This window comes from Drosophila virilis, chromosome 2, assembly GCF_030788295.1.
Source record: "Drosophila virilis strain 15010-1051.87 chromosome 2, Dvir_AGI_RSII-ME, whole genome shotgun sequence".
Taxonomy (NCBI): domain Eukaryota; kingdom Metazoa; phylum Arthropoda; class Insecta; order Diptera; family Drosophilidae; genus Drosophila; species Drosophila virilis.
The window spans coordinates 19440077-19726951 of record NC_091544.1 but is presented as its reverse complement, the minus strand read 5'-3'; the positions used below and the strand labels follow the sequence as shown (position 1 = coordinate 19726951).

Below are 286875 nucleotides of genomic sequence, written 5' to 3'. Positions count from 1 at the left end.
AGGCCAAGATCATTGCCATGACCTGCACACACGCTGCGCTTAAACGAAAAGAACTTGTGAATCTGGGCTTTCGTTATGACAACATATTGATGGAGGAATCGGCACAAATCTTGGAGATTGAGACATTTATACCGCTGCTGCTGCAGAACCCACTAGACGGCTTGAATCGCTTAAAGCGCTGGATCATGATTGGGGATCATCATCAGCTACCGCCTGTCATCAAAAACATGGCCTTTCAGAAATACTCAAATATGGAGCAAAGTTTGTTCACGCGTCTGGTGCGTCTAGGCGTGCCAACCGTTGATTTGGATGGGCAGGGGCGTGCTCGTTCCAGTATATGTTCACTGTATAAGTGGCGATATAAAAAATTGGCAGATCTGCAGCACATCTTTGAGCGGGAGGAGTATAAGAAGGCAAATTCAGGTTTAGTTTATGACTATCAGCTGATCAATGTGGATGATTTCAAGGGCGTGGGTGAAAGCGAACCCAATCCTTACTTTTATCAGGTAAGTAGATCTCATATTTTACATTCCGTATCTGGCTTACATAAGTTTTCTCAATAAGAATCTTGCCGAGGCGGAGTATATTGTTGCTCTGTACATGTACATGCGCCTGATGGGCTATCCCGCTGCTAAGGTATCCATACTGACCACCTACAATGGCCAAAAGCATCTTATACGCGATGTTATTAATGCCCGGTGCGGCAATAATCCGCTCATTGGCTGGCCGCATAAAATCACCACCGTGGACAAGTACCAGGGCCAGCAGAATGATTACATTCTAATTTCCTTGGTACGCACAAAGGCTGTTGGTCATCTGCGCGATGTGCGACGTTTGGTCGTGGCTATGAGCCGTGCTCGTCTCGGGTTGTACATCTTTGGACGCGTCTCGTTGTTTAAGAACTGCTTGGAATTGCAGCAGACGTTCAAGTTGGTAAGTAAGACCAGCAAAAGAGGATCAACTTCGAAATAAACAGTACTTTTTTCTTGCAGCTCATGCAGCGACCATTGAAGCTACGCCTGTTGCCATCAGATGCATATCCGACCGAACGGCTCACCAGCGAGCCGGTTGCAGATAATATTAGTAAAACAGTGGAAAACATGTCCGAGATGGCGCAGTTTGTCTATGAGCTCTACATGACTAAAATAGACCAGCTTAAGGATAAGTTGCCTACAGAGGAAGAGTTGCAAGCTATGCGCAGACAGTTGCCAAATGAAGATACGGATGAATTTGCCGAAGAGGCAGCTGCGAATGCAACCGAGCTTGACGATGAGCCACCACAGAAGAAGGCAGCGAAAGAAAAAACAAAAAAGACTCCTGAAGCTTTTAAGCCTACGCCCATACTTAATGAGATCAACGTGGATGAGCAAGAAATGGAGCGGCAGCAAGAACAGCAGGCCCCAGATGCTGAAACCCCTGCAGAGAAGGAAACTGATGAAACAACTAGGGTTGAAGAATCGTAGATGCTGCTCTGTAAATTTAATTCCAATAATTGGTAACAATTCAATAAAATCGATAAATACAAACAACGACACACACACAATGAGCATCATCTATTTCTTCGGTGCCGTAATGCCCTCAAGCTGGGCCTTGAGCTGTGCATTGGTTTTCTTCAGGAAAGTTATCTCCTCGGTAAACTTCTTCTCCTCGGAGGCGCGCAGCTCAGCATTGCGACGTTCGGCCTGCTCCTGTTTCATTTTCATGTCGGAAATGATTTCCTCGAGTGCCTCCTTATCCGACTCCAAAGTCTTGACGCGATCCCGGAGCATTTCCTTCTCCTCGTGCGCCTGCAGAGCTTTACGCATGCCAAATGCCACAGAACTGCAGTAAAGGGTCTCGTAGGCCTCCATGGACATTGCGATCTCGTCACGAATGCGCAGCAGTAGCAAACCGCGCTCCGAGCAGTTAATTGTCACCTGACGTATAATTTCATCTGGTTTTTAAATGCATTGATTAGTGTATTTGAATAATTGGGTAGCTACAGCTCACCAAAGCACTGTGAGTAGAGCTCACGACGAACGGGACAAATACCCGTCTCGCGAGCCTGCGTCTGCTGCAGGCGAGTGTCCAGCATCTCCTGCAAATTGATAACATCTTGGCGGGTGGCTGGTGTGCTAGACACAGATTGCTGCCACAATTGACCATCCTCTTCCCAGCAACGTGGTGGCAATATAGAGTTCAGTATCTCTTCAGTCTCTTTCTTGGTATCTAATAGGGCACCAGCCGTTTGGGGACGTTTCATTTCCAGTTCCGTTAGCGGCGCGCCCTTTTTGTCCGGATGCTTGACAACGAGCACCGGGTTGTTGTAGCGGACCAGGGTTTGAAATTGGCCCACACTAGCAATCTCCATGTCATCCATCTTGTTGATTTTGGCTCTATTCCGTTAATTTCAACTCTAAAAAACTATAATCCAATCTGTAGAAACTATTTTTATGTGTTGTTATTCCGACGTGTTCAACAATTTTTGTTGATTTAAAAAGCTGAAATGCCTTTATTGAGGAAAAGCCCGAAGAGGTATGTGTTTGTTGTACTCCTAGCAACTATGACAGCCGAGCAACGAGGAAAGCTTGTTTACCAGACAAATAAATATCAACAGGTAGCAGTGAGGACATCAATAAGGTAAAGTATTGTAGTCAGGCATCACTTTCACAATCAAAAGATATATAACTTGTTTATTTGACCATTTATTATATCGTATGTATACTGTAAATGCAAAGAAATGAGCTATGACTCTGTTCTAATGGATGCAATAGAGCAGTGGGCAACTGCACAAGAGTTGTTTGCACATATGTATTCTATATATTATATTTAACTAAACTTACTAATAATGTGTATGAGCAAGCGCGGCTAATTAAACTATAAACTTAGGGCTAACAGTTAAAGACCGAAAACTAACGTAATACGAATTGGAAGAGCAAATAATTTAGTCCTTTTCTAAGTGGTATAACTTAGTAATACAAAATGAGTGGGCGTTTAAACTAATATCGCGGCGTTATTCGAGTAAAGTAAACCAGTAATTGCAACCATATCTAGTCATATATGTGTAACGCTTACACATTAAGTTGGACATTATGAATATATTCATTATATAGATTTATATGTATGTATAGATTTATATATATGTGTTTTCTTCATATATATTATTGTCATTATTTATGCGGGAGAAATTCCACTATGGGGTTTTGCTTTGTAGCTATTTGCACAATTTAATACATTCATACTGTTACGTTTTATTATGTTTTCTCGCGATTATGTGAGTTTTATATATTCGTTGGCATATAATACTACTACGCTATGTATATATGCTCTATATATATGCTTGTGTCTACATATATATGCACTTGTATAAATATTTTCTATTTACGCAACGGCAAACTCAAGAAATGCAAAAGATCAGATCAGTTGAACTAAGCCATATCAAGGTGTTCTCTATATAGTAAGCTACTATATAATTTACAAGTTAGCAGTTAGCTGCAGTTTTGACTGCTTAAATAAGCTCGGCTACGGCATCGTCGCCATCTCGTATTGGTGCCTGGAATGTGGAGCCTGTGAACTCGTACATCTGCAATAAGCGTAAGAGATTTATTGCTAGGCATGCAAAATATGCGTCTGCTGTGCGCCTACTTACAGAAGGGGCTCGATTGTTGCGGAGTGTTGCATAGTCTGCAAAATCGTTGACATGTGGATCGACGCGGGTTAGCAGCAGCCCAGCACCACCGATGCCGCCGGCACTGCCCGCACCACCGCTGCGCATGGAGATGGAACCACCACCACCATTGCTGCCTGAGCCGGCTGTCAGGCGATTCTGATTGTTGCGTGGTTGTATGGTGGCATACGTATTGTCCACCGACTGGCCATGATGCACCTGCTCCAGCGAGCTGCGGTGATCCAAATGCCCGGGCGCATCCGAATTTGATATGTGATCGGGCTCCGAAAAGACCTGCATGGTGAGCTCCTGTTCCTCATACAATTTGAGCTTTCTGCGAAACGATAAAATCTCGTTAAATGTATGAAATTTGGTAGAGTCTAAGGATGCATACTGTTCAATCCACAGTGGATTCTCGGTCGTATTCAAATCCTCTATGATTTGCTTTTTGATCAAAGCCTCCTTGCGACGCGTCTCAACGGGCACAGAGAGATTCCAATGCTTTAGACAACAGCAGAGCACAATAAAACTAATGACGCCCACGAAGAGCACTATGACCAGAGCAACCAGACCAGCAACAGCCAAATCAAACTCATCCTGCACAATGGCTATGTAAGCGGGCACTACATTCTCAATGGCAAAGCCAGCATAGTAATCCTGTCAAGAAATACACAGGCACAGTATTATATTAAGGGTTGTGGGCAATTCGGCTGGTGTTACCTTGAGATAATCATAGTTTCTGTCAATATCCTTGAGTATTTCATCGACAGGCGCAATTTGTTGTGTCTGCGGTTCTACGGCATGGAAATACAGATCACACCAATCCATGCGAATGCGTCCAATTGAGTCCAAGTGGAAACGTATCTCATCCACAATAATGCGATGCTGTGTAGCATTTCGTAACTCGGCTATAATTTCTTCCTGCTCCTGATAGACCTCTTCGGGCGGGCGCGATAGAATCACCCTAACCAGTTGTGTGCCATCAAATACCCAAATCTGAAAAGCATATATCCTTAGCTCTATTGTTTAATTGTTAAATACGTCAAACCATCATACATAAACTTTGGTATTGGCCGATCGCTGTGGCTGCTCCAGTTCACGTGCAACAATATCCAGCTCAAAACGATCCTGATTATACTCCGCCATTATGGTATTAGCCGTGATGCGGCCATCCTGCGATATAGCAAAGGGACTGGGCACAATGGACCCCGTTGATTTGGTGGCACCAAACTTGTACAGATTGGAGGCAACAATCATATACTCGATTTTGGCATTTTTACCCTGATCCGCATCGCTGGCATTGACCAGCGTGATAGCCGCATTCATCTTGGCATTGGCGTTGACGCCCGCATAGTAAACGGATTTCTCGAACACCGGCGCATTATCATTCACATCCAGAACGGTAATGCCGACCTTGGCCACAGTATTGTCCCGATTCAGTGTCTTGATGGAAAACGAGGCGCGCTCCTCTTCGGATATATGCAAATCTGCTTTGATGCTGGCCAAGATGTACAGAGTATATGCATCAGTCTGCTCACGATCCAAGCTTTTGTTCGTGTAAATATCCCCAGTCAGTTTGTCTACATAGAATGCGCCATCCTCATTGCCGAGCAACATATAGTAGAATATATCACGATTGTGTTTGCTGCGTGAGGCTGCTTGAATGTGTCCAATCTTAACATCACGACCGCTGTTTTCATTAATCGAGACTTTGTAGGGATTGGAGGCGTCCGGGAACTCGGGGCGATTCTCATTTGCATCAACAATGCTGACGGTCAGCAGACGCAGCGATTCAAATGGCGGATTACCGGCATCACGTGCAACCAATATAATATCATAGCTGCAAAACAAATGGAAGGAAGCAAATAGAGGTACTCCGACTTGGGAACTATCTTGTTCTTATTGTTCAACTTACGTAGCGCGATTCTTGCGGTTGAGCTGCTGCCTGGCACGCAGCTCTCCGCTGGCCTCATCGATCTTGAACTCCGTCGTCTGCTGCACATTTTGATTGTTCACCTGTAGATGGTAACTGATCTTGCCACTACCATCGGTATCATTGTCCAACGCCTTGACTGTCAACAGCAAATAGTCCGGTTGCACAATGTCACCAGGTATTTCAATTGTAGCATTCGACAGAGCAGGAATAACAAACTCTGGACGATGCCGATTTACGCGCAACACCGTAATGATTGCTCTTGCGGTGCTCTCCATGGTGCCCGATCCCTGGGTATCACGGGCAGAGATCAGCAACTCGTAGACACCATGTTTGCCGGCCAAGCTTTGGGCCGGATAAATGATGCCCGATTGTGCGTCCAGTTTGAACAGTGCCAGCTCATTGCCCGCCGTTATAATGTAGCGCACATCTCCGTATAGACCCTCATCCAGATCTATAGCCTGCACCTGCAGCAGTGCAGCCGGTGGCTGATACGCTGCATTTTCCGACACCGTCGAATTGTATACGGTGCGCGTGAAAACTGGTGCATTGTCATTGACATCCAAGATGTTTATGTGTATCTGGAAAAAGAAGAGGCAATATGAGATGCTGTTTATATATCCATACTTATATCTAAATATATATCTATATCTATATCTATATCTATATCTATATCTATATCTATATCTATATCTATATCTATATCTATATCTATATCTATATCTATATCTATATCTATATCTATATCTATATCTATATCTATATCTATATCTATATCTATATCTATATCTATATCTATATCTATATCTATATCTATATCTATATCTATATCTATATCTATATCTATATCTATATCTATATCTATATCTATATCTATATCTATATCTATATCTTCATTATTCACTGCTGAAAATTATCTAGTGCCCTCAGCACAGCACGATTTTTTAGACTGCATGCTTGATCTTTCGTTGTTTCAAATCAATTCAATTTCTAATCATATGAATAGAACACTTGACCTTGTATTTGTTAACGACTACCTTATTTCTAATGTGTCTAGGTCACCTCCTTTATCTCTTCCTGAGGATGTCTATCATCCAACTTTAGAGATTGCAATGCTAAATTGTAATCCTTCCATTTCGTGCTCATCAGCCAATAAGCCCCGCTATTGCTTTCGCAAAGGAAATTATTCCTTGCTGAATCAGCTTATTTATTCAACCGATTGGTCTTTCTTATATGACTCAGTTGATATGAATACAGCCATTAATTCTTTTTATATCACCCTAAACTCCCTCTTAGATGTGTGTATTCCTAAGTCAATTCCTTCGACTACTTTTTCAAAACCACCCTGGTTTACTCCCAGATTATCACATCTAAAAAATGTAAAATCCAAATATTTTAAAAAGTTTAAAAAGTCTGGTTCGTGTACAGACTTGGCTAAATATTCCATAGCCAAGTCGAACTTTTTTCTTCTTAATTCTCAATGCTATGAGAATTATCTAATTCGTTGTAAAAGGCAATTCGCCCGAAATCCGAGACAGTTTTATAATTTTGTAAACTTGAAGCGTAAGTCTTCAACTTTGCCATCTTCTTTTTTTCTTGGGATGGATAAAGCTAGCAATGACACTGATTCTGCTAACCTCTTTGCTAATTTTTTCCAATCAACTTACTCTTCAGTCTGTCCTAATACTAATTCTTACCCTTATACTATTTCCTCCGCTAGTTCTATACCTCCCCCCATTATTTCACACTCCTCTCTCCTATTAGCTATAAACTCTCTAAAATCTTCTTACTCTCCTGGGCCGGACAATATTCCTAGTTGTCTACTCAAGGAGTGCAGTTCTTCCCTTTTCTATCCATTGCTAAAGCTTTTTAATCTATCCCTTGAAACTTCTGTCTTTCCATCTCTTTGGAAAGAATCTTATATCATTCCTCTTCACAAGAAAGGTGGGAAGTCTGATATACAAAATTACAGGGGCATTGCAAAACTGTCTGCTATTCCTAAATTATTTGAAAAAATAATCACTTCGAATTTGCAGCATTTCTGCAAATCAGTTGTTTCCCCTGTTCAACATGGATTCGTAAAGAATCGGTCAACTACGACCAATCTGCTTGAGTTTACTTCCTTGGTAAATGATGCTTTCCTTTCGAAAATGCAAACTGATGTCATTTACACTGACTTCAGCAAGGCGTTTGACTCTGTGCACCATGACATTTTACTTTTTAAACTTGACCGAATAGGTTTCCCTCTGTCCCTTTTACTTTGGATTAATTCTTATTTAAAAGGTAGGACCCAAAGAGTAATACTGAGGTTGACTACCTCTAAAAGGGTTCACGTTACTTCTGGTGTTCCTCAAGGTAGTCATCTTGGACCTTTACTCTTTACACTTTTTATAAATGATCTTCCTTCTGTTATATCACATGCCCGTGTACTCATGTATGCGGACGATGTCAAACTTTTTCTATCATACACTAACCCCCTACATCATTCTCGTCTACAAGACGATTTGAACGCTATGCAACTTTGGTGTTCGGCCAATCAATTGCATCTAAATTGTTCAAAGTGTATGTTTATGACTTTTAATCGTACTACACCTTATCTTGTTAGTTATACAATCGACAATATCCCTTTGCAACGTATACTAACAGTTAAGGATCTAGGCGTTATTTTTGATTCTAAACTCTGTTTCAATCTTCATATAGATACCATTGTTAATGAGGCAAAAGGTGTACTTGGATTCATTAAACGATGGTCTAAAGAGTTTAACGATCCTTTTATAACAAAACTTCTGTACATCTCTCTTGTTCGCCCTATCCTTGAATACTGCTCTTGCATCTGGTCTCCACAGTATATCAACAGCCAGGATCGTATTGAATCTGTTCAGAAGCAATTTCTGCTTTTTGCCTTACGAGGTTTAAATTGGGACCCTAATCTTCGGTTGCCGTCCTACTCCAGCAGACTGCTTCTTCTCAACCTTCCGTCGTTAATCAACCGTAGGACAATTCTCGGTGTTGTCCTTCTACATAAGTTGATTATTGGCGACATTGATTCTCCTTTTCTGCTAGGGCGTCTTCAATTCTCTGTTCCGGCTAGACCAACCAGAAATTATCGCCCCTTATTACTATCTACGTGCACAACTGATTACGCTATGCACAATTCTTTTCGCGTGCTATGTAAAAATTATAATAGTTTGCATCACGTTTTCTCTACCGAACTGTCTCTACCCCTAATAAAATCGTTGCTTTCAGGATACCTTCGGGAAGTCGCTGACCATTCCCAGCTATGAGCAGGGGCATAGCTAGCCGGACAGGCTGAATAATTTTCCCCCACCGTGTCGGTGATTTCCCAATACTTTTCTCTTTGTCCTATCCACTTAACACTCTTTATCTAACTTACATTGCTTTACTTTATTAACAATTTTCTTACTTTCTTTTTTCCTACTTATTGTATTTTCTTTATTAATTTAGCAAATTAAGATTATTTTTAATTTCACTTGAGATCACTTTTTTCCTACTTACAACCTTCTGCTTAGATGTAGGCTCTAATAGCGTCACTGACAAAATTAGCTGTGAAAAGGGGCACAGCTGGCCGGACTGGCAAATAAAACACCTCCATCGGTCGGTGATGCTATTTAGAAAATTGTATCCTTTAACTAGGCTTTTAGAATATACTTATATTGTACAACCTGTTGAATAATGAGGAAGACACTCGTTTTGTCGACCATTAATAAATAAATAAATAAATAAAAATCTATATCTATATCTATATCTATATCTATATCTATATCTATATCTATATCTATATCTATATCTATATCTATATCTATATCTATATCTATATCTATATCTATATCTATATCTATATCTATATCTATATCTATATCTATATCTATATCTATATCTATATCTATATCTATATCTATATCTATATCTATATCTATATCTATATCTATATCTATATCTATATCTATATCTATATCTATATCTATATCTATATCTATATATATATATATATATATATATATATATATATATATATCTATAGTCTATATCTATATCTATATCTATATCTATATCTATATCTATATCTATATCTATATCTATATCTATATCTATTCTTATCTATATCTATATCTAGATCTATATCTATATCTATATCTAATCTATATCTATATCTATATCTATATCTATATCTATATCATACTATCTATATCTATATCTATATCTATATCTATATCTATATCTATATCTATATCTATATCTAATCTATATCTATATCTATATCTATATCTATATCTATATCTATATCTATACTATCTATATCTATATCTATATCTATATCTATATCTATATCTATATCTATATCTATATCTATATCTATATCTATATCTATATCTATATCTATATCTATAATCTATATTCTATATCTATATCTATATCTATATCTATATCTATATCTATATCTATCTATATCTATTATCTATATCTATATCTATATCTATAGTCTATATCTATATCTATATCTATATCTATATCTATATCTATATCTATATCTATATCTATATCTATATCTATATCTATATCTATATCTATATATATATAAATCTATCTTTTATTCTATCTATTTCTATATATACTTTTATTTTCACTCACCGTTGCCGTTGCCGACTTTTGCACCGTTGCTGGTGCCTTATCCTGTGCCACGACGGAGAGAGTCAGTTCCTTTAGCTGCTCCCTATCCAAAATGGATGCATTGGCCACCATCACGTTGCCCGTGTAGGCATCGATGCTAAAGTATTTGTTGTTCTCGCCAATAAGCGTGTAGGTCAGCTCGCCAAAAGCGCCCACATCTATATCGTGGGCCTCCACTTTACCAGCAACGGTGCCGCGTGGTGAATTCTCTGTTATATTGAAGTAGTACTCAGAGTGGGTAAAGTGCGGCTCGTTGTCATTCAGGTTGATGATGTCAACAACAATGTCCGCTGTTGCTGTAAGCGGCGGCACACCTGTATCACTGACTGTGGCCATGAATTTCACCTCCTTAACGGCCTCATAGTCCAACCGGGCAGTCGTGTAGATGACGCCAGTAGTCTGATTGATGGCAAAGTAATCATTGGACGTTATGTTGAACTCGCCAATGCTGGAGTCCTCGTCGCTAGCCTGCAGAGTGGTCAGCACTGTACCAACTGGTTGCTCCTCAACCATTTGCAGCTTAATCACCGGCTGTTCTTGGCTCCAGGGTGCATTGAATCTCTGTATTGAATGGGAAAAAGTGGGGGCGAGAGCATGTCGTTTATGAAAATTGAGTCAGAAAATATTTGGATATTAGGCTGCTTTCTGACGCTCAATATGGCGCAAATTATGTCCTATGGGAAGCTAAAGATACTCTTTATAAACATCATTGCCATATTGTACAAGGCGACCGCTTTGAATGTCCACCGATTGCATTCGGATTTGCGCGAAACTAAAGTGCTGGTCAATTCAGCCAAGCAAGAGGTCTGGATACGTGAACTTTTCATATTCCTCATATCTGGGTTGGTCCTAATGCGCTTTCTAATGTGTTTTCTTGGACTAGCGTCAAATATCGTTGCTATGTAAGTTGAGAGATTTTGTTAACTGGAGTCTCCAAAAGTCTGTAGCTTAATCATTATAAGAACGTCTAATCGCGTCGGGGAGACATGGCCGTCGGAAGTTCCAATATATCTTCAATTTTTGCTGCAGTACATATAAATATAAGTCAGACCGATGGAACTTCTTAATATATCAGTTAGGTCGGCCCCAATTAAGTGCTTGACATCACTTAAATAGTTTTGGCAATAATTTTTAATAACGGACTACTTTATCATATACCTTCCATGCTTACACAGATATTTTGATCTTCCCGACAGTTAAACGTTTTTTTTTTAATATATTTATATTGAACTCGGACTTGAACATAATAATGTAGTTACCATACTATCGGATCGCTAAAATATGAAATACTTGGCGTATTGCAAAGGTTAGATTTACAATTAATCGTTGGATATTCGGCATACAAAGAACTTAAATTTCTTGTTTATATATGTACTGTCTGAATGTTATTTTTTTGCCTCTCCTGAACGCAGCTATCCAATTTTGACAAATTCCCAGCCGGAACTGCTAATGCCAACAATTATTGTGCAGGTCCTTGATAGTGTTGTATTGCACATTTACGAGATAGTTTTGGGATATAGCTGTCTAAAGTACCTATACTCTCAATCGTTTGCTGTGTTTGCGATATTCCTGGCCAAGATGGCCATCAAGGCCACCTGCTGTATAACGGTGCTGTAAGCAGCGACTAAAGTGTTAAGATACTGTTTAAGACATTGCTAGATAGAATTAAAACATCTGCTAATACCTGGCTAAACTTAATCAGTATCAGAACACCGTATCTTTAATATCAACCCTGACTTTTTTAACCCTGTTCGCAGTAATATCTACTCGGAGAAACATCATCAGATGACAACGAATGTGGCCTACACTGAGAATGGAGCCAATCTTGAGCGCGACAGTAGCGAAGAATTTGAAATAGCCCATCAACATTTTCGGCCCATCGGTTAGTAATAAAGAGTGAGTGTAAATTTGACAGTGGAATTGAACCTACCGGTGGTATTTTATTCACATCGATGATCTGTATGATGAGTAGGCCGCGTCCCTGCTGCACATTGGGTGCCGTACTGTCCGTAACGAGCACATTAATGCGCATGACAGCGAACAGATTGCGATCCAGTTGCCGGTTGACGAGAACTTTGCCATTGCGGGCAATGGCAAAGTATTCCTTAAACTGTTCGCTGTGGGGCAGCTCCTTACCCTCCTTGTCGATGGCTGTAATGTCATCGGTGGCGGCAAACTCGAGCGCATTATGCGTGGCTACATCTGGATCAAGTGCTATCAGTGTGTAGACTAGTTGGCCAGTTTGCGCATCTGCCCGCACCTCAGCGTGCTGCGTGGCAGGCACGAAGTAGGGATCTTTATCGTTGCTGTTTTGCACATTGATTGTCAATGTGGCGGTGCCCGTGAGACTGGGGGTGCCCTGATCGGCAGCTTGCACCTGCAGGTGATAGGTGTTCCGTCTGTCGTAGTCGAGCTTTCGGGAGACGAACACCTCGCCAGTGCGCTCATCAATGTCAAAGTCATTGAAGCTGCCCTGCTGTATGCGATAGCGTAGTTCGGCATTCTTACCAGTATCCAGATCTGTGGCCTGCAGCCTCTCAACGCTGGTGCCAATTTCTGAGTTCTCCTCGACGATAGCGCTATAGTTCTGCTGCTGAAAACTAGGCATATGATTGTTAACATCGCGCACTGTGATGTTAACGCCACAGTTGGCCGTGAAGAGCCCATCATTGGCCTCCACCACAAAGATGAGCTGCTCGCTCTTCAGATTCGTCACATCCAGACTGGCATTGGGGCGTATACTAATCTGGCCGCTGCGCTTGCCAATGTCAAAGATGCTCTCGATCTGTGGCGAGCCGATAATCCGGTAGCTAATGCTAGACATTGTGTCCGCATCGCGTGCTTTTATCACCAATGGGGAATCAAATACAAAGGCGCCCTCATCCACACTGGCACGGTACAAGGGACTCTCACATATGGGCGGCGAATCGTTGGCATCGCTCACTGAAATGCGTAGGGACACCACAGAGGTCTGACCTTGTCCATTGTCATCGGTGGCCTGCATAATAATCAAAGAAAAATAGATTGTCCTGCAGTTATTGATCACAATATCTATGCTGATGCCGGCATTTAAATACCCTAACCAGCTAAAAATGTAGATAAGCTTTACGAGAATCTAAGCTACTGGTGTACACTTCCCTGTAAAGTCTGCTTTAATGAACATTCAATGATTTCAATTTAAAGGTTAAATCGATAATTTAAAGCTTTTAAGACATTGCATCTTTTTTTTGACATTGATTTAATCATCTTAGAATTTTGGATTATTGGTCTTTTTGGAAAGAAAATCTAGCCCTTTTTTGGATATTTCCCTATGATAATTAGTCTAAAAAAAAAAATAAACTGAGGACATAATAATTACCTATTTTTTAAATGAAATAAATTTATAAACAAAATGAATATGCAGTTTATATAGTTAAACTTATAATCATTCTATTCTTTTATATAACAAGGCCGCCTACCAACTGCAGAGAATAGTTAACTAGCCCCGTTACAAGCTGATAAAAAAAAGTTGTTTGTCAACCTTTTCCCACACCCACCTTGTATGACAAGAAGTACGTGGTCTCCGATTCATAGTCCAGACACGTCGGCGGCGCCTCGCTGCTGGCGGTTTTTTCGTCATTAGCAGCTGCCTCGGCTGCTGCTGTTGCCGCTCCCGCTGCCGGCTCAGACTGCAACGGCGCCTGCGTGATTAAAGTGTATTGCACGGTGGGTTCTGTGTTAATCTGTCGCTGGTCGACGTTGTGTTCCGCCTCCATGGAGAGCATTTCGAGTGCGTGACCATCGCTGTCATTCTCATGGAGGTCACGTCGCTGGCGCCTGTTGCGCTCCTGCTGGCAATCGCCCAGGGTAATGACGCCCGTTTGCTCATTGACATGAAACAGTTCGGCACCGGTGCCGGAGAGGCTGTAGCGTATGCCGGCATCACCAAAGCTGCTCGAATCCACATCTTTGGCAGTAATCGTTGTGATATATTGTCCTGGCAGGGCTGCCTCGGAGACAGCGGCCGAGTAGCTTTCCTGCTCGAAGTTAGGCTTGTTGTCATTAGCATCCAGCACGCTTACGGTTATGGTAGCCGTAGAGGATAATTTGGGCTCCGTGTCCGTCTCCTCGGCAATCACCAGGACTATGAACTTGCGCTGATTGGGATTCTCGTAGTCCAATGTGCCATTGGCTACGCGTATGTTGACCTGTGAATAGCCTGTCACCAGCTTGGGCTCCACATCAAACACACCCGACACGTCCTCTAATCGCAGCGCAAACTTTGAGTTGATGCCCACATCAGCATCGCTGACGCTCATGTCCAGAGCCAGTGGAGTGCCCTCTGGCGTGTTTTCGAGCAGTGAAACTTCATATTCCTTTTTATTGAATGTGGGAGGCGAATCGTTGACATCGCGTATGGTCACAGTCGCTCTAGCCGTAGCACTTGTCAGCGGATCATCATTGGGCACACCATTCACCAGTTCGCGGGCGCGTATCATCAGCTGAATAAGACCCGTCGAATCAGTTAAAGCCTCACGATCTAGAGGCTTGGCAGTACGCAGCTCGCCGCTGTGAGAGTCTAGTAGGAAGTAATCGTTGGGATCTAAAGGCATTGGGAGAGACGAAAAGTAAGTTCAATCATTTAAGGAGAACAAATACTCTTATACATTTAAAAACTATATCAATTCTAATTTTAATTATAAAAAATGTTGTGGCCTTCCTCCTGTCTGGGCTCGAAGCCTAATCTTCAAGCTCCGAATACAGCAATGACTTCGATGTTTTCTCATTTATTATTACCGTTTTAATGAACAACTAATTTAAAAAAAACTATATAAAAGCAGAATTGCTCTTTCATATAGACTTTTACCATCATTATTCTCCAGTTGAAGAAAAAATTTTCCGAAAAGGAAGCTTCTGTACATTTCAGATTTGTAGCTCTTACGGCTTTGGCTGTGCGTTGATTACTTTCAAGTCAATCAGTCAGGACCTACCACTTAAATTAATTGAATTTTTGCCATCAATTAACTTACTGCTGAGCAAATCGTAGACTATTTTTCGGGGTTCTCCTGTGTCACCATCACGAGCGTGTACAGTGAGCACCAATGTGTTAATGGGACTGTCCTCGTCAATGACTGTCGATAGCGAGCCTTGGAAGACTGGCGGCTTATCCTGCACATCCTTGACGCGTACCTCAAATGTTGTCTGTGTTTTGTGCGCTCCATCGCTAGCCTCGATTTGAAAATGGTAAATCATACGCTGGTTGTAGTTGAGGGTATCGTTAAGCACCACTGCAGCTGTTAAGATGGTCGCCTCTCTTGTCAGCAATTGCAACCGGAATCTGCAAAGATCGATAGGATTTTAAATAGAAGTTTTGAACAATGCTTGACTTGGTCTTACTTGCTGCATGCCTCAGGGCTTTGCTGCTGGGGTAAACACTTTAGATCAAGGCTGTCACCAATTGTATCGCGATCCTTGACCAAAATTTTATCAAAAACCGTGGTGCCCACAACGGCATCTTCGTTTACATCAGCCTCATAAGGGGTCTAAGGCAATAACGTTAAAATCAATGTGAATCATTCAGAAAAATGTTGCGCTGCGTTTCCACTTACATTCTGGAACTCTGGCGGATTATCATTCTCATCGAGAATGATGAATGTAATGGGCTGTTCAACAACATTATCTTGCTCTGATTCGCCATTTGGATCCACGCGATCTCTGATCGATACCAAAAATGTCAAACTGTCCGTTTCTTCGCGATCCAATGGCTTGACCAGCGTTATATTGCCAGAAACTGGATCTACGCTAAAGTGATCAGAGCCAATAGAGCCAAATGTAACATTGCTTTGCTCAGGATCGAATCCCTCTAATCGAAAGACCACTGTACCCACTGGCACGTTCTCATAGAGCACAATATTGTTGAGGGTCTGGGTAAACACCGGCGGTAAATTCGTTTCAGCTGGAGAAATGTTGCAGGGTTAAGCAGATTTTACAGGGTATATAAGATAATGCTTACAGCTCACTAGCTCCGATGCCAGGCAGATAATTAACAGCATTAGCGTCCAATTCATTTTGTTTTCTGAAACGAAATCAAATAACAACGTTGTGTTTATTTATGTTGTCTGATAAAACATATAAACAAACTAAGGCAAGCCGATTTGCCAGCTTGTGCCAAATTACAAAATAAGAAAAACAAAAAACAGCAAATGCTGTTAACTTGTTTTCACTTTTGGATTTGCATTTTTTCGCCCATTTGTTGCACAAACAAACAACAAAGATAAATTAAATTTCATGCTGAAAATTCAATTAGCTGACAACACACAAACAACAGGAAAGCGCGCGCCATGGCGGAAGAGCGGAAGGGTGGGGCCGAAGGGGATAAGCGAGCGGCGACAAACGACGTCAACAACAATGGCCATAACAATATAACGATGCTGATGATAAGCAACAAAACAACAACAAGAACAACATCCAGCAACATTGTTCCGAATTGTGCACTTTAACTGGAGTCGAAGTCCGGGTGGCCGGGTTTCGAGCAACTGCCAGTAGTCGCCCGCTTAAGGCCGCCAAGGTTTTCAATGCGTCCGGCACGCACGAGCAGCGCTTCGGGCCAGGCTTTAAAATTGTCAGATATAACTACCAGCAGCAGCAGTAGCAGCTATGTCTGTGCGGCTTGTGCTGCTTATAATCTCACAGACAGGAACAGAAATGACACACAGGGTGCCTGGTCCAGATGTAGGGCCCCAAGAGCTCGACTTAAAATGCTACGGTAAAGCCCGTATTTTGTGTTTTTATTTGCTCGGGCCGAGGTCTAGCACAACTGTCCACAGTATTCTGTGGTCCATAAACATACTATTTACCCACCCGTTACCGTAAACCATAAACTGAACATTTAAAGGTTGTGCCAGTTGTGGTTAGTTTGGCATTTCGGACTTTGTACTAGCACCGATCCTACAAGTTAAATGGCCAGTATAATGCGTATAGGCTTAAAGGTCAGCGATGTGCTTTTAGAGTTCACATTGAACACGCTTAGGAAGGAGCGTTTAAAACCCATATGGCGTTATACTGATCTCAACTTCACAACTATTATTATTGCTATTATTCTAAATATTATTGATAGTATAATATAATATGAAAATTATCAGCAGCGTGAAGTACCGGATGCATGTCACATGTTACCCCGACTTCAAAAAAAAATTGATTTGGATGAGGGGATACAAACATACCAGTGTGGCGGCTGTGTGAAACGCAAAAGATAAAAACAAAAAAAAAAATAATTATATTATAATCATTAATAATAAGTATTATGAATATTATTATTATTATTATTATTATTATTATTATTATTATTATTATTATTATTATTGTTATTATTATTATTAAAATTATTACTAATATTATGATTTTTATGTATATTATTTATACATTTTTAATTTCCTTTGAATTTTCCCGCAGTTGGTTCTACTTTGCATATCGAATTGTTCTTTTAAATTTCAACCATAATACTAAGTTGAAATGCTTTTAAGCGTTTATGTGCGTTGTAGTTGATGTTTTAAGTTTATGTTGAACTAGTTGCTGCTGTGACTGCAATGTTTACTTGTTTTTGCTTGTTGCAGTTGCAGTTGCAACTGTCGGTTTAGTTGTTGCTGTTGCAGTTGCTCTATTGCCGACGAAACATTTATGTCCTGTTCAATGCTATTTTGTGCTGACATGAATAATTTCTTGGTCTAAAATACTTCCAGACAGGTCAGTTGATTACAATTGTGCAATCTAATTTAGGGCTGTTTGAATTATGTGTCCGAATAGTCAAGAAACATGTGTCCATTTGGATAATATATTGCAGTTTTTTTGGACCACAAAGAACTTTTGGCATTATTAAGTAAATTAGGTCTTTTATGACATTCACACAAGTCCCAGGTTAAATTGGTGAAATTTCGTTTGCGAATAAAACTCTTACTGGCATATGTTAAACATGCGTTAGAACATTTCAATTATTAAAAGTAAACAAATGCAATATAATATAACTTAAATGTCAGGCATACATTTTATTTACTTAACATAAGTATTTTATACCCTTTCTGCAGCCACAAACCATACACTCTTTGAACTTAAAGCACTCACAAGTCAAGTACTCAATCTAAATGCTCAAACCCATCCATCAAAATCATCAAATTTCAATCACATAGTAATTTTATATGTTATATATACATATATATAGCTTTTCATGTTTGTCAATACTCAAACCTGTTGATGGATATTTGCCTTTGCCTCAGATTTAAGCCCTTCGATGGCTGCGCGTATCTTCCTGCTATACGTTTTTTTTTACATCATTTTTATTATTTTTGGTAGCTTTTCTCCATCCTCTTAAGTCATCATCATAAAACGCAAAATACACCTTAAGTCAAATTTGCTTTATATAAGGGTGTGGATCGTTTATGGGTCGGGAAGGGGGAGGGTTTGGGGCCAATCTCATGTTTCTATTCCATATCGTCGTCGACGAGTGCTGTGCAAACTCGACGTTCATGTTCCGTAATCCTTCATGCAGATTGCCTTTCGTGTAGCGGGCAAGTAGCGAGGGCAGGGCTGGGCATGGTGGAGCAGGGCATGCCAAACATAATAAATCATATTTATTTAAAATAAATTGTATTTCTTCTGTTCTGTTTGGCAGAACTCGCAGAGTCAAGCAGCCAGCCAGCCAGCCAGCGACCAGGCTAGCCAAATCACTTTTCTTTGGGTCTGCGGGCAATAATAATTGAATTATGTGCGCATCAAAAACTTCTCAGCCTCAGCATGCCCGCCAGTTGCGACTAGTTGCAAATTCATTTTGCTCTTTTTGTTGAACACATTTTTTTTTTAGGGGAATGCTGAAGCTAATGCAGCAGCTGATGAAACTGGCAAGTTGCAAGCCAAATCTGGACGCACTTTTTATGGCTTCTCTCTCTTTTTAGTTAACACACTTTGTAAATTTCCCCCTCTCTCTCTCTCTCTCTCTCTCTCTGAGTGTGTCGCTAGCGGCAACATAATAAAAATGTCAAACTCCTTATGCTTTCGCTTGTAATACATCAAAATATGTTCTTTATGTTTGTAACGTCCTTGCCTAGCTTATTTCCTTTTGCCTGCTTTTGAAGTGAACGATGTCTGGCAGTTCTTTTTTGCTACTTCTTTATTTTGTGCAACATTTGTTATGGGGCATGATGATGATGATAGTGATAATAATGATGACATCGTGTCGTGCCGTGTCGTGTGCGAGTTCACAAAGTGCTCCACTTAAATATGCTATGTAAATCACCTGTGCGAGCTTCCTTCTCTATAGCAATTGCTCATCCATGTAGCCCCATACTCCCTTCTTTCCCTCTATCACGCATATAACTGCCGGCTGCATGGCAGTGCTGACATTTTCTTTATGTCCTGTAGTTTGTTCGGCCCGAGGCAGCTTCCAACCGTCACCAGATTCTATTTAAACGGCATTATCTTCAGTTGCTGACTTATCTTATCTCTACTCTTGCCCCCATGCAACGTCCTATAGCTATATGTAAAAATTGCAATCAGGGCTTACTAAAGGGTGTATTAAAGCAAGTAGAGCTACACAAAAAGCTTTAGTATAAATTCTTATCTAAGAGTGTATTTATACACCTTGAATTGGTTCAAGAGCTATTCGATTTTACTTTAACATGATATTCTAACCAATATATTTGACAATTGAACCTTAATACGTTCATAACAAAAAATTAATAAGAGCTCGGAACAACAAACATCTTAATTGTGTAGTTGTAATAGTTTTCAATCTTTATACTTGCTTTAAATTTAGAAAATTGCCTCATAAATTCGATTATAATTTAACTCTATTTAAGAAATTAGATTCTGCAATATGATTCTTGATTCTGTCTATGAATCTTTGGAACTGTATAAAATTAAATCAAGAAATATTCAAATCTGTGTTTTAAAGTTTTCAATATATAAGCGAAATTTAAAACTAAATATCATAATTACTCCAGCCAACGACCACAGTAGCCCTGGCTATATTCCTCCCAACCGCTTTATTTGAAACTAACTCTGTTTTGTTTATAATTAAATATATCTAAATGCATTTATATATTTTACAGCAGTTTTGATCGCTAACAGGATATTTCAAACGTCGATCTTTCGTATGTCCCCCGTGAATCGCATTCAAATTGCCTTTTTTATATGAGTCTGTTTTATTTTCGCGACGCTTTCGCATTTCTGGGTCCCCGCTACCTACTTTACACTCTTCCCCCAGTGGCCCCGATTTCGAGGCAGCCTTTTCTTAATTTATTCATAAGCCTGATGGTAGCGGCACACATCTTGAGTGGAGGCAACAACATTACTATTACTCATGTGGGTGGCAGCAGCACACTCCACTTAGACCTAAACTCACACATGGACACACACAGATACAAGCACACCTCTAACTACCCCACCTGGCCCACCAGCAAGCTGTGGCAACCACGTGCGTGCGGCATCGTAATTCAACGCCGCTTGTTTGTTTAGCTCCGACAAGCCGGTTTGAAGCAATTTCCTTGGCCTGCCCCACCTGCAGGCAACTCCAGCATGTCAACCACCCAGCCAGCTTCAGCACCTCCCTCTCCTACTCATCCGCGTCCTCATATAATTATGCTTTGCATGTTGCGAGCCTTGTGCTCATTTCGCATTCACAGCGCTTGTGACAGTTTAACAAATTTTGAATTTAAATTGCACCTTGCACTGCGCAGAGCCTAGAGCCAGCTTGAAGGATGGGAATAAGCAAATTGGGGTTGGGGAAGCTCGAGACTTGAAGACACGTTGCCCGCACCTGTTGTTACTCAAGTTGCGCATAAATCTGTGTGAGCGTTAATCGCTATCACAGTGGCTTCATACCAAAAGTTGTCTAGCAGTTGCTTACTTAATTTCCAAAATCCACATAATTATGAACGCTACGTGCCGCATCGGAAAAGTTCTTGGCTTGAAGCTTATGGAAAAGCCAAAAAGCAGTGCCAGCTAAGTATTATCAAGTTTTCCCTCGCGGCACCATTGTTGGTTTTCCCACGCGTATTAATTCAGAGCCCACCCCAAAAACGGAACCAACGCAATCCATAAACCACGCGAGACTCTCGCAGGTAAGTCGAAAGTCAACTTTAAAATACAGCACAAAAATGAAATTAACATTGTTGTTGTTTTTTTATTTTATCTTTTTTTGTTCTTATCATTTACCGAGGGGTAGTTTGTTGTGTGTGTGTCTGCATATTGGGGAGCGTTAAACAGTTGGGGCGCGTGTCGATTGTTCAGCTGAAGCTTCTACCCCGAGCAGCAGAAGTTTAAATTGGTTTTATGTTAAAGCCAAATGAGTGACTCGAGCTGGCCGCCACGCCTGAAGTGTCTGGGTTTGAGTTTTGCTGGGGTTTGGTCGGGGCTAGGGGTGTTCTGTTGCCAGTTGAGTGCCAGGAAATGAAATTTCTTGCGAATTCCTTTTTTATTTCATGTTTCTGTGCTCCGTATTGCACAGCTTAATGGAATGGCAACTGCCTTTGGGGCTCTGAGAATGAGTCTTGTAACTGGGTAGCCTCTGGGGCACTTTTTGCTCCTGGGGCCCCTGTCACTTGAGGAGTGGCCGCTTAGGTTTGACTGCTTGTCAAACACAGCAAATGTTTTGAAATATTTCAAGTACTTGACAATGTGCTAGCCATCCCCTTGAAAAGTGACCCGCTGTGCCGTTGATTTACTCGCACCACCACAGCAGTCTAGAGCGTTTAAAATAAATCACAGTAATATATTTGCCTGATTTACTTTAACAAAGATATTTCAACGTCTTAACCTTTAGGCCTCCCTAAATACGTTGTCCAAGTGATCCAGTCACATGGAAATCCAGTAAGCAGGATCGAATTTGGATCTGAGTTTAATTACATGAATATTATTGTGTATAGTTTGTGTATACAAAGTATTTAAAGTATTTAAGTCTACCTATTCAGAATAAATTATTTTTTAGAAACAGTTAAAAACAAACAGCTCTTCTATGAACAAATATTTCAATAACATTTGAATTATCCTTAGCTATTGATCAACTACCAAGTCGAGCTATCAAAGTCTATTTTATTATTATTATTATTTTTTCTATTTTTAATCAAGATAACATTTGCTGTGTTTATTTAAAAAATAAATTGTTGAGTAAAGATTAATATAAAATAAATATTTTTTTGTTGAAACGTTAAAATAAACTTATATTTATTCGAATGAGCTAATTAGCGAATTTTTTAGTACTACCCCAAGCACCGCTTTAGTGTTAAATGTTTGTTCATGAAAGACTTTAATACAGCGTAATATATTAAGTTAAACGTTTTGCTTTTTTTTTTATACCCTGAACCCATTAAAAATGGGTATAAGGGTATATTGTATTTGTGCGAAATCCAAATGTATGTAACAGGCAGAAGGAAGCATCTCCGTATATATATTCTTGATCAGCATGTCCGTCTGTCTGTCCGTCCGTTCATCCGAGGATCTCAGAGCCTATAAGAGCTAGAAACTTCAAATTTTAGATGTAGGTGCTCCTAGTGCCTGCGCATGTCGAGTTTATCCGATAATCGATAACTTACTCCGTTTCCAAGCTTTTAAAATAGAATATATATATGCATTTGATGTTGGAAGAAGAGGGTTCAGGGTATCCCCTAGTCGGGAGCTCCCGACTAGAACCTCGTACTTGTTTTTTATTGCTCTAGAGCTGGAGAAACTTTTCCTTTCAGCTGCCGCAAAGATTTTCGTAGCTTTGTGCAAGGTTTTCACGTTGCACTGCGGAGACAACAACATACTGCACTTAACACCCAGCTTAAATCGCACTGCCACCGCCATTATCAGCAACAACCTAGTACAACACAGCGGCAGTAATAACAATAATCAGGAGCTTAGCTCTTGACGCTTTAACACTTTCCAATGGGTGTTGCCTCGGAGCGGGAACTTGGCGGGTTCATGGTGTCGTATGCGTATGTGTGTGCGTGTGTGAGTGTGTGTGTGTGTGTTTGTGTGTGTATATGTGGTAGGCCCAATTATGTGCCTGTGTAGTTCATACAAGAGAGTGCAACAGCATATGTGTGATTGTATTTTTATTTGTGTGGTATTAAGGTTGTGGGTGGCGAGGCCACTATCAATATTTTGCAGTCTGTAAAAACAAAAACATAAATTCGAGCTAGATCCATGTTGTCAAAACTAATTTACAAACGAATAAGTTTGCGTATCAAGTAAACTTATTTGAGTGCATAATCTATATAAAGGTACAGAAATAAATAAAAAATACTATAAAAGAGTAGACTTTAATTTTGCTAGCTTTGTCGCTTTACAGACAACCTCTTTACTCTTGTTGCGTACTTTGTTGAATGTTGTCGTTCTGACCAACAGATCTCTCTTAAAAAAAATTTTAAGTAAAAACTATGAATTAAATAGTTGATCTAGTTGACTAGTTAATACATATATTTTTAGCTATATCACTGAACCAAAGATAAAACTATCAATTCATATGTATTATTTGCTGAATGTGCACTATCATTTTTTCGAAGCATTTAGAACGTGCAACAAATGTTTTATTCGGCGATTTTCAGAAAAAGGCTTTCCAGTAGCAGAGTGGAAAAGCCCCGAAACTACGGCAGGTTGCAGTTTCTATAGTTTCTCTAGTTTGTTCCAATGAGGCATATTTAAAATTGTATCTGTCTTTTGTAGATTTAATTATTAAATCGCTCAACTATTCGCTCTGATCAAAAATATATATATTTAATGGATTCTGAAATACTTCTACCTGTTACATATACATGCACTACAACATTATACCCCTTAAACCATTTTTAAAGTTTGGAGGGTATAATAATTGGAAAGAAATATTATTTCCTGATAGCTCTAAGATTAGTTTTGCTGTTTGATAGTTTTTATAAATTTTCGCATGTTTCGGAGAAATACCAAACTAATTGTAAATCAATTAATAAGAACCAATTGTAAATCATTAACGCACTTAACATAGAATTATTTTTACGCTATATATAGTGAGAAATTAGTGAGTGTCGGTATTATCAGACAAAAATGAAAACTACCGTCAACATTTTGCTGTCAGTATTATGGCTGACTTTCACTTTTGCGGACCTGCATTCAAATATAGTATGTGAAAAGTATCCTGAATCCTGCCAGGCTGTAAATCCCAAAAAGAACGGCATCTATAAGATCCAAATCAACGGAGAACTTATATCGGTCTATTGCGATGTGGCTTTGACTGGTTCCCCTTGGTTGGTTATACAGCGACGCGTGGACAACAACATAAACTTTTACCGGAACTGGTCATCCTATCAGCAAGGTTTTGGGGACCTTCAAAACAGTTTCTTCATTGGCCTTGATATGTTACATGCGCTAACTGTTTCGCAACCCCACGAGCTTTACGTCCATCTAGAAGACTTTGAAGGGCAGACACGCTATGCAAAATACAATGAGTTTGCCATCGGTAACGATGACAATTTATATGGTTTAAATATATTGGGAAACTATTCCGGCAATGCGGGAGATGGGCTAATAGATCACAGGAATATGAAATTCAGCACTTTTGATCGCGACAATGATAAAAACGACACCACCAATTGTGCAGTTCAGTTCACTGGAGCCTGGTGGTACGATAAGTGTCATAAATGGTAAGTGATCGTATTTCACTATTTTTTAAGCTCAGCAACAGACTGATTGCGGTATATGTAGTGTTTTTTTAAGAATTGTTGATATATTTTTTTGCGGTTCTAAAAGATGTTATATTTCCTTCTTATTTTCTAAGTAATCTAAATGGACTCTACTTGGGTGGTGAATTTGGAAAGGATCAATACGCTCGCGGCATTACTTGGTGGTTTTGGCGAGGCGATTATTATAGCTATAAAACCGTTCAAATGATGGTGCGACCCAAATAAGGCATAACCACCGCCGGTTTCTGTATACAATGTAAAAAATGTGATACAACATGAAATTCAAAATAATATTGGTATTTATATGCAAAAAAAAAAAAACAATTGTAATGTTAACAAAGAATGGACTATACAAAATTGTTTGTCCTTTTGATTGGCCTTAAACTCACTTTCAAAGATCTATACCGTAAGAGCTAGGAAGCTGAAGTTACTTTATGTAATAAAGGTGCATGTTAAAAAAAAAATTAATTTAACCTTTTTGTTTCCCGTCCGATCAGTGTCATAATCATTTTGAAAGCTTTATGAGAACATTTATTTTATACGTGCCACGGGTGAGGCTCGTATATACCCGCTAGTTTTAAAAAAAATGTGTTATGTGATTCACAGATGAAAGAAAATTTATTTGGCAGAATATAAGTTTATGTTCATAATACGTGCACCATTAAACTATCACAATAACATAAGTTTAAATTTGAATTTTTTTTTATTAAAAGAGTAAGTATAAGCACATTAATAAATTAATAAATTAAATCTATCCAAATTCTACACATATACAATGTAGATTTACTTAGTTTTCAATCATTGATCGCTTTCACTAAATCATACATATCATACAATAAGGTACTTCAAACGATGTATAGCTATTGGGCTAAGTATTTGGAATCTTGGCCTTGAGCGCTCTTCATATGACGTTTTATATGGCCTGCTCAAATACTGATAATATACTGTAGCAACTTTCGACAGTTGCACGAGCAACAGTCATGAAGTCAAGTATCTATGCAATCATTACAAGCCCTACGGCACGCACCTGACGTCGAAAATCGAATTGCGTAGGATATCCTTGCAAGTTTCTCTCGCTGTATATTGCTGTATCTGGCTAGCAGTATCTGGCAGACATATCAGGCAGCCAGGCGGCACGTTTCAGGAAGCACTTAAAATATTTGCGCACGCATGAGTGATGATGACGGCGCCCACGCTACCACGTTGCCACATAGAAACGAGCACAAATGAGCTCCAGTTGCACATGTATCAGGGGTATATAAGAATATTTTATGCACTTGTTTGTTGGGCCTGTTAGGCTACATTTGAAAAACCGCCCACAATATTATTAAGCCTAAGATGCTGTCAGTCTGTTTGTCTGCCGTTTTGTACCTGGTAAATTTATTGAACGTCGGGTGCCAAACATCATTACACAAATGGCAAGAATAACATTGCAAAAAGCTTAAGATTAAATTGGTCTCTAAGACGACTTAATGGCAGTGCAAACAGCTCGGCAAAGTGTCCGCAAGCCGGCGTATTTATATACACAGTTTGATTTGTCTGCGAATATAACATAAGAATATTAATGGGTTTGCTTTCAAGATAATTTATTTAATTAAACATAAGCCTAGAGAAACATTGTTCGTATTTTATTCGAAACAGCTTAAAATGAAAAAAGCATTTTGAGATAAAGAGTTTTCAGTAGGTCTCATTGTTATTGGAAATCCACTGGAAAATGAGACGAATACAATATAACAATTGAAACTACTTTCAATATTAGATAACCAAAACAAGTAAGAGGTTCTAGTCGGGAGCTCCCGACTAGGGGATACCCTGAACCCTATATATATATATTTTTTTTTGTTTGGTGACTCTAGCTCTTATTATTTAATTGCCCAAAAAACCGGATATTGATATCGATTTTTTTATCGGAAACAAACTCGATCTGCGCGGGAACTAGGAGCATCTACATCTAAAATTTCAAGTCTCTAGCTCTTATAGGACGGACAGACAGACGGACGGACGGACATGGCTAGATCGACTCGGCTATTGGTGCTGATCAAGAAGATATACTTTATGGGGTCGGAGATGCTTCCTTCTGCCGGTTACATACATTTGGATTTCGCACAAATACAATATACCCTTATACCCATTTTTGATGGGTTCAGGGTATAACAAATATATAAACAGGCATCGTGTATATATGTAAATTAAATAAATACATCTTTGAATAAATCTCTGATGATTTGAATTTTCTTTGATTTTCATATATTGGAAATATTTCAATCGTCCTCAAACTTGTATTTGAAATATAAGGTAAAATTATTGTAAATTGTTGGTCTTCGGTTCATTGAACAATGGATAAGTTCAGGAGCACAATTAAAACTTCACAAAACAAACAATTATTTTATTTGTGTTTTGCTGACTTACGAAAGCTTATGCTTATGATTGGCAAATGACAATATTTATATTATTATGAACAAACATTTTTTTTTTTTTTTCAAAAAAGTTCAAAACTTTTCATTGCATATTAAAATATGACGGTATAAGTTGTTGAAAAGGATTTGAGTATTTAAAAAGAGATAAGTCTGCTCTAGCCGGGTAAAAAGAGATAAGCGTTCTAGCCAGATTGCAGAAACTCGAGGTCATACTAAACTGGTTCTTGACTAGACAACTTTTTGGGTCATTGGTGATTGGTAGTGTAAATAAAGTACTCACGTAACGGTATAACGATTGCGCCAGGTTATATTCAAAACTTTTTAAATAGTGTTTCTCATTGTTAAACTGAAAGTAACACGTAATTCTCTTTAGGGTACGTGATTATGCAATCTATATATGATTATGAAGAACTATAAATATTGAAACATGACCGTGGAAAAAACGAAATAGAAGCCACGCTGCCAACTGATGATATGATAGATATGTGATGATAAATTTATTCAGCAGTAAATATTAATGCTAGCTCATTTTGACAAATTTCATGATTTGGAATTTGTCTGCTTTCTCGTACTTATCAGAGAATCGGGTAAGCGCATTTAATATCGCAGATAAAAATAGATAAATGATATCAAGAATTAAATGAAAATAACAACAATATTATGACAGTAAGAGAGTTTTATCATAACAGTCACCAAAGCAAGTCGAGGAGACAACTGAAGACTCGTGTAAGAACTAAGTACTCTATTGTGTGTTTCTTAGAGTTGAGTGAGGGGAGTTGAAGAGAGCGGAAATGGTGCACGAAAAACATACAAAAATAAAAGAAATAAAGGCTATTATCGTTATTACGTGAGCGAAATAGCCAACAGAAGCAACAACAACAAGAACACAAACAATAACCAGAACAGCAATAGGAACTATAGCACAAATTAACCAACAATAGCAACAGCAACAACCATCTTATGGATAAATGGAAAGACAGAGGGAGAGAGACAGAGATAGAGGGAGAGAGAGAGAGAGAGAAAGAGAGAGAGAGAGAGAAAGAGAGAGCGAGAGATAGAGAGTGAGAGATAGAATAAGACGATGATGAAGACAAAGTCACCAGAGTGCAGAGTGAATGATGCAGAGCAGCACGAGGCGCCGTTGCGGAAGTTAAAGGATGTGGCAGGCAGACTGGAAGTGATTTCAGTAAGCACTTATGGCACAAAAGCATTACTGCTGATAACTATATACATCTACACATATATACGTACGGCAATGTGTACACGAATTTGCAACCGGACGGGATGTGTACTTATCGAATAGCCCAACTAAATTCTACAGGCTACATGTTTGAAATGTTATGTAGATGTTCAGCTTCAACAAAAAAGAATATGCATATTTTTGTAACGAAATACAATAATAAAAATAGAAAACACGAACAGTGATTAAATGGCTTAATTATATTTGTTGCAACAATGTCGGAAAGGAAACGTATTAACAATTACAGCGAAACAAATGTGCAACAAATTGTCGCTTTCGGTTAGTCGCAACCAAATACACTTGGCTAATGAGAATACATTTGTGCTACTGTTTATACGCTGAACCCAATGAAATTGGAAAAAAAGGTTATTATGGCTTTGTGCAATTGTATGTAACAGACAGAATGAGGTATCTGCATATTCTTGGTCAGTATGGATAGTCGACACAATCAAGTCGTGCCCGTTCGTTTGTCTGGCCAGATGTATGAGGGATTCGATATCTACACTCAATCGATAAAAACGATTTCGAAACCCAGTTTTGTGAGTATATCTCTTAGGTTTTAAGAGCTAGAGCCAAATTTGATATGTAGGCTAGAGCGTAGTTTACACACATCAAGTAAATTGAATTTCATCATCGAATAAATAGGAATTCCAATTGGAGCCACTTAACAATTTTTGCGTATATTCGAATATTTTATGGCACGATAATATCTACTGCTGAAATACTTGTTATACTATTTAGTCCTGCAAAATAAATAAATACAATTTTCCATGGGAACCCCAAAACAAATTTTAGCCCCCATTTTAAGGTTGTTGTCGTTTTACAAATATGTGAATATTCTATGTGACAATAATATTTACTATTGTTTCTAATTAAATGGTTCCAATAGATTCATTTTACAAAGGCGAATATACTCATGTGTAAAATATATATTTTTAATATTGGAGCATCATATTAGCTGGTTATTTAATCTTATTTAAAGCTTTTTTATAATTTTGTTTGAGGGTGAAGACTCTGCCGTTTTAAAGGGCAAAAACTGCTGCCATTAAGAGGATTCCACCAAATCGCGAGGCTCGCACATGTGAATTGAGCTTAAATTTTATTTGTTGTGCAAATTCTATTCAAATTACGACGGATTTGGTGGCATTCAACATATGGTCGTATGAGACCGACTGGGGAAACAGGCAACAGGGCGGAGCCAATGCCATCGGATTTAAACTGCTTATTCTGGGATTTAGTTATAAATGCACGATGGCACAGGCCATTCCGGCCAGGCCCAGCGATGTAATCATGTACAAAAAACATTTTTGAATTGAAATTTAATGCAAATTTAGGGGTCTGTTTATAAAAAATGTGTAGCACACTTGTGGGCGCCATGAAAAGCTGGCATATTGTGCGAAGGCTTGGCATTAGCATTAAATTTCTGATTTTTTAGCCCTTATAACTGCTTTTGTTTCAATTTCATTTAATTTACACATAAAAAGTGGGCGGTACCTCATCCTATTAGCTGGGTGGAGTTAACATTGGGATTGGTGGTTGGTCTATTGGTTCTGGTAAGCCTTTAAGCATTTTTGTTGTGCTTTATTGGAAGTTGACACAAAAAACAAATTTGCAAATAATGACACATGCATTGCTTGCAAAAAATCGGTTACAATATTGAAATATTTTATGAAGGGCGAAGAACTATTGTTATAGCCGCACTAAAAAATTCCCTCTGGGCTCTACAGTGCCGCACCAAGCCACACCCTTTTCACATAGTGGGGCTGTCGTCGACTGATGCGTGCATTACGTCTTTTTTTTGTGAATCCAGAGATTTTTTTTTTTTTTATTTTTAAGGGGCGTTGCGACGCCGTCAACTTCCTCTTTCCTGTCGTGGACGTTATTTTTTTTGTTGCAGTTGTCGATTACGCCACAAGGAATGTCAAATATCCATGGCTGTGTCTATGTGTGTTTGTGTGTGAACAACCAATATATACCATAAAATATAATTATTTCATTGAGGCCTTTAAAGTTTTTGTTAAATAAAACTAAATGAAAATCCTATTTATGATATCTTAGTGGACGATGGAATACATGATAGAGAATTTGATAAAATTAGTGTGCCTTTGGCCAAAACGGAATACCAAAACAACCAGAGGCAGTGCCCACCCATTAAAGAAAATATTTTGAAGTTTCTGTTTATTGAATGCATACTATTAGAATTGCACCGCGTGTGTATTTTAGACGAGCATGTTCACTAAGGTCATTTTAAAGTAACGAAAATTACACTCTTATCTAAGGATTTAGTCAAAATAGCCATACAAAACATTGATTAAATCAATTGATTTGACTTATTAATGGAAAAAGACATAAATCTCAATCCCCCATGCGTTGAAGAGAACATATCCAACCTCAAGTTATGCGCTGGTTTTACTAATCTTATTTTCAGTTAGCGAAAACTTGCTCATGCAACACTTTCTTTGTGAAATATTATAAAATTACGAATTTTTTAGAGTATTTATTTCCGTACGATTTAAGTACAATCAAAAAATTGTAATAAAGAGTATAGACGATTATTATCATGAATAAAATTTTTGTTTTATTTGCCGATAATCCTTCCGAAAGAAGATATATATTTAAATAATAAAGTTATCATTACAAGATATAAAATTTAATACAAAATATATTTCGATCATATTTTTAATTACAATTTAAATAAATTAGTAGTTTATAACTTTTAAGTTTTAAGAGCTGAATGCACCCTATTGCTGTCGATGATGAGAGGATATTTTAAGAGAGCACTCGGCGCCTAAAGCGTCGTTAAATGGCTAACAAAGGCATCCGTCTGAACCAGAAGTTGCTTGCTTGAGTGCTAAAGCTTTTTTTTATAGACAATTGCATTTGGAGCCTTAACCCGTCAGGCATTCAAATATTGATTTATTGAGTTGCTCATATGAACAAGTATGTGTCCCGGTGTCCCTGTGCCATTCGCTGCTGCTGCAGTCTGTAGTTTTGGCCGCAAAGTAGTTCACCCAGAAGTCGGGATGCGACGATTGTCAGAAGACACAAGCTACTACAGTGGCATGTTTTAAATTACTTTAGGTTAACCTCAAGTTCTTTGCCACTTTAACATAGTAAACTTTAAGTTTAATATCTTTTATGGATACTTAAGAAAATGTGCGTGTGTGTGGGTGTGCGACTAGCTATAGCTGTAAGGAAGCTTTAGGAGCTCTTTAGAAGCTCAGAGCGTTGAACTTGACAGTGGTGCGGCTTGGCTGAAAAAGCCCACAACTGCAACAGAAAAGTAGCTGTATGGTTCGTATAATAAACTGTAAGCTAGAAGCAAAAAGCCAAGAGCTTATAACATGAGATATTTAAATATATTATGGTTTACCGAAGCTTGATTTTTAGGATGCTCTTCAAAGTTGTATTATATCACATTGCGTGTTTGAATAGTGTAACAACACGAAGAAATGCTATTGTGTTCTTTTAAATTTTCTTATTTAAAGTTTGACTAAGCTAGCTTACTGACATAATCAAATGATATATAGATTATTACGAGCACCCATTATAGCACCCAAATTTAGTGAGAACAGCCGTTTAAAACATAACCTAGCCTATTTTACTTATAAAGGTATACTCCAAATCTTTACTTTGTATTTTATCTTGTTGCATATAAAAATACAATCTAACATTTTTCAGTTCTATAGTCAATACCAAGCTAACTTAAATCACTATTTTCATTGTGCGGTTCTCACTTATTTCATTCAAACAGTATTATACATACCAAAACTATCCCAAGCAAAGCTGGTTGCGTTAGGGCAATTAGACCAAGTTACCCACCCACAATATGGCATTTTCCGATTCCAGGCACAGCCGAACCAAAAAAAACCGAAGCGAGCCCAGTAATCACCCTTCGGAGCATATATCATCTGTGCTTTATTACACACTCTTTGGCTGCCTGGAATTTCACACAATAGGTGTGATGCTGGACGTAGTTGCCTGCAGGTGGGCCATAAAATTGGCACAAGGAGTGCGACTACAAATTGTCAAAGAGGAGTACAAAAAAACTGGATAAGTTTTATTGTCGCACAAGTGCAGAGAAGAACTTTAATTTGAAACCACTAAGATGGGATTTTTATTTTATGCGGTATGGCGCACTTAAAGGATTTTAACTGAGTGCATATATGGGGGTAGGGAATACTACAAGAGCGTACACTCTCAAGGTAGTTAAGCAGGCTGTAAATGCCAAAGAGAAACAATTGACAGCTTTTAATGAGCGGCAAACACAAATAACCAGAACAGAAGCAAGCAGAAAGCAAATTGAAATTGCAAAGTGCGCGCGTATTCGACTTTTATTGCATTGCCCAGGACATCCAGGATAATGCCAGGCAAAAGCTGCTAGCTTACTCACAGAAATTGATGGGCCACAGACTACTCCGCTTAATGGCAAAATGTAAACGAATGTGAAATTTCGCAGCAGAAGCTAACACTTTTAATGGCAATCGTAAGTCCAGCCGGGTTACAGTGTGCAGTGTGCAGTGAGTACTAGAATTTTTAATTCATTTAATTTTATTAGAAATAGTGCCTGACATTATGTGAAGCGAGTAGTTAAACTTTGTTCACTCACTAATTTGACTTAAATTAGTTAATTGCTACTTAGGCTAATTTATACAAATTGGTTTTTTAATAGTTAAATTTTTTAAAACTAAGCCAAACACAAACTAATTGCTTTATACCGCTGAATTTAAAATAAATAGTTCATTATCATGTTAAATTAAATAATAGCCATAATAGGCGTTGTGCTTAAAAGAAACCATATTATACATAAATGAGAGGATGAAAGGAAATTAAAAAATATGATATATAAATACATTTATTCTCCAAATACAAATCACATTGAAACGTGATAATTTGCATGAAATAAGGCAAACAGAACACGCGGTAAATTTTCGTCTGTATATATTCCGACTCAATTCTGCCCCAGCTTGATCTGCTTAATCTAAGGACGTTGAAGCCAAAAAATTAGAAAATTAGATTGAATGTTAAATATCACATTTTTAATTCCTTGCTTCCTACCTTCTGATGGCACTCATTGTTATCTATTGCATTTGCAAAGTATACATTAAGATCTTTCAAAGTACAATTGCTATTTTTTAGCCTGTCTTTTAAATTTAACTGATTTTTAAGGCACATTACTATACTCTTGCATTGAAAGTTATTACGTTTCTATAAGCCATTCTATAAATAGGGAACAAACTGATAAGGGAAGTACACAAACTGTTGGCAACCTTTTTATGTTTCTCCCCTAAGTTAAACTCAATTGCAATTTTTTTTCCGAAGTTGTGCACTGAATTGTGCGAAAACTGCAGCAAGCTGACAAAAGTGCATAATTCCATAAAAGGCACACAAATTGAAACACAAACAGAACAGCCCTTAGCCCCCGGCTGCATCCGCTTTCCCCTTCTGTAATATGGCCCGGATTGGGACACAATGCAGCAGTGACTGCAAATTTGCGAAGTGAAAAGTTTTTCGGGCGTCGAGAGTTTCTATTAAAAATATTGTCAACTCAATACAAGGCAGCATAGCAGAAGCAAGAGCAGGCAGGCTGCCAGGCTGGCAGGCATGAGTTGATTGTCGTAAACAAAGTTTTCATAAAGAATTTTTGCAATGCCACCAAAAACTGCCAACTGACAAATTGGCATCCTTGAAGGAAGCAGAAACTGCTGCTCCCGCTGCTGCTTTTGTGGTTTCTCTGCTTTTTTTGTTGTTGTTATTGCTGGTATTTGCTGCAAAATGAAAAGAAGGCATAAAAAATAAATTGACAATTTTGCTGCACGTTTTTGCCAGGCCACAAGCACACACACACACACACACACACGCACACACGGGTATGCTTGTGTACATATAAAAACCACAGCCAGAGATACTACTCATACTTCGTATTCAGTACTCAAACCTCTTATGCTCAGTTTGCCTTCTGCAATTTGAGGAATGCAACGCGGTGGTTTCTCCTCGGCTTACTCCTGGGTTACCAGCAACGATGAATTCTGTGGTTAGTCCCATGCCAGAGCCAAGGTGTTAGGCTGCTGGGCTCGTTCGTTTCGTTCTCGTTCTGGTTTGGTTTTGCCGTTGAGCCACAAATTAAAATGTGGCCAAATTTTCACAAAATTTATTGTTTGTCGCGGCTTGGCAGAAGGACAACAACAAGGCTCAAGGCTTAGAGGCAAATAAGTTAAATGGCTTTTATGGCCGAAATCTAAACGACCGAAGAAAATAAAACAATACATAGGGGGAAGGAGATATTCCTGTCGAATACTGCATACGCTTTTGCAAGATCTCATCGCTCGATTTGTTCAAAAGTATTTATTTTTGTAAATTAAAGATAATTTCATATTTATTCAAAATTATATTTACAAAGACCTAATATTGCTTTATATTTATGTACCGACTTTTTATCCTTTTTAGATATATATATAAATATATATATATGTATATTAATAGAGAATATATATATATATATTAATAGAGAATATATGTAAATATAGAAATATGTATATTTAAAAACAATAATTAGACTTTTAAGTAATAAAGTCGTCGCTCATAATGCTTAATTTTAATGCGTATTCGCTGACTCGTTAGATATACTTAGGCAGCTTTAAAAGGCAATTTTGTATAACTTTCTAAAGTAGTTTTTTTACTTCTTTTAATTTGTCGTTGTTTTTTTCTTCTCTAGCGCAAAAATTGAAAATTTTCAAGGGAGTTTTGGAAATTCTCGCAAAAAAGAGTGGAAGGAAGAAACAAATGTCCAAGGATAATGCGATGCAATGTCGACAACAATAAAAAGGATAATGCGACAAGTTGAAAACGAGCCAAGGCGACCGAATGACCGCCATTTTTGTGCGAACCAGAAAAGTTCACGCCGTACGAAAAAATTGCAAAAAGTTGGGCGCATTTAATGAGTTTATTGAACCAATTGCACAAGTTGCGAGCTTGCGTCATTTACCAGCTTTCAGTAAAGTTGGCAACCATTTTCTGGCATTGTCCAGCGCCCATTGGCATGTTCTGTTTATATATATATATATATATATATATATATATATATATATATATATATATATATATTTGTCATTTTGCTACAAAACGCTTGCGGGTACCGACGTTGCACTCACAAGTGGCAAGAGCGACGGTGACTCTTGGCAGCGGGACAACAGGAAATATTCTTATCTTCCGGCAAAAAGAAGAAAAATGAAATTTTACTTACGACAAAGGATTTTGTGATTTCCCCTAATAGTTAATTCAGCCCTTGCTTCAGTTTCAGTTCCAGATTCACAGCAATTCTTTTTTTAGCTTGGACTGTCTTAGCCGTTTTCCTTGAGCCAACGCTGTTGCCAGGGAATGGCAACAAAATTGCGGCAGACAGAAGTCATTTAAGGAGAATTTATGGGATTTTAACTGACATTTAAACAGTTACAGAGACCGAACCCGAGCCAGAGTCAGAGACGAGGACGCCAACTAGTCGGCCAAGATTAGCGACGGCTGTGCAACAAAATGTTATGGACAGCCCTGGATAATGTAAGCTTCTTGGAGAAAAATGAATTGCAATTATATTGCAAAATGCACACATTTTTGCACTAACTGCAGAGTTAACGGCCAGTTTAGTTGGCTAGTTGCAAAAAATCAACTTAAAACTGCTGCGTAATTGACTGAATCAATTCTTACACCAGTACACCAGTTTAAGATCTTCATTAATCGTTAAGGAAACAGCTAAAGAAAACTATTTATAGCTTCTAAAAACTTCAAAGCATGTTACACAACTCAGTTCAATTTAAAAATAAGTCCCATTTACATACCTTTAGAGCACGTCATGCTTGCAGTTAAATACAATTTCTGAAAGCAAAGAAAATAAATTTTTGGATTTAATGTAACTCATACCAACAATGTTATATTAAGATTTTAAATTCAACTTTAACAATTTTAATTATTTAATAATTTCATGTACTGAAGTAAAGAAAATATTAGGCGTTATTTGTTCTCTCAATGAAACCTTTGTCTTGCTATTTCAACTAACAAACGCTGTAGGATGAGTTTTGTGTGAACATAGATGGAGGGTCGCTGGAAATTCGATTTAAAACATATTTTAGGAGCTACACATATCTTAAAAAAAAATTAATAATGTATTCCAACATTTCAAATATTGCCAACATTTTTTGATTAACTATAGTTATAGCCCGGTTTCTTATTCACATCGTTTCATATGTTATCTTTCGAAATTTTTTCCACATTGCTTTTAGCTTAAAATAATTTAAAATCTTTAAATATTTATCTTGATATAGATATAAATCAAATAAAAATCGGAGACTTTACGGAAATCTGACTAATTAACTAACGGAGCCGCCATGCCAAACACGACCAACAAGTCAAGTCTGCATTTTGAGGCTGTCAACTAGAGGGCAAAGGCAAGGCTCTCAACTACAAGGGCAACAAGAACTCAACTGGGTACCCAATTACAGCAGCCTCGGTAGGTTGGCATGTCTTCAACCTGCACCCAACCGGGACATGCTACAAGCTGTATTCCGATAGCCGATTTTTGCAACTTTCTGCAGTAGGTTATAACTTTTTCCACTTCACTTGTCTGCGCCTCGATACAAACTGCCTAGTGCAATGCTGTATCGGATGTGCTGCTTTTAGCATATTTTCATAATTTTCTAAAGCTTGTCTGAAGTTCATTTAAGCAAACTCAGCAAACGGCAACACACAATTTGGTTCTGAAGTGTGTTCATTTTTTCACGTTTTTTTTTTTTTGCCATGCTTGCCATTTTACATCGATAGCTTCAAACTTTTTGCAACCTGCACTTGTGAGTTCTTCGTGTGTACTATTTAGATGTTGTTGTTGCTGCAGCAACAGTAATCGAAAAGTTAATTCTCCGAAAAACAAGGTAATTAGTGTAGCAGTGCCCATAAAAAGCAAACGAATGTGCAAAAATAACGAGAAAAGTTTGAAAAGTGCACAGCGACGAGCGAGGAAAAGGCAACAGCAACGCCAAAGAGCAACAAGAAAATTGTGTGGCATTGTTGCTTGCAGCACGTTTTAATAAATGGCCACGCCAAGAGAGCTTCACAACAAGAACACTAAAAACAGCAACGACAATCGGCGAACGACAATGCCACAGGTAGAAAAGTACTAACAACCGAAACTGCAAAAAAAAGGAAAAAAAAAAATAAGAAAAAGCAGAATATACTCGGAACGACGTGCCGAATATGCAGGGCTGCCTGAAGGGCTAAATGCTGACGTTGCCAACTGTTTTAGTTAAATATGTATCAAGACTTAATTATGCACTTGGGGGTATTTAATTGTTATAAATGTGGACTTTTGTTTACTGGAAAATAGTTTCTTGATGGTTTTGACTATTTATTAAAACATTCAAAATAAATGCTACACATACTTAAGCACAATGCGTGTTATTTTTTGAAACTTATTTAATAATTTAAAACTGTTTAACCTCTTAATTGCTTTTGTTTTGTATTTGACAACATTTCAATTGTAAATTGAATGCTCTCTGAACAGAGACATTTTCAATTTGTAAAATGTAGAATTAATAAATAATGTAGCTGTCAATGCAATGCATGCAACTCATTTTCATTCAGCATTTTTGACATTGGCAAACCTGCATCACACAATGCACGGTAGAAAGCAAACGCATGCTAAATGCTTCTAACGTTCGCACGAACCTTCAATTAATTAATAAGCTAAACTTTTAGTCGCTCAATTGACGTAAACAACTTTGCCGACTGTCAGTTGTTACGCCAACAACTTCAGATCTTTTATAGCATGGCTGGCGGTAAATAAAACGCCCTACATATTTTTATGTATATGTGCCAAACAAACCCTTTTCCGCCCTCATTCTCGTTATCTCTCTTTCGCTCTGATTTGCTTGCGCCTAATGACAGCATAAAGTTTTTGCCACCACATCAATCAAAAGTTTTTCATCAACGTCATCAGAGTTATCAACAATGCCCGCAGGCGGCTAAACTACAACAGCAGCAACTAGGAATATCGCAACGCCTCGCTTTCGCCACAAGCAACATACACATTCTGGTCATGTTGATAAACAACAACAACAAGGACATTCAGAACAACAACAAGGCAGCTGTAGCAGCAAAATCAAATGTGTAGTTAAGCGTGTGCACGCCTCGTACACGTAATGTGACGTTGTCCAGAGCCAAGCGACACATAATCAACATCCGAAGCGCTCTGAACTTCAGCTAAATGTCTGCATAATTTACGTCCAGCAACAACAAAACAATAACAACAATAGTGCTGACCATGTGACCGTAAGACAAACAAATATGTTTGCACCTACCACACCAAAGAAAAATGCCAGCACAAAGCCACCGACCGAATTGCGGCTCGCAGCCATCTAAATAACTTAAATGAAATGCTTGAGATGCCCGAAGTGCCGCACAAATCTTTTTAAGCTGCAGACCCTGCGAATACGTAATATTGATAAAACAGGCGCACTTCATCTTCATCATCGGGTCACATAATCAGCTTCATCATCAATGGAGTGCGGCAGGGCTAGCGGGTGTCGTAGGCGCCATTACCACACCTTAGACAAACATATACATTTATATATTTAAGAAGGAGGGGAGCCATGACTCAGCAGGGAGCAGCAACCTTCTTACCGGACGACATCTTCATCTTTGAAATGCGTTTAATTATGTTAAAGCTGCATAGTGGAACCTTTTTTGCCAAGTCTGTTCACTGGCCCCAGGACAGTGACACACAGACAGTTGACATCTCCTAACGAGATACGGAATGTGATTAGGAATAAGATGGAAAGAACGATGATGGAAGTACAGAAGGAGAGGAGGAGGAATGATCCAACCTGCGTGCTTATATACCTTACATACATATGTACCTTTTACCATCGCATTTTACATTTGTTTCATTTTTGCGATGCTTCATATTTAGCTTGACAGAGCAGCTTTTGTGCATAATCGTAATACTTGCTAGCCGGGCTTAAACTACCACCCCGCTCTCCACGCTTCCATCACCAGTCCGGATACGTGCGCCCACCCATAACGACACAGACTTTGACAGCGCTATTTGAATGAGAGCTCCGAAGAAGGGCATAAGCTAGCAATTACCAAAGTGTTTTACCCTAAAGCTGCAACCGTAGCCGCTGCTTTTACTGTCAAGCAGTACTATTTATTTGGAATGTCCGATGTACTTGTATACAAATTTACTTTTTTTAATTGTGTCACAAGAGTTAAGCACACAGCAAATTTATCTTCAAATGCGCATCTACAAGACAAATAACGTTTGCTCTTCTTGTTGCTATCAATTCAATTAGAAATTGTGTGAAATGTTACTTGATTATTTTTTTGTATAACATTATTTTGAGTAGATCATGTTTAAGATTACGTGCAAGCTTTATGAATACTATATTCTTGTTTTGAACCCCAATCAGCTAATGTCTCCCAAGCAGAAATGCGAAGATAATGATGCACCTTACAGCATCCACTGCCCTACTTTAGGCGAGCAAAAAAATATAAAAGAGAAACTATTTCCGTCGTTACAAACGCACTGACCTCGCAATCGTTTTTATATAGGTTGTATTGATGTTTCCAAGTAGCTGTCAAGATCCAAAAACCCAAATTGTGTAATTGCTGCTTGGCGCTGTCTATTTAACAGAGAGAAATGGGCAGGAAAACGAAAACAATATTTAGAAGATATTGTTCAGTCAGTTCTGAAATATACGGTATATATACATATAAAATCTTATGCTACAGCTAAAATCTTATGATATTTTGTTTTCAACTCAAGACAAAAGAAATTAGAACATATGGGTAATTCCTATATGTATAATGTAAATCAAAGCTATTACTATAACTATTGTACTTTAGAAAGGAGTACTCGTTGAAGGCCTAGAACGTTAAAGCCTTTGTAATAATTTAGCCAGCACAGGAGATTGAAATCTATGCATTGACATCAAATGTGAATAGTAAAACAGAGCTTTGGAAACTTTTACCCATTACAGCAAATTTACTGTATGTAATACACCCCTTTTTTTTCTAATTTTTACAAGTTATGCATAATATAGAGACAAATACACATATGGTTAAATATGACTTCCTTTTTGTTACCAACAAACTCAAACTAATTTTTTAAATCATTATTTATTTTTAAGCCAGGTTCACAAGAGCTTGCATTAGTTTGATTTACTACGATTTACGCAGTTTTGTGGATGCAGGGTATACAAACAGCATACAGACACCGCCTGACTGAATTAGGCTATTCAGGCACAAAGCACAAGCCGTACCCAGCTTATAGCATTTCAGATTTAATTTCATCAAAGTAGAGAAGTCAAGAGCAGAGGTCGACCATCGAACGATGTACATATGAGTGGATAGCTCCAACTGCTTAGCCCCCTTGACCAGCAGCGAGAGCATGTCAGCACCCATGTGTGAGCTACGTATGTGAAAGTCATGCACATTCAACACATGTAGAACGGAATCCTAATGGCATTTGCTATCTTTCCATCAACCTGTCCCTTTGTTGGTCCTTGGCTACGTCAAAGGGTTTGCGACACGGTAGGTTCATTGCTTTTTCAGTTAGTTAACCGTACTCGACACGTTTCGCTTGGCTGGGTCAATATGCGAGTTGTTGCCGTCTGTTCAGCGCTTTAGCCTGTAATTAAACATTTTTTCCCCTCCCGCTGGAATTTGTGTGGATAAGGTTGAAGGCGAAGATTTCCATCTGCGTTCATCTCTGGCGCTCCACCTGCCTCTGTTTCTAACTGTTGCCCCGTTAGCTGAAAATTAATGAGTGTCGTCCGTTGCCTGGAGCCAGTTCATTCACTCAGCCAGCTTTGCTCTTACCGTATAAGCCCCAATTAGTCCTAACGCTAGTTTGCAAACCCAGTTTTGTGGCTCACCGCCTAAACGTAAATTCGAATTTAATTGGAAACTCTAAGCTACCTACTAATTGATGAGTTAAGGCCGTTCAAGTGTCTACTTTTGTTGTCCCTGTTTTCCCAGCTATTCAAAAAGCTATCTATTCTTTCTGCATATAGTAAATAAACAAAAAATTGTTTGCAATTTATTGGAAATCAAAAGTGTTGTGCCCCGTAAAATTAAAGGAGTAGCAAAGGCTGTAAATAATAAAGAAACTAAGCATATTACTTAAATTCTTAAATTCCAGTTTGGTGTTGTTTTTACCGAGAATTTCGAAGCTCGTCTACAATGGAAATGCAATATTAGTTTGGTTTTTTTTTTTTATTATTTTTTTTTTTTTGCTTGGCGTTTTTTGGTCCAATAAGCCATAAAGTGAAAATTGCATTTCCAAGTTTAGCACTCAGGTCTCGGGTGTGTAATACATAAAATTCATAAATACAATTTGACGAGCACATCTCTCAGGCGGGGTGCAGCATCAGCAGCAGATGATGGTCCATCACTTGCATTGCTGTTGGCACTATGAAAAATCGTTATTGGATTTTTGCAACACAATGAATTTATACAACACACGTTGTATCGTTATCAGGTCCTTTTTGTGAAACAGAATACAGAGACAAGACATCAACGTCAACGTCATTTTTGATGTCTGTTACATACAGCTTAAAAAGAGTGTATGATGTTTTGAATATTTTTGTTAAACTCTCAGCGCTGACAACAAATACTAGCATGCCCTTTGTCCAGTTGTTTTGTGTGACTCAGCTTCCTCTATCATCAACAGCATCCTCAACTCTCTCCAATTGAAGCTAAGTCGAATGCAAATAATTATTCAGAATAATAATAATAATTTAGGAATATCATGAAAGCCTAATGCCTGTCCACTAATTACCGTATTACGCATACGGCCTGTACATGTTGGCTGCTCCAAGCCCCTCCCCCAACCCTCAGGCAGTACATTGAGTCCGTTGGAACGAACACATATCTCGATGTACGATATTCTTTGTGAAGATGTAGAGAAGCTTTAAATAGTTATTGCTTGGCTGCAGTCCATTCAAATTGAATTGTGGAATCAGACGTTTGTAGTCAAATATCGCTGCGCCTGTCGAAATTGAATTTTGGTCTGTTCAATTTATTAGAAAATTGTTTCAAACGCCAAAACAGTGTTCTGCACAGGACCGTAGAGATTATTAACTTATGGCTGGACACAAACAATGAGAATTTAATTATGGCAGATTTCAGTACATGGACATGAATTCGTTGATATCAAAAATTTTCACACTATTTAAAATTTTATTATTTTGCAAGTTTGTAAAATATTTATCAATTTGAAATTGAGTTCATGAAGCGAAATTGCGAGTAATAATTACTCAATGAAATTTTATAAGCTACGGACTACGGTGAATAATATTGTAATACTCCTTTTTTCGTTTATTTCCCCATATATATTGACATAGCAAGCAACAAAGAAGATTACTAAAGCAAAATTGGCAGGAAATTAATTTGATATTGCAAGTTTTATCTAAATAGAATAAAACTCAAAAATGTTCACCGCAGTAATGTAATTCTCATTCTCTTATTTAGTTAATATATTTATTGGTTTATTTAATCAATCGTATTGATTTTAATTTTGGAACTAACCTAAAACCTATTATTTATCTATTAAATTAATCTATTAAAATTAAAGCACAAAATTCAAGATACGTAACCCAACTCAAAGAACGTAAGGACTTATTGTACCCTATTCTGTAGCTCATTAGATAACCCATTATATAATCGAAATGCTTTTTGAGAAAAATAAATTACGTCAGTAAAAATCCATATGAAATTGATGCGCATTTTTGTTATTGAACAAAAGATTTATGCGCAATACCAATATGCAGTTGACAGCGTCCAACAGGACAAACTGAAGTATGACACTTTTGAACAGCCGAAAACGACTCTGTTTATATAAAAATCGCAGTACTTCACTCCATATGCCAAACAGAAAACGACAAATTAATTCAATATCTGACGTTTGTACACTTTTGTCACTCGACGGCTAACCAACTCCCACAATTCCCGAACTCTTTAGGCTTGCCCTAAACAAAAACTCCATTCGTGTGAATTGCATTTTCATTTGTATAGAATTTTCATTGCCAGTCCGAGTGCTACTCTTAGCTCCTGGCTTTCATACATGTCCCGCCGCCAGGCAAGCCTTGGAAAAGGGGCGGGGCATGGAGAATGGGACCATGCCTCGTATTGCACTGACAGTTTTTTGGCAAAATGCCAGATGGCCATGGGCAACACTGCTACTACCACTGCCACTGCCCCTGCTTTTGGCAATGGAGTGCATACTCTCTCCAGCCCATCGAGGAATGCGTGTGGAAAATTTAGCACGTTTTACGTGCCATGACGACAAATAAAAAATTGAAGTAAATTTGGCAACTGCCTGGCTGCAGTCGTTAGGATACCGGATCTATGGCGTCAGCATTTGGTGTCGTCGAGGTTTTCAAATAAAATTTAAAAAAAACGACGAAGAAAAAAAAAAGAACAACGAACCAACTGCACCAATGCGACAATGTAGTTAAGCAGACAAACAGTGACAGAGAGCGGGGTGAGTCAAACTGATAGACAGCCAGACCATCAGTCGCCAGACGACAGACAGAGCTATAAAAAAGGTGTTAAGCTCTTTAATTCGTTCTTTATCTTTAACTATACTATTCCTATCCATTGCTAAATTGGGAAGCATGCATTTATTATTAATAATATTGACTAGAATTATAAGTGACAGCTAGCCATACGTTTATGAAAATAACACTTTAATATTATTTTTTTTATATAGGTGGCTATAATAGATTATAATAGATTATAAGCACCATTAATCTAAACTATCAGTAAAAGGCGCATACATAAACTACATCCCGGCGGCCGATCAACGTGGCGAATTATTTAAATACCTCCTTCCCCTTCCATGTAAATACGCCCATATTTTAATATCATGTTAGTTACATACTTTTATGTATATCTTCTTCCCCCTCATTCATTCGCTTGGTAGAGATCAGAAGGAAAATCGATTCCAGCGCCAATTACAATAAATTGAATAATAAAAACATATCTTAATAAGAAACAAAATAAATTATTGCTTGATTTAAAATAAGGTAATTAATCCTATTTTTATTGTTTTAGTATGGTTATTATCATTGCTTAAAAGTTTAATGTTCTGTGTGCCTTTAAAGACCTTTGCGAGAACGTGACGTATACGCAATGTGGAAATGCAGCTAAGCGAAATTTGTGAGAAGCTGCGAGGCAGCAAACTAACCGCGACTGGTTTGATCTGGCCGGTCTGGGCGCTGTGAGTGCCAGAAACGAGCTCTAGGTAATATTTATTATGGCAGCCGCGTCGGCCAACACCCTTATTAATATGCAGAGCAGCCAGGCAGGTGTCTTTGCTGCCGTTTTATGCCACAATTTGAGCCACGTGTCGCTGCTGGTACTGCTGCTGGCAAGACTTTAATAATTAGCGCATAATCGTTGGCACAGATTTTCGTAGCTGCAACTTGAAATTAACAATATTTAGGCACAATTTTGGCAGGCGCACAACTCAATGTTGGCCGAGTTTGAGCTGACTTGGGCTGAGTTATTGGCCGCAAAGTAGAAAAGGCGAGCACCAGCTTGTTAAAGACACACAACAAACAGCTGGCAGCCCTGCAATATTGTATCCTGGCAAGCAACTACAGTATCCTCCGCAGGTAAGCAATTTTATTGACGTGCAACAAACACACACACTCACACACACATTCTTACACACACGTTACCCACATGAGCTGCTCATCAGCAGCTTGTTAACTGCTCGTTGCCATGGGTTCAAGGGAGCGTCCGTCAATGCATAGGATGCCAACAATAGACACAGCTACTATCAAGTAAAAACAACAGCAACATTGGAGCTAAGTCCCACTCCCATTCCCCGGTCCGGCACCCACTTGACCACAGCTGACACCACCCGACAGGACATTGCACAGATAAGAACTTGGTTACATTGTACACATGCAGGCAACATGTTCCTGTTCCCAGTTCAAGTAGTAGAGACTTAAATCAAGAGCCAAACATGCAGTCCACGCATCTAACTGATTGACGGTCCATCTACATCCACTCTTTCGATTTTACGCAGTCTTTGTCATGTTCTCATTTGCTGGACACAATGATGTTATTTGCAATTTCATTAAATTACTAACATAATGCATCACTTCAACAACCAGTTTGTCAATCCAAAATGAAGAATTCTGTGCATTATGTTCGACAGAGCCTGACTTTTCAATGAATGATGGATGCTTTCTTTTGCAACTTGTAAATGTTGCTTTAAATTGTTTTGCATCTTTAAATATAGCCAATAGTTCATGTATGTATTCATATTTTACAGCAAATTGTAAAATAAATAGCTATACAATAATTTTGATGTGTACGTATTAAGTTGGCGTTACCGCAATTGCAATCAATTTCCTGAAATTTTAGATGTAGGTCCTCCCAGTGCCTGCTCAGATTTTTTTCAGATAATCGATAGCTTGCCCCGTGTTCAAGTAATCGATAAATTTTTTATCGAAATCCTGTTTTTTGGGTAATTTTTGAAACCATACTTGACATATAGCTTCCAGAATAGTATATATATTTGCATTTGGTATTGAAAGAAGAGGGTTCAAGGTATCCCCTAGTCGGGATCTTCCGCCTAGAACCTCTTACTTGTTATTTATATATTTTTAGAAGATAGCCAAAATTTTTAACGGTAGGGGTTTAGTATATACCCTAGCCAGGCACTCCCGACTAGAGTACTCTTCATTTATTTTTTCCTCTTTGTTTTAACGTTCCGCATGCAAATCGGTATCTTTCCCGCTACTTTGCTGCATGCAGTGAGAAGCACATGCAGACTTTAATATATATCATTACGAGCATTACAAGCCTTACAATATTGTATTTGCAGAAACAATTTTTTATGTTTTTCACTGTGGTGTGTTTTTGTGTGCTGTTCTGGTGCCGTCTTGCATTACATGAGTCCTGTGCAGCGTGGGGATGCCTTCTTGCCACACACCTTCGTTAGCTTTGAGTGCTGCGTGTTTCATTTTTGGCGAATTTGAGCTCCAGTTTGGTTTTTTGGCTACAGTTTGCCATCGTTTACACTGCTGTCTGTCTACCTGTGTGGCATACCTCTGCCTTCACCTGACAGATACTGCTTCTTGGTCTGCAACCGCTCGCACCCTATTCCACTTGGTTCTCACATAAAAGCTGCTCCAATTACTGTTTGCATAGTTGAGTGTCGTCGGCGGAAATTTGTTTATTTTACGCGCGTTGCGTTTTGTCTTGCTGCTGGCTCGTTGCCTTTTTTATTGGCAACACAGCAATGCCAACAAGGCACAGACAACAAGAGATACAAAGAGACACAGAAAGAGAGAGAGAGACAGAGAGAAGGGAGAGACAACTTTGGAGAAAGGACAAAACGAGGATATACTAAGACAAGCTGACAGCTAAATGCGTCACAGTCGCTGCAGATTTCATTTGCGCAAATATTTCGATGTATTTTTGCATTTTATAGCGCTGACATTTTGCCCTATGGAAATCCCAACTGAAACCTGACGCCTTACATCTTAACTAACACCTTACACCTCCTAGTAGTTTTCTTCTTACTTTCAACAGCAATAATGGAATAGAATCTGAAGGCAGTCAACAACCACCATAGCGTCCGATATTGGCGAAATGAGTTTACAATTATCTGGCCAACAGCTTATAGCCAATAGTTTAATTCACAAGTATAACAGTTCAAGATGTTATATACCCTATACTGATATAAATATGTGTTGGTGTATTATTGTATACTTTTGACATACATCGAATTAGCATTGCATATGAATCAAATGTGTACTTTTTATACCTTGAACCCATAAAAAATGGGTACAAGGGTATACTGTTGTGCATCCAAATGTATGTAACAGGCAGAAGGAAGTATCTCCGACCTTGATTGATCAGCATCAATAGGCGAGTTGATCTAGCCATGTCCGTCTGTCTGTCTGTCGTCCGTATGTATGAACGCAAGGATCTCAGAACCTATAAGAGCTAGATCAACTTGGCATATAGCTTCTAAAATAGAATATATATATATATGCATTTGATGTTGGAAGAAGAGGATTCAGGGTATCCCCTAGTCGGGAGCTCCCGATTAGAACCTCTTACTTGTTTTAAATATGGCTTTGGACAGCCAACCAAGCTTGGAGAAACATTATCTAAACTAACTGCGTTGGCATACAAATTATTATTTTGGATCCAATACAATTAAAATTTATAAACATTTATTTCTAAATTTACTATACCTTTGCAAATAGGTTGCAAACCTATTTCCTGCAATGGTGTATCCATAGAGTATGTTTATTTCATATTGAAATCTAAATGATTATATAAAGAACACTATAATATTGACACTAAAATGGATCTAATCAGCAGATATTTAAAAGGAATTTAAACTAAAACCCCATATTATAATATACTTGTACACTACTTTATACACTAGTTTGAGAAATTCTAAGAATATTGTTGCTCTTTAGAATAGAAATTAATATATTCAATTGCAATATCTGTATACATACAAATATACTATGATAAGTGATTTGAATAACTAAAACACTAAATAAGAATAATATATTAAAACTTAAAATTTCCCATCAAGAGCACATATCTCGCGTCCAATTTGAATTGCAAGCATGTAAAACTTGTCATTGCTCTTGTTCTTTCTGGCGGCACCATTGACTGAACCCAAAATAGGGGCAGATAACGTTTGTAATTTATGCATGTCGTGTTGAAAGTAAGTGGAAATGCACACACCCATTGCATATTTAGTTGCCCTGATTAGCCACGCCCACAACACAAACACATCGAGCCCCAACACTCAACATGGGCGCATATAATTTAATTAAAATTAAATCTCGCACGGGCGCTGAACTGTAAACTGCGAATGCAAATTATTATTAATTACAGCAGAGCGTCGACAGCGGAGCAACAAACGACGACAAATATTAATATGAGACATATGTACATGTGTGTGCGTGCGTGCATATGTGTGCATGTGGGTATATTGTGTGGCAGCCCGGAGTCATAACGATGCCGCAACTGTCGCCAGTTCATTGCAACAAAGCTGCTCTATAGGTGATATGAGCATTTGTTGTTGTTGTTATCGCTGTTGTTGTTCTTGTTGTTATCTCTTGCTGTATTTCTCTGTTTGTTTCCCTGGTTGTCTGTTTGTCTCTGTGTAATGTTCCTAAATGCAATTAATACAGCTCTAGGTGCATACCTCACCACAGTACTGTTTGTTATTTGCTTTATGTCTATATATTAGCATTGTTACCTGTTGTTTCCACATAAGCTTCTCCAGCGCCTGATAACTGAATGATCACCTATGCATAATGTAGTTCGTAACCAAAATAAAACTAACTACAAAACTAAAAGTTCACTCCAGATGGCTACAGCTATTTATTTATTTATTTGCCTTTAAATTAGTTTTTTTATTAACCTACATTGAAGTTACAATAGAATGTATTTTCAAATTCAAGCTTAGATTAACGAATGATTAGATTATCATTGACAATGTAGAACATTATTATCATGTAGAAGATTTACAATATGCATTTAAATCAAACTGTAATCAATCCTATCCACATATAATAAAGTTATATTCAATTTACCACAAAGATAATATAACTTGAAAAACAATAATTTAATTCAATGGGAATTGAATTATATTGTTGATATTTTGTTGGTTGAATGCTTTTTATAGTTATCAAATGCAAGGGCTTAAGAAGAGAGAATTTTAATATAGAAAATATTTAATTCTAGTTCAATTGAGTAAGTCTTAGGTATTTAGGAAATTTCTTTAATAACGTCGAATAACAATTATTAGCAAAAAAAAACTACTTATAAATAATAATAACACCTGTATCAACTAGCGAGCAGTTGTCAACATCAAAGATAGTCAATGCAATTGTCGTTTCTACAGTGAATTTTCGCAGCAATTTGGATTTGTGTGAGCATTACGTATGCGAAACGTGGACCATAATCAAAGCCATTTCGGTCAGCGAAGCAAACCTAACCAGATCGAACAACGTCTAGGCCAACAACCAAATGATATTAAGTGCTTTTGACCAGAAATCGCCGTAAATCAAGTCACTTTAATTCAATAACAAGTTCGCACACAGCTCCACATATAGTTGGTCCCCGTGCAGATGTGCAGATGTTGCCATTTTGAACAAGAGGAGCCACGGAATGGCCGTCAGTTAAGATCTAGCTACGAGGGAGCGGCCACAACATCCACGGCATTGATTACGTTTATCTATGATGGCAAATTATTCATTTGCCGGGACGCATCGCAAACAGAAACAAAGTTAACAGGCCGCATTTCGCAGTGGCCGTAATTTGGCAGTTTCATTTGGGCCCAGCGGCAGCAGAAGCGACTTCTCTGTACTGCACAACGGACTTGATTCGAGTTTTGAGGCCGCTGCTGTGGCTCTACTGTTGTTCAAATGTTTATTTGCCGCCTGCTGTTTTTCATTTAAAGTGCACACACACACACCCACATAATAAATACGAAACTTATTCAACCTTGAACGTTTTACACAATACAAATATATATATTATGCCAAAAAGTTTTTGTCAAACTTTGGAGTTTGGCAAATGCCAAAGCAATTGTTAAATTTATGTTTAAATTGAACATTTCTTCTTCATCTTTCTTCCCTTCTTCCACTTCTTTTGTTATGGAAATCGACAAATACAATTAATGACAATTACGCTTCATTGATGATGATGTAGAAGATTGTCATTTGGCTTTTGATTTTACAAATTATTATTACCGCAGCTTAGTATTTATATGGATGCTTATTTTGCCAGTACTTGGTTTATTACTTATTAATATTTATGCAGGAAGTTATGTGTCAGGTCAAGAGGTGCATAAATTATACAAATCAAAACTTTACGAATGCATAAATTATATCTGTTGGCAGCAAATGGACGATGAAAAGTTCCTACATAAGTTTGATGTCCGGCTCACAACAATTACTCATAATTATTCAAATGCAATTTGACATTTAGTTGTATAAACAGCACTTAAATTTTGTTGTATCGCAAAACTATATATTTAACTAGGTTATTTGTAACCTTCAAGTCTATGGACAAGTCAATTTAAAATTCGGCCTAGTTAGTGATAACAGTTCAAAAGCTTTATTTAATTATATGAAATAAAAACACCATTTCTCTTTGATAACAAATAATAGCCAGTCAACTAAACTAAAATATATCATAGTTCGTTAAAAGATAGTTCAAACGCATTAACATGTTTCAATGACTCCAGTAGATATGGGAATTCAATCAATTACATCTCCTTCCATTGATGGGGCCAAAAAGGAGACTACTATTGAGGAGACTACTATTGCAGTTGGCTTTTGAGTTTGGCCAACTTTTAATAGGTGCATGCGAACAAGTTGTATGCATTATTGAAAAAGACACCCTGCAATGCGAATATATTCATAAAACATTTTGATGTGCTATTATGTTCAGAATACATCTTGACATCGCATATAATCTTTCTACTTCTACTCATTCTCACTTCGCTTTACTTTTGACCAAAATGATCTTTTATTAAAAAGCTTTTAATATTCGAAAATAAAAATATTTACATATGCCTGTCACATACATAGATACAGCTTTAAAACCGCCTTGTGGCTGGAAAAATACATTAGTATAGTTGGGAAAATTGTCAGCCATCAGTTTGTATGCACTCGCTGCGTGTAACTGTCCGCCACAAAGGAACTCTGAGTTTTTGCCTTGCAATAGGAAGCCCAAATAAATGCACTGAGACAAATAAGCGAAGTGTGGTTAATTTTCCGACAGCGACAGTTCGATGACCTCATGGCTCTGATTAACAATTGATTTCAGATAATCTGCAATGCGGTTAATCAAGAGAAATAAAACGGGATGAACAGCATCGATAAACAATTAGGATTGTAAAATAACGCAAATGACTTTTTCAAGTGATCCTTCTGCAAATTGAATGAACACTAACAATTGTTACGTAAATAATATATGTTCGATGGAATTTGTATATTTTAGCTGCTTAACGTTAACGTCCTTCTATTTTATTTGTATATTTTGTTAAGGTTCAGTCAACATCATATATTTCTCCAGATTCAATTCACAGTTTGGTTTTATCTATAATCTATTGGAATTGGAAATGCGCAAAAGCCAAAAGAGATTTTTGCAATTTAAATGAACAGCGAAAAGCCAAAGATGCCAAACTATGCAATAGAAGCAACAACAGCAACATAAGCAACAACTATAACAAAAAACATGGCACACATACAACATACAAAGTAAACATTCACACAAAGCTGTAGAATTGTACTATGAAATAATCCGCAACGACAAATATGCGCGATTTTTCCGTCCGTCCGTCCACCCGGCTGTCCGTCTCTCTCTCTCTCTCTCTCTCTTTTCCTCTCGCCGTCTCTCGTTGTGTCCATGTTTATTTGTGTGGCTTGGCCAGTTGGTTAGCCAAGCCCCGCACAAAGCACTTTTAGACAAACCCACACACACACACACACACACACACAAGTATAGATATACGAATATTTTGGTGGAGCCAGTTACCAGACGCAACAACAATAGCAACAACTGCAAAACCACATACACAAACCGGTTCAACGAAATTCCAGCTATCAAAGCAGCAGCCAGCAACAGCAGCGGCCAACAGCTAACAGCCGGGCCAAGTCAGAGCTGTTTGTGTCGAAGATTCGGCCTTAAGCGGCAAAAGCGGCAACAACGGCAACGGCAGCAGCCGGCACTAAATGTCAAGCGAGCGAACGGTTTCTGACGGGTGAGGTGCGGGTGAGTAGGTGGGCGAATTGGTGGGTATGGTGAGTTGGTGGGGTGGTAGGTGGTCGCCGCCGCTGGAGCCACACACCAAATACAACACTGCAAAAAGTAAAGAAATCAACAAGCTTAGAAACTGAAAGAAGCAAAAGCAATGTAAAACTAGAGCTGATTCGACCGACTCTGGATGGAGATGAGAGCGTGATGGCAACAAAAAGAAATGAAAAGAAAAAAAGAAAGGTGGGAAGAATTACGTTGATTAGAATCGCGACACGTTTTACTAAAAACCACTATAATTGAAAGCCGTACAGATATGTATACCACGTTCTAAAGCAACTAATCGGTATTATTTTAATCATTTATTCTTATTCTTATAGAAACCTATTTACTTGATCTCAATGTTTTTCCAATATATTCTTTATTATGCCACCTGTTTAAAACTCACTTCCCTAGCACTTTATTAACAATTACATGCTGGAAACGGATAATTATTTTTTATGCGTACCTTTCACGCAATTGGTTTAAAAGAATAGGCTAAAAGGATAATGGATAGAAAAGCCAACACTAGTTCTGTGCCGATCTAAGTAATACAAGCTGGTACTATAAGAACATCGAATATTGAATATGTATTGTTGCACTTCAAACGATCCATCAGTTGCCCATCAAACATGACATAATCTCTACAAGCCAAAAAATAAATAAATAAATAAATCAAATATCGGTTACGTGTTGCATGAATTTCCACTTCAGCTTCATCTTTAGCTCTTACAATGACGATGACTTCAACGACAAAACGGCGACGGAAAATTTGTTGTAATCAATATGAACTGGCGACTGGCGACTGGCGGCTGCCGCAGATAACTTCACACACACGCTATATATCTCCACTCTGTTTGCCTGTGCTGCTGCGTATGTGTGTGCGAAACAGATTTGTGAAAAATTCGGAAAATGGCAAAAATGAATTCGATGAATTCACGACAGACATTGCGTATACGGCAAGTAAGAGTATTGCGAAATGTATAGCAAATGTACATTGGGATGCTGGGAATTGCTGCGAAACGAATGATTATCTTAGCTGAAAAGCTGTAGAGCAGGGGCCCTGCGTATATCCCCACCCCCGGCACCAACCCGCTGTCTGCCATTATGATAAATCGCACCTTTTATTGCAGCATCAGCGCCTGGATAACTGATTTATAAACGCCCCGACCCGCCCTGCCGCCGACAGTTGGGCCAAAGCAATAGACAAAAAAATATGGGCAGGGAGTTAAAGTGAGGCAACCAAAAAAACATTAAGCAAACATGACATCATTCGACAGCTACGACAACGTTGCCGCTTTTCCTCAGATTGCGTTTGGCTATGGACAAAAAGCATTTCGCATTTCCTTACTCCAAACGCCACCCAATTTGGCTGCCCCGCACCATTAACAAGCGCTCAATGAAGTTTGCATTCGCATAGTGGGTCTGTGTGCAAGTGTGCGAGTGCGCGTGCGAGTGCGAGTATGGGGCATGCCACTATTATGAGCGCAATTTGCGATGCGCTCGCAAAATATTTCATACATGGGTCTGGGATGTCATGGGATGAAAATGGGTATGTAAAACCAGTATCAATATGCAAAAATATGTATATTAAGTACCGTATAGTTTTTAAAGGGCGATGTTTTTTATTTGTTTTTTCCTGCATGTCTCTGTTAATGACGCATTGTTGCAGGTTCTAGAAATTGTACACCAATTTTATTTTTAATTTGTTCACTTCAATAAAAAACTGTTCAGCGCTTCAAGAGCACAAAAACTCAAAAATGTTATCGTGTGTGCTCTTATGTTCAATTAAATTAATACAATTTGCATAGATAAGTAAATTGTAATGACAAATTATCTCAAGAGACACCATAAACTTAAAAATTGACAAATTATACAAACAATACAATAAATATAAATAGTTTAGAATGGAAATAATTATACTCATTTTATATGCATAAATAAATATAATACCAACGAGTGATAATTATAAAATAATTGATTTAGAATAAATAATATAAAGAACTTTTTAAAAGAGGCAAGCTTAACTTCTAACGGTAACATATGGTTAGTTGCAAACAAATTGTTGAAGATCTTTTAGCTAACAGCCATACTTTACTTAGTACTCAATGCTAAAGAGGAGTAGTTAAACATAAACCAGTTTGTTTTACAATTCAGATTTACGTTGACATAAAACTGTGTCAGTATTCCATGCACACAATCAATGCTTTGGTATATTCAGCAATCGTTCTTTAGCCACTACCCGGAAACATTTATCCTGCAACATGTTTTATGTCCCCATTGGCCCATTAAACATTTATCATTTTTCGTGGCCATTCGTCATCAATGCGTGCAAATGTTGAAGGTACCCACAAATACAGGAGAGTGTAACTGATCAACTATTAGATACCCTTTAACAGACAATGCAGTATGAAAATTCATATATTAAGATACCAAAAAATACAAATACTGTGAAGAAAATTTATAATCTTGAATAACTTCCGATCGTTACATACGAACGTGGCGGTAAACAAGGTCTGACCAATATGATTTTTGATAGAGCAAAAAAATGTGAATCCTTATTTTACAAATTTCTTTTTGCGCAGGGTATAACAAGTGAATCAGCAGTAAACGGGGAGTTAAGAAAAACTGCAAGCAAAAAACATATGCAAATATTAATGTAGCTGTGGATGCTCGACTTGTTAATCAGAAAATGACCGAAAATATTATATTTTTTAAATCTTAATGTGACAAATTGGAGTTATTGAAACGCTTCAAATTTTAAGTTTTGCCATAAAATATGACCAAAAAAAAAAGTACAAAAACACAGATATAAAAGTATAACAAATGTCTATTAATGTATCACATATCTATGAAACTATGTTATTTTAATTTTAATTTAGTTGAAGAAAAACGTGAATTAAGACAGATAGATATCTATGTCATTATGTTTTCCCCTATTTTTCTACTCATGTACTATGTATGAAGCATATTCTGATATCTTTTGATATGGAATGTAAAACAATCAGGTTAGCTGTCATACCACATGAATCGAAATAGCTTAGACGCACTGAGCTGAAGAAAAACCAAGTGAAAACGGCAGCTAAAGGAAAAGCAACGACTGTTTTAACAAAAGAATATCAAATGCAATATGTGTACTACTCATTTGGCCACCTTAAGCATGAAATCTTTGAGAATTTCTAGATACCTGCAAATAAGGTCAATTGAAACATGAAGACAGAGACTAAAAAAACTGATGGTCCCATGTCAGTCAACTGTTTTGTTTGCTTTTGTGGTTAACATCAGCAGCAGTGGCAATAATCAAATGGCTTTCTGCTGCTTCTTCCCCTCAAATCATTATCATACAAGCCGCAAGTGCGTGTGTGTGCGAAAGAGCAAGATGGACATATAAAAACAGAGACAGAGCTTCGATTGAGACTGGATGGGTCGACTGGTCACCAAAGCCACAAACTGGTTTCCCAAGCGATGCTGATGCAGAACAAGAAGAACTAAACAGTATTCATGGGGACATGCAGCGAAAGTGGTGCTATAGAAAGTTTATGCGAATGAGTCTGAGTCTGGGTCTGAGGCGTGGGGCGTGGGGCGTGGCGCTGCTCATGGCCGTTGGCATGTCCACCTGAATACTTTGACACAACTTTTAATTAGACCCCAAACTGCAACAGTCAACGCTTTGAACTTGGTGTCATTAAAATATTAGCTTGTTGCTGAACGGATGCGCTTTTTTATGCGCTTTTGAGCACACAACTTTCAAGAGATAGGGAAGTGAGGTTTTTCCTTATACCCATCATTTTAGAAATGTAAATATCGATGTTCAGATTAATAATGCGTAAAAAAACAATATTTAATCATTTATGACGGTTCAGAACCAAGAGATTTTTAAAATATTTATGGAATACCCAAAATGATTTCCGACAATGAAAAGCAAAAGCGACGCTAGCCTTATTATACCTGCTTTTTGATTTTCTACAAATAGGACTTCCATTAAGCACAAACTTTTAAGTTGTTTTTTAAGCGCATGTCAAATCCGACCTGCTAAGAATATCCGGATCTAAGAGTTTTCTGTTATCAGGTTACAGGCAACTAGAGCATCTCGACTGCGAAGTGCCCGCCAGGCAAAAGATGGTAAACAAAAAAAAAAAGGAAATATAAAAAGTGCAAAAGTGCTGAGCTCAAGAAAAGTTTAACAATATTATGCTGAGCAAGCAATGAGAGCGTGAAAAAAGGACACGGAAAATTTTGAAGCGCAATAGTGATGGGCATGTCAAACAAGGGGAAATGCCTGGTATCCTTCACTCAAGTTGAGCGAATGGTTAGCTGAGTGAATGGGATCAAACAATTTGCTAGTTTACACCTTGGACGCTTTTAATTATACGCATTGTGCCAGGACGACGACACGGCGTGCTCATTAGTGGCCCCCACTCAAGACTCAAGCACGCCTAGCCCCTGCAGCTAGACAGGAAACTTTAACAGCAACAAGAACAAGTTGATGTCTATTCCGCAAACTTGGGAAATTTCTTGGGCAAGTGACCTATAAGTTGGCTGCCAGCATAACAGCGACAACAATAACAAGAACAACAACAACAAATGAAATATCAGAAACAACAAGAAGTTAACAAACGCCCACGCAGGATGTACTCCGTGTTTGTATGTGTTTGCATCCATCAGTGTGCGTGTGTGTCTGTGAGTGCCGCTTGCCTAATGAATATGCTGCCCCCGGGAATGTCCCTGGCAACAGCAGCGTTTACTTAACAAACCTAATGGTGTTGGTGTTGTAAGTGTTTTAGTGTTGGTGTAGATATATCCTTAGATCTAATTGCTTTCTTAGGCACCGTCGCGACCGTCTAAATTATGAAGGCTTTGAGTGGGTGGTGCTAACTGTGAGGAGCTACGGATATATTACGAGGGTTGAAGTACAGATTGGGAATTTCAAATTTGGACCCTAAGATGATAAACCATTTTGTGAATCTCAGCTTGAAAAAACTATCTATCCAAAACATATACTCAAAGATATGGCCATACATGAGGCAATCGATATGGGCCTACTTATATAGCTCAGCCCAACTTCCTGAGAAATTGCAGAGTTTCTGTGACACTTTATATGATTTAATGGGTTTACCAAAGTGCCGATCATAATTAATCGTAACTTTTATTTACTGGCATTTCCCGTTTACGGACTAGCTACTTAGCATGGTATGCTGCCTTGCAGCGTCAGCCCACAATCCTTTCTCAGGTATTGCAATAGAAAGTGGGTTAATTTCATAAACTCTCCAACTTGTTGTGTTTTTCCAGCGATTTCCCCTGGACAGTTAAACGGCCATTAAAAAAAATTTTATTCTTTCCTTATTTGCATATGATAGCCCGAATACTCCCTTTACCAGATTATCTGCCATTAGGTTACTGTCTTATTTCTATAGCTGTCCTCAGTGCGTTTATATGTAATAAGTATTTTACACAATGTGTAATTTTGAGTTAAGTCTGGTGTTGGACTCAATTTAATTATAACCAATTACACAAATTACCGTAGGTTATAACAATATAACCTATCAAAACTTGATATACACCTTTTGGGCCTATACCAAAAGTTGCATTATTAGTAATTTATTTATTTACAGCTTGAATAAATTAATAATTATTAGCACATTATTTTGCTAAAGTTTTTCTATAAGTTTCTAACAACTTATCTAACCCTGCGAGGGCACTTTTTCAACATTAGCCTCTCCGACACTGACCGAGATTCAGGGTGTTTATGCCCACGGCTTGCAATTATAAATACGTTTATAAGAAAAACATCACGGAGCATTTGACTTACTACAGATTCTCTCTCACTGCATGTGAAGGGTGAGAGACAGTTCGGACAGTGGCCCTAAGGGAATTGCTCGTGGCCCCGGCCATGTCATGCCCTTGTTGCAGGCAATCTAACTTCAAAAGCGACTTCATTTGACAAGTTTAATGCAGTTAAACAACAATTAAAAAAAAAAAAAACTTGTTTATTGCATTATTGCTTGCCGACTAAACTTTTCAACTTTACAACAGAAGCCAGCGGTCAGTTGCCAGTTTTAGTTGTTAGTTGCCAGCGGTCAGTTAGCCCCACTCAACTCCAGTAACCAGCTCAGCTTCGTACCCGATGTCAGTCATAAATGGAAAAAGCAATTCGCCAACCCAACCAGCACTGCGTATTATGTTACTTGTTGTAATACACTCGCAGAAAATGGGTAATTTAACTTGGTTAGCAGATTCCAATGCCCTTGAAGGGTGTAACAAATATTACAATATTAATACTGCAAGATATATGCTAAATGCGGGTATTTCGTTATATTCCTACCCAGCGGAACTCTCCATTGTTAGTTTAATTTACAGCATCATATATGTTTAAAATAATTTAAATGTAAGTCAATGTTTGAAAAGAGCAATATTGCTAATATTGTAGATTTTAAAACTTGAAAACTAAAACTAACACTAAACGTAGAGTTGAAATTGATATGTATTCTAACAGGAACCCAAGGCTATATTTGTTTTAATTTGGAAAGAGCATATTCACTTCAATATGCTTCCATTTGTGTAGGTTTTGAATTTCTCAGCTAGAAATTAAGCTAAAAACTTGTTGTTCCCGTGTGAATGTGTGTGGCTCCCAACTGATGCGACATGTTGGCATACCACTAAGTGAAATTAGCGGTTGTTACTAATGAAAAGTGGTTTTAGAACGACAGCGAACTTTTGCAATTTTCGGGCATGAGCACGACGATAATGGAAGCGCTGTATCCTTGCCCTGTGTGGCGGCGAAAAACTTCGTTGTAAATACCCAGTACCGCACGAAATCGAGGGTATACCAAACTTATGCGGAAAATATAGCAGCAGCTACGCATAAATATATTTAATATTTATACTGTATATCAATACCTAATATGCATTAAATATGCCGCGACTGACTTTAGGGTATATAAGGGTCGAGTCATCCGACAAACATCAGGGTATTTTATGGCCGAGCTTTGGACACTATTTAAGCTAATACTATTATATGCCATTGTTTCGAAACTTTACTATGAACGTGTTTTTGTGTTATTTTTGTTTGCCAGTCTCCTTGTGGTTACTCAAAGTAACGTTCATGCCACATCCTTTGGGCGTCCTGCATTATAAAAATTGGCATTGCCGTGAGGACCAAGAGGACCAAGATGTGATGAATTTAGCGTTGCCAATAATCGCATTAGAGCAATTCGCATCAGCCTTTCCGCACGTTGTGTGCATAATTAAAAATTACTCGAGCACACTCTCCCTTTCGCTGACCATGTGGCACGTCCAGGTCCTCTGAACACGCCGCGCTGCTCCTATAGCCGTGCCAGTTTTTCATCATCTTCCTGGCATCTTCTTCGACGAGAAGTGAAATTAATGGCTTTTCTATTATTTTGCGCAAAGTTTCGAAGCGCATTTGACGTTGATTGCATTTTTTGCGCTCGCAGCAGCAACAAAAGCTACTCCAACGGAATCACAGCTGCTGGGAGCTGCTTTCTGGATACGGATACAGATACGGGCTGCTAGATGCTTGATTAAAAATTTAGTGTGTGCAGCTGATGCGCTGCTGGCAATTTGCGCCACCCAACTGCCGCGCCTCCTCCACAGCGCGGACTCCCTTCACCGACTACTAGTTTTGGCCATTAAACAGTTGATGCTGGCGGATCGCAGTGCACGCCGACTATCTTGCCAAGCAATTGCCAAATGCTGGACAGACAAAAAAAAAGAAAAACAAGAAGACAGCCACAAACAAGAGTGGAAATGTCTGAAGTTTGTAGCTTCTGGGTTGTTGATGCTGTGTATGCCAGGAGCTGCAGACTCTGTTTATTGATGCCATCGATAATGGAGACTAGCAAAAAGATTTGACGAATGCCAAATGTTAATGCATTCGAATATATTTGTAAATGGCCATCAAATATTTAAAAAAAAACTCAAAAAATAATTTGTTTAATTAACTCGAATTCATTTGAATCAGTTGTATTCTACCAATCCCCCCCGCATACCTTAAAGAAAACTGCATAAACAATATGCTATAGTAACTAAATTTTATTTCATTATTCAGCAATAATCAAAAATGCCAAGCATTATTTATTGCAAGGCATATAGTTATGTAATCAGTCTAAGGAACCCTTCTCGTATGGTAATGACAATTCATAACCAGTCTATTCAATAAACAAAAACTTCACTCATCCTTTTTGTTCAAAGAAACGTACTTATTATGGAAATCCTGCTTATAATATTATAGAATTTTTAACAACTATCCGCAAAGACAAAATCGCCATTCAATTGAGGTATTCAGCCTCGCTCCGAATCTGTTTTCTTTGAACCCGTTTGCGCTTTTCATTTTGGGGCATGGGGCCAGACACACGCCAGGCGCAAAGAAAAGCGTTAAGTTGCACAAAATCAACTTCCTGCCTCACTTTCTTCCTGCCGCGGCTGAATGGTCGGCTGACTGGCCGGGTAGCTTCTGGTGGATTCAAATGTAATCCACCGTAGCCGCCCACTTTTGGCCACAACTTTGAGGCGATCCCAGACGAGGTGGCCGAAAACTTTTGAGCGCATTCTAAACCTTTAACATAAAGTTGTCTGCAAGGCGCCATCGAACAATACGATATAAATGGGGCGCTGTGGAAGGTCGGGTAGGTGGATGGGACGGAGTGGGTAATGCACAAAAGACTCCACATACAGCAGCAGCTGACACGCAAAACAACCAGTTAATTTCCAAACTGTGCAAAAGTAGCCCCGAATAGTGGGACGGGCAGCGCGAAAGGAGGTTGGGGGGATCGGAGCATAGCGACTGCTAGGGTCGTTTCGTGGTTAGACTTGATTTGATACACCGCAACTAGTTCAAAACTACAGGCGGGCCAGCACACAAAATGCACTGGGGAGTTGGCTGGGTGTGGGACTGGAACTGAAACTAGACTGGTTTTTAGCCATGGTTTGGGCCATGTTTAGGCTCGTCCGGCAAAAGAACTACAACAGCTGTGCGAGCCCCGATGGACTGGACAGCGTCAGCGTAAAAACTATAAAACTTGTTCCTGTCCAAACACGGAGGCACGTTCGGAACCACTGTTAAGCTCCCGCGCGCCCAGTTTCCCCTCCACTCTCTCTTTCACTCTATATACATAAATACATATATACATGTATATAAACTTGCCTCACTGCAAACTAGTCTAAAATATCTTCCGGCTGGCAGTAGCAACAACAACAACAACAAGGCAAACAACATCAACTGTGCAACACGCCAGTTGGACGCAGTTCCGTCGACGGCTTTCGGAGATTTTCTATTGTTAAGAAGGCGGTTCCCCAAAAGCCGCCGACGTCGCGTCGCGTCGTTTGTTGTTTTGGTTTTTTCTTGTTTTTTTGTTTTTTCTGTTTCTCGCCGCTTACATTTTTCCCATTGTTTGTTGTGATTTTGAAAATTACGAAATTCTTCAGTGAACAAGCAGCCAAGCTAGGCCACGCGACGTGGTATTGGGGTAAGGAAGGGTGACATGGATCTATTGTAATTTTGCAATAAATTATATGAAAAAAGAGGTGTTGGAATTTTGCAACTGGATTTATTGATCAGATAGCTGTGTAAGGTGGGCGAGTATAAAGTTTAGCATTAAAAATATTAAAAAAATATTAAAAAAACATTTTAAAACAATTTCATAAATGAAATTAGAATAGTTACATTAAATTAAGGGGATCTTATATAGAAGCCGAATAAACTAACTATGTGGAGAATTTTTCTACACCTTTCCTCAACTAAGTTATCCCTGCAATTGCAAGAAACAACCTGGCCAATTTGCAAACTACATACAACACTTTTCTAAAGGAACATCTGCTTTACTTTCAAAAGTTTTTGTTGAATTTATTTTTAATTAAGTATAAGAATTAAATTCCATTTCGATTAATCTTATTCTTAAATTTCAAGCTGCCAATTTTATTTTTAATCGACCCTCCCATAGATTTTTATAAACATCAATTATCTCACACAATTAATTCTTTTAATTCAATTTCAAAACATCCCAAACTCATTATTATGCCCACAATAAACTTACGAAATTATTGAAAGGTTAACAGAGTGAGCAAGTTCAATGCCATAGATCGGGCAGTCTCCCTCTCTCACTCTCTGATATTTTTTGTTTATTTTTTTTTTTTTTTTGTTTATTGGCCATTTATATTAATTAGCTGCGTATATGAATTGACAATGAAAATGAAAATTAAATGGCCTTGATCAATTTTGAAGTGATTTCACACTCAAAAAACGTAATAAATCTGAAACACTTCATGAAAATAAAGTGAAATGGTAATTGATCAATTTCTGATGCTGCATACTAAATAGTTCATGATATATACTTACATGTATATGGTATAAAACTGTGCAAAGATATCACTATATGCAGCATAACCAGTAAGAGGTTCTAGTCGGAAGCTCTTTACTAGGGGATACCCTGAAACCTCTTCTTCCAACATCAAATGCAGATATATATTCTATTTAAGAAGCTACATATATGTCAAGTTTGGTGACTCTAGCTCTTATTATTTACCAAAATTGACCAAAAACACGATATCGATATCGATTTTTATCGATTGCTTGGAAACGCAGTAAGTTATCGATTATCGGATCTCGATCTGCGCGGGAACTAGGAGCACCTACATTTAAAATTTCAAGTCTCTAGCTCTTATAGGGGTCGGAGATACTTCCTTCTGCGTGTTACATACATTTGGATTTTGCACAAATACAATATACCCTTATACCCATTTTTAATGGGTTCAGGGTATAAGAACAGGCCGACTTATGCAGTTGACTCTTGAAAATGAGAAATTCCAAGAATATAATGGAACATTTGACCAAAATGCAAGTTTATTAATATTAAATTTTATACCCTTGCAGGGGAAGGAGACGTCCTCCCATATACTCTTTCTACAGCTATCTACAGTTGATTTGGCCAGACATAGCTGTCCGTCCGTCGGCATATCCGTCTGTACATCTGTCCGTTTCTATGTGAACTAGTCTTTCAGCTGTAAAATTGACATCTTGAAACTTTGCATATGTCCATCTTTCCGTTACAGGCAGTACATAAGTCTTAACCGGCCGGCATTTATTAGTGAAACTAGGCTGGTTACATATGAATCAAATATTTTTAATATCGCACTACTATATTATGTAGTACTATTGGAACAGTCGTCAGTCGACAGTTTGTTTTCGAGCTCACATTTTCGCAAATACCCTTGGTAAATGTTTTTAAGGGTATCAAGCCTTCATCGGGCCAAAGTTATCATTACTTTCTCCACAATCAATTTAGTATATGTTTAGTATGTGTCTAATGATTAACTCTACAAACCGTCCTACAAAATAGGCAATTACCAATTGCCATCTTCGTATTCCGCTTGCACCACGTGTGCGAATTGTCTTGGCAACCTACAAATTTGATATCCATTCACGTTTCCCTAATTCCCATAACCCCAAAGCCCACTTCTCTGCATACTCTAAGTACTGGATGTACATTACATTAGGGCCAATACCGATTCTTAATTAACATAATTAACTCAGTTGGCTGGGATATTTTTTTTTCTTTTTGCGTTTGCTTTGATCATCAGCTGGCGACACCCTGTTGTGGGATAGGAGCAACCACTGCTATTGAGGGAAGTAGGAGAAGACGACCCATTTAACAAGAAAACGAAAAAAGCAAGAATGGCTGTGTCGAAAGTGTCCAACCGAGAGATACCCTGTTCTTAGCCCAACAGTGTGAAACAATTATTCTTGTATAAGTTTTGTGTTTAAGGTGTTAATTTTGTAAAATGTTAAGGAATAAGTTTTGTTGTGTATCCCGAACAAAGGACTATATCTTTTTAAAAGATTATTTCTGTATTTGTAAGGAGAACAATTTTAAAGGTGTATACTCTATGAGAAGCTTTGGCTATTTTATTCAGTCGGATCGACGCGCTGGATGGGAAATCACATACTTTCCACACAAACATCGTATCCTTTTTACACATATTAAATTCGTACAGGGTATTAAAAAAAAAGAAATAAATGGGAAAGATGTGAAAATGAAACAATATGTAATTTCTACGCAAAAATCTCGTTACATGGGCCGACGGCAGGCGTAACAGCACAAGAGAAACAATAACTCAAAAGAGGGCAAACTGAAGGAGGGTGCTGTGGTGGGTGGTGCAAATAACTCAAAAGAAAAAGACGTGGCACCAGCACCAGAAAATTGACTTTGATGTAGTTGACTTACCCACTACGGAGGCTGACGCTGATGCTGATGCCAATGCCGATGCCGTTGCTGCTGCAGCTGCTGTGCGAGCAAGAGAGCAAGAGAGCCCGCTGGGCGGCTGACCTGAGCTTTGGGGGCCGCACACTGTCGCTTGGAATGTGGCCGCCGCGGTGCTCTTGCTTTTTTGTTGTTTTCTTTCTGTTTGCTTTGTTGATGTTGCTGTTGCTGTAGCTGCTGGGCCAATGCCGGCGTCGATTGTTGTTGTTGTTTTTGGCTGGGCAAAAAGCTGACGGCAGTCGTTTGCTGTCTCTGCGCCTCTCCCTATATTCGTTTAGCTGTTTCTTTCGCTGCAATAAACTGCCGTTACTTTGACTGAAGGGCAAACGCACACATGCACAAGCACAGTCACACGCACACCACAAATATTTCAACAATTAAATCATTTATATATTAATTTCGCATTTATGCACGTTCAAGAACCGGTTTTAAAATGCATTTTTTTTTTTTTGTTAAATTAATAGCATAAAATATATATGTATGTAAATACATACGTAAATAAAAAATATTTGTTAAATGACATTTCGCGTCGAAGCTCAAAACAACAACCAAAAAGACACGCGACGCACGTATTACAGCAAGCAGCAAGTAACGGGCAGCGGGCAGCAGGCAACGGGCAGCGACGCGTTGGCCTCTGCTACCTCAATGTCAACATCGACGCCGTCGGCAGCCGCACATCAGCAACTAGCGGCTAAATTGAATTTGCCTGCAATTTGCGCTTTTAATTGAATAATTAAAAAGAGGGCAAAAAGATTACGATTACGCCATTATGCTTCTTTGACTGCCCCCACATCTAAGCACTCCCCTTTAGTCCACATGCTGCGTGTTTGATGTAATTGTTGCTTGTGCGGCGATCGACAATATATGTATATGAGTGTATGTGTGTGTAATTGTGTACGTATCTACATATGTATTTGTTTATTTGATTCAAATTACATTGGAAACTGAAATATTTAGATATTGCCCCAAGCGCAAATGCAATTTTAATTAAATCACATATTTGTATTTGCGTGTAATTGAACTGTTTTAGTTCACAATTAAATTGTTGCTTCACACTACACCACATGCACAAACACACACACACACCAACTCACACATACACTCAACACAGGCAAACGGGTACGCAACCTCATGCACAAACAAAAACCAGACAGACAACTAATTTTACAGCCTACACCAGCGTCTGCTGCGATGCTGCTGCTGCTGCTGTCGCGGTAGAATTCTTCCACTTGCTAACTTCTTTTTCTATTTAATTTTTTATTTTTTTTTTTTGCGCTGGCACTTTACCTTTTTTGTAACACGATTTTAGCATTTTGTTCTTAATATTCATTAGCTGCAAATTGCACTTGGCGGCATTTCGAAACACACATAAACAACGCGCAGAGGAACATCAACACAAACACACACACGCGAGCTCTGCTTGATGAACTGATATTATAAACATTACCGCCGACGCAATTTAAATCGACGGCCGCGACACAACCGCACGCGACCAAAGAAGAAGACAAACTAATAACAGGTGTTCAACAGGTGACCAAGCTGCCAACGCAGCCGAAAAGTTTTGAAGAATGCCAACTCGTTTTCTGAACATTACACTTTGAGTTTAACATTATAAAACAGCTGATTTTGATTATGTTAATTAACATTATGTTCAGACCAGAACTGGCAACAAATTTCGTTTAACCAATTTCACCACCATCATATATTAATGCAATTATTAAACTTGGTTAACTATTCGGAATACTCGTCAAATAGATGGCGCTTGAGAACGGTCAAAATTTCCAGTTATCCCAAATTTAGTTTTGACATCAACCCAAATAAAGTAGATAGGTGGCGCAAAGTTATCACACACAAATAAGCAGAGACGTGAACCAAAGCTATGTTCGTCGTAGATGGCGCTAAGGGCGAAATGAACATTATCAACCAACGCTTTTAGTTGTGACAGCAACATACACTCCTTGAGAAATATGAATATATAACTTCAAATTGTCTGTCCATCATTCTCAATGCAGCGATTGGAACACCGCTAAAAGCCCGGACCGAAACCATAAAATATGCCATTTGTAATTTTTTTTTAACAAATTCTTTATATTTGCTTGTATTTTTTTTTTCTCAAATTTGTTTTCAATTTTTTGTTTTTTTGTAAAACTTTGTTTTAAGATGTTCTCTCACGTATCCATTTGTTTTGTTTTCCTTTGTATATAAATAATAATACTTATGGCTACAATATAGTAAACGTTTTTCGATTTTGCTTGTTGTTGTTGTCTACCAAATATTTGTTGTGTGTGTTTTTCTGCAATAATTGATCTTTGTCCAACTTCTTTCTGTTTGTGTTTGTGAAACGTTTTGCTGTAATCGAAAAACTGCAACAATTGCAACTAACAAAGCTAAAGTTACATGTCATACGCGCTAATATAGATACATTTATCATATATATACTATATAATAATTCTGTTTTTTGCTCTTAAGCTTAGGTTCTAGAAGTTGTTCTTCATTACATTAGACATTTGAAATTTTACAATATTTACACTTAAAAAATTTGCTAATAGTTTTCATTTGTCATACCATTTTCTTCTCTTAGTTTTTATTTTCAATACAATTGCAATTATCGTGTGGCGCCCCTGGCTTTGCTTGTTTAAAGGGTTTTTGTGTTGAGGGTCTGCTGTTCAGTAGGAGGATTGTGATGGGATTGGAGAGGGGGGGGGGGGGGGGGATAATATGCACATTCACAACCTGAGCATAATTCGAAATTATGTTTACAGTGTTTGATTCAATTAATTCTTTGCTACAACAATTACATATTGAATACTGCTTGGAATTGGGCTGTGGCGCCACCCGGACGGGCGTGACCCGCACGCTACGCCCGGCGGCTGCCACAGCTGCCACCGTCTCCGCGACAATCGAACGCCTACAACTGATACTAACTGCCGACCATGATGTGTGCGGGCTGTTCCAGCTCGTTGTCGTGCAGCCTGGAGCTGGCGACGGGTCCGCTGAGGCCACTTTTAAAGAGCTCGTCGGAGCTAAGCTTGCAGCTGGGCACCAGCTCGGTGAACTCCGAGCCCAGCCCGAACTCCATGTCCAGAAAACCATACTCCCACGTATTGGCGCCCGCTGACACATTGGAGCTGATGCTGCTCACGTAGGAAGAGGTCAGAGAGTGCGTCGCCGACGATATGGTGGACAATGTGGTAAAGGTGGCCGTTGTGGAGGACGAGTTGTTGTTGTTGTTGTTGTTGCTGCTGCTGCTGCTTTGACTGGCGCTCGCCTGCACCGTGGTGAAGCTGCCGCTAAAGGCCAGGGTGGAGCCAGAGCTGGGACTGCTGCTCGCTATGCACACGGGCACCGCTGTGGGCGTGGCGGCGGCAGGCAGTATGTTGAACAGATCGTTGTTGTTGAGCGGATCCAGCGCCGACTGTGAGCTGAGGCTGAGCACCGAGCTCCAGTTGATGGAGCGAGTCGAATCGTCGTCCGCATAGCCCGAGTCACTCGAATCGCAGGCACTGACCGCGCTCGAGGCGGAGCTGACATTGTTGCTGCTGCTGGTGCTGGTGGAGTTCGAGCTGCTACAGCTCGCCGCCTGGACAGGTGCTGCGGGGCCCGCAGCGGTTGTGCTGCTGGTGCTGGAGCTGATGCTGACGGAGATTACGCTCGCGCTGCTGACCGCATTGGCAGCTACAGGCGGATTAGCTGCTGCCGCTGCTGCCGCCGCTGGCGTCGTTGTCGTCGTCTGACAAGTGGGGAAGGGCGTGGCACGTCCCGATTGCGACTCCCGGAAGGGGTAGTGATCATAGGGATGCAGCGTGGTGCTGCAGGACGTATCACAATTGCTGGTCGCCGAGGCGGCAGCGACATGTGTGGGCTGTGCTTGGAATCCGCTAGGTGCAGCCGCAGCTGCGGTTCTGTATGGTGGCGGCGGCGCCTCCAGACGCTCGTGATAGCCGAGCGGCGCTTGGGGCTGGAAACTGGGGGCCTGTGCCAGCTGCTGATAATGATCCATGTTGGCCAGCCGGGCGCAATTCAGCACAGGCGCATAATCCTGCTGCGCATGATGCAAAGGCGCTGGAGGGGATTGCTGCTGCTGCTGCTGCTGCTGCTGCTGCTGTTGTTGTTGCTGCTGCTGCTGCTGCTGCTGTTGATAGGCTGGATGATACTGTGCCGCTTGAGCGGCGGCCGCAGCTGCCGCGGCAGCTGCCTGCTGATGATGCTGCTGCGCCGCCTGGTGCAACTCCTTGGCCTCCGTCTCGATCTCGCGATCGATGCGCTTCAGTGTATTGCAGATGAGCACCGAGCGGTAGAGCGACTGCTCCGACACCTGTCGGAAGCGCGACAGCTTGAACATGGACAGGTTGCGTATCTTCAGGCGCGTGTCCTTGTAGCAGCTGCGGTTGGCGCTGCACCAGCCGCCGCGTCCGTCGCAGCAGCGCTTCAGCGGCAGCCCGTGCAGCGGCAGGGGCAGCGGCATCGGCAGCGGCAATCCGCCGGCCACAAAGGAAGAGGGTGCTGGCGGGGTGTTGCCATTGCTATTGGGCAGGGTGCTGGCTGGTGTAGTTGTTGCCGCACTGCTGCAACCCAGGTCCAGATAGGATTTGCCATTCTCGGCACAGCGTATGGTCTGCTGTGGAGCTGGCTGTGCATAGATGACTCCGCCACCGTTCTCATAGAATTGCTGCTGCTGCTGCTGCTGGGCACCGCTGGGCGTGGCCGCTGCGCCACCCGCCGCTCCAGCCGTGCCGGCGCCAGTCGCTGCGCCTGTTGTGGTCCATTGGGGCGGTGCAAAGCCTCGCGGCGCCATGTGCTGCGGGCTGCCGGTGCGTGAACAATTCTGCTGTGGAAACGGCTCCGAGTAGTAGGCGGGTCGGCTTCCATAGCCGGGAGGATAGCTGCGCTGTTGCTGCGCTGCCGCGGCCGCAGCAGCTGCAGCCTGTTGCTGGTGCTGCTGCTGCTGCTGGTGTTGCTGTTGTTGTTGCTGCTGCTGTTGCTGCTGCTGCTGCTGTTGTTGTTGCTGGGCAAAGGGATGATAGCGCATGGGACAGTAGGTGGGTATAATGCTCTCCTCCTCCTCGTAGTCATCCTCAAAGTCATCGTCATCGTCATCCAGCTCGTCCGCACTCAGCAGCGTGGTGGCGAGCGTGGAGCGCGTGGCAATGCTGCCCCAGGGATCACTGGGCACGGCCACCGCCTGCAGCTTTGAGATGCAATCTACGGGCTCGCTGCTGGCCGCCGCCACGGGCGACGCAGCTGTTGACCAGGGCTCGCAGGGCACTGCGGCCACCACCTCCAACTTGGCAATGCTGTCCTCGGGTATCGCAGCGCTCGCCGTGGGCGGCAGCGGCACCTCCGCGGGGCTCTTGATGCTGCTGGTGCTGCTGTTAGTAACTTCGTCACCGTTGCTAATAATACTATGCGCTGGCTTCACGGGCTCCACGTTGTTGTTGTTGGATTCGGTTAGCTGTTCCGAGCTCGTTTTTTGCTGCTGCTGTGGCTGTTGTTGTTCCTCCAGCGATTCCAGGTAGTTGTTGTTGTTGATAGCCCATTTGTTGGCCTTTACCGGCGGCGGCGCACAGTTGCCCGTGTAGGTGGTGTTGGCATCCTTGCTGTCAAAGGTCAGCTCATGCTTCCGCTTGGTAGCGGCTGTTGCTTGAAGACCCATTGCTGAATTAACCTGTAAGCAGAACGAAAAGTGAAACTCTCGATTAAAGTTTGCCGCCAAAAAGGGTTAACTGGTGATAGATGTTAACGTTTGACTAAGAAATACCCTGTACCCACACATACTAGAGCCTTAAAAGATTCAAGTTATCTGCTGCAATGCAGCTTTTTAAAGCTCCCTACTAATATAACTCACTTATAGTATAGTAATGAGAATAGAGCTTTTATTCAATCGAATATTCCATATACATATTATTGCCTTATCTACAGTTCAATATACCCAATTACAAGCAGAGCACAGCGTATAACAAGCATCTGAATGTTGTCTCATAAATTGTGAAGCAATGCACAAAGGAGCAAAAGCCAATGAGTAAGCCACCCAAGCCGCCCAACCAATGTCAGGCGCCTGTCTACGTGCCGGGCTCAGGACAACGAGAAAGGGCACAAAAACTTATCAAGAAAATGGAAGGCAGGCGGCAGACGAACGACACACAAGAACAACCCACACCCCATACAGAGCCAACAAACCCAGCCGAGCTCATCGCTGCCAACAACACCACCATCACCACCGCCAGGAGCAGCAGCAGCAGCAGCACCACCCATCCAACCCCTCGCTGCAGCATAATGAAAATGGAGAGAACAGCGCAGTCAGTCAGGCAGGCAGGCAGGCAGCCACCCTCGCCTCGAACTGGCTGGCATTGCTCATCAGCATTGCTGCTCAAAATCTTCTTAAAATAAAACACGGGAAAGCGGCGGCAGCAGCCGTAACAGCAGAGACAGGAGCAAGGGGAACGCTGCAGGGTCAGAGGCAGCACGAGCGTGGGACTGCCAGCGACTGCCACTGGGGCTGCTGGCTTCAATGTCTTCGCCTTTTGGCTGCGTCGTCTTCGCTGAGCGTTCATCACTTCCGCCTTTTGCGTGAGTTTCTCAAAACTATTTTTGGGGGCCGCGTTTTCTTGATTTTGGAATATATGGCATGGAAATCAACAATGAACAACAATGCTACAGCGACTGCCAAACGTTCCAAATCAATTCATTTCGTATTTACGTAAAATTTCAAAACAGAGATTTTAGGATCAATGAAAACATTCAGACAGCATTTGAAAAATTATATGGGAACTTTTCATATGGGGTATTTATTGTGTGAGGAATAAAGATACTGACATGCATAGCTCAATATCCAATATATATTTGGACCAGTTTATATTTTCGCCTAATAGTTATACTGGTTAAAGTTTTACCTGAGCTGATCTCTACTTAAAAATAGATTCCTATCTAATATTGATAGTAGATTCCTCACATTGCAATACTGATCACAATGCCCAGCTCTAATCGGGCAGTGTTGCCACCCTCTAGATTTATTAATACAATCCCCGTTACAATACCCAAGGCAACAACTCTGTCAGCCCCGCTGCACATGAAGTAGCGAACATCACAGATGTGTGAACGCTTCGTGCTACGGACGGGCCCTTGTCATGCTTATAAGGGTTGCCATATGCTCGCATATTTCTGCATTCAGAGGGGGAATATGAGCCAGGGCCAGAGCCAGAGCCAGAACCAGAACCAGAGACAGCTTGAGCCATGGGTCGGGCAGCAGCAGAACGCATCGGGGTGAGTTTTCGTTTCGTTTCATTTTCGTTTGCAGTTCTTTTTTGTTTTTTTCTTTTTTTTTGTTATCGTCATCGAGGTCGGCGTCGTCGTGGCAGTCGCAGTCGCATGTGTTTCACATTTTCCTTGCCCTTTTTTCCAGCCCCGGTTGCCCGCCGTCTGCTTGTTTGCCTGCCTTCTGCCTGCTGCCTGCTGCCCGCCCGGTTCGGCACATTCGCTCGGTCTTGGCATTTGGCTGGTTCTCAGCGTCATCGCATCATCATCGCATTTTTCATCCCTCGTTGTCTGCAGCTGTATTTTGTCCACTTTACGGCATAGGGGCTGGCGGTCTAGACTCCAGACTCGACGCTTGTGACTAACTGCGTCGAACATCTTGCGTCAACTGTGGCGCATCTTAAGGCGAACTCCAAATTGCCGAGCTGATCGCAGTTCCTCATAATCTTTGTCATCGCTGTGTTGTTCGCTGTTCGTTGTTCGTTCTTTGTTAGCTGTGTATGTATGTGTGTGTGCATGCGTGTGCTCGTATCTGTGAGTCATGGCTGTGCTTATCTTCATCGCTTGAATTCACCGCCCGTTGCTCACGGCTCACATTGTTTGTGACTGCTGCTGGCCACACGGCGTATGTGGAATGCTTTTAAAAAGCGCATTGCGCATACGCCGTGTGCATGTGAGGGCTGAGCTGTGGGGTTTTCAAAAGCTTCACACATTAAAAGCTCAGCTGCAAAGCTTGCAAACGGAAATCAAATTCAAAATCAAAAACCCCAAAAAACAACAGAAAATAACTTTCTACGCTAATTTGCCTTCAAAAAAGTTGTTACAACAGCGTGCGGAGAAATTGTTGTTGCCGCTTTGCTCTGAGTTCAAAATTGTTGCTATCATTATAAGCCACACAAAACAACAATAACAACAAACGCTGGCCAACAAACAACAGCCGAAAGTCATCTTCTGAGCTGCTAGGAGAGCAGCAACATGATTTGAGCTGCGTTCACTGAGATTGCAACTGCGACTGCTGGCAGTTGAGTTTTATTGCCACACCAGTATCAGTCAGCCAGCCAGCCAGCCAGTCAGTCAGCCCGGCAGCCCGGCAGCCCGTCAGCCCGTCAGCCAGTGCCAAGCAGCCGCAGCAAAAGCAACAACAACGGGGCACTCACAAAAGCCAGTCCGTCCGGCAGTCAGGCAGCCCCGTCAAGCGTTCGTTGCTTTTTTTACGCTTCGCCAGCAACTCGTTTCAGCTGGCGACGATAGCGACGGCGGCGGCGGCGGCGGCGGCGGCGGCGGCGGCGGCGGCGGCGGCGGCGACGACGACGACGACGGCAACTGGCTCCAAACTGACGGCTGAGGCTGACTCGAAAGCTCGCACGCAGCGCTGCAGTTGTTACTACTGCTGCTGCAGCAACAACGACAACACAAACAACAACAACAGCAGAAGCAGCAGTAACAGCAACAACAGCAACATCATCGTTGTCGCTGTCCGTCGCTACCTTCAAATTCCACAATATTCAAGTTTCAGGTTATGAGCCAACCAAACGAACCAAATGAACGACAACCGACCGAACGACCGACCGTCCAACCAAGCTGAGAGCCAGTCATCGTCAAAAACAACAACAACAACAACAACGACAACAATAACGGCAGCAGCAACAACACGAACTGTTTGCCCGAAAGCCAAAGCCAAGCCAAGAGCCCCAGAGTCGCAGAGCCAGGCCAACAGTTAAAACGACGCGACGTCCGCTGCGCTGCACAGTGGTCCGCAAGCAGACAAAAAGTGTGCAATTTATGTTAGCTAATAGTTCGATAGAAAAATCTATTTAGAAACTAAAAGTCTATACAAGGTTTTAACTCAAGCGAATTCCCAAATAGATGTTAGGGTCTAGCTAGAGTTGAAACATAAATGCATTATTAGAGAACATGCACTTGAATCAAAAAATCAGACGAAAAATAAGTTATTTTTTAGATTTAAGTTAAATACTTTCTTTTCACTCACTCGAATCACTTTTCAAAAAGTTAAGTCAAGCCCAATTAGATGTTACTAGCTAGAACAAAAGCAGTTAACAATTCAAATTAAATCTTAATATGTAGTTGCCAGACTGAATTAAGACATAACAATAATTGAATAGTGATATAGAAAAAGACAGGGCTAGAGGTCTCTAGGGCTAGAGCCAACTTTAAGCAAATCAAAATGTATTCTATTTTGCTCCACTGTGCCGGCCTCGCTCAAAAGTCGACTTCAGCATTAAAGTCGGTCGCTGGCTCGAATGAACGTTCAGGGGTCTGGGCCTGGCTGAAACTCTGTGTCTCCGGCGCTGTGTTTTGTGGCCACTTTGAATTCTTCAGCTGAAACAACGTGCGATAGCAGCAAATACGAAACGAAACGCAACGACAAAAACAGCGTCTGAAAAAAACCCAAGTTTCAGCTTTCGACAAAGCCAAACGGCGGGCCAGCTCTGAGCTCAGAGGCGGCTTCGTTGTTGGGCTCTAAGCCGCCGATCTCGAAAGCAATTTAAATATACAAAGCACAAAGAGGAAGCAGAAACTTTATAAACATAAAGAAAGAGCGCACAAGAAGAAGAGAAAGAAGAAGTGGAAAAAAGTAAAAGAAGCAACAGCAACAGCAACAGCCACAGCCACATTGGAGCAACATAATAAAAACCAGCTCCGAGTTTTCGAGACCGAGACCGGAGTTCAACTTGGGACTGGCGATGGCGAATAGCGAATGGCGGCTGCTCATCATAATAAAAATGAATTGAATTGAAGACGGGTCTCGCAGACGCCGAGTCGCAGAGATGGTCTCCATGCTTGCTGCATGGTGGTTGGGCTCCGGTCTCCGGTCTCTGGGCGAGGGCGTAGCGCTCAAGATGACGGCGCTGATATATGCGGCGATTGCTGATCGTTGTTGTTGTTGCTGTTGTTGCTGCCGATGTTTCCCATGCTGGTTGTTGGCATCGGCTCTGGGTGAAAACTTGGCTGTACACCCACAACAAACAATAAGAAAGCCAGCGTGTGGACAGGGGGGCGGGCGTGGGGGAATTGGGTACGCAGTTATTTGCTTATAGCGGCACATGACGTTGTGGGAAAGCAAAGGGTTTGTTTTTTTCCGCATTTGCTTTTGTTTTTGTTTTGTAGTTTCCATATGAAACTAGCCTAAATACGAAAACAGTCGCCGTAGCCGTCGTACCCGTCGCAGTCTTGATGCTAATGATGATGATGATGATGATGATGATGATGTTGATGTTGTCGAGGATGATGAGGAGGAGCTGTTGCAAGGTTAATATGCTGGGTAGGCGGGTGGCACGGTTGCGGGCATTGGGTAGTTTGTTATATGCGCATATTTGCGACGGCCATTTCATGTTGCCGCACGAAGTGCGCCACACGACTGAGCGAGTCCGATGTGGATGCTCGATGGCGGAGTCGCTGTCGACGCTGTCGTTGTCGATTGGCGCTGCAGGAAGCGCCGCACAAAAGCGAAATCAGCTGTTTTTGGCGAATTTAGAGCAATTTTCAATGCGGCCGCTTTGGTGGTTTTGGTTTTTCGGTATGTGTATGTATTTGTCGCGTATGTGTGTGTGTGTGTGTGTGTGTGTGTGCCTGTGTGCGAGTTGAACTTTTTCTTGTTGTATTTTCTGCTGTGTCGTGTCGAAGATTTATAAGCAGCGACAGCGGCAGAGAAGTTGGCGGCGCACAATTGGTGACATTGAAAATTTGCAAGGCTCAGCTGATGGACGGGGCGTAGGACGGGTTACGGACTACGGGTTACCCTGCCATCATGTCCGTGCATGTACATACATGCCAGCATATGTTTGGCTGTCAGCTGTGGCCAAAGTGCCACGCAGTCAAGGCTTTTGGTCAATGAACCGACAACGTTGCGCTTTTTTTTTTGCATATGCATAAACAAAACAAACGCGCGCCGGAAATTGAAATCGGAATCAGCTGTTTGACCGAATTCGTGGCAAGGACATACGAGCATTTCTTGAAAAATGAGCTGAGCACTCGAAAATCCTGCGACCGAGAGCCTAAGCCCTGCAACGGTCCCATCTACCTAAGGTCGAGCACTAATCCTCACAAAGGATGCGATGCATTAGGCACGCTGTGAGCTCGGGGTTCAGGCACTCTCGTACCCAACCGGGCTCTACCTGCGCGCCCCGTTCGAGCGATCGATCAAGCAAGCAACTAACTGACACTTTTTCTGAGAGTTGGGAATAACGATCGATGTATCAGTTGGAGAAAGGGAGCGGGATACAGAATCAATTTGAAATCAACCTGTATATAAAGCTAATAAGAAATTGATTAAGTATAGGGGAAAATAGAGAATTATGTATTTACGTAGAAAACGGGCTGGAGCTCAATTGTTAGGATGTCAAGGATTTAGTAGTAGATAGTAGTAGGGTATGTACATATATATAATTGGAAGTTTGGATTAAATCAGCCAAGTTTCTACTTATACCAAAGTTCCTCCATACATACATATTCATTTATATTTCAGTTTTCTTTTTCGATACATAATTTTTCTAAAATTCACATGCATCTAACATTTGTATATCCCCATTATATAGCTTCAAGCGATAACCTTCAAGTACTATCCTTCCCCATCGACAATTTCTTATCTGACAGCCCCAGCTATCAAGAAGAACAACAACATCAACCTTACGTCACTTCTCTGCTGATTTGCCAAAACTAGCTGGGCCCTAGCCCTGAGGACTCGCCAACAAGTTTCACTAGCCGACTGAATGACTGACTGATATTAGCTAGGCAGCTGAGCCCAATGATCGTCATATCAATACATCAGCATGCAAATTTCTGTGAGCGTGAAAAGGTAACGGCTGCTGTTGTTGCTGTCGCTTATCACGAGCAGCTGATAAGACAAAGGCGAATCAACATCGCGTAGCGGCAAGTGCGCTAATCGTTGCGAACCAGGGCTGGCCGAAAAAAACAGCACAGCACACAAAAAAAAAACGACAATTGCCGTTAACAATCGTCATCGTCATTTTCGTACACTGCGCAAATTGCACAGCGACTATGAAACGCGGCCGTGCCAGAGCCACAAACAACAACAACAGCAACAAGAACAACTACAACAGCAACAGTGGAAACAGCAACAGCCAAAGCTATCAAGGCGTACGTTCACCAAGCCGCGCCGCGCCGCACAGCGGCCCGCTTGGTAAACACAAAAATACAGCAACAACAAATACTATTGAAAAAATGTCTGTATATATGTATGCGTGTATGCTACACACACAAAAATATACAGCCAGGCCCGGCCAGTCAGCCAACAACGGCAGCAACAACAACGTTCACGTCGCTCTACACACAATTTCCACATCGCAGCCGGGCCGTGCAATGCTGACTCGGCGTCAGTGTGGAATGAGAGAATGCCATATAAAAATACACACAAGCACACATACACGCGCAGCTATACAGCGAGAGCGAACGAGCGAGTACAGTCGCACAGTTAAAAATAAAGTGTGGGTCGTAGCGGAGTGCGGGACGAACTGCAGAAGAAGAGTGAGCGTGTATGCGTGCGTATCTGTGTGAGTGAGTGAGGGTAAAAACAACAAAGCAGCGACAGCGACGCTGCTGCTGGTAAATAATGATGATGGAACAACAACACAACGCTGTATGCGAGTATATACATATATGTGTGTGTATATATACTGCTGCTGTTGCTGTTGATAGCGAGGGACGTAATATCGCAACGTTGCCCGTTCAAACGAGCGAACGAACGTTCGTTCCGAGACTCGAGTTTAATTTTGTAGTACGTAGCAGAAAAAGAGGCAACAACAACGACGTCGACGAAAAATAAATGATGGCGGCAACGACAACGACAACGACAACAGCAACAGCAACAGCAACAGCAACGGGGCGACTGCCTGTGCGACTGACTTGCCAGTGTTGCGTTCCGATTTTTGTTTCAAATTGTCGTTGTTGCTGTTGTTGCTGCTTTTGGGTTTCGAAAACACTTTAAAGCACAAGAAGAAGAAGAAGAAGAAGAGACAGCAGTAACAGCAAACAGCGTTTTCTAGTGCATTTCGCTTAGAATGGCAAAAACGGTTGGTCAGAATTTTATTGGAGGGTGCTTTGCTGTGAATGTTCTGCTCCTCGCTCGCATCGTGGTGAGCTCGAGTACTCGCATTGGCATTCGTAATCATGTAGTATGTATGTATGTATGTACATATATACTTATGTACGCTGGCCTCGCAAGTTTGCTGATTTGCCAAAGGTTGCCTCTTGTGGTGGATTATTATTGAGGAGCAGCGCGCGTAAATTGACGTCTTTTTGAATGAGCGAATCTAACTAAATGCGATTCGCACAGTAGATTTGTTTGTTGAATGAATGCGATCTTGTCATATTCCTTTTATCATATTCCGGGAACAGACATTGTTTGAATTATATAAAAGTAGTGTAGCGATCTTTTTATTTTAAAACTAAATATAAGTACATACATAAGTCGCAGACCGTACAGCAGTACAATATAATTATTCTTAGAAAGTGTTTTATTAAATACTACTATTTTGATCACATATGCGTAGCATATATTTGAATTATTCTACCTGGTTCAAAAGTTCCAACGTTAACACCTACTCTCACACCAGATAATTCCGCTTTGATCCTCAGCGTCAAAAGGTTCAAAGCTTTCAGTCCTTTTGCTTCTTAAAGCGCCATATCATCGTCAACGTGACGGTACCCATTGCTTTAACGGTACTATGCGACAGCACAGACCGAGAACCGAGCTGCCTCCCGTTCGAGTCTACATTCAATAAAGTAAAGCGCAGCAACAACAACAACAATGCTGAGTGTAGCCGTTGCTGTCGTTTTAACCATAACCGCCCACTAGGAGCGCGCCCAGCCATGACTATGACGACGTTGACTCCCGGTACACCAAAAGCCGCCCACACGCACACACACACGCAAGTGCGAGTGCGAAGGGGCGAGATAGATAGAGAAAGACAACCCCCAACACTCCGAATTGTTTATAAAATAACCTTATTTCGCACATACACCACATACATACACATTTATACTATGTGTTTGTGTGTGTGTGTGTGTGTGTGTATGTGTGTGTGTGTGTTAGACGCCCACGGGTTTGCCACGAATCCCCCGTCTCATTCCTGTACTCTGCATCTCTCGCTCTCGTACTTTATGCCTGACATTATTATAATATTATATTCCTTATAATATAATGGGTTGGCAGCACTGGCAGCCAAAAACCACCTACACCAATATACGATGCCACCCAACCCACCCCCACATTTGAGTGTGCGTACGTGTGTGTGACGACCCTGCGCACTAGAATCGAGCGAGCGAGTCGAACCGGCTTTTATGCCCGAACCCCAAACCCGAACCCTGCACCATCCTCCAACTAGTTGTACACGAGCCTTTGCCGAAACGCTGGACTGGGGGTGGTTCGGTGATGGTGGTGCTGGTGATGGTGCTGGTGGATTCTTTGCGAGTGTGTGTGGTGAAATATGCCATGGCGTATAAAAGCTAAAAACGTTGGCAAATATAATGAAATTGGGTGAAATGCGCTCTCGCCCTCTCGTTGGGCTGACATAATAAAGCCTACCACCAGCCAGCCAGGATGGCACGGTCTACGGCTCGGTCTTCGGCTCTGGCACTGGCTCCGGCTCCGGCTCTTGCTCTGGCTCTGGCTCTGGCTCCGGCTCTGGGTGGGTGATTGGGCTGGATTGGTGGTGGTGGTGGTTTTGGGCCATGATGCCATGAAAACCACTTTTCGAATTGCACGTTGTACGTGGGCAAAGCGTCTCTCGCTCGTTCTCGTTGATTGTCAAGCGTGGCGCAGGCGGATGGAGGCGGGCGGCGCAACGCATGAGAAATGAAAATGGAAGAGCTTGGACAGCTACAGGAGGGGACCACGGCACGAGTGGGTGGACACGAGGCAAGACTGTTAGTCTTGGTTTTACTGCGCTGCCGCCGCACGATAACTTTAATTTAGCTTAATGGAAATTTTCGCAGCGCAGCGGTTCCCTTCATTGTTGTTGCTCTTGTTGTTGTGCTTGTCCAGTCGTTGGTTTATCCTTTGGCGCACTGCACACAGCGTCCAAGTGGCAGAGTGGCCGAGTGCTAAGTAGGTGACGCAACCGCAAATTTGCGGCAAGCGATTTAATAATGTTAATTGTGTGCGTGCATCTGTAGGCAGAGCCATAAATGTATCTGTATCTATAGCTGTATATGCAATAGCTGCTGCTGTTGTATCTGTGTGAGTGCACTGCTCGTCACGTCATCGTTGCCGTCATCAGCAATGCCGCACCATTTACGTAGCCGGTGAATCCCCCCTCACGTATTAGTTAGCCAGTGCAAACAAGTGCAAGTGATGCGCATTCATTGATAAGATTTGTGCAACACACTGCCTGCAACTACGGGCAGCAGCTACAGCTGTTTGTTGTTGTTGTTGTTGCTGTTGTTGTTGTTGCAGCTGCAGCTGCTGTCGTTGCTGGTGCGCGCTTTGGGCATACATTAGCCGCAAAACATACAACATGACTGTGTGGCAGCAACGGCTCTCGGCTGCCGCTGTCTCGGACGCATCGCGTAGTAAATCCACCATATAAGCATGTGGCACGTTTCGAGTTTGTAAATCTGTTAAGCAGCCGCCAGTCAATCGGTCAGCAGCGATGGTCAATGTCTTGCGATTGTCAATTTGTCAGCTGGTTTTTTGAATGGCTTGACAAATTTGTCGAGTCAAGACTTGGGCAATAGGCAAGGACGCCAAAAGAACTTGATGGAAATGCAACAAGGCAGATCAATTATATTATTTTGGATAAGAATTAACAAGCTATTTATTTTGATTTCAATATTATATCAAGTAGTTTTCAACTTTAATCCAATTCTGTCGTTATGTCAAGCTAGACAGTTAATGTGGGGTTAATACCATTGAATGAAATACTCAATATTTAGAAGAATGTCACATGAAGCTATGGCAAAACCTTTTCTTCAACTCAATATCATATTAGGCAGTTCACAATAGGCTGTTAGGGTAATAACAAATTGTTGCTAAAGCTGCATAAGAACAGTTCAAGTTTATTTTTTAGTAGTTCTTAAGGCCCAATCATTACTTAGTAGGAATTAAAAAGTCTAGTAGAACTACTGGTCTTCAATTCACTATCAAATCCAGCAGTCCTCATGCTGCCTGTCGTCGCGTCAAGTTCACACAACTTTATACGTGTGATAGAGCAAATTGCAACTGGGGCATGACTGACAAGCTGTGAGAATAACTTTTTCCACTTAAAATGAGTTTGCATTCGTTTGTAAGAAAATGCGAATTACAACTTTGGTATATCTTTGGGTTGCCGCAGATTAAAGTAAATATAAATACCTCAAAAGGTGTTTGAACTCTCTAGAGCTATGTCAACGTTGATAGCCTTATCAGTCCATGCTAATTATGTATAATTAATGTACAATCGATAGCTTTTCAGTGTCGTAATAGAAATTGATTAGTCATTTTGAAAAAATTGTATTATAAAAATCATGTATCTGCGTTGTCATGCTATATAAAATGAGTCTAGACCTATGTTGGTAAATATAGATCCAATTATTTTGGAACTCTTCACATAAAACACTTTAATCTTGGACCTTAGTCCAGCAACGCTTCCAATACCAAACGACGCTGTGTTTTCCGTTCAAAGTCGTGACTTTAGTCGATTACTCATGCGCGACAAGTTACCCCCGCCCCTCATCTAAGTAAAATCGTCTTGGCGCTCACCTACTGGCGGCTACCTGTGTGTATCTTTGTGTGTGTGCGTCAGTTTCCCAAATGGCCATGCGGCATTTTGTTTACATTTTTGCGTCAAGGCTATGCAAGAGGAAGACTTTTACGTTTGGCGCGCTCCAATTGAGCACAAAAGGAGTATTGGGAACGAGACTCAAAGGGCTGTGGGTGCGCAACCCTTAAACGGCAGTTTGCCCTTTATCATTATTTAAACTTTATCATTGAAAGAGGTTTTCGCTTTCAGTGGCTGCACTTGACCGCCAAGCAACAAGTATAAGAAGCGGGCAAAATTAAAAAGCCAGCAGCCAGACCAAATGGGTCGCAAAGGATAATAATGCCATTAATGGAATCCACACACACACACGCACACACACTGGCAAGACACATGCACGGAGAGGACAATGACGATGACGATGACGACGACGACGTCGACGCGTCGCAGGCCGGGCCCCCAAAGGCATTTTTATGGCAGCAGACATGTACAAGCATCTGTATGCATGTGTGTGTGTTTGAGTGTGTGTGTGTGTCCTGCCTGCCTCCCTGCTCGCCACATGCATGCAAATAAAGCAATGCAACCAAAGCAAGTAAGCCACAGCCATCCGACCGACCAAGTCGCGTTTCGCCTTCGCGTTTTCATTCATAAAATCGAAGAGCAAAGAAAATGGCACAGGAGGCTGCCGGCCCGCGCCCCACTGAGCCCCCTCTGCCACTGCCCCTTGCTCGGTCTTACTTCCTGTGCTGTGCCTCTGCTACCAATAACTCAAAAGGCGTGCGCATGCACTTGTATTAATGTATCTGAAAGTGAAATCAAATGTCCAATAACAACAACAACAACAAGAACCAGGGGCACGACCAAGTATGAGCCAAAGCCAGAGACGAAGCCAATTCCGGAGCCGGGTCCGGGTCTGGGGCCGTTCCGGGCCGGCGCCAATTTCGAACTATTTGTGCCGCAACAGCAGCGACGTCAACGTCGATGCTCCCAGCGCCGCAGTCGCAGTCGCTGTCACAGTCGTCGCCGCCGTCGGCGTTGCCGTTGCCGTTGCTGCCTGCTCAATTAAGTGAATTAAGTCTCGTGCCGGAATTTGCACCACCCTAAAAAACAATAACAACACACAAGCACACACACTCCCCACGACAGCTATAAAGAACAATTAAAAAGAAGCACAAGGAAAATAATGATAACACATTTTTGCGGAATTTATGCCTGTGTGTGCCGAAGCTGAAATGCCCTTTAAAAAACGCTACAAATAAAATGAAATACACATGCAGTAAGAATGGTAGGGAAATATCTGGTAATAATATTCAATACATGTAATATCCGTAAGTATATAATTCTGTCAGACAATCTTTGAGATTCAAGCAACAGAAACTATCGAATTTGCCTAGACACAGACTAAATAAAACTTAATCTAAGCTGCCGAAACAAGCGAATTGCAAATACTTTAATAATTTATAAACACATCTTATCATGTTTCAATAAACTAAAATAATAGTTAAATACAATTAACCGAGGGGCTAATTTAAGTAAACTATTTTATTTTTAATTTTTGTATATTTAATATATATACATATGTGAGAATCACGGTCTATATGAACTCTTAACTTTCATAGTATCCCAAAAAGCTGTAGATGCAAGCAGAATGTGAGCTTAGATGCAAAAGTATCTTAATGTACAAGATACTGTTCTTAGATACAAATGTATCTGAAGAACAGCAATGACCAACTTATGTACGAGATGCACAAATGTTTGCTGCTGTTGTTGCAGTCGCAGAGGAGCTAAGAAATTTATAGAAATCTGATGGCGGCTTCGACGCTGACGCTGACAGCGACGCTGACGTTTTACAATACGCGACTTTAGCGGCTAACGAAAGAGAAAACTAAATGGGCAGCGACGTTGACTGAGACTTTGACTGAGAGACGACGTCCACCAAAAGTTTGTTGCTGCTTTTCTTATTATTCTCCCTCATTTATTTATTTACTGTTTACTTTATTTTGGTGTGTTGGGCGAGCGGGTGCAAAATGTGTTGTTTTCAAGTGTTGTTTGCCGAGTCGCGCCGAGTACGTATGTAATTAATTAAACGGCCCCAAAGTCAGCTGTCTGCGACGCGGCTGCGACGCGGCTGCGACGTCAGCGTTCGAAGCAATTGTTGCATTAGACAATAAAGACGCCGACTTCGACGCTAGCGTTGCTGTCGACGCCAGCTTAGCCGGCGGCAGCGGCAGCAAGTATTTAGCATATTGCGCTGAGGCAAATGTGTGCCAATAGATGGCGCTGCATGATGGTAGCGGCAGCACGTGCAACTTTTGCATTGTTTACACGATGAAGGCGTAACTGTTGTTGTTGTGTGAGCTTGCTGTGATAAGCGCTGTAGAAGTGCATGTGTCCGTGTCTACCATGCAACAAAGGCCAAGTTGCACAGAAGCCCATGTGTGTATACATATGTAGTATGTGCCCCGTCAGCACATCCACACAATGGCACAAACATAGATACTCATAGAGACATAGACCTAAAGCTTACCAACAAACTAACCGACCAACCAACCACCCACCCACGCACGAACACCATCCACTGGCGCGGCCAGAGTCAGAGTCAGAGGCACGGGCTCTCGGGCACGGGCAATGCCAATAAGTGTAGGCAGCGAAGCGAATTCCGTACCGAAACCACATGTTGAAGCTTCAGTCAGCATTTACGCGCATTTCTAAGTAAAAGGTGCAACAACGCGACACACAGCCAGCAACATACACAAAATATGAAAGCTTCCCAAATAGAAGGAAGGGGGAGCACTTGAATGATTCACCAAAAAATATGCTTATGAATGGAAGCGTCAGCTGTGGTTTGTTTAGTCGGGCAACCCGGGAATACAATCTGTTATCAACAACAACTGCTGTGCACAGTCTGAACTTGAGACAAGTTCATGTTGCACTGATAAGCCGACAAAATGACTTGGAAGACGGTTAAAACTAATTGCTAGCTTGAATGTAATAGAAAGATTAACTATGCAGCTTAACACCGCACAAGGTGTTTGAAGAGTCGATATTTCAATCTGAGCATATGTCAAAAAGTTAATTCTAGTTGTTATTTATCGTTGGGTTTTGGCTTTAAAAATAATTGGTAGGTTTGTCGGAGGTAGCTATAGAGGCATGGTAAAATATTTGGACAACTGAAAACATGTTAAATATTGTGTTTTAGGCTTAACTAGCTAATTAGTATTGCAAGATCTTTTATCGAAATATATGATAGTGCACAAACTTCGGTGTATGGTTCATCTATAAATTATCATTATATAAGGATGTGTTCTTATTATATAACTTGTATGGCTAGCTTGCACAGTTGCATCTACATATACATATGTGTATGATATAATATTAAAAACGAACTCTATATTTGCCGTAATCTATTGTACACTAAGATACCCTCAGCTCGCCACAGCACTCAACACAGTGCAAGGAACTGCATTTGGGTGCAGGTAGTTTTCAGCTACAGCCCCGTGATTTATGAAGCCCGCCAAATTGCTGGTCCAATTGGCGGTGCATTTCAAATGCCTGTTAGCCAAAATGTTACGAATGAGTTTTGGTTTATTTAGACAACTATCTATGTATATACATATATTTAGGCAAGCCAGCAGATTGTGGCATGATCTATGATCTATGGACACTCACCTCTGTGCACATTTTCGGCTGAGCCGTTTCGAGAGATGCGCGTTTACTGCGTTTATCCAATTTACCAAAATAGCCAAAGGCCGTTAAATGAATATAACAGTAATTCAGTTGCAACAACTAACACCTGGCACTTGTTCGTGTTGTTGTTGCTATTGCCAGTTTATTCTTGAATTCGCAGTCACTAGATAATACAATATCCTTAGCAGTAACTCACAGGGCAGCCAGAAGCAGATGCCTGGAGCCAGCCGCTTGGCCCACCACATCACAATGAACAGATGACATTTTGGGGCACTGTTTAGTACAATTTCTTATTGTGTTCTCTGCGGTTCACTTTTAAATTAAAGTTATTTTCAATCGTTGTATCAACTGGTTTGCACACACTTTAAATTGCACAATTGCAAGTGAAATGTTATTTGAATTAAATATTTTTTTTTGTTTAGCTTGTTGTGATAACTTTGAATTACGCGCGCTGCTGCAAGTACGGGACCAGAAATTTACGTCGAATTTTTTTCGTATCGGTTTGCGTTCGACACGATTGCGAGAGCGACGTGTACCTCAGTCTGCCATGCTAAAATCACAAATAAACTGGCCAGCGCTCAAGAAGCAGGCAGCAGGCAGCAAAGCCAGCAACGACGCACGCACACACACACAAGCTCTGGCTACAGATACTTTTAGTAAATGCACCCCTGTACAGGGTACACTCACACAACAGCACGAACAGCCGAGCGCACGAATGAGAGAGCACGACGGTTGCTCTGCTCGCACCAAGGCAAGCGAGCAACGCGCACTTATGTAAAAAGCATTGAAATTGAACGAGTTTGTCGGCTGTCGGAGAACGGGGAGGGTAGCGGCAGCAACACTTTAGCTGCTGGCATTGCCAGCTTCATGCGAAATCGACGGCACTGCCAGCATGAAAATTTCAGTGAAATAAAGCGAACCAGCAACAGCAGCAGCAAATCCAAAGCCAAAGCAATATCGCTGCGAACGTTGTGCAAACGGCCCCGGCTGCCGGCCGTAGGAGTGGCAGTGGCATCAGCAGCGGCTGTTATTTAAATGCTGCCAGCGTTGCCAGATAGTATGCGCCGTTTGAGAGGCAATATTTGAAAGGTTGTATAACTAGCTAGGAAAGCAACTGAAATGCATTCGATGCGGTATAATTTTTTAGCTGACACGGCAATTTAGAATAATTTCAGAGAGTATTTTTAATATCCGAATGTTTACAGGAACTTGTCTAAGCTCTACCAAAATGTAAATGAATTTAAGCATTTAGTAAGTTAATAATAGCTATTACTCTTATCAATATATTATCAATAAGGCAAATTGGGTAAACGAAAAGAAAATAATTTTTGTCCTTTTTAAAAATGTTATATACATATATAAGTATTTAAAAAATAAAGAAGCCTATTTAGGACTTTCATATTTTAAATATCTGGGTATTAAAATAAGTTCATTTAATTCCTGAATTTTTTCATTATTTAGATTTTTAAATATAATTTAGCTACAAATAAGTGGAAAATATTCGCTCCTATTGTCTTTGCTTTTTCGATTCCCATGTTATGGCAATTCGCAACAATATGGCAACTCTGACACAGCGCTGAGTAACTGTCTACACACACAAGCGCACTCAACAATATATAAAATATTATATATATATATATATATATTTGAGTGTGTGTGTGTGTATATATGTATATATAAGCTTGTATTTTGTGTGTGTGTGTTGGCAGTCTTGTCAGTTGGGATTTCGTGTAGTGTTGTGCTGGGTCGTCGTTTATATAAAGGTACATTTCCACAGCGCACACACAGAGGAGAGACTGACGCATGCATGTGTGTGTGTGTGCGTGTGAGTGAGTTTCGTTGTGGTATGTGCGAAGGCAACGCAAAGTGGAAGCAAAAGCAAAAATGAAAACTGCCGCCGCTGTTGCCGTTGCCGTCGCAGCGAAAACTAAAACTGAACTCGAACTGCGGCTGTTGGGCGGCTGATGTTTCGGCTGAGGCCGTCTCCGTTGCCGTCGCTGCTTTGTTCAACATTTTTGTTTATTTCGACGCTGTAGCTGTAGCTCTCTGTTCGCTGCATTTGTCTCTGTATCTGTATCTGCGAGTGCTTGGGCATTTGGGCACGTCGTCGTCAACGTCGTTGTTGTAGTTGTATGTGGTTGTAGTTGTAGCCGTGCCAGGTACATTTTGGTTGTTGTTTTTAGCTCGTCGCCCGCTTCGTGTGCGCTCTGTGCTATTTTATGCGACGTACTGACTGTTCGACTGGCTGGCAGGCGAATGTTGTTGTTATTGTTGCCGTGACGCAGAAGCAGCAACGACGCTGTCGCTGTGCGAATTTCGCCTTGAAACATTTTTGCCGTTCGCTTTGCTACAGCCGCTGCTGCTGCGGCTGCTGCATGAGCTCTATGTTAGCTGTTATTCTTTTTTTGCTTTTGGCCAGTTTATCTTTTGGCCCCAAAAAAATTGCATTTGCCCAATCGGAAAGCCAATCGCGCGCCAATTCTAATTCGCTTGCCGAATTTTGATTGAAGGTCAGCGCAAGGCGCTAGCTGCGACGCCAGCGTCCGACTCCCAGTCTGCCTTTAACATCGCCATCGCCATCGCCACATCGCAATCGACTTTGACTTCTTCTGCAGGCTGTGGACAAACGACGACTGACTACGCGGACTCTAAACGGGGTGCCGCCTGAACCTGAACCAATTTCTCGGCATTTGTATTGCGCTCTTGTTTTTATTGCTGTTGTATCTGCGGCATCGATGCGTGCGCCGCTGTCGTCCGTGTTGGCTCACATGATGTCATTACTTTTGGCAGGCCAAAAAGCGAACGGGGTTTTTCAGTTTTTCTGCTTAAGTACCCCGTGCCACAAGCGGCAAGTGTATGTTCAGCCTGCGGTTTTACATATTTCCAATAAGAATTGAAGTCGAGGATTGAAAGTTTAAACTGTATAAATATGCATTTGACTACGTCATCCTAGCTCTATATATCGAAATGTAGTTAATGGACTAAGATAAAAATTGTTCAATTATTTCATATCCTTTGAACTTTACAGAAGTTAGGGTTTTTGTAATCATGTCATCCAGAAATCTGATAAGCCCTTTACCCTTCTATTAGGTATTATATTTATGATAACATTAGCAATAAAAATATGTAACTAAACTGCATTTTCCAGTAGAACTAGAAGCAATAAACAATAGGAAACTAGTGCGCTTTGCTGTATTACAAGGTATCTGCCTGTCGGGCACTCAGCTTTGCTCCTTGCGATTTTTTAGTATTTTTTCTTTTTTTTTTTTTTTTGCCATGTCGGGTGGTTGTTTAGTTTAATTCGTGACGGCGTCGTTGAGCTGCAAACTTTTCACGTGAGAGTAAAAGCGGCGTCGCCGGCGCTCTAACATTGTCGTTGGCGTCGCGTCGCTAGATGCTGAGCGTTGCCGCAGCCGCAGCCGCTGTCGGCGCTGGCGATTTGAATATGTTATGATGTTGCATGTTGCTAACTGGTTTGGTTTATACTCGCGTATTATTCTCTATTGCGTTTACTTCCGAGTTCAATGTAAGCGGCGTCGGCGTAGCTGCTGCTGCTGATGCTGCTGCTGTTGCCGTTGGCGGCAGCAGCTGCGTTGCGCAACCGCCCACACGCGTGTACGCCCGACGGCTCTTGGTGTGTGTGTGTGCGTGTGTGTGCGTGCGTGTGTGTGAGAGGTTGCGTCGTGCAAATATTTTTGCTTTGCTAGCATTTGCACCCACTTAGAGGCAATGGCAACCCCATCTAAACAGCGCCTCACCCCCGCCACAGCCCAGTGCCCACATCTGTCCTCATTGAGTGCTTGCCGCTTTGCCGGCAATCTCAAACGCACACATGTTGCTTCGTTTTTAGATTTAGACGGGTTTTCAACCACAACAACAAAAGCAACAACAAAACGTTGGCACAAAAAGCGCGATCGTGTTGCAAAACAGGTGGCAGAGGCAGCGTCCAACCAGGAACCATCCTGCATACAATTTTTTGTGCACATCACGACTTGGACTTGTTGCGACTAAAAACTCATTGAAAGTGGTAGGATATTGTTTTTTTTTTTTTTTTTTTAAGTGCTATACTATAAAGAATGTAACAAATGCAGTTTTTTTTTAAGATGGCAACCAGTTAGTATTATCTATTGTTAATGATGGGCATGACAACTTTATAAGTATTCTTGTATTACGTATGGTTAGTATAAGCACTATTTCTTACGTTTAATTGCATTAATTAAATATTCGGGCCCGAAATCAGACAAATGAGGACTAAGAAAAGTTATCGAGGATTATTTAACAAATATCGCTGGCTTCTTATAAAAGCTTTTCATAAGAATTTATTCATTTTATGTAAACTATGTTTATTTAAAGCAATAAGTTTTCATTGTCTGATATCAATTTCTTCTTATCTTAATTATCGCCAATCTATGCCAAATACTACATACAGGACAGGCATAGAACAGTTCTCAGCACCGTTACTCTGTTATATCTATGTATCTGTTCTCCTATAATAAATATTCTGCAACTATTAATCACTCTAAATAAAGCTTTCCAAATTAATGCATATCTATAATCAAGTTTGAAAACGTACGTTAAATATTCAAAAATGCCCAAATAATGCACTTATTGAATCTACAAATCGAAAGCATATAAACATACGTATGTATGTGTGCAAATAGAAACATATGATTTCATCTAAGTGTTGTTATTAAAAGTCATTTTTTTGTTGATTATGAAAGTAGGTCTGCTGCCAAAAGTTTGTTAATCTATTTTAGATGTTAGGTATAAGAACATTGATAAGACAAAACGTGTTTGTACTATTAACGATTATGCAGAATGGAATTGCGTTTGTAATGCATAATACATGAATAAAAACTTCGATTAGAATTAGGATTTAATATTAATAAAGTGAACTAGAATATACCATAAGAGCTTAAGAATGTTAGGACTTTTAGATTTTTATGCTTTATTAGATAATGTGTCATGGGATATAATAATAAATATATCTAACGTATTCCCGCAATTCCCATAACAATAGTCCCTTTAACTGTCCCGAATTGCAACTTAACAATGCAGCCCATCAACCTGCTAAAGCAGCTCTGACCTAACCAGCTGTACAGAGCACTGCAAACTGATACTGATAAGAGTATTCATTCGAACAGGAAGCAGTTGCGGTGGCCACGTTGGCCAGGAACAATCAGAAAGAGAAGGAAAACAAACATTGGCAACGACTTGAACGGCAATCGAACTTATGGAGAACACGTTCCACACATTGCTGCACTTGTTCGAGAGCGAACCACTCGATCTCAATCTGAATCGATCGCCTGAGATGCCTTCCCGTTCATTTCCGCTTTGCTATGTTGTTTTTCGCAGGCGAAACAAAAGCAACAACAACAGAGATACTCGTAGACATCGCCATTTAAACAAAGATAAAAAGCGCCCAATCGGAACCGAGCCGCAAGCATACAGCGATCATCGGAGCAAAGTGAAAAAATATTACACCTGATTGCCTTGAAAAACCTAAATCAAAACAAAGCAAAATCAAATGTACGGCGAAAAACGTACATATTTGCGGCGACGGCGACGGCGAGGCAATCAAACAGAAAACCGATCAGCCAACATGTTCTAACTGCGTCGCCAACGTCGCTGCTAAATAAATGCCTCTCGCTCGCTGCCGCAGCATCCACTTCCTACTTCGAACTAGCAAAAGCTGCGCTCAGCAGCGGACAAAAGCAAGTTTTCAAAGCTCAATTGCTGTGTTGTGTGTGGCAGCACAAAATTGCAGAGAAATTCCTTTGGCTTAATTAGCCTCTTTCGTTCGAGGCGAAAATATTTTCAACTGAGAAAAGCAAGAAAGCGGCACAATAGCAAAGAAACGATAGCAACAGCAACAGCAACATCAACATCAACGGACAGCGGGCAGGCGGGTAAAAACAACTCAGAGCTGAGCTCAGCGTGGTTCAGCGCAGCAGCGCACAAATGAAACCAGTTTAGTTCATTTCGTTTCGTTTCGTTCATTAATTCAAAATTTCCATTTGAAACTTTTTTGTGTGTGTGCTCCGGCTCTGGCTCTGGCTCCGCTCTGCCGCAGTCGTTGTTGCTGCCGTTGCCGTTGTCGTTGCCGTTGCCTGCCAATTCTGTTGCTCTCTGCCCTCTGTCTCTCCTTGCTCAACACCATCGTCATAATCAGAGTTTTAACATTTTATGTACAATGGCCACAGTCACCACTCGCTCAGAGCAACCAAAGTGTACACAAATGCTGATATAACAGACAGCAGCGCTGCCAGCCAGTTCTTACTGTATATACACAGACTTTATACCCTCGCACAGATACTCACACACACACACTCACTCGCACAGAAACATGCACATATACAGAGAGCCGGAGCTCGTTTCGTTAAACCGACGTTCGTTCGCTCGGCTGCCTCTCCCACAATCGCAATGCTTTTGACTCACACCGCTGCCTCTGTTATATACACATAACCTACAAAAATATATAGCTACGGCTCTGGCTCCGGCTCTGGTGCGAGTGCCGAGTAAATGCGATACGATATTTGTGCGGCGCATCGTGTGCGCTGTCAGGCGGTTCGCCATAGTGATGGTGATTTCGGTGCAGGGGCCGGGGCAGGCAGGCAGGCTGGCTGGCAGACAGGCGGCATAACATCAGCAGCGCCAGCAGCAGCAGCAAAAGCAACAACAACATTAATACAAGTGAATAGGGTTGTCAAACATCCAAAAGGCCGTCGGCATTGAACTCATATTGTGGGTGTATATTTGTTGGTTTTACCGTTATTAATAATGCTATGTATGCATGTATTTCTTAAATCATTTAATTTCCCACTTAACCGTACATTTAAATCATGGAAAACCTCGATACTTTTGGAATTAAATTAGACACACATGTTAGACTGTTAACTAAAAGAAAATACTCAATAGAGAGAAATTAAAAGTAACAATAAAAAAAATATATATATATATAGAAGGAGAATTCTTCATATAACAATAAACCTAACAATTGTAACCATCTAAAATTTGAGTTGAAATATACATGCATACATACATACATTCAGATACAAGACTTAAGATATACTAATTTTCACTTGTATCTTAACCAAAAACGAATTAAATGAAAAACATCTGGTATTTGAGAGCAGAACACCTGACAACCCTGTTGCTGGCATACTATCGAGTTTTATATGTCTGTACATGCGCTGACGCTGTCACGGCCTCTGCCTCCGCTTCTGCCTCCGCCTCATGCCTGGCCCCGTCGCTTGCCTGACTGACTGACGCTTGCCTCAGCGCGTATGTGGGAACGAAATAATACCTATAAAAAATTCTTTTTTCCCTCGGTTTTTTGCTGCTGCTGCTGCTGCTGCTGCTACGACAACGAAAAAGAGAAAGACTTGTGGGTAGAAAACCAACAAAGTAAGACTATAAAGTACGGCGCAGAGCGCACAACGAGGACCTGGAATGGCTGCGGGGGTGATGGTCGGTGTGGCGAGGGGATGGTGTTGGCAGCGGCAGCGGCAGCGGCAACAGCAAACAAAAATTTAAGATACTTTTTCGTTTGAGTGGATGTGCAGCAGCTCTGTATGCGAGATCTGCGAGCTCTTGGCTCTGGCTGTTGCAAACATGTTGAAATGAAATTGGTGAACGACGGCAACGGCAATGGCGACGACGCTGCTGCTGCTCGAGTGCAGGTTCGGCTAATGGGCCTCTGCCGCGGGGGTGGCGGCCAAATATTTGGCAGCATTTTGCTATTACATTTTGCTACTAGTGTGTGCGAGTGTCTGCGTATGTGTCTGCGTATGTGTGTGTGTGAGTCGGTGTTGTAGATGTTGTTGCTCGCCGTCGCATCCGAAAAACTTTGAACATGTTCGGCTGCTGTTGTGTGCTAGTTACTCGAAAATATCACTAAAAATGCTGCAGGTTCGGCGCAGATGAATGTGGAACGCCAGCCGCCAACAGACGCGGACGACCCGAGGCCCGAGACCAGAGACAAGAGACCGAAAACCAGAGACCAGAGCGACCAGCTGTTGGCCTTGTGCTGTTAATGCCTTGCAGTTGCTCTAGCTGTATCTGGCATTATTTTTGGAGATGTCGGCGACGGCAACGGCAACGGCAACGGCGTCGTTGGCGATGTCTGTTGTTGTCGTTTCAGCCCCTCTGATGGATGACTCGACACAACGGTTGAGTCGACTCGACTCGACGCTATTGAGTAAAAATCATCAAAACAACAAAATGTGTATGCGACTGGCTATTTTTGATTTGCTGTTTGGGAATTTTAACTCTGTTGAAACGATGGTGCGTCCGTCTGCGAGATCTATACACATGGCATTCCAGTCGGAGGCATTGCAGATCATTGACAAATTTAATCAGGTGCAACAGTATATCCTAGAATGTTCATTAAAGAGGCAGGCACAACTTTAGGAATAGGAATAGGTAAACGCATTCAAATAGCCAAATACATATTCAATATTTCTCCTGGTTGAGTTCAGAACTCTTGAACTAGTTTGACAGTCTATTGCTGGATTTGTCTTATATCGAACATCTTTGGGTTAGTTCAAACTGGCCAAAATTCTAATTTGTGCATGAGTCATAGCAAAGACCATATTTGTGTTATATAATATAATTAATTAACATAATTTCCAATTTAAGCTTGACGAAATATATTGAGAAGGAAATATTAAAGAAATTTGTATTTCATACTCGAATTCGAATGCTGAGATCATTATAATTATCAATTATAATCTTCAGATCTCAGATAGTGATATCGCCATCATAGAATTTCGACTGAAAATCGACCCATCTGTGGAATTCCTATATAACTTAAATAAATTTTCTTCCAAGGTTTTCTATGAATATATAGTTTTCCAAGACCCTATGTTGGCCCAGAACCCTTAGTTCCGAGGATGCTGATCCTCTTTAGTACTTTTCTAACCTCGGCCCTCAATTTTAATATATGATATCCAATATTTAACCCTTTCACTAGTTGAGCCATTCTTCTGTTCCACGCCCATTCTCTTAGCCTGTCCTGGACTTCCCACTCGGATTAAAGTTGGCCAAGAGCAAAAGCTGGTAGCCAGTAACAACTTTGCAGTGCTGCTGTTGCGAACAGCTTTGATGATTTTACAGTTGCCATCCCAACTGGCAGTTCCGTGCCTTTGTTGGACTTACACACACGTGGCCACCCACTCTAACGGCTTTATTTCACTCTCTCTCTCTCTCTCTCTTTCTCTTTCTCTTTCTGTCGTCGTGGCTTATGCACACGGGGTGCAGCAGCGTATTATGTTGCGCTCCACTCGAAGGAAGAAATGCGATTGCCGATTGAGGTTATAATGGATTTCGACAGTCCAAGCAGTGCCGACGACGACGACAGCGACGGCGACGGCGACGTCGCTGCCTCTGCCGCTGCATTGCCGTTTCTTGCAGTTTACTTTATGAATACGTTCGTTGTTCCTTTTGCGCTTATTAGTTTAATTTGTTTACGGCGCTGCCGATGCCGAAGCCGTTGCCGCTGTCGCTGTCGCAGATGCCTGCAACGGGATGTGGATGCTAGCTGCCAGCCTCCTGCAGTTCGTTGTTGTTTTTTCTCCTTATTGCATGCAACATGCTGCCGACTTTTGTTGCTGTTGTTGCGGCGAACTCACGAGTACGCGAATGCTCTTGTCGCTCGCCTTTGCCTCTCTTTGGGCCAAAAAAGACTTCAAACAAGTTCGAATTCGCGACGTTGTCGTCGTCGTCGTGCAAGGTGCATTCCCAATCCGATTATGTGTTTGTGTGCGAGTGTGTGTGTGTGCGCGCGTGTTTGCATTTGCATATGCAAAATATTTAGCAGGGCAGCGACGCGAACGCAAACGCAAACGCAAACAGCGACGCCGGCGGCAAAGTCGCGCAGCATCAGCCGAAAAATCTCAGACAGAGTCACATGTTGCATTCGACTTTAATTTATGCTGATTGCTCTGCACTTGCATATGACGTTCTCCCTTACACACTCGCACTTTTGCTAGACCTCTTTATTGCTTTTGTATAAGTTTACAGTTTAAGCTATCAATGTCAACAGGCAGCGACGCTTGCGGCGACGGTGACAGCGACGGCGACGGCGACGGTAACGTGAGCATTGACAGACAGGTAGCCATCATCATAGCTCAGCAGGGGTAGGAAGTTGAAGGTCGTTCGTTCTCATACGCACACACACTAGCACACAACACATACAAAACATGCTCACACTCATATTTATTTATTACTTTTTATGTTGTTTTAATGATGACGACGGCGACGTCAACAACGGCGTCTGTCTCTGCTCCACTTCTGGCCTGCTCTACGCGTATGTGCATCTCTGTCTAGCACATGCGTCGCCTGCGTTGTTCCTCTGAGCATTGGCTGCGATTATTTCGGGTTATTAAACCAACCACAGCAGCAACAACAACAACAACAACAACAACAACAACAACCACAACAGCGGCCCGACAGCCACTTGCAGTTTTTGAATTGCTGATTAATTTTATTGCCTTTGCCTTGTTGTAATTGTAATGATAAATTCGTTTTTTCGGTTTTTGTTTTGATCACTGGCTTCGCGTGCCGCCACTACAGTACTGCCCCTCGCCTTCACCCATCCCGCTCTCCCACACTCGTTGTCTCTCTCACTACACGTGACGCTATGTTGGGTGGCTGCTTGTGCTTTGCTTTGCCTTTTGGACAATGTCTGCTAACGTCGTCGTCAGCGCCGTCTATAATTTATTAATTGTGCTCAGAACGGCGGCGTCGGCGTCGACGGCGACGGCGACAGCGACGTCGCTGCCAATGCCGTTACCGTTGCTGGTACTGTCGTTAACTTTTTTGTTTTGATACGCGAGTTCGTGCGCCAAAGTGTATGAATGGAAAGTGGCAAAGGAGGGGGCGTGGGTCTGAAAACGAGTTGCAGTTGCGACGCCGCCTGTTAACAGTTAGCTCCTTGCAGGGGCATCTTGCACAAGCACAACAACAGCAGCAGCAACAATGCAACAGCTGTTAAGCGTCGCGCATCTACATAGTGAAGGCTGGCAATTGAGGTTATGTTTGCATGGCACAAAATGCACAATAAATGCAACAAAGTGGGCAAAGCAGGCTCTTTTAAATAAGATTTGAATGGGGCCAAGTTGCAGCATTGCTTAACTATCTATGGCCGCTTTGAGGAATCTGTTTGGGTTTGGCCAGCTTTCAAAAATTACCTTCGCAGGAACTGGAAGTAAAAAGCCTCGGCTGACCTCAACAGCATCACAGTCAAGATGGAAGTAAAAACAATAATACACATTTTTTGAATTGAAGGTCTTATATCTTAATGGTTCGCTGCACCTAGTCTAGTCTTGACAGTTCTCCAAATATAAGGAAATATACATATGGGTGTTTTAATTGACAATAGAGAACAATTGACAATAGAGAATAATTGCCTTGAAAGCCTCAAGATTTAAATAAAACCAATAAATTGCTTTGTTGCTCTGATAACGGGTAAACCTACTTTTATCATCCAACTTTCTTAAAATAAACTTATATTTACAAAAGAATATTACTTCATTATCAACGTTTGATTGATATATATAAAGTGCAGTAAAGAAGTTCGTACCCATATTCTATTTTGAACTTTGAACCCGGGTCCGTAAGGTTCAGTTTGGCAGAATGGCTGGAACTGTTAGCAGCTCAGTATTCATATATTGTAAGCATGCCAAGACTGTCCCCGAATATTCTTGCATATAAATTGGGAGCCTCACTTCTAAAGAAGTATTTTACCATCACACATTGCTCAGAAATTAAGCAAAGCAACTTTGTGGAGCATCATGGCTTGCTTTTCGAATGCAGACTTATTCGAAAAATCAAATTAAAGAAAAACGACAACACGTTAAATTAAAAACACAAAGAATGTCCTGGCTGATGTGCCGAATATCTGAACCTAGCCCGCAAAACAAGGTCGGTCTCTTTAAAGCCTGTGCGAATATATGCTTCAGAACTGTACTCATTGGATTAGTGCAACTTTAATCTTACATATAATAGAAGGCTTACTGGAAGCTTTCTTAGCTTAGAACTTACTAAGTAGTTTTGTCTTATTGTCTTACAGAGTGTAAATAAATAGAATGATAAAACATATAGGTAAGTAATTCTTTTTTATTTCTACACAGTTGGCAGTTTGGCGGCGTTTGATTGTCATTTAATAGAAAAACAAAATTACGTATGTACCGCGGCTCGTGCGGCTCGGTCTCGTTTGACAATTTCAATGGTTTTTCTCACGCTAGGCAGCGCTGCTGGCGCCAACAGCGACGGCGGCAGCGACGGCAGCGTCCGCGTTGGCGCCGGCTTGTCTTTTATTCATTCATGCCTCGGCCTTTCGTTTGTTTGGTTTTTTTTTTTTTTTTTTCATTCATATTTATTTATTTAGCTAATAATATAAGTCAAATCGAAATTATTTATGATACCGGCATCGGTATCGACGTCGGCGACCCGGTCACGGCACAGGGGCCCAGCTGTGTGTGGTTGTTGTTCTCTTTTTCGTTTTTTGTTTTGTTTTTTGTTTTGATCGCTATGTAAATGGCTGTGAGATGATTTTTATTGCTTTGATTACGCTTGGTGTTTAGCAGTGCGCCCCTTTGTTGTTGTCGTGTAGCCGTAGCATTAGCAGTAAGCTATCAGGGCATTTTTTATTGACTATGACTGTAAAATTCGACTGATCGACGTGGGCTGTTGTCGGCTGTCGTGTGGGGAACACCCGGTCAGTGAGCAATTGATCCAATTAGATTTCAATTGCCACTTTTACTATTTCAGTTAGTAATACATTAAAGAGATTTATTTTGGCTTATTAATGTGCTGCTTTTGTTCATTGACATGGACTACTAAACTTGCCAATTTTAAGTTGATGGGCCCGAAAAGAAAGCTTACTTTCAAGCTTATTACTTCTTTCTTTAGAAGCTAACAAATAGAAATATTTATTTTTATAAATCTATACTTGATGATTACATACAAATTAAACAAAGCCTCTAAGCTGAGTGCTCCCAACAGATTTCATTCCGAACTAGCCAAATATGCGCATCTATTTGCTCACTCCAATTGGTCCAATTGGCATCAATGGTATTTCTCGTTTACTTCTTTTTCCTTTGCAAACCGACTCACAAAGAAAAAGGATCGGGGGAATACCTTGCAGCCGTAGCCACAATGAATTATGCACTCAAGCACATACATGCACACATGAGCACAGATACATATGAATGTGTGGCAAATGCCAAAAGAATTAGCGAGTGCCGAGGCGGCCTGACAACAATGTCATTCAGAGTCATTCAGGCAGTCAGGCAGCCGCCGTCGCAACGGCAATTTTGCTTTTTATGTATTTTCTCTTGATTAGAAACTGCTAAGCAAAACAAAAAACCGGAAAAAGGGTTATTTTTTATTGCTTACTTTGGCCTCCGTCGCTCAACGTTGCCGTCACCGTGTCTCCCACTGTGTGAGTGTGTGTCTGTATACGTGTGTATGTGTGTTGTATTTTCTTCTTAACTTTTGGCGATTCGCCTTTTTTTTTATTATTGTCGCCGGCTGCTCCGTCGCTGACTGCGCTGCTAGCGCTGACGTCGCTGCTGAGCTTTTAGCATTTTAAATTGACGTTTATTATGCGCATTTGTTGTTGTTGTTGTTGTTGTTGTTGCTGCTGTTGCTGCTTTTTTTTTTTCGGTGTAATCAACATGTTGTGCGAGTATCTCTCCTTGTTGTTGTCATCGTCTCGCGTGGCACTGCCAGCGTCGCTGTCGACGCCGACGATGACGACGACGTCGCTGCTCGTTTCTTTAGTTTGTTTTGGTTTTTAATTTAATCGTTTTTGTGCCCCCTGCCTATACCGCACTGCTGACGCTATCGTTATTGCTCTTGTTGCTGTTGTTGTAGTTGTCGTTAAATGTGTTTAGCACGTGCTGCCTGACCGGCCTCTCTAGTCTCAGCTGTTGCCGCTGCCGTGCTGTTGTTGCTGTTGTTGCTGTTGTTGTTGTTGTTGTTGTTGTTGTTGCCGTTGTTGGCTTTACTTTTGCCCTTTTGTGTCTGCTCTTGATGCTTATTAGCGAGTGCCATTCAGTGCTCACTCCTCACATCACTCACTCCACTTCTACGCTTGTTCACTCGCTCATTCATAGTACTACAATGTACAAATACATGCATGTGTGTGTGTGTGTGTGTGTGTATGTATCTGTGTTGTTGCTGTTGCGGCAGGTTGGTACGGCCGACACTGCCGCTGCTTAGAAACAAGTGGCCAATAAATTATGGGCAGCCGCAAAGAGCAGCCCCCCATTATTATTGCCCATTGAAAGCCTAATGGTAAATACACATAAAACCGTTAAATGCCTCTATATGTATATACATATATATATATGTTTTTTTTTTATGTGCGTATTTGTGCGGCTGGCTAAAAAAAAGGGTTCTCCTGCGGCTGCAGCTGTTTGGTTTATATTTTTATGGCACGGAAACTGACCTAAGCTATGCAAAATCAGAGGCATTTGCATGAGCGACCCGGCACGGGCACCGATAATGAAAATGTGCTCCAGCTCCATTGGGGTAATGGTGGGGGGGGGGGGAAATGTCGACGCGTCTCCCGCAGTCGCTGCTCAGTGGCCAAGCGCAAGTCATGGTTGTTACAATACACATACATATTTAAACGTACATATATATGTGTATGTATGTATAGATGTGTACGTCTGTTTGTATGTGTGCACTTTTGTTGTGGCTGCCTGTCACTGTGTCAAGGACAAGTGGCATCTTTGTTTATGACCACTTTAGAAATCAGCCAAGCCAACTTCCTAATCAACTTTGCCCGCTTTTCTCAAGCTAAAGTTCATTCAACTCTTGACATATGCTTTAACATGTGTACCTATGTACATATACATACGTAAATTTGCCTGTATGTTTCATACTTTATATCAGACTTTTATAAACCAAGATAACATCAGCTGGAGCCCTTATCAGATTTGTATCAAACGTAATGCTATCTTGCAATTACATCAGTCACACATAAAGCTCATACATAGTACATATTTCTCGAATAATGCTACAAAAGTTTGCATTTAACTATGTTCATAAATGTGTTCACATATATAGAATTCGGTTACGATTACAGTGAATGTACCCACATCTTCTGTAACCCTAGGTCAGTAGACATTATGTCTGAAATCTTAAGTCAAGTAGAATTCTTAGGCTTATATATGTATATACATATGTACCTTTTTTGTTGCATTAATTATTGTATGTATTAACATTTCATGTGCTTTTTATTATTTTGCATACAATTTTCATGTCCATGCCCAATTTCAATTCCAGTAAGAATCTTCAAACACAGCGTTTTTTTTTTTAGCAGAACACACTACTTTGTGACTTTATCCACACGAACAGACAAACTAAACCTTAAGGCAGGTTTTTTGGGTCAATTGTTTGTGATTTTTAGGCCAGGACTTTTGTGGTTAATAATTAAGGCACCAGCGACTAAGACGGCTCACAAAATAAACGAAAAAAAGAGAAAACTAACTCATCACCTACAAAAATACATAAAATATTCAACTGAAAAATCGGAACATGTGCTGTTCAAAGAAACAAATCTTAACAGCTGGTAGAGAATACCGTTCGTTTCTGGAGGACAGGGAATGATCACCTTAATAAAAAGACTAGAGAGAATAAATAAGTTTATTTATAGCCAAGAAAATATAAATACTGTTAATATTGTCTTTGGTTCACAAAAGTATGTTGCTATTTATAAGAATCTGATTCGAATGGAAAAGAGTTTCGCCATGCACATACCAAAAGGATGTTTCCCCATTCGACGTATCTTATGAAAATTTGGGGGGTTAGAAGCAGGATCATTAGCAGACGCAAGGGAGCTAAAGGTTAGGCAGGTTTGCTTCAGCCAATATCAAAAGATTAACCTGGCAGGATGTGTCAGGGGACGCGTTACCAAAGAACATCAATAATGCGACCATGGATAATATAAATTGATGAGGTTGCAAGTCACATTCGTGAAAGGAATGCAGGCTCAAAAACAAAATATAATCTAAGTAAAAAGTAAAAACTAAGTTAAGTAAAAACTTACATTTTTATAGTTAGTAGCTCTATAGGTGATGTTATATGGGTCAATGATTTCTCATTTTATATCTGAGATATCATTTTTTCCCATCTCAAATTCTGATTGCGCTATGCAAAAGTTAAATTTCATGGAATTTATAGCAATAGCGCCGACATTTAAATGCTTGTGTATGTAATATACTCGCGTATGTGTGTATGTGTGTGTGTGTGTGGTTTGTGTAGACACAGCCTACACCCCCTGACCCCGACCCGAATAACAACCCATCCTCACCTACAACTCGTGCCCAACACACACACACACACACACACACACACTGGCACTGCCACTGCACGCACACAATGCACGACGTGTATGACATTTTTGCAGTTTTTGTTTTGCTCGCCGGCTTCTGCATTGTGGTGCCACCCCCAGCACGCCCCGCCCAGCCCCTGAGCATTCCATGGTCGCACCTCATCGAAAAACTTTCATTTAATTGCTGAGAAGAACAGCAGCAAAAACAAGTTGAAAGAAAAAATATTTGCCGTTGTCTTTTGTTTACATTGCTTCGATTGTGCCTCGACAAGGGAATGAAGAATGGGTGAATGGCGAATGGCGAATGGCGAATGGCGAACAGTGGAATGAGCATGCGAACTGATAGTGATGTCGACTGCGGCTGCGACTGCGACTGCGACGCATGCTATGCGTGTCTGCCTGCTGTGGCTACGTGATGCGTGCCAGCCCCCTTTGCCGGCCCCTTGTAGAGTGCTCATTTCCAATCCCCAAATGGCTTTTCAATTGCCTCAACCGGTAAATACACGCCAAAGAAACTAAAGAAGAAGCGCAGACAAAGCGTAAACGCTGCTGAAGCTCAATAATCAAAACAAAAGAACTAAACTATCGCATCATTATCGACAGCAGCGGAACAAGTGTTTCAAGGCACCTTTTAGGTTAAGGGTTGGGCTATGTGTGTGTGTGTGTGTGTGTGTGTGTGTGTGATCATCGACTAAGGATCAAGTTACTCACGTTGTTGGCTTCGGTCCACATTTTCATTGTTTTCATTGCAGGTAATCGGGGGAATTCCTTGCTTGTAATAATTCTTTTGATTTTTGGCGCCTTTTCTGTTGTTGTTGGTTTCTTGTTTGGTTGTAGGAGCAGGTGCAGTAGAGATCTTTCTAGTGCGGCCTTTGCTGCTGCAATTGTAGGCAACAGCGCCACATGTTGGATGCACAGATTAACTAAAAACTATTGCAATTAATTTGAATGGACTTTTGCACTAAGCGCGTACTTTCTGTTGTTTAAGTTATTCGCTTTGCTTTGGCGCTTTATCATAAATTTACGTAGTTTTTGTCGGTGGACGTGCGCCGTTGGCGTCGTCGTTGTCGTCGCTGTCGCTGTGTTGTCTTGTTGTGCGAAGTGCAGAGTTCGTACTGAATGGCTTTGGACCAGGCCAACAAACAGTCAGGCCAAGCAAGCAAGTTAGCCAACCAACTAGTCAACCAGTGTTGCCCTCGTGCCGAGCCGAACAACCGAGCCTCAAACTCGTCGGCAACCCTGTCACATGCGCACATTGATTGTTGTTGCTGCTGCCGCCTGTGAGTTTTCCGATTCGCATTTTCAGTTGCGCCGTGGAAAGCTGCCAGGCGGGCCACACCAGCAGCTGCCTGGGAGCGTGCGTGCGGCAACGCAGCCACTAAGCCCAAACCCGCAACGTCCCATGGTGCTAAGGCTCCCGGCTCCTATACTATTGTGCGGCACTGAGCCGATAGGACCGCCCCTTTTCTGCCCATCCTTACACATTGACAGTTTAACTATTTTAGTGCACGACAAACAAAGGAGGCGGCAGGGTTATGTCGTTTGCTCGTTTCTTAAGGTCGATAATTATGATTGCTGCGTAACGGTTCTAATCGATGCGACACACTTGGCATCATTGGCATCAATGTGGAAGTTATCGATACGAGCAATGATGTTCAAATGAATAAGTCTAATCGATAGTCGATCTTTGGCATTTGTCAGAGATCATAATAATCAGCAGATACTATTAAGCTTGCTTAATTTGAGCAGAGTTTGTGATCACGATGATATTTAATCAAGTAAGCTAGAGTTGGCTATTGATAGAAATGAAAATCTATCCCTGGCTTTTTGAAGTGATCGTGATTTCATATTAGGGTCTAGGTAGTAAGAACTATCATTACATTAATGTGTAAATACTTTAACTGTCTTGGATTGGTTTAAAACAAGTGATTGATAAAATATATAAAATATAATATAATATAATGTATAAAATATATAACATATGTGTTGTTTGGCGATTGCGAGCATGTAGTATGCATTGGATCAAAGCAAAGGGATATTTGTAGTATATTTTTAGGGACATTTTTGCTCAATGCTATAAATATTGAAATGTTTTCAAATTTTGTTGCTATCTAAAACAAATAAAATGTTTTTCAAAGTCGGTATTTCTTAAAATTAAAAATTGATTGCTTGTTAAAAATTTTAAAATGATCCCTTACATGAAATAAGTAATTGATATCACTACAAATTTGGTTTTCAGGTCTAAATGTTCTTTCATATATATGTTTTTGAATATTTAAAAACTAGGTATTGCTGAAATAATAAAATAGTCGTATTTATTTAGCCCAAGTCCTTAAATGTACCAACAATATGTTCCAAATACATAAGTACTATTACATTTTCATCTAACATAAATGTAATATTTCAATAGTACAACTTCCTGATAAGAATATGGGTTAAGAAATGCATAGATATTTATTTCGATACGAAAAACAAAATACTTTCCTCTTCATATTTATTTTTTGCATTACTTCTCGTATAATCTGAAAAATAAGCACCTAAAATGCTCATAGCTGTGCCAACTGATCTTGACAAACAACAATTGCAAGTCAGGTGTTTCAGTCGTCTCATCAACATCAACATCATCATCGGCATAGCCATCAGCGTCATTATCATCATTCACAATGTTCAACAATCATTATCATCATTCAGCAGCAGAGTCGACCACATATCCGAACGACCTTTTGCTGACTGATAAAAGTGGGTGGTTGCTGGCGGTGACTTGGGGGCCCCTGCGGCTGCTGGCTGGCAGCGGCTTAGCTGCACACACACACATATATCTATATATTTATATAAGTATATATATATATATAAACTCATGCACAACAACAGCAATTCCCCATTCCCTGACCCGACTGACTGCTGATTGCTTTGCTTGCTTGGTTGCTTGGCTGACGTGATGGCATTGCACAGAGACACACACAAATACACAGTCGCACACACACACACACACACACTCACACACGCATGTACATATGTATGCAAACACACATATACATATATGTATATATAGACAGCATAGTGTATGCGTGTGTGCCGCTGTGTGCGAGTAGCCACGCTCACAGACAGAGAGGGAGATTGCTATTGCTGTCGTTGTTGTTGTTATTATTGTTGTTGTTGTTGTTGCTGTTAACTGGGTGGCTCTTTGTTTTGCACACGCTCCACGTCCCCCAAAAATGGAGCTCGTGCTTTAGCCGAACAGCACCCGAGCGCATTCGTGCAATTCGCCTCGTTCGCTTTAATATAAATGGAGAATTACTGATGTTGTTGTAGCCGCTGCTGGTGCTCATGTTGTTGCTGTTGCTGTTGCTGCTGCTGCTGCTGCTGCTGCTGTGTTATTTGCAGTTAGCGCATAACGAACGCCAAGCCAAGGCAAAGCTGTAGCTAGCAGGCCGAGCCAGGCCTGGTCCAAGCCAGCCAAACAACCGTCGACGGATGACGACGTTTTCCGACTAACAACGGACGCGCATTTTCCACCGTTTCGAGGCGAGCGCATTGAAAATGTGCGACGCAGCGCAGCGTCAATGTTTGGTAACCAGCGAGTAAAGATAAGAGGGGGCGAGGGCGGTGGAGAGAACTGGGTAGTGGAGGAGTGCGCAGCGGAGCAATGTGACATGGCTGGCGGGGAGTCGGGGCATTAGGGTAGCTGCTGGTTTAAGCCCTAACGATGTTGGCTCTCTGGCATTGCTGCTGCTGCTGCTGCTGCTGCTGTGGCATTCATTGTTCGCCTTCGAGCTCTGAAAATGCTATTTGTTGTTGCTGTTGCTCCGCTGTTGCTGATGTTGCTGTTGCTGTTGCTGCTGCTGCTGCTGCTGCCGGTGCTGTCGTATTTTTATTTCATACACTTTGCGTATCCTTTCACACACGTCTGTGTGTTTGTTGCTGATTTGTGCGCAAAAGTTTTACAACATCGCCGCAGTGAACCGAGAGTAGCAGCATCAGCAGCAGCTTCAACAGCAACAGCAACAACGGTATCGGCAACATTAACGAGAAAAAGCAGCAACAGCAGCAACAGCAACGGCAGCAGCAGCAGCAGCAGCAGAAGCGTCGTGGTTGTTGTTGCCAGTTTGGACTCTGCTTTGTCTACGAAAGGTCGAAGCTGTAGTCTGTGGTCTGCTCTCTGCCTCTATTTCAGTTTCTGCTCATACGCTTTAAGAGGGGCTAAGCCGCCGTTTCGCAAATAGTTCAAAATGTACAATATTTCGGCTTTTTTGGGCGGCAACTTTGAACTGAATTCAAGTAGGGAATTGCATGATGCTGCTCTTGGGGATTCCCATTGTTGCAAATGACACCTGCTGTTGCCTGGAATCACAAATAATTACTTACACGTAGAGCAACATGATAGGACGGCAGACTAATTGTATAATATATAAAACTCTACTTATTTCTATCATATATAAATAAAGAACATTTTTCTGTATAGAATTGGGCGAATACTAAAATCGGGACCATATACATTAGGGTAGATTTTGAAGATAAAAGATAAGATGCGAGCGCCTACTAGATAATAGGCAATATGGCACTTATCATATCCGTAATAATTGTCTACCCAGATTATTCTTATCATTTTCACGCATATACATACATGAGAACAAATCTATATACATTATATCTATAACATAGTAAACCAAATAATTATAATATATTTCGGTTTATGATTTCCATTTGTATATTTGTTTGTTTTTTCTGGGCCATCTCTTACCTATAAGCAGAAATGTTTACCATTTATTGATATTTTACTCCGCCGCAGGCCTTCTATGCGCTTCTCATACCCCACTGCTCCCAATGTTTTGGACTCTTACTCGGTTGGGGTATTCGGTTTGATAGTTTCAATTTGAAGGCTTATCAACCCCACAATCACAGTGAAGATTCCATCATAGAGTTTGCTATACAACTATTATACCCAATATTCCCTGCTTGAAACCAGCTTGAGTTTGCGCAGTCAGGCTACAAGATCCATTATCCGTAAGAAGGATTTCATTAAACCTATACGGCTGTCATTAGTGAGAGCTTTCACTGTATATACACTCTATGATATACTCAAGTACATGCGCATATGCACACATACACATACACGCACACCTACCACATACAAACACACACATCTATAAGTAAGCATATGAAAGCAAACAAAGCTGAAAATGCGGTAAAGCAGTGGCGTTGTAAAACCTGGAAGGGGCTGCTGTATGCTGGGAAAAGTGCTTATAATAAGCTATTATTTTGTGAAAATTCGAATAATTCGGCTTACTTAAACTATTTGTTAATTATTATTAATCATAAATTTAAACATACCCTTATTAATTTTGAATTTGATCTATCAGGATATATATTATATGGATTTTGGAAAATGAGTTTTAACTCTATTGAATTAAGAACTAAAAGTTGGTAACAGCGTTTCCCGCCAACTTGTAGTTATTAGAAACATTTCCCCGATTTTTCACACTTGTGGGTGGAACTTTACACAGCCCAAAACATCAAAAACAACAACAATTTCTGGCTCCTAGCTCTAGCTCTACTGTTTTCGTCTGTCCGGTGATCGCCAGTCAGTCAGTTAACACAACAGTTTGATAGAAAGAGATGTATACAGAGCTATAGTAAGTAATTATATTACCATACAACCCCTTTATTGTAATGCCTCTGGTGCTGTGGCTGTTGTTGTTGCTGCTGCTGCTGTGATGCGTTGGCTGCCTGTATTTTGCCGCAGCAACAACAAGGCGCATTCGTTCGTTAGATGACTGACTGTGAGTGTGTGTGTGTGTGTGTCTGTGTGTGTGTATATATATATGTGTATACAGTCCTACATTTCCATCGATTTAATCTATCTGACTACGACATCAGCCAAACACATACACACACACAAGCACATACACACACACACAGACAGCAGCTACAACACAAAAACCTACCCAAAGTACGTTGAGTGGGGGCAACAGTCCGGCAGTCGGAGTGTCGTTTCGTCGCGTTGTCGGTTCGTCTTTGAGTCGTTTCGTCATATCGTCGGTTCGGCAACATCGGTCCATACAAATAACGAAATGGCAATGGGGTGTACGTTGGGCCTGGGCCCTGCCAGTGCGAATGGGTGGTTGCTGCTCTGTGGCAGCATAAGCAGCAGCGGCTGATGCTCTATAGCAGTGGCAGTGGCTCTGGGCCTGGATGGTTTTAGTTCACATTGCTTTTGGCTCCGGCTTGGTTTGAGTATGGGTTTGGGTTGCGTTTGGTTTGGCTTGGTTCAGTTGGGTTGGGTTCAGCCAGTGCCGTGTGGACGGGCGCTTTTGGGTTGAGTTGGAGCCGCATAAATTTCTCGTCTCGTCTCGTTCGTCTAGTTTAAATGACTGTGTGTGCCATTGTGTGTGCCCTGCTGTACTGTGTGTGCTGTGTGTGTGCCCGGCGACGTCAACGGCGCCACAATTGAACTGTCAGAAAGCTGGGAGCCGGGGGACCAGGACCGACCGGGACCGGGACCGGGAACGGTATAGGCACTAGGGTAGAGGTAGAGTCTTTGTTACCCATGCTACGTAATAAGTATACGAATAGTGTTGGAAAATGACAGGGAATATGTGCAGAATAAAGAGCTTAGGGTTGGGTTCTAAGGATAGTGTTTTGTGTTATTTTGTGGACTTAAATTTGTGAACCTCACACGCCTTTACAACACTAAGGCTGCTCGTTGCACAACTTTTGAAATTAGACAATAGGACTGAAGCGATTGAAAACAATTTATTTCAATGTTAATTCTTGGTAGCGATCCCTTTAAATGCGAAGGGAGCTGATAAGATTTTCTGTTTAACTTGGTAAAGCAGTACAAATAATTATATATGAAATGGTCTTACTTACATTTTGGGGAATCGCATATTAGGGCTATACTTTACTTATATACACGCGCACACAAGTAAATTTTATTCGATTGCCAACACTACATGATTCAAATATTTATAATCATCGCATGAAACCCTGTAAATATTACTTTAATTTATGAGAATTTTATAGTAAAGTAATATAAAAAAACCTTTTTTATTTTTATTTGAAGCGCAAGAAGCAAATATTTAAAAATAAAGAGTATAGTAAAATTTGTCTGCTTTTAATTTAGCGGTCTTTAATTGCATGGACTGTGCAACAAAGCACTCCAAGAATCGTAGCGCTAGCGGGGACCCTGCTTTTGAAACATCTGGCTATATACCGTCCAAAATCCTGATTCCAAATTTTATATTTAGCTGGCGGCGCACTTATACCAGTAGCTTTTGTCAAGGCTCTGGTCAGCACTGATTACTGAAGCGTTGAGTTGGAATTGGGGAGCGCTCCGACAAAAATCAACTCCATCAGCAGCTTCGTCTGTGCTTTGAACCCAGCTCGGCGCCAACTAAGTAGAATGCCATGTGTTGTGTAGTTTATCCAATGGTCACCAGTGAAAAGGGGCCAGTGCGGCAGGATTGTGCTGCTAGTTACGGCAACTTGATGTGGAAGGCGGTGCTTAGATGTCAGGGGGTATTAGGGTTGAAGGTAACGCAATGGGGGGACAGCAGTCGCTGTGGCGCCTCTCGATGAAACTAAATATCTAGCTGCATGTTACGTATACGTAGCGTAGTACTATGATGGCCAGCAGTAAAGTGTGTTGACGCAAATGCAAATACAGATACAGATACAGACACACATACAACAGCAGAAACAGTTATAAACATGCACATGTACATGCGAATATGAAATATTGACCGCTGCATGGCGTTGCATAGGAGAATTCAGACGGCTGATTGTGGATTGGGTTCCCAACTGAACAGAGACTGGGGGATATACGCATGCAACTCGATATGGTAGTAGCGCTGTCAATCTTTCAATCAGAGGTCACAGGATGAAGCATGCAACTCCAAGCGATTATGAACAAACCTAGTTAAAAAAATGCTTGATTAAGGCGAAATGAATTTATATAATTTAGTGCTTACGAAGGATGTGAAAATAAATATTTTCCTGATGGTGATATTTGAGATGCATACTTGGAAGAACTTGAGATTTTCAATTAGTATGAAATTGATTGTATAATAAACAGTTACAACTGCTGCAAGTTACCTGCACTATATAGATTTACGTAAGTGTACTAACTTATTCGGAGTGAGGTGATTTTTTATATAAAATCAATTTTAAATACGTAAGCTGAGGGTTGCAAACAGGTTAACAATATAATCGGAGACGCGAAAGGCGTATTGCGCGGGTTATTGCGTTTAAACGCTAGCCAGTGCTGAGTAACTCGCAGGACATAAGTCGTTTCACAGCACTGTCGCTGACGCTGTCATCGAGTGTGGCTCTGGTTTGACTCTGGTACGTCATTTGAAGTGATGTGACAGCAAATCCTGGGTAACAGCACACGGAACGAGACGCCATGCATCGCAATGCCAAAGCGAAGTCTATTACATTAAAAAAAATAATAAAGACTCTATTTATTTAACCCTAAAAAGCTTCAAAAAGGCAACAACGTGCATTCAGTCCTCAAGCAGTTATGAAAACCAAGGCCGCTTTAAAGTTGAACCGTCTTGGAGGTGCATGCTTATACTTTGCTTACAATCTGATTGGCCTCAAACGAATTTTTTATTATATTTGCTAAAATTCATTTGGGGAGTGTTTCATACATCTTTATGAAAAATCATTTAAGATGTGTTTCACATATTTTGCAAAAACTAGGCTTCCCCGGTGGAGTTTTTGATATAAACTATATTGGGCTTAAGTCTCACCGGATTAGATTCAAGTTGGAAATACCTTAAAAAGACCAATATTATTAGCAATAAGCACGTAAGTCATATAAGATATAAACAATTCTCAAACTTGGTCATAAAATGGGAATAAGTTTTGATGGAAATAATTTGTTTAATGTTGTAACATCTAGAAGGGCATGCACATTATGTGTTATATCCTGTAAATCGACCAGCATTTCATGCTGCATCCAATTGAGTGATGTCTCTTGTGATGCTCGCCAACTCGAATCCACAGCGAATCCAGCGAAGGACGCCGCCCGTCACAACTGTCGGGTAACTGTTGATAACTGTTGACAATCCGATTTAAGATTCGCTCTCGAAACAACATTCATTCAACAAGTTGCAAGTTGCAAATTGTGAAGTTGACGGCGCTGCTCCTGCGAAGCCGTAGTCTGTCGCTTGTACAGCCCATAAGACTGACCTTCGTTCCGCTCCGCTCCACTCACTCAGAAGTGTGTCCACTCATAATTTCATTCATTTCCATTCGCACACATACACATACGCACGCACACACACACACACAGCTATAACGTTCACTTGAGGCGGCAGCCTCGTTCATTGAGAGTTTTTCACGCCTAATTAAAAGAACAACCCAAACCGAGCTGCGGCAATAAAAACGACAGTTCCCAAACAGCTGTGAGTTGGTTTTTTTGCCTCTTTCCTTTTTGTTGTTGTTGTCGATGTTGTTGTTGCTGTAATGTATAAACAGATTAACCACAAACCAAGGGGTATAGGAATGGGTCGGGCTCTGGCGAGAGGGGGCAAAGATTGGGCCTTTCCAAAAAGAGGGAGAACCACTTGTTACCACCGCGGCAACTGTTTTGGGAAAGCGCCAACGCCGAAGCGTCGCCGCGATGGGAGCATTGAACGTAACACTTTCGCTGCCGGCTGAGGATGACGACGACGTCGACGACGACAAGAGCAGCATTGACTAATGATAGATGGATTGGTGTATTGGTGGATGGTTGACTGAATATCTTTCGGTGGATGCTTCATGTTGTTGATGGCTTTGAATGGCAGGTTGCCGGCTCTGCCTGGCTGGCATGCATACATTACAAGGGTCCAAAAGCGGCAGCGGCAGCAACAACAGAATGCCATAAATAAATAAAAAGCAGCCAACAACAGCAACAACAATAAATTGTTCAAGGTCGCCGCTTGTCTGCTGCCTTTGAAAGCACCATGAAAAATGCAAAACAAACGTTGACTGTGACTGCGACGGCGACGGCGACGGCGACGTCAGCGTCAGCATTCGCGGCTGCTGCGGCAACAACAAAGTCTGTCATAATTCACATGCGATGCGAATACACAGCGCCCCAGCTGGGTGTGGGGGTGTTGAGTGTGTGTCGGGTGTGCGGGCGTCTAGTTGGTGGGGTTTTCAACTGGGGGCGCAGCTGTGGAAAATTCAGTTTAGCAGCTGGCTAAAATGTATTAAAACGCAAACGCACGAAGCAACAGACGATGCAGCAGCAGCCAGCCAACTCAGTCAGTACAGCCGTTCAACCCTCCCACGCCAAGTTGCCACCCCTGTGCCAGCTGCATGCCCCGCCGCATCCCTCTAAACACAATCCACAATGGGGTGCATTGGCATTGGGCTCTGTCTATGGCTCCGGCTCCGGCTCCGGCTGTGGCTTCATGTGTGTGCCACGTTTCTTGCTCTGTGCATTCAAAACCATAAATTGAAAATACGATGCCGATGCCGATGCCGACGTTGACGTTGACGGCGACGGCGATGCCAGCGTCGATGATACGCCACTGCTGACGTCGGCAGCGTTGTTGCGTCGCAGTCGAAGGGGTTGCAAAGTTTTTCACTTTTTACGGCAAGCAGCATAAAAAAACACACAAACACTCCATACACACACACATATGTATATATATATATATAAATATATATAAAGATCAAAATTGCTGGCAGAGAAAAACTTTCGCTTCGCGGCAACGTCGTCGTGACGTCCTGAAGGATTCACGTCTTGCTGCCCAGTTGCCCAGGCGCTTATTAAGCGGCCCCATGGGAGCCGCCATACACAGTCTGTGTTGCACTGTTGCGGTTGCCGCTAGCAGACGCGACACTCCAGACAACAATAGCAGCAGCGGCGGCAACAACAACAACAGCAACAACAACGACACCTATCCTGTCGGGCTTCTCCTGCAGCTCTTACATTTGCATAACTCCTCCACGCACTTTGACATGTGGCTGGCGCAATTTGCAGCCAAGTGTTTTGGTTTGTCTGAATGAACAGAGCCATTTTATGTACGTAAGTGTGAGTGTGTGTATATGTATTTGGGTCACACACGCACACATACGCACATGCAATCGTTATGCCAGACGCCGACATGCTCCACATATCCATTTCCACATCCTCAAAGCGGGCACTAAGGCTCACTCACCAAAATTGCACATACACACACACTCTCGCGCACACTGCCTGCGGTTTCCCGAGCTGACCTTACACAGCGGGAAATGGCCATGGGGTACACGGCACTGCATGGGTGCTTGCCTTATGAGGTGTCATCCCATCACCTGCTCGCCCGAAAACTTTCAGCAGGTCAAGTCGCCGCTTTGTGGCAATGCAAAACCAATTAGTGGGTCATGTTACGTTTTCCGACAACAGCGTGCATCGATAACGAATATGTGGAGTGAATTTTATGATTGGGTGGTGACGACAGGTGACTGCAGAAGTTGGGTTTATATGATAATAAGCATTATTATATTTAATAACAGTATAGGACATGGCAATAAACGACCAATTTTATGTTTTTAATAGCGCTGACTACTAACCTTCGCTAACCTTCGACAAAATAAAGGCTACAGCCGTATATCAAGTTATTTAAAGTGTGATCTACAAGCTAGAAAAATTCTTAAGTAAAAGCTGTTAAGATTAATGAAATGAAGGTCTAACTTCGGCACGCCGAATATACTATTTGAGGATATGTGAGCTGATTTTTAGTAAAGATATAATTTCCGACTACATTTTTCTATGGAGCAATATGATATAGAAGTCCCATATAGCTGAGGTATGGCCCAAATATAAGAAACACAGAAAAAATAGTTTTTAAACGATCATTCCTGGGGCAACTATATGGTATAGTGGTACCATGATATAGTGGGACCAGTTTGCATAGATGCACACGGACATGGTTATATCGAATCGGCGGTTAACACTGATTAAGAGTGTATATTCTTTATGGGGATATCGAATGTCTTTTTCTGTGTGCTATGTCTTCAACGACAAAATTACTTTCTACAAGGATATTATTAAACACTTTTGATATTTTTATAAGAGCGGTTGCGACATTTAGCAAAATATTTTACATACCATATTTATATAAATAAATAAATAATAAATGGAAATAAATTTTGTTAAAATTTATTTATGTGTAAAGCTTTATTCAGGCCAACGCTTAAATAAATTTTGAGCAATACTTACGATCTAAGGAAACGGGCTTTCTCGATAAAAATAAGCTGTCTAAATGACCAAAGCAGCTCAAACAAAGTTTACAAAATGCAGATGTGCCTGAACACGTAACCAAATTTTAAAGTTCATCATTTCAATGGAACAGCTTATATGTTAATTACTGTTGCAGGCAATACATATGTAGGAACCACTATATCATATAGGTGCCAAAGGAAAGGTCGTTTTTAAATTAAGATATCTTGACCAATATGCTGCTTACGTTTAAGCAAAATATAATTACCATCGGGCTTTTGCATGATGTAGCTGGCATAGACAGGATCGGTAAAATTTTAAGATTCTATATGAAAAATATTTTTGGGCAAAGCTTGGCATTTAGGAGATCTACTATGTTTCAAACACATTAGACGAATATTGTCAACACAGACTACTATGTCATATAGTTCTATTGGTCGGTATCGGTTGAAAAGGAGCTATAAATTTAATATATCTTAGCTGAATCCAGGAATTATGTGCTTAACAATTCTCCTCACATAGTTGCATAGTCGTAAGCAATATGTCTTATTTAAAGTATTTTATATTAAACATAAAAGATTTGTGTGTTACATTGGTAAATTAAATAAATTTATCTGATATTGACTAACTATTTATTGGGAATACATATGACCTTATCTACTGAATTAATGTAATTAGTAGATCTTAAAGTAATTTTTAATAAGAATTAGGGCTAATAGTTATGAACATTGCAAAATGGAAATGCATTTTAGCTCTCACAATGTTCACACAAGCTTCAAATATAATGCATTAGTTTGGTTTTATTGGTAGTTAAATGAGAACAATACATGTTTGGAACTTGAATAGCACCATACAATATTTGCCTGTCAACAGTATTCCCATAACAATTTGAAGGCATTCAATCATTAATGCCGAAACATCTTTAATTGTGATGGCGAACTGAGCTGGCCAACTGGAAACGCTTGTCTTTGGCAGCGGCAGCCGTTTTCTAATTTCAAAATACAACTCAAGGCTTAAATGCAAGAAATTTAATAAACATTTCTAGTAGAATATATTTTCGGGCTCTTTGGTTCTCTGTTTGTCCGCAATTCAACCCAACCCCACAGCCCACACACAACCATTCAATCTCATGCCGAAACCAAGCCAACCCAATCCATGCCACATCCACACAAGACGGCCAAGGCTCAAGCAGACCTTTCAGCTACTCGTGCACAGAGACTTGACTAGGAGCTGCTGCTGCTGCTGGTGCTGCTCCTGCTTCTGCTTCTGCTGCTTTTGCTGCTCCTCTGCTGCTGTTTGTTGAATAACAAGGCGAGCAGGCGGCGCTTGGAAGGGAGAAGCACATTACAACAGCAACGGCAAAGGCAACGGCAATAGCAACAAGAACAACGCTGTACATTCTTAGCGTGTTAGACTTTTCACAACAACAAAAACAATAACAACAACAACCACAACAACAACAACAGCAACAACAGGATGGCATTTTCACATCGAAAGGAACGAAGCAAGCAAACGCTTTTTGCCCGATTCGTATTCGCCTGTTTGGATAGCTCTAGCTGCCTGACTTCAGCTTCTATCTGCGCATCTCTGTAATCATCATCAACACCACGAGTCAGCCAGGCAGCCATCCTGTCCTCGTGCGCAATATCCTTGTCGGAGACGTTCCTTTCAGCCCCAACAACAGCTTTTGCCATTTCGTCTCGCTGCCTCCAACCGCCCATTCAAACACACACATTTTCCATTTTCGTTTTCATTCTGGCCGAGAGACCAGGCCAGGCCAAGCCAAGCCAAGCCAAGCCAAAGCCAAGTCGACTGCCTGCCAAGGCTTGCCAGCTATCCTGACTGCCATGCTCGACTCGAGTCGAGTCGAGTCCTTGCTGCTTCATTATTTCAGCATGCTGCTCGATGCCTTTTCTATCTGATGGATACGTATACGTACCGTGTGCCCGTTGTCGATGTTGCTGTACATTGTTGTTGTCGTTGCTGCTGCTGCTGCTGCTGCTTCTGCTGTCGTTGTTGTTTTTGTTTTTGTTGTTGTCGTGAATTTGCAGCATTTTATCCTTCGCTCGAGCATGGAGGCAACGTTGAGGGTGTGTGTGAGTGTGTGCGTGTGTCTGTTTGTGCTGACAATAAAAGTTTCGTACATGTACACACAAACACATAGGCACACAGATACACAAACACATACATACACACACGCGCATGAAAGCTTAATGCTTTCAGTGTATATATATATGTGTGTGTTTACTATAGCTGTATGTATAGTCCATCGTATTTCAGAGCAAGTTTTTATACTCTATAGCCATGAAATGAATAAAGCAGCGATAGACGAATTGTCAACATGATTGCTCTATTCGACGATAACATATTGGGAAATGGGTAAAATCATAGATTATATTTTTTTAAATAATGGAACGATATTTTGATTTTTCCTAAAATACTATACTTGAGGCATTATTTTTAATCGATTTTTTATATCTGTATGCATTTACTTTTTTTTGGATTGAATATGGACTTACCATATGTAGCATAGAGAACTTTGAGTCCATTCTTCACTACTAATTCTTCAGGTATTTAATTGAGAATTAAATCTGAGTTTTCTTCTGAATGTTTTAAATGATTCTTTGGGCAAATATTAAAGTAAGATTAGCACATCATATTTAAATAGAATAACGCTTGATATCTTATCTTATTCCAAATCGATATTAGGGTAACTTCCAGCCTGCTATTTTCTGCACGTGTTTTTTGCTTTGTTGGTGCTCGTTGTGCCGATGCCGACAACGTTGCTGGCTGGCAGATCGTGTGGTGGGTGGCTGGGTGGTTGGGTGGTAACTGGCTTGGCTGGCAGACATTTGGGTTACACTTTGAGCTGGGGCGGTGGTGTCTGTGGGTCGCATAACGGTTACAGTGAAACTTTTGCCCTATTGTGACAAACAAACGACAACGGCGAGGACGAGGACGAACGAGCGGGTGGATGGGTGGCTGGCAGATTGGGTGGTTGCTGGCTGACAGGCGAACGGGCATGCGGACGAACGGGTGGCAGTGCGGCATTCACCCTAAACGAATGTAATCTGCACCCGCGCCCGCGCCCGCGCCCGCTACTTCGCGCACTCGTCCGCGTCTGCGTCCGCGTCCTGCTTCACATTGGGCTCGTTGAATAGCAAAGTGAGCGACCGACCGACTGACAGGGCAGCTCGGCCTGAAATGTGTGCCGTTTTAAAGGGTGTTCCATTGCTGCGGCTGAATAGTAAACAGCTCCACGTCGGCTTGAACACCCTTTATCTGCATGTCGCTTCCCTTAGATTTTTATGCATTGGGCCATGAGTTGAGGCTGCCTAACAGCCAGGACAGCCGGTAAAGAGCCCGACCCCCTCCCCCACCGGTTGAAACAAACTATTGTTGCTGTCGCTCTGCGAAAACTAAATGAATGAGATTTTAGCTTGTGGATGTGGGCATGTGTATGCCTGTCTCAGAGTGCGCCGGATTGCGAAACGTGGCTGCAGGCGCCAATGGCTAGAAACCGTTCCCAGCTGTTGGCTCAGGCTCTGTCTCTGGCTCTGGCTCAGGTTCTGGCTGAAGGATAACTGCGACAGCGACGGCGGCGCATTGGCTTTTTTGGGAAGTAGTTAGGCCTTGCCTGGATGGGGGCCTAATAGCTGACCCTATGCATACGACATCCGTCGGTATGCTCAAAATTAGCTGACAGCGTTGCTCCGTGCGCAATCGATAACTTTTTGCCCAATCGAAAAAATTCGCAAAGCCCAACAAAAAAGAGTGCAATATACATTCGCCACAAGTTCAGTTTTTGGGGGCGCATGACGCATTCGATTTCCAGGTTTTATCAGTTGTTTCTCGCTCGGCATTGCTCGAAAAAGCATATTTTTGTGCCGTTGCTGTTTGTTTTGATGACACACAACGACTGAAGCTGAAGCCGACGCGACTGGGAAGTGCCCAAAAGTTGTGCGCCGTTGACTTGGCACTGTTTCAACAGAAATCGAGGGGCCCCATTCAACCGCACAGCTAAATGGGACGCACGTACGCCTGCAGAGTATTCAATACTGTGGGAATATCATTCACTAAAACTGGGCTTACACTGTGTCCTATTTCCAGAGGCAATGGGCTTAAATGGGCTATAATAGCCATAGTAGCTTAGCTTTATATTGATTTTAAGATTACTTAGTTTAAGTACATTTTTTTAAATGAAATAATTGCTTTATTAGCATCGCATCATCATATATTTAGGATTTACTAAAACTTAGCTAGGAATTATAATTTATTTGTTTACTACGAACCAAACCACAATTCAAACCAGCTTTCCAAAAACATCCGAACCAAAATCTGAACCGAACCTCTATATAAAAACAAAGTGAAATAACTAGATCCCTATCCGCTGCATTTATTTAACTATTTCTGTTAGATTCAATCATTTGAATGGAGATCAAACTTAGCCAACAATAATAAAAGTACAAATTGAATTGTTTATTAATATTTTATGAAAATCACGAACAGATGAGTAGTTGGTTCGAACCATGGACCGAACAATCGAGAATTTTTTTCGGCTTGCGGCCCTGAAATTAAACATAAGCTAACATTAACTAACTAAATATAATTTTTACAAATACAGACAAATTTCTAAAAAACTAATTCAGCGTATACTTCAGTTAAATTATACGAGAATTCAAAATTATTTTAAGTGAAATTATACAAGTGATTTTAGTAAAAATTATAACGATACAATTTTGTAAGAAAGATATTAAAAGTTCTTAACATGTTCAAAAAATATGTCCTAAATATTCTTAAAGATAAGGGAATTTAACTTTTCTTATTATCTGGTGAATCTAGAATTACGATTAGGAAATAATCATCTATTATCTGTATAATGTAGCAGCCCATCCCTGTTATGTTGTGATCCCCACTCGCTTGCATGATCGCCAAATAGCCGTTCCTTTAGTTATCTTCTGGAAACTTTTAAGGTATCTGTATATATTATATTTGTACTTTACCCTTCATGTGCTCTAGATATATATTTTTACCCCAAGTATGCTAATTATTCCTGTACCACCCACCACTTAGTCATGTGGCCGACTAAGACTATGGCTCCCACTAATTTTGTACACACACATCGATCGAAGTTGCTGTTGGGTTTTCTTTTTTTTCATTTTGTCTTGGCTACGTTGCGCAAATGGCAACTGGTCGTCGTCAACGTCGCTGTTGTCGTTAGCCATGTGTTCGCCTGAGAACCAGAACCAACAAACCAGACGGCAGCAGACGGCACTAGCCGCAGCCACAGTGCTCGAGACAGAGCCCGTGCCCGAGCCCGAGCCCGAGCCCAAGCCCAAGCCCCAAGCCCAGAGTTTCAGAGCTGACGCTGTAAATGGGGAATGAAGCAAGGCAAAGACAGCGGCAACAAAATTCAAACTGCGGAGCCAGAGCTAAGAGCCCAGAGTTGATGTTGCTGCTTTTGTTGCTGTTGCTGCTGGTTCTGGATGGTGCTGGTGCTGGATGGTGCTGGTGCTGGTGCTGGTGCCAGTGTTGGGTCGGCACTAAAGCACATGAAGCAGCCGCCGCGTCGCAGCGCAAAATCGAATGAATAGGAACGGACCCAGAATCGACATTGTTGTTGTTGTTGCTTTTGTTGCCGTTGCCGTTGCCGACTTGCAGGTTCTGAGTCAGGGCTCCAGCACAGTGCGCGCCACTCTGTGGTATTTTACCATGTGCGACGCTTAGAACGAAGACGACAACCGAGGACGACTATCCGGGCTACGATGCGCTCAGACTTTGGGGGCCAGCTCTAGCAAATGTATTGTCACAGTGGTGTGGCATTTCCTTTATCGTACTGAAATGTGTTTGTGTGTGGGAGAGGGGCTGAGGGGAGCTTGGGGGCTGCAGAGAATATTTTAGGTCTCGCACTCTACTCCTGGACGCCAAACCGGCACTAGAGCTCCAGCAATTGGGATGCCGCCCACTCCTTGGCGTTCTCATCGTCGCCGTCGTTGCTGCTGTTGCTGTTTTTGTTGCTGTTGCTGTTGCTGTTGTCGTTGGGCTCGCTCGTTCGTCTTGACATTTGCGTTTTGCCCTGCCGCTTGGTAAGGTTGTTTGATTGGAGAGAATAGTGGTAAAGCAGATGAGCAAAGAACAAATGTTGAGTGCAGCAAGACCGGTTAGATATTGTATAAAATATAATTACTGAACTGTTATTCTGTACTGCTCTCCAGCAACAGACAGAGCATGACTTAAAATACATTCAAAATCTGGTAATACATATGGCCAAGGGTCAAAATAAAAAGAATTATGCACACTTATTAAAATAGTTAAAAATGAAAAAAAGAATCAACCAAAATGTTAACAAAATCATGGTCAAAAAATTGACTTGATAAACCTTTCAAATCTGTATCTTTAAAGCTTTAATTCAGGCATTTACTAAAGGCATTTCTAAGGAAGTTCTGGTCATTCGTTAATCCTGAACACTCACTGCGATTTTATCTTGCACCACTGTGCACCGCTTGAGCGAATATTCGTTTATTCTGATTACAAAAGTCGGGCATAGGAGGTAAGGCGGAGCGGGGGCCCAGGCACAAATTCCAGCTTTACTTCAACTTTAATGTTCGGTCACTGTCGCTGCTCCATTCTCTGTGTGTGCTCCGAGTTCGCACGATGACGACGACGACTCTGAATACGAATACGACAGCTCTAACTCTGAAAATATCCGCTCTTTCATTTTGTATACCCTTCCGAGGAGTCTATCCTATAAACTAATGATTATGCTTGCAACACAGATACTATTATAGTAATACAGCACTGTAAGAACAAATTTTTACTTAGTAACTGTCTTTCGAAAAGGATCTTTAAAAATTCGCTCCAAAAAGAAAAATGATTCTTATTGCAGTCTTGCTTACTGTTCCAAAAACAAATTTAAAATATATAATATATCCAACGCATGCACTGAAATAATTTCGGTATAAGGGAATATTTTATTAGTTTCCTAATGATATCTGCCTAACGACACTTGGAATCGAATCGTTGGAATTATCTTAAAAACTTTTAACTTTTGCCTTAAGACATCTACCATACAGAATACTCTACTGAAATTAGATTAGTATATCAACCAAATAAAACAGAGCAATATTTATGTTGGGTGCATTGGTAATATATATTTTGATTGCAGGTATAACCCGGTCTTGCCCGTTATGTTATAAAATCAATGTTCTCAAGAAGCTTTGAAAATGATTCTGAAACTGAACGAACGGTAGAACTTTGAAAATAAGTTTGATTCAAATTGGACACAAATTAAAATTCACCCAAAATATCTTTAAAATGCACTCTCCACCGAAAGAGTTTAGATTTTGTAAAAAATGTGAAACACATCTCAAATGATTTTTCATATAATTAGATCGTTGGCAATGAATTTGAGCGCGAAATGTCACTCACCAAATCGTTGACCCCCATTTACACCAAGAAGGGACGCATTTTTCAAAATGTGCGAAACACCCCTTAAATGAACTTGAATAAAGATCTTTTAAATTAAGTTTGATTTTTGCATACTTGCGGCTGGAATTTCCCGAAACCCCGCCTTAGAGTGCACCTTCATCACACAGGTAACTATAGTAAAAATGTCTGCTTTTCGTTGATTTCGGCTGTGTGTTGATCCCCTATCAGTCAGTCAGTCGGTCAATCAGAACAAACAGCTTTATATATAGAGATTATTGTTCGAGTCTAAAAGCTTATTAGTTTCAAATGATCTATGAACTGTTTTGAAATACGGTATGCTGTACGTATCATTAAGCTATTTGAAAGGATAGTTAAATCTTTTCGGATATATGTTGAAAAAATTGGGATGGATGTCATGCATGAAAAGTATATACATATATACAAATGCATGTATATAATAAAAGTAATAATGAACGTAATTATTCCGAGTAGGATAAGCTATCATTACATCTATATATAAATAAATATATAATCATTTAATATTTATATATACATACATATATATATGTATATATTTTATAATAACTACTTTAACCAGGATGAAGGGTATTTGGTATAAGCTTTTCTGGAAGCAGCTTGTGCCCTGTGCTGGTTGTTGGATAGTTGACTGGCTGCTTGGCGTGGCACTGGCACTGGTCGCAGTTGCAAGCATCGCCATCGTTGTTGCCTTCAACGTTTGCTGCTTATGCTGTCGTTGTTATTCTCGGTGCTGTTGTTGTTGTTGCTACTTTTATTATACATTTTTGCTGGCGCTGGTGTTCGTTCGTTGCTGGTTTTTTTTTTTCATCGTTGTCGTCGTTTTCGTCGGCGACTTGCCTGACGTTATAGCAGCCAACGCCATCGCATGCTTCACCTTCGCCCCACCGCACACACATACACACACACACACACACACACACACACACTCAAACAGTCACACACTTTGTGTGGCTGCTTTCCTCTCTCCCACTGGGCCCGGTCCCCACTCGCGCTGCCATTCTGACGCTCTGCTCCCCTCACGCTTTGCTGCTGCCATGAAGTTTCTTGTTTTCTTTCGACGGTGCTGCTGCCGTCTTCGACGCTGCCGCCGCCTCTTTGCTTGTCGTAATTTTACTTGATTTTTTTTTTTTCATTTTTCTTTTTCTTTATTGTTGTTGTTGGTGATGGTGCTGCTGCTGCTGCTGCTGTTGCTGTTGCTGTTGCTGCTGCTGTTGTTGTTGTGTGCTGCTTTCTGTGCGCTCGTTGGCTGTTGGCTCGTTCGTTGTTCGTTGGCGTTTTTCATTTGCGTTGCTGTTGGGTATTTTTTTTGCTGCCGTTGCCATTGCTGCTGCTGCTGCTGCTGTTGTAGCTGTTGTTGCTGCTGCTGCTGCTGCTGCTGCTGCTGGCAGTGAGTTCGTTTCGAAATAAACTTTAATGCGAACATTCGTTTGGTTGAGTTTCAGTTTCTGTTTCTGTTGCTCTGTTAAATTTTGCAAAATGTGCGCAGTCAGCTTCAGATGCAGATGCAGGCATAAGTTTCTTTGATGTTTAATTCAATTTTCAGTTGTATTTCTGAGAGTTCTATTGGTTGCTTAACATTAACATGTAAAAGGGTTCTTTAAATGAAGCTTTTGTATAAGTCTGTTCTGCAATGTTGTTGGTCTGCCAAAGCAAGAAAGTGTGGCTTTAGTTTAAATGGGCTCCTCTGGGTAATGTTACCCAATTGCTGTAACAGCTGCGCGCGTTTTTCAAAAACCTTCGCGCAGGCGAAGGCGAAGCAATCGAAGCAGCCAACCAAGCAACGAACCAAGCCGCAGCAACAACAACATTCAAGCTGCCAGTTGCGAGTTGCCAGTTGCCAGTTGCCAGTTGGCGGAATGTTGCTGCTGCTGCTGCTGCTGCTGCTGTACATTAAGCTTAAGCTGCGTTGAGCTGAGTTTCACTATAAAATGAATATGAGTTTTTGTTGTTGCTGCTTTTGCTATTGCTGTTGGTTTGGCACGCAAACGCACAAACGAACCAACAGACGAAACGAAACGCAACGAAACGCTACGAAACGAACGAACGGACGTCCTCGAGAAGCCCAGCCAGCAGCAACCACTTCAGCAACGGCAGCACCAACCGGCAACCAGCAACCAGCCAGCTCCCTCTTCGAGCGCCGTGCCTCGCCGTTGGCTCTACAAACTGAAAATATACAAAAAGCAACAAAAACAACAGCAAAAGCAACGTCGACATTTGGGACGTTCGTTCGTTAGTATCGCAACAACGAACAGCCGGAGCCACAGCCACAGCCATAGCCATAGCCATAGCCATAGCCTCATGCACAGCAGATACAGATACGCAACCCACACATACACAAATATACAGACACGTATACGAATACACATACAAATGCCCAGCTACACGCGCGCGCTGGAAACAACGCCAGCAAACGACGGCAGTGGCAAGGCAAGGCATGGTGAGGCCGGGTAAGGCGGGGCGAAGCGAGGGGAGGCAAAGCGACAGAGCGACCGACCGACCGACCGACGAACCGACGACGACGACAGCACTAAAAAACGACAGCGTGAATAATGCCATAGATTGGGGCTTCACTGAGGATAGCTATGCGCTACATAATATGGGAAGAAATGGGAAAAACATTATATAATGAAAAGAGCACGGTTCTAGAAACGATATATTAACAGCATGATTGTCATGATATTCATACAGTTAATCATGGAAACTAATTCAATGGACTGAATATCCCATATACTTTAAAGAAATAAACAATTTTTCTCAACTTTATGGCAAATAGACAATGAGACGTTTGAGAACATATAAGATCTTTTTGAGCTCTAAATAGATTTAAGGACTGAGGGCTCTTAATTTGATATGTCCAATACGTAGCTTTGCATGTATTTATATTTTAAATGTAACTTGGACAACTTTCAAAGTAAAATTCAAAAAGGGTCTAAAACTGAAACCCTTCCCAGTTTGACATCCGTTGCAGTCGGCTGACGGCCATATTGTCTTTAACTGTCGTAGCACCCTACGAAATGGCTCTTGTGACTCACTATTGGAATAACTTCAAGACTCCGACTGGGCTGGGACTAGGGCTGGCCATATTCTTTGAGCACCAGCTCGGCACCGACTGCGACTCCGACAACGACAACGACAACGACTGCTTCGACTTCGACCTCGCCGCCTGCCCGCCCGCCGATGTCGGTTGGCTGTCGTCATCGCCTGAATTTGAATGCAAAGTCGTAGAGTTGTGGAGATGCTGTTGTTGTGTTTGTTGTTGTTGTTGTTGTTGTTGTTGGTTTGGTTGTTTTGGTCGTTGTTATTGCTCTTGCGGCTCTGAGCTGGCTAAGGCTGCTGTTGCAGTACAGCAAGAGAAACGAAAATATATTCAACGAACGATTTTATTCTTCCGTTTTGAATCAGGTTCACCGCAGCTGGACGCACCGCACCGCACCGCCGCCCTCTGCCGAGTGGAAATCAATGCCGACATCTTATGGGCCTTGACAGCTTATCAACTGTGCCAAAAACAAAATGGAGCTGCCCGATGGTGGCTCGTAAATGAGGCTTCGGCCATACCCGAAGACAATCGGCGATCGTACATCCTGTTCCGACTTGCGTTCGTTTTAGTGAATGCCATATTTAATTGAAAGTTGCGACAGGCCCTGAGCACTTGCTTTTTATTTATCAATTTTTGTACTTTAACTTTCCATAACTTTAACTTGCTTTATAATTAGGTCAAATTTAATGTTTCCACCACTGTTTTTGTGTAGATACACATTGCATCGCATTGGCTAATTATTAAACGAAGGATATTCTATGCATAAAAAATAACTATCTCTGATATGTGCAAAGGGCAATTCTTAAAACATAAAAGAGAATTGAATGGAATTTCAGATTGACAGTGTATATAGCACATATAATGTCGAGACTTTTCAAACAGATCTGCATGAATTTTATTTGGAGACAGCGAAATTAATATTTAATCAAGTTGTTATAAAACAAAATGTGCAAAAGCGCCCCTAGCGCCTGTTAATTGCACTTGGTTCAAATTCAGTGACAACCTGCTTTAGCTACCCAAAATAATCGGTTTCATACAACAACCAATAGAGCGCGCCCCAGTCACTCAACACTATTTTAGTATTCAAAAATTCCGCAGTAAAAGTTCTAGAGCAGTTAGCTTTTTCTGCCAACATTTGGTAGTTCCAAATGTATCCGATAGAGCATGTGGTCTTGTGTTAGAGTTTCTATTAGTACTGGATTATTCCCCATTCCCATTTTAAGCTGGCTAATCAGACAATTGTTTAGTTACCTAGGCTTACACCGCTGGCAAAAAAAAGAAGTAACGTATTTTAATTGCTCTTATACGGTACTTAAGTACATTAACGTAGATGATGGTTAAATCGTATGTGTGCTTTTGCTAGTATACCAACCCTGTAGTAGCTACATAACAGATTTAGTTGTTGATTAGCGAAATAAAAAATCAGCTTTATTTCTTGTGCTTATGCTTAGCAATTGCGTTTGTTTTAAAATATTTAAATTTTTAAATAAGTGCACACTTAACGGAAATGTTTAGAGGAAGTTAATAACTTATCGACTAGTCGATATGCTTTCAAAATTCACAACAGAGTGCGCCACAAGCATATGCCAATTAGGTTAAGTTGGCTGCGTTAGTCGTAAACAGCTGTTTAAGCAAATTAAAAATCGCGTTGCCGCTTTACAAAACACGCCGAGAACATGATGCAACAAAGTAAACGGATTGTAAGCTTTACGTTTTTACAACGACAAACAAAACATATATAATAGTATCAATCATTGCATTTGTAGCTTAAGCCAGTCTTAAATGGACTTTGGAATTTGCCGGCACGAGGTGCAACAAGCACGACCGCGGCGGCACCCGCCAAAATTGAAAAAAGTAAATAGTTACTTTTATATACATATTATTGTGCAATAACCAAATTAACATGTTTCAATTATGCATTTAAAACGCAGCTGTCAATACCGTGACCATACTGGGACGAGTGGGAGCCGATCCGCAGCTGCGCGGATCGCAGGAGCATCCGGTGGTCACATTCTCCGTGGCAACACACACCAACTACAAGTGAGTTGAAATTACCAAAAGATTGCAAAAGATCCATTTCATATGCGTTAATCGTTCAGATACGAGAACGGCGACTGGGCGCAACGCACCGACTGGCACCGAGTGGTTGTCTTCAAGCCCAATCTACGCGACACGGTGCTGGAGTACCTGAAGAAGGGTCAACGCACCATGGTCCAGGGAAAGATTACCTATGGCGAGATCACCGATCAGCAGGGCAATCAAAAGACAAGCACCAGCATTATAGCGGATGATGTGCTCTTCTTCCGCGACTCCAACTAACAACAAGCCAAACCTTAGCCTAAACTTAAGACTATTAAGAACACAGTTGAACATGCGTTGCATTTAAAAACCTACATACATACATATGTATCATATTCATTATGTTAAAAGTTATTTTTTGAAATACATTAAAATTATGCTGTAATCAGGCGTTTCATGCTGTCAGTTCATGCGTATATCATTGATAATATTTGCCATTTTGCAGGAGCACTTGGTGCTCAGGCTGCTTATATTTAGTTTTTTGGCCATTTGATCATAGCTTTTGGCCACATTGTCACTCAAGGATTGCAGATGATTCAGCTTTTTCTCCAGTGTATTGAGCGTCTTTAAATGATAGTCCATGATCTTGGTGATCTATGGGAATACATTAAATGTGATTTGATAGGTAGGCTCGCTTTGCTTTGCGTATTCTCACCACTTTAGGAGAGTCTAAACACTTCAGGGCCTCATTATTATATTGGTCGAGCTCTGCCCTTAGATTGTTACATTGTGCTGCCGAGCAATCCGCCGATAAAAGTAGCTTTAAGAAAAGCAGGTAGTTTCTAGGCATTAGACGAATTGCATCTGGTCCTTTGTCAAAATATATGGAAGATGCCTGGTACCGCGAAATGGATTTTTCCACATTGAGCAAATCAGCTTCGTTCTCCTGCAATTCCAGCTCCATTTGAAAAAGACAGTCCCTCATCGTTTTTATAAACTGATCGACGGAAATGAGCTGCAGACAGTTATTAGGCTGGTTATATCCTCGAAAAGGACTAAAGTTTTGGCTCTCACTTGTTTTGCATTCTCCAAACAGCTCCGTTCCTGCTGGCGTATAAAGTTAATTTTTATATCGAACTCTTTTCCGATTTCCTTGACGTCTTCTAGTAACAGATTTGATAACATGTCCAAGTATAAAAAGGACATTGGGTCCGATATCGATGGTTCATGCATTGCAAATTAAAAAGTCGAAAACGTAAAATCTTAAATTTTAAAGACAGTATAATTTAGTAATAAAAAAATCCTTATGTAACACATATGTATGTATGTCGAACAGATCTTTAAAACATATTACAAATAGGCTACTGAGTCAACAATAGAAAGTTCAAAGCATATAGCTTATACGAACTTACACGTAGACGAACGTGTGTTTTCTACTAATTCTAATAGGATGATACTTTGATGATGATGATGATACTTTTTCTTAACATTAATTTGATCTATTTCTTGAAGATAACTTTCGCTTGCCAACAGAGTTTGAGATTGGTTGATCAAAAGGCTTTTGCAGATCAGTAGCAACCAGTAACCCAGTTGCGGGCAGGTATAATAACCGTATAATAAGTAAATGCGAAAGTCAAAGTTATTTTAGTCAATAACGTATTATAATACTTGGGTACAAGATGGTTTGCATATTGATCCTACATGTGTTTCCCGCACTGTACACAACCTAATCTGACGAGCCGTACGCTGTATAGAAACACACATGTGATGCTGATTTATAGGTATACTCTCTATTGATTCCTAAGCTTATCGATCGAGAATTATGTCAGCGAACTGAGGCAACAGCAACAACAATAGAAACAACAAATTCAGCAAATACTCAAACACCGCGATCCGATCCACTCTCCATTGCCAAGCTCTTCCATATGTGAGCGGGAGCGGTGCGTTATCGCTGTTTGTGTGAGAGTCTGTTTGTTTTCATATTATAGTTTGTGAGTGTTATTCAGTCACGACTCGAAACATTTCGCGTACTCAAAGCCCATTCAGTTCGCATTCAGCTTTTTGCCCGTTCGGCGGCGCTTGCCAATCTCCAGCGCAAATTGAACTGCTTGGAGTTTCAGTCCGATCCTCAAATCGGTTGTCTCAGTGCCATTGATAATCGGAGACAGAACTTTTGTTACATCAATTGTATAACACTGAGCAGAACGTGTACGGAAAATGCAAATTGTTATCACTTGAAAAGGTTACTTAATAAAATAAAGGTATTTGCACCTGGAACCAACTTGTTTTTAACGCGCCGCGCACAGCATTTAAGAAAATATGGCTGTGGATTATGTTTTGGAGGACCTTATGGGCAAATTGGGTGAGTGTTAATGTGTACACTGCAGCAGGTCAAACACTTATTGACCGTTACCAAGCGTGCCTGTTCTTATCAGCGGCTCTTATCAGACATGCTTGCGCTTATCACGCGGCCGGCAGATGCGGCATTTCCGTTTATCCAGGCAAGAACTGCATTAACTGAACGTTAGATTCAGTTATCCGACTGTCAGTTTTAATTATCGCCCGCTCTAGATATTGTTATCATTTTAATTTATATGAAGGGCTTGTCCCAATGGCCCATACATAACATTGTATAGTATAATCTTTTGCTTTCTTAATCTCCGTCGCCGGTCCGTTAAGTTTTGCCGCCAAAGTGTTCAAAAGCGCCGTTCTAGCTAACACAATTTTAATTGCTTCTTTTTTTTTTTAATTTAATAAATCTCAAGGTTGACGGACGTGTATGACGGGCTGACAGAGGTTGCTCGTTACAATTGGCATCGGGCACTCACACATGCGAATCGCGAGCTTCAATCTAGTTCGCCGATCGCTTGACATTTGCTAAGCCGTCTAGCCAAGTTACGAATTACATTTAGAAAAAGTATCTTTCGAAACGTACTCAATGCGAAACACAAACCGCAGCAGCATCACGCGGTTGCAGATGAGCTGCTTGTAAGACTTTAGGATGCGATTGCGGTGTATTCAGTTAATTCACACGTTTATAATTAAATGCGAGCAGCCGTAAGGCTATTAAAGATTTCGTTGTATGCTAAGTTTATCTATTGTAAGCCTATGCAAATGCAAAACAAATAGTTATTCCACTGAGCTGATTTTTTATAAATGCCCAGCCCCGCGCTCTAAATTACTTAATAGTTCTGTCTAATTGGTAATACAGCTCATTTGTGGAACTGCTTGGTTTTCTATTCCGTACGTAGCAAGACCCTCAAGCCATAAATATTATCTATTATGCAGCTGTCAAGTTCAGATTTCAATCAGTTTTATTCGTTTATTGCTGAACTTATTGGGTAATTTGACAGCGCAATGGCAAGCATATCGTAAACTGCATTTGTGCAAGCTTTTCAAATCACAATTTCTCAATTTGTAGGTATGAAAGGTTACACACGTTGGTAGTAAACAACTTTTCAAAACTCACACACATGGCTTGAACCCCAACCGGTAAGAGATTATGGACCGTATTTGCGTTTGCTTTTGCTTTTTCCGCGGAGTAACAACATTTAAAGGTATATGTTAATACATCTCTACTGTCTGTACATACGTATGCCAAGAGATTCGAAAGTCCGCAAACAGGTTTCGTCTCGATTTAATTTCTAATATTTGCATTTTATTTACATTTCCATTTTTGCTGATGTGCGTTTATTTCTGAGCGGTTTCTGTATTCAAGGTGATGTCTTAATTATTCGCAAACCCCAAGTACTCGAATGTTTCGTGACTTCAGAAGTTTTTTGTAGTTTTTCTTTTAACGCTGGCGTTAAAGACATGCCTCAAGACTGAATAAATAAATTAAACAATTACCAAAATTTGATGACCTTATCTTGTGGTGACAATTAAATATATATATATATATATATTTATATTAAGGGCATGCCGATAACAGCGCTTATCAAACTGGGGGCAAAGTTTTGTTTCGTTTTAAATAGGAAATGTATCCAATATCGAATTCCTGCTATAACCAAAGGTTGAATAATAGTCTATACCATTAAAATTTGCTATCTGCGGGGCACGCAGTTGCACTAATCTAATGAGATCATAATCAACATTTTAGGAACTTACATTTGAATTTATTGACATTTTACATCAAATGAAGCTTTCGTTGTCTGATTCTAAAAGAGCTGTATAAAGTTATATATGTTTTGGTTCATTATGGAACTTGCCTTGTTTTGTGACTGCTCGGAGGCTTAAATAAATTCTCAGCTTGCGACCGATTCTTTCTAAGGTGCTTAGGACCAAGTAATCTTATGCAATTTCTGGCATATATATATGCTTCGAATATGTACCCTGGATGTCGTCAAAGTCGAGACTTAATTTTATTAAAATGATGTCTCGAATTTAAATATATTCGAGTCTCTATGAATTCATAATGTAGGTACTGACCTAGTAGTTAGCCGTAATTTTGCAATTATGAAATAATAACGAACTCTTAAACATGTATACGAAAAACTAAAAAATCCATCACCGAACAATAACCACACACATCCGCCCACCGCAGTCATGACAGCAAAATTTGATCCACACGATTCTTTTGTGCAACATTTGGCTTTGTTCATTTTGTGGCTTACGGTTTTGCAATAAGTAAGCTAGTGTGTAATTAAAAACTATTTAATGCACATAGATTGCAAATATAAATTATAAGCCAATGCCAAACTAGCCGCAATGTTCCAAATGGCCCTCTATGTGCACTTGGGAAACTAGAAACCAATATGAATATTTGGTTTATAATGTAATTTTCATAATTTTAGCGAGTCGAATCCTCTTCAATAAAATGAAAAAGCAAATACTACGCCAGAGCGAAAGAGGATTGAATGTCAAAAAGCAGAAATGTGTCGTAATTATGGGCCAAATTATATATTTTAATTAATACATGACATGTTAATCTGACTGACGCATAGCCAAATAATTGGTCAGAATATCAAATATTTTATACAGTGGTACGTTGATTTGTAAGTAGCTTGAATTAAAGCACATTCAGAGATGCCAACATAAATCCAGCATAAGAACGTTTCAAAAATCATGATTGATAAGTTTTGTATTTGCCTAGTATTTACTTCGATTAACGCTTTAACGTTTTAATTAACCTCTTTTATCTATTTAACAGAGGTTCTCCGAGCTATAAAATATAACAGATATTCAATATACTCGATTTATGGTGGCAGTGTATCGCAAATACACGTTTTATGCCATGTCTGATTACTAAAACAAACAATTCGTGCGCTTTATTGTGCTCAAGGGCCATTTGGTACCAAACTGGGCCAATACTCTAGCATAATAAAGCCCATAAACAAGCCATAAACTGGTGCAGTATATGTTTATTTTAGGGACTGATTTTCTGATAATCCGTCAGTATTTCTGATGCTTTTTGTTTTCAATTTGATTATAGTCGCCCATCGATCGGTCGCCTGTTGTTCCGATTATGCATATACATAAGACGTAATTGGATTTAATTAAATATCGTCGGAATGTAGAATTGGTATTAATTAAAAACTACTGTTTCTGCGAGAGATCTGTGACATAATTTCACGCCCATTGTGTAATCAGCCAAGTAGTTTTTAAATTCTTAGACGATGGTATCACGTGTGGAAATACTCTGTCGCTGTTTGGTCTAGCAGCTGATGTTTGCCGCTTCAACGAGTTCAAATAAATCAATATTGCTATAGTTCTAGTTTGTACAGCAAATCAATTGTAATTGCCGATTGAACATTGGACCGTTCATGTGTCAAATATCTAGGCTATGTCCAAAGAAATTTACACAGTGCCTGCCCTCGAGCAGCCAGATCACAGCTCAGTCCATGCAATAGTATAACAGGCCCATGCATTTTGAGCTCCTCACGACGTCAATAGCTCATAGAAAACTAAAAGAGAATAAAAAACAAACAAAACCAAAACACAGTTGGCAAATAGTTTACCGCGCATTTGTATGCTTTTCAATTGAAATCGAATTGAATAAATTCCACTTGATTTAATTGCAACGTCTACGGAGTGACGACAATTCTGGCGGCACCGTTAAATGTGTTCAGTTCCGCCCATCAACGCGTATCTGATAACCCAATTTGGCAACTCAAAGAGCTCTGGTGCTTTTGGATAACTCGTTATGCCATACATGTGACATGTGAAAGTGGATAATGCAATAAGTTTAATTCCATCAAGAGTCTACATATAAATACATATATCGAGTTAAAATTTATTTTCAATCAGCTCGACTTGTTCGGATTCTTGATACGTTTAATTCAGGGAACTTCGTGAAATTCCCATAAATACTTACCGAAAACAATGTGGCATGACCAATTAGGCTTATCTGCTCCATTTAATATTGATTTGGATTAGTTCGAATGATTATGTAAAATAAATACAAGTTCTGACAATTTACGTTCTGATAAATTTCAAATTAAATTGTGATTTTAACTAATTTAGGCTATATACAACAATTTTCAAATGTTATTTTCAGCGGTATTAACAGACAATAATAAATTAATCCAAATACGACTTCCCCTTCTTATATTTAATTAAATTAGATAAATTGATTAGTTAATTTTTATCTTTCAGGTGAATTTGGTAAATATCAATTTGCCCAATTCTTTCTGCAAGTGCTGTCCGCTCTCACGGCGGGTATGCACATGCTCTCGCTGGTGACTGTTGCTGCTGTGCCCGAGCATCGCTGCTTTATTGCGGGTGTGGACAACAGCAGTCTTTCCCAGGTCTCAGAGACTTGGCATTCCCGCCCTATTATCGACGCTATTCCATTAACGGAAACCGGCGATCTGGAATCGTGCGTCATGTTCAATGCGAGCGCTGGGGACCACAGCCGGATACCTTGCGAGAAGTATGTGTATGATACGACATACTACAAGTCCTCCCGCACCATCGACTGGGACTTTGTCTGCGATCGTCGCTGGATGGGCGCCATAATTCAGACCGTGTTCATGTTGGGCACATTTACAGGAGCTGTGACATTGGGTGGCCTGGCCGATAAGGTCGGTCGCAAGACCGTATTCTGCTGGTCGGCGCTGCTGCAGCTGTTTATTGGTGTGGGCGTGGCCTTTATACCGGAATACTTCTCGGTCATGGTAGCTCGTTTTCTGCTAGGAATTGTGGGCTCTGCTGGTGCCTATATCTGTGGCTTTGTGCTGACCATGGAGCTTGTGGGTCCCAGCAAGCGCACAGTTTGCGGCATTACGTTTCAAGTGAGTACATTTTTTTTTTAATGGAATCTTTGCTAAGATCATAGATAATGAATTTCATGGGATTTGCAGGCTGTATTTGCTGGCGGCATAATGCTTGTGGCCGGCTGGGGTGCGCTGATCAAGGATCGTCAACTGTTGCAGGTGGTGTATGGCCTCCACGGTTGCCTGTTTCTGGCCCACTGGTGGCTGTTGGATGAGTCACCACGCTGGCTTTGGATGCAGGGACGCGCTGCGGAGGCTGTGGATATTGTAGCCAAGGGACTGCGCATCAACGGCTCTGGCATACCTTTAGACAAGGACTACTTTGTGCAGAAGGCCAAGCAACAGGCTGCCGTCGAGGAGAAGTCTAGTGCGGGCCTCAGCGACCTCTTCCGCACGCCCAATTTACGGATGAAGACGCTGAATGTGTGCCTCTGCTGGTTTGCCAACTCGATTGTTTACTATGGCCTGTCACTGAGCGCGGGCAAGCTTTATGGCAATCCCTATCTCATACTGTTTCTTATGGGTCTAGTGGAGTTTCCAAGTTATATCACAATTGTTTTTGTGTTGGATCGCCTGGGACGTCGCTCCATCACCTCCACTCTGATGCTCAGCGGCGGGCTCTGTTGCATTGTGGCCGCCTTTATAGCGCAGGGTACCACGCTCTCCACTAGCATTGTTATGTTGGGCAAATTGCTCATCGCTGGCTCCTTTGCTGTCATCTACAATTACTCGGCGGAGCTCTTTCCTACAGTGGTGCGCAATTCAGCCATGGGCTTGGGCTCTATGTGTGCCCGTTTTTCTGGTGCGCTAACACCCTTGATCACTCTGCTTGGGGATTCGTTCGATCCCAAAATTCCAGCTGTGCTTTTCGGTGTGGTCGCCCTTTTGTCGGGCTTCTGGGTCATGTTCCTGCCAGAGACAATGAACAAGCCCATGCCAGAGTCCATTGAGGATGGCGAGAACTTTGGCAAGGGCGACACCTGGTTCAGTCAATGTGCTGGTCCCAAACAGCGCCAGGACAGTACTTATCCCGACGATCCAGAACAAATGGTGCCGCTCAAAACTATTGAAACCAAATAATAATTGGCATTGTTTTTGTTTTTTTGTTTTTTGTTAAGCCTTCTCATAAAGCACACACGCCACACACCAACAAACACAGCAGCTGCTTTTGCAGTGTAATTTTAGTTAAGTTTTATCATGTTAATAAATTGACAAATCACCTTTAAAACGCTGCGGATCAAAGGCTTAATTCAAATTATATGATGCAATTGCAAAGTTGCAGTCTCTCACTCGTGTTTAAGACTTGTTTTTTTTTCCTACAAATTTAATGCTATTTCTTGGCTTTAAAGAGCTATGCTCGATAACGAAAGAAACTAATTTGAATGACTACTGGAGACTCGGTTGGTGGGAGGTCGCAATCTCTCTCACATGGTCTTATACTACGCTAACAATAATAAATACAGTAAATTAAAACAGACAGCTACGGTAGCAAAACATTGTTCGGCTAATACCTAAGTCGCTAGTATAAACAGTTTTAGCTTAAAAGTATGCTGTACGTCTTGCTAAAATCTTTGTAAGTGTGCATAGTTATGGGTTTAGTTGAAGGTTTTTTGCGGAATAAGGTCGCCGGTAAATAAATATTTCGCTCTAAAATAAATACACAGGAAATGATAATGTGAACAACAATGTCATTTAAGTTAATTTTTCTAAGAACTGCGAGAACTCTAAATACCATCCAGATGTGTAAGTTGAAGAAAATAGAAAAAATGAGGTACAGCTTGGTCAACTGTGCGACAATGACAAATAAGTTTTTTTACCAGATAAAATATATACAATTCCGGCATAAAAAAGCATTGAATCCTTTTAAATTTTCCAGATATATACAATGAGAATCAAGATAACACAGGCTGCTTTTTGTTTAAAATGGGTTTTTAATGATTTTTGATACAATTGAGAACATATTGAATTTAAATATATTTTCGTTTATTTACTCGTTTTTTAATTGTAGCTAATATGTATACATTTATACGTATTTCATTATCAGATTTAGCTATCTGAGTTCTCTCTGGCTTACAATTAGATCAACATTTACATATACACAGATATAACCGAATAGATACAAATATTCATATCTGGCTTTGGATTTAGGTTTCTTCGTTATCTTGAGAGCAAAGTTCTTGCAGCTACTCGCAAACATATAGAGTTGTTGTTTTTAATTTTTTGTGTTTTATGTTGTGTTTTAGCATGAAGGTACATTTAGATTTTGTGGATGGCCACGAGTAACGAGGACATTGCTGACATCGATACAAATAGAAACGAACACCAAGAGAGATAGAGGCAACGCGACTTCGTATGCAAACGACAAACACATCTAGAATTAATTGGAATTAACAGCTCCGCTTGGCTCACATTAAGATAAGCTAATGTTTGGTAAATGCTCGACGGCTACACACGAGACAAATCAAATGGGAAATGAAAACCAAGTCTTAAATCCGCTTCGAACGAGAGAGTACAAGTACTTAATTTAAAACATAGCTACGTGTAAATTAATCACAATCGAATTTTTTTTTTTAGAAATTATTTACAAAAAATACTCTCAGCCACCAGGCTGCTACACAGCTGTCTATGCATGCTGGCTGTGTGCCCATTCCCCATCTGGTTAAGCTATTCATTTCTGAGATCTCTCTTCTATATAGATGGTGCCTGGTGGGCCCTGGTGCTGGCTCTTCCACATGCCGCCAAACATTCCATTTTAAGCTCCAAGTTGGGCGCTTATGCGCGCTCCGGACATTTGGTTTGTACAATTGGCGCCTTTGGTTGTAGTGCTGTGCCTACGCCCCCTCCCTCGGGCACCATGGCGGTGTGCACAATAATTGCCGGCTGATCCTCGCTCTGTGGATGTAGCTCGTGCGATTCACCGGGTGTTAGACTGGCTAAGGCCGCGAGCAGATCGTGATTGACAAGCGGCTCACCCTCTTCACGTGGTTCCCAACCAGCTGGCGGCGAGGCGGGTGGAGAGATAAGGAACTGTTTCACCGGCGCCGGTGGCTGTAGATTCTTGTTGCTAACGGGTGTCACCGGTTGCGCAAAGTAACAGGTGATCACCGTCTTTTTGTTAAACTCGTACTGATGCAGCTTGATGCGTGCATTAGCTGCCGCAATGGCATTGTCATAGTTCACGCGGAGTCGGCGAAAGCTGCGCAGCCATTGGAAGGTGGCCGACTCGCTGAAGGTGCGGAACAGCTCCTCCATGGCATGCTTAAGATCAGGATTGGCAAACACCTCCGAATGTATGTTGGTCACAATGATGGATGTTGGCAAATCATCAAACGAATCAGCATCTACCTCTGGCTCCGTATCGGTATCCACATCGCCTTCTGGCGGCAACGTCGGATGTTGGCTGGGCAGCCCGTCGGCGGCATTTATAAAAATGTCCTGATCAGGTGAAAGTTTGTCTATGCTGCCGCCTTCACTGCTATTTTGGGTTGATTTCAATTTGCTGCTGTTGTTGTTGTTGTGATTGCTGCGTGGTTTCGTTGTCGTCGGTGTGAGATCGCCGGCATCCTCATCAACGTTCGCCGAGCTGGCGGCGTTGTTATTCGACTTGGCCGCGTCGGACATGGCTGGGCTGCAAAGAAAAAAGAGAGAGGATCTAGAATTAGATAAGTGCAGGTCCAAGTGAATAAAATTTAAGCCATAAAACATAAAAAACAAGTAAGAGGTTCTAGTCGGGAGCTCCCGACTAGGGGATACCCTGAACCCCCTTCTTCTAACATCAAATGCATATATATAATCTATTTTAGAAGCTATGTGTCAAGTTTGGGGACTCTAGATCTTATTATTTACCAAAATTGCCAAAAAAAAACAGAATATTGATATCGATTTTTATCGATTGCTTGGAAACGGAGTAAGTTATCGATTATCGGAAACAAACTCGATCTGCGCAGGCACTAGGAGCACCTACATCTAAATTTTCAAGTCTATAGCTCTTATATGTTCTGAGATCCTTGCGTTCATACATACGGACGGACGGACGGACAGACAGAAGGACATGGCTAGATCGACTCGGCTATGATGCTGATCAAGAATATATATACTTTATGAGGAGGGAGATGCTTCCTTCTGCCTGTTACATACATTTGGATTTTGCATATATATAATATACTCTTATAACCACTTTTAATGGGTTCAGGATATAAAAAAACAAAAAGTTACCTCACCAAAATTAAAACTACATTGCCCTTTAGCAATTGCAAGTTAAAAAAAAAACAGATCCTTTTAATAATCTCGTTAACAAGCACATTAGCAGTTGCCTACAACCCACATTGATGACGGCCCAAAAACTAAATGCAATTCATTGACGTAACAAAATTTCAAACGTAATTGCGGCCCGAAATATTTACGAGCTTGGCAAAGCCGAAAAAACTACAGACGTGTCTGCAAATATTGCGAGACGGTTTGTGAGTTTCGTTTAGAAAAGAGAAAAACAATGAGGAAGCCTGGGAAGAAGGGGTTTGAGGCGCTAACTTAAGTATCGGCACGTGAAGGCAATCAATAGGAACCGCCGCACCAGCGATTGGATTGGCTGGCTCAGCTTTGGTGACGCACTGTTGATTCACAACTGCTCTTGATTTTATTGCTATACTTGGCTTATATACCTTATATATGTGCTATACACAATATGAGTAAGCGGGGGCTCGGAGCCATTGGGTGGGAGTTGGGTGATTAATAGGATTGGCAAATTTTTGTGAATGAATGAAAATGAACAAAGCCGGCGCGACAACGTTTTGGCGTCAGGACAATGACGTCGTAGTAATCATCGTCGTTGACGCTTTTGAATTCGTCCTCGCTGCTGCCGATGTTATTATTATTGTTATTGTTGTTGTTGTTATTGTTGTTGTCGTTGTTAACAGCAGCACCTGTGACTAAGTTCAATTTGCCGACACGAGGCCAAAAACTTTTAGCCTGTTTTATTATGATGATTACTATTTTGGGCCAAGCATACTTTTACCTTTTAGATTAGCGCTCAATTGTATGCTATAAAAACGCTTCCTTCCTTTCAGACAGAGGGCCAAGGTCTATTTATATAGCTCTCGCACTATTGAGCAAATAGTTCAGCGAATATGCGTTGACTATATTTGGAATAATATATGCTTACGACACTTATAGTATGTATATTAAGACTGTTAAATGAATGTTATTTTATATTCTTTCTATAATAATTTCTTATCATGGATTTTAGCTGAATTCCGTTTTAACAACCATTATTATTATATCCTGAACCCATTAAAAATGGTTGTATTTGTGCAAAATTCAAATGTATGTAACAGGCAGAAGGAAGCATCTCCGACCACATAAAGTATATATGTTCTTGATCAGCATCAATAGCCGAGTCGATCTAGCCATGTCCGTCTGTCTGTCCGTCCGTCCGTCCGTATGTATGAACGCAACGATCTCAGAACATATAAGAGCTATAGATATATATATAGTACCTGCGCAGATCGTATTTGGTTCCGATAATCGATAACTTACTCCGTTTCCAAGCAATCGATAAAAATCGATATCGATATCCTGTTTTTTTGTCAATTTCGGTAAATAATAAGAGCTAGAGTCCCCAAACTTAATATATTGCTTCTACAATAGAATATATATATGCATTTGATGTTTGAAGAAGAGGTTTCAGGGTATCCCCTAGTCGGGAGCTCCCAGCTAGAACCTCTTACTTGTTTTCCTTTTAGACTCGGTTTAAATCTTAATTAATTACAGCCCAAATTGCGCAAAACCTACTGGCATTTAAATCATATAACAAATCTGAATCCTTTGAAAGCACAAAAGAAAATGTGTTCATTATGCTCTGTTCCCAATATCCGGTCTGTTAAATTATTATTTCCGAACCTTCCAAGTCATACTCTTTAATGTGGTCAGCATTTATTAAGGACAATACACAAAAGCATATGTTATAAAAACCTTTTAGGAAGAATTTTACTGCCAGGATTTTTAGTAGGAGTAAGTATATATGAAGAGCTTTACAGAGCTCTTATATTTCCTATGAATATATATATATATATATGTATTGATGGATATGTATAAATAGTTGAGTATCGCGGATAATTCCTAATTCTGCTTTAGCACTCAGAAGAGACACATTTAAGACGCACTTCCTATAAACCTATTAAAAACTTTCATTGATTGACTACCATCAATTCGAATCGGATAAATGTTTTGAAAATGCGCTGAAGGTTAGCAATTTAGTGGTTTTTTTTTCATTAAACTTAAATGCAATTACGAACGTGGGCGCTAGCCATCAATGGAGCTATTATACCAAATTGACATATTCCCTGGCTGCGGCGAAAGGCAACTGTCAAACGCAGACTTTAAAATGTGCTACGCGGGTCTCAAGTACGCTTTGTTTGCGCCTGCGGGTGCTCAACGGACTAATACCCTTGCTACAGGACAGGGCACGGCGCGACCGCCCGTCGTGAAAAGCTCTCCGGTTGTTTTTACGCTGTTTTTTGTTGTCACTTTCTGTTGGCCTAGCATTGCGCACAGATACAATGTACGATAGCGATAGATAGTACAATAAAAACAATGGCCAAATTCAACCAGGGGACCCAAATGACGACAACGACGCAGTAGACCTGAACGTGTCTACGAAAACGAGAACGAGGACTATGTCGATGGCGCTGGCGACTAGAACGAGTTGATCTATTTCTGGATGATTGATTTCCTTAAAAAAAAAACACACACACACAGATATACACTCACGTACACATCTGCTACTCGTCCGGAAGTTAAGCTCTGTAGTCGCATGACGTACGCGTTTTGTTAAGACCTTTCAGAAGGCCGTTCACTGAATGGGTGCTAGAAATACTTTTCAACTTACTATAGTCTGGAGGTAGCGTAATGGGAGCAAAGCAAAAACTGCAAGTAAGCGAGAAAAATGATGGGAGGACTGCTTGGTAAACGACCGGCTTGCATGCAAATTGTGTGGCTACTGCATGACGTCATCATTTGTTTGCATGCCAAACAGATGGCAATGTACTTTTATGAAAGACGCCATTAAAGCAAAATGAAGAAAGCCCGCTTTAAAATATATTTATATGCAAATGTATATATACAAGATATATATGAATGCAGACAAAGGAATGTCCAGTGCGGCTCAACATGATGATGAATTGCCTGGCGCTCGTTATCCTACGACCTTCACTCATTCATAATTGCTGTCATCACGTTATAAGAAGCCCCAAGCCCCAAGCCCCAAGCCCTATGGTGTGCCTAGTGGGCGTTCAGCAAGCAAATCTTGGCTCATCAGTTTGATGCAAAATTTGTAAGGCACACAAAGAGATAGAATTTCTATAATAAAAAGGTGGCTTATAGTCTAATAATAGACCAAAGAGAGTCTTTAGATTTTAAGGACATGCGGATAATACAGCTGCAGGTGAGTGTTGCAAACTTCACTCGGACTTGAGTAGCAGCAACATTTTTTTGCACAACTTCCAGGTATGACAATTTTATCTGAACAGTTCGTGTAACTGTTGCAAATCCTTAGAAGTTCAAAGAAGTCATTGAACAAACTTAATTGGATTTCCGTGCAAAATGCAATCGAGCCTTTGGTTCGCGCGTGTCTGGTAACAGTTAATCAAATAAAGTGCAACTGCAATTGAAACCGGGAATCTTCGTGTCCGCCTTCTCTGCCGCCACACTCCATCCGCCTGACCTTCAGGACAAAAATCAAATACAACTTGTTTCAATGTCAATGCGTGGTTTAATCTAATTTTATTTTACAGAGAAATTCGAAAAGGACTCTGCACACAGCATTCATTTATGTGTACCACACGTACTTGTATATTCACGCCACGCACAATTTTTTTACAATATGATGATACACACATGAGTTTGCTTTTGCGATTGATGCAGATACAGTTCGAAATTTAATTAAAAGTTCCTACCATCAGCCCGGCCAACAGTTTACACAACAGTTTACAGAGCAGGACCTCTGCACAGGCCAGGCGGCCCATGGTCATCGTCTTTTGCGGCTGCATATGTCAGTCCTATTCAAGATATAGAGTATTTCTCTCATGCAGCGCAAATGCAACGTTGTCAGCATATTTATGTCACACACACATACACACGCTCACAAACTTGCACACCTACACAGTAAATTGCCAACTGCTGCTGTGGTTGCTCACCTAACTAGTTTTGCTTGATGTGCAACAAAAGGTCAGCTTGTGTCCAGATTTGCGGTCTGTGCAAGGCACGTGGACAATTTGGTATTGCAAGTGAAAGCCTATTTATAACCTGCTGGAATATGCACATACCATACATACCTACAATTCACATGTCCACAAAATTATCTGCAAAAGTATGACACATTCTAAAAAGACCATCAAGGTAACAAGACTCAAGCGACCATCAGTTAATTTTACTTGGAATGCAAGAGGCATAACTACTGTTATTTTTATCATGCATAGGCAAAACTAAACATTTGTTAAAGGGCGATGGAGTATTCATGTTTTCCGATGCACCTACTAGCTTATGAATAGCTGCTGAGTTCGAAGTCAACTATCTGTAAAAGAAATTCATGAATTTTGGTCCATTGGACAATATTTTTGATTGCCTATTCATAACATCAACAGACGAATCCATATAGTTCCGCATGTGTGGAGACAACGAGAGAGCTAGGTTTTATGTTATATTATCGAAATTTTTGTTTTTTTTTTTTTTTATAATGTAACGTTCATGTTGGTTTATACATAATGAAATTTTGCTACAAAGAAGGGTAGCTTTAGCTAGACAAATTATGTAGAATCGGTAGCTTTAGCTAGACAAATTATGTAGACTGTCAAGCTTTAAATTAAGAAGCAAGCTACGCCCACTAATCGAGCTATTTCTATCTCCGGTTTAGCAGAGCCCACCTAAAAGTTGGCAACGCTTTTTATAACATTCTATATATAATTGTACATCAAGCTACGCGTACAGCCAGCCAGCTGGTTGCATGTTGGCGCTGTTGGCGGCTGCTCGTTTCGTAATTGTTTGCAAAGGTGAACCGCACACTCTGCCACACTACACTATGTACAGTATAGTATGTGTGTGTAGACACGGCGTATGGGCAATATTCATTATATACAATCTTGCCTCTGGGCGGAGTGGCATCTGCGGTTTCGTGTGGGCATGCCGCACGCAACAAATGGCACAGATTGCCAATGCCAATGTTATCAGTGGAATCGCTGCAACCTTTAAGTTAAATTAGCAAATGCAGTTTGTTAGCCGAATAACAACGCCAGAACAGTTCCCTTTTGATGTCAGTTCATTAACATATATTTTGTTTTTTTTTTTAAACACATTCGCAATTGGTTGGCTAATTAAACGTAATCCCCTAATCCATTTGACAGTTGTTCCCGCATCCCGTCAATTAACGCAATTTCACCCGCGTGTCCACCCATTAGTCAGACTCAGAGTTGAATTGTACCTATGTAACATATACACATATTTAAGCATACCTACACACACGAGGGCAGGCTGAAAATAAAATCGGTCTAGCCAAGAAAGGACTAATGTGGAGTATAGAAGTGAAAGCAATTTTGTAGCTTAGCTTGTATAATATTGCACTGACGAATACGACCTTGTTTGTTGTCAGCTGGGACCAATTGTTGCGCCTATGTCTTCAATCTATGGACATTTTGTGGATCAGACGGTTCTTATCAAAAATGTTGGTTCGAGCAAGCCTGAATTCAGAATGCCCTTAAGTACCGTCTAATTCATTGTGTTTTCCTCTCCATCCCGATTACTTTTCAGCCTGCCCTCGCACGAATGTAACTATGCTGCCCGCATGCGAGTCAATTGCGTGTGCACATGTGGGTGTTCGTGTAATAGAATCGCCTTTGCTGCATGAATTGTTGCGGCATTTTGACCTTTGGCATTGGCTCTGGGCTGCCAATGCTGCTACAAAGCTGCCTCAGCATCGCAACTTCGACTTCTGCTGGCTCAATGCCCTTGCCCGTCATGACAATGGCAACTTTAATAATTACCCGACACTTTCAGACAAACGCCGTTAATAAAATCATTTACACGTCGATAAGCAGCCAACCAAACTAATTTTGTACACATTCCGAGCAATCAAATCCCTCAAAACTAATTATTACTAATATAATAATGATAAAAATATATTTATAATTTGTTGCAATTATAAAATCAGCAATCAACAGGGGAAGTTTTTCAAGCAAAATATTTACATATAAATACCTATTTGGAAATTACAGTGAAATCCATAATACGTCGTGTAAAAATATATTTTAATATGAAAAACAATTTCGAAATGAAGCCAAGACAAGACGACCTGAATCTGTCGACACAGCAGCCGGTAAAAGGTGGAAAAAGGCAACGAGCGTGGGTCGGTAACTCAGGAGCAACTAATGCACTGAAAATGTGACATTTGATAGTTTTAAGAGCTTTTCCTGGTATTCCCATGAGCAGACTGGGTTTCATTTTCTCGGCGAATGAAGTCTACTGTGCTTCTTACCATTGTTGGTTTTGATAGCTACTGTAGGGTGGATACATAGAAAAATAACAAATTAGGATTTGCTGTCTGCTCGTACTGATAAGTAAAAGTCTAAAAAAAAGAATATCTTAAATTGATCTCGAGCATAAAGGGTTCTGACAAATAGAGTTCGTGGAATATAAACAAATTGTTAAAGGTCGTTAAGAAACATCCTGAAAGCTGCTAAAGTAAGAGCTGTAGATGATGGATAGTTGCGGTATATAAGCCAAAAACAACGAAGTTTCTCCTAATAAACGGTTCTGCAGAAACGCGTTATGAAACCCACGCAGATTTTCTTTAGATAACAATACTTTCGTTGTAAACTGCATCTTCAGTGGAAGGAGAAGCGTTAAACCCGATAATTAGTTGCAAGAAAGTCCATTCAGTTTGCTATGCTGTTGAATAATTAAATCGACATTTGCAAGGAAACGCTTATAAATTATCTAATAGCACTTAGGTTTTGAATAGTGTGACTGCGTTTATATCATCAAACATTTCTGTATAAAAGGAGACGCTTGTTGAGAAATTGAATTTTCATCTGAGTCAACGCTCAAGTCAGGCGCAAACTGTGGGGACACATTTGAATGATGGCCGGCTCCCCCACACTACCCCAACTAGCTACTAGCTATACTCACAAGTTTCGATGGTTATCGAACAACCTTGGGTCTTTTGACACATTTTCGCAGACAGGCCCTTTTGTTGCTGGCTGTCAGTACCAACTGGCGACATGTCAGAGCTGCCACAAAAATAGTTTCATCAACTTATGCAAAATGTGTCCAAATGAGATATGTGTTGACCAAAACAGAGCACGACGCGTACCGCAAGACGAATTATCAGTAAAAAATAACAAATAGTACTCATCAAAGTGCTGAAGATTGACAAGATTAACCGTTTATATAACATTTTATTTCATATTTTTCAAAAATTGTTCGAAGATGGTAACGATCCCAAAGTTGATTTTTCTTATTCAATATAAGATCTTAGGGATAAGTAATCTGAGATTTATATTATAGTAGTTCAATATAAAAAAGATTTTGTTAATGTTAGAACAATAGCGATAGTATTATTAAGTTGACAGAGCGACTGAGATATATTTAATTTTTTCGTAACAGAAATTTCTGTTTCAATTAACATTTCGAAAGAAAACTACTAGAGGTTATTAGAAATAAGTCGAATTATGTTTGAGATCGGTGATAAAACACATTTTTTTCTACTAAATCATAAATAATGGGCAAGGTGGTCGTCATTGCCCGGTGCTTATCATTGATAGCATGGCGCTGACGCACCAAATGAACCCGACTGCAGTTGTCGACAAGTTGTCCCCAGTTACCGACTACGCTGATAACAATTACTCGTTGTTATTATCGTTAATTGAGACGTACATACATAAAGGCATTGTATTGCTAGAATTTATGCCCTAACTAGGAATGCTTTAAGTCAAGGCATCCACAATGCCAATCAGTACGCTGATTCCATTGTGCTTAACGAGCAGTTCCACTCGCTGTGACGCCTGTTCAATTGCAATTCCGTCAGCCAGTCCTATTCTCAAAAATAACCCATTGACGAAATAGCCAGTGCCTGATTTGTCAATTACCAAGCGCAGGTGAAACAAGTGGGGAAGGCTCGATGCAGATGCCCATTACAGCTAAATTATAATCATCGATTTATATTGTTCTTTACATTAACTATAGATGTATATATTTCAACGGAATCTTTCTAAAGGTTATTTATGTCGGACATAAAAATTGATACTCGTAATAAACATGAGAATACACTTAGGAAAATGTTTAAAAACTGTATTGTATCGATTGTCGATTGATAACATTGAATGATCATACTTAATTAAAATACTAGTTTTTATATTTATGTAAGATTGTTCGCCGTTATATTTATATTATATATAGATAGCTTGATATTATATTAATGTTTATACTGTAACTCCCAACGATCAATAGTAATTGGCTACTAACAAATTTTAAATAATACTTATCTCAATGTAGTTTGGGATATTATTAGCTCAACTATATTATACCCGATTTCAGAGTTTAAGTTTACTGGGTATATAACAAAAAAAAAAAAACTTATTAAAACAAAAGCAAACGGAAAATATAAATAGTAAGCCAAAAAAATGGACAAATAGCAACCGATATAATAATAAAAACGATGAGTTGAATTTATTTTAAAACTCATCGTATTTTTTGCGTCAGCATCGACGCAAACTGAACAAACACTACGTATGTCTGATATTTATGTAGACGAATACTATAGACACACGGCCATTGGTCAACTCAATCAAAATACCAAAAAATGAATGAAGCATACTCATTTAATTTTGCCCTTATACCGTCCAATTGATGACCCAAGACACTGACTGATGACAGATTTTATCTATTCCTTTCGGAGTAAAAATATCATTAATGTGGCATAGTTAATGAATACATCGGCCGGGCGATTGAATCAATAAAAATGCACAAAAATATGTGATTTGCAGAGCGACAAAGTGATAAAAATGATTTAATTAATATAAGCGACTAACTATCTGCAAGGTCAACAAGGGAGTATCCAAAATGCAACATTATTGTTTTCAGTAATTTGCTTCTATGATATGGGTCGTGTATGCTGTGCAGTTAAATTTATAAATATTAGAAAGAACAAAATATCATCCACTTCAAGATATTTTGTCTTAAACAAATAAGATCATATTTTTTAATATACGTTTATATTCATAAGATTCTCAGTTGAAAACTAGGACAAATAGGAACTGCGTTGTCTGGAGACAAATTGGCGACCGTCAAAGGCTTCCACGTAGACACTGTCCCGTGGCCAGACAAAGGTCGCTATGGATGCCAAGGTCGAGCTTTACATGATATGCTGCTGTTGTGTGTGAGTGTGTCTGCTTGGAGGCAACGACTACGACAACACTCACAACAGACATGCACGCAGGGGCAGTACGAGGGTAAAGCAAGTGCGGCAACAAAATATAAAAACATTTGCACAAGGGCCGATTTTATTTGCATTTCAGAATTTATTGCTTTTGGCTTCTCTGCTTTCGGCTTCGTCTCAGCTATTTTCCATTTTGCGATTCTTGTGCTGCTAAGGGAATTTGTTTTTGCTTGGCAAAAAGTATGAAGTCTGAGCGCAACGCGTGCCCAAAGCAATTAAAATTTTCAAACAGCAGCAGCATCGGCAGCAAAACCAACAAGAACAACTACAAAAACAACAAATCTGTAGAAAAGGACGCAATAAAGGCAGCAATTGTGTTAGCTGCTGGGGTTACAGGCTGTCAGTCACGGTCACGACTGAGGGGATCCCTTTCTTAGTACGCACTTACGAAATGGACTCCACAGCTGATGGCCAGCAGATGACGAGGAAATTCAATAATGCAAATAAATGTTCACATGTATACATGTGCACAATGAACTAAAAACAATATATGGACGCATTTAATGAAAACTGTTACATACCCTGTATTATTGAACATGATTAACTAAGGGTCGAGCTCAACAATAATACGTTTAAAGTACATATTGAAATTATTGCGTACTAAGAGAATTCGAATGACTATTAAAGAGAATTATCTATGGAATATCTATAAATACATAAATCCTTGCGAGAGGTCTTAAGTTTTCTTTGACTTAACAACAAATTATAAAACCTAGTTGACGGACTCTCAATCTACCTATTAGGTTGGATACGTATGGATGAGTATAATTTAAGTAAATAAAGCTGTATTAAGTTAATATTAAGTATAGCCGAACATTAAAGACATTGCCTTTAATTTCATTTATACGTTGAATGAATAAAAATAAGCAAGCAAACGCGCAGTGTGTCATACCCTTTTTGAGCATTTGAATTGTGTAGGGTATTTAAAACGTATTCGCACCCACGCAAATACCAGCAACGGAAAAGTAGATGCATAGTAAGAGTGCGAAAACACGCACGCCGAAGTTTGGACACACTTGCCAAAATAAAAAAAAAACCAATCCCATGTACAAACATTTATTATAGCTTAAATTAAAAAAAAAAAAACATTAAAAACGGTTTACACTTTAAAATGAGATCTGACCAAAATATGCAATTTTTAAGGATATAATTATTTATTTACACATATGTATATATTATTTCCCAATTAAATAAATAAGAAGTTGCTATAATAGCAAACAACAAAAAATAAAACTTTTAATATTTGTATATCTAAAATATACTTAAACAAAAAACACATGTAGTGTATTCGGCGACTGCTGTAGGAAAATCGCTTACAAAAACGCGCAATTTATCAGGACAAATTTGCTGTGCCCTTCAAAATGTGCCACTGCGTATGGGACGCATTTGTTGCAAATACTATACGGAAGGGGAATGCTTGAATTTTAATTACATTGCAGCGTAAATGTTACGCGTATGCTGTCAATGTTTATAAACAAACGAGAGAAATTAGGGAGTGACCATATTAGCAGCAGCAGCAGCAGCACGGAAAACAACAACAAAATGCACACACATACACATTTATGTACATATACGTGTATGTATTTGGACGTAAAAAACTTGCATCTTTGGCTTCCACTTTACCTGCAGCATTTGCATTACATAAGCAATTTGTAAATGCAATGACAACTAAATTGGGATCAGCATTTTTAGTTTAAGAACCTATTTACTTACCGTTTACAAATTGTTTAAGAAAATTGACGCCGACAACGGCAAAATATTATTTTTTGGCTTCTGCTTGGCTACGTAAAAATTTTAGCACAACACTAACTGCGAGCTGTTATATTGCAAATATTAATAGCAATCAATCCGTAAATCCGTTCTGTATAATAGATGCTTAGCCTTTTGGCATTTGTTTAATATAAGTTCTCGGATTTTGCGCCAGTCGCGACCCGACACAACCGTTCACCACAAATTTTGCTTCAGCATTATTTTTGTCACGTTAAGTGTAGCCAGCCCACTGCCCGCAGCGCAAATATACTGACATTGGTTCGGAAATATGGTACTACTTTTCTAAAAATACTTAATATAATGCGAATTTTGTATGGCAGCACTGAAATTACACAGCTGATGTAGCGCAGCCAACTTCATGGCGTTAATTCTAGAGAAGAACGAAATTTGGATTTTAAAGTTACTCAAATAAGAATAAAATATATCATTTATTTTATCCTGCACTTTAAGTTTATTTCGGAATTAATGTATACGCGGCACATGTACATGTATGTGTATCAACGCAAACTTTGTTAAGCTGTTTGTGCAGTCAATGATATATTAAGTCTCTATAACAGTTACTTGGGCGCCTGCTACCAGCATCTGCTCATCTCTAGTTGTTGTTATTTGGTGGTGCGTTGAATTCATATTTGTTTTCGATTGTAGCATTTAAACAAACTAGAAAAGAAGACTAATAGACAAAAACATGGCTAATGTTGAGTCGATGATTGTGGAAGAGAAGACACAGATCAAGCAAATTGATCGCGAGAAGGTTTGTTTTAATACACAAAATGCCGGCAACAATATATACTGAGCTGCTTCCTCTTCTCGTTGTCATTTCAGACCTGTCCGCTGTTGCTGCGTGTGTTTTGCTCCACGGGTCGGCACCACTCTGTATCCGAGTATATGTACGGCAATGTTCCCACCAACGAGCTGCAGATCTACACCTGGCAAGATGCGACGCTGCATGAGCTTACCTCACTGGTGCGCGACGTAAATCCGGATACGCGCAAAAAGGGCACCTACTTTGACTTTGCGATTGTATTCCCCAATTATCGCAATAATCATTTTCAAATGCGCGAAATTGGTGTCACCTGCACTGGTCAGAAAGGCATCGACGATAACAAGACGCTGGCTCAGGCCAAGTTCAGCATTGGCGACTTTCTGGATATCTCCATAACGCCACCAAATCGCATGCCGCCCACACGACGTCAGCGCCCCTATTAAGTCAGCGGAACTTACAGGCTATTGATATAATTTTTCACTTTAAATAATAATAAAGTACAGACAGATTAGTAAAATTAAGGCGACGACTTAAGAGCTGTTGAACTTAAATTGCTAACTGGAGTTTGAGGGTGTGAGTGTGAGTGCTTAGTTTCTGTAGATACTGTTGGGACGCTTGGACTTCTTCTTCCCCAGCTGCGTCATGTCGATCTCCAAGCCGTTGGGCAACACGGCGCGATTCTCCTCGTAGTTAATGAAGCCGTTCTCCTGAAGCTCTTCCTCATTGTTGCGAGCATTGGGATCACATTTGATGCCCGTCTCATAGTTGTACTCACGTTTGTTGCCATCGGGATCAATGTAGCCATAGGTGCCCCTTGAGGAGACAAATTTTACATATCAATTTATAAGGATTAGGGTGTGCACTCACTTGGTTATGCAGTCGGTGCCGATGATCTCCTCCTTGAAGGAACCATCGTCGTTCTCATATCCCCAGGTTATGGTGCCGTCTTCGTTCTCATCGCGCCACTTGCGTATGGTCTGGGCGACTGGACGTTGGCGACGCTGCTGCTGCGTGTGTTGCTCATCCTGCAGTTGATTCTGATCGATGATGGGACGCGCCTGAATGGGCTTGGGCCTGGGACGTGCCACGGGCAGAGGCGCTGGTGGCTCTGGACGTACTGCAGCGGATGGTCTATTGCGGATAACGGCTACACGTTGCGGCTGTGGTGGTGCCGCAGCTGTGGGCGTTGGGCGAGCCAGATCGAAGCGCTGGGGGTTCTCAAACCGTCCAATGCCAAAGTCATTGAAGGACGGTCGGTTGATGGGCGTGGCAACTGCGGGACGCTCGGCAAAGCGTGGTGGCGCTGGCAGTATCGCTGTCGGCTGGCTGTCCTCGTGCTGGAGCAACTGATGAACCGGCGTGGCCGTCTCAATAGATTGCTGGCCGTTAAGGAAGGCGGCGGCCGCCTGCTGGAACTGGGACTGCTGTGCCTGGGCAAGCTGCTGCTCGCGCAGCAAACTGGGCAGGAATGCATCCGGTTGGTCGTCCTCAGCGGGCTCAGTGACGGGTCGTTCTTCCAGTGCAATACGCTGGGTGACCGCGGGCAAGATTGCCTGCTGTTGACGCAGCGGCGCTCCGGGACGACGCACGCGCAGCACCTGCTGCCGTTGCGGTATAGGCGCTGACACGGGCACTGCCCCAGGAATGTTGAGCCGTGGCGGATAGTTTTGGGCCTGTGCCAAGCCGATGACGACGACGCTGCACAACAGCTGCAAGTTGAGGGAGGAGGCATTAGGCATTAAGGCAGGGCTATAAATGGCATGGTCTCAATTATTTCATGGCGTGTTGCAACTGTTGCGGTTGCTTGGCCAAGTGTGGCATCGATCACGTGGACACACTTTCAATTAGCAGTGCGTACTTAATGTGCAGTTTGGACTGGACGGATCTTTTCTGAATTTGTGCTCCACCTGCGTTCCACAAAAGTAGCTTACGGCAAATGTAAATAATGTCCAACATTTGACTTTGTGCTTTTTGTGTACTTCTTAAGCTGCTGTCGCCATAAACAAACTGGTTTAAATTTATACGCCGCTTAACTATTACAACAACAATTTGTAATTGTAACGCTGTGGCTGCAATAGCAATAAATGTGGAATATAAAGCAAATCGCAGAAATTGCTCGCCCGCCTCGCTGGCGATCGATCATAACAGCTACCAGCAGCACCACCAACCACTGCCACCAACCACCGCCAACAACAACAGCAAATATCGACTGTTGAAAATCGGTTGATGTTGTTGTTGTTGTTGTTATTATTATCGCCGTTTCGGCCTGGATTGCGTAATTTGCATGCCTCAGCAGTTGGCGGCAGCCTAAAGTGGCACAGTCAAAAAAAGAAAAACCCAATTTGAGTTAGCTATGCGAATTTTTCCGTGGCATGTGGAAACCATTTGAGCTCAAGCACGCCGAGTTTCCGGTTCACAACAACTACAACATGATAAAAAGAAGTCAGTGTCTAGGACAAGTAGCCGCCAAGCCAATGGGCGGCTTCTACGAACTCGAATACTTTCCAAAATACAAGTCGTCGAATTTGAGTTTCAGCTCGAGTAACTTTTTAATTAGGTGCCGCGTTAAGAGATCAGTCACACAGGCTATGGTCAGCGCCCCAGGTTGGTCGAGCGGCAGCTGCGTCGCAGTTGGTTTCGTCGTGGTTCGATGGAGATATTTTTGTGCCACTCTTTTGGGCTGTGGGTCAACACATAGTTGCAGATATCGAGAGAGTTGGAGATATTCATTATCAGGTGTAACATAGGCTTTGGCATCTTTGGTATCTCCTTATAACATTCACGAATATTTTTTTAATTGATATTATTAAAAATGCATTATATACGGGCATTTAATTAAAAGGCATTCAAAAATATTCCTAAAACAATTGAGACTGTCGTTTATGTTGCTTAAAAACTGCATTTGACTTTGAACGAATCTAAAACCCAGCCGCTTATAGCCGGTTCGGCTTAGGTAAACTTGTTTGTGAACTGTGTAATGTACCTGAGTTGTTTTATTGAATGAAAACAAAGACACGGCTCAATATTTATGGAGTATTACTAATTTTGAATGATATAATGAAGTTCTAGGAAATATATTTAACTACAACTACTAACTTATCAAATCTCATTTATCGGTTGTCATTGTATTTGTTGGATACAAGAAAATATATATTTCTGGAATAGGAAAAAATATACGCATTCAATTTAAATCGTTTTTATCTGCTAATAAACCATTTGTATTTTTATATTTATGTAGTTGATTTTATAATCTTCGGTTAGTGCTTTGCCATTGTGCAATCCTTGCAACTCCCAATGACTTATTTAAAGAAATATACAAATATTTAGGCCATTGGCACACATGAATTTCAGCTATATGGAAGTGGTATGTCATGTAATTTTAAATAAAGGTAGAGCTATTTTATGTTTTGCTACTTAATTGCGCTGTGACTCAAGCTTATGCAAATTTTTATTATGCACTCACTCCACAAATATTTGTACATACATATAAATAAATAGTTTTAAGCTTGATTTGCATTGCTTTCTTGGCCGGTATTCCTCTTGGCTTAGTGCTGTGGGCATTCAAGCCAAGCATTTATAGTGACCGAACGACTCAACTACAGCTTGGCTGGCTGCCCAACTACCTGGTCAAGTGAACTATTTGGCCAGCCGTTAAAATATGATCGAAAATAAAAGAGAGACTGAAAACCGGGCATGCACGCTTTAGCAAACACTTGCAACAATGCGAGTAATTCATTGCTTGGGGAACTTGATTTCATTTAATTAGTTTTTATGGCTGCGCCTCGTGGTTCAAGGAAACCAAAAAAGCACAACATTTGTGTGTGCAGCCACTACTCAAGTTGTGCCAGGCCAAGCCCTAGCCAGCAAGCAGTCTCTCACGTGGGCGTAGTCTGCGATCTTATTGGAGTGCGTTGACTGGCACTGAGCTGAGGATGACTTTCTGGCTTGCCGATGATATCTCATTAGTAACAATAACTTGGCTAAGGACTCTTGGCCTTGGGCCAGTGTGTAACTTGACTGGCCATTGACCGAAAGGGATTGAAATCCGAAAACTCCAGGGCATTCAACAGAGATCTCATGCTCGCGTCCGTAACAGCTTCCAACCCGAATGTATTTCTTCTCGGTCTACCAACTGGAAATAGTTGTCAGTGCACTTTCAGAGCTCAGATATGTAACGCTTTATTTATGTTTAATACAAATACATATGCATGTAACTATGTGTGCACAGTGTACTCGTGCATTACGTAACACACTACGCCCAATTGCGTTATGGAGCGGCGTATCTGTAATACTTTTTTACTAGTGTTGGTGTATCTGCATCTGCACCAACTGATGTGTGTGTGTGTGTGTGTGTGTGCGTGCCGAGAATTTGCATTATATGGCAATGAGTGTGCAGCTAGCTTGGGTGCGTTTTTGGCATCCCAAGTAACTTGGTCAGTGGCTCGTGGAAGCCTAAGTGGAGTCGGGCCAAACAGCGGCAACGACCTTGAGACACATGCATAAGCCAGGCACAATAACATGCCGTGACCAATTTTCAGTTAATTCACACATAACTGCTCTTAAAATGCTCAACAAATTGCCGACACCTACTGCTCTGATTTTACTATTATTATTTATTTTTTATGAGAAAACTCATTAGAGCAAAGGCTGTGCAAAAATTTTGGACAAGCCCCACAAATCAAGCAATCAATCAATAACATTAAAATCCTATTAGAAATGGTTATTTATGGTTTTAGAAGGTTTTTGTATATTTTTTATGTTGCTGTGCTGATATATTTGCAATCTGGTAAGAATTCTTTTTATTTTTATTTTTTTAAACTATCAATTTAAAGCTGATGGAATGTGGTTTACTGTTTAATCGTATATAAACAATATATGGTTTTATATTTCTTGCATACAAAAAATTAAAACTTGGAAGAAAAGCAAAATATTATTAATTTTTAAACACCACCAGCTTTATAAATTTTGTATATGGGAAGAAAACTTTTTTTTATTATTAATCCTTAATTTTTTTTCTTTTCTCCAATAAGCAACTCCCATCTTTAAATTAATAAATATTTATTACTGTGCACTTTACCGCTGGCTCAGTAGCAAGTTTCAAAGATAATGCCAGGTACTTATGTTCAACAATATTGGCTTGCTTTTGAAATTGTTGGCACATTGCCAACAATCAATGGGGCGGAGGCTAAGCCGAAAAAATGCTCGTTAAGTTTGTGACCTAAGGGCTTGGTTAACCAATTTTTCAATTGAAATTCTTTGGTACACAGACAATTGTTAATGATTGAATCGCATATTTATGATATTGGCAATTTGAGTTGTTGTTTGGTTTTTATGCGATCGGCAACGAAATGTCAATTGGCCATATTTAATTGCTAACTGCATCGCATTGAGCTACAAGTACACTCATAGACTTTCTATTAAATGCAAATACACAACACAAATGTCTCAATCGGTGTTCAGAGATCGAGATCTTAAGCTGTGAACCAAACGACCTTGGCAGCTCTCATACGCATACGTGCCGGACAATTGTATTTATTATGCGCACTTTTGAGCGACTCTTATAAATTTGATATTTATATTAATATTTACGCTTGTGCTTGACACTTTTTGTGTTGATTGATCCTTGCAAAACTTACCGCAATTAGTTGCAGTTTCATTTTGTTGCTGTTGGTGGCTCCAATCGTTTGTGCAACACTTCCGCAAAACTCGAATTTTTATCACCCTAAATTCCAGTATAGATACTTTTAATTATTTTATTTTGCTAAGACCGCCGTGGTTAGGTTACTTTTGGCCAGCCGATAAACGTTGAAATGCTGGGCGCCCGAGCTCCGCAGTCGGTTTTATAGCCACGTCGCAGCTTTGCGTCTCTTTCATGCCCAGCACACACACCTGGAAATTTATGTGAGGCGTGTTATGGCTGCCATGTGAACGTTTAAACGTTTAATGCCGTTAACGCATCTTGAAATGAAAGTGAACGCGATGATTTTTGCAAATTTTATACGCTTTTCGGATATTGCCTGTGCTGAGAATTGTGTGTGGGATCTGGGAACGTGCTTCAATTTTTAAATTACTTTTACCGCGATTTTGAAAGCAAAAATACAGATAGATGGCAACGCTGTCAATAGAGCTAAAGCTAGTTTGTTGCACGAGCTTAAAGCTGCGTTTAAAAATGAAGTTGAGCTTTTAGGTACAACAGGGCGTATGCGTGCTACACCGTACAAAGCAAGAGGTTTATGCATTGGCTAAGTAGAGAGGAAGTAGCAGATGGACAGATATAGATATTTTTGACCAATTATAATATATATATTATGCTATTATATATTGACTAACAGATACACTGTACCTTTGCCACATATAACTATTCACAAATTTAACCAACTATTCGAACATAAGAATACACAGATATGGACAAGCGAAAGCACATACATAGCTAAGTTGACTGTTGATGTTGATCAATAATATATGTATATATTAATATATATATATATTTATATCTTAGAGTAAACAAACCTTATTATGATTGTTATAGATAATATAGAAGCAATTTAACGTTACGAATTTACAGAAATATAATCTATATTTAAAAAGTCTATAAAATTAATATTTTAAATTCAAATTAGATATAAAATGTAAATAAAAAACAAGGAATGCTCAACAAAGGCTGAGAAGAATGATTTTGTGTATGCCCATTGACCGATATTTCCAATATATCACAGATAGAATTTACATCAAATAAACATACAAAGAGATTAGCTATTCGACGTCTTTCATAAGAGTTAGCGCAACAGCGCCAATCAAGCCACAAACTCCCATGATATTAAGAGGTAGCAGAGCGTCATAACGTTCCTTGAAAATACAAATTTTTATTAGGTTGAGAACAGGTAGGTGAACCTCGATAGCTTACGAGCTGCCACAAGGACGGAACCAGTATGAGCCCAATGCCTGACGCCAAATTTCCCATTCCGACGCCAAAGTTACGCACAATAGTCGGATACTGCATAGCCGTGTAGGTTGGTATAATGGCATTATTCGCACCTATCAAACATTTTGCTGGAAGGTAAAATAAGTTATATGACAAGCTGCATACAGATTTATGTGTATCAGATTTATCGGATACCCACCAATAATGGCCAATGCAATGACGCCTGTCTGATTATTCTCGCCCTGGGGCACTAAATTGGTGGCCAGACAGCAAAGGCCCGGCAGCAGCATGTAGCCCAGAAGGCTGCGTCTAATGCCCGCTTTTAGTACTATGAAAATGCTGATACATATGGAAATGGTCTCCACGCTGCCGGCCACAGCGCTGTTGATGTATATATTTCCACCCAAATTGCTCAGATGCAGGGTCAGTCCGAAATAGATGATGATAAGGGTTAGCCAAATTATCAGGGTGAGGACTGTGGTGCGCCAGTACTTGCTGCCAAAGACAACAAACAGTGGATTCACATGCAGATCCATCTTGTGTGAATCCATTTGGGCCTTGCCCTCCTCAACGGGTGAGTTGACTGCATCTGTCTGGGATGGCTCTTTGGGCTGGGCAGCCATTGGGACGGCGGCCTCAAGCGTCTTTTGGTAGTTACTGGGCAGCGTAGTGCCATTCATCTTGGCCGCGCCTTCAAGCAGACGACCCAGCTCCTCGAGGCGACCCTGTGCCAAGAGCCAGCGTGGAGATTCCGGCAGCCAGTACCTGTTGAGGCAGAGAAAGGGAAAATAATAGAATCAATGTCATGCCTTTGGTATTTATTGCCTGACCACTGACACTTTGGAATTTTTCATTTTCATTCGATTCAAAGTCCGCGCAACACACAATGGCAGCTCAGCGAATGTGGCTAATCTGAAGGGTTTCCCATCAGATTCTGTGATAAACACTAAGGAATGTGTGGAACGTTGCCTGTTGCCTTGTCCGTTTGAAATCTAATTGATCCCACGCAACAAAATGCTGTCAACCGTTGGTCAGTGGTTGTCAGGAATTTGTTACACATTTCGTTTTCACTTTGATGTTTAATGCGAACGTGGAAAAAACAATAAAACGATTAGCTTAACTTTTTGTTTTTACTTGACGCACCAGAAGCGGCCTCAAGTCACATACTCGTAAATAATATAAAGACCTTAAGCTTGAGCCGACGAATGCAACAAATACAAATTACTAAACCAGAAAATAACACAAAACGTTCATTTGAGTGTATAGCTAACAATTTGTCTTACTCGTAATAATTAACCCAAGTTAATTTTAATATTTATGTATTAAAAATTACTTTCAACAGATGACATAATGGAAATAACTTAACTAGAATTACACATGTTAGCTCAGTAAATAAATATAAGGGGAATGGAATTTCTGAAATATGATATTCATATATTCTCATTTTGTTATCATAATGTTATTATTAGTGAGTTAAGTTGTTTAATTTAAGATATATTTATGTTTTTATACCCTGTATCGCAGTAAGGTAAAAATTATCCCTAAAACGGAAGACGAGGGTATCTGTGTTCTTGTCAAGCACTCTCATTAGATCACTCTTAGTAAGTCACTCTCAACATTTTTAATTTTCTATTCATTTTGTTGATATATTTTCATTTCTTCACCGGGTGGACAAAAATATGGAAGAGAATAATTAGCCAAGAGCTTGGAAACATTTCAGAATGATTGAATTGTTATCAAACTACCTTGTAAGGTTTTTTGGGGTTGGGGTCTTTATGTTCTTTATTTGTAATAGAAAAGATATCATTTTATCGCTAACGTTAAAATGGTTGGGAAAATAAAAATACTGCTCTTAACCTGAATAAGAATTTCACAGCACAACACGTTGCAAAAATTAAACAAATAAATTAAGCTTGTAAGCACGTTTAAAAGATTTGATTTAAGACCAAATCGTTTAATCTTACTAATTAAACATTTAACGATTGGGGAAAGTTGCAACTGATTTATGATTTAAAAACTTTTGTAATAAAACAATTGTTTTGTTTTTAATTAATCGGTGAAGTGTAAAGAAACAAATTGTGCAAATGAACTTGCAACCTAATCGATTTATGAAACCTTAAATACGAGTATGATAAACAGCAATATTTTATTGTAAGTATTCATTCAGCGGGTATTCAGTCATTAAATCATTGCTTTTACTTACCAAATGGACAACAAGGCCAGCCATGGCCAGGATATGACCAGCTGCAAAGTGCGCCAGTCTCGGATGAGATAGGCAATGCCAGATGATAGGACATACGAGATGGCGACTGGTAAAATGTTTAATATACCGATTATTGTGCGCCATTTGCCGGATACCAGCTCGACGACCAACACGAAGCTAACAACAGTCACGGTCATTGATGCGAATCCAATTATAACACGTAGCGACATGAACATGGCCACCGATGTTGAGAAGGCCAAAATTCCACCTGTGCCACAGCGGTATAGAAAGAGAGCGAGCCAAAAGATAGAGTGTTAGAGTGAGAAGGTAGGTTGGGAATGTCAGACAGAGGCAAATATGTTAAGCCCTTTCCACATACACACACACTCACACACACAGGTCGCATATTGTGCAAGAGTTTCATTTAAATGACAATTAGAAAATAAACGTGGCTCAAACTGTCATGTCTGGCACCAGGACATGCAATTTTCCCCGTGATTGGCATGATTGCTCTATCAACTATTTATAGGACTTACCAAAAACAGTTTGTATGAACACAAAGCTCATCAATGTGTGTCGGCGGCCAAAACGGTCCGAGATCCAGCCCGAGAGGACTGCACCAGCTGCTGCGCCCATCAGAAAACACATTTCCACATAGTTGGTTATGTTGTTTCCACAAATCAGACCAAAGTCCTGCACTAGCGTTTTGGCGTTGCCATCAATATCAGAGAACTCAAATTGCTGACACTGTCTATAGCCCATATCGCTGCCATTGCTGGGCCAATTGATCAGCTGGCCATTCTCCAAGATCACCTGGCTGTAATCAATATCTCGCAAATGACAGCCATTGGAGCTCTGGCTGAGGTTACGCCATTCCGTGACGCCCAATTCGAGCAGATTTGTTGGTCGGGCACACCAAAAGTCCTTTGGAGCGGTCTGCAATATGAAATCAAATTCAATATTAACCACTCCAAGCTCATTTTGTAAATATAAATTCTGAACAATAAACAGCCTTAAGATTAACCAACTTTTATCTTCGTTTTGCTAAATCGGTTGTTTTTCTTAATTCACTGGATATCAAGCTGAAGCCAAATATAATTACCATCATATAACTCATTCAAAAAAGTACATGCTCGACTCGGAGATACTAAACAATGTTAGAGCGACGAACTGTGTCCCTCTCTACTCTTGTTTAAAAAACTTCTGCCTGATTTATTCGATAATTATGAAATGTGTTAAAAAATTCAATAGCAAAAAAATGTATTAACGATTAATGTAACTATCATATATCTTTACATATAGTCTTTAATATGGCAACGATTTTGGCATGGCTATACACATTTATTAAAAAAAATTTGAATCTTGTTTTAATTGCTATTTTCCTATTTCATTGTTAAAAAGCATTTTGAATGTTTGTATAAGGTGCTCATTAATTAAAAAAATATATTGTTACATTTTTACCTTATGGAAAAACAATAATTTTATAATAATAATTATTTGCCTTTTACACATAAATTGCGAACGGTACATTTAAGGTCGTCGGCAATTTATATAACGGAATTTATTGTAACAATTTAAAACCTTAATTAAAGTATTTAAGCCAATTTGATACACTAACCAGTTTTTACCTAACATATAACGCACTATATGAATAAGTATAAATATCAAGGTCAAAAAGCATATTAATTTTAGAGTTGTGCTAAGCTCTTTTACTAAAAATCGCACAAGCTGAGGACATGTTCGATAAGACCGAGATTACTGTTGATAGGGGTAGATAAAACAATGTGATTTTATTTTAAATTAAATAAGAAATTATAAGATCTTAAACAACGTGTTAAAGCACAATTAAAATAAACAATATTATTTGTCATTTTTCCTTAGCAAAATGTTTTTAGACTGAAACATGATAAATATGTCAACACAATCACATTTTTATTGTCGAACGACTACAATTAAACTATGCCTGCTTCATATTTAGATTTTTTATTCACTGTACAAGTCGATAAGTTCTTGCTCTTTGTAATTAGCTAGTAGCAATTGGTGTTTATGGTGGCACTTGCAAACTGATTAATTATCGCTGCATGCATTTGTGTTTCGCATTGCTCAATGGCAAATTTTATGCGCCCATTCGCTGCGACCAGTAAGTAAAATGCAGGCCAATGACTTTGCGATTGAGTATTGAGCATGACTGTTACATCATACGGAAATTGGAAAACTTTCGGTTGTCAGGGTACGTGGCTACCTGGTTTCCCGGCCAGCGAGGCTGATTGACGAAGCCTTCAGTGCAAGCTGCTTAGCAGGCAGCCATCAATAACATAGCATAATGGAGAGGCAAAGGTTATTCACCGGGCTCGAGAGCCCGAACTCGATCTGCGGTGCATGGGGCGTATGCGCTATGCGTCCGGGCAGGCCTCAACAGGTTGATTCGACTGGTAACGTACGTGATACCATTAATTGTTGCTGTTGCTTTTGTGGTTTTGTGAGTGTGAGGAAATGGTTTCAAGTTCAAGTTGAAGTTCGCACTAAAACAACCACAACAGCAGCTACGCACGTAGAAAGTGAATTAGTCGTTTTAATGAGAGAACAAGTAAAAGTTAACGTTCTTCAAAACTGCCGACTAGTCTTGTTCCTTCATTAACGATATGTGGTCGTGTATATTATGTTTGTTGTTACGTTTGTTGTCCGTCTATGCCGTGCTCTCATGCCATAAACTATCCGTGTCCCGTATCTCATGTCCATTTGTCTGTGGTTTTGAGTGCTGCGGCACTTACTTGTCACGTTTCAGGCATTTGCATAAAGAACCGACGGTGGAATTTTATAGCGTGGGGTTAGCCGCATGATCACCACCAATCTGCAACCAGCGACCCACCCCACCTCAACCCACCGCTTCGCACACGAGGCTTCAGTTGCGCCGTTTAGATGAATGGGTTTGCAGATACATTTGCACGAGTTCAAATCGATTGTTGTCTGCATGTGTGTGTTTTTACATCATTTATTTTTGCACCTGATTGCAATTTAATGTAATGACGACATCGGGCACACTGGTCAGCAGTCGCACAATGCTTGATTTAAGTTTGAGCAGCTGTTTAAGCCATTGTTAAGAATACACAAATTATTAATAACCAATTAATATTCCATATTGCAGCAGACAATGTCGTTATTGTCAGTTCATTTAAAACTAGAGTGGAGTGTACAAGCTCTTTCGTTAAAGTATCCGATAGGCAGGTGATTTTATAGGAATGGGGATAAATTGATAGTTAAATTGAAAATTTAAAATTCTGGGTTCTTAATATTATTGTATTATTGTTGTATAAATTAATTTTCTCTTAAGCAAAAATATAATATTTTTATAATATTTGGGCACTAGAATTAGAATACTCGCATTTTAAAGTGGTTAAATTCTATTAAATGGGAAATTTATATTTATATAGACGGATACTCCCAGGAAATCCCCAATACAGCATCTAAACCTGCTTCTTTAATATATTGGATAACATATTATTATTTCAAAATTAATTGCGCGGGGTCATTGTATGATAACTAAGCTATTGCAGCAGGTTTTAGTTATACGCCATACTACAGTTAGTTATTACTAAAAGTACATATTTCCCCCCAGTGTGCTTAGGTGGCAGACAGACCGGCCCAGAAATGTTTGCTTATTTTATTATTGTAGATAAATTAATATATTTAGACATTTTAGCGGCCGCTATTGGCCTGAGGCACGAGAGTAACCTTTCGAAGTTAACCTTGCTTGTTGCAACCTCTAGCCGCCACCTGATATAGATCAGTAGGAGTGGAAATTAATTGAAAACTCTTGGAGGCACAAAGAAGGCAAATCTGTTGAAGTGGGTTATATTTATTTCTATATAATCGCGTTTGAGAACCCAGCCAGCATTCAGTGATGTGGTCAAACTGGAACAAAATTGTTAAGATATTTGGGGATTCAACAAACGTGTTTGTGTATTAAGAGATGATAAAAAAATTAATTCTTACACAAGTATTGAAATGAGTTTTGTGCTATATTAAGATCGTATAAAGTCACTCAACCTGATCATCAGCAAAATAAATAACAATTGGGTAAAAGAGTGTCTTGAAACAACAATTAATTAACCACGTAACCACAAATATTGACACAATTTCTTCTTATCACAGGTATCACTTATCAGCATGCTTTTGGCGGAAAACAACATAAACAGAACCAAGTCATGATTTTTATGAGTCTATTGGCAGAACAACAATGTGGCTCATTTCAGTTAGAACTTTGTGGGGCTTGCTCATATGTCGCTGTTTAAGCGTTTCAAATGCAACCACGCCGACTGGCAATGCAATTTGGTAACTTATACAGCCACACTAAGGTCTTGCCTCTGGCGATCACTCACCTGAAACACATAGACGAATATGTGGAACGTACAAATGGCCTGGTGGATAGAAAGAATGGCACACCACATGCACTGCCAGCGGCTTGCCGAGCCCAACAGCCCTTGCAGTGTCTTCATTTGGAGTTGCTCCAACTGGTCGTCGCTGATGGGCGTGGCCAGCAGCATTGGCGACAATTCGCCCGTATTTGCTTCAACTGTTTGCATACTGAGCGTTCAATTTGAATTGGTTTTGAAAAAGTCAACCGACAGCGGCTTCTGACGCCAATCAACTGATTTAGAATGTTTGCGAAAATTAAGATTTCAGTTAATGAACGAACACATATGCAAAATTCGATTTTTGTGCGTATTTTATGATTTACATGTGTATTTTCTGAGAGTTTCGGCCATATAGCGGACCTCAAGCGCGCACTTTACTATTACAACTGAGTCGTTAGACAGGCAGGTGTTAAAAACGAAGTGGAAGTCACAGTTGCACAGGTGCGCCAACACACAAGATTTTCAAAGGGGCATTAAGATAAAGTTCAACAAGCCGGAATGACAATCGAAAGAGCTGCGCTTAACTGATCAGTAAAAGTTATGCATAAATTAACCCAGCTGAGTGTGGAATTTAGATCATTGATCTGAAAACCGTTGAGAGGAAAGAGAGAGAGAGAGAGAGAGAGAGAGAGGGGGAGAGAGAGAGAGAGAGAGAGAGAGAGGGGGAGAGAGAGAGAGAGTTGGAATTTTCAGCAGTCAATTCGTATTATTATTGTTCAAAGTCTTAAAAACCAAAATATTTTTCAGTAACATTCAGTAATATGTCTGTGCGGCCTCATAAAAATTTCGAATGGAAGCTGTGTTATCTTAGGCCTGACTCATATATTATACACGATGCTTTGATATGATTTCAGATGTGCACTTTAAAGGATAGGCAGGCTCAGGTAAATATATACGAACATACCCAAAATCACGCCGCTCCCAAAATTCCTTTAACATATAAGGTCACGTTGGGATAGTGTAATAAATCATTTAGAAGGGCGGGTGGTAACAGGACATTGTGCAAATGTGTACACTTTTTTTTTTTGCCCAACATAATTTCCGAGCCCGTTTTCTTATCGACAACTTCCACTGTTTCATTCGAAAAAAGTAAAAATTTTCTGAATTTGTAGAATAAACATACATATGTATATGTACTTGTAATATTTACTGCATGATTGCAAATTTTTAATTCTTGCATCATATGCAACCAATTATAATTTGGTCAAGCTTGACTTATAATTGGTAGTTAGATAACCATATTACTATATAATATGCTGTTACATAAGAATGGCCCATTGATATGGGGTTGTAATCATGCAATTATCGACTGGTAAATAGCCATACTAAGGTATCTCTTAAGTTCTTGACTTCTTGATGCTGCAATTTTCTTTCTTATTTAGTATGCCATATGATAAACCGTCTGTGTCAAGGTACTCTGTGGTTTTTTTTTGTTTTTTTGGTTACCCTCCCAATTGCACATTAGCACGCTAGATGATTATCGTGATTAACATACGCTGAATCGAACAAACGAAGTGCTTGCAATTGACTAGCACGCAAGACAATCAAAGTATCTGACAGATACGCGCAGTGACAAATGATCGCAGATCTCAAATTCTGAGGCCCATTTTGTGCGTGTGGAATACGCTCCCAATGCAAATTGCTTGAAGGTCGCTCATGAGTGGGTTTCACGCGACATTGTTAATGCCTGAAATATTGGCAAATTAGTGATATATAAGAGGCTTTTGATTATTACTCGCACTCTCATTCAACACTTTTTGAATTCGACGAATTGTCGACGGAGCAAAAGCAACAATAGGAATAATGCCAAGTGCTGGCTGGCTTGTCAGTTAAAATCCTCAGGGCTTTCTTGTTATCACATTTTTTAAAGCAAGATTACCGACTGCGATATGTTGATTATATGGTGTGCTTATATTGTTTATTTACTCTATTAACAGTTTAACATATTGGAGTGACGAATGACAAACACTCCAGGCCTTACATTTTGATAGTATCTTAATAACACCAATTTGAATGTTTCTATAAATATAGCCCGGCCATTTGACCCACATGCATCTATTTTATATGAATTCGCGCTAATTTTTATGTAAATGTAAATCAGATAGATTTAATCATATATTATTAGATCATTAAATCGACAAATAAAGCAAACAAATCGACTTCCACCAATTGGTCGATTCAAATAAATCTTTCTCTCTTTATCACAAAACACAAATCACCCTATCAAGCAATTATTAAAACTGTGGCATGGCCAAATTGCGCTCGATCTGTTTTAGTTCACAAAACGCAACACAACACAACAAAAAAACAGTACAAAATTTGGATTTGAAAGTGCGACGCAATCAAGTGTGCAAATATTTGCCAATCCATAAGCTGAAACTCACCTGAAACACAAACATAAACAAATGAAATGTGGTGGGTATCTGGAACAAGCACAATAGAAATGTCCACATGAAGCTCCATTTACGATAATGACCCAAGAAATTTGATAAAACATCGCTATCCACGTCCTGGCTAAGATCCTTGACGGTGCTAGGCGTGGATGCAGACATAGCCACGAGGCCAACCTTCTTCAGGTCATCCGAATGGCGACGAAAGTCCATGGCAATTACACTTATTTCCGGTGTGCCTGGCACTGGCTTTGTTTCGCGGTAGCCGCCATAAAGGTTCGAATCAAGGCTGCCCCGCGAGCTGCCGCCAGTGCAATCGAAATTCAGGGAACCGCGTCGCAGCACGCCACTCATATCGCAAAAGAGGAATATAAAACAAGAGCACAACAATTAAATGTAAAACACTTAGTAAAAATATGTGTCGCTTTTGTATTTATTTGCTGATCGATTGTATTGCTCCGAGTCGCGCGGTTGATTGTTTGCTTTGCTTTTGGCGACGATCTAAATCCGTTAAAAGTTCGGCGAAGCTATTATAAATGGCAAAAAGCTCGAAAGCTCTATGCAGCGGCGTTGCCAGCTGCAATAAGCATAAAAACTCAAACGCTAAACTTCGCCTAAGTCAACGACTTGAAAGTTGTCGTAGGTTGCGAAGCTTTCGCTGTAGCTTTGAGGCCTAGAGTTAAAAAGAGGTTGAGATATTCTATTCCACATATTTATTAATTATTTGTAAGCATATTTGTATTGACACTAATTGATTTACGTTGCTTTGTTAATTTTGATTTAAAACAATTTCATAAATACGCCATTGTTAACATTTATTTCCCAAGTTCCAGTTGCACATTGAGCATTTAACATGAGCTTTAAAACACGATTTAGATTGGGTGCACTTCCCCTAGATGGAATATTAAAGAGTTTTCATACATTCTTGCATTTTTATCAAGATTTGAACATAACTGGATAACACTTGCTATATCATAGTTTAACATTAAACATTCATCTTTCATATCTCATCTGCATATACGTATTTTTTTTTATGTATATTCTTGTACATATTCTTTATTCTCATCCTTAACATACATGGCGAATTTGTTTTTGAATTTTCTTTAATTTACAAATTGCGTATTTAAATAACCAGTGTTGGCACTAATAAGCATATCTATACAACATAAATTTATACTTAACTCGTAAGTACAATACAAATAAAACATAAAGAAAAATAAAAGCTTACAATTAAGAACATTATTATCATATATGTAAGTACAACAAGCATTTTGACGGTTTTTCATAAAGCAGCAATTTAGTAATCCTATTAATTTTTTGTTTATTTATTATATTTTTTTTTTACCTGCTTACACGCTTTTTGATCATGTAAACTAACTTGTTTTATTATTCTGAACTGGATACATTCATTTATTTAAATGCATTTTTGTGGGAAATGTTTGTAAATTATTGTTGATGACATTTCGTTACGACCAAATAACATGAACAGATTCTAATATGAGATGAGTTAAAACAACAAGCATTGGCTGCTCTCAATTGGTATGTATGTATGTGTTTATATACAGATACAAATACATATACATATATAGCTAATATGTATGTGTGCATAATTGACCGATATTTATTTTGTGTACATTTTATTCTAGTGATTAATTGACTACATTTACCAGAGATTACAGTTTTCACTTCAATTTAATAATTTTTTATGTTTATATTTTTTATAAAACATTTAGTAATAGACGGCAATAACAACGAGATTATGTATACGTTGACATATTGACAAGACATATCGACAAGAATTTTTGAGTTGTTTATATATATTGACTGTTGTGCATTGCACTGCTGATGGAGTAAATAATTTAGCAATACTACATACACTTTTTTTTTTTAATATTCATTTCTAGTTATTCGGTTGGCCTACCAAAATCTCACAAAAATTGTTTTGGGCAGAAGATAATGGCGATATTATCAAAGACTTAAAAGATTTCATAACAACTTTATTAATTAACTTTATATGTTATTCAAAGGCTTAAAAGTAGATACGAGAGTGAGAAAAGTTTAACTGTTGCGTAATTTGAGTAATTTGCTCATCATATTGCCTCTTGTACTATATTAATGTGAAATTTATTATCTTCGATGTTACCGAAGCTATTAACCTACTCCGAATTGTGACATTTTTAACAATATGTATTCTTCTGTACTTACCCTATTATAAGCTAAAAGCCATTGTTACTTTCTGAGTGCTTTTTTTTTGATTTTGTGTACTTATTTTTTTCAAATACTCGCTACTTGCTACGCGAATAAGGTCCTGCCTGACTTTTTAAATTATGGCATTTAATGGACATTCGATAAATTGCGCTATTTACTTGAGTTCCCGGTTGTAGGAAGGTGGCGGTGGCTGCGGCGGTGGATATGTCAAATCAGGGCTGGGCAACGATTATTGTTGGTATTGCTAGATTGTTAGTAGTTTTCTGGTAGCCTGTGTGCTCGTTTACATACTTTGGACCAGCCAAAATATTTCCTAGGTGACAGGGGGGAGTAGAGGGGGCAGGCAAATTATGACGGCGTCTCTATAATTTATTACACCTGTTTTGCTGCGTTCTGGCGTCTGGTTGCGGTTGATGCATTTTTTCGCACCGCCGTCTCCGGTAAGAAGAGCACCACGAAGCCACCAAAGATGCTCCAGGCGGTTAGCAGTGACATCAACAGGTGGCCCTCGATTTTGTTCTGTGCAATAGAGTAGTACAATATTATGAATATTATGAATGTGCTGTGTGAATTAGCTAATTTTCATTTCGTACCAAAAGCGATAAGTAGGGCGTTAATATTAGCGCCAATCCGGCAGCCACATTGCAGGCGCCCACGCCCACATTGCGTATGGCTGTTGGATATAGTTCCGCAGTATAAACGGGCATAATAGTGTTGCCGGCGCTGATCGTAAACTTGCCCATCATCAGGAATGTGATCTTCAGCCAGAGCATATCCTCGCGCCCCTCGGTGATCGCAGCACAGCAGCAAGCGACCCCGGCACAGAGCAAGGTGGCGCAGAAGAGCCACTTCTTGCCCACCTTGGTGATAATGTACATGGCCACCGCAATGGCAGGTATTTCGACTAGGCCAGCTAGCGCCTGCAAGAGAAGTCGAAAGATAGACAGATACATCACATGAGAAACATTGCTCCCGGATGTCGGCGGGCCACACTAAATCAAGGCGGCATCAAAGGTGCGCCATGCCATGTCAAAATAAATTATGCAATAAATTTCCTCCAAAAAATAAAAGAGACACGCTTTGGCCATTGTTTTGCTGGGAGTGATGCGCATATAGCTGGATTTATGCAAAATTAGCTAGTTAATCAATTTATATTAAGGCTAGTAAAATGTTAATATAACAAAAGAGCGAGTAGAAGCTATAAATCATAAAGTTATTATATCTACATCTATTCAGGATTCGGGATCTTTTCTTTATAATAAGATGAACAACAGTCTTAGCAATAAATCCTAAAGCTCCTGTAACTTATGCGTCTTCGTTTTTTTTTTTTTTTTAAGTAAATATTTAATAAACATAACATTAAACTTAATATCATAAGTTAGTTTTGCTTTTATTTTATATTATTTTATAGAGTATACGAAATAATAATTATTTTATTCCGCAAACAGCAGACAGATAAAAAAAAGTATAGTTTCAGTTAAAAAAAAAAACTTTTTCATGCAGCATTTGCCATTGGCATTTAGCCAAATTCCGCAAATGATTCTGTACAGCTGGTCAGGGGAAGAGCGGGGAAACCAACGGAGAAGCCGCGGCAGCATTTATTTAGAGCCCTTGTAGGCAACATCATAATTCGATACTAAAAACATTTGCCTGTCCTTTTGACCGAATGTCTGCCTTGGACATGGCGCATAGAAAGAATGACAGATCCAATTAACGGACAGATCTCGACTGGGCGGGCACTTAGCACTTGTTAAATGTTAAATGTTTACGCAGCGCACTTGTCACTCAAAGATTGAGACATGATGTTTGATGGAAACAAGTTAAATTAAGTTAGTTACAGAGGAAGTTTCCGGGATGGGGCAGATTTCTACTGCGCTCAAATTAAGTGAAATTGGCGGCGCCTCGACGCGTAAATACGCACTAAGTGCTAATGTAAATTGCTTACTTACCGAATTCAAGTAGACATTTCCACCGAACGAGCTCATATTCAAGATAATGCCGTAGTATACCAGGTTCATGGTAAACCAAATGCACAAAAAACAGATGGAGATGCGCCTCAAGTAGCTTGACCGAAACAAATACGTAAAGTCCTGCGAGCTGCTCTCCTGCGTGGGTGGCGTCAGCTGATAATCCGGGGGCAGCTGGCGTCCATTGAAAACGGCCGCCGCCTCAATGATGCGTCTGACTTCCTCAACGCGACCCTTGACCAGCAGCCAGCGCGGAGATTCCGGCACCACAAACCTGCAAAAAAGAGAGCACGACATAGTTTCAGTCTTTATCCCACAGTCATAAATAAGACACCTCCTCGTCTGGCCGGAGGCGTCTTATGTTTATAATTGGGACTCCCACGCGCGGTCGGTTCTTTATATGCCATTCATTGCTCAGCCGACTCAATGATCTATACACATGCATACAAAATATTTTGATGTATGTATATGTAAACACACATGATATTTTATTGGCAATTTACACTTTTCACGCACCACGAGGAGCGTCTTTATTTTGTTTACCTTTACGAGAACCTTTTGATCCAGCTGAAATATTTTGAATTTAATTGACCTTACCAGAGAAAACAGAGGAAAATGCCCGGAACACCAATGCACAGCTGCAGACGTTGATAGTCTTGCGTCAAATAGGCGAGCCCAGAGATAATCATATACGAGATTGGCAGTGGGAACAGATTGTACATGCCGGCTATGGTGCGCCACTTGCCATCCACATACTCGATGGCCAATATGAGGCCGGAGTAGGTGACCGAGACGGAGACGAGCCCCAATAGAGCACGCAACGTTAAATATAGCTCAAAGGAACTGCAGAAATACAGCCAAAGACCTGTCGGTGGGAGATATATAATATATATATGATTAAAGAATATCAATGAGAATCATCATGAATGAAACTTGATGCATATTATTTCATACTGATAAATGTAAAATAATATTCTTTTCAAAAAGATATAAAATATTCACATTTATCAAATCAAATCTCATGTGTTATATTTTGTAATTTATTTTTAAGACAATAAAATTAAAGTTACAATTTGAATGTATACTTTAAATTGTATTCGCTGCAATTTTGTAGTCTTCTAATAGACTGATTTTCATTGTCTATTTATTAAATATAAGGAATCGAAGCTATTAGAATCAGGGTGACACAGGGCTTAAGCCGATCTGGTTTTAGCCCAAAAGTATTCTGGCGAGTGAAGTATTCTGAAAACTATATATTTTTTTTAATTGTTTAATTTACAAATAAAAGCATTTGCTTGTATGCCAAAATCATATAAGCTTCCGTCGATTAAAAATAGTTCGCAACAGGTAAGTGCATAAAATTAAAAAAATAAAAAATATCGGACTTAGAAATTTCTCGACTATCTACAAAAGGGCACACAGCACGTTGCGAGGCTGTACGTGTCTAGTTGCCCCGTGCACATCCCTTAATAGTAATGTCCTTTTGTATGCAAGTTCCAATTACATTGAACGTGATTTAATCAACAAGGACAACAAGGCAGGCAAATGCAGCAGCAGCTGCGCCAGCAGCCACATCCACTGATGCATTGCCAACTCAACGATGACCCCGCCCACCAATGCCAAGTTCAAAGTCAAAAGGGGACACTGGCGGCATTTGTCAATGCCACTTCCGTGTATATGTGCATGGAGAGCTGGCAGTAAAGGTCACTGCAGCATGATAATTATATGACAACGCTGATGATGATGATGACTGGGGACGGGAATGAGGATGAGGACGCATTGTTAATGTTTGGTGCCCAGCAGAGCCCACTCACCGAATATGGTCTGCAGCACGGCCGATATGAAGAGCATTGTTTTGCGGCCAAATTTGTCAGAGAGATAGCCGGAAATGATGCCACCTGTTGCGACGCCTAATAGAAAGAACATCTCGGCCACGTTCTTTAAATGCTCCTTGTCGCACACCAGATCCCACTGTGAAGTCCAAGTGTTGCCGACATTGTCGTTCGTCGCGTACTCCCAGCTGTTGCAGGCAATCAGCTTCCCGTCGTCGGCAGTTGCTGCCGCAGCTGCTGCCGCCTGTTGCTGCAAGCCGCGATAAGCGCATTAGTTACCCATGGTTGGGTTTGGATTTAAATGAAATTTTATGCATGGCAACACCACGCTCCTTACCTCCATCTGTGCGGGTAACGTGTCGTTGCTCAGCTGGTTCCAATCTATGCCGGCGAGCACATGACAATTGTCTTGAGAGCCGCTCAGATTACGCCAAACATCGACAGGCAATTGCTGTAGATGTGATGGGCGCTGACACCAGAACTCCTTGTTGGCCGCCTGATAAACGGATGACGATATGTGAAAGGTGTTTGGCACCTGGAACAGCGACAGCAGCACCGTCATGACTAACTGCCATTTGCCATAGTGGCCCATCAAATCGCCGATCACATCGGTCTCATCCTCATCGTCAGCTGGCCCGGCGCCGGGCTCTGCCGCCGCCATCGGTGACTGTGTGGGCGTGGTTATGGGGGACGGTTTGCCGGCTGTGTCGTGCATGGCGCACAAAGGAACTGCAAGGTTGCAAAAAAATGTTATCAGTCGCAGTTGACATGACCTGTCCTTGAATATAATATAATGCTTTTTATAGGTAAAATAATTATTTAGTTAACAATCAAATCTCTAGGTGCAGATGTAAGTCATATCTAGCTACTTTAAGATTGAAAAAATAAAATGAAATAAAACAAGTGAAGTTCTTTATTTATACCCTGAAAGCATTGTAAGTAGGTAAAAGGGCGTATAGGATTTCTTTATTCATTTAATTAAATTTCATTCAGATACTCATCTACTCAGGAATATTATTATGTTAGCTCAGTCTATTAGTCTATTATATCTTAAGAAATTTCTTAACTCTTTTCTTTAGATACGCGATCTCTCAATATCAAGCCCGTCAAGATGCACGCATATGGCCATTATACTCAAAGGTAAAGAGCATTCAAATTAATTTTATTGCGCGTGTCAGGCGCACACAAAGGCGCAATTAGTTAAGTGGCCAGTTTCCAGTGGGCCAGTGGTGGTCATAAACCAAGTCAGCCTCTCAGAAACAGGCAAGCGGGCAGGCCAAAGTCAAAGCCAACTGCAGCCAAGTCAAGCAGCGAAGGCGACTCTATTTCATTTATTACGCGAATCCGCAACAGTTTCCCTTCAGTTTCCAAAGCTCACAACCTGCGTTCGATGGAATTCAATCACATCGTGGGCGATTAACCACATTTGGCCAAAGTCCGATCCAAGTTACCAGCAAAAGTTGTGTGCACCCAAATACAAAGTAAAAGAACAAGAATAATAGCTAAGATTTAATGTAATTGCGTTGGGTGGAGGCGGAGGCCTGGCTGGTTCTCGTCATGTTCGTGTCCTTTTTCTCAGTTGGCTAGTTCAGCAATTTGTATACCCTTGCAGAAGGTATTATAATTTTGCCGTGAACTGTGTAACGCCAAGAAGGAGATATCTCCGACTCTACTAAGTATATATATTCTTGATCAGTATCAATAGCCGAGTCGTCTGACCATCTTTCTGTTTCTAAGCGAAGGAGTGTCTCATTTTAAAAGCTATCGGAATGAAACTTTGTTGCACGCAGTAAAAATGTCGGAGCCAGCTGGATCGGATATCAAGGTGTCTTAACTAAACTCTACATTTTTTTATTTTAAATATGTATACGCAAAATCCTATCGACAGCGGAAGACTATATCATATAGCTGCTATAGGAACGATCGGTCGAAAATGAAGTTGTTGTATAAAAACTTTTTTGTTTTTCAAAATATTTTAATTATAATTGATATTAACTATTTTCCCTGTGCTTTTTAGATAAGGCAATGCGTTATAGCATTATGAAATGGTTGGGTCTTCAAGGGCATTAAATCTTCGGCGTTCCGAAGATAGCTCTTCTTTCTCGTTTTTGTTCTTATTGCTAGCAGCCTTTCTTTCAATGCGGTCGGCGTCGCCTTTGTAGCGCATTGGCTTTGTTCGGGATTTGCCAGCTCAGCCAGTGACTGACTACTTCCACACAACCATAGGTAACAATATCAATGCCAACAAGTAAGTAATATTCTTCCCTCCTACAACTCAAGACGATACAAAGAAATAAAGTTTGACTTAAATCTCATTGAGCTGCTTTTCTCTTAGCTGCACTAAGCGGTTAATCCTTTGGCAACTTTATTCTTGTGCCTTATAATTAAATACTTTAGCACACGTCAAATGGAATCAATTTCGCTTTTCGACAATATCATTAATTATTTATGTGGGCGGGTTGTGGGCGTTATGATTTGAACGTAAAGAAACCAAATGCTCGCACATATAAATGAAATATACAATATAAGAATATGCTTATTAAAACAATTAGAATATCAGCCTTCTCTCTATATTTAATTATCAATCAAAATATTCGCATTGAAATATGTCGTGATTTTCTTGTTGGCCTATGATTGATTTATTGTTAAAGAACAGCCCAATTTCTATAAGAACCATCAAACCTTTAGACACATTTTAAGCTGCTCGACAAAGGGTAAGCAACATTAATTTAATAATGATGCCTGCTTGTGAAAAATTCATTTAGTTGCAGAACTATGAAGAGTTGATATATTTCATAAAAATGTGGCATAATTCATGCGTAAGTGCACATTACTTTTCCTGCTGCATTCAACTCGGCTTAAATTAGCATTTTGCATATTTGCTCAGCACAGCTTGTGCGGGAGTTTGTCTCTGTCGCTGTTATTCCATGTGTGGCCAGTGGCCGCTTGGCCGCAGTAAAATTCACGCCACACGCTGCAGGCCGCACGCCGCATGCCGCATGCCGCACGTGATAAGCAGTTAAGCGCAAATTTTCACGCACTTGTAAACACAATAAGCGAAGCGTACTCGCGAAAAGCCGCAAGCCAGGGCTGAATGCGGCGGATGGGCCAGAAGGAGGAGTGCCGGGCAACTGGGGATGCCAGCAAGGCGCTGGCAGGATAATTAATTATCAATTTCATAGACGCCATGCGTTGCAGCTGCAACATATGCGCGGCATCAACGCATCAACACACACGCACACACACCTTTACATAATAGTTGTCTGTACCTGCCGTGCACTGCCTTTTCGGGCAGGGAAGTCGCATGGGGATGCAACACAACAACAACAATGTTTGTTTGTTGGCATTGCCGTTGACATCGCAGTAAGCGCCCACGGGCAGCCAGTGCCTGAAGGTCGTCGCACGCAGCGGCCTGGCTAGTGTATAGGTTATATAGGTGTTGGGGGGCGGAGGGTAGGGGGCGTCACTTTGTGTGTCGGCGACTCAATCTCAATGCTATAAACTACGTCGTTGCCATTACAATTTTACCTTCAACTCATTCGCGCCAGGCGGGCACACATGGCGTATGCGCAATCTTATGGCACGCTGAAAATAACACTAATTGCATTTTGTTGCAGCTGTTGTCCAACTAAACGGAACAACCGACCAAGCAGCCCAATAGATCAACTAACCCAGTCCCACTTGCAGGGCAGCCCCCATTGGCACCAAACAATGCACATTCTTATGAAAAATAATATTCACAATAAAATCCAAAAACATGGTATTATTTAGAAGTGAGAGACATTGTCTTGTATTTTGGTCGGGTATATGCAACTTTGTTTTTGATAAGTTAATGCAACTTTCATAGTTATTAAACCTCAATATCAAAAGGGTATGCAGTTGCGTCAAAATTATTTAATTCATTGTAAATGTACTCTAGTCGAGAATGCAGACAGATAGAGATACTTCCTTAAGACTTTAACATTCATTTGCAATTCCACAATATACCCCAATTACCCATATTTAAACCGAACAGAGTATAAAAATAATATATTTTATTAATTGTATAAGAATGTTGACACTATAAACACAATTGCTGGTGCAACAGGCAGCATTCACTTAGTTGATTATTTTACTCTATTGCTTAAGCTGTTTAATATGCAGTTAAAGACAAAATGTTGATTTGTTATTGCCAATTAGAGACGTCTTTCTATATGTATTGAATTTAAATCTAAAGTGCAGGTCGTAAATATTTGAAACATTCCATACACTCCTCGCAAAAATATGCAGCTCTGGCGCTCTGACGCAGTTTGCATTAATCGGTCGATCTAGTTTTTGCTGCCAATTTGTTACTTGATTGCCCCCAAAGAGGTTGTTTACAAACTGGGCATACATTTTCGAATTCGAGCAGCTAGATCTCCCACTCATCGCACTTTAATTAACAAACGCTATGCGAATGCAGTTGCAATGGTCCATGCTCAATAGCTAATTACAATCACATAGTAAAATTAATCTATGCATATTGCAATCATAAAAATACATGCTTATGCATAAATATGCATCTATTTAACAGTCGCCGCCTCAAAGTCAAGTTCACTTGGTCGGGAGCGATATGATATCCGATACGGATGTGTTTGGGCGCGATCTTTTGACACGCTTCAACAACTGACGCCAGCGGCAGCTGCCTTTACTCATCGCTCATCGCTCGCTCAATTGAAAAAGATATACACGCTGCTCAAATAATGATTTGTTTCAATTGAAAAGTCAATGCCAGCACACAAAGCCCAGGTCCAAGCCGGCACCAACATCATCGTCTAGGTTTATTCATATGTATGATTAATTAAAAGTTGAAATAGCGCCCGGTTCAAATTAACTGGGTGCTGAGAAAGTTCCACAATAGGCAATTTCTTTGCTTAAATTTACATAGTTCAATTATGAGTTATATTTGTGTATTCAGCAAAGGAAATTCATTTCAACACAGTACATATATCATCTGTATAAGATTTGCGCAATTGCCTATTTGTAGATAAATATGGGGTTTCTCGCAATAACAAAATTCTTCACCAATCTTAATGATAATTATAACATTGTCACTATCAATTGTGTTAACTTTTTAAAAAGCGCTTTAAGCGATAAATATATTGGAATAATAATGTAGGAGTCGATAAAAAGGTTATACATTCAATTAATATAACATAGGATTATTCGATAGCTAATTAACTATTCGCAGCTAAGTCAGCTGAAAAATGTTTTTAATAAATTGATTATTTTAGTTAATAAAAGTTATATTGTTATACTTGAAGAGGAAACAAGTATTTTGTTGACAGACACCTTTCAAATGGTACAGTGGGTTGTTAAACATCTCTTTTAAATTTAATTTTGTAATATTGGTAAATTTTTTGATATACTTACAGGAATTTAAATATTTAGAAGAATAGAAAGTTTGTTTTTGGGCTTGGATTAATAAGCACCATACCACTGAACAAAGTCACTCCCCCAAATTTCGCAGAATTCGCCAAAAAGTCCTAGGGCGTTGACCTCGGCTTATCGAGCGGACTTAGCTTTATTTTCAACCTCGAATAACTAATTAGCTACAATTTTGTATTTGCATTGCTGCAACCAAAAGTGACAAAAACGAGTGTACATTTTATAAAAAAAAAAAAAAAAAACGAGAAATTATAAGCGCCACAATCAGCGTGAAATGTGCTAAATAATTTTATACAAAAGAAATCATTTAGCTTTGGGGATACACGCCGACAATTGCAGAGGTGGTGGTTGAAAGCAGGGGGTGAGTGGGTGTGGGAAGGGGGGAGGGGGTGTCGACTGACTGAGAGACTGAGAGATAGACAAGCTGTCGCTGTAATTAGCAGTCATGCATATAAAAGTGCATTCACTTTCATTCTATGACTATGAGATGTTGATGATAATGATGCTGATGATGATGATAATAATAATGATGATGATGAGGTTTGTGTTGATAATGATGTTAAGGGGAGGACGCTTAATGACGTTGGCAGGCAATTTGCACATTTATAGGATTTGTTTATATATATAATGCATTCTGTGGTTGCCGCTGCCTTTGCGGCTACCTCAACCCCCTCAGCCGGCAATGCACTCGCATTCGAATTGTAGAACGCTGCCAAGTGTGTAATAGTAATCGTAATCTAGACACAGCATCGTATATACGCCTATATAGTTAGTAGTTTAGTTAGCTCTTCGGCGTCGACAGCTTCCGCTGTTCGCTGTTTCACAGAGCGTCTAAGATGCCGACATTTAGCCGGATAACAGCCTATCTCTGGAACTGGCAGCGGTCGATCTGGGTTCTGGGCTGTCTGTCTGTGTGGCATGGCTCATCACTTGTCAGTCTTATTACAATAACGTCCACAAGCGTCGCGATGTGACAGCTCGGATAAGAAAACAATTTGATGATTAACATTCCAAAATGATTCGAAATGTTTGCTAGTGCGTTGCACGGCTACGGCTCGGTAGTCACAAGCGTAAATTATTTTTAAATTTTTCCATAGTTTACGTTATTTGCCAAATGCTTTATAGACATTATAAACGATTAACTTTTTAACTAACCGCATGTACGTGCTGCAGTGGTCTTTTCACGCCTTGCAATTAAAGATATTGATTTTGGCATTTGAACGCATAAATATGCAAAGCAGAAAGAGAAATAAAATGAATCAAACTGAACTGGAAGAAAAAACAAACATGCCCACCAGATTGTAGCAATAGTACATAATTTCAGCTAGCTATAAATTGCTAAAGATTTATGGCAAACTATTGCGACTAATCGTTCAGTAAATCAGGCCGTAAATGAGGCTATTTGTACAGCGCAAAATAAAAACTGCAAGTAATTTGGCGTTTAAATGAATCAGTTTCGAAAAATACCAAAGAGATTTTTCGCTAGGAAATCGAAAATCAAGTTTACATTCAACGTGATTTAGTTTTATTGCTTTAAACAATTCTAATCAAAGGCTATAGATGCCTGTAAATAAAATTAACTTCAAAGTTTGAGAAACACGCCTCGACTTTGGATAATAAAATGTTAGCTTTTATCTTCAAATCATTTGAGAATTTCATTCATTTGTATAATCAGTTGCTCAAATATTAATATTATATTAATATATTAAAACTTTAATTTATAACTATAAAGGTGCAATCAAGAGATCAAGAAAGAATAAATAATAAAAATACTTAATGTTTATAAACAAGTAAATTTAAAGATTGATTTAAGAGTTTATTTGAATTAATATGCAAACATGTAAATAAACATGTAAATAAGTAAATTTTCATTTAACTTTGAGGTTGAAAAATTTAATTATATATTTAAATTATAAATTGTTAGTATTTTAAGTTATTAAGTTAAAACGAAATACGATAGTTGTTGGCCCATTCTAATCAAATATTGAGAAGGATTCCGCACAAGCCGAGCGATCTTCGAGCGATAACCCACATACACCGCTGGGTCGTCTATATGTAGATAAGGCCAACTACCAAATTACTTAAGCTAAATTTGAAACTTTGCTGTCCTGCTGTGGCTGCTTTATGGGGTAAATATTTCTTGGAAGGACTCATTTTCATTGATAGTCACAAATTGAAATCAGCTTAACAATTTCGTCAATAGCACTCATAAAATTAGTACGAAACGTTTACAATGCCGAATGATTGAAAAGAAGAAGCAGAAGGCACCCACACACACGCACTCAAAAATCAAATGAAAGCAAATCAATTGTAAGGCATTTACAAAGATTTACATATTCGTAGAAATAATGAGGTGGGCGTGTGCAACCTTTTGGCAGTAAATGCCAAATGTGTTGATATATTATGCAAATGTTTCCTTTGTGGATCTTCCACCTGCTCGAAGCTTGTATATCTTTTATTTTGCACAAATTTAATTTAGCACAATAGCAACAAACCGGGGAAAAAGAAGCTATCCGAGAGTACATTGCAATATTGGCAGATCCGTTATGTCCGCAGCTCGCACTAGTTGGCTGCCATTGTCGTGCCACATTGAAGGGTCCTTACAGACTTTTTGCCTGTTTGCCTGTTTGCCTGTTTGCCTGGCTGCTTGCCTGTCGGTCGCTTCATGATTTTCGTATTTGTTGTAAGCAAACCAACAGATACGCCCGTGCCCGTGCCTGTGCCTGGCTAGAATTTATACATCTTCATTTTCTTTTTTATGTGACTGGGCTAGCAAAATGTAGGTCATCTGTACCATGGGCATCCAGGGGTATCCACAAATCTCCTTATTTGCGCTTGGCGCGTTTTTTTTTTTTTTTAATATATGTATGAACGTCCATTGTTGTGAACATGAATTTGCAAATCTATTTCCATTTCTATTTATCTTAGTGTGTGTATGTTTTTCTTGTTGTTAATGCTTCCATGTGGCCAGCTGCCCTTGCAGCTGTTGTCTTCTTAATCGAATAGCAAATCGTTTGGCAATTTCAAATTTAGCCAGCTAAGCAGCGATAATCCGACAACATACAAATACAGACATACCCATGCCCCATCATGCTACATGCCCCTCGCCGCTTTCCACATTGTGAGTGCCTTTTGATTACAATTTCAATTTCAAAGTGCGCACTGATTTGCTACTTTTATGCGCTTCCAATCAGTCGACATCGAGGCACAGCTTCCGCCATTAGCATAACCCAACATGACTGGAGGCGACGGCAACCGGCGCCAGGTGATTGCCAGAAATGTTTGTGTCCCTGTTTGATTCATTTTCCCAGTCATTTTATTTTTTTTTTTTTTCATTTCTTTTTTGCATGCATTGTTAAGATTCCGATTCCAATTCCAATTGGCTGCATGCATAAAAGGTGGCACTCGGCATTTTTCAGTTGCCTTTGCCCTTTGTGGCGGACTTGTAAGCCTTTAATATTTGCTGACTAACAGACGGCATGTTAGTTACTGTAAATTTGCCTTAATCCTTCGTATTAGAAGTGGATATTAGGTAACATTTCTTTCTTGATTTCACATCGACAGTGGTAGGAATGTGACAAATAAGGAATATAATAGAATTTTTTATCTGACGTCTAAGAGAGCTGATTATACTTATAAATTAAATATCATATGACAAATATATACTTCTATCAGCTTTTTAAACAAAGATTGAACACTACTCAGTATAAAAAGGCGATATCGAACAAATATAATAATATATGGAATATAAAGAAGCGCGTCATTTGCAACATAAATAATAACCATAATATAATATAGTCAATTATGGACATGAAATTTATGTTTCTGATCAACTTTTTAATAAATTAGACTTTCATATTTTACCTTATAATTAATAAACATATTGCTAATTGTCATTATCCAAATTTTAAAACGTAGATCAAAAAAGATAATAGACAAGATATTAAGCTAGCTGTCTTAAAATGTTGTGACGTTTATTATGTTAGGCCTACCTATTTTATATAGATCACTTGACAATTAAAAGCATTTCCACAGTATAAAAAGATAATATCATACATTTTATTATTCTTTTGAGCACAAAATTGTCATTAAGAATAGCAATTTGAAAATAGCTCTTACTCCAATTATCATGCCGAAAAAGCCATATTTGTGGAATACTACTATTTTTCGCCTAACATCCTTATCTGAGTAATTAACCAAAAATAAATAATTTTGATATTTATGATCGTAAGCAACGAATGTCTATTTGTGCCCAATGTCATAATTAGGTTAAGATTGTAAACACAAAACTTGAAGGCATCTATTCTACTCTAGCGAATAAACAATATAGTTTGCAAGTGCCGTATAACAAGACATTTATGGACGAGTATAGAGTTAAGAGACTCACTCGTCCGCGCAAGTACACATAACATTTCTATTTTTTATTTTTATATATTTTTTCAAAATGTACATTGTATATATACATGCATAAACATATGTGAATGACTGTGGATACACAGTTCAGGCAGCTGTTCTGCAATCTGTCAAGATAAACTCATTGTTGTTGCTTGTTATCCTTATTGTAGTTCATGTTGTTATTGTTATTGTCGCTATTTACTCTAAAACATACACACCGACACACACACAAAGAGACATCATAAAATAGAAAAACAGACGGACAGACAAAACAGGCAAGTAAATAAACAAGGCAAAGCAAACACCGCTGAGGGCACATCCGCAGGTCATGCAAGCAGCAGGAGCAGCTCTAAGGATGGGGGCAGAGCACAGACACCAATGCCGTGTGTTGATGTTTTGGTTGTCAACATGGCGAGGTTGCCAGTGCCCGTAAAGAGCTTACCTTATGGATACAATACGAAGTTTTGCTGCTCCTAGACGTGGGCTAATCCTGATGGCGGGTTTTGCTGCACAATTGGCACCGCAAGGATGCTGCTGCTGTTGCCTACCCGCTTTCCTTACACCGCTTCCTGTTGCTGTTGTTTTGATGCCTTGGCGCGGAAGTCCGTTGTTTTTAAAAGTTTTAAAAGCGCACCAAACGGAAATTGACACATAAAACCAACGCTCCTCGTGTGTTTATTGTTATTATTGTTGTACAATGAGCCTCTGATGAGTTAATAGTTTATGACATTACGCATACGAAGCGTTGTGAGAGACAAAATTGTTTCTTGTGACTCTTTTTTAAATTGCGTGTTGCAGCCGCAATGCACTTGATTTGTAAATGCAGCTGTAATTTATAATTGCGGTTTAGTCAATGAATATTTGAGAGCAGGCGCGGGAGAATGAATTTCACATTTGTTACTCATACGCCGCGTGGTGTGACGGAACGAAATATTTGCGCGCGCTTCGCTTAAACGACAGCAAATTGCAATTTGGAAAACAAATGCGAGCGTTGCAATTTGCAATAATAAAAATCACAAAAGCAACAACAATAACAAGAAATTTAAGAAGAAAAAAATAAAAACAATTAGTTTCTGCCAGTAATAAAATTAATGATAGAACAACAAATAAAATATATTTACTGATGGCTCTTGACCAAGAAAGAAAATGATGAAATAAATGTCTGGTGATATTTTTATTGTCGCTGTTGTTGTGTGTGGGCTGTTCACACCGTCTAATATGCTCTATTTAGCAGCAAGTCTCGTCATAGTTTTCCAAACATTGGCGGGGTGCCTTCAGTATTTTGCTTATTATAAACAACTAAAACTTTAAGCATAAGCATTTATATATTGGCACATATTTGTACATATGTATATGTATAATTGTATATGCATAACAATGTTGTTGCCGCTCGCATTTGTTGTTGTCTTTGCTGCTGTTGTTTAATTTATTTATTTAATTTTATACTATGCGCACTCACGCACCCACAAATCGTTTTGTCTTTGGCTGCTCACACGAAAAACTCTTCCTGCTGTTGCTTCTTACAATTCTCTACGGCGATGGTGACAATGATGGCGACAATGTCGTCTCTGTCCGCTGCTGTTGTTCTTGTCGTTGTCGTTGTTGTTGCTGCTGTTGCTGCTGCTGATGCTGCTGCGGCACAAGTTCATACAACCACAACGAATGACCGAGAGCAACTGAGCGCTCGTGCGAATTGCGAAGAACATTTATAACTTTTGCTCCTGTACGCAACGACAGCGTACTGTGGTTTATGGCCCAGTTCTGCCAGTAAAAATCAAAAATTAATTTTTATTCAACCACGCTCTTTTTCTAGATTCCACTATTTAAATCACCAATGATTATTTATATTTTCTTATATTTAAATACCTAATACTTTTTAAAATCTCCACAACCAATTTCAAATTAGTTCATAAAAATCAGAATGTAACTATATATGTATTAAATACTTAGGCTAAGATTAAGTCCTAGATGATTTGCAATTGTGTCAGAGCAAAAATCACTCTGCCCCACTGTGCAACGCCAGCAGCGCTGATGCTAACGTTGATGCTGTCGATAGCGAAAGCGCCAATAGCTGTGGGGCCTGCCGTTGGGTTGCCGATGCTGCGCTAAGACCATTCTTTGGCAGTCGACGTCGACGACGACGTTCTATCAGCTGCTGCTGTTACTGCACCAGCTGCGGGTACTCTCTTCACTCGTGTTCTCTTGGGTTGCGCTCTCTTAGTTCGCCACGCTTGGCGCGAAAAACTGTTGCTGTTGTTACTTAATCGCCGGCATTGTTTTACTCAGCGTTCTCTATACACTACCGTTAAGTAACAGCGTGAATGCTAAAGCATGCTACTTAAAACGAAAATTATCTCAAGCAGGGAACTAATGGAGGGGGTATGGGTTAAAATCACCGAGCTCATATATAAATGTTTTATTGCCTTAGCCAAAGGCCATTATAGCCTCTTCTATGTAAACTATGTAAACATTTAAGCTTACAATAATATTAAAAACATTTGATGATCATCTACAGAAAGGGTATCCTACTGTCAACATTCAACGCTGGCATTTCCGCAATAACTCTTATTTGGAATTTTGTTCATAAGTGCCTTTGAGTAATGCCCATATCTATCTAGTAGCTGCAACTTGCTGCCCGCCCAGCCGATCTGGGCATTGATCAAGCAGTAGTCGCAGACATATAGTTATAGTTTATAATAGTCATGGCTATAGCTATAATTATAGTAACAGTCTATTTGCCATTAGCCGGCACGTGGCTAGCACCGATCGCTGAGCGACGACTGTCAGTGACAATTCGCTTGATAGATCACAAAAAAATGCTGACAATTTGTTGACATTTTTGTATTGTTATTTGTTTGGGGGTTTTTGTATTTTTTTTTTTCGGGTGGGTAATGCTGATGAGTATGATGATTGTTTAATGAGAATTCACTATGGGTGTTCGTTTTATTATTATTATGTCGACGGAAACACAGAAATATAAATACATAAATGTGATTAAACACATTGAATTTTATTCTATTTAGCTGAGTAATTGGTTCTATTTGTGTGCCAATAATATTTTTAACTAAAGTATAATAATTTTTGTAGATCACAGTTCTCTATCTAGAGTTTTTAATAAAGAGTTAAACAGGTATATTTAAATTTATATATAAAACTGTTTGTCCTGACTGACTGATTAATGATCAACGCCGGAAGAACAGAGAAGCTGAAATTTTCAGTGTAGTTTCCCTTTGTGGTGAAGGTGCATGTTAAGACGGAGTTTCGGAAAACTCCTCCCGCAAGTGTGGAAAATCGCGAAAAACTTTTGACGTTTGTGTGAAACTCTTTTGTTTACAATCCGATTGGCCTCAACCTCATTTTCAATGGTCTTTGAGGGGCTCAAATAATTGGTGGGTGACGTTTCGCGTTTAAAATCATATCCAAGGAAAATTATATATGAAAATTGTTTGAGACATGTTTTACACTTATTGCAGAATCCAAGCTTCCTCGGTGAAAAGTTCAAAGATTTGTTTTGATGAAGTTTTAAGTTTTTTTTTTTTAAATTCAACTATTGTAGGTGACCAGTGTACTCCATGTACTCTTTAGATAGGCAACATTCTAGCTATCTAACAATAAAAAACTTTGTATTGTATGCGCAACTTTAAAGCTTTTAAATATTTACATAAATAAAAACAGTCACAACTTTGTAAGAAGCGCTTTTTAAATTTTTTTTTTTTATTATTATTCATGAAACCAAAGAACAAATGGGAAACTTTGTTCAGCTGCTTAATTGTCGCTAATTGAGTAAAACATCAGCAAATGCGAAGAGTCAGTTGTGATAATTACGCGAGAGCCGGCTTAAAAGGTTGCCAAATGTTTATCGTATCTATAAAGCTGGTCAACAAAGGAAACCAGATACTAATTGATAATCCATATAGAAACAGTAATTGCACAATAAATTCGACTCGACAAGTCTATTAGATTCCCCTCGAATCAAAATATCTATTGATACGCTTATCTCTAAGCAAACATTAATCATACTCCATCCTGTTATGGGCACAGAAGCTCTTCCCACGGACATGCTTCCGCATTGGAAAGCTTATCAAAACAATCCAAATAATGTTGAGTGGGGCGTATGAGTAATATACACATGTGTTTTTAATTTGAAATATTTTACTCACCCCAAATTCAGAGTGCACAAAACAAAATCGCACATATATTCGGTTAAATATTTATAATTATTTGAAAGCTTGAAGTTGAGCGCGTTTGTAAAATTGCTCGCATGACATACAAAAAATAGCATGCGATAAAATTTGCCCCACGCTTATCGCTTTTGGCGCGCATTTATAAGCGTATAGAATATAATTTGATATTGTTGTTGCAAAGCAAAAAGAATTTGCATTTGTTTATTTATAATATGCTAGCACTTAAATAATTAATTTGTTGTTTTTGTTTATTTATCAATGAAAACGAAGGCGCAGCGGGAGACATTGATTAAGATTCTGCACAGAGCCGTTTCCATATCTATATACATACGCGTGTATGTATGTATGTGCATATTCTAATTAGATTTCTTGGCGCTACACGATTTTCATAAATTAAAGGCAAATATTTCGTATTCGCATTTGATTAGAACAAAGCGAACCGTTTGGCTAGCTGCGGAGCACAGTTAAGCTTCATAAGCGGGCTCGACTTGCAGTGTGCAAATGTCACTGATTTATGGCCAAGACCAGCACCAGTATGTGTGTATGTGTGTGTGCGTGTGTTTGGGTGTGTGTGTTTGGGTGTGTGCCAGTTTGTTTTGTTTGACCAACTTAACTGGTTTAATAGCCCGGTGCCTAGTAATGGCGAGTGTGTGGTACTTACTTTTTGCCTGCTCCTTCGACGACAGCAGCGGCAGCTCCAGCTCCAGTTCCAGTTCTAGTTCCATGTCAGCTGGGATGTCATGGGTTAAGCCAGTAGTACTTTGACGTTTTGGCATTGCTTGTTTGCTTTGTTCTTTGTTTTTGTATTGAAATCAACATGCATGGACATTAACTAATTATTATTATGCGCACAATGGCAATTCGAGCTTTGATTTCAGTTTTTACGACTTGGCGCCCCCGTCTTATCAACAGCTGGTATGCTTATCACCGGCAACACTTGACCATGCGACTTGCTTAGTACTACTACTACGAGTGGCTACTAGTTAGTTGCTCTAATAATACCCTATATACGCGACACTCGCTATCGGTAGCACTCTGTTAATAGTGGTTGGCTGTCAGTTAGGATTGCGCTCTGGCCCCACATATATCACGTTTCAATTATTAATACTGCATATTCCAAATTGGGCAAACGTGTTGGCATTTGTTCCGTTTTGGGATTTGCTTTATTAGCCTTTGCGAATGCGAATCGATTGGGGCGTTGCTTGTATATAGTTTATATATTTTATTTTCTGCTACGGTTTCAATTATTTTAGCTTTTCATTTGTTGACGCGTTTTGGTTTTTTTTTTCGCGCAACGTGCGAACTGTGCAACGGACAGCGGCCAACTGACTTACTAAACGCTGCTCTGGCCAGCCTTAAAGTCGCTTCACTTCACCTCAGCTCCCTCCAGCTCGGCTCACTTCAGTTCCGTTCCGTCTCTGGCCATTGAGCCCCACTGTGTCTGCGACTAAACTACGACAACAACTGAATTGGGTAGCCCCCAAAAACAACCAAAATATATAATGATAAATTCGCAGTGCTGCTGCCGGTTTTTGTCGTGTTTGTTTTGGTCTGATATTATAATTGCGAGTGGGCAACGGCAAGAGGTTTGGCATTGGCTTGCGAATCAGTTGGGATGGGATGGGATGGGTTGGTTTGGAATGGGTACTGTTGTGGGATTGGCGCGTTAAAATGTATTTACACATTCATTGAATGTATTTTAAGCGATTCTCATTTGCTTACCAGAAAAAAAAAACAAAGCACACTGTAAAACACGGGTATAAATTTAATTGACAGCTGAATAACATCGCCAGACGTCGAGTTGAACTGAAATAACCCCGAGGTTATTTTTTAACCAATATAATAATGATGGCATAATATACTTGCACATGTTTAATAAGTAGGTGCTAAGTACCTGTCTAAATAGCTGAAGATATGTCTTAGACACTATGAAAATTTGCGAACGGAAGGTGAGCAAGGTTGAATCTATGACCGCAACGACTTAATTATTTTGAGCTAAATGCTCATAAAGTCTTCTTTAATCAAGCCAAGTTGCCAAAAGTATATACTGTAGATAGATAAGTCATTTTTTATTATTAAAAACATAAGAAATAATGTCCTTGATTAGAAGGTTTCATATTCGTTTGGCAATATTCTCATTTCGTTATTTACTGCAAGTTAATACATTATTATTATTAAATTTTCTTATTTTAAATATAATCTTGGTTTAATTATTTATTTTATGTCAGACCAGAAGACTAACTAAGCCGTTTTTATGTTGTTGCAGTTTTTACAAATATTTAAATAAATATCTTTTTATAAAAAAATTATATATATTCCCTTGCTCTCGAAATAAATAAATGTATGCACAATTACGGTTATCGCTTTCCGATATTTTAAAAACTATTCTGATATCATATTATTATCAAGCGTGTTCCCGTTTTTTGCAATTATTTCCTTTGTATTGAGGGATTATACACACTATTACGTATATATATTTATTTGTATATTAACTCTGTGTTTACTTTTTATTAAAATCCACTAGATTAGATTTCGGTGAATCAAGAGAAATCAAATAAGCTCAGAAAGTTTGCCCCAAAAACGTAACCCCAAAAGCTCAATTAAGATGGGTTTCAAACCAAAAAGCACGGACAAAGCTTTCAGAATATCCTCAGTGGAATTTATCTCGCACCGGAGGCGCTGAATCTGTTTACTTTTCCCAGGATATTGCTCAACCGTAACCACATAATAGGGCAGAGATTTAGCACGCATTAAGCAACATCAAAATAAACAAACAATTTCGCAGACAATTGGTTCAAGCAGTTCAAGCAGCCACAACGAATTGTGGTGTGAGGACTGTGGGTTAGTGGTTAGGGGTGGGGTGAGATTATCCTGCGGAAAAGTGGTCGCTGTTTGCCGGTCGTGCGTCAGCGTGGAAATTTACAGACAAATTTGCTCTGGCCATTTCTGGTGTGGATGCAAAGCGCTAATCGATATGTTCCAGACGTAAGCCCTCGATCCAGACAGCCCAAAGCCACGTTCCCAGCTAGGGTTGGTGTGGAGTGTGTGTGAAAGAGTGTATTTGATGGGCGCTGCTCCAGTTGAGTGCACTACGACAACGTCTTGACACCACCAATATGTTTGTTGTTGCTGTTGTTTGTACGTTGCCGTGCGTCAATCACTGAAGTATTTTTTTTTTAAATATGACTAGCTGTGTTTGGACTGAATATTACCAGTTATTTATAAACCTTGGAAATGCGTCGTCTGTGGGTTTAGTGTCTACTTTTCAGAGAACAGGGCATGGAAACTTATATAACGCACTAACGCAACATATTCTTTAAAGAAAGTTGAACTTTCTATATCCTCTAGCTATATACAATTTACTGCAACCATGCCCACATCTGTGAAGTGCCCAAAGTCTTTACATATACTTTTGTTTGTACAAACTGACGATACGTTATGTTTGTCTTCTTTAAGTCTCATTACCCATCCTCTTTCTTCTTCCAAAAAAACAATGAAAGGAGAAAGAAATATAAAAACATACAAAAGGAAACTGATTGATTAGTCAATAAAATAACAAGTAAGAAGTTCTAGTCGGGAGCTCCCGACTAGGGGATACCCTGAACCCTCTTATTCCAACATCAAACTTGACTTTACGAACTAATGATTTTATTGTCTTTAACATTTTTGAACCCATCGATGTTTAATTTGTTTGAATGCCAATTGGTGGTAGGGGTCCGTACGCGTTCAGAAAGGTATAACATTTTAAAACAGACATTATTTACCCGAGATATTAAAAAAAAAAAAAATATTATACAAAAAAATACCTAAAGCTTTTCTTGTGGCTTTGAGGTTATTTTTATTACTCTTTTCTTCTATCTAAGCCTACGTAGTCAAATTGAGATCCGTTTAAATTCTTTTCTAAATAAACATATACATAAGCACTTTTATTTTGTTTGACAGGCCAAGAAGCGACAAGTACGATAATATGCAAATCAAATGAGAGTGAATTGCTTATTTCCGTTCTTTCCCACAGTCGGTCAAGTCCAAGTGGACGCGTGCATTGGCGATTATCGCCTAGCTCGGGCGCACTCGTTTGAAATGCGATAATTTAATTGTGGTCCAATGACATATCCGCCGCACAGCTACAACAATAATAACAACAACAACAACAAGAACAAGAACAACAACAACAGCAGCAGCAAGAGCAAGTATATTAAGGTACCAGTCATTGCTGGGCAATATTCAGTCGAGGGGTTGTTGCAGCGATTGCCAAAGTTAAATTAACAATCGTGTTTACATTGGTTTGTAACAAGATTTCACTTAAGGATGTCAGCTTTGGGCTTGCACCGGTTCGTAGGAAACCAGGCGCCGGGGCACTTACCCTGCATCAAAACTGATTACTGTCATCAGCTTTGTGCGCCGCGGAGTGTGCGCCGGCGTGCGTGTGCCAACCAATTTGACTGGTAATCAAAAGGTTTGCGCATCCGCGTCCGCCCTAGCATATTGTTTGGGCATTGTTCGACTTTGCCGGCACTGGTTTTTCGCGCCTCGGGGTTAGCGCACGCGACCTGGTCGCCTGCCTGGGCGGGGCGGGGCGGTGCGGTGCGAGCAGCTCTGACGTAGCTAATTTGTGCGTAAACCAAAACATCAAATAAACATAATTCAATTTGAACAATTGCCCCGTCTGTCTGCTGTTGACAATTCTGCGGTTTCAAGTGCTGCCCTTTGAGATACAGATACATAGATGTATCCCTAGGAATGACACTATATATGTAAAATGTATTTGTTAAATGAACTGTAAACTGTAACGGACTGCTATGCGATGTGATCTGATTGTTGCAGTTTTGCGCTCAATTTGACGTCTCGTGGGAAGCTGACTGTGCCGAGTAACCCTCTAGCTCGAGGCCAAAATGTCAACAGGTTGGATCACGATCAGCTTTCGAAAGCGATGCGCCTCCATGTTGATCTCACATTACTAACAGACCACACGAGAACCTTTAAGGCACACATGCCACCAAGCTGCCAAGCTGCCGTCAACCGGGATAGAGTGCAAGAGATAGAGAGAGCGAGACCGAGAGAGAGGTATGCTCTCTTGCCGGCCCCCTGATTTTGAGCGTTCACATACAAAGCTTGCCAGGACAAACATGGCTGCCGCCTGCTGGGCGAAAAATATTGGCAAAATGTCAAAAACAGGTGAAGTACAGAAGAGACATTTTGGGAAGTCAGTTATGGGAACTGTAAAATGCGCTACAAAACTTTTCAAAGGTATTTATTAAATACATATATACATTTCTTGACAACGTCTGCACATATTTTATGTAAGTAACATATTCATATACATTTTCAATAGTTCACAACGGAGCATATGGCAACAGATCTATTATAAACTGATTAATAAATATATATTGTATACGAGATACGAATCCGTGGAATATCTAGCTCATTTTCGTTCTTAAGGTTTATTTTCTCAAGACTTACCACAGAATAATACAAATACAAATTAAATAAACTAGTGAAAATAAAACAACATATAATATATGAGATTTTTGTTTATTTACCTTTGCTTTAAGATATATAAACATTTTAAAACCAAGACAAAATTTACGTCAACAATAGCTTATGATTCTCGAATATAATATTAACTAAAGCGCTGTATTAATTGATAAAGCTGAGAAACTTTTTTTTAAAACCGTTTATAATTCACGAACAAATATGCCTTAATATTTTCTCACAGCCTCCGCTGGCAGCACTTTTGCGCGAAATCACCCTGTACTACTTGACAAGCTCCGCCCTCTAGAATCCAGGCGAATAGTTGCAAGGATACTTAGGGGTTGATGAGACTGTGGTATTTCCAATTGGACCGGCGATGCTATAAAAGACGCAGAATTCCCAGGAGATGTTGTCATTATACATTCAGACTTATTGGACATCGCAAGCGTAGCAATTGGAATATTTTAAAATATAAAGTTATACAAATTGTAAGGAAAAACAGAAAAATGTCGCGCCATCAATTACCAGATTCGTCCTCATCGCCCCCCATAAGGTGAGAAGTAGTGATAATATCGAAAATCTTGAGAAATCTCTGCAAAAAAAGCAAACACATTCCATAAACTCAATTGTTAATTATAAAAAATGTTGAGTCTTACAAAGTTTGAGAAAACCTTACAAGCCTCCAAAAATTATTTCCGACGGCAATTGATTTCCCACTAAATATCATAAACTTCCCCAACAGCCATATACCCTACCATAACTTTGACGATGATCTAATCACTGAGCTGCCCTCTTGCATCTATGCGGGTCAACATCAGAGTGGTGTCGGTGGTGCCGGTGCAGCTGGTGGCATCACGACTGGCGGCTCAGGTTTGCGTCTCAGTTCCAACAACTTGCGGCACATTCAACAGCATTATTTACAGCAGGGCAATGGTAAGTCAGCAAATAATATAAATAAATTCGAATTTTCGAATTATAAATTCCCTTAGAGACATTTAATTGCTGTACCATGAAGTAATCCGCTCAAGTGGCTTATATAAGCTTATATAATCTTTGACCATATGTTCCTAGAGGAGCAATAAAATACCGTTTTTCTTTGATCTCAGAAAATATGCTGGACTCATCCACTAATACCAATACGCTGGTAACGTTAAATTCCAATAACACCACGCCCATGATGTGCAATAGTCCAACTGCTAGCAGCAGCGGCGGCGGCGGTGGCGGTGCAGGTGGTTCAGGTCCTAGCTCGGGACCAGGAACCTCGAGTGCTAGTTATGGTGCAGCGGCCGCATCCAGTTACAAAATCCAACGGCAACAGGCAAATGTGCGGGAAAGGAAACGCATCCAGAGGTCCGCACCAACTGGGTACACTAAATGGTCTTTTCCATTGCACACTTAGCTATGCCCTGCACTTTCTCGAACTGGCCACTAATGAGCTTTTCTTTCTCTCTCTCTCTCTCTCTCTCTCTTTGTCTCTCTCTCTTTTTGTATCTTGCGCTCTGCAGTAGTATCAATTCAGCCTTTGACGAGCTGCGGGTCCACGTACCCACATTTCCGTACGAGAAGCGTCTGAGCAAGATCGATACCCTACGCCTGGCCATTGCATACATATCCCTGCTGCGCGAGGTGCTGCAAACAGACTACGATCCTCTGACCTATGTGGAGAAGTGTCTGCGTGGTGAGATTAAAGCAGATCGCGCCAATTGGAACACAAGCGATTTGACGGCACGTCTCTCCTGGATCAATTGGGAGAATCTGGGCGTGCATCCTGGACGTCGCACTCTGCTCACATCCCTTGCATTGTCCTCGGAACCAATGTGCGGTGCACACTGCGGCATGCCATAAGCCTATTCCAGCTCAACTCAGTTGCTCCTGGTTAGGGAAAAGAAATCCTTTGTTTTTGAATGCTAGCAGGGGATATTTTAAATATTCAAACTAGCAGTCTACTTTAAAATTATTAAAATTATTTATAGCATAAAAATCAACAAAAAACATATACTTTGTGACGTTTAACAAAGTCTACAGTTCCCGAGAGAGACTCTTTTAATCGGGAATTCCCAACTAGGGGAGCCTGAAACCCCTTCTACCTACAACAAATGCAGTTCGCGTCACGCGCTCATTTGCTTTAGCAGTGTTAAAAATAAATGAAACAAAAAATTAGTTCCTTCGATGGGAATCGAACATTTAACAAACCACACTACTTGGCTCAACCGTCACACCACCAATCGACCCTTACTGAGAAAAAAACGAATTAAAATAGCAACACATACACACAGCACAGATCAAAGTCAATAAAGAACCGCCCAAATATGTGTGTGTTCATGTATGCAGAAATTCCTGCGCTGTGCTTCTTCATGATAAATTTAACAGTTGATATTTCTGTGCTATAGAATGTTTGTATATTCTCAAAATGACAATTGCCTTAAAATTGCGGCTATATAAAATGAATGATACTTGATATATATAATATTCTAGAAGCTACATGACCAGAGTTTGGTGACTCTAGCTATTATAACTTAAGAGATTTGCTCGAAAAGTAAGATTTTGATATCGATTAGTATCGATTACTTGTAAATGGGCAAGTTATCGATCATCGAAAACAAACAACTACTGCGCCTGTAGTAGGCGGACATGCTCAACATTTCTGAAATCCTTGCGTTTATACATATGGCCAGACTTCCTTCTGCCTGTTACACTAGCACAAATACATTTTACAGTAAGTCCTCCACTTCAAATATTGGTCTCCAAAAAGTATGCTATGGTACTCGTATAAGAATTGATTGAACCAGATCCAATTAGACAATTGATCACACAAAAATTTAACATATCCTGTCTGTCTTCCCTAAAATATTAGTGAATATATACTTGCATTTATCTTATAAGTAATCATGATATTAATGAAAGACAATTTAATTTTCTAACAAATAGCAGTAATATTTATTTCAAAAGCATTTTAGTTGCACTAATCAAACAACACTGTAGCATTTTTTTAAGTTTGTATTTGTTCGCTGGTTCGTTAGATTTTGCCTAAAAGGCAGACATACGCGATGTATGTGTTAACAAATCAATTCCTCAAACTATATATCAGCACATATGTATATAAATATATATATATATTTAGTATCAGTGTAGACAGTGAGTATTTCAAACTATAAATACAAACGTACGTAATAGTAAATAGTTATGGTAATTTCTTTCTTGTTTGTTTGTTTGTACATAGCGATCAACTAACAGGCATTTGCAATTTGCCGTTTAACAATTTAAAAGCATTTTAAAAAATACATGTATATCTAGAAGTTTCCTAAAACACACACAGCGGCATATAAAGGTAATATACTACAAAATAAATACTAATATTTTTGATCAACAAGAAAATAAAGAACGTAAGCGTATGAAATTTACAGTCATACATAAAAGATACTTGTGTATGTGACGTTTATCCAGGCGATATACTCTAGATCTATGCGTTATCAATTAAATTTTTTTTTTTGGCAACAACTACAACTACTGCTAATGCACGCGCACACAAGTACATGCATAAATTGTACAAATGTGTGCATGCAATTAAATTTGTTTATTTTTCGAATTGGAATTTGACTTTGGTATCATATTTAGTTTTGCTTCGAATAATACTCAAAATTGGTTGGCTACAATGAGGCTATACACAAATACACATAAAATGGTACATACAAATACCCATTGGACACATTTAAGCTACATCTCTAATAATTGAATTTTACGATTGCTTTCTTGTTTTTGTTTTGGTTTTTTGTGGGCCGTTTTTTTTTTTGTTTCGTTTGTTATTTTTTTTTTCTTCGATTTTTTGTTGATTAGTTGCTTAGTTCCCATTTAGCACAGCTACTTTGCGCAAGCTTTCGAGCTCGCTGCGTTTCAAACGCAACGAAAACATGGCCTCAATAAAGCTATGGCAGTCGGTGACTATGCTATCCTGAATCATAGTGTCGCGAAAAAGATTTGCCAGTGCCGCAATATCCTCGCAGCCCAGTATGGCCCTCTTGTGAGTTATAAACATGGCCAGAGCTGCACGAAATACAATCTGTAAAATGCATTTTTATTGATTAAATTGCAAGTGTGTAATTTAATTACTTGCCTTGGAACCCTCCGCGAAAACGCAATCCCATATTCGCAGCACAGTTTCCACAGGCAGAACCTCCGCAAATATGCAAATGAACCATTTGCTAGCTATCACCGCGTAGGGCAAGCCTGTAACATCAAAAAGAACGTTTTATTGTGGAACTTTGAATTTTTAAAGATGATCCAAACTCACCCAGGTCTTCCACATGTCGATTAACAGCTGGCAGACGCCTTATGACCAACTCCCTAAACACGGCCAAATCACGCAACAGATTGGCCATGTTATGTGAGTGATACTGGGGAACGATTTTCTCAACGATATGCTTTAGCAGCCAGAAGGACTTCTCTTCATCATCCGTGACAATGAGCAACAGACCAGCTATATAATTCAGACCCTGGCAATAGCCAACATCGCGATTATGGTGTGCATAGGCGCAGAGTATATTGAAGAGGCGCGCCTTTTTGGAATCAAAATGGATATTGTCGGGAAAAGTACGAGGTAGATCGATTGATATGGAATCGCTAATTTCCTTATTGAAATGTTCGATATTTAATAAACTACGATATAGATTGGGATTTCGTTGCTTTGCCTCATCGGCGCCAGTGATTTTCATCCAAACATCCGCACGATATGGACCTGGTATGCCCTTGCGTATATATCGCTTTATCTTTGGACTGATCACGCTGAGATCTGGATTCTGTTGCAGTATAGCCTCCCATTTGATGCGTCGCCGCGTCAATGTCTTTAAGTAATTATCCATAAACGTTCCGTAGTTCTTATAGTCGAACTTCTCGCCACGCTTGAAGCCGTACTCGTCCACATCGCTGTGTATAAGTGAATTTATACAATTTTATTTGTAGCCATCATTTGATATAAATAACGAAAATATTTATATGGGCGTCACCAACGCTTGGCGAAGACCGGATATCATAGGGGCATAGTTGTTAACTCTTACCTAAACTTGGAACCTGCGGCCGCTTCCATATGAACTATGACTAGTTTATTGCTCAGTTGCTCAAATTAAACTCTAAATACTTGACGGGCTTAGCCCGTTAGTCAGATATTGTTGTTGTTGTCGTTGTTTCTCAATTGTTCTTCTTGGTTCATGGCCCCCATTAATTGCTTTTTGAAATTGTGCGCACGTTCGCCGCTTCCGCTTTATGTTGCTGCTGCTGCTCTCTCTGCTGTTACAGCATTACAAATTTAACTGCAAAAATTAATAAAAAAATCAACACCGATAGTTTGTCTATTGACGGCCTAATTTATTTATAAATGCCCATGTCACCTACTTTTTACTGTATGTGTCCTTGAGAATTTGCTATTATGCGCGCTAAGCACCCACGGTTGCTATTGTTGTTTTTGTTCTGCTGTTGTTGTTGTTTTTGTACGCGTTCTTAGCGCGCCTCGAGCACTGATAACATTACAAGCAGCAGTGGGTGGCAGGTGTAGGGAAATTTTTGTCACACGCTTTACGTTCCGACTTTCACTCTGTTTGCACTGCGTTATTGCGGTTGGGTGTATTTTGAATGCTTGATAACTTGTTTGTTGTTGTCTGCTTCGAATTTCCAATGGTTTTATTTATGTTTTTTCCTTTTCTGTGCATTTTTTATAATTCGATCACAAGCAAATGTTAATGTTATGTTGACGAATGTTAATGGCTCAGCATTAAAACTTTGTCAGAATGCTTATGGCTATAAGTGCTGGCACTCACCTGCTGGCGTCAAATTGACTACATCCTGGACTTTGGTGCCATAATTCAACCAAATTGTATATAAATTATTTCATCTTATCTCAACTTTGTTTTCCTCGCGAGTTTCGAGACTAGGTAACAGCAAAAGTCTCTTCTTCTTCCATTCATATATGGTAACTCTAATAATAACAGCAATGCAAACCGACGACAACATTAACATATGCTGTTATTAACAGTGAATATTTAGTAATTACTGCAGTAATAGCCGGTTATCGTATCATGAATAAATTGCAAAATTCGATCCAAAATAATGTTATAATTTTATTCAATTACTAAATTATAGAATTGCGGTAATTTTGGTATTTATTTAATTTAATTTAAACGAACCTGTTTGCCTCAGCGTTGCCAGATGCAGTCAATCGCCAAACAGCTGTGCAACTGCCGACATTATGCCGTGGTCAAGCAATCGTACCGTGCCGCTGACACATTACGCAATGTATCAAACAAACTGAGGTAAAAAGCATACAATTTTGTCAAAATACAAATTTCAGTCACATAAATAACGATAAATTTACAGACGCATCGATAAGTTCATATATAGGCTAACTTCAAACAAAAGAATGCTGCGCAAAGCATCGATGATAGCCGCCGCCGTGGCTGTCGCGCCGGTTCCAGAAAATCAATCAGCGAACAACTCGCTTGTGTGTAAGCCAAGTGAACTACCCATTTACGGTTCCTTGCGAAAGCCAGTGTAAGTGATTGGTGTGAATCATGATGCTCTTGACTTATTTTCCCTATCTTGTAGGCCAGAAAAACGTTCAGAGCATAAGCCGAAAGATTCTGCGCTGCAAAAGAGTCTAGAGAACAGCGTTCGCTATGTACGCCTGGAAATGCAGAACGGATACAAGGCAGTAGGCGAAAGAACTGCCGTTGTGAGCGAATATTATAATACTGCAAAGAACCATACACAGCGATCCATCGATTTTCTGAACGAGCCCCAGAATTCGATGCATCGCAGTGGCGCCATTGTAATGGGTGGACTCGCTGGTTTTATATTTGCCGCACGTGGCGGATTCTTCAAGAAGGTTGTTTATACGACAATTGGTGCTGGCACCGTCGCATCCCTATGCTATCCACGCCAGGCGGAGGAAAATGTGCGCATTGTCTTGTACGAGGGGCGCAAGATTTTTGCCGTTGCCTACAACTTTATCAAAGGCGTAAAGCCTGGCGAGGAAATACCAATTGAGCCAATCCAAAAGTTCCCCACAACGCTAAAGGAGCTCAAGTTTCTGGCCCTAGACCTGTTCGACGAGGCAAAGGAAACGATCTTCCCAAAAAAGAAGTAAACATAGGCGACATGCAATTACCAGCGATACGAACCGAACGCTCAGATGTGTTATGATTTTAAACAAATTTTACTTTTTTAAACCCACATCATCTATATTTCTGATCTTTATTATTCCTCTGTATAGCATGTAGCAGTTCTCTCTATTGATTCTGTCGGCTGCTGCCTGCAATAAACTCGAGTCGCGTATCAAAAGTGAAATCCAATTTATGTTTCTTACAACTGTGCCAAAATCTTGCGCCAATTTCGTTCCCATTGTTGGTCATTGATTTATTATTCAACTGGTGTCAAATGTCAACTTGGCAAAAGTGAAATTCACTCTGCTGGAAACATGTGATATCGATTTACCGTCAGCCGTACTCATCGCTACGATTGTGCCAATCATTCCCATAACCCTGAGGCTATACATGGTGCTGACTGAAAACTTAATGAATGAGTCGAAATTGCGGCTGCCGTTAGCTGCAATTGTACATCATTTACGCACTTGTCCATTGGGTAGCTGAAGACCACAGAAAGTCGAACTGAATTGAAGATTGTAATAATGATAATGCATAATTGCTCTGTGCTATATTATTGTAATTGTCGCAGCGAGGGCAGATCGATCAGTATTTGTGTCAGTCTAGACAAATGAACGTTTTCTTTTTCTCAATATTTTCAATATATTTATTTGAGCTCATCTTTATAAATAAACTTGTTCTTTGGGCAAGATACAACATTATGATGTTTGTATGCAATTTGTTTATAAATTATATAGATTTAGTTAATTGTTAATGCCTAGACTAAAATACCAACAACTGCACAATGAGAATGACTTTTCTATTATTTTGTTTTTTCGTTTTTACCACTATATACAAATATCGATGCCATTATATCCTTTAGTACGATTCGAATTATGTTAGACAACTTAAGATCAGCCTACAAACAATTTTCGCTAGACTAACTTAGTGGGTTTGACTAAGTGTGTGGGGAAGTGGCGAATTTCGCACAAGTTCGGTCGATGCAAATTGTTAAATTGAAGCTAACTAAGCTTAAGATTCCTTTAAATTAAAATCACACAAACTTAAATATAGACAACTAATAAATTAAAACAATAACAAGAGTTGAGCATGCACGATGTAAACGATGCACGATAATTATCATCTGACATGCTCCAGTATCCAGGGCACAAACTTCGAGATGCGCGTACAGACGCCCGGCAAATTGGCCTCGGCGCATCCAATGCCCCAGGAAATGATGCCAGCTAGAAAGAAGCGGCCATCCTGGGATTTGGCCTGCAATTTTGAAGAATAGCCTGAGACCACTCACAATTTATGATTAACATGGGATTTGATTACCTGCAAGGGGCCACCTGAGTCGCCTTGGCAGGAGTCCTGGCCGCCCGTTTCATAGCCAGCGCATAGAAAGATATCTGGTATGAATTCCTGGCGACCGGCGCGCAGAAACATGGACTTGCAATTGTCATTGCTTACAATGGGCACTGACACCTAATGAATGAGCAGATGTGAGAGTGCGTGCGTGTGTTTGTGCTAACTCCACTTACCTCCTGCAGCACCGAGGGCAGCGTACCGCCCTCGCTGAGGCGACCCCAGCCGGTGACCGTGGCATTCATGCCAATCAGCAGACTCTCCGTTTCGGGCAGGCAAATGGGACTGACATGCGGCGCAAATTCGAGCGGCTGCTCCAGCTTCACCAACGCCAGATCGTATTCGTACGTAAAGAAATTGTACTTCGGATGCACCACCTTCTTGGCCACGCCGCGCTCTATGTAAGGCAACTGCTCCTGCACATGTGAGAAATCGTATTCGCCCACGCGTATGCGTATCTGCGATATGAGCAGACTGCAAATAGAGACAGAGAAAGTGAAGAAGAGAGGGAGAGCGTGTGAGGGCTCAGTTGTAGCGGAAATTGCAGTCAGTTGTATGCGGTTGCTACTCACTCGTCCACACAGTGCCCCGCCGTTGCTATCCAGTTCTCGTTGATCAAAGCGCCACCGCAGCGATGGGTGCTGGAGAAGCCAAAGAACGAGGTGCGTCGCACAGACACCTGCCAGGGCCAACGACCGAATGCCGCACTCTTGCCGCCCACAATGCGCGTCTCTGGACGCGTCAGCATCGGTACTCCGCATTCTGCATATGTATAGGTATGTGCAACAACAAGTTAGATTGTGTCAAATGCATTGGGCGTGGCTGTACTTCCAACTTACCGCTTCGTGCAGCCGAAATGGTCTTCACGTGGCCCAGCATGGCTGTGCCGGCATCATGTGTGGAGGAGTCCGTTATCTCATTGGATTCAATACCCGCCGTTGCCGGCTGCTGTACTATAGGCTGCCGTGTGGGCTGCTGTGCTGTTGGACTGGTCGAGGTTGATGCCACAGCTGGTGCTCCTGCTGCTGCTGATGCTGTTCCGGCCGTTACTGTCGTGGATGTGGATGTTGTAGTCGTGCCCGTTGTGGTGGGCCTCTGGTAGGGCTTTGTGGGTTTCCTAGTGGTTGTTGTTGTTGTGGTCGTTGTTGCTTTTGTGGTAGTTGTACCCTTCGTTGTTGTTGTTGTTGTCGCCGTTGATGAGGAGGACGTGGCTAATGATGTGCCGGGCGACAGCTGGAAGGTAGCCAAAAGTGGTAAACATTATGCTAATAGTTACCCAAGGAGCTTAAAATATTTCACATGCAAAGAATCAATTTTTCATTCCACTGCTAAGTCTCTGCGGAGGCCACCATAATGTGAATCATGCAAGTCGACGTTTAAATACCCTTTCGATAAATTAATACAAATATGTACTTATGCAATTTTGCAGAGGGGTCTCCATTAAGTTTCAATATGATTTTAATTATTTTTTTAAATTATTTCAGAATGATTATTCATAATCGCTGTATTATATTTTTTTGTTTAAGTATAAGAGGGTTTCTCAATCAAATTAGTTTAAGCACTCATTTGATACCCTAATCCTTTCCAGCAAGGGCACAACAACACACCCCAGAGTCGAACCTCTTGACTACGTCAGCAGCGTCGCCAGACAAATCTTACATCAGCTTTGTGCAAACAATAAAATGTCCCCCAAGGCTGTGGCTTGCCACGGCCCTAGTCAGAGCATCGCAGAGCATCAGGGAGTCCGAGCTGATCGAGGAGTAAATGACCTCGTCGCTCGTTTGTTTCGTTTTCGACATCAATGCATCACACACACAGAGAGTGCGGCACAGAATGAAGAATTGTGGCAAGCAGACCGAGAGATGGACGACGCGTATTTACATACCTGAGGCCTGGTCGGCATGGGTTTGGGCTTGGGTTTCGGACTCGTCTGTCCTGGCAGCATCATTGTCGTTGACGACGACGTCGTCAGCAGCGGCGTTGGCGGTGGCCGCTCGTAGACAATCGGCTTCTTTGTGGGTTTTGGCGGCTTTGAGGGGCGCATGGGCGCTGGCAAATTGACGATGCCAGGCTTGGTCCAGCCGGTGGGTCGCGGCTTGGTAATAAAGCTTGGCTCAGTGGTCATGTGCCAGTGATGGTGCTGTGGCTGTTGCTGCAACGTCTGCTGGTGCGTTGATGTATGCCAAATACTATCTGTTGGTGTAATTATTATTTGTTATGAGTCCATAAGTCTCTCATAACAATGCAAGAGGCGCCATTCTATACTCACTCGAACTGCTCGTTGCCTGGCTAGCCGCACTCTGCAAATCTGGCGGCGTCGTCGGCTTCGGATGCGGCCTGGATAGAGTGCCCTGATGTACCGGACCCGAAGGACGAATAACCAGTGTTCCTGCACCATGAGGACGCTCTATAGTTGTCATACCGCTGCATATAAACAACAAAGATTTGCTATTATCTGAGGATTTACTTGTAGATGTAGATACAAGTTGATATTAAATTTATTGTTTTTAATCAAATATTTATTTAAATATCCTAACAATTTTTGCCAGCAAATATTGAATTTTGTGAAAGCCGTTGGTGTTGATGTAGCCTTGTCCGTCGACCGTCCGCATACCTGTCTATCTATGTGTTTCTAGGCAAACTTGTCTCTTGGTTATGAAGCTATTGTCTCGAAACATTGCATACTTCCTTTTGTTGCAGACAGTACATATGACGAAACCGACCGGATCTAACCGCTATATTAGATAGCTGCCATTGGAGCAATTGGTCGAAAAGTTGGTTCTTTTATGGAAAACGTTTATTGTCTGGATCAAGCTTTGCATTTATTAGTTTCACTGTGTTCCTCACACAGATCCACAATCTGTAATATCGGACCGCTTTTTCAAATAGCTTCCTTAGAAATAGCTCCTTTTATATTATAGCTCTATAGCAAGAAACGAAGATACTCAGCATTTACGAGTTTCACTTTTCTTATATATCTGAATGTATCATTACTTTCTTGTTTTGTATTAAAGTTGCAATTCCTAAAATTTAAAAATATTTGTTTTCCCTAGTTACACTAAATTGTTTTATAAGTGCGAATTACGTACTACAGTCCTAGAGTTTGGAGTTTTCAAGTTAATATTTCATTAAAATCTAGAGCAAAAACGAATCCAATTTTTACCGTCCATAATTTCTTACTTTTATATTGGCCACTTTCTAAACGTGTACCTTTTGGAGGTACACGTTATTAGTGGAGAAATTAATTTGGAAAACTCTCAAACCAATAATATGTAAATTTCAAAGAAAATGTGTTAGAGCTGCCTTTGTGTACCCACCTGATTAGCGGCTTGTGCGGCTGTGGTGGCGGTCGCGGCCGCAGTGACAGGGGCTTGGTGGGTCGCGTGTAGGAGAAGGCGGTGTGTGGCAATACGATGTTGTCGGTATAGTTGTGGGCACAGCAGGAGCCAAACATGAACGAGTCAACGCACATGCCCACGTGCTGGCCTTCGGATTTAATGCACTCCCAGACGAACATGCAGGTGCCCTCAATGCGTCCAAAGGAGCACGGCTTGGGGCTTATCTTGAAATTGTGGCTGCGCTGTAGATCTGCTGGCGTATAGTAGCCATCCAGTCGATGGGGACTGCGATAGAAACTGGGCAAGGATGTGCTGTCATCCTCATTTGTGGACTCGTAATCATAGCTGTTGCTGCCGACGTTCCCCCTGCTACTGCCTGGTGGTGTGATAAGCGCCGCCGTCGCTAAGGCAAGGCAATTGACTAAGATTAAGCCTACTAATAATACTTCTACTATTTGGTGTCTGCTCCTCGCTGGTATCGCTGCAGTTGCTCTGTTGACTAGCCAACGCTGTTTGGGCCACATCTTCGGGGCTGCGGTTCTGCCAAAAAAGAAAACAACAGGGCAATTTAGCATTAGACATGTTACCTGCCGGAACTACACTAGAGTAGTGCACATAACACTGGCCATGTTGCAGATGACCCCCCCCCCCGCCCCTTTCGCCCCCTCCCCACCGTTTTCCTCTTTTCCTTCTGATCCCTACTAATTAAGTGCACTTGTCGCATGTTGGGCACTCCAAGCAACTGCAACAACAACAAAAACGACCACAGCAACTACAACTAAAAAACGGGCACGTCGCCTCAGCGATTTCTACTCTTTATGATTGCCAGCTGTGGTGTGCTGTGCTTGTTGTTGTTGCAGTCACAGTTGTTGCAGTTTTTGCTAGACTGCAACACCAGCCAGTGACTGGTTTAATTACAACTTTTCACTTTTGCCTCATAATCAGTTTTTTGTTTTGGCACAACGCGAACAACAAATAGAGTAGCAAAAAAAAAAAAAAAAAAAATTTATTGTGATCGCACGAATATATGTTTTACAACCGACGACACATGCTACAATTAATAATTTTATCTTGTGGCAAGTAAAAGCGACTGAAGTCAGACGTCAGACGTGCATCCCCCAGCCAGGCCAAGAGCTCATCAAAGCGGAATCATTTTGAAATTTTAATTAAAAGTTTACTCAATTCCACACAGAGCGCACGCCATCAAATTAGATGTGTGCGTCTCGGCTGATGCTCCACGCGCAGCCACCCACAAATACAACTATAATAATCATATTACAACCACTCATATTGTTACCCAAACTGGTAGCATAGATTGCCTCCACCACCCCCACCTCAACCCCAGTCCCTGGTTGACAACTTACCTGTGTCTGTATCTGATTAAAGTTGTTTGCTTCATCGGTAACGTGCCGGGCGCATGTCTGGAGTCATGGAGTAGAGTGAAGAAGAAGCCAAGGTTTGTTATTAGCTTATTTTTTCTACGTTTTTGATTTTTCATTAGTTTTTTTTTTTTTTTGCTCTCGGATGTAGAGTGGAATATTGTAGGGCTATAATAAATGGATAACTATAAGTATATAATTCTATATGACTGGTCATGCATGCAGTGCAAGAGCTGCACTTGGCCCTGGTTCCACGCCCACCCACCAATACAAAGCCTACCAAAGTGGTCCACGCAATTTCAAGTTTTAATCGTATAAAGATTGCGGCAATATTGCAGATTGTAGTCGATGGAGAATGCAATTGATATGAAACATCTTTTAATGCCCAATCGCTATATATAAAATTGTTTGGGCCAACTGACTGATTGGTGATCAGCGCACAGCTCAAGACAAAAAATCTAGGATTATGTGATAAAGGTGCACGTTAAGAAGGGGTTTCGGAAAATTCCAACCGCAAGGCCAAGGGCAAGGCCGGGGTATACCCCCGAGTACTATAATAACCCAAATATGGCTTACGAAACCTTGTGGTAAAGCGGATACTAAAGATAATACTTACAGTAATTATTTATAGGGTTTACTATAAGTATGAGTACACACAAAATACATATCTTAAAGCTGCACTCAACTTTAGTAAAATCGCCATGAATGGCTCTAATATAGCGAAGCGTATATTGGGATAATCATGAAAATTATGAAAATGAAGCCATGAAAACCGCGCAGAGTAGCAATTCGCATTTAAGTACAAAAGTGGTGGACAAAAGGACATAAGTCTACAAATATAACTAATTTATAAAAATTTGGACTTAAAGCAATTTAACCTAACCCCTTCCGACCCGTTAGACCGTTAAAGACCGAAAAATGAGTTTTCTTCGTTCTGTCCCTAAACTTAATATTGACTGAATTACATGAATTACAGGCACTTAACACTGAATGACTCTAAACTTGACCTAGTTTGGTAAAAATATAAACTTGTTATGTATCATGTGTATCCATCAAAATCCGTGTTGAAATCTTTATGATTACTAGCAATTACTGTAAATTGTTTACACACTTGGAAAGGCTTGGATTGATGGTAACGCTTATCGCAAATATGGCCAAAAACCAGTTTATCGGTCTGTCTCATCAATTTAATGCCCGGCATTTACGTTAATGATAATTACAAATCTTTTTGAACTGGAACCCAAATATTTCTGCACGTCATCTGCGCGCAGATATAAACAGCTGTTGATTGAAACTGAAATTGAGATCGAATGACTTTAATTTCAGTATTTGATCTCTCCGAATCTATTTACCAAAAGGCTAACAAACGCTTCCGACTTCCACAACGTCTACTCAATCGATAACAGTTTAAGACGCCAAATGCCAATCGTAATTTTCACTTTAATAACTTTATTTTAAAGACAGGCACCGGGTCGGTCAGTTGGTCGATCGGTCGGCGATGGGAACTGTGGGCTGCCACACGCCAGTTATGAGCCATTGAGCGGCCGAACCGTTCCAAATTAATTTCGTTACGTTTTCATTTCCTCAACAAAATGATCAGTTAAGTTGCTATTGTTTTGCTTATTTTTGTAGTCGTTTTGTTTTTTAGTTTTGTTTTAACAGAGAGACCCGAAAGGTAATTACCCCGTTTAAGCCGCTGAGAAGGAGAAGCGGCAGCCGTAGCAAAAGTAATCTCTTGTGCTAATGACTATCTTTTAGAGACCCCATCGAAAAAAGACGGGTAGCCACAGACTGACAAACGATCAGACAGAACCAGACCCCAACCCCGGTGCTAGCCAAGCCAAAGGCCAAATAATTTTGTAGCAAAATCTTTTTTTCCTAGTTTCTTTTTTTTTTTTTCGTTCAACAAAGTATTAGAAAAATGCAGCAACTGACAAACTGAGGAGCCCGGAACAGGCCAACGATTGAGGTATACACTACGTGTGGATCACAGCCGATGTTGCAATAGGCAGCTAGTTGCAAAGTAATTGTAATAAGAATTGCGCAATTTGCGTCAGTCACTTAACTCCAAAGGCGCAGGCGAAGGCGAAGGCTACCAATTCCAGCTTCAGCTTTAGCCGCAGCTGCAGTTGTAGTTGCAGGTTCGATTGGGTCTGGCGTGCTGTAAAGTGTGGAAAAGTCACAGCCCGTTTGGTAAATGGTGGGCTGCCGGGCCAACCTGCCCGGTAGGCGTTTTGTCAATCGACAGACGATCGACAGGCGACGGCTTAGATGACAGGCCGCCCAGGCTAATGAAAAAGATAAACAACTGGATCACACGACCACAACAACAACAACAACAAAACAAAAACAACAGCATTAGCTTTTTACCAGACACGCAGTTGAGCCTCAAGTAAAGTCGGGGCTTCTATCACATACGTTAGATAGCGCATGTCCATCTACAAGTCGACGTCGGCATCGGCATCTTTTGAGCCTCTCTCTTGTTATAATCACAGCGCGTAACGTAAACACAATTTTTGAGTGGCTTCTCCATGTGAAACACACATGGCCAGAGGCCTGATACGACGACGATGACGGCGGCCTCAATTGATCAGAACAGTGAGCAATAGAATCATTGTACCCATAAATTAACATCGATATTGGTTGCAACAAATTATAATCTCGCTAATACTTGATATCTCGGTAAAGACTGATTGGGACAATAGAGGAATAAGACTTCATTCAAAATGTGGAGTTATCATACCAATAAATTTTATTAAATAACTCAAAACTGAAGGAATGCTTGGAATATTTCCATCAGTAATATTAAAACCTAAGCCTAGAGAATAATAAAAAATTATTGAATTGGAAAATTGCATTTATATAGTTGCATTTCTAAATCCATTTCATATAGATTATATTGATTGATTAGATAATTTTGCTTATTTAAATTTGCGTACCAATTGAATTTTCCCATTTCTCAGCTGTCCGTTAACATGTGGCTATCACTGTTTAGCTATCACATGGCGCCTGTTTGTTGAGCTGCAACTTTGAACGCGGCACATTAATCAATTATATGCGTCAACATTAACACACATCACACATACGCAACGTGAGCCCATCAGGGAAGAGAGTCAAACGATGGATGCTTCAACATTGTTGGGCATCGCTTTGCATGCGCTTTCCACTTAAAGAGTGAACCAAAATAAAAGCAACACGTTTTCAAGCTGTTAGGTGTCATAGTCTGGGCCACATGCATAAATCACTTGGCTGGCGAGTGTCTCTGGTTTATTAACCTGGCTCGGCTAATGGCCGGGCCCGTGCTATGCAACCTGACGGCATCGCTGCACTTGAACCTTTGACTGCACCAGTCGTCTCTGGCCCCAAACCCAATGCCCAATGGCCAATGCTCAGGGCCCAGCTATTGCTATTGTTGTTGCTGTTGTTGTTGTTATTGTTGTTGTTGTTGTTGGTTCTTCTTTTGTTTGTCTGTTTGTTTATGTTTGGTTTTCAGCGTTTTTCCTCATTTAGAGCGACCCCAGTGGTACCTTTTGCCTTGTTCCCATTGTCCAAATATTTGCTTTTTTCTATGCCCTGTGCAGAGCAGCATGACGCTGCTGGTTTTAAGGTCGAGCTCTACGGCTTCTTATAATTTCATTTTGCCCCCAAACCGTAGGCAACATAATTAATATGGATTTAGTTGTCTGCCCATTTGGTTGTTCTGGCTCTAGCAGCAGGCCCGGCCCAGCTTGATTAGCCTAGCGAGAGCTGTTTATTTATGGCAATCTATTCTAAATAAGTTACTTTATTTTCAATATCATAACGGTCGCACCTGTTTCAATGGACTGCAAATGAAAGACCCTTAAATGAAAGGGCCCCATTTTAATGAGAAATATAAATTTAACTCAAAATCAATCATGTTCATGGGCAACGGAAGTAGCCCAGCCAACACGTGCGACCAAATCATTGACAAGCCGAAAAAAATGAAATAAAAACAGAGCCCAGCAACCGTCACCATCGTCATCGTAACCGTTGCCCAGATCTTCTCATACCGGCCACTTGGCATTTATAAACGTTAAGAGTTAAGTAAAATAAAATCGTGCGGCAATCACTTTTCATTATTGAATGCTCCAAAAAATCGAACAATGGGACTCGAGCCTCTATTCGTGAGTGCGACTATTTGACAGATTGAAAGTGAAAATCTTCAAAATAGACGTCTTTAAATGCTTGTAATGAACATTCAGACCAGGGAGAGGTTTTGTCGTTAATTTGCATGAAATGCACGTTGCTGCCGTGCCCACAGCCAAAGCTCGAGCACGCCCCGAGCGTTTGGCTACCCATTACCTATCATCCACTACCCCGTTCCAGTTTCACTGGGTCAATCAGCATTCACTTGTCTCATTTTCAGTCAGTAAATTGAATAGGGCTCACAGCAAAGACAGCCACTTCAGACGAACAGCCAGCTCGAGTTGATCAGATGTTGAGTTACCTATTGCATGGGGTAAAATAATTCGATTCACATTCTATTCTTAACTGCCTGTGTGAATTTAGGAATTTGAACTATGTCACACAATTTTGCAGGCGTCATAATAAACAACTCGTCAAATGAATGCAAATTATTATTGGTTTACTGCTAAATGTCGGCCGTTGATAATCACGAGTAGACAGATGCTTGCATGTGGATATACGAGTATTTATTCATTCATTCATTCGTTCATTCAGCAAAACAGGTAATCGTAGCTCGCTCTGCTGTGCGGTCATATTAATTATAGTTTCGTAGTTATACTGTCGACTACGGGTACGAATGTGATGTCATTGCATGTCAATGGCCTGGCTTGACTGATGACACAGCAACAACAGAAACAACAATAACAACAACCGAAGAGAGTTATTATTAATGTTGTTGCTTATAATTCTCAGAGCTACACACTCCCTGAATTGCTTTCCATATTACTTACTAAGTGACTGACCTGTGTAAATTTATAAATTTTAATACAACCAAATTTTTGTAGAGTGAATATGCTTATTTGTTGCAGTCTGGATTTTTATCTTAATGTCATCTACACACCGACACCTTGTCGTAAAAATAGCCTTTATTTAACACTCAATTAATATCCATTAAAAATAGGTATACCAAACGCAGCTCCATTTTTCTTAAGATTCTGCTCCAAAATCGATTTAAAATTCAAGCCTTGAGGCTAGTCGCATTATTCCGAACTTTTTATAATAATAAAAGAGCACAAGGCATCTGAATAATAAGTATCTCTTAGTCCAGCAGCCTCTACAGCAACATTCATGCTTTCTTTTATAGGTGTGACATTGGGAACAAATTTTTTGTTCTTATTTAGCTATTACAAATTTGAAATTTTCATATGATAATTTAGAATAATTTTTTTGGGATTTGGTAAGGTTTGTATTTCTGTAAATTTTATTTAATTTTGAAATTGATCCGTAATTCTTGTGTTGAGAATAACCAAATGTTATGTTTGTTTGTTGTTTTAAAATATTTTTGAATTTTATGCTATATTACGGTTCAAAATATTAATGAATATTCAGCAGCGGCATGCACGTAGCTGTTGGCATAATTTACATATTAATTAGGTCGAGGTTTTGGTATCATAATAGACCTCTCCACTGGTTCTTGGCTTTTCACACCTGTTCCCAGTGGCAGCACAACAACATTGTTATGATATAACTGTGCTAGGTTACATCCAAGGTCTTTCGCCGCAACTGAAGTAATTTCATAATTTTGTCGACAAAAATATTAACGCATTTAACCAATTTTGAGCAAACGAATTTTGACAAATGGAATAATGGTTTTAGAAATTATATAATAAGCCAAAGATGGTCACAGTTGTTGCCTGAGCTGCAATAAGATTCGCCAAAAGCAAACAACACTCACACACGCACTCTGTTGCTGTCTGAATAAGAGCTAAAAATTTCGTTTTACGCGCAAGTGAATTGGAATTGTGTTTTACGAGCGCGCGCCTTGATTGCAATCGTCGTGGGGGAGAACGGTAAGGGTAATGGCAAGGGGCAGAGTTACGGGAGCCACATTGCAACAATTATTCTGCTCGATGACTTTCGCTAATAAAACGACAGACAGGCAGACGGACGACGGAGAGACGGGCACACAAACAGCTAGTGACAGAAGGCAGCCTGCCTGCAGCTAGTAAATGGCACTGACACAACGCGAGAGATGGCTTCAGGTTTTATTATCGTAATACCCAGATAATCGCGGCATATGCCTGGCTTTCGCATTGCACACACGCTTATGCTGATGTATGTGTAATAGTTTATAAACAATTTTATTGCAAAACATCGATGCGGTCGTCGTGCGCTCATACAAATTTTATTTGCAAATTAGAATGTCGCATTGCGTATACGCAACATTTTCCGGCTTTATGACGACGCAGTGAAGCAATCAAATTAAATTTGAGCAACAAAATACGTTTAGAATGTGAAAACGTTTAAAAAATTGATCACATGGTAATTGTGTATTAAAACCCGATTATGTTCATTTCAGCTTAACAGACGCTATGTAAAATAAAGTTTTACAAATTATTGTCAACAAATTGGAATTAAATTTTAATCGACTTACTTTTTAAATTCGCTGTGGGTATAATTAATAGATTTATATTATGAAACTAATTGCTAATTCAATTTAACAGCTGTCACTGGTAATAAAAAAGATAATTTACAACAAATATAGAAAATTTAAATTTTCTAAATTTTCAACAAAAGAATAACAGATCTTAAGCTTTTCTGAGTTTGGACTTACATAGAAAGAAAAAGAAAAGAAAACTTATTTAAAAACTGTATTCTTGGAAAATAATCCGTATCTTTTTAAAGGTATTCTAAATGTAAAATTTATATATCTCTACTTACTAGTCTTTCAATTAAGTGTAGAGCTGCCAGCCATAAATGTTCGTAATTGGATCGTTGCACAGAAATAATAGTTGAATATCTATGAAAACTTTGGACTGCTTAAATACGATCTGATTTTCACTAGTGGCAAAGAACAATGACCTGTTGCTGTAGCTTATCAAATTTGGTTTTCACTGGCTGCCATTTTGGCCACTGCTTTTGTTTACACGCACTCGCACTTTTCTGTGCCGCTCTCCACAGAATTCGTTAATTATTTTCTTTGATCGGCACACTTTCCAACGTTTTCATGGTTAGTAAAACACCAAGACGGCCGATAACTGCGTGTATGATCCAGTAATGATAATAAACTTTTATTTTTTTTAATTTTTGTTTAATTGATTTTCACTCTTCTCTTTCGAATGCAATAAACTTTTGTAAATATTTGTGGGCGAGTTTGTGGGGCAATAACTTCACGATCACGCTAACATTACAATAAAAAATACACCAACACTTTTTCGACTCGGTCTTAATTAATTTCGTTTTAAAACTTTACTTTTATCCCTTTGTTTCTTTTTATCTGGAAATTCGATATTTGTTTTTATTTTATTGCACAATTTTGATTTACGATTAAGGTTTTCCTTTTTATTGTTTTTCACCTTTCCAGCAAAGGTCGGCCTGGCTGTAGTTTTCGCCTTTCTCTGTCGAATTTCTACAAAATAAAGCATAATTATATACGTTATAAGCGAGCCGGGAATTTATGCAAAAAAAATACGATAAGCTTTAAGTTTAGGGTGCAGCCGAAAAAATAACATTCTGTGACCCTATTTAGCGCTAACGTATTTGCATTTCATGTGCTACCAGCTAAATAGAATGGCCAAAAACTCACGGCTACTAAAATTCAAATGACCAAACGAACTAGTTAGTGCGGTAGCTGCTAAAAATGGAGAGGAACATACCGAACTGAGGTGGGCCGAAAGCAGAATTGAATGCTTATCTTGTTATATAAAACACCTCTGCCAAATGGAAATTAAATTCGACTTTACCGTTTGGTAAAATTGCTGAAGGCGACAGCAAATGGGGCTTTCAATAAATAATTATTTGAATGTTTGCGTAAAGTTACAAAATTGGATTAAGCTAAAAATAAATACTAATAACACAAAATTAATAAATTAATTAACACCATATAGTTGCGTTGAGGAATTCAAGTTTCGTTTTTTCCCATACAACTGTAAGTTGTCAAGGGTTACTGTCGGCTAACTATTTAGACTGCCTTTTGTGCTGCATGCATTTGTTTTCTTTTAGTCATCAATTTGACGTTGTGTTTTCTCTTATCTGTGCAACTTGCCAGGCAAGCAAATCATTCCCTTGCACTTACTGCCACAACCAGCTGCAGCTGCAGCCAGCAACCAGCTTCTCATCTCAGCAGCCAAACCACAAACACCACAGATACCACTGTTAGGCGCTGCCAGTGGCTGCTGCTCATTAAACGTACATTTGCACTTCTTTTCGTTTTGCATACAACGAGTACTTGTCAACAATTAACAATTAACTGGCTCAGTTGCTGCTGTCGCTGCTGCTGCTGCTGCTACTGCTGTTGCTGTAACTGCAGCAAGTTCGTTTCCTAAGTCTTTTGTTTGTCGTATGTGCCAAAGTGCTGCCAATTTTTATTGCCAACTTATCGCTTCATCCTGTCTGTGGTTCTCTCAGCGTCTGTTGCGGCCCCACTGTGGTGTCGTGTGTGGTGGTTGTTCCCACTAAAAGTGCTGCTATTCAAATGCTGTCGCTGTTGTACTTCACTTAATGAGAACCGTTAGCCAGGCCCCAAGTTGATTTTCGCAACGCATTCGAAGAACAAACATCAAACTGTTAGTGGATGCTACTCTTTTTATAGCCTAAGCCTTAGCCTTAGTCTTAGTCTTAGTCTTAGTCTCAGTCTTAGTTGTTTAGCCTTTGTTTTGCTTTTTGGTGCGGAGCGTTGAGCGCTATCAAAACTAATTTATATGCAAATGCAGTTCAAGTAGCAGCAACAAAAGACTTCGTCGTCGAGTGCAACGCGAAGACCCGCAGTAACTATTCAATAAATAGACTCAAAGAGACTGCAACTGAGAACAACAGCTTGGGACGCTGGACGGGACAGCTTCTAAGTGGCATTCTTATGCTCTCTCGCTTGCGAAATCTCTCAAACGGTACGACTGGTGCATGTTGTAGAGACACGCCAGCAGCACCAGCTTCAACACTAACACCAATGTGGCATGATTTACCGTAGAGAACAACAAAGAAATTAATTAACTGCACATGTATGGGTGTGCGCACTGTGTGTGTGAGTACATTAGCTTTGCAGTTAAATGCTTTACGAGTAACTCGCCAGCATCTGACCGCAGCAGCACATAGACCAACACCAACACCAGCACCAACTTCAACACCAAGAGCAGCAGCAACACCAATGCCCAGTAGAATCAAGCGTTTGCATTTGACAGTCAGGAGCAGGCCTACTGGCTAGCACAAGTTGCAGCACAGCTGAAAAACTGGCTGCAGCGGGCACCACAATACGAGTATTAACTCACTTTTGCCTGCGTTTTTGTTATTTTTTTTTGTCTTTTTCTTGCAAAGGCGACAGCAACTGCTGCGGCGTCGCCCAATGTTAACAAGTGCCAAGTTGAGTGCAGTGTGCAGCTGTATGCCACAAATGTGAACTAATTAGTGTGCATGTCGCTGACAGAGTTATCGGCATGCAAAATGCAACAAAACTTGTGCAGGTCATTCGCCTGGCCAACCAGACAGATAGACAGACAGACGGACCGACAGACAAACAGATAGACAGCCAACCAGGCAGCCAGTCAGCCAGTCAGCCTGCTTTGCTGTTATCCTTTTTGTCAGCTTTCACGCACAACACTGGGGCTGATAAATTTTATTTCTTAATTAGCAGTTGCTCCAGTTGCCAGACCAATGCAGCGGGGCATTGAGTGTTAATTTCAAAATTTCAACGCGTGCCGCCGCTGCCGCTGATGTTGCTGCTGCTGCTGCTGCTGCAGCCGCAACGTACCATGTTGCAATGCGTTGACAGCGAATGCAATTTGAACTTGATGGCCGGCAACGTGACACGCATATTAAGCAGCCAAAGAGACGGTAGACGGTGCCAGAGGCATAGAGATACAGATACCAGAGCTGGGCTCCGGTTTTGTAATATAGGCGGCACTTTAAATACGCATAAAGCGGCGGCGCATGCGCAATTAGTCGTGATTGAGTCGCAAGTTTATTTAACCGACGAAAAGCAAAAGGCAAAAATCAAAAACGAAAAAAAAAAATAAAGCAACAGATAACAGCAAAATTACCTAAAAGCGAGGAAAACTCTCACTTTTTACTTGCTGATTTCGATGAGTGGATTTTCTGTGTATGTTTTTTTTTGTTTCTTTCGTTTTTTTTTTTTTGCTGTACACTAATTTTGGTTACGTTCAATCGCTGATCACTGATCGCTGATCGCGTGTGGCATTAACTTTTGTCGATCGTTTTCGTGTCAGATATATCTGAAATTTATGCGTCTCTTTGATTGATTATAGCGTCTTGAGACTGGACAACTGGGTCTGTTGCCGCAGGCAACACTGATAAGTGTTATAAAGTTTAGGCACCTTTTAGAAATCAATAAGCAGCAACCAGCCGATGGCAATGTTTGGCGTTGGCAATAGACTTGCGTTCCAATGCGACACAACAGCTGCTACGCGTCGAGCGGGCAAAAAGCGCACAGCCAAAATTCTGCAGGCTCGCAAACGAAACGGTAATCAAAATCAAATCCGAAACCGTATCCGAACCCGATCCGCACTCGTGCGCTGTGTAAACCAAACTGCGGCCGGCAAAGCAGCAGCCAGCGCATAAAACTGCGCCACTTGCCGCTTGCCGTCTCGCCAGATGCCTAAAGAGAGTTGGAGCCGGAGCGCAGCATAAGGCGGCTAAAGAGAGAGGCCAGCGAGCGAGCGCGATTGGCCAAAGAGAGATTTATGACGGACAAGTTTGTGCCTTAAGTCTTTTGTTGAACAGCTGATTGGAAGCCCCCGAGCCAGCAGCAGAAACCACAACATCGCAACTCTTAACTTGCATATTGATAAGTGCGAGAGTACGAGTGTATAAATGTTTACGGTTTGGCGACCTCGACCCCCCAGGCGTGTGATATCTATGTATATAAATTTTAACAACTTTTCTTTTGGCTTGGCCGCGATCCCAGCACTGTTGTCACTGTTGGTCACTTGCCAGTGACCAGTATTTTGCAAGTCCGCCGCATGTGGGTGATTGATGTACAGCCGGAGCAGAGGCTGAGTCTGCGTCTGCGTCTACGTCTGGGTCTAAAGACTGAGACTCAAATTGAAGCCTGAGTCGTACGATTATTTAATCTCCATATTAACGCAAGCCGTATTTGGTCTGTGTGCGGTTTCTTTATTGACTCACTATGTTTTGAAAGTGGGTCAGTGTTAAAGATTTTAATTTTTTGTTGTTGTATTTTTTGGGGGCTTTCTTATGAGTTATCAGTATAACGGTTATATAATATTGATTTGTGCTGAGTGCAACCTATTGTACTGCAATGAATCACAAATTGTTAATTGACGCCCAAAGATTATGAGTGCACAATTTGCATTACAATATTGCAGGTCTGATGTGTCAGATACATGTTTTTTACAGTGTACAATAAGCTAACCATTCCAGATAGTCTGAAAGTGATCGAAACTCCTACAGCTCAACTCTTCTTTGATAAACGATCACTGATCTCTGACAATTGATAGTTTGAACAGTTAAGACGACATTAGTAAAGTTAGCCGCTTTGATCAAATGACGATGAGTATCACCCAATCGATTTATCAATATTGTCAGAGCTTCATATTAACTATTCAAAACCAAATTCTAGCAGCTTGAAAAAAATTAATAGTCGAGCACTTCTAAATCATTCAACAATCATTGCAGTTCAATGAACCGCTAACTTTGAGAACTGCGCTTAGGCAGCTCCACAAACGCAGCTGGTGATAATGAATGTGAGATTGGCAAGTAGAATATTCCTTTACGGCCGACTGCCTCGAGTTAAAGATGGCATATCAAATCAGATCTGGCCAAGCAGTTCACTGACAGAATTCTCAACACCGATTGCAGATAACTTCTGTGGCACTCTGGCATTCATTTCTCAAATGTTCATTTAACACTGTCAATGCACTCCGATCATGAACCGGAGAGACTCAAGTTTAAGGTCAACAAAACATATAAATAAATAAAGAATGAAAAATAAATATATTAAAAGTATTCCAAGAACAATTACTGTGGTATCGCTATTTTTATTCTTATTTAATGGAAAGGATCAGACTAATGGTATTTGCCGTCTGTACGAAATTCGCAAGAAGTTTGCAGAGTATAACAAAATCTACCTACCGAAATTTTGTTTATTTGAAAGCAGCTACCAACGTTCACTTATCGACTTAAGGGCATGTGCACGAGTTTTGCATTTGAACTGTCCATATAATTTAAGGAGGTGCTTAGCTCGTCACTTGTTTGAAGCTGTTAGCGAAATATCGCCAATGAAAAGGAAAGAAAGTGTAAGTCTTTAGCCACACTTTGATTTGTCTGCCTCTAGCTTTTCGTCAAGTGCTTGACCTTTTTTACATCCCAATTTATTCCTTATCATAAGAGTTTCAGTTAGTTTAATACTTGAGATTGGAACTTAATTATTTATTACTCGTAACCTTTTGCAAATTTTCTATATAATAAATCATTTTGTGAGGTTTTCTTTTCTTATTAATAATTGACATATCAAAACAACAAATCTTGAATAATCTTGAGTGTTGTCATGAACTTTTTAATGCAATATACGTATAGTCCATTAAGGTTTTAAAACCCCAAGAAATATGTTTATTAAACGCTCTGCACGAGATTTATTTTTATATTCGCACCAATCAATTTGGCATGAACTTTCAAACTGAAATTAAGCTCTTGACTTTGCCCGAAAAATACCACCTTACTGACCCATATAGCATCGACATAAAGCTTCGGGCTAAGGCAAAAGCGGTGCGCCCGGCCCCAAACCAGAGAAAAGTCCAAGCCAGAGGCTAGCTAAGCCGGACCAGGCCCAGTCCAAGTCACAGAAGCAGTCGTAATCGGTGCTTGAAACTTGATTAATCGTTTACACGTGAATCAAATTGAAGAAAAAACGTTAATTCAAATGGCCAGCATGCATTGTAGAAAAAGTCTTAGCCGCTGCCGCTGATGCCAATATATATTTATTGGCAATTATGCTGCGGCTGATTAGGCATAGCCCATGGCATTAGCTGGGCCCGATCCTGCTGTCAATGTCAACTGTTCGCAGCTGATTGACATTTGCATAATATTGTGGAAGCGGCAGAGCCAAAGTCTAGAAGATATGTGGGCCTGGGCAAAGTGAAAGTCCATGCGAGATTAATAGGTCGCAATTTGTCATGCGGCAGCACGGAGATGTCTTCTTGGCCTGGTCTGCTCTCTTGGCGTGCACATCATGTCATTTTCATTCATTGTAATCGTGTGCTGTCAGCAATGCCACAAAAGCGCGTCAAATGACATGTGCGAACTCAATCGATTACCATTTGAGTAGGAAGTGTGCAAACTTGTGATGGGTGAAAATCGAGTTTGTGTCTTAAGTCTTTCGTATTTGGTTCCGCACTTTGCGCGCACAAGCGGAAATCTGACAGCCAGTACACGCAGACAAACACAAGCACACACACACACAAACATCCATACTTAGCAGAAACATAGCTAAAAACCTTTGGAATGTGGTAATTAATTAAGCCAGGGAAAAGAGCAGCAAGGTGCCTGCAACAGTCAACGGCAGCTGTCGAAGAATTTTTCCATCTGTTCCATGTTAGCTTGAAGGTTACCGCACACGGTAGCAGCTAGAGCTGGAAAAGCCATAGCTAAAGTTCTCGCTGCGGGTTGGGGGTGGGCGGTAGCCAGGCGATAGGCGATTCACTGGAATCCAAACATTGCATGCATGAAATGAGCGTAATTATTAAGTACCAAGCGAAGATACTAAGCTGGGCCACAGGCCACAGCCTGCGACGGGCCAAGGCAGTGGCCATGTCTTTATTTAATAGTTGTGTAAGTATTTTTCACAGCAATATTGAATTTTCCACACACAGATGACATGGGTCAGTAACCTAGAAATGAAAATAACACCTTGCCGCCGCTGCCAACTGCCATAAATGCGGACGGAATGGAGCAACGATGAGCCATGCCAAGCCAGAACCTAACCCGACCAAGCGACCAAGCGACCAGGCGACCAACCTACCGTCGACCATCGACCAAACAACCGACCCCCCTGTGTTTGCTTACGTTTCCAAGTCCATATCTATATCTAAGCATGTGTATGAGTCGACGTCAACATCAACAAGACGAGAACCTGTATGAAAGACAAGACTTTGCCAAGATCACTAGAAAATTTGTTAAACCGCAAAAGAAAATGTTGAAAACACGAAGCCCAAACCGCAAAATGTGGCGAAAAATGAACGCGCACCTGAGCGCAAGCGGAATGTAAATTAAAACAACACTTAAATAACTATATAAGTCCCTAACAGCTCTTAATGGACGAGCTCCAGTCCGAGTTCAAGTTTGGGTTCCAAAATTGAGGGGGGCATCGACACCCAGTCCAATTGCTATTGTTGGCCGCAAGACGGTCACAGTCATTTAACAGCTGGCACTATTATATAATAAACAATGCTGCCGAAAAGTCACAGAACCACAGACCGACTGCTACCGTCTGCCAGAAGATCAAATGCGGTCATACGCCTGGGCCAAGTCATTGGCTTGGCATGCGTGTTACGAGATGGCGAGCAGAGATCTTTAAAAAATCGCCCAACACCAGCTTCAAGTCGTTCGTAGATTAATTTCGAGTGACAAATTATACATGAAACATAACGGCAGTCCAATATTTATGTGAAGATTCCCACTACCTGAACTTGAAGCTGACGCTGCAGCAGCAGCAGCAGCCACACCACAGCCAGACATGCGTGGCGATAAGTTTAGGCCTGGCTCTGCGCATGAGGCCGTTGTCTTAGCCAAAGTTCCCGGCCGGCGCGGCAGTTGACAGCTAAAATTGAGATTAATTGTGCTAAATTAAGTGAGTGAGAAATTACAAAATTATTGCAGCGTTGCTGTTAGAAACTGCAATCAGTTGCATCAGCTTCAGTCGCAACAACTGCAGCCGCAACCTCAGCAGTTCCTTCCTGGATCTGAGCTGTCGTTCTCTGACTTGAAGGTACCAACAAATTATGCTGGACTGTTTTGGCAGCTAATGCTCGTTTTGTTGCCACCCCGCCGACCCGCCAGTCCGCCAATTCCGCTGCGGGGCACCTAAGGTGCCATGCGAAAATTACAGGTGTATGTGACTGAAGGCTGCGAAAGATGCATAGGTGTGATAGCATTGGCAATGCACCTAAATTGCTGAAGGCTGTTGATTTGCTAAAGTGCACTTAGCTCTACACAATCACACACTTAGATAAGCTGCGAGAGTTCCACAGTTTAAATATTTATGTGCGCAATAATTAATTTATCTTCATGTGAAAGTTACACGTTATCTGCTTAGTATACAAAAAACTTGTAACAATAAGTTGAGTATTTTAGCAAATTTCGATTTTCTTAATCACTTTTGTCATACGACTTAATTATTTTAACTACAGTTGGTAGGATGCTTCTAAAGATCATTTGGGTCAACAGTGCGTGATACCCCTAAAGGTATCAAAATGCGTTAAATTTCTGACATGCTACGGCAAGAGAAGTAAACCTCTACTGAGAAGGAAACATTTTTACAATCACAAAGAATAAATGATTCACCCACAAAAGACTGGTTCCCGAAAAGCTTGCGACTTAACCTCATATGCTATATGTATAGCATATTACGCACAGGCTAAATAAAATAAAAAAAATTCCAAAAATTTTAAAAAATTCCAATCTACGTCTATAAGTTTTTAATTAAACATATACTTATACGAAAAAATATTTGAAAGAGAAATCCCATACTATCTTATTGGGCAACATATTCAGCAATAGAATTCGTCAGCGAAAATTTGTTACTACTGATTTGTTGCGCTCTGCGGAGGCTCTTGGGCCCAATCAAGAAATAGTTAACCTTTGCTACGATATGTTGCAGCTGCTTCAATCAGCTGCAATACCGCCGGCTGAGGTATGTGCCACAGTTTGAAGAGCTCACACCCACAAGCCTAGAGGTGACACATCAAATCAGAGTTGGCTGTCCATGTGGAAACTCATACCAGAATCGGGGTACCTTCAAATCGGCCATATGAAAAGGCGTTGCCCAATAGTCAGTGGCAGTGGCAAGTTGCAACTTTGGCCACAGGCCGCACGCCAATGAACCGCACGAACGTCAAAAGCTGTTACAAATTGTGCAATTGGTTTGGGCTAATACCAATACCGCGGCACACAAAACTTTTCTCTCTCTATTTGAGTTTCTAGACCTCTACTGGTGCCTATATGTATGTTTGTGTGTGTGTGTGTGTGTGTGTGTGTGTGTGCTCATCATGCCGCCACCGGCGGTGCAGACGTGCCAAAGAGGAAGCACAACAAACTAAAATGGTATACGACCACTGCAACCTGTTTAAGCCAAGGCAACAACGTTCATGACGCCGCTTGGCCCCAGCCCCAGCTCCAGCTCCAGCTTCAGCTCCAACTCCAGCTCCAGCCACACTTTACAGTTTGATTTCTCACGAGGCAGCCACAGCAGCCGCTGCCGCAGGACCGTTACTTACTTACATCTGGTTCCGCACTTCAAGTTCAACTCAGACAACATGTGGCTTGCCAGGCAAGGAACGGCACAAGTCCCAATGTCAGTGCCAGCTCTAGTGCTAGAGCCACTGCCTGTTCAGCTTACAAATTTGAATAGGGATTTTGTTTTCACTTCTGTCTGGGTCGCCTTCAAGTGGCACAAGGTCAGTGGTGTCACGGACTGGGCCTCTGATTGAGCCGTTGTGTCCGACTTCGCACAGGATGTTAGAAAGCGAATTATGCAATGAAATCTAACAAGCATAAATATACATGACAAAACAGTTGTATTTAAGAACCTGTTAAGAAAAAAGAAAACCTATACAACCAGACTGAATCGTATTTTATGCTAAAATTTCCTTATTTGACTACTTAAATGCACCTTTTAACGGTTCGCTTTGATTCCAGCCGGAAAAGAGCTGCCAGCCTGTTCTTATGGAGAGTCACAAAAATTAGTTGTCTATAATGGGGAATGCGACTTATGAAAATATTTGCGAATAATTTACTAATGCAAAGGCACTACGTTGATGATATTAATGATGATGATGGTGCTGATGTCGACGATGATAATAATGATCATGATGATGATGACACAATAATGAGTTCTAGTTTCAGCTGAAGTCGGCAGATAGTAGTATTGCAACGCATGTAATTGTCGGCATTGCATTTGTCAAACGTTTTTTTACCGTCCTGAATAGCTGACGCAGTGCAGCAATTAAAACAAGAGTCTCGTGTCAGTGCGTGGCCCTGGCTATGCGCTGGACTTGAACTGGGAATATTGCTTGGGGGGACTGGGATTGATGCTGTGATTGAACTGCACTTTGCGACCGACCAGTCAACCAACAAGCGAGGCGACCGACCGCAGTGCGTGGAACCTGTTTAGTTGTCTATATTAGATATGAAGCAACGATAAGTGGAGCGCTCCGATGCCTCTAAAGAGCTCTGCAAAGATTTGCAGCGGCATCACTACCAGCAGCAGCAGCAGCAGCAGCAGCAGCTACAGTTCCCAGTTTCCAGCATCCAACAAACGGCAGCTGAGATCGTCAATACAAACATGGCAGAGATATCAGCGACAAGCTGACATTCTCTAATAATTGGCAAGTGACATTCCTTCGCGCTTTGAATTTACAGAATTTATGGTCAAAGGCACTCCACTGAGTGGACATACTCTGTCCGTACCCTATCCCACATCCTATGCCCAAGGCTCACCCAATTCTGGGCAATCGACCGGCGTTTGATGCACATCCGCCAGCACAACATGAGTGAGCTCCTTCAAGTCCATTACTCCAAATTATGTGGCCGCTGTATGCAAGTTTACAGCTTCGCTTCCATAGGCTGTCCAACTCCCAGGCTACCCAGTCCCCAGTCCCCTAGCGACCGTGCGACGGTCTTTGGACTGCTGCTGCCCCTCATACCCACACACGCTCTGCTGGCAGCTGAAATGTGTGCGTTTTATGTGGCGCCGCCAGCATGAACATCTATATAAAATATATATCCATGTTAGTCTCATCAGCAGCAATTAGCCGAGTGAAATTCAACACTAGCATGTGGGTCCATTGTCCAAATGGAGCACTCTTCGGCGGCATCGTAAAAACACAATTGGTCAATGGGCGAATATCTATAGAAAAAGTTATTTTCAACTTCTGTGCGCTCTCTAAGGAGTTTCAAGATCATCATTAAGGATCTTAAGTTAATTGTATACCAATTTAGTAGAGCCATTTACTCAATATTCGACAGTGGCCCATATTTCTCAACACTTTAGAAGTAATTATGCTTTTGTATCAAATATGTATTACATATTTCCTCATTAATAATTAAAGCATGATCTATATTCTTAAAGGCGCATTGGCCAACGATTTGAGGAATTCGCTGAAAATATTGACGAATTACATTTTATAATTAACATGTTATAATCTGGGTTGTTTTAGATGCTAACGTATTTACATTTTAAAAATCTGTTTAGAAGGTATAGAAGTACCAATTATACTCAAATACGAGTCATATTGAGTATGAGTACCAGACCAGAACAAGTGAGGACTCTAGCCAGTATTGGTGACTAGCAAATACCCTGCACCTTCTTCAATATCAGAACCACCAAGCAATACGCTGCTGCTTGCTTAATATATAGAAAATAAATATATACTTGATCTATATCTGATGACTCTAGCTCTTTACGACTAAAGGATATACTTAATGCCTATTACATACATTTGGATTTTGCACAAATACAATATACCCGTATACCCCTTTTTAATGGGTTCAGGGTATAAAAAGTCATCTATTAGATATGAATCTATACCATGATTTTTGTAACAGGACGCAGGGTATATTTTAGTCGACTAAAATTGGTTCGGTTTCTTTTATAAGGTGATATATGTAAGCTATGAGAGTCTCTTTTCATTGATAAGAGAAACGAACAGAAGGCTAACAGCCGAATAATATGAAATGCGTTTTCTTAACACATTTGCAGAACAGATTCAGCTTAAATACTTAGCTTTTCACTTGCAGCCTCATCTATTTTTATTATAAAAACCATTTGCCCAAGGGCAGTACACAAAACAAACTCCGTAACTCATGTACAATGTGGTATAAAGAGCGGGGCATTTCATATCTGGTATCTGGAATTTGCTTGGCAACAATCTTAACAAGCACCTGTCTTGGCAGCCGCCTCGCAACGATCGTCAGCGAACACCTTTATTTAAATAAGCCGCAGCTTTAGGATCTGTCTGGTGCGTGGTCCCATTTCGCTCGCTCCAAATCTAACAACTTCAGTTGACCCAATGCTAAGCAGCTATATGTTGGACAATGGCCCAAAGCAGTTTAACGGACATTGTTCATGTTATTGTTGTTGTTGTTGTTGTTGCTGTCGCGTTGTCGTCTTTGTTGCGCTAGAAAAAAGGGTGGAACAAGTCTTGAGACATGTTACTCCATACTATGCCAGGCAGGCAGCAATGAAGTGAGGCAAAATGTGCTAGGCTGCCTGCTGACCATGTCCAAGTCAGAGTTGGAGTCGGCAACCGCGTCCGAGTCCAAGTCCAGCACCTGAACTTGTTCCGCGAAACGTGTTTGGTATTTGCCTCCGAAAATACAAAAAAAAAAATAAACAAATAAATAAAAAAGAAAAAAGAAAAACAAACGCGAACAACAATTTTTGCCTTGACTTGCGACTGGTTGCGACCAGGTGAACAGGCGACCTGTGGCGGTGGCAGTGGAAGTCGCTTCGGTTCTACTTGTACTTGCCAAACGTTTGCGAATATGATTGCCAAAGAGACACATACGAGCCAGCCGACATGTTGGCCCAGAGCCATAACCAGCCCCAGCCCCAGCCCCAGCTCCAGCCCAGCTCAAAGTGTGGCCACAAATCGAATTGCAGTTAATTAATAACATTGAAAACAACTTGCAGCAGGTGCGCCTAATTTGGGTGGCGCCCATGTTGACGCCCTTTTCGCAGCGGTAACCGTATCCTTGCCACCTGCACACCCGTGCCGCTGTCTGTGTCTGGTCAAGTGTCTTGGCCGCAGCTTCAACTACAACTGGCTTCGGTTGACTCAAAGTGCAGTTAGACTTAGTTGCGCTCTCTCGCTTCTCTCTGCAAACTCTTCTCTGTGCAAGACTTTGCATAATTTTAATTTGTGGCATAACTTGTTTCGTAATTGAGAATTACATTAATTTCGTGGCAAGTGCGTGCGTGCGTGCGTGCAGAACTAGCTCGACGCTGTGGCACACAGATGGGACTGCTCGCACGGGGCTATTGAGTCATTTGGGGAAAAGCAGCAATAAATTGACCAAGATAAGCAAACGTATGCCAATATTTATACCACTTCGTGCTCGCGATACACCGTTGTTAGACGTTGTCTGCCGGCTGTCGAATATTTCTCTAATGATCAACGCGTTGATAGCTCGCCGCAAACATATCTATCTTTTATTGCACGCAATTTCCTTCCAGCACACAATTCGTTCTGCAAATCATTTCGCATTGCGCATAGACAAACATTTTTAGTGGATGCTGGCGGCGCACTCGCCACGCTCTTGAAGATAATCAGTGGGTAGGCAGTTAGCCAGCAGCAGCAGCAGCAGCAGCAGTAGCAGTAGCAGTAGCAGCAATGGCAGCAGCATTGCAAAATGTGGACCTGGCACTTGCCAATGCAAAATGCCAAAGGACCGCAGCCACTTCTATCTGTGTTTCCATGGGGGCATTAGCATAAGTAATCAGAGTTTGTAAATTGCATGTAATTATTGTGATCGAAGCTGGCATTGCATAGCATCAAATCCAAATATATCTTTAACTGTCTGCCTGTCTGCCACGTCAACAAGGTACTTACAAAGCCAATCACTCAAATTAATTTCTAAATAGTTGATTGATTTCCTAAAGCAATAATAAATCTATGAGCTATGATCTAACTGAATTTACCGATTGAGTGCTTTCCATTAAATTAAATCTGAACGCATTAAAAACAATTTTCTTAATTGTACTCTCACATAAGCGAAACTCTAACTTCGTGAAGTGACCAAGGGATCTGTTTTAAATATGAATTGCTCCTGATTGATACTTAGGTCCTATTATTCATTTTCAAATCCCTAAAGTACTCAGTTCTGATAGGCACCTCTTGCACCTGTCTTAATTTAAATATCAAATAACTTATAACTGTGCATGTAATATTTTACTTAATTGCTTTTATAACTTATTCTGACCCATGTTGTTAGATACAATAAAAGTATATTTTAGAATAAGACTAAACTCTATAGAAATATATATAAATGTGTTTGTGCTGACTGACTGAATGGCAGAGCTTGAAACCTGATTTTCTAACTTTAGCTCAAATTCATTTGAGGGGTTTTCCGCACTTTTCAGAATATCCATTCCTCCTTGGAGGAAATGGTGGTCAAAGTGTCGGCTTAAAATGTCAAGCTTCAATCCACGGAACTAGAATTAGAGGAATACATTAATTTTATCTATTGGTTCCTTATCCAATGGACTTCAAACAAATTTCCAAATATCTAGATATATCAAAAACAAGTATACCTTTGAACGTGAGTTGATGTATTTTATTGGAAGCAGAGAAGAAATTTTCAAAGATTAGATCAAAATTAACTGTACTTGGCAAAATTAAATAATCCTTAAAATACTTGTTTGAATTGTAAAATCCAAGTGTAGCAATGTTAATTTTAGATATCTCACAGCACAATTTTAATCACTTAATACAAAAAAAGAAGCTAAACAACAACAAGCCATCTTGTTGGCTTTATAAATATATGTATTTCTGTCTAGCTGATTAGTTGGAAAAACATAGAGATCTTAACTTGTTGAACTTCCTGTGAAGTGGTTACTGCGAAAAGCCACAGAAACACACACACACACATACACGCACACATAAACATTCCACGCATACACCTATTTCGATATGGGCCAATTGATTTCATTGCTAATGATTGTTAACGGTTTCTCAGACACTTGCAGCGTCAGCTGCGGAAATCAGTGGTTACCAGGGAACGCCCGATTCTCTAACTGCCACAGGTGCAGCAGCCAAGAACTGCAAGCTCTACTCTACCCTACCTCAACTAACTTTATATAGACGGGCACGGAGCTTGGCTGGCCAGTTGGGCAGTTGAGCAGTTCTCAACTAGCAGTTGGCTTGACCGGTTGGATCTCCATGTGAACTGGTGTTGGTTTATCGGGGCAATGATTTGGCGCACGTTTGTGTGTGGTTTGCTCGATGGTTGTCTGATTGATTGTGCATTTCGTTTATTGTCAGTGGCTGGGCTTATCACATCAATTGCAATTTGTAAACCATTTGAGGCTCGAGGCTACACTCGACTTCTCGGCTTCACTGCCTAATCGGGCAGACAGAGGACCCAAGTCAACTTGCACACCTTCAATGCTTATGCAAGTTTTTCCGGTCTGCGCTGGTCATGTGATGACTTTACAGCCGGCAACTTAATGACCCTCGCGACTTAATTAAGGCCTAAACTAAAGCACTTTGATTGATTTACATACACGCCACATAGACAGTCGCCTGAGGGTTTTATATGTGTTATACAAGAGTAAGAGTAGCATGCCAAAGTCAACGAACAAGGGACGCGATTCCTGACGACTGCATAATTACCCTATAAGACTCAATTAACTGTAAATTAAAGAAAATGCTCGATTACATTATGGCTGCACTTAATGTCGCGTGTGATAATGGACCAAGCCCAAAGAACTGAGACTGAGGCACCGAAAACACTGCACCAGAGGCAGTCAGGCAAAGACTGCAGCGACGACAACGAAGGATGGAGACGAGCACGACAAGATCAACTCTGGGGTAAAAGCATTTTTTTTTTTTGCTTTTTCTTTTAACAGCCAGTCGAATTAGAGCGGGAAAATGTACGAAAAAGATAAAAGCAGAGAATTAAATAACAAGGCACTTAACGTTTACACTTAACAAGGCGACGCTGTCGAGTTGGCCATAAACTGGGGGGACTAAAATGCCATTAAGTGTCATTGCTCATTCCTGCGAAAGATTGATATCAAACTTTAAATATGCGTACCAGCGAATGGAAGAGCCCATAATGCAGAACAGAGCACAAGCACAAAAATCAACAAGAACAAACACCGAGTCCCGAATCCCGAAACTCGAATCCCGATCTGCGCTATGTACATACCACAAACTGATGATGTTCGCGAACGCTTTGGTCCGATGGAGCTGCAACTCAATGTTGCAGTCGCAGGTGGCGACTCTGGTAATGCGGTCAGTTCGTTAGTTAATCACATTACGAATAGCATACTTCCGTTACCGTCACCGTTATTTTGGTTGCACTGTAACGCGACACAGAGCTGGGCGGGCACACACAGTATCCTGCTAGGATCCTTATGCTGTTGTTCTACTGTATTGTTGTTCTGTTGTTCGCGGTTGCTGTGCCACTGGCCGGTCGCACTTGGCCTAGACGAGATCTTGACAAAACTAACTCGATCAGCATTGATCAAACGCATTTCAACTGAAAGTCATGTGCCGGACGCCGGCGCTGCCGACGCTGCCAACGGAGCGGCAGCGATCCGCCTTGCATCCCAACTGCAGCACCACAGCTCACTCCCGATCTTCGAATGTGAGCAGCGTACAGAAATTTATGGCTGAGCTAGCTGCACCGCGCAATGCGCTACACGATGGGCCGCAGCTAATATATTTCGGTCTGTTAATGAATAGAAAGCCCCACTTGCACTCCCAAATGGGCTGATACCACATACTAAGTGGTTTTGGCCACAGATCAATCTGTAATGGCAAAAGAAAGTCGCAAATGTAGCACCCAAAGCTTAGGAGTCTACCAAAGATAACTTTCATTATTGCTCCAAAAATGAACGTGAGAAAATATGATCTAATACTTAGTATTCAAAACACGGCCATAAAATGATCCGTAGTTCGGTTCAAAGTTCAAATCAACTATCTGGCTTTCAGGCACCCAGAATTTGATTTAAAACTTGGATTGTCATATTTATTGTAAACAATTTACGACTGGACAGTTTGGTTCAAGTCCAGATGGATGATAATAAATAAAAATTATTGAATAATCGCATTATCTTTCTTTCTCAAATTATTTATCAAAAATTAATATTTATCGAAAAAATATCTTTTTCTAAAAAAATAAGATCAGTACGGGGTTAAGGCTAGAAAGTGAAATTTCTTCTGTTAAAAAACACAATTTCGAAACATCAATAACAATTAGCAGTCCCTATAACCCACATGCTATTAGCCAAGTAGCGCATTACAAATGTGAAAAATCTTTTCACAGCAGCGTCGTCAATGCCGGCATCGACGTCGACGTCGACGTTTCAGCTCGTTTTGCTGCTTCTCATTTTGTGCATGGTTGGAGCAACAGTACAATCAAGTTTCCACCAATGTGAATTAAATAGTTATCCAAAAGAGAGGCGGCAGAGAGCTGGCCAAAGCCGCAGAACGTAGAACGTAGAACGCAAGAAATCCCAGACGCAGACCACAAAGTAATGGAAATATTGAGAATTCCTTGGCAGCTGTGGCACTACTGGCTCTTTTGACTGTGACTGGGACTGTGACTAGGATTGGGTCTGGTGCAGTTACTCAAAACGACCATTAGAAACGAACATTAGCAGAAAGAGCAGCACCGGCAGCAACAACAATCACAGCCACAACAACGACGACAGCACTGGAAAAAAAAAACTAACGAACCTTGACAATTAAGTTTGCGCCACACTGCCAAACCCAATTGGAATTCAATGTGCATGCAACGCCGGCAGCAGCCGCAAATGACGTTTGATGATGATGCTGCCCATGCCCAGTGCCAGTCTCATCATTAGCTAGCAATACCGATAATGAAGTTGGTTAAGATATTGCCATACACTAACACACAACACACAACACAAAACACAAAACACTCACATACACTTGTGTGTTTAGAGACTCGTCTCTAGCTGCTGTCGCTTGCTAATTCTCCAACAAATGTTTGTTTATTGTTGTTGTTGCTGATGTTGTTGTTGTTGTTATTGGTGCTGTTGCTGATGTTGCTGTTGCAGCGTGTACATGTGTTGGTACAAATCGATGTGACGCTAACATCGACTCGCAATTCGCAGCCTCCTCGCAGCACGCTCGAAAGTCGCGTGTTGATGCGCCAGGTGGAAAAATCTCGTTAAAGGTCGTGTCACAAATTCTACCCCAAACGCCAGCAGCAGTAACAACAACAACAGCGCACAATGCGCATACAGCAACCGCCAAGTGCAGAAAAAAAATGCAAACTCGTGCCGCTGCTAACACAATAAATTTTCTCTATCTGGCCGCAATCTGGCCATAGAGCCCATAACCATTCAAGCTGCGTAGTTGGGTGGCCAGCAGTTGGTTCGCCCAAGTACTTGCAGCTTTGTTGCAACCTGCAACTGTTGCAAGTGGTAGCCGCAGCAATCACAACACATTTGTCGCACGCCGTATTCGCTGGATTGAGATTAGGTTTCTAGCTTAGCAAGATTTATGAACTGGCAACTTTGATGGAGGTGAAAGGCGATATTCTAGTGCTGCCAGTGGAGCAAATCAAGCAATTAAATTTAAGAGCTATGCAAACATTGTAACACGATTGTATTAAGAGCCCTAATGCAGTTTCCGATGCGGCTATACACGGAGATACATATAGTGTGTACGTATATATTTCAAGTGCTGAGAATAGCTACGAAAGGCAATCGTCTACTTACAGACAGATGAACATAGCATTAATTATATTTTCTTTCTTACCTTTTGCTTTCTAATATCGCTGTAAGCCTAAAATAATCATTGTTTCCATCATCGAAACGAAGCTTGACATGTTGCACCTTTCATATGACATTTTTGAATGTCTGAAAGACCGATGTCTTACTTACATCGAAACATCAAATGAAAATCTATCATTGATCTAGTCTAGTACAATGATAGATTTAATAGTCATTCTCCCTCTGGAGCTCACCATATGTTGTATATCCTTTTAACAAAATAAGTTATTCTATTGTTATTCTACTTGTTGAAAGAATTTAGCAAATTAAGGAAAAGGTTATCGCTTTTGCCTTATTTCTCTTTTATGTCAAGTCTTATTAACAGAATGTCATAAAGCTAGCTAGACGACTAACCAAACTGATTAAGCTTTGAATATATAAAGAAATGAATTCTGGCACCAAAAGATAGTTTTCCAGGATACTTATCAAACTCGATATAAAAATTACTATTGCAGTTTTATAGCATCTATAATTTAAAATTAATTAGGCTTCAAATAGAGAACGAAAATTAATGTGATCTATATGACGTTTAAATCAATGTTTAATTTAGCTGGCATGTGGGCAACAACAACATTTGTTGATTTTGTTGATTTTAAGTCCAGCTATAACTTTTTCTGCACTTTTTTTCCTGGATTTATACACCTTCCTTTTTTCCTCTTGTATACAGACTGCAACTAATTATGTGCAATCATCCTGAGCCTGGGTCTTGTCGCAGCTGTTACCTCAGTCGTTGTGTCTACCCCGATCAGCCGTGGGCCTTTCGACACGCCGAAATGCGTGACCCCAATTGGGAAAGAGGAGAAGAACAGAAAAGTGGCACAGGTTGTAAAGGGCAAACGGCCGGGAATGAGGATGTATGTGCATGTGGATTTGTAGGCTGCGATAAGCGATCACAAAATGAGGGATAACTGGTCAGTTAATGGATGGGTTCGCTATAATTGATGCCACTTTAAATTGAGCAAATGGTCAAGCCAGAAAGAAAGTGCACAAGGGACTGCAGGCGAGGCACCAACTGCTGATATTGTAACTGATGCTGCTGCTGCTTATGCTGCTTATGCTGCTGGTGATACTCAAATCTTAAGTGATATTTCACATCAACCTTTCTCCTGAGCCGCAAAAGCGGACCCGCCGGCCGTTAAGATGCAGACCAACCCAAGGCTATATGAACATGCATTATATGCGAACGTGTCCAATGCGAACGTGTCCGTAGCTACAGCCTTTTAATCAAGCACATTTCGAGCAAGTGATTTTATTTCATTTGTTTGCTGTTGTTGCTGCCTTTTGTGCATTTTTGCTCACTGACCAATTTAACCGCTTGAGCACAAAATTTCACCGCAAGATCATCGCACTTTGCACGCAACCCAAACAGTCAAAAAACAAAAACACAAAAAACAGTAAAAAAAATTTAACTTAAATTCCAACTTAAACTATAAAAAAAAAGTAAACGCCAAAACAAAAAGATGTTCCTGAGCTACGTCCCAAAGTTGGACATGGGGCATGTTTATGTTTATGTATGAGTTTGCACACATTTTGGGGCAAAAACTAAAAAAAAAAATAAGAAGAGAACAAACAGTTAGCTGGCTGGCATGCTGCAGTCTGCAGTCTGCATTTGGAAATTGGTGCAACGCTGCGGTGCGCCTCTGAGTGGCACTCGCATGCTCCAATTATTTGGGCTTTGGGCAGTCCTGTCATTGGTTATATCACTCCGGAGCTGGGTTGAATGCACCCCAGAGCATTGCATTTGAAAAGCGCGTTTCATTAGCCTCTGACTCTGACGCTAATAAATTGGCAAAACGTAGAAATCGACTGCATCATAACGCAACACACACACAGACACACACATGCAATCGTCCACTTGAATGATTGAACGATTGCATGAGCATAAGGCACACTCCAAATGCATCAACATCCACATCCACATCCATATCCACCTGGGCAATTCATCTGCTGCGACTGGCGGTTGCATGAATTTGCGCAAAAGCCTTAAAAATTAATTAAAAACAATTATTTAAAAATAAAATTTAATTAATTGCAATGTTGCATGAGTAGACACCTCGCGTATTGTTGTTGTTGTTGTTGCTGGCTGTTGCCGCTGTTATTGTAACGGTGGCAGTGGCCTCTTCACGGGGCATCCACACTTCTTTTGACTGCAACTCACGGGTGGTAAAACTCATCGTATGCATATTTTCCGTCCAACGTCCACTGTCCGATTATATTGTTGTTGTTATTCTTGGCTCTGAAATTCAATACACTGCATGGCCTATATAAAAGTATGGGAATGTTGAATGATGTTGGCCATGGAATGTGCTCATGCTATGCTTCGTTGCATGCCGCATGCCGCATGCCGGGAGCTCTGCAAGTGTTGGATTAGTGCATTATTAACTAATTAGATTGACTGTGGTCAATGGGCTTCCAGTTTATCTTTTGAGTATTATCGAGCCATATCCACATCTACACCTAATAATATTCATATCAATTCCTTACTGTTTTAAGTATGTAAAAAGCACATAATTATTTTTTGGCAGAGCCAGAACTCGAAGAACATAAAAAATATTCAATTCTATCTCGAAATTTATATAAATCATCTAGTAAGCTTTCAAGTTTCGCAACTAAAGTTTCTGTACACTAAGTTTTAGAACTACAGTTATTCTTTTACGATTTTTATAACATCTTCTGATAGATAATAATAGATAATAGTGTACTAGTTAAAGAATGTCATTGTGTGAAAAAGAGACCTTAAACTGGATACCATAGAAGAGATAATCCAAGGATGTGCAAGATAATGGGCAGAGCTAAGTCCTTGCGAACTCCAAAAAGGTTTCATTTCGAACTGCTTATGCCATACAATTTTTTCTTTCTGTCTTTTTTTCTTGATTGAACCCTTATTCATATATTCAATTATGTTGTAATCGCTTAGCTAAAAGCTGATATATAATTAAAACCAATTTAAGTCTAGCTTTTATAGTTTCACAGAACGAAGATGCGCGATGGCACTTCCTTTTCCTCAAAAACATAAAAAATGCCAACAAAATTTGTTAATTTTTACACACAACCTAAAAGAAAGCAGTTGCAGTTAGGCTCTCAACAAATAAAAATTAGCATATCAGTGCAACGTGTTGGCAATGAAGAAATTAACATGTTGCCACAAACTGCAGTTATGCATGCCCCGAAACAAGCAACAAGCGAGCGAACAGCGAACGGCAAAAACTTCGAACATCCCACGGGCTGCGGCAGCGGGCAACACATTTCAGAAATGCGCCCAAAATATGCCGAGAACAAGGAAATGTTTACTTTGGGCAGTTAAAATGCCAGGTCCGAGAGTCCAAAGTGACCGCTGGCCAATAATTGCGGCCCAAAAAGAAGGCTCAGTTGGCAGTTGCCAGTTGGCAGTTCGCTGTATTGGCCGAATGCTGTACGCATAAATTTAGCCTTAATTGGCTTTAATATTATGTTGTCAGTAAAAACGAAATCAGCAAACGCCAATCAAAAGCAACAACAACGAGGACAATCAGGATGGGAATCTGAATCAGAATCTGGACACGGACAGGGACAGGGACTGGGCAAGGTAAAGGGTTAGCGAGTTGCCAAATGTGGCACGTTTTTGAATGTTGCGGTGTTGGGCTTAATCAGCGGTTTCCACGCCATTCCCCAAAAAAAAAAAAAAAGAATAAACACACAAAAAGTAAAACACAGGGAAAGAAATATGTGAAAGCAAGGAACAGGCCCTTCCATAAGGCAGATGATTGTGATTATGGACGCGCTTTGCGATGTTGAGAGCCAAATCTGACTGGTCACTCAGCAAACCCAACCATGTCAATGCGCCCAGCCCTTTTGGGGCTTTTTGGCGCATTAACGGCTAGGCCGAGATCTGCCAGCCCAAGTTCGGGTTCAGCTTCAGGTTCAATGCCACCCAATGCGACGTGCAATAAAAACGAACTACCAAATTTAAACCATAAAAAAAAAAATAAAAGTAAAAAATGGAAAAACGTTTATAAAGCAATTACCAACACTGCTCGTGTTTCAAACCATATGCAAGCAACCTAACCTTGTGTGTGTGCGCTTGTGTGTATGTGCCCACCCTAGAGATGACTACGTGATCGACTAGCTATCAACTTGAAGATGGTTACAGGCTTTGACTGCCACGATTAAACTGGAACTACTGGAACTTTCTTTAGGATTATGATTACACATTAATCCTTTCCTAATACCCGGAATACAAGTTTACATCATATTTTTTGAAAATATGGACTTATTTTTGGATAAGGTAAGAGATAGAAAATCATATAATGACATTCATATAAATACAAGCAGCTAAAAGTCCTTGGAAATTATCAATTATTGCTCCATTAAGTGAGGCATGATATTAAGAAACTATCTATAATCTATTTATTATAATTAGGTTGATTTCTTTCAATTCCTTAGTCCAGTTGCTTATAAATACCATATACAAATATTTTATTAACCTAAAATCAAATTTTGATAATACTGCACAGATTGAGTAATTGTAATAAACCCATATATGTTATTTTAATTTGATATTAATATTGATGAGGATATATGCATATATGCACAATACTTTGAGTATTATTTAAAAAAAAAAATTAAAACACACTAATGCAAATAATACTATTAGTTAGAAAATTTTTTATTAACGGTATATTTCACTCACGCACGCACGCTACGCTCATCTCTAGTGCTGTGGGGAACCTGTGCGGCCGGGCAATTGTTGTTATTGTTGGTGTTGTTGTTTCTGCTCACAAATGAGCTAAATGTACGACCATGACTGTGGATAGACCTAGTCTAGCTATGTGGCAGTAACAACATCAAAAGTTCATTATACGCGCCCGCGAATCGTGACATTGCATAATGGACGCTGCAAGTGGCCAGCCTGCCGGCCGGACATGCAAGGCGCCGCCGCCGCCGCCGCAGTCGCAGTCACCGGGCCCCAGTCTTGGTGGCAGTCAAAGGTGGTGTGGTGTGTACACACATATATTACGGCAGTGCCACACCTACTTAGGATAGGAGGAACGTCGACCAGGTAAGCTCAAGCGTTGGCCAGGAAATTGATTCTTTGACTAACGGACCTCTGTCTGGCGCAGAAGATCCGTCAGCAAACAACAGCTCATCAGCCAACAGGCAGGGAGGCGGGTGGGCGTTTACGGCTACCTCATATATTGGCCATGGTCACGGTCATATATGCCTTCCAGTTGCCTTCCAGTTGCCCAAATCCGTCACAGACGGCTTCATGTCTTAACGCTGTCCAGTCGCAATTAGAAACCTGGCAAATGTTTCCCCTTATCACCGCACACTTTTCGACATTTTTAAGGTGTGTTCACCGTTTTTATTTTTTGTTTTTTTTTTTTTTTCTGGCACAGCCTTAGCCTCGACTACAACCAAAGCTCCCAACCCATTCCATTCCATAGCATCGCAGCGCCTTGTCGGCCAAATGTCTTAGTTACAACAAAAAAGATGAGGAGGAAAAAATGTGTACGAGCATTTTTCTTTTTTAGGTTATCGCATGAAGCATGGACTCGTATAGCTACATACATATAACTCCTACATGGTTCTCTTTTTGTCATACTTATAATAAAGGCGTTCCGTTCTATGCTCAAAAAAGTGTCCAGCGTCTTTATTTGGCCAGTGTTGTGGTTGTTGTGTTTGTTGGCGCATTGTGCCGCAACTTGGTCAGCAGCGTCGGCCCAAATGGGAGTAGAATTACGAGCTGCTGCAATGTTGACCCGTTTTCCTGCCTGCAACAACAACTCGGAACTGGACCACAGTCCGACACAGGGGCAACACGGGCAACCACTGGCAAGTGGCGTTGACATGTGCAGCCATGCTTATCCGCCAGTTGTACACCACATCCATATCCAAATACATATTCACAATTGTGGTCAAAGTTGAAAATGTTCGCCCAGGCCAAGTGAATGCTTTAGATAATCAAAAGCTGCTACCGAACGAGAAATGCATAATATTCATTTAATAAAGAAATCAATTGGGCTATCAGCTACACAAAAGTGCTTTAACATGTAGTAGAAAGTAGAAATATGCTAGTTAGCGAAAAATGATTAGATATGAGCAGAGCGAATTAAGAAGCAGAAAAAATTGAATAACTGACAGATAAGCCGTGCGCAAGTCTAAATTGATATGAAAGATATATTATAAAGAAAGAAACAAGCACGGAACAGAATGAAGAGACCTAGATAGGACAAATAACAATGAGAGTTTATGGTAAGTAGAGAACAAATTATGAGATTGACGAAACAACTTGGTAGTGTAGAACATTAAATCAACGTCTGAAAACCTATATGTCTCACTTAAATTCATGAGAATCGCATGGCAGAGCCACGGGAGGAACACTTGGTCTATGTTCGATTAAATACACATACATCTATATACACACCAACACACATATCTATATATCACATATCCAGCCGTTTATACACATATTCAAAGAAAAGTATACCACTTATAATGTCTGAAAATCTGTAAGTCTTACTTGCCCGACAAAGAATTTTTCCATTTCCAAAATATAATTATAACACTATCTTTGCATCGAAATTACAGAAGAGACTCTGAAAAGCTGTAGACAGGATACACGCACCCGGCCAACTGAAATGCATAACTTTCCCCAAACAACCCATGGAGGTATATTCGAGCACGTTTGTATATAAGTTCGCATTGATTGGCAATTGGCGGCGTCGAACAGCTCAATCAACATCATGTTTCAACCTTAAAAGCCATAAACAAAAAATTGCAGCGAAATCTGCCAACAACTAAATACCTCGAAACAAACAATAATAATTGTCTGATCCAAGTCAACAAATCTCTGTACACCGAAAAGGAGTAACACAGCAATCACAGGCAACAATGCAAGAGCGTTTAGACGATGACGATCCACAAAGCAGCAGCAACAACAACAACCACAACAACAATATCAACAGCAGCAGCAGCAGCAGCAGGGAACGCAGCGATCTCAGCGATCAATCAATCAATCATTTTCACTCAAATGCCGCTGTCGATGTCTTGCCCTATAGATTTCATTATGGTCATAACCATAACCCATAAACACTGAGACTCAGCCTGAGACTGATGAGACGTGTCTTATACATCAGCTGCTCGAGCTGTAGCCTTCTTCTGCGCTTAGACATGGACTCTCCCTCTCTCTGTCTGGCTGCTATGCAATTAAATAAACGAAAGTTTTCATTAATTTCGATTGCAGCGACTGCAAGAGACGACACTGGGACCAAAGCTGAGTCTGATGCTGATGTTGGAGCTGCTGCTGCTGTTGTTGCTGTTGCTGAAGTAGCCCCTCGCCGCGCTCTTTAAACAATTCCAATTCATTAGCGACGCTTTTGGGCCTGGTTGTCAAACATACCGGCGTGCTCAGCCCGTTTGCTGGGTATCTAGTCTTGGCCAGCCTCTAAGCTTCAGTTTAAGACTGGCTCTGGGTGTGGGTCTGGGTCTGGGGCGTGCTCTCGTGCTGCTCATAATGTCTGATGGATGTGACGTGCTTTGATGTATTTCACTTTTTAGTCAGCCAACGGCTCGGGAGGAAGGAGCGGGCACTGGAGCTGTTAAGTGCCAGCACATACGAGTACTCACAAGTCTCTGCTGCCCAGTCGCAGTTCCATTGCCGCCAATGTTGATGCTGCGGCTGGTGCGGCTGCTGCTGCTGTTGTGCTGACCATTTTCTAGTTTGAAGACATTTTCACATTGCTATAAAGCAAACAGCTTAAGCCGAGGTGAAAATAGAAAAATCGTTTCGCAAATGAAAAGCGCGAAAAACGCATTGCAAACAAAGAAAACGAGACGCGGTTAGCGTTTCCCCACACCCCGAACCTTCAATCTTGCTGCTAATACACTTAACAAAGGGTCCAACAACTTTGTCATAACCATCTGCCAAGATATGCTATATGTTTAGTTATAATAATAATAAGTTTTATTTTATCGTTTAAACTTTATTTTTACTCTCGGATCAATTGGTCAGCTACATAATTTTTTTTTTTTTCAAACTAAATTTTTATCACAACTTTCATTATTTCAGGTTAAGAATTCATAGTCTAGACCTGGATGGAATCCAGAACCTGATACTGATTCTTTCATTTTGATTTATCAAAAAACTATAAGACATTACTAAAACTATTATAAACATTATAAATAATGCTAAAAAGGAATCGTTCTAGAGCAAAAATCAAAATCAAAACTCAATAATAGTTGAGTTTTTGTAATTCATTATATAAATTTAAATTCTCTTCAAATCATGAACATTTTCAACAATAAATAAATAAATTGGTTTATCAAACATCAAGTATATTGTTTATAATGTGAACTAGAATGTTAAATTATTTAATACAAATTGGACTTTGATAGAATATTTTACATTTATGGTTTTGACTTTACTCCAAGAGTATCTTCTCTTCGGCTTTTCGGCTCCGGCAGTGCCTTGTGTTGGCCATTTCATTTTTTGTCATCCGTCATAAGCTGTCGCAGCATTAAAAGGGAAAGCACTAATCGCACTTTTCCTAGCACGTCTTTCAAGGGCCTGGCCTGGCTTGGTCTGGGCTTGGCAGCTTAAGGATGCACAGCGCCCGGAACTGGGCCCCAGCCCAAGTCCAATCTACGTACAATTCAGTTATATTTTATATACCTTGATTTACTTTCGCTTTCATCAAGCTCGCGCTCAAAATTTAATTTTGTTTTTTTGTTTGTGGCAAGTGCTAAAAATTAATAGCTTCATGTCACAGATAATATATCCGCCTGCTGTCGCGACACACATTCTGTCTATGTCTATATACACATTTGCAATTGGTATACATATATATATATATATATATATATATCTCTGTGTGTGTTTGTGTGTATATTCCTATGCACACACACACATATGTGGGTTTCTGTGCGTCTTTACACATTTAGCTGTTTGCTCGTTTGGGGAAAGCGGCGGCGACGGCGGCTCTCTGGCCTCCAAGATTGTGTTGCAATTAATCATCAGACAAAACGCATTGTTCGCGGGTGCGCACACATAACACACACTCAAGACACACGCGGCACACACAACGCGCTCCATGGACACCTTCAAAGCGCGCCTGTCACGCACTCGCTGCGCTGCCAGCCCACCTTCAGGCTGCTCCCGAATATTTAAGTCGGTCAAGTCCGACATTTCGCTTAATTTTTTTTTTGGGCTTGGGCAGCGCATGCCACGCAGCTAACGCTGTCTTGACCCAATTTGCAACAGCCTGGCGAAGATGCCGAAGCACGGGAGTTGAGGTCTATTGCGTTACAAGTCTCCTGTTACCCAGATGGGTGTGTCTTTAATTTGTTATCATCAGGGTTGGGCAAAGTTAAGTTTACGAGCAAGTCACTCTCTTATATAGAATATTTCATAGAATTGCTTTATAATCCAAATTTTACTTGTATGCATATTATAGGGACTATTACCATATAATATTGGGCGTGAAATCTTTTAGTGCAAAACTATACAGATATTTTAAAATGATTCCCAAGCTCGTAAATAAATTCTTCGATATAGTCATATATAATACATAATGGGCACATGGTCGGGAGGCTAGCTTCTTTTTTTGAAAAGGGGATTTTTTCGCACTTCCTGAAAAACAAAGAAACATGTCTCGAATCATTTGTTTTTTTTTTTTTATATCAAATATCTATTGTGTATGTAAATTTTATTTATGTATTTTAATTATAATTGTTTTTCACACGGTTACTTATGTACATACACATGTATATGGTATATGCATAAATCTATGTGTGTGTATGTGTGTGTGTATATTATTATTATTATGTATGCATATGCATATGTATGCGTAAGCGCGTATTAATTATTCATATCATAATTATGTAGATCGTATATTATCTACAGGTTCCTGTTCAGTTGTTGATCTTGTTTTACAAATAGATATTTTTTCATTTTAATATTGTATTGATTTTTACTTTATAAATCAGCTTAAGGTATTTATTAAAACTGTACGAAATTTGCAATGTTTCGCTTATCAAAAATTACAGCTAATCAATTTTAAGTGTTTTTCGTTTTTCATTATTTCGTTTCTTATTTGGTTTTTACAATAAAAAAAACAATTAGGTTGCTCGACTTTATCTTCGGTCTGACACGAGATTTAGTCAAGTTTTAAACCATATTTTCTTTTTTTTTTAGAACACATCGTAGTTAGCAGTATACAAGTATAAAAGTCTAAAATCAAAATTATTGTACAAACAACTCAGCAAAAACAACAAACGATTTATTTTATTATCTTTGTGGGGCTGGCAAGGGGAAATGCTTTGATAGTGGGCACCGTGAGCCTTATCAGAATATTTAAGTGCCCCCAATGAGGGATCTAAAGCCGAACATAGGGTGAACTTGCATTGGAATGGGCAATGGTTGATATAATTATGCCCCAATAGGTAATTGTCTAGGATGCAGCTACATGATTTCGATATCTCAATCTTTGTCTCACTACATGTTTATGTGTATATAATTAAGTGGTTGTTTTTCATTTCATTTTCCCATTGTTTTTATTAGTTATTATAAAAGCTTGCCTTTTGAATGGCATTGGCAGATTTCGGTTGATTGTTTGGTCAGCTATTTGAATTTTCAGTTATTTGCATGAGTCAACGGAAATATAATTAAATATAATATGAAATGCTTCTTAACTCAAACTAAGTATTGTATCTACAAAAATTGCATAGTAGAAATCGTTGTGAAGTCGTTTTAATAAGCTTTGCTTATGTGAGTTTCCCTATGAGCAGCATTTTCGATCAATAATGAAAAAGTACATACATGGATCTCTATCCTGATATTTGCCTAGCTATATTTCTGTTGTATCCAGTATTAAACGAAGCGCTCTATCTTCAATTTTGAGTTTGAACAATTTTGTAAACTGTGTTCCTCAATCAACACACATCGCCGCGTTAAGCAGTGAGAGATTGTAGCCCTCTGCATAACATCGTTCCATGAATTGAAGTGTATATCATAGTGTATATTAAGTCTTCCTAGTGTATATTAAGTCCTGGTCTGGACCTATGGTATTCCTACACGCAACTCTAGGCAAGCTTCCGGTTTGCCTCATCTGTTAATCGTCTACTGGACTTTTTATCATTATACATTTTATATGCTAAACTCTAACTCACCTGTCCAGCTGTTAAGACTGGTGCCTGTTTTTTTTTTATGAGTTTTATTCACTTCGCCGATTCTTTGGCATTTTATATTTAGTTTAGTTGCAAGCCGCTTTCGTATTTTGATTTGCTTTAAGAAAATATGTTTGACTTTTCTTTGTTTTATTTCAATTGATAGGTTTTTGCTTCTGTTTTCTTCATTCATGTATATAAAAGAGAGATTATACTTTTATTGTTGGTATTGTATTTAGTTGAAATGCCCGAACATTATTTATTTTATTATAGTTTTTATTTACATCTTTTTATAAAAATATCAATTATTTTTTTACTTTTTGTAAATCTTCAATTTAAATATTTTTTTTGTGTGTGTAGTTGCCCGATCTGATAGGTATTCAGAACATTTCAAGCTTAATGCTGTTTTTGTTTTATTAACTCTGCAAAGCCAAAACTTAAATGACAAACATTTTTAGGTGTTATAGGTTTAATTTTTTTTTTTTTTTTTTCAAATTCAAAAATGGAAATTTTTGTCATTTTTTTTTCTTTTTTTTTTGCATTTTGGTAAAAAGTATATAAATATGTACAAATATTCGTGTATAAAAAGCATATGCCATATATAAATTTCTTGGGTTTTTTTTTTTTGAAAATCGTTTTTTTAATTATTTTTTATAAATTTTATTGGCGCTCATGCAGTTGACATATGGTTTAACGGTTTTCATGCATTACCATTAGTTGTTGTTGTGTTCTGTTCGTGAATCAGAGGCAACTTTATCATTATATATAACTCGTAATTGTTTTTGTTTTTTGCTTCTTTGGAGTATAAATAATGCGTATATTGTATGTTCAGTGTTTTTTTTTTTTGTATGTGTGTCTGTTCGTTTGTGTATGTGTGTGTGTGTGTGTCTGCTTGTGTATTTCGATTTCTTGCTGCCTATATGCTAGGAGGGTGTATTTTGGATAGGTATTCAAGTGTATAAGTGTGCTGTATGTGTGCGTGTGTGTGTGTGTGTGTAGTTGTTTAAATGTTTTACTTGCATTTAAAAATTAACTAATCACTTTAAACGTTACGCTTAAAATGTATTATTTAAATGTATATATAATTATATATATATTATCATATGTAGTAAACTATATATTTTTGTTTTCTTTATATATACCGCGTTAAACGTTCTCTTATCTTCGCTATATGTTTTGCAATTGCGCGTTGCTCTTGTTTTTGCAGCTGTTGTTGTTGAAGTTAAGAAAAATAAGTTACTATCATTCAAATTGTTATTATTATTATTATTATTATTATTGGTGTATAAACTTAGCGGTAGTAATTTATATCTGTTTCGCTCGCGATTTTCCCATTTATATATATTTATATATTATGGGCATAGGTGATGAAGCAGAACTAGATGTGTTTATTTTATTCATGCATGTGGGTTTGGGTGTGTGTGCTTGTAAACTTGTTCTATTGCATTGATGTGAGACTTGTGGAAGTACTTATGTGCGACGAGGTGCCCAACGTTGAGGCCATGTCTCCTTGATAGCTGAACTGTAAATTCAAAAAGGATTTTAATTCCGTATCGAATCCGGATTTACACAAAGCGTAAAATTACCTGCGGGAAAAGCGGTTCTTCGGCTATGGAGCCTAATGGACCCGTGGGATCTGGCGGCGTTAATTCAACGCTTTCGCCAGTAAACTCTTCGTCAAAATATCGTGTGTCTGTATCTGATGTGACCTGAGGCTTGAAAGGCGGCGTTATCTGTGAAAAGTATTATATATTCGTTAAGCTTTTTATAAAAGTATTTTATAATTTGCGGTACCTTCTTCTGCACCAGATCTGTCCAATTAATACTCGCAAAAAATGGATGTGCTTGTATTTCCTTAACATCATCCTGACCGCCGCCCAAGCGATTTCTGGGATCCTTGGCCAAAAGACCAGATAACAGACTTTTTGCTTCATCAGTTATATTGCGTGGAAATTTCACATCCTCTACCAATATCAGTGTAAAGAGCACATCGTGATCACGATTATAGAAAGGTAGGCGGCCACAGATCTGTATAGTATAGATATAATATATATATATATACACATAAATTAGTATTTAGTATAATTTTTAATGTGTTCTCTTTCTCACCATCTCATACATAACAACACCGGTGCCCCACCAATCCACCGCGCGTCCATAATCATTATCATCTAATACTTCAGGCGCTAAATATTCCGGTGTGCCACAAAACGTTTTCGTTGTACGACCGTAGGTGATGTCCTCCTTGCACAGCCCGAAGTCGGCTACCTTTATGTGACCATCCTTGTCCAGCAAAAGATTCTCCAGCTTTAAGTCACGATAAATGATGCCCTGCGAATGCAAGTAGCCCAGCGCCGATATTATTTCTGCTCCATAAAAACGTGTGCGCTCCTCGGTGAATATGCGCTCATGACTCAAATGCCAGAACAGCTCCCCGCCATTCACATATTGCATGACAAAACAGAGACGATCGTTGGTTTGAAATGAATATTTCAGTGACTGCGAAAGAAGGATAAGAGTACATTGGATTTTCAATAGATATTTTCAATCGATTAATTAAAATAATATTCACGATACTACAATTACGAAAACGTGAAAATCCTTTGAAAATGAATAATGCACAGATCGATCGCTTAATGCTCTATTTTGAGCTTAATGATTTTAGTAGTTCAATGGAATATATTAGATATTTTTTGGAATTATTTTTTTTTTCTATTTGTTTTAAGCCTCCTCATACTTTTTATAGCACATATTTATTTTGTGTATTCATTTAAAACTTGACTTTGATATGGTCTGAGATTTTTAATCTTTTTCCCATTAGGATTTACGTAAATATACTCCATACCGGTATGAACATATTTGTATGTGTACATACATTTAATTTATACAAATTCAGGTTTGAATATTTTTCGCTAGCTAACCTTTTCAACAGCTTGCGCCTAATCTGTGCTTTCATAAGAAACAGTTAAGTCATATGTGACTTTTAAGTGTCCAAACAATATGAAGTAAACAAAAGTGAACGGGGAATTCCCGTGTGTGAGACTTCCGATTTCGCTCTTGGGTTCTCAAGCGATTTTAAGTGTGATAATACGAAATTCACTTACAATTAGAAACGGATGATTTGTTGACTTGAGCACACGACTTTCGGTTAATGTGTGTGCGACCTCATCCTTTTGAATGATGACCTCCTTTTTGAGAATTTTGATAGCGTACAATTTAGCAGTCGCTTTCTCGCGGCACAGGATCACTTTTCCGAATGTGCCCTTGCCGAGCACCTTGAGGAACTCAAAGTTCTCAAGGGTCTATTAAAAAAGAAGAGATCAGCAGTTAATACAAGTATGCGAACAATGGGATCTATAAATGCAGATTACGTACCACTTTCTTGACGCCGCTGCTGTTGCGCGTGGTGCCCTGAACGGAGAACTGTTCGGATAGTTCCACCTCAGCGATGCCGGCCATGTCCACATCGCCCATATCTGTTTGGGATGAAGGCGACATGGCCGTTTCCCCCATTTCAGACAGTCTGCTGGCCACGTTTCGTATGGCCTCGGTCCAGGCCTGGCGCTCAACTTCTGTATCGACGGCAAATGTGCGCTCAATCACCGTCGTCCACTGCAGTCCGCGTATAATGAATGTGAAGGGCTTTGGCCGATCCACGGCCATTATCTGGCAGCCGCGTACGGTAAAGTTATTGAGCAGCTGATCCGACTGTGTGTTATCCGCCGGCCTGCTGCGATAGCCCATGAGAGCACCATCAGAGCGTAGCACAAAGTAACGTTGGCGCCAGGTCTTGATGTGCTCGCCGCGCTTCATGAGCCAACCCTCCTTGACGGTCTGTGGGCGAGCCGCCACAAAGGGCTCAATGGGGCTGGTGGGCGATGTGCCAGTCGCTGTCAAGGACATGATGGCTTCTGTTGCCGTTGCTATTGGATGCGGCACTCCGGTCACGTCGTTGTTTAACAGTGCGTCGCTCAGTTGCGTCGCGTTGTAATAATTATTGTTGTTGTTGTTGCTGCTGTTGCTGCTGCTGCTGCTGTTATTAAAATTTAAGCCCAAACGACTGCCAGTGGGCATTAACGTTGGCGTAGGCGTAATTGAGGCAGATCTTGTTGCGGCGCTGGCAACCACAGTCGATCTCCTCTGCAGCGCAAATGGTAGGTAATTCGTGTTGAGGCTGTTCCCAGTTCCGTGTGCACCAAGAAAACAAAGTCCGCACACCCCAGTCCGAGTCTACAATGAGGGCACTTGTTGAAAAACAGAAATAAAAATAATTGAAACAAAAAAAAAAACATTTAAAAAAAAAACGGTTTCTTAGCATTTTAGCGAGTGCATAATGCAAATTTGTACAGGTACATATATGTATCTATGTGGATTCTAGAGATGGGCGCGTGACTCGATATAACGCCTATTATTATTTTGCTTAAAAAACGAAATTCCCAGAAAGCTAGTTACCGCCAAGAAACTAAATTAGTCGCAGGTGTCGGTTCTAGCGTTAATCTAATTTGCAAAAATTGAAAATTGCAGTCAAATTATTCTACAAAAACAAATAATATTTATAACAAACAATTATGCATAGCATAATTTCTAGAGATTATTGTATCTGTTTAATGGGAAATTATATTATGTTTCGTGTCACGCAGAACCTCCAACAGACACCCATCTCTAATATGCACATACATACATATGCATATGGATATTTTGTTATTGTCTTTTGGCGTGTTTATGGCAAATTGCAAAGCCCTTTGTTGTTGTTGTTGTCGTTTTTGTTGTTATTGTTATTGTTATTGTTGTAGGCGCTTGCGTCAGCAGCTGCAGAAGCAGAAGCAGCTGCAGAACTGTTGAAAATAGGATCGATCGTTCGAAAAAATAAAACTGGGCATTTACGGCATTTCCGTTCGCAGTTCGCAGAAGGGCTGAAACGGCGACGGCGGCCTCCCTGGGGTCTCTCTCTTTCACTTAGTCATAGCGCGCCCCACATGTAGAGGCGCCAGCATATTGGCATCGCGGCTGTCGCAATTGTTGTTGCTGCAGTTGTGTTGTTATTGTTGTTTCTTTTGCTGTTTTAGCTTCAAACAAAATTCCCCGCAAAGCGCAAAGCGGGCCGCGGCGATATGAGCAAATTTTTCGCGATTGCATTTACCGCGAAATTAAATCAAAACAAGTCGACGGAACGCGGCTGTTCATGAACTTACACGCATACACACATACATATGTACATGCATGTCTATATGTATGTGAATATGTGTATGCATGCATGCATATGGGCAAGTGTATGTATGAATCTACATGCTTGCATGTCTCGCTTGCTGACTCTTGTGTGGCCCGCTAGTTGAGATCGCAGCGAGCGATAAAGGTGCGAGGGGCACGTGTGCATGTGTGTGTCAGAGAGTGCGGCAATGATCGCAACTGAAAAAAAAAAACATATTCATTTGCAATTTGCGAAAATGTCAACGCCGTGCCGTGGCGACCGCTGCCGGCTGTACAAATTTCGCTATCTAAAACTGTAAACAAATGTACATAAAATAAAATCGACAAAATACAAACACAGTCGCACACGTATGCATACATACATACATACATACATATATAATGCGACGCATACTGATGTCTGTCTGCATTGCAAAGTGCGAGACTGTGGATATAGGAAAGCGTGTAGGCGGACCAAGGGAGGTTGGCGAGCAAGACGCATTTATGTCTCGACAGACAATATGTACACACTAAATGTTGGGCTCTCTGTACGAGTGTTTTAATATATATGTATATGTATACATACACATATATATATATGCATGTATGTGTGTATGTTTGTGTAGGTCGGCGCATCAAGTGATCAACAGCAACAGCAAAAGGCTGCATACCAGCTCGAAAGGGATTCAGACCTCAAACCGAACCAACACAAGTTCAATCACATACACACACATATATACACACACATGTATATGCATTGATTTTGCATACTTGCATGCATGTTAACGACTTAATGTCAGAGAGTTTTTTCCGCCAGTTTTGATTGCCTTTTAATATTGTTGTAAGACCAACAAGCTTTTAAGAACAAGAGAACAAGGCTGCGCAAGAGCCGAAACATTGATTCGAACCGGCGAACCGAACCGCAAGCAAAAGTTTTGAATTTGCAGCCTTGTCAGCAACATGTCTAGACACTAATACAGTTATCAAATGCACATACATACAAACACGCACGCACGCACACATATACCTATATACGTACGTGAATATACATGCACGCAAACATACAGCCACACAGAGATAGATTACCATCGGGGGCAGACAACGACGTCGACGTTGACGGCGACCGCAACAACGACAACGACGACGACGACGACGAATCTGTAAGCGAGCGAGCGAGCAACAATAACAAAGGCCACGGCTGTTTATTGGAATTTGGCATAAAACACTTGCATTTTGCAGGCTATTGAAAATTTGGAACCCACCTATTCGTGCAAAAGAACCGACTTTTGCTTTTGATTTTTACTTCGCAAATGTAAAAGGCACACTCTGCTGAATGGTGACGGTGACGGCAGCGACAACTCACGTATGTTGTTTTTGTTTCTGTTGTGTTAAGAGTGAGTGTGTTGTGAGTGCTTGAGTATGTGTGTTGCAGACACCAGGCCACACACAGTTAAATACGGATTCGCCACACAATTGTTGAACTGATCGAAAGTTTACTTTTCTCCTGGTGCGCATAATATATTCATATGTTGAAAAAATATTTTTCTCATAAACACACGCACTCACACAATTTTTCCATGTAGATGTACCGTTTGGTTTTTACGCTTCACTTTTTTTAAGGCTTGCGATAGACGAACTCTGTATATGTGGTGGTCGGTCGAAAACGATGGTGGTCGGCCGATATGACTCATTGCAACAGTTAAGCATTCATGATGATGGGATGACAATCAATTTTATTCACAATTTTATATTGCCACAATAAGCCTTCAACAATGTTGAAACACAAAATTTTTTATATGACATTGAATTAACCGATTTTATTTAACAAGCAACTAAGTATGTTGCGTCAAATCAGTTTTATAAGACATATTGGTGTTACAATATTTCTTTTCTTCGCAGATAATCATGGATTTCACTATTAATAACGAAAGCGCGGCTAAGACGCCATTGAATTGCACATCTAAAGAGACAAATAATTATCGTCGTTTGGAGAAAATCGAGGAGGATAAACTGAACTGCAAATATCCAAATAATATACACGTGCCGGGTGGCCATTCATCATTCCTCGAGAAGCGTTTGCAAAAGAAACCCAAATTCTTTGATTCTGGCGACTATCAAATGGCCAAGCAGAAATTCAACAGTTCCAAAGCACTATTCGATACCACCGGAGAGACTATACCTACTCCGGAAACCGTCCCTGTGCGTAAATCTTATTATACAACCGAGGCTAGAGATTCGTCGGAGAAGCTGTCCACCAGTTTTGACAGCGAGCCCAAATTAACATAATACTTCGTGTACAAACACCGGTCAATTAGTAACTAATTTCTAATTTGTTTTTGAAAACCCATCGCTGTGTATGAAAATGTATGGAATCTAAATCGGCGGTGATTCGTAATAAAGCAATTTAATTGTTTTATGTGGCGTGTAATCTATATATCATTAGGATAATGGAATCTGGTCTTTGGGTAAGGGAACCTATAGAAGAATACATTGTGCGTTTCGCAACACTACCGTACAATTTTTAAATAAAATAAATTGGCACATTTATAATTTGCCGTGGTGTACACACTAACATTGTCATCGATGTTGCTGTTTTCGCTATCGATATATTAATTTACCGATTGATTCCCACCTCTACCCAGCAGTTGTGTACACACTGGCCGATCGGTGGTCGTCGGTACGGTGAAATTTTGTAATTATTAGAATTTAAATTGAAGGCATTTGTTTATGCCAAGCGCGCAATTGTGCGCATTAAATAAATAGCAAAAAGGTAAAGCCTAAAATGCTAGTGGCATTCATAAAAATGCAGTCACTGGCCGCGAGAAGTTTATTCATGACAAAACATTGCCCTCTGTGTCTGTGTGTGTGCCTGGCTTATCAAAAGAGACATAGAAAACTGCAAAAACAAAGGTGTTATTGACTTCGCTAGTGGCAGGCAACTTTCTTTTTTGCTTCTGGCTCGTAGCACTATCCAATTCCACCCTCTATGTCTATTGGTTTTTGGCGAATAAGCACAAACTAAATTGTATAAATAATAAAGCGCAGCCTAAGCCAATTGGGCATAAAATAAAGCAACATAAAGCAGAGCAAAATGTGAAATGCAATCGAGTCTGGGGCAATCAATACAAACACAAATGCAAATACAAATACAAACGCAAATACAACTGCAATAACAACGGGCCCCTTAAGTATTAAATTTGAGCGTGTGTGTGCGTGTGTGTGTGTGTGAAAACAAAACAAAAATTGTATACAATATGGAATATGGAAAAAGAAAGCGCATAATTGAATAAATAATAACAAATGGGGGCGAGTCTCAATGACAAAAGCCACCGTTGGTTCCAAAGCGAAATGCAAGATAAACGAAAATATGCATGCCTGACGCATTGTTTACGCGATTTTGCAATTACATGCACACGCACGCACACACGTGCAGACAGCAAGAAACAGTTAACTGTTGTGATTGTGGTTGTGTGGGTGCATTGGTCCCAAGGTTTCTTTTGCAGCGAAAGACAAGGAAAAGAAAAATGTAAAACTAACCGCAATGCAACGGGGCACGCACATCAGGACAGGGCAAATCAAATTAGCAGCAGACAACAAAATGTGCAAAATTTTGTTGGGCACGCCCTTGAACTTGCGATATACCCCAACCCTCTTCAAAAGTGGGAAGGGAAAACCGGACCAAAAACCGAAGCGCACTTCGCTCAGGGGCACAAAAAAAAAAAAAAACCGAATCGTTAAATTTGGATATTAAAACTAAAAGTCAGTCTCGCCTATTAATACAACTTTTATTATTATCATAATATTTTTGTATATTGATTTTGTGCTGGCCTAAGATGGCATTGCCTTGCAGTTCTCCTGCATTTATCAAAAATATCTATTAAACCAGGGATACTAAACGTGCTGGAAATATACCAAAACCGTTTAATTTTTATTCAGTGTACCATCTGTCCATTTTATTTCCACTATATATTTAATAAAAGTTGTGCAAATATTTCTTATTTACTTTAAGTCTTACGTACTTGAGCGAGAGAGAATCTTTCTAAATTTCTTTAGGGAATCGTAGTCTTCGGGGTAGAGTGAGAATCCAATTGTCGTTTAATTTTTTAATGCCATAATGGTATTTATGTGTATAATATTATTTATTGACATCTCTTAATTACACATTTGTAATAAAAACAATTGTCCGCCTTCCTTGGTTTCCCTGTCTCTCAGAACCCTTAAACCTTTAAGCATCTATTTTATTCTGTCTTTCCTTTTTGCCCAATTATAAAAGGTACTATAGTATTTTTCTTATGATTACAGTTAGCTTTCTAAGGACTCACACACATACACACACACATACACTTACAGATAAAGATGTTTAACTTCATGAAAAAGAGCGCCGGCGATGAGGAGAAGGAACGTCGCAAGCGTGAAAAGAAACTGCGCAAAGAGGCTAAAGGCGTCAGCGGGGGTGGCGTAACTGGCAGCATGAGCACCGACGAGCTGCTCCGACTGGAGGAAGTGCGTCGATCGCTTAAGATACGCGGTCGCCGCAAGGAGAAGGAAAAGCTGCCCAGCGGCATTACAGCCGACTACAGTGCAGATTTCTTTGCGGCCCTTAACGCCGATGCGCCCAGTGGTAATGGCAATGGCAATGGCAATGGCAACGGCAACGGAAACGGCGAGCCAGAGCAGGATCGTGGCAATGAGGAAATTGTAGCATCTGTGATGACACACATCGAAAGCCGCAGCTCCACCAATGGGTCTGGCATGGGCATTAATCTGAACTACGCCGAGGTCACACATTCGCTGCTATCCGGCGGGTTAAAGGTGAGTATCAATTGGAATTCGAGCTTTCAGAGCATATTTAAATAAATTATTGATATACTGACAGAATCGATTTTTGCCGCCGGTGCCGCCAAAGCCGCCCAAACGCGGCATTTTGAAGGGGTCGCGCAGCAACATGACCAACGTGCATGAGGAGATTGTCTTCACCGGCAGCAGCGGCGGCGGCGGCACGCCCGAAATGCTGATGCGCAACACCTTGCAAAATGAACAGCTGTTTGAAGGCAACCGTGGCGGCGGCAGCGGTGGCTCCAATTCTAGCCAGCACGGCACCTCGTTCACCTCCGTGGAGAGCCTGCGCAGCGATGGCGACCATGCCCCACAGCAGCGGGCCATGACGCTGCCGGCGAACGCACGCTATTGTGCACCACAGACGCCCACACAGGCTGCCCATTTGCATGTGCTGACATCGCCGTCCCCGAGTGCAGACAGTCTCACAGATACCACAAACTCCTCGTTCGCCACGCCCCCATTCTCGCTCAGTCCTGTGGGCGAATCGCAGGGCATCGACCGCTGGGCCCGCGTGCATGCCTTTGAGGATGTGCAACTGCCGTTGCCACCAGTGCAGCTGGTGCAGTTGCCGCCTCCCAGGCAGCTGGTAATCAGGCGACAGAAATCACCGCGCCAGGACTTTGGCTTCAGTCTGCGCAAGGCCATTTGCTTGGATCGCACCGAGTCACTGATGTCGCCCATTTTCCGGCCCGTCATCTTTGCGGAGCCGGGTGCAGGAGGTGGCGCCACGGGCCTCTTGCCCGGCGATCGATTAATCAAGGTCAACGGCACGCCCGTGGGCGACTTATCGCGCGAGATCATCATCGAGATGATACGCAACAGTGGCGATGCTGTCACCGTTGAGGTTCGTAACACACACATTTTCAAATCCTTGCCAGCCACATTTGTTAAAATCCTTTGTTTTTCCACACCCAGGTTCAACCCGTGGCGGAGCTGGTGGAGCTAAGCAAGCGCTGCATGGCGCCCAGCACGGCCACCGTCGAGGAGGTCGATCATTCCATTAACAATGGCAACTGCAACACTTTACGCCGCAGCGCCAGCAAACGCTTCAAGCGTCAGGTAAGATCACAAGCCTTGAGCCCTAGCTCAAACCTAATCCATTAGCGACTTGGTGATTTATGTGAATTGCGGCCTGTAACATGCACAAAATCATAATTGCTCGTTACTGTTCATTAATCACGTAACGTTCATAGAACCATTGCAATAATTAAATATCTCAAGTAAGACTGGTTTCCAAGAACCCATTAGTACTCACGGGTAAGGGTATTCACAGAGATTAGGTCAGGTTCAAATGGAAGTCGTTCAACTCATTGTTTTAGGGCGTCAATCTTTAGTTTTCCCTTTTACGCTAGCAAAAGAAAGTCCTACAGGAATAATCCTAATACTAGAATACTAATACTCCAGTGGAGTCTTCACAGAAAAAGAAAGAATATGTAAAGTAAATTGAAAGTAGATTCTAAAGTTAACCTTGAAGACGGGCTTATAGTAATTGGTTAAATCTTTCCATATCATTTTCTATTGCTCGATCTTAGACAAAACTGTTTGATTCATTTTTTACATCAACAACAGTGCTTAACAATTTATGCGAATGGTTATGAATTGTTCGTAGTTACATAAAAACCAAGCAAAATTATATTTAAATGTTAACTTCGTTAACTAATCTAACCAAGGCAATAATTATTGAGTCTAGTTAGGAAAGTGTGTAACTTGAATGTTCTTAAAACTTAGCTTTGTGTTATTTTACAATATTAAGCGTGACCAAATCCTACTTTTTGGGGTTCATTGGGAATCGCTTAAGATTTTCTGTCACAATTCTGATGTCCTCTTTGCAACCAACTATTTAATGACTTGATATACCTGTGCATCTCCAACACTTGATTAAACAAGCTGGTTAGATTCTCGGGAACCCAGTATTATTTGTTAAAACTATGACCAAGCTCCCGATATTTGGGAACAGTTGCCAGCGTGTCTAGAAAAATGTCTCGATTAAATAAGTCTTTAAATACAGTTTATATACTCTGAAGAATTTGAAAAAATGAACATATAACACGTCATAATAATATAATAATAAGCTCGAAATTCAAAAACCAGCCCCTAGATAACATATTCTTTAGCAAATGTCGATCGAGGCCTAATGTACAGGGTAGTTAACGGTTGAGCACTTGCAATTAAAATTCCTATTAACTTGTTGACTTTAGCCGCGGTTAGAAACGTGTTTGACATTTTTCACTCTGTTTATCTCTGTCGCAAATGTGCTGTAAAATTGTCAGCACCTGAACGATCAGTCGGCTGAAATTCCAGGCCCAACCCTTTCCAACACTAAACGTAGCCCGTTTCCAATTGGAATTTTGTTGTTGTTGATGTAGTTGCTGCTCTTGTTGTCGTCTGGCTATGTCATAAAGGCGTCGACATATTTGAGCGCCTTATTCACTTCATTCAGCAGACGAAAATAAAACGATTTGGCAACACTGTGGACAAAACTCGAACTGCATTTTAGTAAACATCATTAACAACATGCTGCATGGCTGCCCAACACGCTGCCGATACCCCGGACCGTCATGTGCCAGCGGCAACACGAACAGTCGCAGACAAGCAGCGACGTCGACGCCAGCAGCAGCAGCAGCAGCAGCAGAAGCAACAGCAGCAGCAGCAGCAACATCGATGGCAGCAGCTGCAGCTGTGTGCATTTTTCTACACCCACTTTAGACTGCGTCGACTGCCTACACACAAATAGCCGCAGTCGCGGTCGCGGTCGACGTCAACTATGCAGCGCTGTCTGCTTGCTTTAGGTTTTTTGTTTTCCTTTTTTGTTGTTGTTTCTCGCTTCGACGTCGCTGTCGTTGGAGCAGTGCTGTCAGTACGCTGCAAACTCTGCCCAAGTTCGGTACGGAAATCGAAGCGCGAGACACCCACTGTGAAGTTTCTATACGGGATTAAAGCAGCAGCAAAGCAAGAGCAACAACTACAAACACAACGAAAAACAACAGCAACTTTAAAAATTCTTGTCATTCATGCTGGCTTTAATAGTTAATTCATAACTCGCGTTCGTGACTCGAGTCTTGCATTTCAATCAATCAATCAATCGCTGATCGAACGATGATTGGCCATTTTCAGCTATTTCAATTGTCTCTAATGTCAAAGCGCTAAGTGCCTGAACTGACACAGCCACACACACACACACACACAGACAGAGGCACAATAAGATTGTTGATTCTGTGTGGCGACTAACGTTTCCAAGGTTTTGGGCGCGCTCCAGTTTCGCACTTACTTCCCGTTTCACATTGTGCGTCTCTGGCCTGATCTTTGTGGGTCTGGTCATGCTCCAAGCACTGCTTGCTGCTGGCCATGACAATTGTTTGCATTTGGCTTAGATCTAAGTACTAGGCGATCACATAACAAGCACACATACACACACGGACCAACACTCGAGCAAACAGACTCGCGCGTTTTTTCTTATCATGTTTCTCAAGCCCAAGAGCTTTGAGCAAACGCTGCGCGGCGGCATTGTGCCTGCCGTGCCCGCGGCGCCGGGCTCCGGTCTAAATCCATCCTTTCATCGAGGCTGCACGGGCAAGGCTCATGCCTGCGGCACTAGTAAGTCGCAAAAAAACGCGACCACGCCCACTAAATCAAAGGCCACACCGAAGGCGCAGCGCAAGAACAGCATTAGCTCGGAGACGATCAGTGAAAGCGGCTCGGAGAACTCCAGCAGCTGGCCATCAACAACAACAGCGGCTGTCACGCGCACGCCCACGTTGGCAACTGAGCCGCCGCCACCGCCACCCAAGCCACCGCGGTTGGCGGCCAGCAGGCAAGGAGCCAAGGAGGCAACTCCAATAGCTGCTGCCAGCCTCGAGCGCAACTCCGTACGTTCGCGCAGCTTTCGCCAGAGTGGCAAGTTCAGCACAACAGCAGCAGCAACAGCAACTGCTGCAGCAGCAGCAGCAGCAACAACAACTAATGCAGCAGCAACGACAACATCGATACGTCCGCCCTGGAACAGCTCCGCGATAGCCGCATCCAAATATGTGGCAGCAGCAGCGCCACCTTCGCCCGTACCCAATCTACGCAGTTCTTATCGACGCCGTCGCGATGCCCAAAACGCTGCCCAGCAATGGCCGGCCATCTGGGCCAACTCGTTGGCTTGCAACTACAAAAACTATGATGCAAGCGTTAGGCAAAAGGTGCGCATAATATAAATACACTCGACTACACAAAAACAGAGACCAAATGTTTACACGCAATGTTTTCTTGCAAATTGGCTGACATAAAGAATCTTGCGAGACTAACAAAATACTTTAAAAAATGCAAGTTTTATGTTTCAACAGCCATCATGACCCAAAAATTATATCTATAGATCTCTATAATGAAATCGTCTGCATGTATTTGAAGAATCGGTGGTAATATCTAATTATATTTTTTTTTAATGCATTAACTTTTATTAGTGGCTCGTGTTTTTGAAACTCAGATATTAGTTTCTGTTGACAATTATGGACATCTCAATGGTAGCTCATATAAGTTTCTACAAAGCCTTTTAACATTAATGTTATTTCATCAAGGATTTACGTAATACAACAAAAATTTATTCAAAAATTAAGTTATTGGGATCGTATTTCGCATTTCTCTGCTCAACTATTTCATCAATTTATGTGTAAAATATTCTTTAGCGATCCGTTGATTATTTCCAGTAAAGAGACTATCGTTATTGATTATTAATACATAAACTTCTTAAGTGATATATGAGATGAAAATAATTGTAAATTTTCGTGTTAAAAATAAGAGCCTAATTGTTCTCACTCATATGCACTCTCCCTTTGACCGCATTACATATTATTTTATCCTAATTATTGTATTATCTAGACATTTTCGGTAGAAAAAGCCTAGCCTTAGTGTCTGGCCTAAATTCTTTTGTTTACTTACATATAGGGTGACTAAATGTATTTGTGAAGGTGTCGCATTTGTCAACTTTGGGTGTGTGGCTCACGCTTGAGGCGTGGCTGGATTTCTAGCAAATCTGAAAAATTAGTATCGAGTCATAGCCATTTGCTTGTTCTTCAAATTTGAAGTTTTTTCAGTATATATATTGTGTTGGGTTTTACTCGATTACGAGTTGACCAAAATTAAAATCCTATTTCTCAACTATGTCGTTTAGTGTAGGAGAAAACTTTCTAGCCTCTTATGACTCGATCGATGAATGGATCGATAGATCGTCGAACCGTGACCCAATGTACGATTTAGTTGTTAGTTATTTTATTATGCTCAGACTGTTGGGCAAACGTACTGCGATTGGGTTGGGAACAGGGAATCGGACTGGGACTGGGACTGGGGCCGGGACAGTGCGTGGGCAAATGCTCAGCTCATAATTTACGATATGGTCGTCTTGTCGCTGCATTTATGGTTTTATGGCTCACTACGCCGACGATGGCCGCGCTGCCCTGCCGAGCGGAAGTATTCATTTACGCTGCCCGCTTTGTTGTTGTCTCTCTGTTGGGCTCTAACTTGGACAGTTGCATGCCGCAAAATAAGCGATAGTTTTAGATATGAAATCTTAACAATGAGTTGCGTTTCGTTTCGGTAAACCTTAGCATGAACTTAATTGGCGGCCTGCCCTCTGTTCTGCCTCTGTTCTTTTTTTTTTCGCGCTCTATGCTCTTTGTCTCATATCTGGCGTTGCCCTATACATGTTAATTAGTTGGGCCTGTCTGCACATTCCTTGTCTAATTTGTATATTTCATCAACTTAAACGGTGGCGGGTTCATTGAACCACAACTGCCTCAGCAATCGATGACTGCAGCTATTGATTGACAGTGGACAGACGCTTGTCAGTTCATTTTGTTTATAAAACTATACATGTGAATGAATGTGTATACAAATATGTGCGGTGCTTCTGATTTGTTATAAATAAAATTATTATTGGATGGAGTTGTGAAAAGATTTTAAATCACACTCAAGTTTAATACATGAGAGTGAAATAGTATTTAAAGTTGTCCCTCAGTCGAGCTTAATGGTCTTAAAAAACATGGTTTAATCTAATGTGAATTATGGGCACACACCATATTAGGTGCTTATTGTGTATATAACTGTTAGAGTTGTCTGAACAATTGTGGGTTCAAGGTTTCATAGTTAGCGATTCGCTCAAAATCAATATTATTAAAAAAAAAAAAAAAAGTTCAATTAACTTTTTTTTATGTATTTGTATGTAAATATGTGTGTATGTTATCTTATATGAAACGGAAAGCAAGCTTTTTCACGTTGCGCTGCAATTTCAAATAAATATTTGTAAGTGCTGCCCTTCTATGTGATTCTCATGAATGCAAGTACAGATCACAGGTGCTAACTCTTTAGTATTACATATGACTCAAGTTGTGTTGCTCACTTAAAAATGTTAATTTTCGTGTTTGTATTTAAAGGCTGCCCTACTAACGAGCCATAAAAAATCGAGTAAAAATTATTATATTTTCAACAATTGTTGGTTGCCCCACATGCATACATAATTCAGCCAAACAGTTTTGGTTGTGGACATGAATGAATCTCGACATTTGTTTCCTGTAAACAACTTGTAAATCGGTACATACTATATATATGCTAGTGGCCGATACATTAACAGCGCATAACCGAAAATGGCTCTAATTACGGGCTATTGAACCTTGCACAATATTTTCATAATTACGCCACAAAGTACGAATGCAACAACAACTACAGGCAGCTATAAGTTAATGCAAAGAGTTGTATTTCCGACACAGGGCGGGGAGCATGGGGCGTGGTGTGTGCTGAGGAGATGCAGCAGATGCATAGATAGGAGCACACAAAATGTAAACTGCGTCGGCAGCAACGAGTAAATGCCATTTATAGCTCCAAATGTGAACTGAACGTGTTGGCAGCGCCGACGAACGCTGATGGCTGTCGACGTTGGCGAGTTGCATAACGCAGCCGCGCATCCACGTCCACATCCACACCAAGGCAGCTGGCGCGCCGCAATATTATCCACAGAGCATGTCTAGCCCACTAGCATTTGCATGGGAATGAGACTCGGATTGGGAATGGGCATGGGCATGGGGAAAGAGGCTGCCACTAGCAATGGGCCTCACTCTCTATGGGCTGGTAGTCGCGTCTGGGCAACTAATTAGGATTTAGAAATATCGTCAAATTTAGAAATGCACAAAAATAAAACCAAAATCCACGAAAAACTGACGACGCGTGGAGGTGAACTGAGCTGAAGTACCATAATAAATGGAATAAATGCGTGAAAATGTGTGCACACAAATAAAAAAAAAAAAAAAAAAAAAAGAAACCCGTACACAAAATATCACTTGAAGTTGCGCCGCTAAACCCAAATGTTGACCCCAATTTTGTTTGATTTTGATCGAATATTCATATTTTGCAGAGCCGGCACGAGAATGGTACGGGCGGCATTGGCAAGAGCGCCAGTGATGTGGATATAACCGATGATGCCTCACAGCCGGAACGTGTGTGGTTGGTGCATCGTGGTGGCTTCACCGCTGCGCTGCGTCTGCCGCCCAATAATGGCATGCCGCACGAGGACCATAAGCTGAACGTGCGACTGCTGCACAATGGCGAACAATTGACCGTTGATGAGGATGACATCGAGAAGCAGAACAGCGCCGCATTGGATCTGGCCGAGGATATCTGTGAGCTGAAGTATTTAAACGAGGCGTCGGTGCTGCACTGCCTCCGGCAGCGTTATGCCAGCAATCTCATACACACCAAGGCGGGGCCCACGCTGCTTGTGGTCAATCCAATGGCACCGCTGTCGCTCTACTCCGAGAAGGTAAGACTGAGACTGGTCTGGTTTATTGGCCTGTACTGGTTTGATTTGATTTGTTTCGGCTTATTTATCATGTCTGCTTGCTTGTAGGTTGTATCCATGTTTCGCGGCTGCAAAACGGAGGACATGCCACCCCACGTCTACTCGCTGGCCCAGACCGCCTACAGGAGTTTGGTTGAAACGCGACGCGATCAAAGTCTAATATTCATGGGCCGTTCTGGTTCTGGCAAGACCACAAGCTTTAAGCATGCGCTCAACTACTTGGCGTTGGCTGCTGGTATGTCTAGACACTGTTGTTGTTGTTGTTGTTGTTGTTGTTGTTGTTGTTGTTGTTGTCACAGCAGATATTTGCTGCTGTGGGTTGGCCCCGTTTGTGCCACACCAAAATCCAATCTGGCGTTCGATTAGCTCATTTGCATTTTGTGTTAAAACGCAGCTGCAATTTGTCAAGCCATTTCGCATTGTTCTATCATTGTAAAATGGTATAATTTAAATATATTATGACGTAGGTTATACCATATATGGCTAAGTCGGAACCAAGACTTATCAAATCGATCATGAATTGTCTATTGGGCTACATTTGTAGTTCATTTATTTGATTTTTCCGTTTTCTTGACAGCCTTTAAGCAAATTATGATTTTCAAAGATTAATATTGCCAGAATTAATGGTATTACAAGGAAATTTCGCTATGTACCCTTTTACTTGTAGCAATGTAATGAGTTATAAATGACTTATTCTTGAATATAAAATATTTTCTATTTGAAGCTCTTCTGATCGTTGTGCTATTTTCCGTATCTGGAAGAATAAACATTGTTATAATATAGTTAATTATTCTCAACGTCTCTGCCACGTTTTATTTACTCCACTAACTAATATTTACTTTCTTTCATTGTACAGGTGCATACAATAATTTTATCAATGCGGAAAAAGTGAGTGCCCTGTGCACAATTCTGGAGGCGTTTGGTAATACGAGAACATGTCTCAATACAAATGCGACGCGTATGACGCAGCTACTCAGCCTGGATTTCGATCAGACCGGGCAAATAGCATCAGCCTCGTTACAGGTAAGCCGAGTTAACATCTCAACTAGACTGCATTGCTCATGCGTCAAAATGGCTACAGGTTCTTCTGCCGGAGCGTCAACGTGCGGGACGCCGGCTGTCGCACGAGCACAGCTTTCATATTATGACGCGACTGTTGGCGGGCGCCGCAGGGCTGCTGCAGAAGGAACTGCACTTGGAGAACATTTCATCTGAAGACAGTCATCCGTTTATATCGCTCTCTCAGCGACTGGAGGATCGCCATCGGGCGGCGAATGACTTTTTGCGTACGGTGCAGGCATTCGAGACACTCAACATTGATGCAAAGGCCGTGCGGGGAATTTGGAGCATACTGGCAGCCATTTATCATCTGGGTATTGCGGGCATTACAAGAATGGGCACCGGCTCAACGGCACGAACTCAGTTTGCCAATCCGACAGCAGCGCGCAAAGCGGCTAGCCTGTTGGGAGTCAATCTGGAGGATTTATCGGCAGCTGCGTTTGGTCTGACGCAGCCTAATGCGGGCGGCAGTTTAAGTCCCTCCAAGTCGCCTACCTCAGATGGCGGTCAAGAATGGGCCTGGGAATGCCTTGAAGCGCTCGTCATTGGCCTCTACTCGGAGGCCCTGGCCGCTGTGGTAGCTCTCATTAATCGCCAGATCTGCACATCAGCACATACTATTGCTTCGATTATGCTGATCGATACGCCGGGCTTCCAGAATCCAGCCAGTTGTGGTCAGCAGCTGGGCGCCACGCTAGCCGATCTGCGTCACAACTATCTGCAGGAACGCCTGCAAATGCTTTTCCACCACACAACATTGGTAGCGCCACGTGATCGCTATGCCCAAGAGCTGGTGGAGATTGAAATGGATCATGCCTCCGAGTGCCATCCAGGTCCGCTAATATCTCTAATTGACAAGGCACCACAGAATCATGTGGTCCGCTCCTCACAACGGGATTTGCGCGAGCACGATCGTCGTGGTTTGCTTTGGTAGGAACTTCTATTAGTATTCCTATCTATCTCATATTGATCAATCTTAATGTTCAATTTGCAGGCTATTGGACGAGGAGGCCATCTATCCCAACTCGAATGACGACACATTCCTAGAGCGTTTGTTCTCTCATTACGGCGATCGTGAGCACCACACATTGTTGCGCAAATGCGCCGGACAGCGTCAGTTTGTGTTGCATCATCTGCAGGGCACCAACCCGGTGCTGTACGCCGTCGATGGCTGGGTTCGACACAGCCGCGAGCATCCTGGCATACGAAATGCGGTGTCGCTGCTGCAGGACAGCAGTCGGGAGGAGATCAATCGTCTGTACATTGGCTCATTGACGCGCGGCTCCGGTGCCATGGTCTTTTGCGGTTCCTTCGCGGGTCTGGAAGGCACACAGTCATTGCGTCGCGTTTCCAGCATACGCCGCTCCTTCACTACGGCGGGTGTCAAACGCAATTCAATTATGCTGCAGGTGAAGTTCACCGTAGACGGCATCATCGACACGTTACGTCGCACAGGTACCCACTTTGTGCACTGCTATCTGCTGCAGCACAATGCGGGCAAACATGCCAAGTATACGGCGAATGGCTCACCCAGCTCAGCTCTTGGCCAAGCAGCTACCGAGGAGGAATTGGTCAATGTGCCACTGTTAAGGAGTCAGGTGAGACAACGAGAAGCGATCAATTCTCAAAATGCGTGCTGACGTTGTACTCCATTTGCTCTCAGCTACGTGGCTCGCAAGTCTTGGAGGCGGCTCGTTTGCATCGTTTGGGCTTTCCCGAATCTGTGCCATTGCTTGAGTTTGTGCGTCGCTTTGGTCTGTTAGCCGGCGATCTGGCGAGCAACAAAGATATTAGCGTAGAGCAAATACTCGCCGTCAATGAAATGGACGTTGCCAGCTATCGTATCGGACCAAGTCAGGTGAGTTGAATTTTAAATACATTATATACCGAAATAAACTGGTTTTGCAAATAAGACTCAAACTAGGAAATCAAAAAGGAAAAAAAAGGTGGTGCGTATAAAAATAAGGGGAATGAAATAGATTTATATAGGTTACTCAAAAATCAGATGATAATCGATATTCGGAGAAAAGGCAGAGCTATCCAACACGATTTAATAATCTTAATACGAGAACCTATATCGAACTATAATGGGTTCGATAATTATCAGTGGCTTCTGCTCTTAATGGCTCAGACAGGCCAAAATGTTGCTCCCAATGAAATATACATTATCCTTAAGCACATGTAAATATTGGAAGGTTATGGTACTCCATTGACACAAATAGTAGGTATGTGCTTTATTTTAATACATTCTTAAATTCTATTAAAAATCAAATTGGAGTTTAAAGTAATCGGTGAATTGTGAAACTAACTGATTGCACAAGTTATTTGTGCGTCTGTCTACCTTAAAAAATGTAGTTTTGCAGCCTTGCACGTTGCTCTGAAAATATACTGTTTGTTAATTCTGCCCTGTTTAATTTAATATTTATGTAGTACAACCTCTAAAAAATCCTCTTCTTAATGGAAACAAAGTATTAAATCTTTACTTTCCGAACCATTGCAAACAAACAATGATCAACATTAATATACAATTTTAAAAAGTGCCCTTAGCTACAGTTATTGTAAGGGTATTTATTCCTCGACATACAGATGCAAACTTTTTTGTTTGTTTATTGCATACATTATTTTAGTCTTTAAAATAATAAAATAAATAATTTGTACTTGTTATAAAGTTCAAATTTAATTACATACGTGTAGCTTATGGCCCGACAGTTAATCAATCGAATTAAAACCAGTTTGAGCCGCACTTTTAAATGATCCGAATACTAACTTCAAATGCATTTAAAACGATGTGTGTATATAGTATTTTCTTCAACTTTTTGCAATTGTGTATAAAGCCCCAAACGGCAATGTTTTGGAATCCCAACAATTATTTGTTTTACCGAATCAATGGCTAACCAGTTTTTATGTATTATAAGCAAAACTACATTCAAAGAAGGTTAAATAGCTCTAGGCCTAGCTCATGCTATCTTTAATACTGACGCATTTTGGTTTTTATAATTCTGCAATGAGTTTTCATTGTATAGCTTCAAAATAAAGTTATACGAAGTGTTGGTATAATATGTATAATAAATAGTTATAAATAAATGTATGCCACATTATCATAATAGGCACCGATAAGCGTTTTAAACAAATTGCATTAACATCGAACTGGAAACAAGGAAATCATAATAGAATTTGCTGGTACCATTGAATTTTGCAAATGTGCTAAATACCATACCATAAACGTTTTTATTAATTCTTATCTAATATCGATTAAAAGTATATAAGATATACCGTTTTCCATATAATGAAGCTGATCGAATTACAATCGTAGAGGTTTTAACAAAACTTTCTCGATCTCCTGCAAATGTGCAAAATACTCAGACCATACGCGTTTTTGTATCTACATTCCAAAACGGTGGTTCAAGGTGGGGCGCGGCTTATTCTTCAAAGCAGTTGATTTTTAAAAATGCTTTTCACTATGAAAATCGTGAATATATACGTATGCATATAGACCCATTTTTCTATCTACCGATTGATTTATATAAAAAGGATTGTTATAAAATATTTCTTGCCAAGAGCTCAGTAGAGCCACGCATAAAACGCAGTCTCATTTAAAAAGTAGGACTTCCGTAATGTAAGAACAACTAGCTTTTTCTTTTTTAAATACATTTACTTTATTTATAATAAAAGACAGGAAAATATAATTTTGCTAACAGGAACCCGTTTGCGACTCCCAAAATAGACACCTAAGTTAAGCAGGATGTAACATTTCGATAGCAAGGCACAAATATTCATATGACAGCATTCCGGTTGAATGATGTTGATACAAATTTTGACTTATTTGCATTTCGAAATTTTAAAACCCGGTCTAGTGCTCATTTGCGGCCCAAAAGGAAGCTTCTGCACAAATTTCAGCCCACACCATTTAGGCTGAGCGTTAATCACCAATCAGTCAGTCAGGACAAACTCCTTTATATATATATATAGATGTACACTAAGTTCATAGATTACTTTTTGGTTATTCGCCTCTGTTTTGGCTGCATCTTATAGAAGCCTTCGATATGTTCTTGTGTTCAAAATAGTTGACGGCTTTGGAGGTCGTATGCGAACTAGACCATCGATAATGCCGAATGGCGGCTGCTCCAATGTGCTGAGGTAATAGACACCTGCCTTGGGCACAGCCGGCTCACCGCCCATATATGCATCGGCGGCACAATACACTTCACTGGTGTATTTGCCGTTGCTGTTGCAGCCACATGTGGCTGTTAGTATGCTCTGAAGTGAGCTACAGCGGAGCGCACCAAAGATATTGGGCTGGCGCACAGACTCGGCAAAGTAGTAGACGGCCGCAAAATGATCACAGGCAAAGTCAAACTCGGTGGCCGTGGCATTTGGACATTGCGGCTGTCCGCGGCCCCAGTTGGGAAAGATGGCGGCCTGACTGAGTTGATTGCCCTGTGGATTACCCAGCAGCTTTAGATCTGTGTGTATAGACTCCACATAAATGGCGTCAGTGGGTGCCAGTCGCTCCTCAGGTCCCAGCCTAAGCTGTGTGAGACCCGCTGGATCTAGCGCAAATATGGCGCCCAGGCGTGCGGGTCGCAGCTGTTTGCCAGTTAGGCCGGCGACATGACTGCCCGCACTGTGGCCCACCAAATAGATTTGCTCGTAGGGCACGCCCGTGTTGTCGTGCAGGAAGCGCAGAAATTTGGCAATACTGGCTGCAATCGATTGTAGTTGCTTCGACACACGATAGTAGTTAATGTCCATTGCCTGGCGGCTCCAGTCCACGATGATGACATTGAAGTTGCCACGCCACAAATACGCATCCTTGATAGCCGCATTGTAGCAGGTGTTGCTTTTGCCCGTCCAGCCGTGTATGGAGACTCTGTGAATATTCAGATTTTGTCAAATCATTATAAGGGATCCATTATATTTCTTACTCAACCCACCTGACTGGCCATTTGCCGTTGAAAAACGAATTCTTTAGCATATTCACATCACCCGGACGCAGCAGCTGGCGCTCTTGTGGATTATACGGCGTATAGAGATCATATTGCAAAAGGCTGGCTTGAGATCTGGGCCTTGCCGAATTGGTCAGCCTTTTCAGGCTTGTTTGGACCAAGCCCTCTAAAACGGTGGTTATTGAAATTTCACACTTGCCGCGCTCATAAGCAAACTGCCTTTGGCCAGCGGCCACTTCTAAAACAGCAACAACAGCAATAAAAATATATCACAGATTACAGATTACACCTGAAAGAAACACTTCACTGGCACACTTACTTCCAGCTGGCAACAGCAGCAACAAAAACAACAAGTGCATATTGAAAGCAATAAATAAAAAATGAAATAAAATAAAATTAAATTAAGAACCAAATCAAGTTCCAAAAACTCGCGACAAAGCGTCAATTAAAAGCCACTTTTATTCAGCACAGCTCACTAAAAAGATCTCACAGCAGCGAATTTTTCTGAGCACGACAACCGACAGCTCCGACGCGTTACAAGTTCTGAGCTAAAGTATTGCTAAATTCTAAACGGACGCTGTGTTAAATACCATTATATATAGTGTTTTATAAAGCTAAAAGCGCAGAGCGTGCTGAGGACGACAGCTCAATCGCATGCACTGGACGAGGGCGCCGGCCGGCCGGCCAGCCGGCTTGTTGGCTGGTCGTCTGTCAGCGATAGCTCCACAGCTCGGTCACTGTCATGACAAGCGCCCATTTAAGCTGCAAACTTGTTGAGATTGAGCAGTTGCTGCTGCTGCAACAGTAGCAACAGTATGCAGTTAACAACAATTGCAGATGCAGCTAAGTAAGTGCAAGCAAATACTTGGCTTGTCATGTTCAATTAGCTGCCAACTGGACCCTAGCCACTTCCGTTGCTTGAGCCTAAGTTATTTTAGACGGTTGTTCATTCTGGCTGACGATTTCTTTTTGGCGTTCCAATCCTAAGTTTAGCAGCTCACAATTCACGGCCTGGCATTGGTGTGGGTCAGTAGGCTTTCACTGTCTACGGCCAAGGGGAAATGTTGGTTCATTAGCCTGGCTAACGAAATTCATTTATGCGTTGCATAATTATATATATTAACAAGTCTATATATATATATATATATTTATAGATACACGCATATATTTGACTTTTAAATATGTTTTATTCAGGTTTCTAGTTTTCATCGCCTTACGATTATTAACATAAGACTTTCTTATGTAAGTTGTCCACATATAATTGGCCAATTATCTGGTCATTTTCAAAATGTTAGGTAATTTGAGTGTGAATTTGAATCATTAGTCATGGCATCCATAACTAATTTAATTAGTGCAAACACAGGTGCAATTGTGTACCTCGCTTTTATTTACAAATTCTTAATCATGTGCTTAAGCATGGTATATTATGAGCATATTTTTTTATCAATGGTTCAATCCGAGCATAAATAATTTGCCAGCCTGTCTGGCGCCTTGTTGCTGTAGCGCCTTTCAAATACTATCAAGCCGCATTTGAATTTTGGCTGTGTCATGTTTCATACGCAAATTCGAGCCAAGAATGCTGTTAAACGGCCAAACTAAGTAATTATGCATACAAAAACAGATCGTGAACCAAGTCGTTGATCTCTCGCTACAACCTGCTACTAACAGTTGCCACTGGCCCGCCTCGATCAGCAGGGCTTTCAGACTCATTTACGTAGAAAACTGTGTGAGTTTGGAGAGTTGACGTTTCATCACATCTATGAGATATGAGCTATGAGCTATGAGCACATGTATTTACACGTATTTAAGGTTCAGGTTCAGCAATAATTTCATATCGTTGTTTTCCAAACCATTTAGCGGATCTCTCAGGTCGTAGCATAAGTGTGAGACTTGGTTTCTTTTTATGACAGCGACATTAAAATGTTTGACTTAAACATTTGTCGCTCTTCCTCTTTTACTATTATTGTTGTTAATTTTTATAAACATATAACAGATCGTTCAACTCGTGCGTGCCAAGACATGTGTCGGTTGAGACATGTTACAAAGTTTATTGACAGGATTTACGTATTAAAGCAAATAATGCATGCTTATTACGCGAGATGAAACCTGTACAGTATCGATCATATTGTTTTGTTAAGCTGCTTAAAGGCATATTGAATATTTTCGAAAGTGGGTGTGTACTGGGCTTATAGAGTGCACACGCATCTAAAATAAACTTCAGCTTAAACCACATTACAAGTCAATAAAACCTTGTGCAGTTAACGAATGTATTCCTTAGCCCAAGTGCACTGTGTCACGCCAGTCGTACAAGGTATCTACTCGTTAATCGCCAGTATGCCTCATACTCTTACACTGTTTAGAGATTTTGATATTAAGGAAAACAAGTATACATCTTAGGGGAAAGAGCAAAAGGTTTATGCATTCTTTTAGATTAAATGATTCTAGATGAAATGAATCTCATAAGCTTTGTTCTACTATCATACAAATCACTTGGGTAAATGTTTTAGTAGGCGCATTAAATATTTGATACTAGTGTTTACAATCTGATTTGCAATTTATATGTAATGTAAGTTAATGGCTTCCTTAACAGATTTTTGTAGGAGCTTTTGCCCTCTTATTAATTAACTGAAAAGTATAAACAAGCGTAGGTAAACCCACAATTATTGATTCAAATCAATTTGAAAGTGAAAAACACAGCACGCATCACATTTTGAATGAAACTTGCTTTTAATTATGAATAAACTTCCTATTTACGGTTTATCTTACTGGTTTTTTAGGCGGTGTTCCTGAAGCTAGAAGCTTTATAAAACTTTGAACCCAATAGTATATCACATGATAGACTTGAAAGACCAGTTGCAATATTATATTAGTAAACAACAAATCTAAATCAGATTGGAAAGGCTAATTTGTCAGACAATAGAAATAGACACTCCCATATAATAAATTCGAAAAATTCCTAAAATTTGTGATGGATTAAGAAAATGTATATGCATTTACTTAAATCACGTTTACTACATAACTTTTCATTTTTCTCCTGTAATTTATTATTTTAAATGTTATCTCCAAAAAACTAAGGAAGCTAGCATATTTTACCATATTTTAAAATTTTAGATGTTTTCATTATATGACTTTTAAAAAACCATAACAAAAGTGATTTGTTTAGTTCTGCATATAAATTTCGAATTAACAATGTTTATATCGAAGTTAACGCTCTGAAAAATCACCAAAAATAAAGTAGACGTTGAGTCATAGACATTTCCTGATTGTCAAATATTTAGCACAATTTAAAGAATACTAATTTGCAACAGATTATCACATTTGATACTTCTTATTATAGTTTTTTTTGTTTCCTTTCTTAGCTTTCACTTTCTATCAAAATTGAACTGTTTGCTTGTTTGTTTTTATTTGGTTTGTTAAATTTCACTCTTCTCTGCGATTCTGAACTGTCGTAAATTGGTTCTAAACTGCTGGGCATGTGTGTAACTCTCGATGCTTCTTAAAGGTATTACTTACTAGGGCTCTGGCATGCGCTCGGTTGGCTGCTTGGTTGGTTTTTGATTTCCTGTTCTCATGCAACTGTGAATCCCTGCTTAATGCCGGTAGGTGCCTACAAAAACTGTTCGTAATAAGCAAACTTTTGACGTCACTTGTTGCAAGTCCACTTTTTTTCTCTTCTTGGGTTTCTGTGCTCTGTTGCGATGACGCTGACAACTTTCACGGTCAAGTTCATCTGTGAAGCTCCCGCCTCCATTGTGGTATAGAATTCCGAGCTACTGTTGTTATTGTGTGTGTCTGTCGTTGGCTTGTCGAGCTATGGGCCCAGCTTCTTATACTGATTATGTCTGATGCTCAGTTGGTTTCCACAAATGGAGAACGCTGCAGCGAGGCAGGCAAATTATTTCATCGACGCAAAATGTGTCCGGACAAATCCAAAGACATGTGCTTATCGAATGGCAACGAGAGTGCCAGATTTAGCAGCTGGCTTGGAGATAGCGACACCAATGGCAATGGCAACGGCAACGGCAACATCCACAGCGATTATTTGCTTAACATCTTTGTGCAGCTTTGCGGCCAGCGGCATGCGGCAGACGATATTTGGCGTTTGATATTGCTAATCTATGGAATGGGCAGCAGTCTGTGGCTCATCGGACGCAGCGCACGCAGTGTACGTACCATTCCGAAACCAAATTCAATTTCAAATCCAACTCCGAAACTGTGCCCAACCCAATCCAATCCAGCCGCGTGCGTCGTTTGACTTTCACCAAAAAATGACGTTGCGTTTGTCGAGCTGCGCGACCCGCTGCAACCTGCAGACAACTCGACGATCGCAGACAACAACAACAACCACATTTGTCCAATGCACATTAATATTTTTTCCATGCAAACGTTTAAAGTGAAATTTCCCAGCGTTCGCTTTCATTAGAAATGAATCGCGGTTTGTGTTTCTGTGTGCAGCTTATAACTTGCATAATATATGGAAGCGGGTTCTGTCAATGGGGCTTAAGTCCAGTGAAAAAGGTTTTCAAATTGGCTCGAAGCGAGAAAACACGAAAACTTCATTAGCGCATTGACATGCAAGCGCCTGCCGCCCATTTTTTGGGAAGCAAAAGGGGCGTGACCTTAATCAATTTACGCATTAATCTAAACCAGGCCAATTGGCCCTTTAGGCTAACTCTATATAAACTAGTTTTCGATTAATTATGAAATAACAATAACCAGGAAGCTGCCTATATGCGTTTCTCCAAGCTGCAGTTCGTTTAATTGGTTACAAGACGTGTTTCTTTTTTAAACCAATTGAATATTATGCGAGACTCTTGTTAAGGTACACAACTGCCGTTAAGCTCTGCTCTTGTTCGCTTCCGAGGTGTACGCAATTTGATAAGTTAATGCGGCGAGCAATTTTAATTTGAATAATTAATAATTGACTCCATTGCCAGTACAGACCGTGGACATTGTAATAAGGAAGAGCCACAAGGTTCTATAAATCATCCACTTGATATCGAATGTGGTTCAGATATGAAGATATCGTACTTCATCACTTTGACAATCGCCAATCGGCACTGATCATCGAAGCGCTCTTTCCATAAGATTTATTTGTTTATTACTAAAGGGCTAAAGGCGTGAGAATTTCGATATCTGAAAAAAGTATAGGGTAATGCAATTGAAAGTGAAAGGATAAACTTAATTGATGATGTACAAAATAAGACAATGGAATGGTTCAAGATTCTAAAAAACGTTAAATGGAAATTTCTTATAGTTCCTAAAAAGAATAAGGTTCGAGGACATTTTCGAGCGGTTGTGAAGTTGGGCAAATGCATCAGGACTTAGGAAGGCCATGTTATTTCAAGGTCTCCGACGGTTCAAGTTTCGTTACAATATTACTGTTCTCTTGATAAAAACTTTATATCAAAAAAAGCGAGAAATTCTTAAGCCAGCTTAAAACGAAACTAAAATAAACTAATATGAAATACTAGATGCATATTATATATAGATAATTAAAAATTTTAATTAGAAAAATTTTAATTGAATTTATATCTGCTTAAATTAAAGAGTAGTAAGAGTAAAGAGTTGCTTAAAAAAAGGTGTCATATTTAAGATTCTTTGGTGTTTGTTCAAAATGTTTTGAGTTTCGTGGGCAAGCTATAGTCATGCCTGCCCTAGGGCAGTGCAATAACCTTTTCAACTGACCACAGGCAAGGGAAGGGAAGATTCTATAGAACCTGCACATATATCAATATTTGTCATTGTCACGGACGAGCGTTAAAGCATGTGAATATGCACTATGGTTGATTTAATACCCGCTGAAGTCCAATTGCTGACAATGAAAAGTTCAAATGGAAACATACATGAGATTTTTCACTTTTAGTTATACAAAACTGTGCTGATTATGATGTTAAAGCTGATGATAATGATGATGATGGCGATGAGTATGTGTAATTGTTGTAATATCGCTAATGAGGAGAGCACACTATAAATCGAGCATATGACGACCAAACGAAAACAGATTTGTTGGTGCTGCTTATTAGCATCGAACCTGCAGCTGCAACACGTTGCATAGAGGTACGATGTCTGGGCCGCCGACATGCCGCTTCACCCCACCATATGGTTAACCATGACCGCCACCAATTACGGTAAGCCGCGACCATGTCCACGGCTCTGTTTGTTGATAAGCCACTTTCGAATGCACAGCGCACTTGGCTATTGACTGTTTTGTTGCTGTTGCTGTTGCTGTTGCTGCTGGTCTGCTGGCTGTTTGGCTGCGTCTGGCGCGGCAAGAAATTCAGTTGCGCCGTTGAGCTCAAAGAGAAAACAACACACGAATTACGCGCCAAGCGCCCAGCAGCTGTGAAAGTGTTGGCACTGCTGTTGGTCAAGTGGCCACAAGCGGCGACCGCCAATCGAAAGGAAATTTCGCAACGACAACAGCAAAAATTATATGCACTTTTACTTGTTGTCAGTCTTTGCATCATCATCATCATCATCATCATCATTCGCTATCATCGCCATCAATAACTCACAATAATTATTGTTATTATGTACAAGCACACGGTCAAATCAAAGCTGTCACAAGCGCGTAGCACACCGCCGTTGCCAGCTGCCACGCCCCATAAACAGGCACACGGCCTGGGCGCTGGTAAAAAATTCTTCTCGCACATACGTCACAAAATCGAGGATAATCTAACGCCCAAGCTGAGCGGAAAACTCTACTACAAGGGTAGCAAGCACACGCGCTCCATGAGCGCACTCAGCCTAGTGGACAGCGGCGGCTGTGTGGGCGGCAAGTACACGCCCAACACGACGGCAGCAGCAGCAGCAACAGCGGATTCGCCGACCTGTGCAACAGTCAGTGGCAATCCGCTGCTAACATTGAGTGGCAGCGTTTGCAGCTATGTGGACAGCGATGAGGAGAGTCACATGAGCCTGAATCTGACACAGCAATCGCTAGAAGACGAGATCTTTGCGGAGCTGGAGAAGGTCGCACACGATGAGAGCAAACTGAACGAGGTGCTGCAGAGCTTCGATCAAATATTGCAGGAGTATCCACCAGTGGAGGACCTAGATTTGCAGCTGGAACAGACATTGCCACTGACGCTAACACTGCCACCGCCGCCAGCTGAGTTCAGTGATCGCCAGCTGCTATCGAAATCACATAGTTCGCTGAGCATGGCTTCGAGCAGACGACAGATCTACCAGACGCCGGAATTGGCCAATTCGATGCTGTTGCGCCGTAGCGACTCCAGCTCGAAACAACGCTACAATTCGTTGTGCGACATCAGACAGTTAAGCGGCAGCCGCATACCCATATCCAAGCACTCCAGTCTGCGCTGCCTGGAGAAGACCAATGGCACGAGCAAACCGCAGCAAACACTGCCACAACAGCAGCCAAAGCAGCAACGCACCAGATCCATGCTGACACTTAGCAGTCGCAACTGCAGCAGAGCCAATGCGGCAGCCAAAATGAAGCCGCTGCCGGCGCCACCAGGTTCTGTTTTGCCGCCTAAGCGGGCCAACTCAACGCTGGAGCGTCGCCAGTTGGCGACCAAGCCGCCCAGACGTGCCAATTCGACATTGAAAGCGGCGGCCAATCGATCACCGAATGCGCACAGCGATGAGCTGTTGGTCAAGTGCCTGGCCAAGGGTCATGACCTGCTGCGTCAAGTGGAGAGCCTAAATGCCGGCAAACCACGGCCCAGTCGCGGCGTGAGTAAGGAGCACACGCAGCTGCTGCGACATAAAAAGAAACAGCAGCTACAAAAGCTGCACTATGCCAACGAGGAGAAAGTGGGCAAACCCAAGCTAGAATCGTGCAAGATAATACCTCCCAAGCTGGGCGAGACCTCAGATAAAAATCAAGAGCTGCTGGTCAAAGTGGTGCAACAGCAGCAGCCGCCGCCACAACATAAGCCAATAAAAGCTGTTGAACATAACTCAAACTCTGACTCAGATGACTCGGGTCACATAAGCAACACTGTGTTGTCATCGGCATCCAACTCCACCAGCAATTCAACTGGCAGTCTGTGCGAGTCTGAGGGCGAGGGCGAGGGCGAAGTTGAAACAGAGCCGGCCAAAAGCTGCTGCAAGCCCAACAAAATTGCTCAGCTATTGCAAAAGTTTGAGGCCAGATCCAAATGCCAAACGGATAGCAACCATATGATTCCAACGATGACGTCAACCACGACTAAAGTGGCGCAGGTGCGGGCGGTGCGCTGCATACAAACGCAGGTGGAGATCTATCCCACCTATATGAAAGAGGTAACTATGCAGCTGCACTAGCTAGCGACTCCCCAGCAAAGGCCCTACCATAACTTAACCACTCTATACGCTCCGGCTATATCTTTTAGTTACAACTATTTCTTAACTATTAACTGGAATAAATATTGTTATAAAAAAAAAACAAAAACAAGCCTCTTTGCCGCTTCTCTTCTGTTCTATATTTATGTATTTATATTATTTAACACCTGGTTTCGGCTACTTGTTGCTTTTGTTTTTCGTAGTTTTTTTTTAGTGGTTGCCTCTTGTGCCGCCTCACCTCAGTTGTAAAACCCGCACATACACACCCATTTTCCCGGTTGGTCGCAATTTCACATTGGTTTACTTTCATTTTTGATCTACGTGCGCTGCATAATTTAAAATTTTGAAATAGTTTCTCGAAAAACGTCGCAAATTCAGCGAAACACCGTTGACACACCCCGCAAAGGTGCGTCCAATCTCAAGCCAAATCCAAAGACTTTCAGCTAACTAATTTGTAGTCTCAATGGAGGCTCGCGACTTTGGCTCGATTGCATTTGTTTGTAGAGAGTCGGGCTGCCTAATGGAATTGACGCTTTTGTTTATTTTTTATTTTCTATTTAGTGGTGAATTTTTATACCCTGTACCCCATGGGTATGGGTAATGGGTAATAACGGGTATAATGGTGTTGTGCAAATTTTGTAAGAACCAGAAGAAAGTTTTTTTGATCCCATAAAGTGTATATGTACTTGGTAGGTATTAATGAGCAGATTGATCTGTCGATCGATATATGTTTATTGCATGCTGAGCTCGTCTCGTTTGAACAAATTTTATATGTTAAGGTTTTTTTGGAGTATAAACAATTTGAAGATATGTTTAAGAATGTTATTTTTTATAGATGTGATGATATTAAAGTAAAGTACGAATGTTTGTAACGGCAGTTTTCGACTAGTTACAGGGTATCCTCGAGGCCGGCATTACTAACTAAAGCCCTCGTACTGGTTTTGTTAAATCTTTTATTACGTTCCTAGCATTCTGCACAGGTGTGCAAATTGGTGAGCTGTGCTCTTGTCCAGCTCTTTGCCTCTGCTGCTGTCAGCCACCTTGAACACCTTAACCTTCACTTCCTTGAATTGATTAATTTTTGCTTTATTTGTTTAAGTTGCCTTCTTGTAAGTGCAGCTGCGCTTAAACTTCACATACAAAATTGTGACTATTTGAGCTGAGGATGGGGCTAAGAACTTCACTTTATGTATAAGGCTGTCGGAAATCCATTTTTTATATTCTTTATTTCGCCATTGTCTACTGCAAGTCTAATTAGGGTATAAATTGGATTTCTGTTGATGAACGCATTTTAATATTATTGTTTTATTCATAAGCAATAGAGAAAATTGCAGCTGTAAACATCTGAAAAAATGGTTATTTTCACTTAATGCCAAATTGAATAAAAATCTTGCGTTTCGTATTAAAAGGCACTTGAGTTTTTAAAAAAACTTAACTTAACTTCTTGAATTGTTAATAAACATAACTTTCTGTCGAACGAAAATGTTTGTTAGAAAGATTAAATTTCGATAGAGTTTATCTATAAAGATTAATTAGTTTCAAAAATCATTGAACATATTTAAAAAATTATCTAAATTTCGTTAAATTATTCGGTTTATCGAAATAGGATAAAGATAATTTTATATATTGTATTAAACCTATAAGAAAATGTCATTAAATCATACATTTATTTGGAAGTTCCTTACAAGACCAATTAATTTAATTCTTTAATATTATTTAGTAGGTTCGATTACAAAGAGGTTGTAAATAAGTTTAAAATGTAAAAAATGCACAAAAAGCCGAGTAGATATACAAGACGTAACAAGATAGATACACAAAATGTGGCATGCAGGCGTCAAGTACCGAATCCATATATAGAATTTTGTTTTGCTTTGATATGCGAATATCAATTAGATACATATGTGTATAGGGTATATTCTAGTATAAATATATAAGATTTAGAAATTCGATGTTTTTTTTTAAATAAGTAAATTTATAGCACACAAATAAGATACTAACAATATAAACATTTCATGAAAACAACAGACATTAAGAGAGAGAGAGACAGGCATTTGTATACTGACTTTATGAAGTGTTAGATATCTTCTAAAGCACATAGTTATACATATCCTAAGATCAAGGATTTAGATTTTATGTACAAAAAAAAATGTAATTTCAGTTCAATATTATCAATTCTTATTTTCATACCCTATATACTTCTAATCATATTTCAGATACTTTTCCGTTCCGGTGTGCTCAATGAGCTGGAGGCCAAACGCGATGTGTTGCTTTCGGATCGCATTATACAGTTGCAGGCGTTTTGTCGTGGCTATTTGGCACGCAAAAAGATGTCGCAACGGCGTATTCAGGTGAGTTCAATCCCCCCAGGAGATTTCCAATAAGCCTGATCTACAATCTTGGCCTTACAGGAGCTGGCAGTGCGTTGCATTCAACGCAATGTAAAGGCCTTTTTGGCTGTGCGCGACTGGCCCTGGTGGCGTCTGTTGGTTCGTGTGACGCCTCTGCTCAATGTGCACCGTACCGAGGAGCAGTTAAAGATCGCCAACGAGGAGTTGCTCATGCTTCGTGCCAAGCTGGAGAAGATCGAATATGATCGCAGTGAAGTCAAGAACGAGAATCAAAAATTGGAAGCCAAGGTAAGCCATTTTTCTACCCATATCTCAGACAAGGCAAGTCTTTGCGTCTAGTCTTTAATTAAAATTGCGCAGCCGGAGATGACATGACATGTGGCTGCGCTGCCCACGTTAGTTGAAATGACAACTATCTGGGGCGCCAAGATTTGGCTAGTCTTGTGGTGCAAACAGTTTGCAGAGTGATGCTTTATGTTCCGCTCGCTGCTGCTATGAATGATGTCTGTATGAATGCAGATATTTGTACAGTGGAACTAGTTTTCCTAAAATTCATATAATTTGGGTTTATTATACATTTCTGTATTTATTTATATTATCTGCTTTCTAATGAAAATTAAAAACAGATTTTAAGTTAGCCTCTGTTAAATTGATTTAATATCTGGGGCTCTTTGTATACCCTATTTTCACTGACAGATCGACAATGATGTATGGCTTCTGCTTTATTTAAAATGAAAATATTTAAACAATTTTTTTATTTTAAATGGCAACAAAATGTACAGCTTGCACAGCTGAACTATAGGAAGTTTTTTTTTGCCAAAATTAATTATATATTAGCGGGCGAATACGTCAATTCAGAATATAAATGGTATACTTCAATTAATTAATATTGTAGAATATTTTTAATATATTTAAATGAAGTAATCTATATATTTTGGATATTTCTGACCTGACCCTAATTTAAATATTAATTTAAAATGCATCACGGTCAAGTTTTTATAAATAAAAAAAAAATGTAAAAAATTTGTACGCTTACTTACCGTGGGATTTGAGTTTTATTGTATATTTTATAAGCTTAATAACTATTCATGTAAACTCATAAAGCGCGCAGTTGTTATAAATTTGGCTCTGCACAGTATTAAATATCAAGGGAAGTTTATGGAAAGTGTTTGCATGCTTTAATGCCATTGAAAAAATCGTCTGGATTGTATTTGACCAATAGAATTTTCGCAATGAGTGCATTTCTGTGATAGATACGATTGAGTTAAGACTGCGATCTGGCGATATTTCCGCCTCTTGTTTGGCTTATTGTAAAATATAAATAGCTTCTGGGCAATGCGTGAGTCCATTGAACACTGACTGGGGATACGTATTTATGTAAAAGCACGCATGTTTATGTATATGTATATCGGTGTATCTCTGCACTTAAGAATAGCGAGTTGTATATGTATTTTTAAATGCTCCGAAAAATCATTAATAATACTTAATTGTGCTGCTGTGTACTCGTGTTGCAACTTCGATCCACATGCTGGTCATTCATTTATATAAACGTTGAGCAAATCAACAGTTGTCTCGACTTATTAAATACATTTGTACATGTAAACATATTTATATATAAGTATATATATCTGAGATTATGTCAATATCGAGGCGGTCCATGTTGCAATTCTTTTGCCAGACGCTCTCCGACTCTCTCTCTCTCACTCTCAGACTGTGTAGAGCAGTTTGCCAAAAAGCAGCTGCCCGGCGAGCTTTTCTGGTCACGCATCGCAAGTGGCCGCCGTTCCCCAAGAGATTCACTTAGTTGCTGAGCAAACGTCGCGACGCGAACGCCGGAGGCGCCCAACACCGTGTACCGTGCCGTGTCGCGAGATCCGTATCCGAATTCGTATGCAAATCTGAGTCCGAAACCGATACGTTTTCGTGCGTGTGTGTGATAGAAAAATCGGTGCCAAAAGAAAAGTAAGAAAGGGGGAAAAGAAACGAAGCATATTGGCAATTTGATGCTGAAGCCAAAATAAATAGCATTTTCGCGATAAATTTAAATTTTTGCTTGCAAGCGATCTCAAGTTTTTGACAGCACGTAAAACCACACAAACCTACCCCCAGAACCGAAACACACAACCAAATCACAAAACGATTTAAAAACGAACTAAAAACGAATTTAACGAATTGGCACTACAAATCCAGATTCAACAAAAACGAAAACTAAACCACAATTAAGCCCACTAACCCACTACTGGTCCTTTCACCCCCTGCTCCTGATTAACACGCATCCAACCCGCAAACTAGCCCTCCTTCCTACCCGACAATGGCACCGCTGGCGCCTGTAGATGCAGCTCTTGCTGACAGTGCTGACATTGCAGCTCCGCCAGCTGCCAAAGATGAATCTAAAAACGAATTAGAGTGTGAACCAGAGCAGGAGAAGGACACTTTTATTGCACGCGTATTGGCCGCCATGAATGGTATTACGAGAAACAATAACAACAGCAGCGGAAGCGGCAGTGGCTCCTCGCTGGGCACACTAAAGCCACCCAAACCGCCCAGCAGCCAGGCACGCAAGCAGCTGCGCCTGCTGCCCAAGCAGCGCGAACAGAGTCCCGTCCATGGGCTGACCAATGGACACAGCAACACCAATACACGCAACACACACCACACCAACAACAACCACAACAGCTACACGTCACGTGCCACAAGCCACAGCAGCAGCTCGCAGTCGCTTTCAACGTCCGGACTGGGTAATTACCAGACTAAGGACACTGAAAGCCAGTACGAGATCTCGCTGAAACTGCCTCTTTCAACAGGCTCAGGCACGGCAACAGGCACAGGGGCATCTGGGGATGCTGCCATGGATCGATTGCGCCTGCTGACACGCTCGCCCAGTCCAGCTTATTCAATATCCTCACGCTGCTCGACACAGTCCAGTGTTTCGCGCACGTCGCGCCTGGAAACGCCGCCGCGTCGCGTATTTCCGCAGAGCTACACGAGGGGCAGCGGCTTGGATCCGTATGAGATGCATCAGCTGGAGAGTTCGCCAGTGGTGTTTGATGCGAATCTGTCGTTTGTTCTGGGTTGCCAACGGCAACCGGTGCATCAGACGCTGCGTCCGACGCCCTCGTTTGAGGATCCGCGTACCTCCTCCGCCTACCTAAGCGAGAAGATACAAAACTTTCTCAAGCGTACCGACCACGTGCAGGAGGAATGGACAGCCATGGGACGGCGCACGCGACGCCACAACAGCAGCAGCAGCAACGCCAGCGCCACAAATGGAGTTGGGGGCGGTTACAGCAGTCGCTGCAGCACGCCCAGCGGTAGCTCGGTGTACTATGATGATTACGATACCATCTCGCTGATTGAGCGACAGCGTGAACGCAACAGCATGGAACGCTGCGGCTCGGTGGGGCGCACACGTTCCGCCCAAAACATATTGACCAAGGCGTTTCAGCTGTCCAAACAGCTGCCGCACACGCCAACGTCGCGTGGCAACTCCGTGGCCAGAGAATCATCGGTGGCCACCACAGCGATGAATGGAGATGATGACGATGACGATCGCACCATACGTGAGGAGGATGACAATCAGCTGGATGAGGTAGTTGCTGCTGTTAACCTTGAGCTTGTCGGTCTTTTGATTTCTTATTTAATTCCCTCTGTGCATGTGTGGGCAGTTGACATCATTTCGAATGATGACTCCGATCTGGCCATGTCTTGTCAGTTTAGAGCACATAAATATAAATGATTCTTAAGTAAACATATGGTTGAAAAATTCCAATTCCATGCAGCAACGCCGGCGCTGACATTGACAGCGGCATCCTCCGACATCGACGTCGAGGTGTTGCTAAAGTTAGCGTTTCACTTCAGATACTCGGGTCGATCTATTTCTGGATAACAACAAAATAATGCGTGAATCACGCCGTATGAATTCTTTAAGTACTAGAGGGACTTGGCGAGGGAATATTCCATAGATTCATTTCTTGTTTTTAGAGGATGACATGATTATTGAATAAAATTTATTAGTACTTAAAAATGTTCTAATGCATATTTACGTTTGAAGTCCGTATTCCAATGATCGAATCAAAATAGATGGATTTCATATATATGGTAGATAAATAATGTCGCCTTTAACTCTAGACGGTGAAATACATTTTTTTCACCTAGATTAAAATAAATATCCAATAGCACCTTTCTCCGGCTGTTTAACCTTTTACAAGTTTCTTAAAGCTTAATAATAAAAATTCTATTGATGAAATACAGCAAAATAATATTGTTTACCTCATTGATTATTTATATATATATATATATATATAGATATGCATATATAACATATTTACATTATGAATATTTTAAAGTGAAATTCATTTCTTGACTTTTAAACTGATAAACTTATAAAACAGAAAAAGCATTTTAGGGAAATTGGAATCGGAATTTTATCTTATCACTTTTCAGCTTCTTATCAGAGAATTAAAATGCTAACAATAATATTATTGTACTCAAAATTAATACAATTAATTTTTTCTTTAAGAACTTTTAAAAATTTCCATTGACAATCTATGGGTTGAGGTCATTTGCGCAACGCCTCTATTGCTAAACTTAGCATGCCGATAGGATAAATAAATATGTATTCCAACTGTTTATAAATATGCCAAAGAAATGAGTTCAATATGAAACACGTAAAACAAAGATTTTTCACGCGAATTTCTGTCGAACATTAGGAATTTTTGGCAAACAAGTACGATTTTACACATAGTAATGCCAAATTGTTTGATTTCTTTTCACGCTTCTCATTTTCAGTTATCCGAGCTGACCGTGGATCTGGCAGAGGAGCGTTCCACGGCGCATATTGCCACCGAGCGTCTGGAGGCGGAGACTGCCGAACGGCTGAAGCTTGAAAAGGAGCTCGGGGAGCATCAGACCAAGGTGAAGAACCTACAGGAGATGAGCGAAAAGCTGGAAATGGAGCTAATATGCGCAAAATCCGACTTGAATGGCATCTCCGAGGATGAGGACGTCGAGCACGAAGAAGGCAGCGGTGGTGTTTACAAGCTGAAGTACGAGCGCGTGGCCAGGGAACTGGAGTTCACCAAGCGGCGACTACAGACGCAGCATGAGCACGATCTGGAACAGCTGGTCGGGCTCAAAAAGCAATTGGAGAAGAAGGTGTGTTATCTGAACGGTAGCTCTCAAAGTAACTTGATCTGAGCTTTCCCACATTCGCAGCTATCCGATGCCTACGAGGAAGTTGAAGAACAACGTCAGGTTGTGGGCCAATGGAAACGCAAGGCACAAAAGATGACCAACGAGATGAATGATTTGCGCATGCTGCTCGAGGAGCAAAATGCACGCAACAATTTGCTGGAGAAGAAGCAGCGCAAATTCGATGCCGAGTGTCAGTCCCTGCAGGATGCAGCGCGCCAGGAACGCCAGGCCAAAGAGCGGTATGGACGCGAAAAAGATGTCCTCCAAGCTGAGAAATTTACGCTCGAGCAAACGCTGGCGGTGAGTAAGACGAAACAGATATATAATAATATATTTACAGTGGAGTGAAGACTCGAATATTTGAGCATTTTATTTTCTTCAAGATATACTTCTATTTGGGAACTTTTATTTGTTATTCTTGAATGCATTACATTTTTTAACAAATTAATATTCAAAAATTACAGAAAAACCATACGAATATATATTTATAGAAATTATACTAACCAAGCAACCACTGTACACGGACAAGCTCTATTAGTTAAATCACGACAAGCAGAAACTTTGTGTTGCTCAGCCAAGTGGACAACCAATCTTTTGTGAAACACCTGGTTAATTGAACAACAATTATCTATTACAATATCAGTCCAATTTAATTCGTAATTTAAATTGGGCTCAAAATTCCAATTAATGTTTCATTTTGGACATTGCACATAACGTGATGGCCTTGATGTGTACACCAGTTCACGCTTCCATCTCTAGTTGCGCATGCAACATAAATGTTGCCAACATATGTTGCTAAGCAGTTGACAATGTTGCAGAACGCTTAGCACGCTTCTAGCTAGAAAAAAATATCGCTGAAAAAGGCCAAACAAAAAATAATAGGCAACATTTGGTGGTCGAGAGCAGGACAGAATGAAAACGCAGGCAGGCAAGCAAACAAATCGGTTTTATAATCAGCTCCGGCAACAACAAGTGGCAGTGCCAGTTTCAGTGGCAGTGGCACATTCAACATTTTGCGGCAGATACAGATATATGCAGTATCTGAAGACCTGCCTCTTTGAAAACTCGTTCGGCTTGTTTACCCACGCCGCTGGCCGACTGTCTGCCCGACTGACTGACAAACCATCTGCGTGTATACAATGGCAATTTTCAACTACCTGCCCACACCATATGCATGCAACTTGCTACACGCTCCACGCAACACACTCCCTGCCGCATGCTCTTTCTCGTGTATTCTAAGAAGGTTTTCCTTAGATGCGCTCAGTTGAGTGCGACTCCAGTTCAGCTGAGTGGTTTTTGTTGATACCCTTGACGAGGGTATTCCCATTTTGCCATGAAAAGCGAAACGCATTAAAACAGGCCCCTACGAACCCATAATATATACATGTGCTGGTCGTCGGAGTCGGCGGCATAGGACCACTATATCATATAGCTGCCATAGGAATTGTTGTTTCTTCCAGAACAAAAACCTTTTTGTTTTTTAATATATTTTGACCAAGCATGGCTCCGTTCATGTGCCTCACATATTTGTCAAATCTTGTCAACATCAGCGGATTTCTATATAAGATATTTTTCAGAGTATATCAAGATATCATGCTTCACCTCGAGAGATGTAATACTTAATTTCAAACTTAGGCCAAATTGGTGGACAATTTTTAAAGAAGAGTAGAAATCTATTACATATATCAATATCGAAAGTCATATGTTCGCAAGGGTATTTAATCTTCGCTGTGGCAAAGATAGCGGCTCGTTCTGGTTTTTCTTTTGTGGGTTCTCATGTTTTTATCGGCCTGTACTGAGGCAGTTTGCGTCACAAGTTTCTGTCTCTGCTCTTTGTGACTTTCTTCAGCGACGATCGACGATCGCTGGCGATGACTGTGGCCGGGCCAGTGGTTGTATGGACGTCGAGCCGCGATAACTGGAGTACGTGCATACAGACAAACGCACATCTATTGCAAACGACCAGTTCCACGAAAAAATAATAATAAAAAAACAACAACAATAATAATAATTATTATAATCATAACAAGTAGAATTTCGACTCGGGTCGCGTGATAACTGGCCGGACAGAACTGTGCCCCGATTTTTTTTTTTTGTTTTTATATCCAATTCCATATCCATATGTGAAACAATTTACTCAGTGCTCAAGTACAGCCATGAGTATCAGCGCCACATGTGCAACTCGGTTGATTCAAGTACGTACATTTGGTGGAACCAGGACGGGTCAAAACTATTGAGCGGCTTTCTCTGTTTTTTATCGGATTTGTAATTGTATGTTTCATTTGCAGGATACACGTCTGGATCTAGAGCTGAAAGAGGAAAAGCTGGCCTCGCTGCAGCGTGAGCTGGAGGAGATGACCTTTGGCGGTGGCACTGAGGAGGAGTTTGCGCAGCTGCGACGCTCCAAGAACGAAACCGAGCGGCGCGCAAAGGAACAGGAGGAGGAGCTCGACGAAATGGCTGGGCAAATACAGCTGCTGGAACAGGCCAAGCTGCGTCTGGAGATGACCCTAGAGACAATGCGTAAAGAGGCGCGGCGCGAGTCACAGCAGCGCGACGAGGAGCTGGAGGAGGTGCGTGGCAATGGCTACAAGAAGATCAAGGCTCTTGAATGTCAGCTGGAAACAGAGCATGAGGAACGCACGCTGCTGCTACGCGAAAAGCACGAGCTAGAGAGACGCCTCTCGTCAATGGAGGACCGCGATCGTGTGGATCGTGATGCCGAGGAGGCGCTGAATCAAAAGCTGCGTCGTGACTTGCGCAAGTACAAGGCGCTACTGAAGGATGCTCAGACGCAGCTGGAGCGACTCAAAGCGGATACGCCTGGCAAAACACTTATCAGGCAGCTACGCAATCAGTTGGAGGATGCGGAATCTGCGCGCACTTTGGCCATGAAGGCGCGCCAGACAGCCGAGGCGGAGCTGGCCGAGGTGCAAGCCATGTTCGAGGAGTCGCATAGGGCGCGCAACGATGCCGAGGAACGGGCCAATGCAGCGCATCGCGATCGCGCCGAACTGCAGGCACAGATCGAGGAGAACGAAGAGGAGCTGGGCGAGCTAATGAAGAAGTACAGCGCCACCGTCAAGCAGCTAAATGCAGAGCAAGTCAACGTATCCGAAACAGAATTTAAGCTCACTGAACTCGAAGCTGAGCGCAACAATCTCAAAGAGCAGGTGGCCGAGCTGCAGCACAGACTCGACAATGTGGAGAACTTGGGTGATCCCTCCATTGCTGTCATGTCCAAGCGGTGAGTTCATAAATAGTTCTTATCAAAAAACAGTTACTCAAGATTTACCATTTTATATTTTACACAGTTTGGAAATGCGCACAAAGGAACTGGAGTCACGTCTGGAACTGGAGCAGGCGACACGTGCACGTCTCGAGGTGCAGGTGAGCCGGCATAAGGAAGCGCTGGAAAAGTTGCAAAACGAAGTAACCCAGTCAAAGCTGCGGGAAATGCAGTCACAGGATGTGCTCAAAAAATCTCAAAAGAGTTTGCGTGACATGCGCGAGGAATATCATTCGCTCTCCAGCCGTGAACAAGAGTCGCTGACGCGTCGTAAGGATCTGGAAAAGAAAATGGAGGTCATGGAATCTGAGGGCACGGCGCTAAAGAACGACTTGCGCTTGGCGCTGCAACGCATTGCGGATCTGCAGCAGGCCATGGAGGAGGAGGGCGAGGAGGAGCTTAGCGAGAGGTAAGAACGTGTATATGCTCAGTAAAAAGCTAAACTAATCGCTTATTATTTGCAGCGAGGAGAGCGTCAGCTCTGTGGGCTCCATCAGTGATTTGGAAGAGCGACTGCGACCCGTGCATGTCAAACGCAGCTCACAGCAGTCATTAAACGGCCCCACCATCCCACCCAGCACTACACGCACGCTGATCTGCGAAAAGGACGACAACAGCCCTAGGTACGCTGATAACGAAGTCAACTCAAACAGCAGGCAGCACAAGCACTAAGCACCGTAGTCGCATTAGCTCGATATAATACCTATATATGCATATGTATAACTATCACTAGTTAGCTAACTAGCTACTTAGCTTATAAGGTCTGTTTTTGCCGGCTTTTCTAATTAACATAATTACTTCATACATGCAAACTACAAACTACAAACCATGCCAACCACACATCCGAAACTGACCCAAAAAATCAACAAAACAAACGCCGCCTCCCGCCATCAACCAAATGCCAAACGAAATTGAAAAAACGAAACAAAAAAAAAAAAAAACATAAAATGCTTTGTAAATATGTTTATGCAAAAAAAAAAAAACAAAAACACATCCCGCCTTCCAAAATGCCCATCCAAAAACAACAACAAACAATGCGCCCCCCTCTCTTGGTGTGCGTGCGTATGTGCGTGTGTGTGTGTGCGTGTAAACCATTAGCTTTTTCTTATTGTAGAATAACAGTGACGTCGCCGTCGTCGCCACACATACATAAACTGGCACTGGCGGCTAAAGCCATACCGGACCAAAAACCGGACACGACATCTGCAGCATCCGCAGCTAAGAAAACAACAACAACAGCAACAGCAACAACAAGCGCAACAGCAGCAACAGCAACAGCAGCAACAAAGATCCTGCAAAATGGACTAGAAACCGCTGGCTAAATACCCTAGAAACATCTCTATGCACAGGAGCTGCAGCTGTACGTGTTTTTTTATCCCTCTCTCTCTCTCTCTCTCTCTCTCTTCTCTCTCTTTCTATGTAATATTAATTAGTTTTGTTTTTTTATTTTTATTTGATTACTGTTTAGTTCAATATGTTTAACTATTTATTATTGAAATATAGCTACATATATATAAATATATATAAATAAAATACAATATGTAATGCAGTTTCCATTCATATGGAATCGTAGTTAATTTAATTTGCGCGACAGTCCCTATAAACAAGAACAAAAGTGATTAACATGTTTTATCCTTCTCGAAAAGAAACACTAACGTTTGATATTTAAAAATGAATTATAAAAAAAAAAACCTATAGCATATAATCCATTTTCCTATAGCCAACTTAAATGAAATTAGTTAAACGCGTTTCAAAATCATAGACAAGTATGCATAATATGCGAAATAATAAACGTTTTACTAAACTAAATTCAATACTTAATACATTTATATAAACAAATATCAACAGACCTATGATAAATAGTTTACATACAGCTCTCATGACAAACGCATCCGATAGTCAAAAAATATTAGCAACATTTTTCACATAACTCATCAAGAATCAAGAATATTATATATTCGTATACAAAACATTTGCAAAATTAAATTAATCAGAAAAATACACATATAAAATATAAAAAACACAAAATTTGAAAATAACAAATAAACATATTGTTATAAAAACCAAGATTTTTATTTGAATGGATTTCGTTGAAATTAAATGGTATGGCTTAAGGTTGCGGAATATATATATATATTTATTTATTGTGTAACACTCTAAATTTGCATAGGAACCTTTACCTTTACAAATATAGTAGTGGGAATAGATTTAGGAATTATCCGTTTGACTAAAACTAAATACTCGAATTTAATTCTTTTGATTGTCAAAATATATTTATATTATAACGAGAGAGTAAGGATATCTTCGGCATGTTAAAAATTGTATGCCATGTAGACATTTTCCTTACGGGCTGAGCTGATCTTTATGAATATATCTTGGAAAACACTCTATACACAGTAATTTTTTCGACCGATAAGACCCATAGAGTTATATAATAATTTATCTAGCTTAAGTAAGGATATCCTTTTAAAAAAATGTTCTTTAGCCCCACAAAAGTATTTTTATACAAAAAGTCAACTCCCTAGCGATCTTTACTATGATTTGATATAATATAGTGTTTCAATTTGTTCGACTATGGACTTATCATTTATCATGGAGGTCGAATATATCTCCATTCCGTCCGTTAC

The 286875-nt window shown here is 40.5% G+C and overlaps 22 protein-coding genes across 52 annotated transcripts in view; 10 read left to right on the top strand and 12 right to left on the bottom strand.

Moving 5' to 3' along the window:
• LOC6629632 (RNA helicase aquarius) overlaps nucleotides 1-1543 on the top strand; it is a 10419-nt gene extending 8876 nt beyond the window's left edge. The window contains exons 6-8 of the mRNA XM_002053298.4: nucleotides 1-506; nucleotides 565-933; nucleotides 993-1543. The exon at nucleotides 1-506 is cut by the window's left edge and continues 710 nt beyond it. Of these exons, the coding sequence (XP_002053334.2) occupies nucleotides 1-506; nucleotides 565-933; nucleotides 993-1463 (1346 nt within the window). The 3' untranslated portion in view covers nucleotides 1464-1543. The remainder of the gene's footprint in view (nucleotides 507-564; nucleotides 934-992) is intronic.
• Nucleotides 1450-2483, bottom strand: Dnali1 (Putative inner dynein arm light chain, axonemal Dnali1). Its single transcript, XM_002053300.4, has 2 exons — nucleotides 1990-2483; nucleotides 1450-1933 (listed from the first exon to the last, which is right to left on the bottom strand). The coding sequence occupies exons 1-2, from the start codon at nucleotides 2357-2359 to the stop codon at nucleotides 1554-1556; spliced, it is 750 nt and encodes a 249-aa protein (XP_002053336.1). The 5' UTR covers nucleotides 2360-2483; the 3' UTR covers nucleotides 1450-1553.
• Nucleotides 2484-2664: 181 nt separating this feature from the next.
• Nucleotides 2665-66214, bottom strand: Cad87A (cadherin 87A). Of its 6 annotated transcripts, none has more exons than XM_070207039.1 (16): nucleotides 65995-66214; nucleotides 64672-65022; nucleotides 36421-36457; nucleotides 16261-16323; nucleotides 15857-16203; nucleotides 15645-15790; nucleotides 15278-15585; nucleotides 13805-14850; nucleotides 12199-13266; nucleotides 10230-10829; nucleotides 5562-6160; nucleotides 4703-5486; nucleotides 4367-4642; nucleotides 4041-4303; nucleotides 3629-3980; nucleotides 2665-3562 (listed from the first exon to the last, which is right to left on the bottom strand). In XM_070207039.1, the coding sequence occupies exons 3-16, from the start codon at nucleotides 36434-36436 to the stop codon at nucleotides 3488-3490; spliced, it is 5943 nt and encodes a 1980-aa protein (XP_070063140.1). In that variant the 5' UTR covers nucleotides 36437-36457; nucleotides 64672-65022; nucleotides 65995-66214; the 3' UTR covers nucleotides 2665-3487. The 6 variants fall into 6 exon arrangements, with proteins under 6 accessions (XP_070063140.1, XP_070063139.1, XP_015027206.1 ...); XM_070207038.1 differs by having other exon boundaries at nucleotides 64672-64997; XM_015171720.3 differs by lacking the exon at nucleotides 64672-65022.
• Nucleotides 10858-12188, top strand: LOC26530705 (uncharacterized). Its single transcript, XM_015172332.3, has 3 exons — nucleotides 10858-11170; nucleotides 11681-11881; nucleotides 12026-12188. Exons 1-3 carry the CDS (start codon nucleotides 10863-10865, stop codon nucleotides 12153-12155), a joined length of 639 nt encoding a protein of 212 aa, XP_015027818.1. The 5' UTR covers nucleotides 10858-10862; the 3' UTR covers nucleotides 12156-12188.
• On the top strand, nucleotides 24279-25377 carry LOC138910976 (ficolin-1-like). Its single transcript, XM_070207526.1, has 2 exons — nucleotides 24279-24892; nucleotides 25027-25377. Exons 1-2 carry the CDS (start codon nucleotides 24297-24299, stop codon nucleotides 25154-25156), a joined length of 726 nt encoding a protein of 241 aa, XP_070063627.1. The 5' UTR covers nucleotides 24279-24296; the 3' UTR covers nucleotides 25157-25377.
• Nucleotides 66215-67256: 1042 nt separating the features above from the next.
• On the bottom strand, nucleotides 67257-102816 carry tara (taranis). Of its 2 annotated transcripts, none has more exons than XM_002053303.4 (2): nucleotides 102421-102816; nucleotides 67257-70372 (listed from the first exon to the last, which is right to left on the bottom strand). In XM_002053303.4, exons 1-2 carry the CDS (start codon nucleotides 102454-102456, stop codon nucleotides 67628-67630), a joined length of 2781 nt encoding a protein of 926 aa, XP_002053339.2. In that variant the 5' UTR covers nucleotides 102457-102816; the 3' UTR covers nucleotides 67257-67627. The 2 variants fall into 2 exon arrangements, with proteins under 2 accessions (XP_002053339.2, XP_015027205.1); XM_015171719.3 differs by lacking the exon at nucleotides 102421-102816 and adding an exon at nucleotides 85344-85997.
• A 23167-nt stretch (nucleotides 102817-125983) lies between these two features.
• Nucleotides 125984-126876, top strand: mtSSB (mitochondrial single stranded DNA-binding protein). The gene is made up of 4 exons (XM_002053306.4): nucleotides 125984-126112; nucleotides 126179-126266; nucleotides 126344-126452; nucleotides 126512-126876. The coding sequence occupies exons 1-4, from the start codon at nucleotides 126089-126091 to the stop codon at nucleotides 126729-126731; spliced, it is 441 nt and encodes a 146-aa protein (XP_002053342.1). The 5' UTR covers nucleotides 125984-126088; the 3' UTR covers nucleotides 126732-126876.
• On the bottom strand, nucleotides 126785-127742 carry LOC6629866 (uncharacterized). Its single transcript, XM_002053307.4, has 3 exons — nucleotides 127506-127742; nucleotides 127147-127446; nucleotides 126785-127085 (listed from the first exon to the last, which is right to left on the bottom strand). Exons 1-3 carry the CDS (start codon nucleotides 127662-127664, stop codon nucleotides 126894-126896), a joined length of 651 nt encoding a protein of 216 aa, XP_002053343.1. The 5' UTR covers nucleotides 127665-127742; the 3' UTR covers nucleotides 126785-126893.
• Nucleotides 127743-128478: 736 nt separating this feature from the next.
• Nucleotides 128479-134873, top strand: LOC6629867 (organic cation transporter protein). The gene is made up of 3 exons (XM_002053308.4): nucleotides 128479-128793; nucleotides 133026-133663; nucleotides 133733-134873. The coding sequence occupies exons 1-3, from the start codon at nucleotides 128751-128753 to the stop codon at nucleotides 134723-134725; spliced, it is 1674 nt and encodes a 557-aa protein (XP_002053344.1). The 5' UTR covers nucleotides 128479-128750; the 3' UTR covers nucleotides 134726-134873.
• Nucleotides 134874-135611: 738 nt separating this feature from the next.
• On the bottom strand, nucleotides 135612-149126 carry sra (RRM_RCAN_like domain containing protein Sra). Its single transcript, XM_002053309.4, has 2 exons — nucleotides 148839-149126; nucleotides 135612-137273 (listed from the first exon to the last, which is right to left on the bottom strand). The coding sequence occupies exon 2, from the start codon at nucleotides 137264-137266 to the stop codon at nucleotides 136418-136420; it is 849 nt and encodes a 282-aa protein (XP_002053345.1). The 5' UTR covers nucleotides 137267-137273; nucleotides 148839-149126; the 3' UTR covers nucleotides 135612-136417.
• Nucleotides 149127-149419: 293 nt separating this feature from the next.
• Nucleotides 149420-150179, top strand: Bin1 (histone deacetylase complex subunit SAP18). Its single transcript, XM_002053310.4, has 2 exons — nucleotides 149420-149646; nucleotides 149718-150179. Exons 1-2 carry the CDS (start codon nucleotides 149581-149583, stop codon nucleotides 150099-150101), a joined length of 450 nt encoding a protein of 149 aa, XP_002053346.1. The 5' UTR covers nucleotides 149420-149580; the 3' UTR covers nucleotides 150102-150179.
• LOC6629870 (uncharacterized) lies at nucleotides 150113-155482 on the bottom strand. The gene is made up of 3 exons (XM_002053311.4): nucleotides 155295-155482; nucleotides 150526-151367; nucleotides 150113-150471 (listed from the first exon to the last, which is right to left on the bottom strand). The coding sequence occupies exons 1-3, from the start codon at nucleotides 155313-155315 to the stop codon at nucleotides 150246-150248; spliced, it is 1089 nt and encodes a 362-aa protein (XP_002053347.1). The 5' UTR covers nucleotides 155316-155482; the 3' UTR covers nucleotides 150113-150245.
• Nucleotides 155483-156164: 682 nt separating this feature from the next.
• On the bottom strand, nucleotides 156165-166094 carry LOC6630327 (organic cation transporter protein). 2 transcript variants are annotated; one of them, XM_015171718.3, is made up of 7 exons: nucleotides 165579-166094; nucleotides 163163-163356; nucleotides 159320-159719; nucleotides 158784-159051; nucleotides 156780-157345; nucleotides 156563-156708; nucleotides 156165-156504 (listed from the first exon to the last, which is right to left on the bottom strand). In XM_015171718.3, exons 1-7 carry the CDS (start codon nucleotides 165940-165942, stop codon nucleotides 156412-156414), a joined length of 2031 nt encoding a protein of 676 aa, XP_015027204.1. In that variant the 5' UTR covers nucleotides 165943-166094; the 3' UTR covers nucleotides 156165-156411. The 2 variants fall into 2 exon arrangements, with proteins under 2 accessions (XP_015027204.1, XP_002053348.1); XM_002053312.4 differs by lacking the exon at nucleotides 163163-163356 and having other exon boundaries at nucleotides 156174-156504; nucleotides 165583-166093.
• A 192-nt stretch (nucleotides 166095-166286) lies between these two features.
• LOC6630328 (organic cation transporter protein) lies at nucleotides 166287-186998 on the bottom strand. 5 transcript variants are annotated; one of them, XM_002053313.4, is made up of 8 exons: nucleotides 182860-183118; nucleotides 181839-182222; nucleotides 171933-172324; nucleotides 171578-171845; nucleotides 170361-170628; nucleotides 169746-170037; nucleotides 168390-168716; nucleotides 166287-168315 (listed from the first exon to the last, which is right to left on the bottom strand). In XM_002053313.4, exons 3-8 carry the CDS (start codon nucleotides 172308-172310, stop codon nucleotides 168169-168171), a joined length of 1680 nt encoding a protein of 559 aa, XP_002053349.1. In that variant the 5' UTR covers nucleotides 172311-172324; nucleotides 181839-182222; nucleotides 182860-183118; the 3' UTR covers nucleotides 166287-168168. The 5 variants fall into 5 exon arrangements, with proteins under 5 accessions (XP_002053349.1, XP_032291309.1, XP_032291307.1 ...); XM_032435418.2 differs by having other exon boundaries at nucleotides 182890-183118; XM_032435416.2 differs by having other exon boundaries at nucleotides 182921-183118.
• Nucleotides 186999-191170: 4172 nt separating this feature from the next.
• On the top strand, nucleotides 191171-193473 carry Fer2 (48 related 2). Of its 2 annotated transcripts, none has more exons than XM_032434471.2 (4): nucleotides 191171-191605; nucleotides 191795-191985; nucleotides 192159-192417; nucleotides 192558-193473. In XM_032434471.2, the coding sequence occupies exons 1-4, from the start codon at nucleotides 191397-191399 to the stop codon at nucleotides 192895-192897; spliced, it is 999 nt and encodes a 332-aa protein (XP_032290362.1). In that variant the 5' UTR covers nucleotides 191171-191396; the 3' UTR covers nucleotides 192898-193473. The 2 variants fall into 2 exon arrangements, with proteins under 2 accessions (XP_032290362.1, XP_002053350.3); XM_002053314.4 differs by having other exon boundaries at nucleotides 191174-191605; nucleotides 192159-192402.
• A 675-nt stretch (nucleotides 193474-194148) lies between these two features.
• On the bottom strand, nucleotides 194149-197076 carry LOC6630330 (growth hormone-regulated TBC protein 1). 2 transcript variants are annotated; one of them, XM_015171716.3, is made up of 6 exons: nucleotides 196860-197076; nucleotides 196438-196743; nucleotides 196104-196355; nucleotides 195341-195972; nucleotides 195164-195276; nucleotides 194149-195109 (listed from the first exon to the last, which is right to left on the bottom strand). In XM_015171716.3, exons 3-6 carry the CDS (start codon nucleotides 196130-196132, stop codon nucleotides 194891-194893), a joined length of 993 nt encoding a protein of 330 aa, XP_015027202.1. In that variant the 5' UTR covers nucleotides 196133-196355; nucleotides 196438-196743; nucleotides 196860-197076; the 3' UTR covers nucleotides 194149-194890. The 2 variants fall into 2 exon arrangements, with proteins under 2 accessions (XP_015027202.1, XP_002053351.2); XM_002053315.4 differs by lacking the exon at nucleotides 196438-196743.
• A 153-nt stretch (nucleotides 197077-197229) lies between these two features.
• Mic26-27 (MICOS subunit 26/27) lies at nucleotides 197230-198384 on the top strand. The gene is made up of 3 exons (XM_002053316.4): nucleotides 197230-197351; nucleotides 197416-197589; nucleotides 197644-198384. The coding sequence occupies exons 1-3, from the start codon at nucleotides 197248-197250 to the stop codon at nucleotides 198182-198184; spliced, it is 819 nt and encodes a 272-aa protein (XP_002053352.2). The 5' UTR covers nucleotides 197230-197247; the 3' UTR covers nucleotides 198185-198384.
• Nucleotides 198038-227771, bottom strand: Sb (serine proteinase stubble). 2 transcript variants are annotated; one of them, XM_070206823.1, is made up of 11 exons: nucleotides 227527-227771; nucleotides 211132-211819; nucleotides 204250-204306; nucleotides 202865-203425; nucleotides 201817-201971; nucleotides 201433-201740; nucleotides 200387-200780; nucleotides 200120-200309; nucleotides 199724-200021; nucleotides 199518-199667; nucleotides 198038-199454 (listed from the first exon to the last, which is right to left on the bottom strand). In XM_070206823.1, the coding sequence occupies exons 3-11, from the start codon at nucleotides 204282-204284 to the stop codon at nucleotides 199320-199322; spliced, it is 2226 nt and encodes a 741-aa protein (XP_070062924.1). In that variant the 5' UTR covers nucleotides 204285-204306; nucleotides 211132-211819; nucleotides 227527-227771; the 3' UTR covers nucleotides 198038-199319. The 2 variants fall into 2 exon arrangements, with proteins under 2 accessions (XP_070062924.1, XP_032290369.1); XM_032434478.2 differs by lacking the exon at nucleotides 227527-227771 and adding an exon at nucleotides 214737-214957.
• A 13684-nt stretch (nucleotides 227772-241455) lies between these two features.
• Nucleotides 241456-248145, bottom strand: Akt (Akt kinase). Of its 6 annotated transcripts, none has more exons than XM_032436746.2 (7): nucleotides 248023-248145; nucleotides 244643-245497; nucleotides 244372-244569; nucleotides 243377-243766; nucleotides 243062-243295; nucleotides 242854-243000; nucleotides 241456-242789 (listed from the first exon to the last, which is right to left on the bottom strand). In XM_032436746.2, the coding sequence occupies exons 1-7, from the start codon at nucleotides 248143-248145 to the stop codon at nucleotides 242706-242708; spliced, it is 2031 nt and encodes a 676-aa protein (XP_032292637.1). In that variant the 3' UTR covers nucleotides 241456-242705. The 6 variants fall into 6 exon arrangements, with proteins under 6 accessions (XP_032292637.1, XP_015027199.1, XP_015027198.1 ...); XM_015171713.3 differs by having other exon boundaries at nucleotides 244643-245511; nucleotides 248021-248085; XM_015171712.3 differs by lacking the exon at nucleotides 248023-248145 and adding an exon at nucleotides 247717-247859 and having other exon boundaries at nucleotides 244643-245511.
• LOC6630334 (cAMP-regulated phosphoprotein 19-like) lies at nucleotides 247599-248870 on the top strand. Of its 2 annotated transcripts, XR_011416042.1 has the most exons (3): nucleotides 247599-247614; nucleotides 247694-247817; nucleotides 248075-248217. XR_011416042.1 is itself a non-coding variant. In XM_032436764.2 (2 exons), exons 1-2 carry the CDS (start codon nucleotides 247788-247790, stop codon nucleotides 248738-248740), a joined length of 417 nt encoding a protein of 138 aa, XP_032292655.1. In that variant the 5' UTR covers nucleotides 247699-247787; the 3' UTR covers nucleotides 248741-248870. The 2 variants fall into 2 exon arrangements, 1 of the variants encoding a protein (XP_032292655.1); XM_032436764.2 differs by lacking the exons at nucleotides 247599-247614; nucleotides 248075-248217 and adding an exon at nucleotides 248354-248870 and having other exon boundaries at nucleotides 247699-247817.
• Nucleotides 248871-249084: 214 nt separating this feature from the next.
• Mhcl (Myosin heavy chain-like) lies at nucleotides 249085-286315 on the top strand. Of its 11 annotated transcripts, none has more exons than XM_032436731.2 (18): nucleotides 249085-249224; nucleotides 250757-251266; nucleotides 251361-252137; nucleotides 252209-252352; nucleotides 258678-259082; nucleotides 259170-259356; nucleotides 259978-260144; nucleotides 260203-261110; nucleotides 261175-261778; nucleotides 261844-262038; nucleotides 275632-275766; nucleotides 275827-276054; nucleotides 280555-280920; nucleotides 280981-281259; nucleotides 283248-284206; nucleotides 284274-284657; nucleotides 284713-284871; nucleotides 285363-286315. In XM_032436731.2, the coding sequence occupies exons 2-18, from the start codon at nucleotides 250811-250813 to the stop codon at nucleotides 285568-285570; spliced, it is 6561 nt and encodes a 2186-aa protein (XP_032292622.1). In that variant the 5' UTR covers nucleotides 249085-249224; nucleotides 250757-250810; the 3' UTR covers nucleotides 285571-286315. The 11 variants fall into 11 exon arrangements, with proteins under 11 accessions (XP_032292622.1, XP_015027417.1, XP_032292631.1 ...); XM_015171931.3 differs by having other exon boundaries at nucleotides 251331-252137; XM_032436740.2 differs by having other exon boundaries at nucleotides 251331-252137; nucleotides 285347-285506.
• On the bottom strand, nucleotides 264115-265685 carry sxe2 (sex-specific enzyme 2). Its single transcript, XM_002053321.4, has 3 exons — nucleotides 265446-265685; nucleotides 265115-265364; nucleotides 264115-265050 (listed from the first exon to the last, which is right to left on the bottom strand). The coding sequence occupies exons 1-3, from the start codon at nucleotides 265483-265485 to the stop codon at nucleotides 264207-264209; spliced, it is 1134 nt and encodes a 377-aa protein (XP_002053357.2). The 5' UTR covers nucleotides 265486-265685; the 3' UTR covers nucleotides 264115-264206.
• Nucleotides 286316-286875: the final 560 nt, after the last annotated feature.

Coding starts and splice junctions, on each gene's coding strand:
- Mhcl (XM_015171931.3), top strand. CDS start 250,811: ATGTTTAACTTCATGAAAAAGAGCGCCGGCGATGAGGAGAAGGAACGT. Junction 261,779..261,843: donor TGCCACTGTTAAGGAGTCAG/GTGAGACAACGA, acceptor ATTTGCTCTCAG/CTACGTGGCTCGCAAGTCTT. Junction 276,055..280,554: donor ATCAAAAATTGGAAGCCAAG/GTAAGCCATTTT, acceptor TCTCATTTTCAG/TTATCCGAGCTGACCGTGGA.
- LOC6629866 (XM_002053307.4), bottom strand. CDS start 127,664: ATGCATGAACCATCGATATCGGACCCAATGTCCTTTTTATACTTGGAC. Junction 127,447..127,505: donor GTTTGGAGAATGCAAAACAA/GTGAGAGCCAAA, acceptor AACTGTCTGCAG/CTCATTTCCGTCGATCAGTT. Junction 127,086..127,146: donor GTTTAGACTCTCCTAAAGTG/GTGAGAATACGC, acceptor GTATTCCCATAG/ATCACCAAGATCATGGACTA.
- LOC6629867 (XM_002053308.4), top strand. CDS start 128,751: ATGGCTGTGGATTATGTTTTGGAGGACCTTATGGGCAAATTGG. Junction 128,794..133,025: donor GGACCTTATGGGCAAATTGG/GTGAGTGTTAAT, acceptor TTTATCTTTCAG/GTGAATTTGGTAAATATCAA. Junction 133,664..133,732: donor TTTGCGGCATTACGTTTCAA/GTGAGTACATTT, acceptor TGGGATTTGCAG/GCTGTATTTGCTGGCGGCAT.
- LOC26530705 (XM_015172332.3), top strand. CDS start 10,863: ATGTCGTTTATGAAAATTGAGTCAGAAAATATTTGGATATTAGGCTGC. Junction 11,171..11,680: donor GCGTCAAATATCGTTGCTAT/GTAAGTTGAGAG, acceptor TCCTGAACGCAG/CTATCCAATTTTGACAAATT. Junction 11,882..12,025: donor ACCTGCTGTATAACGGTGCT/GTAAGCAGCGAC, acceptor CCCTGTTCGCAG/TAATATCTACTCGGAGAAAC.
- LOC6630327 (XM_015171718.3), bottom strand. CDS start 165,942: ATGAGTGGCGTGCTGCGACGCGGTTCCCTGAATTTCGATTGCACTGGC. Junction 159,720..163,162: donor TATTCGTCTATGTGTTTCAG/GTGAGTGATCGC, acceptor TTCATATTGCAG/ACCGCTCCAAAGGACTTTTG. Junction 156,709..156,779: donor CATTGCATTGGCCATTATTG/GTGGGTATCCGA, acceptor TTTACCTTCCAG/CAAAATGTTTGATAGGTGCG.
- sra (XM_002053309.4), bottom strand. CDS start 137,266: ATGTCCGACGCGGCCAAGTCGAATAACAACGCCGCCAGCTCGGCGAAC.
- Dnali1 (XM_002053300.4), bottom strand. CDS start 2,359: ATGGATGACATGGAGATTGCTAGTGTGGGCCAATTTCAAACCCTGGTC. Junction 1,934..1,989: donor GCTCTACTCACAGTGCTTTG/GTGAGCTGTAGC, acceptor TTTAAAAACCAG/ATGAAATTATACGTCAGGTG.
- mtSSB (XM_002053306.4), top strand. CDS start 126,089: ATGATGCAACAAAGTAAACGGATT. Junction 126,267..126,343: donor ACCCGCCAAAATTGAAAAAA/GTAAATAGTTAC, acceptor TTTAAAACGCAG/CTGTCAATACCGTGACCATA. Junction 126,453..126,511: donor GCAACACACACCAACTACAA/GTGAGTTGAAAT, acceptor TTAATCGTTCAG/ATACGAGAACGGCGACTGGG.
- Cad87A (XM_070207037.1), bottom strand. CDS start 66,037: ATGAATATTAAGAACAAAATGCTAAAATCGTGTTACAAAAAAG. Junction 6,161..10,229: donor AAAAGTCGGCAACGGCAACG/GTGAGTGAAAAT, acceptor TTCTTTTTCCAG/ATACACATAAACATCTTGGA. Junction 4,643..4,702: donor CGGCCAATACCAAAGTTTAT/GTATGATGGTTT, acceptor TATGCTTTTCAG/ATTTGGGTATTTGATGGCAC.
- LOC138910976 (XM_070207526.1), top strand. CDS start 24,297: ATGAAAACTACCGTCAACATTTTGCTGTCAGTATTATGGCTGACTTTC. Junction 24,893..25,026: donor TACGATAAGTGTCATAAATG/GTAAGTGATCGT, acceptor TTATTTTCTAAG/TAATCTAAATGGACTCTACT.
- LOC6630330 (XM_015171716.3), bottom strand. CDS start 196,132: ATGGAAGCGGCCGCAGGTTCCAAGTTTAG. Junction 195,973..196,103: donor GCCGCAGGTTCCAAGTTTAG/GTAAGAGTTAAC, acceptor ACTTATACACAG/CGATGTGGACGAGTACGGCT. Junction 195,110..195,163: donor TTTTCGCGGAGGGTTCCAAG/GCAAGTAATTAA, acceptor TGCATTTTACAG/ATTGTATTTCGTGCAGCTCT.
- tara (XM_002053303.4), bottom strand. CDS start 102,456: ATGAAAACAATGAAAATGTGGACCGAAGCCAACAAC. Junction 70,373..102,420: donor TGTGGACCGAAGCCAACAAC/GTGAGTAACTTG, acceptor TTCTGCTTACAG/GTTAATTCAGCAATGGGTCT.
- Sb (XM_070206823.1), bottom strand. CDS start 204,284: ATGAAGCAAACAACTTTAATCAGATACAGACACAG. Junction 203,426..204,249: donor TTAATCAGATACAGACACAG/GTAAGTTGTCAA, acceptor CTTTTTTGGCAG/AACCGCAGCCCCGAAGATGT. Junction 199,455..199,517: donor ACTCAGGTGGCCCCTTGCAG/GTAATCAAATCC, acceptor TCAAAATTGCAG/GCCAAATCCCAGGATGGCCG.
- Bin1 (XM_002053310.4), top strand. CDS start 149,581: ATGGCTAATGTTGAGTCGATGATTGTGGAAGAGAAGACACAGATCAAG. Junction 149,647..149,717: donor AGCAAATTGATCGCGAGAAG/GTTTGTTTTAAT, acceptor TTGTCATTTCAG/ACCTGTCCGCTGTTGCTGCG.
- sxe2 (XM_002053321.4), bottom strand. CDS start 265,485: ATGCACTTGTTGTTTTTGTTGCTGCTGTTGCCAGCTGGAA. Junction 265,365..265,445: donor GCTGCTGTTGCCAGCTGGAA/GTAAGTGTGCCA, acceptor TTGCTGTTTTAG/AAGTGGCCGCTGGCCAAAGG. Junction 265,051..265,114: donor AACGGCAAATGGCCAGTCAG/GTGGGTTGAGTA, acceptor GAATATTCACAG/AGTCTCCATACACGGCTGGA.
- Mic26-27 (XM_002053316.4), top strand. CDS start 197,248: ATGCAGTCAATCGCCAAACAGCTGTGCAACTGCCGACATTATGCCGTG. Junction 197,352..197,415: donor AATGTATCAAACAAACTGAG/GTAAAAAGCATA, acceptor ATAAATTTACAG/ACGCATCGATAAGTTCATAT. Junction 197,590..197,643: donor GGTTCCTTGCGAAAGCCAGT/GTAAGTGATTGG, acceptor CCTATCTTGTAG/GCCAGAAAAACGTTCAGAGC.
- Fer2 (XM_032434471.2), top strand. CDS start 191,397: ATGAGACTGTGGTATTTCCAATTGGACCGGCGATGCTATAAAAGACGC. Junction 191,606..191,794: donor TCCTCATCGCCCCCCATAAG/GTGAGAAGTAGT, acceptor CTTCCCCAACAG/CCATATACCCTACCATAACT. Junction 192,418..192,557: donor CAGAGGTCCGCACCAACTGG/GTACACTAAATG, acceptor TGCGCTCTGCAG/TAGTATCAATTCAGCCTTTG.
- Akt (XM_032436746.2), bottom strand. CDS start 248,145: ATGAGTCATATCGGCCGACCACCATCGTTTTCGACCGACCACCACATA. Junction 244,570..244,642: donor GCAGCGGCGTCAAGAAAGTG/GTACGTAATCTG, acceptor CTTTTTTAATAG/ACCCTTGAGAACTTTGAGTT. Junction 242,790..242,853: donor AAGAACCGCTTTTCCCGCAG/GTAATTTTACGC, acceptor TTGAATTTACAG/TTCAGCTATCAAGGAGACAT.
- LOC6630334 (XM_032436764.2), top strand. CDS start 247,788: ATGGTGACGGTGACGGCAGCGACAACTCAC. Junction 247,818..248,353: donor TGACGGCAGCGACAACTCAC/GTATGTTGTTTT, acceptor TTTTCTTCGCAG/ATAATCATGGATTTCACTAT.
- LOC6630328 (XM_015171717.3), bottom strand. CDS start 186,356: ATGCCAAAACGTCAAAGTACTACTGGCTTAACCCATGACATCCCAGCT. Junction 170,629..171,577: donor CGTGCTGCAGACCATATTCG/GTGAGTGGGCTC, acceptor TCCCACCGACAG/GTCTTTGGCTGTATTTCTGC. Junction 168,316..168,389: donor CGCCCTACTTATCGCTTTTG/GTACGAAATGAA, acceptor TCTATTGCACAG/AACAAAATCGAGGGCCACCT.
- LOC6629870 (XM_002053311.4), bottom strand. CDS start 155,315: ATGAAACTGCAACTAATTGCG. Junction 151,368..155,294: donor TGAAACTGCAACTAATTGCG/GTAAGTTTTGCA, acceptor CTCAACTTGCAG/CTGTTGTGCAGCGTCGTCGT. Junction 150,472..150,525: donor GGCACCGACTGCATAACCAA/GTGAGTGCACAC, acceptor TGTCTCCTCAAG/GGGCACCTATGGCTACATTG.